This window comes from Toxotes jaculatrix, chromosome 15, assembly GCF_017976425.1.
Source record: "Toxotes jaculatrix isolate fToxJac2 chromosome 15, fToxJac2.pri, whole genome shotgun sequence".
NCBI lineage: Eukaryota > Metazoa > Chordata > Actinopteri > Toxotidae > Toxotes > Toxotes jaculatrix.
In genome coordinates, this window is record NC_054408.1 from 23,420,178 (window position 1) to 23,708,535 (window position 288,358).

The window sequence follows — 288,358 nt, forward strand, 5'->3', positions numbered from 1 at the left end:
GTGTGGTTCATGTCTCCCTGTGGACAATCTCCCAGGCAGCGCTGCCCCTGCCAAGTGAGTGAATCTCTCAGGCTGAATGTCCACTCTGAATCTCTTTACCACTGGTCCTCTGCTGCCCCAGCACTGACAACAGAGAAAATGCCCCACGTTTTATAACAGCACTGAAATATTAGCATGTTTTGCACCTAGGAAGTGATGAGTGCTTAGTTCTGACAGAACGGCTGTGGCCTAAAAGTAATAATGGCTGCTCTGCCATGAAGTGTAAGAAAAGATTCAAATTAAAATGTTTTCTCATCCACATTCCAAGCTGTTCCCTGTAACAATGAGAAGGCAAAGCCGAAGCTGGGGGTCCTGAGAGAAAAAAGCATGTTAACTTTTCACAAAACTGTTAGTTCTGTTAGATAGAGACCCCGAACCTTTAACAATATAGTTAGACAGCGATTTTTAAAATGATAGCGGGGGGGCATTCAAATAGACTGGTGGTGGGCCTGTGTCAGTGAGATCAAGAATGGAAAGGGAGAGAAAGAGAGATTGCTGCCAAAAAATAACTATAAAAATGGAGAGAGTGAGAATGAGAGTGGCATGCACTGGTCATGTGAATTTATCAAAATCATTTTACGCAAAGTGAGAGATGTTTATGTTCACCTGCAGCCAGTTCCAAGTCTGTTGTGGGTTGAAAGACAGACAGCCAGTTTTCAAAATGTATATCTACATCCTTCACAATGTTAAAAACAAAAACAAAAACATATTATTCTACAATTAACTGCAATGAAAATGGAGCCCACCTTTCACTGAATTACATTTGTTATCATTAGGAAACATTTCAATAATGTAAAAAAAAAAAGCATGATTAAAGTTTTAAAGTTACTGTACTCTGCTCTCAAGTGCGTGTATAAGCACATCCTCCTTTAATGTTTTTGAGGTTATGTAACTGACCTGTTTCACTACAGCACCGTACACTAGATTATAGGGCTCTACATGTCACAACCTTAGCAGATGTTAAGCAGAGCCTTGTGTGTGTGTGTGTGTGTGTGTGTGTGCGTGAGTGCTTAAGTTTAAGGTTATGGGTAGAGCTGTAGGGTGGTGTGGTATGAGATGGGCGGGTGTCTTGTTTAACTCCTCATTTCCGGGGATCGAGGTCAAGTTTCACTGCCCACAAAAGAAGTGCCGTAAAATTAAATAAAAGACGTTTATGTGTGTTTACAGACAACAAATGTGCCTCACCACAGGCCATAATTAGGTTCAGGGATGTGACAAATTTCAATGTCGCTAACATTTTAGCGTCCTTATGGCAGCCTCGTTTGATCTTAATTGGACTGTGAAGAAATGAGTTGCTGTGACTTTAAGTGGATGGAGAGGAATGGTCTGTTTTGTCTTTGTGCCAGCGTCGTTGTATGTTGTAGTCCCACAGTCACATTTTGTGTTGAATTAAATGAAAAAAGGATTTATGTGCGATGCATTTTGGAAAATGATACTGCAGGTGATGAATGAATCCTTTGGTGATTTCCTGTCCTCCTATGACCAGTTTGAAGGATAATGGAGTCCATTGTTGTATTGATCTTTTTTTTTTTTTTTTTTTTTACTGCCTTGTCTTAAACATGACGTGACATTTCTCATGGGCCTCAGATAACACACAAGTTATTGTCTTTGTGTTGCGACACTACAATGAGCATGCTAATCTATTACAAAGTTTTAAGGTTTAGTGGAAAAAAAAAAAATTCCTCAGCCACTGGTTGATATGTCACGTCATCACAAGAGAAAGCAACGTGTTGCTTCACTGTGTTCTCATCTGGTTTCTCTGTGTAAATCACAGGCCCCTAATGTTTGGGTTAGAGATTGTAATTTTGTAATGGCTGTTTACATAGCTTTAGGGCTGGCATACAGACCGTGCGAGCACCTTGGGAACACCTCATGCACTGCCCTTTAGCTGGATGGAACAGTGCACACACTCATCTATAAATTCAGCAGTGCAAGTGTTTCAAGTGTTTGCGCCGATGCTGTAAATTACTGTTACTGTTGCTTTGTTACATTAGACGTCTTTGGACAGAGTATCGTGTTTCTGTCAGGGATTTCAGGGATTCCCCTCTGTTGCACGCAAAGTGTCACAGTTGTCCTCACATTTCATGTGGAGATAAACGTGCTGTGAAATTGATTTTGCTCAAACAATGGACCTTAACTAATTAGACTGAAAGAAATATGTTCCAGTCCAAGGGCACATTTTTACCCTGACTCCACCCCACATGCAGGGAAATGCATCCCTGAATGTTCACATTTTAGTATTTTCGTCACATTTAAATTTTTATTTTTTTATTTTTTCTTTTGGTTTAAAGCAACAAATCACAGATTCTTAGTACTGATGTGCTAACTAACAGGAACATGCACATAAATCAGCACTGTTACAACAAGGGTCACTTAGGTCACCCTCACACCTCACAGGAAACGACATGTTGTTTCTTTTTAGTTAAACAGATAAATCATTGATTGGAGCACACCATTGGTGCTACATGGACCCACTGTGGGATCACTGTGTTTTTAATCAGGAAAAATTCTCCACGTGCTGACACATTAGAGACCCTGGTTTTCAAAAAATTTTGAAAAGGCGAATTTCAAAACTTCTTTGCTCTGCACCACTCTAACTGAACCAAACCAAACAGGCAAACGTGTCAACGTGTTCATTGGAACTAAAACAAACAAGGCTTGAAAGCCTTGGCTGAGCTGTGGGTGTGGTAGCTGGCAGTCTGACATTGGCTAAATACAAAACTCACAATTGTATTGACAATCGAAAACAGCACAGAAAATGATGTCTATTCAGTCCAAGTACATTTAGAAACTTAATCGACTGTTTACAGCAGTAAGAACCGAGGACCTCTATTATGGTAACTGATGTTTACCCAGCGTGCTGCTTCTCACACAGTTTTGGCTATGGTGCTCCCACTGAGGTTTCAACCATTTATTTCAATAATATGCATTTTAGTTTGAAAATGTACCTCTGCTCATTTGAGACAGAGCCTGTGATACTCAGGCATGTAAATGAATAAAGGGAGAGAGTCACATTTCTGAAAAGCAAGCAGCAAAGCACAAGAGAGGTTGTTGTGTGCCGATCCCGAGGTTGTATGGACTGTATGGGTCTCCTCTTGTGAGGGAATAGGTTGTGGACATACATGATTGGAAGGTGTATGGATCCTGACTTTAAAATGACAACTGCGCCTGCCTGAAATAAAGTACAGCTCCATTTTGGCCGCCTGCATCAAGGAGATTTATTTGATCAAGAATGTGCTTCATTAAAGTAGTAAAGTAAGATGTGCTTTATTCTGTGGTACTGACTTGGGACTGTGTTACAGCGCTTATGCCACCTACCCAATGAAAGGGGTTTTATCTGTGGTTAAATCAGTGCTTTTATGAGTGAGTCTTGGTTTTGTTGTTGTTGTTGTTGTTGTTTTATACTACAACACACATGTCTGCCAATGATTTCATACCCCTCCACTGGCGGTTTTGGCCTTTCCATAGAAGCATGTTTTGTCCCCTATAAGGAGCCATCAGACAGTGTCATTCAACTCTACTCTGACTCATCCAGTCTGAGGACATTTACTCTCAACCATGCAGATCACAAGCTCTTGAGTGACGAATGTGTTTGTGTCTACATATTTGCCCGTTCTGCTTCGTGGTGTTGAAAATGCCTGATGAAACCTCTGATACCTTCACCATGTTAATCTCTGGTAACATGCCAAGAAACACAAACACTGCAGGTAAATTTACATGATGTAAAGACTGACATTTGAAAACTGACTTGTATGAAATGCATGACATGTATGCACTACATTGGGTGTAACACTGAATGACATTGTTGGGGTCTCTGGTGGTTTGGTTTGGTTTGGTTTGGATACACACACACACAGTAAATCTAATGGGATACATTATTGGTGGTTTGGTCTTCCCATGGGATTTGTTGTTAATAAGAAATAGAGACAAATAAAAATAATAAAATAAAATAACGTGGATTTTAATGGACTCCTGTCAAAACATCAGAGTGAGCTTTTCCTCGGTACAGATGAGACTAATGGCATACGTGGAGCTGTTTGCACTATAAGACTCAGGTCCACGTTTGACACAACATAAATCTGTTCAGCCTTAAATGTCAGCATATTTCTCTAACAGCAGCATGTTACCTGAGTAATGGGAATCATTTTAATCATCAAAGAGCAAAGGGGATGGAATTAAAAAAAAAAAAAAGACTTCAGAGATATTTGATTCTTCCAGCATGGAGAATTTTTTTTTTTTCTTCAGCCTGTTTCAAGGATTCACGGTCAGTTTAGGGACATCTAAAATCAGACATGGTATCATCATCTAATGACAGTGTAGATCATGTGAAGCTGCTTTTCGGGCCAACGTTAGACAAGCCTCTGATGACAGACACTGCTGTGTGCTGGGCACAACCTCAAATTAAAGCTAATCCCTAAAATTTCATAAGATTACTCTTTCAAGGAGCCTGCCTTTCTGTTCTCACTGAGCTTTATCATCCCACAAGGGATGAATAAACAATCTATTCTTTTATCTTGGTTTACCTCTGCTGGCTGTTTATTTGACGTCGAGCAGGTAGCTCTCAATGGATGCTTTGTCAAACATAATCAAGGCAGCTATATTTGGAAAATAGATGATTGTGTCTCAGGTTTCCTTCGGGGGGGGGGGGGGGGGGGGGGGGGGGGGCAGTCATCACCTGACTGGAAAAAATGATTCAGGCTTTACGTCTGATGTAAAGAAATTTCTAATATCATCATTTGTATTGCAAAACAGTCTGGTAGTTGATTTAAGATCAAGCCTTTTCATTATTTAGTCATTTAGGGATTGAGTCAAGTCGTATTTTGGATTATTCCAGGAAGTTATAAAACCGTCAGTCATCGTCTTGTCTGGAGGAAACACTGCTTCATTCACGCACACACATACACACTCACACTATGAGGGATGAAAAGGGTCACAGAGGACGAGAAGCACGTAAATATGCTTGTGGGATTATTTACTAAAAGCCCCACGTGTGTATGTATTTGCATCTATGTGTGATTAGCACAACTCAAACAGGCAGGAGTACGTGCACCCACACACGTGTCACTGTTTTACGATCATTGTTTTATCTGTTTTTGTTATTTATGTAACTTATTTTTGATATATGTATGCATGAATTTCCTTCAAGTAGTTACTATAAAAATGAATTGGTGAAACCACATTATATAACATAAGATTATATATAAGATTATATATTTTAGCATTATGGTTCCTCCACAGCCTGATGTCATTTTCAATGGACTGAATGAAGGTGAACACAGAGAACGATCGTGTGTAACGGCACTGTGCTCTGGAACGACACTTCTCAGAGTATTTAACATCTTATCAGTCCCGTTCCTTCGGATGCTTCGGGGGTTTAATGAAGAAAAAGCTTTTCATACAGTATAAAGCAGCTGTGGACACCAGATACTGTAAGAATCACCCACATTCATCCGTAGATCAATGCAGACTGATTCCCTGACTTTCATGCTCTAACCTCGTGAAATGTGATTTTCTGTGCTCATTTTGTTTGGACAAGTGTTTCATTGAAATGCATTCTTTATGTTTTAAGCAATAATCAGTTGTTGCAGCACATCTGCGGCAAGTGCGTCTGCAGGGCGGAGTTGAGCTAATCACACACAGATGCACATAAATGCACACATGCTGGACTTTTAGTAAATCAGTCAAACACACACACACACACACACACACACACACACACACACACACACACACACACACACACACACCACAGATGTGACGCATTCAACAAGTCCTCCAGCCAGAGCAAACTTACAGGTTGTTTGTCCCTTCACTCTTCACTGCGACCCATCTCCTGAAATAGTGCCCCTATGGTGGCAGGTGTAACACACCTTCATCGTCATGGTTACAATAATAAACACACAGCTAAGGTTATGGGGTGGTCATGAGAAAAAGAAACAATAATAAGTATTGGTTTCAATAGGGAAACAAACAGCAGTCTCCTGTGTCAAAGTGCTGTGTTTTGTCAGGTCATCTCTCCACCCCAGCCTCCTCCTGTGTGTCACTCTTTATGCAGTGTCACCTGACTTCCTCCTTCTCTCCTGTCATAACTGTCACGGCCACTAAAGGTCACCTAACTATAAAATGGAAGTATGGGATGTAATAACCTGCTTGCACATACAAACAAGGAGCTTATTTTTTACCAGACAGTGTTTTCACATTCATACGTTACTGTTAAATTGCCAATTTCACTGGCAATTGTCTCTTCACGGTTAGATCAGATGGGTGTAGCACACTGGTTTATCAGTTTGTCTATTATTGTCTGTTGTGATATACAACGTTGGTGTGGTTTAGAGGGGCAGATGTGGCACAAACACACAATGTCTGACTAATCAAAAGAAAATTAGACATTTATGTACGTAAACTATATGTTGTTACTTCAGTGGGAGTGATTTGTTCTCACTAACTACTACAATTTCAACACACTCCTGACGCTGCTGCAACAAATGTGCACTACAGTGAGTCAGCAAAAGAAAAAAAAAAAGCAAATTAATTTTAAAAAAAATCACATAAAACAATAGAGAATTTACAGTTAAACAGTCAGCAGAGTGACACCCACAAATAACGAGAATTCCCAGAAACTAAAGGTAGCTTGTCTGACCTTTCCCATGCTGCTCTGCTGACACCACATATCTCACCGTGTCATTGAACAACAGCTTGACACAGTTTATCACTTATGCCACCACATCACTCCTCCCATAGGGAGTCCCAGTTTTTACAATCACAGTGTGTCGGTCCATAGCGGAGATTTATCCCTTAACCCCCTCAAGGGGGATCGTACACATGAGGCCCAACTACAATCTCAGCCTCAGTGCAGGTGTGTGACCACATGTCCTGAGTCTCAGCCCATACATGTCTTTCCTCCACGGATTCCCACAACCTCCTGTCTGTCTGTCTCCCCTCCTCACATCAGATCCCCATGGAACAGATCTGTAACTGTCCATGCTTAGCGAGATTACAGGGTCCTGCCTGCTGATCCCTGTAAAGCCTTGACTGGCCGCTGCCTGCTCTCAGGCTGCAGAAGCCTCAAGATGTTGCATCCAAGGCGACAGCTGTCACAACAATCGTTAAAAGTTCGGGGAAATGCGTCGTTATTCAACCATCGCATGCTGATTTGATTTCAGCCATGTATTAGCATGAAGGTGAGGTGATTTACGATGGGATGTGTGGAGCAATGTATGTGTAAAGTGGTTGCCTGTCCAAATGTGTGCCTGTCAATCAAATAAATACATAATTGTGGTTATGTAGGTAGGTTTAAAGTGATAGACCCCCCCCCCCCTCCACACACACACACACACACACACACACACACACACACACACACACACACACACACACACAATGTAATTATTGTCCAGAAAGTTAAGATTATTGTCTGAGTCATTCAAGGAAAAAGGAAACTGTCTCCAGCAAACAATCAGCAGCATTTGTCATTTGTTCAAAACAAGGTTAACTAATTACTTCTAATGCTATAAAGCTGAATGCATTTGCTTTCTTCATTTAACTTAAATCCCATTCAAAGAGAGCAATACGTAAATGTGGAGTTCCCCCAAATATAATTTGAGCCCTACTTTTTTTAGACACCATAATATCTAGGTAATCATTTTCCCGAGTTTCTGCTGCACTGGGAAGTTTTAGATTCGTTAAGTCAAGAGATTAGAAGAAGAGAAGACTGAGAGGGAATGGCTTCCAAAATAGCTCATGATGGACTCGCAGCCTCAGACAGGCATGTTGGTCCACTGAACCACAGGCAGCCTTTCCTTGTGAAACACTCAAATATCACTTAACAGCCCTCACATGTCATTCATGTGCACACGGAACAAACAGCCATCGATTAGTGGATTCAGGTGCGCTAATTCAAGCGTAGAACAATGTGGGTACTTGAGTAATAATAACCGCTGATCTTCAAAGTAGCTCAACTATTTGATTCCTCGCTCTGTGCTTTGCCTGTGTCACAGCAACACAACAGGGAGGCGTTCTGGGCAAAGTGAAGACTCCCAGCTGGATCTGACAACCTGTAGAATCAAGACAAAACCCATAAGAAGGGGATGAAAGAGGGGTTTAAGCCCTTCCATTGAACGTTCGTTGACAACACATACGAGGGTCTAAAGTGAGTGTCAGATGTGGGTAATGAGGGTAGGTTATTATTTTGCCCTCAGTCGGGGTAGTTCTTCAGAGGACGACATTGTCTACGAGCTTCAGAGCTCTGTGTTTGGATCCGAATAGCAAAGGATGGAGAAGATACAGATCTGAAAGAGCTGTGTGGCTTAGTGGATGATGTATGATGTTGGATGACTATGGTTATAAGGTTGTAAACATTGTTGATGAAAAACAGAATATGGCACAGTTTTAAAAACAGGGGCAGGTCATTGTCATAAAATGTGATAACCCATACTAAAGCTGTGATTCTTTGTGATAATATGCCATTAACAGTTGCTTCAATAGTCTAATATGACACAATGTTAATAATATATAGTATATGATATTTCTTTTTGGTCTTTGTTGTTGTCTTGCATCTTTGTGGTCATTTTGTGTGCCTGTGGTTGTTTTGCATTCCTTTGTGGTCATTTTGTGTGTCTTTTTGGCCATTTTGTGTTTCTTTTTGGTTGTATTGTGTCGCTTTGTGGCTGTTTTGCATGTCTTTGTAGTCATTTGATTTATTTTCCAGAAAGTTTTACAGTCCCTTCACACAGAAGGCCTGATCCAGGGCCAAAGGGAAATAAGGCTTTAACACACATTGTTGAGGTCAGAAGTTTTGTATCTGTCTATTTCTTTTCTCAGTGTCACTTCCTTTTCTGCCGTGTCTTTAGAGTATGGAATTCCATATGTCTTTTCATAGCTGTCAACTTAGATTTCCACAGACATGAAAACTGGCACAGTTTGCAGTGAAATCAAAGTGCCCCTGGTTTGGTTTTCAGCATGGAAGATGTCTTTCATACACTTAAGATATGAGATCAAAAATACATCTGAATATTAGTTGTATTGTTTTGTGTAGCATGTCACAGTTGGCTGCCCATCCACCCTTTCAGGCTTGTTTAAAAAAAAAAAAATTGCTCTGATGTTTTTCGAGCTATCACTGGCTCAACAGGCAGTGATCCCGTCTTTCATTTGAAGGCAGGGAAACCTCAGCAAACACAAGCTTGATTGATGACCTGCTCTTATTGATACAATCCCTCACATGTGGTTTGGCCATTGTAGCGCATGTGGTTAACCAATAAAGAACAGATCTAGGTTAGATGCAAAGAGGACATGTAGATTACAGGCTTTGGTTCCTGTTCTAATTCAACCCACTACATTGTCATTGGCTGGTAAAATGACTCCAAAGGGCAGTTATATTTTTTAACCTGTCATTATTGTACCCCAGAGTTTTTTAAATAGGTTTTCTGTCATGCTTCATGTTTCCAATAGCAGGAGCTATATGTGTTTTCTCATGGAATAGAGCAATTGCGCATAAGAAAGATAGTTGGTTTAGTAAAAAGGACAGTTTATTACAAATGGGGTGTTATTTGAGTAGTTTTAGAAATCAGTCATACTGGTAATAATAAGATCTAGACCAAGTTAATAGATCAATTCAATTCTTACTCAATCTTTCAGTTTCCATGCATGTATTTAAAGAACTGGATACCATGTTCTGACACGGATCCAATGAATGGTGCTGGATGCAACACACTCTCACTGTGAGCATGTGTCTTGAGACCTTCTTTGCCTGAGATGACTGACTTCCTGCAGGCGCCTTCCTCACATGAAAGGCATGAATATAATTTAATGATACAGGACTTTGAGATAAATTTTACTGGGGCTAATGGATTAAATTGATAACACAAAGTCAGGGTGTTTTGTGGGGCGTTTGTGATCATCAGAAAATGCATTCATCATTTTTAGAGCCTTTTTGGGGCCATGCAGTGTGTGTTGTCTGTTGTGCAATACTTATTATGTCCACTAGGCTAAAATCAGCTCACAGTCCAACAGTGTTTAGAGGTCTTTCACATTATGGACCAATTGTCTGGTTGAACTTTTGACCTGCTGTACTTGGTGTAGTTCTATGCACGGTTTTCTCTTGCAATGAGGGATTATAATAATATGCTTTAGATAATCTGGCGGAACTGTTGGCATGTTTACAACCTCCCTGACTGTCTGGCTGCTTGTGTTTCATATTTTTAGTAATGTTGCCTTATTCCCATACCTCTGCATTCACTTTGGTGAGTGCAATTTTATCATAACTTATAGAAAATGACGACGAAAAATACCAAAAATGATTTGAGTTGTGATAAACCAAGGAAAATAGAACACACAACAGTATGAGCACTCGATTATGAGCAGAAAAATATAGATTAGGCATTACCATTCCTGGAGGATGCCAAAAGTTTGACAAGGGCAGGGAATATGGATGTCCTACTTCAGGTCTGGAGACCTTTCTTTGGTCTGTTTCTTGTTTTGGGGGTTTTCTTTATTGTTTTCCACTTTTCTTTGGAAGTACCACATTTGACTCAACACAAGCGTAATGCTACGGCATGTGTGAGGGCAATCAATTACCACCTATCAGTCTGCTACAAGCAACCATGGCACATGAGTTTTCAGCTCAGACAGGGTATGACCTGATACTGTTTGTACTGACACAGGCCAGTCCTCAACTTTAAGTCTGTTAATCACTGTCTTACGTGGCTCAGGCGGTGTCGAGGCAAAATCATTTCAGACTGAATTGCTTTTTGTTTTGACTGTATTATTCAGTCCGACATTGTGTTCATGTTAGTCATTTTACATTTAGGAGGACTGTTATGTTGCCCTAATCAAAGCTTTCCCATTCAAAACCGTGCCTACAGAGGTCTGATTGGCTCTGATGTTTTGGCAGTCTGGGAAATAGATATCACTGAGCACAACACTACACCTATTGGAATCCCTGAAAAAAATTAAGATAGGGGTAACAATTCAGAGATCTGAAACCAACGAAGGATCATTCCAAGAAATGCTACATAAATGCAGCCCATTTACAAACTAAGGAAGGTTGATGTTGCCTGATGATAGATACCATTTCTCATGCACAAAGCCATAATGATGGCTTGGAATGAGGAATGAGGGAAAAGTCTATGAATCCACAAGACCTTTGCAGTCATACCTCAGCTGCTGCAGACTGCGGTTGCTTTGGTCTGTTCTTGACTCATCGCTAAAATTAGCTCTCTACACTAAATTCTTTGTATTAAACATGAGGCTAATAGTAGAGATTATTAATGGAATTGAAGGTTATCATCCTCTGTTGTCTGTGCTTGGTAGGAGCTAGTCAGGGTAAACACATTGTACTTCTTTTTTTTGGGTTTTTCAGTGATGTCTTGATTATCTGCCAAACTGTCAGGCTGTGAGCCAGGTGCTTGCTTCTTGTGGTTGACAGGACAAGAATGGGCGGCAACCATTTCTGCTGTGTATGCGTGTGTATGAGCATGTGTTTGAACCTGATGCATTACTGACAGCAGCGGGCCCTGGTGCAGCAGTGAGCCATTGTTTTCCTTGGCAGAGATTAGAGGCCCCCAGGGGCCCATGCCACAAAGGGGGCTCTGTTACCCACTCGAGTGTTTTATTGTGTCCCAAATTACCCCCGTGGAGAGGGGAATAAACAGCATGGCAAATATCGAGCATGCATAATGTCAACGAGTGAAATGACAGCTGCTTAGTCCAGAAATTCAGTGCTGCAGGCTTCTCGAATGCTGCTTGTCTTCTCATGATGATCAGCGCCTGTGGAGATGTGTCGAGTCTCGCTGTTGAAAATGATTCTGAGGTGCGTCCAATTTGTTATCTCAGTCTGGCAAATGTAATTTGAACGTGTGCAGAATCGTCTCTTTAGATCTTCATCAGCACTCGTGAAATGCAAATGACATTTTTTCTTTGTTTCCACTTTGATCCTTGTTAGAGCTTCTCATTTGATCAGACTGTAAGAAAGAAACCATGTTGCTGTGAGTGGCTTTACTCCGTCTTCAAAGCATGCTCTTTTTCATCTAAAACATGGGTAGAATGTTACATCCCCAAATTCCTCTAAGACAGCTCAGACCTCTCGAAAAGACAAATGGGGTCATGTCTACAAAGAGCAATAATCTTCTTTTCTCCACGACCTACAAACAGGCCTGTCAATTGGCTTCATTGTCAGCATCCTAAGGATTGTTTTTTTTTAAAGTGTCAAGATCAAAAGGCTTGACAGTCAAAGCACGCTTTTTATTATTGCAGTGGCAACCCATAAGCTTTTAATGTCAGAAATTACAGTAATTAAGTACAAGCTGTACAAGTCTGGGATCTTGACGGAAGCTTTGAGGAGTAAACCACAAATAAAAAAGAACACAAGCCCATAGCTGAGATAAAGAGAGATGTATGTAAATATGAACCCTTTGTTCTCATAAGCAGTGCAGAGAGCCCGCCTGCGGTGTCTCTTATTCCAAGCAGCACGGGATTGATCAAATTTAAAGAAATGGTGTTTTTGAAGGGAAAGGAGGAAGGGAGATTGGCTAAAAGAAAGAAAATGATAATGGGTGATTAAGCGAGACATTTTAAGGTACGGAGTGACAGTTATAGTGCTCACACACACACACACACACACGCACACACAAAAAAAAACAACATGCAAGTGAGTACTTGATAGTAATCGTTCTGGAATAGCCTGAATGACTTCCATCTGCAAAAGTAAATAAACAGTTTGAGACACTGAGAAAAGACTTTCGGAACCTACAATATGCAACATGCAGCGTTTCACAAAAGGTTTCTCTCAGGCGTCTCCCTGTTGCTTATCTTAATGACCTGTTGTCCCTCAAATTGCATCTAGCTGAGCTGAACAGCATCCACACAGCAACCAAAGGTGCCATAAACACAAATGGCAAAAACAATGAATGGATGTTGAATATAAGGCTCCATAGAGACCCTTTTAATGACAACTGACTATGACTTTAATGACCCGGAAACAATTTAACTGGACTATATAGCTTGAATATATCCTGTTATTAAGCTAGTTTTAACATCATTTTGTGAAAATGTGTCCACTCCATTCATCATGTAAACAGTTTGCTTTCAGTGTTGTACACACATGGTTCGTTTGATGGTACACCACCTGGTCTGACATACAGTTCATTAATGAAATTTACTGGACGGCTTTACAGTATACTGTAAATCAGTACAGTAAATTTCTCATTGAACTACAACAATGAGCTAGAAGTTGGTTGTTAATTCTCTGTGGTTTTGGCACTGGCAGCAACACTCTCACAGTTCATTCACTGTTCATATGAAACATGCTTATTGAAGGTTTACCTTTTTTTAATGTGACCAAAGTTTCGTATTGCAGCTTTTAATAAGGTTATGATTTGGTGAGAAAGACAGAGAGACAGCTCTGTCCCGGCTAGTTTGCAGTGCAGTGTTGATAGTGGCCCTTTGAGTGGCCAGTACGGTGAAAGGCTGGTGAGCAGGGGTGACTCGGCCCTCTCCTCATTGTTCCCAGAGCTTGGTATTCCTCTCATAGCATGCCCCAGGCTCTAGAGGATGTGCTTTTAAAGATCCCAGGCCCTCCTAATGGCCCCGCTCACCTCTCCACCACACACTATTCACCAAACACACCTTCAATTTAACTTCTTTATTCTTCACCTCTAAACAGAAGGCGAGTTTATTCAAGGAAATTATGTAGCAACAAAAATGACAAAGATCCTCCCAGATACTTTGTTTACTAGTTTTACTCACACTCCTACCTCCACTTTCTCCATATATCCCACTTTTCCCCTCTCTCTTTCACCCTTCCTCTCTCAGACCTCTGTCTCTCCTTCCTTTTTGCTGAGTGTCCCGCTCAGCTGGCCAGCGCCTTTTCACTCTTTGCTGAGGGAATTGTCCCCTGCATGTCAAGTGCAGCCATTAGAAGGAAGGGTTTGGATGAGAGGTGCTTTTCAGGTCCCCGTCCCCCTCACCTTTGAATGGAGACAATAGAGCTGTTCTTTAGATCCAGATGACCACACACACATACACCCACTGCCAGGAAAGTTTCTAGTGTCCTTCAGCAGTGAGGGCCCATACGCTGAACTCACATTTCAAGGAACGGGTATACTACATAACAGCGCTGTTGCTACGTACACACACATCACACACTGTGCGTAGGGTACCAAGTGCCGGAGGGGGCACCAAAACAGCCTCATGATCATCAATCATTATAATTATAATGATTAATTATATAAATTTAACAACTACAATAAGTAATTCAAGATAATATACCTAAATGCCCCCCATCTCCCTGTGGTTTGCTCGAAGCATGACAGTCACACAGCCGTGACAGTTTTGGAAAGAATGGCCCTGAAAAGCCAACATGATTTGAGGGCAGAGAGGAAGAAGAAACTGCAGGTAACGCTCGTTTATTTCTTGCAGGTATGTTAATGTTAACATACTGGAAAATCTGCTTAAACCATGTAACCTATGCATGCAGGAAACATCTTGAGCTTGTTAACCATGTTATGTTGTACGTTGTTAATGTTAGCAAACTAAAGATCTTACAATGTTAGCCCCAAGCTAATGATTCAATAACATTAGACTTTCAGGCATGTACTGGCCCTTGGACAAACTGAGAAGAATCCAGGCCACCAGTGGGCTGCTGCTCCCGACGGTTGATTGTATATAAGTATATGTATATATTTACATATACATTACTGCCAGCCCTATTGGGCTTCAGCACAGCCTGTACATTTTATGTTTAGACAGTGGCAGTGGTCATGATGAACCAGCTGATGCGATGCCCTTTGAATATCATTACTCATGCAGGTGCATAGTAAACTGAACTTTCATTTGGTAGCAGATTGTATCTGCTTGTATCTGTATCTTTTACAATCATTTTACAAAACTGTTTATTGGTTAGGCAAAACGCACAATGCTGCTTTGTAGACTTTAAACGCCTGTGAGTTCTCTCTAGAGACATATCTAAGTAGCACATCATCAGATTTACTTCCTGTAGCTTAGAAGTAGGCACAAATGTATTGATACTGTTCTTGGTCTTGTTATTGCAGTAGTAGCAGTAGTGGTGGTGGTAGAGTTGCACAGAAGAGTGCTTTACAACTGAAGCTTCTTCTCCGTTAGAGCTGTTTATCTGTGCACATAGTTGTTTCTGTTTTCAGATTTTATTTATAGAAGTAGCATTGAGAGGACAAGTGAAATGTTGTTTCATAATGATTTTTATATAGTTCATTTTTGTATGCATTTTAAATCTGTTGTGGTTTTGTTTACACCAAATAATCAGTTACACCCCCAAATGGCCAGCAGGAGCCCTGCTACGTAACAAGGCCATGATTGATGTCTTTGACTGTATTAAGGTCCAATGCAAAGAAGTGTGAACACGATTGTGTACACATGTAGAAAATGCTTTCAAATGCTATAAAATGCATCTTTATAAGTAAAGGTAAAACCCTCATCTGCTGCCACTGATGCCCCAGTTCAGTTTGGGTGGGATACTGATGGGACATCATATTCCAGTTGCTGCTAGAATTGTCCAGCATTCATCAACACAACCTTTGCCTGTTCTGCTTGACTGCCTTTCATTGGTTGGTTTCTTCTAATAAGACCAGCCATGCTACAGATTACAGATCACTTTCTCTGTGGCAGCCAGTTTTGTTCTGGCCACACAGCTTTGAATTTGTCTGTCTGAGCTTCTTCCGGGAGATTCACACCTTGAGCTTGAGGTCCTTCTCAGGCACACCATGATCCCAAGAATCAATTTTTCTGATTGTAAAAGTCCTGAAGCTCCAGTTGAAGAAAGGAGAGCTGAGATAAATTAGCCTGCTGAAAGTGATAACTGCTTCATTCTGAGTTAGCTTGGTCACAGTCCAACTCAAAACAATGTGTTTTGTCTATTTTGCAAATCAAATAAAAATGATAGGTTTCTCTGGGATATCCAACCAGACATACCAGACTTGTGTAGAGAGCTCTGTTAAAATGTGTTCTACACAAGTCTTAAATCTTTCAGTATTATTTTGCTATTTATTTTTACGTTATTTATAGGTATTATTTTGTAGCAGTCTATATCACATCTAGTGTGACATGCCAGTGTGAAAGTATAACAGGATCAGGGCCCAGACATCAAGTTTGGCAATCTTAAACCCAGAAACTATGAGGAAGCTTCTGGCCAGGGAACTTAAAGCGCACTCTCTTTAAGGATGCAACGCAAACTTGGCATTCACCGCATTCTCCACCAGCTCCTTTTAAGCCATGGGTGTCAGGACATGTTACTCTGCCTGCTAACTTTTTACAAGATGTGGCAGCATGCTTTTCTGAGGAGTGGGCCTTAACAACCTTATCTAAAAGGTCTCTTAAGTGCTCAGCTTTAGAGAGTGACTTACAGGAAGTTTTAAAAACACACATTAAAACAAGCTGGAGGGGGATCAGAGAAAGGAAGGGGGCCATTGTAACCGTTACGACGACATTCCCATTCCCACCACCACAGGTTTGCATAAGCCCCTTAATGATAATGCGCCGTACAGTCTGGCTCCCATGCCTGCGTCCCTGACTGACAAAGTCACTCTTACCAGTGGATTAGCAGGTTACACAGGGGCCCTCCACTTCAAATTGCTGTCGGTAATGTGCCTGTAATGGACGTGCTGCGACATGCAGTGGCTAACTCCAGCTCTCCATCGCCCTCCGCCTTTCTGTCCCTTTCATGCCTGCTACCTATCCTTCCCTCCATCAGTTCTTCACCTCCTACCCTACCTAGTTGCTACATCTGTGTTGAGTAGCATGAATCAGGTGGGAGGCCTGTCCTCCCCCCCTGCAGCAATAAGAATGTCAAGATAATCTTCAGGTGGCTGGTACACACACCAACTCATTCTCAGAGCTGATTGCTGACCTCTCCAGCTAATGCATGCAAGGTTAGGAAAACACAGCTCCTGAGGAAACATAATGCTGCCTTTCAAAAACTCCCAGGCTTTTTAGTGGAGCCCACTGTGAAGGCACAAACAAGGCCCTGCTGCTTACATGCATTCCAACTGCATATAAACACTGAACTTAGGATTTGCCCAGTTAACCCTTCTCCTCGTTTTGGAGCCAGTCTCCAGTTTGGAGTGGTCCTGTAAATAAAAGCTAAGGGCATTACTGGTATAATTATTCCTATGAGATGGAACAGCACTCATGAATTGCATGCATACTCATTAGAAGCCATGTGTAAAAAGTGAGAGTGTGGAGGTCTAGCGTTTTTCATCATGCATTGTTTCCCAGCAGATGACTTTCATGTGACATTACTGCTATGACTAAAAAGTCACAAGTTTTAAATTATGTGTACCTGTAGTGACTCATTTGCTATGTGATGCTGTTAAGTCAGGACAGGTATCAATAATTTCATCCTGAGCCCTTTTTTGTTTAAATCCTGTACTTTTATGTGTAATACACTCCATGTCATAGGGAATCTGGGACAAAACACTACCCGCTAATCACCAAAGAGACTATCAGACTATCATTTGCCAGGTGGATGAAACATGACTCTAAATGAATGCTGCCTGACTGGATTGAGAATATTTTTCTCAACCAGGGGTTAAATCATAGATGGTTTCTTCCAGTAGAAGAAACCAAAACTATAGATTGACCCTAATGCTACAAATTGACTCTGTGGGTTACAGAAATGCTGCTAACCACAGGATTTAGTTGAAGAGGAAAATTCTTTTTCCTACAACAGTTCTCTGTGGTTAAAGTTGGACTTGAGCCTCTCTCCTCTTCGTATCCAATTACTTTCAGCTGATAGATTGCTGACTGTATTGTGTGAATGAGAAATCATGTGGCTCTGAATAACAATGTGGGTCTTAATTAATCCAAAATGAACCTTTTTTTTTAATCTTGTCCTCCCACAGGACCAAGCAATACCCAGCAGCCCCCTATGAGATTATAGGCATTGCTGCCTTGGTCAAGGACACTTCAGCAAGGCTCATTTCTGGCTGACAGAGTGGTTTAAATGATTAATAATTAATAAAAATATAATAATTGGAACATGAATTTAAATATGTTCTCTCCTTTGGCCACAGTGGCAAGAGACGTGCCCGTTGTGACCAACCAAAATTTCCACCTCTCAGGGAAAATTACATCAGTGGGCTGTTCTAGGGAGTGAAATCAGCTTGCATGCAGAGACAATGTACAGTCACTGCAATGGTAAATCCACTGATGAAGCTATTCTACAAGTGTGATTAAGCCACAGCTGTCTGGGTAAAGTACATCCGGCTAATGCCAAATGGGGCACACCTGCGCCTTGTGTCAGGCGTGTGTCAGTCCTGTGTGTGTTTCATTGTATAACCTTATAAGGACTGGTTCACTTGTGGCCTTGCTACTATGAGACACAAGGCTCAGCCGACCTCCTGCTTGCATGAGTTATGAAATGACTGTCTGAGTTGTCAGAATAAGTTTAATTGTTTCAGACCCCTCCTTTTCCCCTCTGGTGACTTTTTGTTCAAGTAAGTAAGTAGTTTCCACATTACAGCCTGTGTGTGTTGGTGTGTGTATCCAGACAGGCAGCTGCTCCCAGAGATGAGGTGGAGCACCTGTACACTGACTCACTCATTCACACACACACACACACACAAGGACTTACACATGTTTACACATATTCTAGATTGTCTGGCCTTGGGATTACAACTGGCTGCTTTGTCGAATCTTCTGAGGCATCAGGGTCACACCATGGGTTTGGAACATTCACCAGAAATAATGAACTCACTGTTAAATACATAAAATACATAGAATGGATTTCTTTTTCATTTTTGTTGTACTCTTTTACTTACAACTTGCCTTATTGACTGTTACATCTCCTACAAGTTCAACCCAGTAAAATAAAGGAACATTCTGAGTTCAAATCTTCAGGCTGACACAGACCTTTCTATGTGAAGCTTTCATATTCTCCCTGTGCCTACAAGGGTCTTCTCTGAGTTTCAGCAATGACTGTTAACACAGCTTTGACCAGCAAGTGTTCAGTGTCACATCATTTCATGGTCCGCATTCAAAGACCTGAAGGAGACCCGTAGGGAGACTGTAAAAAAAATGACCCTATAGGTGATCCGTGCAAGCAACTGATTACGACCCATAGTTAGGTTTTATTGTTAGTCAACCTCTAGTGGCTGTGGAAATTATGATGGGAGTAAAGGAAGTTAGGTGATATAATGTATAGAGCAACAAAATCCATGCTAGGAGGAGGTTGGATGGGTGGGGAGACTTCACCAGACTTGCACAAATTGAAACTTTTATAATGGGTAATTGGCGTGGATGTCTTTGTTGACTTGAAATTTGGTCTGACAACCTTGAGACTTGACTTGGACTTGTCTTGAATGTCTTCAGATTTGACTTCAATGACTTGCAATTCAAATGGCTCAAGAATTGACTGGATGAACCTGGGGTGATTTGAACTTGCCCCAAGGACTTTGAAGTTCTCTGAAATTCGATTTTTTTGTGGGTGACTTCAGATTCAAATTGGTTGACACTTGATTTGGACAATTTGAAACTCTAAAGACTCTGGACTTCATTTGACTTGTTCTTGTCCTTAATAAGATTTTACTTGGACTTGTCTTGAATGACTTGACATTGACTTGACCTGACACTTGGCTTGGACTTGCCTTACAAGACTGTAAAACAGCTCCTCATTATACTGCAACCGTGTTATTGAAAATGGTGTTAGCACTTTCCAAACAGGTCCACCATGTGATCTGCAGAGGAGAGGGTGTTAACTTACTGCTGCTGCTTAATATGTTGATGATACCCCTTGTGTGGATTTTCTGTTAAATCCCTTGGCTTTACTACCGCTTGGTTAGACTTAAACACAACCCTTCCCTGTTGTTGTAAGGGATTCTCAATGAAGCCAACCAAGCTAGAGCTACAGTTACCACTGATCCCGCTGGTGTTGGGAAAGCATGCAAAGTATCTGGGTCTGTCCCAGCGAGAGCCCTATTACTCATGGTTGATAATCCTGCTGGTCCTATAAGGGACATTCAGATGAAACACACCCAGAAAACAGAAGGGAGGAAATGGGTGGAAATGAGGGGACTGGACAGGAAGGGACACTGACGGAAACAAGGAAGGAGTGGGTAAGGGAAGGCAAGGAAGGGCAAAAGAAAAGGGGGAAAAGAATGGGGATGAAAGACAGAAGGAATAAAGAGAAAGTAAAAAGGAACAGAGGTGAGTTCTGATGAGATGAAGTAGTCCTCTGTGTGTTTTGATACTGTGATTTTTGAGTCAACACTCAAGAGGAAAGTATCTTAACTTGTCATGAACTGTGGAGAGGTGAGCAGGAGATATTAAAATGAATGATTAGAAACAGACCTTGAGTATTCGCCAAAACCAATACCAGGGATCATGTTTTCCACCCTCAAATCACTGGGCATCAGTGTACTGCCTCAACCTTTCCAATCTTATATAAGGCCTTTAAGATAAGGACCAAATGAGCATATTATTATTAAAATAGAATGTTGACTCTGCACATGTGATCCACTTTACCCTGTGTGCCACCTGACCTTAGAGGCCCAATCTAATCAGGTCACTACAGCCAGCTCGCTGCTCCAGGACCAGGCCACATCATCCTTACCTCAGCTGATATGCATGTGGTCAAGAGAAGGAAGTGGCTGAGATAACTGAGGCATTTTCAGTCAGACAGGCATGAGGTAAGGCATCAGGAATCTCTCCCAGGGCATTACCTCAGTCTGTCGGCCTACAAATGGTTGTTGTGGTGGCTGTGTAGAAATGACAAAAAGAAGGAAAAAAAGAAACAGAGACACACACACACACATACTGCGGAGGTGGTACCTATTTTAGGCACTGAGCCCAGGTTCGTCGTCATTATGATTATCTGCTGTGGTAGAAGAAGATACCTTGAGTCATAATTTCAGCTAGGTTGGCTAAGTTTGTGTGTAATTAAAGGCCATGCCTGCTCTTGTTAGAGCATAGAGTGTGCCAGCCTGTTAAGTGATTTTACACATAGTTTTCCTAGAAGCTGAACTGAAAGGCTGCAGATTTGTTTGGGGGTGTGTGTGTGTGTGTGTTGCAGGCTGAGATAGACGTGCAGTAGGCAGGGTCAGTCTCTATTTGAGTCCTTGTCTCATCTTGTTACATCTTCAAGAGAAATAAGCTTTTTGTGCTTCAGCAGTAACCTGTGTGGCTTCCTGGCACGGCCACAAGGAATGTTCAGAATGTACCTGAAAAAAGTCAACAATAAAAGTATTTAGGAGACATTAAATTGCACGGAATGACTGCCGAGTACAACAGACGCCTTTGTTGTGTGCACTGCACGGGCAGGGATCTTATTCCTCCACTGTAATCTGAGATTAAAAAAAAGAAATGTGTGTGTGTGTGGAGGGGGGGCGGGGGGTGGACTTTAGAGGGTGGGTAACTTCAGATGGTATCTCTCCTTTGCATCATCTGAGCCATCAGAGACAATCAAAGACTGTGTGTGGCACACTCACTCACCCTGATCCTGAGCCAAGGCTCCGCAAAATTAATTTTTGATCTGAGCGATATGCGCAAGCCCAAGCCGTGTGTCCACGCCCAGAGAGGACCCCACACCCGGAGCCATCCGTATCCATTTACCTCTCGTGCTTTGACTTTGTGCCCTCTGCGGGGGCCTCTCTCACAAGGCGGCTAAATCAACAGAAGTGTCAATACATCAAGCTCTCCCTCTCATGGGCTCCGCCTGCGAAGCCATGAGAACTTGTCCAATCTGATAGCGGGCAAAAGTAAACGTTCCCCTGTCACTGTTCATCACTCAGAGATAGCACCGATTTGTTGTTTTCGTTTTTATTTTATTCTGCCAGGCATGTGTTTGGATCACTGTCAGGGAGGCTCTTTAAACCTGAAGTCGTTCAGGGTTACAGATGTAGGTGGTGTACACACGCTCTCTCACACATACACACACACATGCAAACAAATTCCTTTTCCATGCTTTTGGGACCTTTTGGGTTTTATCCCCTTTAGTTTTTTTTTTTTTTTTTGCTCCCAACCAGTAAAATTAATCTTAACCCGAATGAAGTAGGAAACATTTCTGTGTTGAATGCACAGTATTAGAGCCACTGTTTGAAGAGTTGGTTCATAATGACACAAATTGTGTAATTTTATGAGAAAACATAATTTGTCATGGTAATGGTCATAAGCCTTTTAATATTATACCTTTTTTAAATTAATATTATTACTTTTTTCTTGAATAATTCCAACTTTATTCTCTGAACTACGTCTTCACATTTTTTTAGAATAATATCACTAATGCTCAAAACTTTCCAACTTTTTAACCAAAATGTTTGTTTTTTCCTGCAGAATTACAACTTGATTCTATTAATATTGTAGTTGTGTGTTGTGACTCTTTTTCTCAAAAAATCCAAGTTTATTCTTATAGCACGACAACTTTTTTCTCACCTGTTTTCTCAAAAATTACTATTCAAATTCACTTTGACTTCAAGTCACTACTTTTTTCTTAACATTAGGACTTTATTCTCAAAACAACACAACTTTGTCTCAAAATGACAACACGTTTTTCTCAAATCATTTTTAAATCTTATTAAAGGATATTACAACTTAGATTTCAGTCTCAGATATCCATAATCCACAAATACATATTCCAAAATCTGTCTGCATGTGTGTCATGCACACTGTGTGTATACTATATCTTTAAGATGCTGGCTAAACACGAGTAAGACTCACAAACACTCATGCATTGCCAGATTAAAACACAACAGCATCAGCAACAGCATTTTTTTTTTCTATTATTGAAACATCTGTCAACAGCTCCTTTGTTGTATTTATTCCAGACCCAAAGGACCTTCCCATGAGGTCATACAAAGACACACACACACACAGTGTCTCACACACAGCAGGGGATGTTAGTGCCCTAACAGCACTGTCATGTCTTCAACCACAAGCCACTGACAATACAGAGACAGAAATGACCTAGAAAGAGAACAAAACACAGTCAAGTTCAGGGCATCTGGGGCACACTCCTGCTACACCGACTACAGCAGTGTTCATCCCTTTGTGTCCTCATTCACAAAAACATTCGTCCTCATGTCATTGTCTCTGAAGTTTTCACCTTTAAAGTGACCACTGTCACCCCATCCCACTGCTCAAACCCCCCCGCCCCCAACATTAAATCTCTTCTTCCTCAGTTATGTGTTCTCTCTCAACAAAGGCTTCTCTCTTCTTCTGATGCCACGGTTTTTCTGAGTCTACTTCACTTTGACGCAGGCCACCACCACCACCCCGTCTCCTCCCTCTCCTCCTCCTCCTCCCTGCATATCTTGGTGTTGTGTTTTTGGTATGCTCATGAAAAGGCCCGCAAAGACAGGACAATAGGGCACCTGCCAGAATAATGAGCCCTCAGAGAGAAATGCAGCTGGGGCTGAGAGTCATACAGGAACGCTGATGATGGCCCCGCTTTAAAGTGGTCAGAGATGATCCTCAGCCACACCTTATATCCCCCTGGCTGGAATTTCCCCTCTGACACACACACACACACACACACACACACACACAAAGCAGTCATTCTCAAACACTAGCACACAGACGTACAAGACACACACTTCTCGCACAAGAAAACAGCACTGCAGATAGGGCTATTATTTTTTTCTTGTGTCATGTTCGTTACAAAGTAGAATCAGTGTTTGTCTTTCCCTCTGAGTGTGTGACTAGCTTCATTCACACACACTGCTGCTGCTGCCGCTGTTAGCCTATCAGTTAGCTGACTATCACATACACTATGTCACTTGAATGTGGACAGAAACTATGCTCCTCAGAGACAAAAGCCAGACTGTTTACATACTGGTTCTACATTTAACTCCCAAGAGCACACAGGACATTAGTCACCAGGATTCCTTTCCCTTTTAAAGGTTGTAAAAAAAATTCCTACATCAGTCTAAAATATCATCAGTAGGTTAAATTTAGCAAGTCAACCGGCAGGTCGGGACGGGGGGGGGGGGGGGCAGACATTGGCAAAATATCCAAAGGCATGAATAATGTGGAGAAGGGGGAGGAGTACACGGGTCGATGGACACTGGGGGCCACATGGTGTCACATAAATTCTTTTTTTTTGTTTGTTTGGTTTTTTTGGTGGGGGGGTGGATAATACCGTTCAACCAAACACTTGGTTTAATTTTTATATTTATTACAGTTAGTTAAAACTTAAAAAAAAAAAAAAAAAAACACCTTTACATTATAGTTCAGAACAAAGACAACAAACCTTAGGTGAGGTTAATCTCTACCATTACTTTCCAGCCTCCCAGTCTCCATCTATTCCCTGTGTGTGGCTCTCACACACCCAGCGAGGTGTTGCTTTACTCCTGCACTGAAGGTGAGTGGAGGTGATTCTTAGGCTTACACTGGCCACCACAGACAACACAAACGAGGGCTTTGTGGCCCCTGTGTATGCCTTCTGTGCGCTGGGAGTTGGGAGGTCATGATGGTGGAAGAAGGTTTGGTGAGGAGGTTAGGAGGTTTACAGGCTGTCTGGGGAGATTTAGTTTTGGAGGCGGGTGGGGGGGGGTGCATGAAGGGGAGGTAGATTTTGATGACAAGGCTTCAGTTGTTTTTAAACTGGGGAGGAACAACCCTGACATTATGACATCGAGGACTCACTAAAATACACACACTGTGCCACTTTGACCCCGTCGCCTCCTTCACTGTAGTGTTTAGGAGAAAGAAAGTGAAAGAGAAAAAATACAATTACTGATCTGGGAGCAGCTCTCAGAGGCAGCCTTAGTGCTATTAGAAACCAAAAGTCAGTGCTGGTGCTGGTGTTGTTCAACGGGAGTCTGTCTGCCAACTCTCAGCACACTGCTTCCTAGCTCCTCTGAATGAATTTGAATGAAGGATTATTCCCATGTGGAGAAGTCAGTAACAAAGCCACTGGTTCACTGTTCTGTTGGTAAACTGATTTGGGAAGTTGCAGTTGTAGTCTCTCTGCTTTGGTTTCTTTAATTAACCCAACAGTGACAAAAGGAAGGCAAAGATTAAACATTAAGGCGGCGACACACAATGTAGCTATGGAGAATGGATTAATTAAGTTTTTTTGCTCATTAGTGCTCAAAAATATGCTTTCAAGTTTTAAAGCCCTTTTTCCCCTCCAGTAATCTGCCTGAGAGAGAGAGACAGAGACACAGAAAGAGAGAGAGAGAGAGAGAGAGAGAGAGAGAGACAGAGAGAGAGGGAGCTTGCAGGGGCCGCAGTCCATGTTGCTCCAAAGGTCAAAATGTCACTTTGGGTTGTAGGAAGAAGTAAACAGGGGTGGAATAAGCCTCTTAGGGGGCCCACACCATAAAGCCTTAGAATAAGAGTGCCTTTACATGATCTCTAGAAGCTGAAACAAAAGGTCAGGCTTTAATCACCAGTAATAGAAATCATGTTGTGTTAGCTTGGAGCTGTCAGTCCTGTGTAAAAGACTGGAATCATAAGATGAGGAAGAACATCTGTGATGGATTCAGATACCTCTGAGAAATTAAAAAAAAAAAAAAAAAAATCTCTAGAACCCTGGTGGTGGTGGTATTCTAGGGAACTCATCACGGACATGTTTCTCCAGGCCACATAGTCGAATAGGAGCTGCGTGAAGCAGAGGAATGCTTGGCCCAGGGGTGATGAACAGTCATAAATTCATTATTGAACGCAGCTGATTTGGAAGAACGAACGCTGTTGAGGTGATAAACCAGCTGACCCCGTCATCAGCTGTCACGACCTCAACCTGTGGCGGCATTAGATGTGGAAGGGCAGAGGGACAATATTTGTTTAAGCTGATAACAAGGGGTTGTAGAGGTTGTGTGAGTGTGTACATACATATTTGTGTTTAGCGTCTTGTTTATAGTGCATATGCGTGACTTTGGGAAAGAGCACACGTGAGAGAGAGCGTGGTTATGTATACAAGTCTGCACGAGAGTCGTACCTCTGCTCGAGTGATTACAGATACAAAGAGTATGGATGCACAAGCAAATGCACACACCTATGATGTGATTTTTGTACGAGCGAGTGTGTGGCCCTGGTTGCAGCCATGAACAGCAGCGTGCTTAATGGCCTGCAGCTCTCGCTCAGCGCCATTAACATTCCAGCTGTGGAGATTTTGGCATGCGTCGGGTTAGCTTGACAAGACAGCTATACATCTCTCTCCCTGCTGTCAGCACAGATTGTTGTGTGTCAGGAGACGCACGGGCTCCACCAAGGAGATTAAAAACACCCTCACATCACCTGTGACAGGTCATTTCTCTTCTTGTTCGCCTTGTCAGTCACACGCACCGTAATATTGATTTGTTTTCTCCCCCCTTTTCTTCTCACAGAGACCTTCTGCTGTTGCTTCTCCTGCTGCTTGCTTGCTGACTCATCCATCCAGCAACAGGTAAAGAGTTATTTATACCGATCCCTCCCTAAAGTGCTATTTGCCCTGTGGGCAAACAAATCTCATTGCTCTGCTTGGCAGATCCTAATAGCTACATTTAGAGCAATTATCTTGGCTGATATTTTACAGGGACACGTGATTGTGTTTTCATGGAGTCTCGCAGAAACATTACAAGAAATATAGCCGTTGGTAGGTGTTGGCGCAGGCAGACGTTCAGTCAAGCCTTGTGCAGTTGCATAAAGTGTTGACACACGGCTCCTGACACACTGTGTTAACTGTAAACCTACCTTGAGAAACAGAAACATTGTGAGAAGAGTCGGAGTGGGGAAACTGCTCTGATGTAACAGACCGCATGGCTGAACACATGTGCCTCAGGAATTCTCCTAGTTTTCTAGCACACACACCCTCAACACACGCATGTGCACAAGGATACGGACTGATATACAATAATCCGCAATGCACATGCAGAAACATACATCGACAGAAACGGTGGCCAAAAAAGGAATCAGGCAGGTATGCGAGTGTATGCTGGCAGCCACTATGGATGCCAGTGAAGCTGTTAATCATAGTTGTAATTACTGTTCTACAGCTCCAGCTTATGAGAAACACTGAGTCCTGACAGACGACAGGAGAGAGAAGTTTTATGTTTCAACCAGTGTGTACGTGTGTTTTCCCAGCAGTTCTCAGCTATTTCTGCCCCCACCTTTACGTTTCAGGGAGGTATCGGGCCAAAGCACCTTCAGAAAATCAGAAAGGAAAAAAAAAAACCCCAACAGATTCATTTCTCATCAGGAGATAAACACACATTGCCTGAGCAACATGACGCTAAAAAAAAAAAAAAGAATTTAAAGTTACAAAACCTTTAAGAAAACATTTTATTTTACATAAACTGTACAGATGAAATTTATTTGACTAAATGATTCTTATACAGGAACTAAAAATAACTTTCTTATTAAATAGAAAACTGAAACAAAAATAGAATTAAAGATGAAAAAATGAAGTGTTGCTTATTGTACAAAACAGAGAATGAAAATAGAGCTAAGAAATGAAAATCATATATCGTACCCTGATACAGTGGTAGGCCTTTTGCAAATAATCAAAAACAGTATTGTACACAGTAACTCAATGGCCTCGCCATCTTAGTACAATAGCTAAAATCTTGGCCTCTTTGGTTCCATTAATTAAAATACATTTGAAACAAAATTCAATTTACTTCTATAAAAAATAACATTTCAATGGCAGTTTTTGTTTCACTAATCCTGCAACTTTTCAGTGCAAACATCACAACAATCATTCGCTTTGGAAAAGAAGCGAAAGATTACATTTCAAGTATTGATAAAGAGTTGAGGACTGGAGAGAGAGAGAGAGAAGGAGAGAGAGAAAGAGAAAGATGGAAAGAGAATTCAGTCTAATAGAGAATGTTGAGTATGGGTATAGGTTACTATACATTGCATAGCTCATGTGGCACTTATTTAGCAATAGGACAGGACACTCAGTACCCCTTGGAAGGCATTTCTTTATACAAGTGCTATTCAGGGCGTGCATTTCAGTTTCTGCAAGTGCTGCACTGCACTGTGGCGACCCACTGGGCCGAAACTAGAGTCTCCGTGTCCGTAGGCCCGCTTCTGCTGAGCCTGAGGGCCCGGGGAGAAGCAATTCTCTCTCCGTCGCTCCCAGCGCACAAGTGAAGTGCACTTATGAGACCTATCTTCACCTGGTTGTCATGGTAGCAGGGCCTGCAGCACACTTGACAGGCAGGAAGTTGAGGTTGAAGGCTGTAGTCAAACAGCAAGAACAACAGCAGCAGCAGCAGCAGCAGCTCTGTGGAGGACTTTCTTTTGCAACTGTGCTGCTGTGGAGTGTATAATCCTGCAAGGCATTAAGCGCTGCCGGTCTAATTCCACCAGAGAGGACAGTCAGACTGTGTCTGTCGGCATAGTAGCGAAGTGCTGGTGTTCTGAATTGTATAAGCTGATGAATTGTCAGTGCTTTCTAAAAAAAAAAAACAAAAGTCTGTCATGTGCTTAAAGTACTTAAGAGGGTTGGAGGAGCAGGGTTGGGAGTGCGTGTTGGTGGGGCGGGGTGGGGTGGGGGCTGAAGCCAATCATGTCATTGGCTGATCCTGTCACTTTACTTAAGCGCTTTTTATCTTCATTCAAGAGGAGATGATGGGCCATTATTTTTTGACTAGAAATGGCAAACTAGAGCAAAATATCATTTGGTGATAGATAATCATTCCCTTCTCATCCCGCTGCTGACCAGTCGTCGCCGAACGGACAAAACTTGGACAGCGAGCACGTCACTCAGTCTGATAAATACACACACTCGCACAAGCCACGTGCAAACACACGCATGCACACCGTGGACACAACGCTGACACTTGCGTTTGCTAAATTGCACCAGCGCGTGTGTTGCTTGCACATACAGTAGGTATAGATATGATGTATATGTGTACCGTACATTGATGTCCTGTTTGTACAAAAAAAAAAGGCCTTTCTGACTGTTTGGAGTTCAGATAACGAATCGGTACGAACTCAAGCGCAGCCACACTCCTCCACAATCATGTTGGGCACATCCCTCTTGACGATGTTGTATTCATCGTCAAAGTAGAGCATGGACATAGTACTGAGCTTGGTGGGGATGCAGCAGGAGTTGACTGAGCCCGGGCTCATCCCTCTCATGCGGTACTGGTTGACTACTGCAGTGTGGAAGGATGAAGCCGAGCCCGGCACACCTGCCATGTAGGCCGGGCAGCTGCCCTCACAGTAGTTACCATAATAACCAGCCGGCGCAATGATCCAGTCGTTCCAGCCAATAAGGCGGAAGTCTATGTAAAACTGCTGCCGACAGCATAAGCCCCCGCTGGTGCCGTCACACTCCAGCCCCCGTTTACGAATGCGGTGCTTTCCATCCACCTGCCGCGCACGCACCACCAGGAAAGGCCGGTGGGACGGGTCGCCTGGGTCCACCAGCACCGGAGCAACGCCAGCTGTCTCACAGCCCTCACAGTGGACCTCAAGGTCCTGCCTCCGGCTGCCTTTCCCAAATACAGCCCGTACCGCCTCTGAGAGTGGGAACGTATGCCAGCCGCTGCGTTTCAGGTCCACCCTCTTCTCCACCAGGGCCCAGCGGCCCTTTCCCCCTCCACCACCACCTCCTGGGCCTCCCTCTGCGCTGCTTGAAACCCCAGACTCCTGGTAGTGGATCTTGACTGTCACCTTCCTCCGGAGGCCCTTCTCGGGACCGGCTGGCAGCACACGGAAATAGAGCCACAGGTTCGCCTGGGACACATACAGGTTCTGGTTGCCCTCATTGGAGATGAGGAAGTACAGACCGGACTTGGAGGACGTGTGTCCATCTGTTGGAGACAGGGAAAACGGAGGAATAGTTTATTCTCAATCTGCCACTTACACAGCTCAATGTAGATGCAGAAAAACATGACAGATCATCATCAAGCTTTCGTCAGCAGATAGTTTGCTCAGTTGTTATGAGGTTGGTTCAGATGTTTGAAATTCATCAGATGCCAGAGATCAGAGACCGGTGTTACCACCCCTGACATAAGACCACCAGTTCATCATGTGTCACATGACAACTTAGCCACATCCATGACAACTGAGAAAACAACATCAGCAGCCGAAGACCATGAGATGTGACTGAAAGCTCTGGAAAATGGCCAGTTAGTGGAGCTTGTACTAAAAATCAAACACATTTCTGTTATTTGAAGAGAAAGGGTATAGACTGTTTGCCTTTTTTACACATAAACACACACACACACACGCAGCATGTGCTCACACAGAAAGCAGACCCCCCTCGCCAAGACAGCTTTGTCTTTAAAGACCTGTTTTCCCCTTGTTTTCTCTGTTCTCCCTCAGTCACCGTGTCAGGTGATCTCTGCGGGAGCTCCTGATAGGCCAGCTGTGACAGGCCAGTTCTGGGATCAGGCCCAGTTGGCCTAAGATCTGGCTTTGTGTGTCTAAGTGACAAAGCCAAAAAAAAAAAAAGGAGCGGGGGGGGGGGGGGGCAGAGGGGATGAAGATGAAGCAGAGGAGGAAGGATGCAAGTGGAAAAGGTGGGAGGGTGGCAGACACGGCCAAGGCTCCTGGGAGGTTCACTGAGTTCGCTGTCAGTGCCCAACCCGAACCCCACCCCCACCGTACCCCACCCCTTCCCCCAACCCCGCCTCACCCCCCTCCCTCCTACCAGTGTAAGCACCCTGAGAGTGACAGCACAAAGCCCCCTGTGAGGCACTGGGAGACAGCCGCGCTGCAGCCTGGCATTGAAACGCGTGGCTTTGCAGCAAAAAGCATGATGAGGCAAAAATAAAAGCCATTTACATGACACTGGCCACTTTCCCCAGCACTACAATGAAGAGATCCCGGGTGTCTAAAGATGGCAATGGGCTCTCCCTAGCACTAGTTTTTTCTTCTTCTTCTTTTTTTTAGTTAGGCTAATGATGTCTTCCAAATTACCCTGAGGTAACTTGAAAGGTTTCTATTTCTGGAGATTTGGTACAATGTGCTCAAGCAGAGCAACGCCTTTGAAAGCAGCTAAATTACTTTGTTTGCCGACTGATTAGTGTGTGTCAGTGTCAACAGGTGGCCACCAAAGATGGGCCCCCTCTTTGAGGGGCCTCACGCCTCTTCCTCCTGTAAACCACGGCTTTACATTCACACAGGGACCTGTTCAGACCAGCTCTCCACTCTGTAACATGTCAGCTGGGAGCTCAACCTCTTCACACACACACACACACACACACACATTTGCATCCATCCATGCGCAGACACACACCCAAGCCCACAGTAAGCAATACATCAGATATCAACCTTCTCTGTACCAAAGCCTGTGGGTAAACTATCAAGTTCAGAGTGTGTACATACTGAAATCCACCTGAAGTGAATGAAATGTAGGAATCAGCTAAACAGCAGCTCTTACCTGCGACTGCTGTAAAGGCCCCTCAGGGCTACAAGTAACTAACCTCGCCTCATTCAGCGCTGTGTGTTCTTACTTGCCTCGACAGCTCCGAGCTCAGAAAAAGAGGCAGCGCATGGCAACAAGCACAGTGACAGTGTGATAAACAGACGGGGTGAAGTCAGAAAATAAAACTGACCATCAGCCTGAGAGCTCAGCTGTTTGTTTGATCGTGGTTTGATCGCGTTTGTTTCCCATTCGCTGTATCTGTAATCCCCTTCAAGACGCCCATAGCATCAAGTAATCATGTGTCAAGAGCTGGGTGGTAATGACTGACAGTTCTGACATTTCGTCACACTGGTTAATGTCACAGTAATGCCAGTGCTGTGATTACACAGTAGCTGCACCTCATCTGCAGCAGGGCTGCAACTCACGTTTAACTTCATTGTTGATTAATCTGCCTTTTAATTCATCTATTAAATCTCAGAAGATAGTGAAATATAGAGAAAGATTAAAAAAAACAATCTTAAGTGAGAAGCTGGAACTAAGAAAACTAAGTTGATTTATCTTTGGAAAATTATACACAATGTTGATTGATTAACTAATCGTTTCAGCTTTGATTCATGGCATAATGAAAGGTAATTAATGAAAGGTAACACATGTATGAAACTAGGAATAAACTAATGCATTGCAAGCACTGCAGCCACTGTACTAAATGCAAAAAGAAGAAGAAATAATGAGTTTGAAATTCAAAAAATAAAGATACAGGTATCTTGTCTCAAAGTCCCTTTAGTGGCTGCTCTGGAGCTTTCAGTCATATGACATGATCCTCATCAGGAGAGCTGTAACAAGACTGTAGATTGTGGATTTTGTGTGCACTTTAACCATCTCTCATCACAATCATCAGCTCAGTTCCATGATGGTATATGACTGGCGGCTACTGAATGGACCAGACCAAAACACCATCAGCCTATAACTGAAGGTCACATGCTGTTTTTTTCTCGCTGCATACAAGTTTGATTATATGGCTTCCATGGTCCTGAGATCATACGTCAACATGCCACATGACTTATTTCAACCAAGTTCCTTTTAAGGAACGAATTGTTCTCTTCATCCACTGTTAGCTGGCCCTGACACGCCTCATCTGACCCCACAGCCGAAAGGTTGCAAGTGAGTATCAGCAGGCAGGACACCTGGGTGGGCTTGGGAGGATAAAGAGCTGCTTCAGCGTGTCTCCACCTGCGCCACCACATCAGGGAAGAGGCCATGGAAGCAGGCAGGCAGGCAAGTAGGCAGGCAGGCAGGCAGGCAGGCAGCTCCAGAGCTCATTACTCAAAGCCGCTGTCGACAAAGACCACACGGGAGGGATTGAGAGGTTCAGAAGCCGGACTTCTGGCCAGACGTTGAAGCAGCTATGGCAATGGATTTTTGTTGTTAAAGCTTTACTATATAGACACTTTTAATAATGCTGCATAATTCATTTATAGGATCACAAGATATGCAGAGGCAGCCGGGCGCATTGACTGAAACACACACTTGTGAGTGAATGTGGAAAATGTCTGGACAGGGTCCAAGGAGCGCCATGACTGACAGCTCCTCATGAAAGAGTTGTGTCCTGAAGTAAACCTGCCAACTGATCCTCTGGAGGGACCGGGCTGGAGTTAATAACCTCCCTAATGAAGTCTTAATTCCATGTCTTGGACCACTCGCCACGAGTTCACCAGGTCCAAACAACTATAGTGAACAATCAAGAAGTTACCATCTAAACTTCCACATCGACCCCCCCCTCTCTCTCTCTCTTTTGCCCTCCCTTCTTCTCTGCCTGTAGCCCCTGCCCCCCCGCTCCGCTCCCGTGGATACGGGACACCAAATCCCTCAATAAGGACCCATGGGACTATGTCAGGGGAGAAGGGAGATTGGCATCGTCCTCTTCACCTGCCCGGGGCCGCTTGGCAGACCTCATACCTCTGCGCCACCGCAACCGGAGATAAGAAGCTGTGGTTAACCCAGTGCTGAGGGGAAGTACAGGCCATAAGCTGACCTCCCTGTTACACACGTACACAAAGCACATAAACACCTATCCACATCCATTTGTTGGCTCACTGTTGGCTAAACATGTGCCAACCTCACCCCCACCCCCCACCCAACCCGCCTTGTCCTAAACTGTGACAACAACAATTCAGGCTCCCTCATGCTTGGGGGACAAGCTCCCCTGGCTTCAGAGTTTTCTGGAGAACTTGCCTCTGAGCCATGCCCTGGCTGGCAGCATCTGATCTGGGGGGCGTGAGCCAGCTGGCCAGGAGGCAGACGGGGTCTAGGGAGCAGGGACCCAAGCCAAGCTCCATGGTAGAATGCCACACAAATGCTCAAAGGTGTGAGGAAGAATGGGGGACTAGTAAAAAAAAAAGAGAAGTAGAAGAAGAAGAAGAAGCAAAGGAGCACAGCGAACCTTTAGAGCGACAAAAGCATTCTTTACAACACTGCAATATGGGCGCGCACACACACACACACAATATCAACCCCCCTCTGCCATCACCAATGCCATACCCCTCCACCCACACTCCCCCAATTCAACCCTGCACGGACTCAAATGTCTCATGCATTATTCTGAGCAATATCTTTTGTTTTCTCGGCTTTTTTTTTTTCTCCTAACGTTGACATGTTGTGTTCAGCAGGAACACATAGTGCTCTTATAATAATTGCCTGGCTTTTGTTCCCTTGTTATGAGGGTGCTCAGATCATTCCCATTGGAAGGCAGGACCCAACAGTCCATTCAGGCTAATTGTACCGGCAGGGGCCAATGGGAAAAGACAGGATGGGGTGTGTGTGTCTGTGTAAGTGTGTATGTATGTGTGTGTGTGTGTGTGTGTGTTTAAGAAATCCTATTTTGGTGTCTTTAATTGTATGTTTTCTCTTTGTTAAACTAACAGTTTGTGTCAAAGACGTTCTCACAGTGCTAACTGATAATTATTGCATTGGATGATTTTAGGTGTGTGTGTGTGTGTAAGCCTGTGTATGTGTAGGGAGGGGGTGCGTGTTGTGTGTGTGTGTGTGTGTGTGTGTGTGTGTGTGAGGGAAAGAGAGAGGAAAGGGTGTTCTCTTTGGACTTCTGAGAATTAGTTAGATACACATTCTTAGAGGAAGGGATAAATGGCCAATTGAAGGACTTTGTCCGTATTTAAAAGAGTGCTTTATACATTGGAGTATTGAGTGTGAGCACTGCTTTAGTGATGAAATTGGATTCAGAGGTTCTTTTTATCCCCTAGACAACACATGGGGGTAATTTAAGGACTCTTTCTTTAGTTTCATTTCTTTTTCATTTTCAGAGGGATAAAACAGGAGCTTTTAACACCAACTACCGGCTTCAGGCAGCACTGAGCTGTGATGTAATCAGAAGATGAAAATGATGACTGCACTGGATTTATTTTTTAAACAGTTGCTTTATCTGTCTCGTCTGTTATGTCCCTGCTGATTAGTCACATCAACAGGATATGCCTAAGAATTAAAATAAAGAGAATCCTGTGAATGAATGAGGCTGATGCTGGGTTGTTAACACTCCAGGTTCCCTGCACTGCCTATTGCACAAAGTCAAAAGGTGAATGGGTTCACCCAGGGGTCGATGTAGATGTGTGCAATGAATTATTGATTAGTACCTGATTCGGCGAAGCTGATAATCTCAGAGGTCTCCGCTTGAACCTCGTTGTTGAAGGCGGCCTGCCCGTCAAAGCTGGGGATCTCCATCCGGCCGTCCTCTCGCACTTTGCCGGCGTGCAGTCTCCTCAGCGCCGTCACCATCGCAGCCTTCGGGATGGGATGGGTGATGTTGGGTCTGTCTCTCATCTGCAGCCTGTTCAGTATGTGCCTCTTCACCGCTTCCAAAAAGTCTATGTTCACCCGCTCCGACTGATCCGGCGCCCTGAGGCCGCAGGACGCGCACGACTCCTGGGGCGAGCTCTGAGTCTCTGTCCCGGTCGCCGAGCTGCAGCGCACGGAGAGAAAGAACGCAACTAAACAGGACAATGCCAGACTGTGTAAGCTCATTTTTCTAAACTTAAAGTTACAGTCCAACTGCTACTCAGGATAAAGATGAATGCATTAAACGCACACACTTTACACAGGCTACTTTTAATTTAAAACGCTTGAAAGTTCCGGGAGGACATCCACTTGCGCTCCAACAATCATACGCCTCAAGAAATCCACAGAGGCCAATGAAAGCTTTGTATTCCCAGTCACACAAGGGTGCTGCTGAAGTAGTGATACTAATTGACTCCTGTCATTATGCATTCAATAATCCAGCAATGCGTCTTTTCTCTGCGAAGAATAAAAGTTCACGTCTCTTGACAGCGAGGCGCTCTCAGGAGTTTCTGACTGCTGACGCGCTTCTGTCATACCACGTTTACCTCAGACGTGCAATCTACCAAAACAAACGATTCCAAATTAAAAACCCCTTTGGTGTCCAAAGGCGTTCAGTCCCGTCTTTTTTCCCATTCAGACAACACGCAGAAAGTCCACTTCTGCAGCTCAAGTTCCAAGGAGAACAACAGCGCTCGGTAAGTCCCGGGTATTTAGTCTATGCGCCTGGGTACCGTGTCCCCGTGCGTGCGGCTGTAGATGGCCAGCTCCGTGTGTCCTGCAAGATGCCGCTCACTGAGACCCTTTTCTCCCTTTGCAATCACGACAACAGGGGCTCCGCTCACCCAAAGTTTTTATACAGGAGTCGAAACCACGTGGGGATTTCCACCAACTGGACGCAAAGGATTATTAGTCTACTACGTCTCCAGAGCCACGACTCCGCTGATGGAACAAGGTTTTATTATGGTAACACGCCTGCCCCGGAGAGGTTGCATAATTTATTTATTTATTTCTTTTGCTGTTTTTTTTTTTTTTTTGGCCCAAAGGCTCACGTTATTTGACGTGTAGCCCGTTGTGTGAGATCATCCAACTTTAACATCACAAGTCTTGAAAAGGCAGGTTTAGTGTGGGCAGGATACTGTGCTGTGCAGTCCGGAATCTTAGAGGAGCTCAGGTCACATCTTACCATCTTACAGATTGAATTTATGTTGACATGTAAAATGTGATTATTAAAACTCATTACATCAGCCAATTATTTAGGAAAGGAAAATATTCAAGTTATAAACAGAATATTTAAGATTCAAAATATAAATAGTATATATATATATATATATATATATATATATATATATATATATATATATATATATATATATATATATACACACACACACACACACACCCTATATTTATCTATCTCTATATATGTTAGAAAAGTATCTGGATGAGTCAAAATGAACTCATAGCTGGTTATAATTCAGATTACCAATCAAACAGCGCCATCTAACGAGTGAAACCTCTTATTACACATTGAGTGGAGAGCTAAGCAATACTTGATTGGTAGGGGTGGTGAAAAAATCGATTATTTATTAGGCACGCTTATATTATGGACGATTATGAATCGACTATTAAATTTCTAAAAGATTTTTTTTTTTTATTGTAATACACAGCAGGGACTTTCCAGTTACTGGCTGTCATACAGGGCTTTTAACCGCAAGGCGGAGCTGTTGACTAACAGTCATAACAAAACACCCTGTAACAGAGCCAGCAAGCAAGCTTACGTCTCGCTACTAGAGGCACGTGACATGGACGAAGAAAAGCAAGCATGTGGATGCATTTTGGTTTTCATGGCCGGAGTTTTAAACACGTCGACAGGATGTACGTTGTCTTCAAACCTTGCCGCACTAAGCTAAAGTACTGTGGTAATACTAGCAACATGAGGGCTCGGTGTACCCCGCCTCTCGCCCGTAGTCAGCTAGGATAGGCTCCAGCTCCGCCGCGACCCTGACGGATCAAGCGGTATAGAAAACGGATGGATGGATGAGGGTTCACATCGCGCTTCCATCCAGAGGAGGCTGCGTGGGCTAAAGACAACCGCCTGAAGCCTCATTCCACCGAATCAACGTCTTCTCCACGAGGTGACGACAAAATTAGCCCCAGTGAAAGACTACATCTAAAACGAGTTTAAAAAAACAAACAAAACTAATTTGGAAGTTACAGCTATACCACACAATGCTAAAGGTGCTTTGAGATGTTTCTTAGTAAAAGAGAAGTTGAGTAATTCAGCAGCTGACTGTTTTTTTAATGGTGCAATACGTTTATGGTGTTTTGGGTTACTTTTGTCATGGAAACTCAACAATCGATTGGTAATCGAATCACGACCTCAATAATCTTAATCGAATCGAATCACGAACTTGGACCGACTAACCATCTGCAAGTTAGCTAATGTCCAATACACTGCACATACCTTGTGGATTTTTTTTTTTTTTTTGATATTCCTAGTGGGTTTGCAATTTCGAAGTCATCAACGTAGAGAATTACTAATAATTTCTGACCCTCACCTGAGAGAAGCAGATTTTCCTGATAATAGGAGCCATCACAATAGCTTGCATATTGCCCAGGCAAATGTGAAGTACTTTCTTGCACTTTCTCAAATACATCTGTTTTTTTTTTAACAGCTGCTGCAAAGATGAGAGAATGGGCACATGCATGTGGGTATGCTGTGAAGACTCAAAAAGGTACTCTACTGGCTTAACAAATGGAAACTTCACTTCATAATAACTTTTCCTTCGCTTAGCTGTCGAAAATGGTCCTTCAGATGCAACAGATTTGTGCAAAACATTACTGTCTGACACTGCCTGGACAATTTCATTTACAAGTGTGTCATTAAGAGGGCTGTTATGTTTTTCCAGTACTCTTACTTCAAATTCTCTGATGACAGGTTCTGACAGGGAAAACAACTGATCAATGTGCGCTATGATTTCTTGTGTTGCCTTTTGTGACACATGTAGAACAGTTTTCATTTTTAAGAAGAAAGCAGCCAGATTGTACTGTAACTGCTCCTGTATTTATTCTGCTAGACCCTCGGTACTACTACCTGCAACTGAGGTGGTTTCATTTTCATCAGCTAATTCTAATGGATTGTCTTCATCGCCCCCATGAGAAACATTTGAAATTTTGTACTACAACTGTTACATCATAGTCTGGTGTACTTTGATGTTCTTTGCATTTATGTGCATTGTACACATTTGTTTTGAACCTACAATCCCTAACTGGGCATGGCACCATTTGTTTTTGTCTTAAATGTCCCCATAGATGAGCATACATGCAACTCTCCACAAATGGCTGCTTAAAAGTGCACACAGGGCAATGAAATGTCACATTATTAGTCAAATCTTGACTGCCTACTGGGGTTTTCTCAGAATGTGTCATTGAGAAATGTACCTTTAGTGAATTATAAGTACTAAATGTAAACATGCAGTTGCTGTACAGACAAAGTAAAGGTGAAACTGTGGAATACTGGCCATGGTAAAGTTTGTAATGTCACAACAACTGTATTTTTAGGGCACTAGAAAACCCAGTTTACATTTCCACATGGTGAAATTATATCGAACAGCAAATACAAACTATAGCCAGTAAACTTGAATATAAATGAACAATGGCTTTTCAATGTACTTATCACTTTCACAAATGAAAAAGTGTCCTTGTGCCACAGCGCGGTGAACATTATTGAAAGCGCCAAATAGCGCTAACTTTTCTTAAATTGGCGTTTAGGCGGGTCACTCACTTGCACATTCAAGTGTGGGGTGTTTACCTCACGTACGTAATAAAATTTGTTTAAAAGAGAAAAGCTGAAAGTTTAATATTGTTTAAAGTTGAATTGTAAATAATTTTTTTTGTATTTATTATAATTTTTATTTTATTTGGAGTAAATGAATGCATATTTATATAATAAACATATATAAATTAAAAAATTCATAAGTAATTCATTTTGTATATATTTTTAAATTATTGTTGAGAGTAAATTAAAAAGTATGGCCACAGTATAGTAAGGCTTCAAAAAAGGCCAAAAAAAGTTATACTTTAATATGGCCTCAAAATGTCATAAAAATGGTAAGGCTTCAAAATAGGCCAAAAAAAGTCATACATTAGTATGGCCTCAAAATGTCATAAAAATGGTCATAGTATAGTAAGGCTTCAAAATAGGCCAAAAAAGTCATACTTTAGTATGGCCTCAAAATGTCATAAAAATGGTCATAGTATAGTAAGGCTTCAAAATAGGCCAAAAAAAAAAGTCATACTTTAGTATGGCCTCAAAATGTCATAAGAATGGTCATAGTATAGTAAGGCTTCAAAATAGGCCAAAAAACATCATACTTTAGTATGGCCTCAAAATGTCATAAAAATGGTCATAGTATAGTAAGGCTTCAAAATAGGTCAAAAAACGTCATAGTATAGTAAGGCTTCAAAATAGGCCAAAAAAGTCATACTTTAGTATGGCCTCAAAATGTCATAAAAATGGTCAAAGTATAGTAAGGCTTCAAAATAGGCCAAAAAAAGTCATACTTTAGTATGGCCTCAAAATGTCATAAAAATGGTCATAGTATAGTAAGGCTTCAAAATAGGCCAAAAAAAGTCATATTTTAGTATGGCCTCAAAATGTGCCAAAAAACATCATAGTATAGGTTAAAAAAAGTCATACATTAGTATGGCCTCAAAATGTCATAAAAATGGTAAGGCTTCAAAATAGGCCAAAAAACGTCATACTATAGTAAGGCTTCAAAATAGGCCAAAAAAAGTCATGTTTTAATATGGCCTCAAAATGTCATAAAAATGGTCATAGTATAGTAAGGCTTCAAAGTAGGCCAAAAAAAGTCATACTTTAGTATGGCCTCAACATGTGCCAAAAAACGTCATAGTATAGTAAGGCTTCAAAATAGGCCAAAAAAAGTCATACTTTAGTATGGCCTCAAAATGTCATAAAAATGGTCATAGTATAGTAAGGCTTCAAAATAGGCCAAAAAAAGTCATACTTTAATATGGCCTCAAAATGTCATAAAAATGGTCATAGTATAGTAAGGCTTCAAAATAGGCCAAAAAAAGTCATGTTTTAGAATGGCCTCAAAATGTCATAAAAATGGTCATAGTATAGTAAGGCTTCAAAATAGGCCAAAAAAAGTCATACTTTATAATGGCCTCAAAATGTCATAAAAATGGTCATAGTGTAGTAAGGCTTCAAAATAGGCCATAAAATGTCATAGTATAGTAAGGCTTCAAAATAGGCCAAAAAAAGTCATACTTTAGTATGGCCTCAAAATGTCATAAAAATGGTCATAGTATAGTAAGGCTTCAAAATAGGCCAAAAAACAACATAGTATAGTAAGGCTTCAAAATAGGCCAAAAAAAGTCATACATTAGTATGGCTTCAAAACGTCATAAAAATGGTCATAGTATAGTAAGGCTTCAAAATAGGCCAAAAAAAGTCATACATTAGTATGGCCTCAAAATGTCATAAAAATGGTCATAGTATAGTAAGGCTTCAAAATAGGCCAAAAAACATCATAGTATAGTAAGGCTTCAAAATAGGCCAAAAAATGTCATACATTAGTATGGCCTCAAAATGTCATAAAAATGGTCATAGTTTAGTAAGGCTTCAAAATAGGCCAAAAAAAGTCATACTTTAGTATGGCCTCAAAATGTCATAAAAATGTTCATAGTATAGTAAGGCTTCAAAATAGGCCAAAAAAAGTAATACTTTAGTATGGCCTCAAAATGTGATAAAAATGGTCATAGTATAGTAAGGCTTCAAAATAGGCCAAAAAAAGTCATACTTTAGTATGGCCTCAAAATGTCATAAAAATGGTCATAGTATAGTAAGGCTTCAAAATAGGCCAAAAAAAGTCATACATTAGTATGGCCTCAAAATGTCATAAAAATGGTCATAGTATAGTAAGGCTTCAAAATAGGCCAAAAAAAGTCATACTTTAGTATGGCCTCAAAATGTCATAAAAATGGTCATAGTATAGTAAGGCTTCAAAACAGGCCAAAAAAAGTCATAAATTAGTACGGCCTCAAAATGTCATAAAAATGGTCATAGTATAGTAAGGCTTCAAAATAGGCCAAAAAACATCATAGTATAGTAAGGCTTCAAAATAGGCCAAAAAATGTCATACATTAGTATGGCCTCAAAATGTCATAAAAATGGTCATAGTATAGTAAGGCTTCAAAATAGGCCAAAAAAAGTCATATTTTAGTATGGCCTCAAAATGTGCCAAAAAACGTCATAGTATAGTAAGGCTTCAAAATAGGCCAAAAAAAGTCATACTTTAGTATGGCCTCAAAATGTGCCAAAAAACGTCATAGTATAGTAAGGCTTCAAAATAGGCCAAAAAAAGTCATACTTTAGTATGGCCTCAAAATGTCATAAAAATGGTCATAGTATAGTAAGGCTTCAAAATAGGCTAAAAAAAGTCATACTTTAGTATGGCCTCAAAATGTCATAAAAATGGTCATAGTATAGTAAGGCTTCAAAATAGGCCATAAAATGTCATAGTATAGTAAGGCTTCAAAATAGGCCAAAAAAAGTCATACTTTAGTATGGCCTCAAAATTTCATAAAAATGGTCATAGTATAGTAAGGCTTCAAAATAGGCCAAAAAACGTCATAGTATAGTAAGGCTTCAAAATAGGACAAAAAAAGTCATACATTAGTATGGCCTCAAAATGTCATAAAAATGGTCATAGTATAGTAAGGCTTCAAAAAGGCCAAAAAAAGGCATATTTTAGTATGGCCTCAAAATGTCATAAAAATGGTCATAGTATAGTAAGGCTTCAAAATAGGCCAAAAAACATCATAGTATAGTAAGGTTTCAAAATAGGTAAAAAAAAGTCATATATTAGTATGGCCTCAAAATGTCATAAAAATGGTCATAGTATAGTAAAGCTTCAAAATGGGCCAAAAAAAGTCATACTTTAGTATGGCCTCAAAATGTCATAAAAATGGTCATAGTATAGTAAGGCTTCAAAATAGGCCAAAAAACATCATAGTATAGTAAGGCTTCAAAATAGGCCAAAAAACGTCATAGTATAGTAAGGCTTCAAAATAGGCCAAAAAAAGTCATACATTAGTATGGCCTCAAAATGTCATAAAAATGGTCATAGTATAGTAAGGCTTCAAAATAGGCCAAAAAACATCATAGTATAGTAAGGCTTCAAAATAGGTAAAAAAAAAGTCATATATTAGTATGGCCTCAAAATGTCATAAAAATGGTCATAGTATAGTAAAGCTTCAAAATGGGCCAAAAAAAGTCATACTTTAGTATGGCCTCAAAATGTCATAAAAATGGTCATAGTATAGTAAAGCTTCAAAATGGGCCAAAAAAAGTCATACTTTAGTATGGCCTCAAAATGTCATAAAAATGGTCATAGTATAGTAAGGCTTCAAAATAGGCCAAAAAAAGTCATACTTTAGTATAGGCTTCAAAATAGGCCAAAAAAAGTCATACTTTAGTATGGCCTCAAAATGTCATAAAAATGGTCATAGTATAGTAAGGCTTCAAAATAGGCCAAAAAAAGTCATACTTTAGTATGGCCTCAAAATGTCATAAATATGGTCATAGTATAGTAAGGCTTCAAAATATGCCAAAAAAAGTCATACTTTAGTATGGCCTCAAAATGTGCCAAAAAACGTCATAGTATAGTAAGGCTTCAAAAAAGGCCAAAAAAAGTCATATTTTAGTATGGCCTCAAAATGTGCCAAAAAATGTCATAGTATAGTAAGGCTTCAAAATAGGCCAAAAAAAGTCATACATTAGTATGGCCTCAAAATGTCATAAAAATGGTCATAGTATAGTAAGGCTTCAAAAAAGGCCAAAAAAAGTCATATTTTAGTATGGCCTCAAAATGTGCCAAAAAATGTCATAGTATAGTAAGGCTTCAAAATAGGCCAAAAAAAGTCATACTTTAGTATGGCCTCAAAATGTCATAAAAATGGTCATAGTATAGTAAGGCTTCAAAACAGGCCAAAAAAAGTCATACTTTAGTACGGCCTCAAAATGTCATAAAAATGGTCATAGTATAGTAAGGCTTCAAAATAGGCCAAAAAACATCATAGTATAGTAAGGCTTCAAAATAGGCCAAATAAAGTCATACTTTAGTATGGCCTCAAAATGTCATAAAAATGGTCATAGTATAGTAAGGCTTCAAAATAGGCCAAAAAAAGTCATATTTTAGTATGGCCTCAAAATGTCATAAAAATGGTCATAGTATAGTAAGGCTTCAAAATAGGCCAAAAAACATCATAGTATAGTAAGGCTTCAAAATAGGCCAAAAAAAGTCATACATTAGTATGGCCTCAAAATGTCATAAAAATGGTCATAGTATAGTAAGGCTTCAAAATAGGCCAAAAAAAGTCATACTTTAGTATGGCCTCAAAATGTCATAAAAATGGTCATAGTATAGTAAGGCTTCAAAATAGGACAAAAAAAGTCATACATTAGTATGGCCTCAAAATGTCATAAAAATGGTCATAGTATAGTAAGGCTTCAAAATAGGCCAAAAAAAGTCATACTTTAGTATGGCCTCAAAATGTCATAAAAATGGTCATAGTATAGTAAGGCTTCAAAACAGGCCAAAAAAAGTCATACTTTAGTATGGCCTCAAAATGTCATTAAAAATGGTCATAGTATAGTAAGGCTTCAAAATAGGACAAAAAAAGTCATACATTAGTATGGCCTCAAAATGTCATAAAAATGGTCATAGTATAGTAAGGCTTCAAAATAGGCCAAAAAACATCATGGTATAATAAGGCTTCAAAATAGGCCAAAAAGCATCATGGTATAGTAAGGCTTCAAAATAGGCCAAAAAAAGTCATATTTTAGTATGGCCTCAAAATGTCATAAAAATGGTCAATGGTAAGGCTTCAAAATAGGCCAAAAAAAGTCATACTTTAGTATGGCCTCAAAATGTCATAAAAATGGTCATAGTATAGTAAGGCTTCAAAATAGGCCAAAAAACATCATAGTATAGTAAGGCTTCAAAATAGGCCAAAAAAAGTCATACATTAGTACGGCCTCAAAATGTCATAAAAATGGTCATAGTATAGTAAGGCTTCAAAATAGGCCAAAAAAAGTCATACATTAGTATGGTCTCAAAATGTCATAAAAATGGTCATAGTATAGTAAGGCTTCAAACAGGCCAAAAAAAGTCATATTTTAGTATGGCCTCAAAATGTGCCAAAAAACGTCATAGTATAGTAAGGCTTCAAAAAAGGCCAAAAAAAGTCATATTTTAGTATGGCCTCAAAATGTGCCAAAAAATGTCATAGTATAGTAAGGCTTCAAAATAGGCCAAAAAAAGTCATACATTAGTATGGCCTCAAAATGTCATAAAAATGGTCATAGTATAGTAAGGCTTCAAAATAGGCCAAAAAAAGTCATACTTTAGTATGGCCTCAAAATGTCATAAAAATGGTCATAGTATAGTAAGGCTTCAAAATAGGCCAAAAAAAGTCATACTTTAATATGGCCTCAAAATGTTATAAAAATGGTCATAGTATAGTAAGGCTTCAAAATAGGCCAAAAAAAGTCATATTTTAGAATGGACTCAAAATGTCATAAAAATGGTCATAGTATAGTAAGGCTTCAAAATAGGCCAAAAAAAGTCATACTTTAGTATGGCCTCAAAATGTCATAAAAATGGTCATAGTATAGTAAGGCTTCAAAATAGGCCAAAAAAAGTCATACTTTAGTATGGCCTCAAAATGTCATAAAAATGGTCATAGTATAGTAAGGCTTCAAAACAGGCCAAAAAAAGTCATACTTTAGTACGGCCTCAAAATGTCATAAAAATGGTCATAGTATAGTAAGGCTTCAAAATAGGCCAAAAAAAGTCATACTTTAGTATGGCCTCAAAATGTCATAAAAATGGTCATAGTATAGTAAGGCTTCAAAATAGGCCAAAAAAAGTCATACATTAGTATGGCCTCAAAATGTCATAAAAATGGTCATAGTATAGTAAGGCTTCAAATTAGGCCAAAAAAAGTCATACTTTAGTATGGCCTCAAAATGTCATAAAAATGGTCATAGTATAGTAAGGCTTCGAAATAGGCCAAAAAAAGTCATAGTTTAGAATGGCCTCAAAATGTCATAAAAATGGTCATAGTATAGTAAGGCTTCAAAATAGGCCAACAAAAGTCATACATTAGTATGGCCTCAAAATGTCATAAAAATGGTCATAGTATAGTAAGGCTTCAAACAGGCCAAAAAAAGTCATATTTTAGTATGGCCTCAAAATGTGCCAAAAAACGTCATAGTATAGTAAGGCTTCAAAATAGGCCAAAAAAAGTCATACTTTAGTATGGCCTCAAAATGTGCCAAAAAATGTCATAGTATAGTAAGGCTTCAAAATAGGCCAAAAAAAGTCATACTTTAGTATGGCCTCAAAATGTCATAAAAATGGTCATAGTATAGTAAGGCTTCAAAATAGGCCAAAAAAACTCATACATTAGTATGGCCTCAAAATGTCATAAAAATGGTCATAGTATAGTAAGGCTTCAAAATAGGCCAAAAAAAGTCATACTTTAGTATGGCCTCAAAATGTCATAAAAATGGTCATAGTATAGTAAGGCTTCAAAATAGGCCAAAAAAAGTCATATTTTAGTATGGCCTCAAAATGTCATAAAAATGGTCATAGTATAGTAAGGCTTCAAAATAGGCCAAAAAACATCATAGTATAGTAAGGCTTCAAAATAGGCCAAAAAAAGTCATACATTAGTATGGCCTCAAAATGTCATAAAAATGGTCATAGTATAGTAAGGCTTCAAAATAGGCCAAAAAAAGTCATACTTTAATATGGCCTCAAAATGTCATAAAAATGGTCATAGTATAGTAAGGCTTTAAAATAGGCCAAAAAAAGTCATACATTAGAATGGCCTCAAAATGTCAAAAAAATGGTCATAGTCTAGTAAGGCTTCAAAATAGGCCAAAAAAAGTCATACTTTAGTATGGCCTCAAAATGTCATAAAAATGGTCATAGTATAGTAAGGCTTCAAAATAGGCCAAAAAAAGTCATACTTTAGTATGGCCTCAAAATGTCATAAAAATGGTCATAGTATAGTAAGGCTTCAAAATAGGCCAAAAAAAGTCATACATTAGTATGGCCTCAAAATGTCATAAAAATGGTCATAGTATAGTAAGGCTTCAAAATAGGCCAAAAAAAGTCATACTTTAGTATGGCCTCAAAATGTCATAAAAATGGTCGTAGTATAGTAAGGCTTCAAAAAAGGCCAAAAAAAGTCATATTTTAGTATGGCCTCAAAATGTGCCAAAAAATGTCATAGTATAGTAAGGCTTCAAAATAGGCCAAAAAAAGTCATACTTTAGTATGGCCTCAAAATGTCATAAAAATGGTCATAGTATAGTAAGGCTTCAAAACAGGCCAAAAAAAGTCATACTTTAGTACGGCCTCAAAATGTCATAAAAATGGTCATAGTATAGTAAGGCTTCAAAATAGGCCAAAAAACATCATAGTATAGTAAGGCTTCAAAATAGGCCAAATAAAGTCATACTTTAGTATGGCCTCAAAATGTCATAAAAATGGTCATAGTAAGGCTTCAAAATAGGCCAAAAAAAGTCATATTTTAGTATGGCCTCAAAATGTCATAAAAATGGTCATAGTATAGTAAGGCTTCAAAATAGGCCAAAAAACATCATAGTATAGTAAGGCTTCAAAATAGGCCAAAAAAAGTCATACATTAGTATGGCCTCAAAATGTCATAAAAATGGTCATAGTATAGTAAGGCTTCAAAATAGGCCAAAAAAAGTCATACTTTAGTATGGCCTCAAAATGTCATAAAAATGGTCATAGTATAGTGAGGCTTCAAAACAGGCCAAAAAAAGTCATACTTTAGTACGGCCTCAAAATGTCAAAAAAATGGTCATAGTATAGTAAGGCTTCAAAATAGGCCAAAAAAAGTCATACTTTAGTATGGCCTCAAAATGTCATAAAAATGGTCATAGTATAGTAAGGCTTCAAAATAGGACAAAAAAAGTCATACATTAGTATGGCCTCAAAATGTCATAAAAATGGTCATAGTATAGTAAGGCTTCAAAATAGGCCAAAAAAAGTCATACATTAGTATGGCCTCAAAATGTCATAAAAATGGTCATAGTATAGTAAGGCTTCAAAATAGGCCAAAAAACATCATGGTATAATAAGGCTTCAAAATAGGCCAAAAAACATCATGGTATAGTAAGGCTTCAAAATAGGCCAAAAAAAGTCATATTTTAGTATGGCCTCAAAATGTCATAAAAATGGTCAATGGTAAGGCTTCAAAATAGGCCAAAAAAAGTCATACTTTAGTATGGCCTCAAAATGTCATAAAAATGGTCATAGTATAGCAAGGCTTCAAAATAGGCCAAAAAAAGTCATACTTTAGTATGGCCTCAAAATGTCATAAAAATGGTCATAGTATAGTAAGGCTTCAAAATAGGACAAAAAAAGTCATACATTAGTATGGCCTCAAAATGTCATAAAAATGGTCATAGTATAGTAAGGCTTCAAACAGGCCAAAAAAAGTCATATTTTAGTATGGCCTCAAAATGTCATAAAAATGGTCATAGTATAGTAAGGCTTCAAAATAGGCCAAAAAAAGTCATACTTTAGTATGGCCTCAAAATGTCATAAAAATGGTCATAGTATAGTAAGGCTTCAAAACAGGCCAAAAAAAGTCATACTTTAGTACGGCCTCAAAATGTCATAAAAATGGTCATAGTATAGTAAGGCTTCAAAATAGGCCAAAAAAAGTCATACTTTAGTATGGCCTCAAAATGTCATAAAAATGGTCATAGTATAGTAAGGCTTCAAAATAGGCCAAAAAAAGTCATACATTAGTATGGCCTCAAAATGTCATAAAAATGGTCATAGTATAGTAAGGCTTCAAATTAGGCCAAAAAAAGTCATACTTTAGTATGGCCTCAAAATGTCATAAAAATGGTCATAGTATAGTAAGGCTTCGAAATAGGCCAAAAAAAGTCATAGTTTAGAATGGCCTCAAAATGTCATAAAAATGGTCATAGTATAGTAAGGCTTCAAAATAGGCCAACAAAAGTCATACATTAGTATGGCCTCAAAATGTCATAAAAATGGTCATAGTATAGTAAGGCTTCAAACAGGCCAAAAAAAGTCATATTTTAGTATGGCCTCAAAATGTGCCAAAAAACGTCATAGTATAGTAAGGCTTCAAAATAGGCCAAAAAAAGTCATACTTTAGTATGGCCTCAAAATGTCATAAAAATGGTCATAGTATAGTAAGGCTTCAAAATAGGCCAAAAAAACTCATACATTAGTATGGCCTCAAAATGTCATAAAAATGGTCATAGTATAGTAAGGCTTCAAAATAGGCCAAAAAAAGTCATACTTTAGTATGGCCTCAAAATGTCATAAAAATGGTCATAGTATAGTAAGGCTTCAAAATAGGCCAAAAAAAGTCATATTTTAGTATGGCCTCAAAATGTCATAAAAATGGTCATAGTATAGTAAGGCTTCAAAATAGGCCAAAAAACATCATACATTAGTATGGCCTCAAAATGTCATAAAAATGGTCATAGTATAGTAAGGCTTCAAAATAGGCCAAAAAAAGTCATACTTTAATATGGCCTCAAAATGTCATAAAAATGGTCATAGTATAGTAAGGCTTTAAAATAGGCCAAAAAAAGTCATACATTAGAATGGCCTCAAAATGTCAAAAAAATGGTCATAGTCTAGTAAGGCTTCAAAATAGGCCAAAAAAAGTCATACTTTAGTATGGCCTCAAAATGTCATAAAAATGGTCATAGTATAGTAAGGCTTCAAAATAGGCCAAAAAAAGTCATACTTTAGTATGGCCTCAAAATGTCATAAAAATGGTCATAGTATAGTAAGGCTTCAAAATAGGCCAAAAAAAGTCATACATTAGTATGGCCTCAAAATGTCATAAAAATGGTCATAGTATAGTAAGGCTTCAAAATAGGCCAAAAAAAGTCATACTTTAGTATGGCCTCAAAATGTCATAAAAATGGTCGTAGTATAGTAAGGCTTCAAAAAAGGCCAAAAAAAGTCATATTTTAGTATGGCCTCAAAATGTGCCAAAAAATGTCATAGTATAGTAAGGCTTCAAAATAGGCCAAAAAAAGTCATACTTTAGTATGGCCTCAAAATGTCATAAAAATGGTCATAGTATAGTAAGGCTTCAAAATAGGCCAAAAAAAGTCATATTTTAGTATGGCCTCAAAATGTCATAAAAATGGTCATAGTATAGTAAGGCTTCAAAATAGGCCAAAAAACATCATAGTATAGTAAGGCTTCAAAATAGGCCAAAAAAAGTCATACATTAGTATGGCCTCAAAATGTCATAAAAATGGTCATAGTATAGTAAGGCTTCAAAATAGGCCAAAAAAAGTCATACTTTAATATGGCCTCAAAATGTCATAAAAATGGTCATAGTATAGTAAGGCTTTAAAATAGGCCAAAAAAAGTCATACATTAGAATGGCCTCAAAATGTCAAAAAAATGGTCATAGTCTAGTAAGGCTTCAAAATAGGCCAAAAAAAGTCATACTTTAGTATGGCCTCAAAATGTCATAAAAATGGTCATAGTATAGTAAGGCTTCAAAATAGGCCAAAAAAAGTCATACTTTAGTATGGCCTCAAAATGTCATAAAAATGGTCATAGTATAGTAAGGCTTCAAAATAGGCCAAAAAAAGTCATACATTAGTATGGCCTCAAAATGTCATAAAAATGGTCATAGTATAGTAAGGCTTCAAAATAGGCCAAAAAAAGTCATACTTTAGTATGGCCTCAAAATGTCATAAAAATGGTCGTAGTATAGTAAGGCTTCAAAATAGGCCAAAAAAAGTCATATTTTAGTATGGCCTCAAAATGTCATAAAAATGGTCATAGTATAGTAAGGCTTCAAAATAGGCCAAAAAAAGTCATACTTTAGTATGGCCTCAAAATGTCATAAAAATGGTCATAGTATAGTAAGGCTTCAAAATAGGCCAAAAAACGTCATAGTATAGTAAGTCTTCAAAATAGGCCAAAAAAAGTCATACATTAGTATGGCCTCAAAATGTCATAAAAATGGTCATAGTATAGTAAGGCTTCAAAACAGGCCAAAAAAGGTCATACATTTGTATGGCCTCAAAATGTCATAAAAATGGTCATAGTATAGTAAGGCTTCAAACAGGCCAAAAAATGTCATATTTTAGTATGGCCTCAAAATGTGCCAAAAAATGTCATAGTATAGTAAGGCTTCAAAATAGGCCAAAAAAAGTCATACATTAGTATGGCCTCAAAATGTCATAAAAATGGTCATAGTATAGTAAGGCTTCAAAACAGGCCAAAAAAAGTCATACTTTAGTCTGGCCTCAAAATGTCATAAAAATGGTCATAGTATAGTAAGGCTTCAAAATAGGCCAAAAAAAGTCATATTTTAGTATGGCCTCAAAATGTCATAAAAATGGTCATAGTATAGTAAGGCTTCAAAATAGGCCAAAAAAAGTCATACTTTAGTATGGCCTCAAAATGTCATAAAAATGGTCATAGTATAGCAAGGCTTCAAAATAGGACAAAAAAAGTCATACTTTAGTATGGCCTCAAAATGTCATAAAAATGGTCATAGTATAGTAAGGCTTCAAAATAGGACAAAAAAAGTCATACTTTAGTATGGCCTCAAAATGTCATAAAAATGGTCATAGTATAGTAAGGCTTCAAAACAGGCCAAAAAAAGTCATACTTTAGTACGGCCTCAAAATGTCATAAAAATGGTCATAGTATAGTAAGGCTTCAAAATAGGCCAAAAAAAGTCATACTTTAGTATGGCCTCAAAATGTCATAAAAATGGTCATAGTATAGTAAGGCTTCAAAATAGGCCAAAAAAACTCATACATTAGTATGGCCTCAAAATGTCATAAAAATGGTCATAGTATAGTAAGGCTTCAAAATAGGCCAAAAAACATCATGGTATAGTAAGGCTTCAAAATAGACCAAAAAAAATCATACTTTAGTATGGCCTCAAAATGTCATAAAAATGGTCATAGTATAGTAAGGCTTCGAAATAGGCCAAAAAAAGTCATAGTTTAGAATGGCCTCAAAATGTCATAAAAATGGTCATAGTATAGTAAGGCTTCAAAATAGGCCAACAAAAGTCATACATTAGTATGGCCTCAAAATGTCATAAAAATGGTCATAGTATAGTAAGGCTTCAAACAGGCCAAAAAAAGTCATATTTTAGTATGGCCTCAAAATGTGCCAAAAAACGTCATAGTATAGTAAGGCTTCAAAATAGGCCAAAAAAAGTCATACTTTAGTATGGCCTCAAAATGTGCCAAAAAATGTCATAGTATAGTAAGGCTTCAAAATAGGCCAAAAAAAGTCATACTTTAGTATGGCCTCAAAATGTCATAAAAATGGTCATAGTATAGTAAGGCTTCAAAATAGGCCAAAAAAAGTCATACATTAGTATGGCCTCAAAATGTCATAAAAATGGTCATAGTATAGTAAGGCTTCAAAATAGGCCAAAAAAAGTCATACTTTAGTATGGCCTCAAAATGTCATAAAAATGGTCATAGTATAGTAAGGCTTCAAAATAGGCCAAAAAAAGTCATATTTTAGTATGGCCTCAAAATGTCATTAAAATGGTCATAGTATAGTAAGGCTTCAAAATAGGCCAAAAAACATCATAGTATAGTAAGGCTTCAAAATAGGCCAAAAAAAGTCATACATTAGTATGGCCTCAAAATGTCATAAAAATGGTCATAGTATAGTAAGGCTTCAAAATAGGCCAAAAAAAGTCATACTTTAATATGGCCTCAAAATGTCATAAAAATGGTCATAGTATAGTAAGGCTTTAAAATAGGCCAAAAAAAGTCATACATTAGAATGGCCTCAAAATGTCAAAAAAATGGTCATAGTCTAGTAAGGCTTCAAAATAGGCCAAAAAAAGTCATACTTTAGTATGGCCTCAAAATGTCATAAAAATGGTCATAGTATAGTAAGGCTTCAAAATAGGCCAAAAAAAGTCATACTTTAGTATGGCCTCAAAATGTCATAAAAATGGTCATAGTATAGTAAGGCTTCAAAATAGGCCAAAAAAAGTCATACATTAGTATGGCCTCAAAATGTCATAAAAATGGTCATAGTATAGTAAGGCTTCAAAATAGGCCAAAAAAAGTCATACTTTAGTATGGCCTCAAAATGTCATAAAAATGGTCATAGTATAGTAAGGCTTCAAAATAGGCCAAAAAAAGTCATACTTTAGTATGGCCTCAAAATGTCATAAAAATGGTCATAGTATAGTAAGGCTTCAAAATAGGCCAAAAAAAGTCATACATTAGTATGGCCTCAAAATGTCATAAAAATGGTCATAGTATAGTAAGGCTTCAAAATAGGCCAAAAAAAGTCATACTTTAGTATGGCCTCAAAATGTCATAAAAATGGTCATAGTATATAGTAAGGCTTCAAAATAGGCCAAAAAAAGTCATACTTTAGTATGGCCTCAAAATGTCATAAAAATGGTCATAGTATAGTAAGGCTTCAAAATAGGCCAAAAAAGGTCATACATTAGTATGGCCTCAAAATGTCATAAAAATGGTCATAGTATAGTAAGGCTTCAAACAGGCCAAAAAAAGGCATATTTTAGTATGGCCTCAAAATGTGCCAAAAAATGTCATAGTATAGTAAGGCTTCAAAATAGGCCAAAAAAAGTCATATTTTAGAATGGCCTCAAAATGTCATAAAAATGGTCATAGTCTAGTAAGGCTTCAAATTAGGCCAAAAAACATCATAGTATAGTAAGGCTTCAAAATAGGCCAAAAAAAGTCATACTTTAGTATGGCCTCAAAATGTCATAAAAATGGTCATAGTATAGTAAGGCTTCAAAATAGGCCAAAAAAAGTCATACTTTAGTATGGCCTCAAAATGTCATAAAAATGGTCATAGTATAGTAAGGCTTCAAAATAGGCCAAAAAAAGTCATATTTTAGTATGGCCTCAAAATGTCATAAAAATGGTCATAGTATAGTAAGGCTTCAAAATAGGCCAAAAAACATCATAGTATAGTAAGGCTTCAAAATAGGCCAAAAAAAGTCATACATTAGTATGGCCTCAAAATGTCATAAAAATGGTCATAGTATAGTAAGGCTTCAAAATAGGCCAAAAAAAGTCATACTTTAATATGGCCTCAAAATGTCATAAAAATGGTCATAGTATAGTAAGGCTTTAAAATAGGCCCAAAAAAGTCATACATTAGAATGGCCTCAAAATGTCAAAAAAATGGTCATAGTCTAGTAAGGCTTCAAAATAGGCCAAAAAAAGTCATACTTTAGTATGGCCTCAAAATGTCATAAAAATGGTCATAGTATAGTAAGGCTTCAAAATAGGCCAAAAAAAGTCATACTTTAGTATGGCCTCAAAATGTCATAAAAATGGTCATAGTATAGTAAGGCTTCAAAATAGGCCAAAAAAAGTCATACATTAGTATGGCCTCAAAATGTCATAAAAATGGTCATAGTATAGTAAGGCTTCAAAATAGGCCAAAAAAAGTCATATTTTAGTATGGCCTCAAAATGTCATAAAAATGGTCATAGTATAGTAAGGCTTCAAATTAGGCCAAAAAACATCATAGTATAGTAAGGCTTCAAAATAGGCCAAAAAAAGTCATACTTTAGTATGGCCTCAAAATGTCATAAAAATGGTCATAGTATAGTAAGGCTTCAAAATAGGCCAAAAAAAGTCATACTTTAGTATGGCCTCAAAATGTCATAAAAATGGTCATAGTATAGTAAGGCTTCAAAATAGGCCAAAAAAAGTCATATTTTAGTATGGCCTCAAAATGTCATAAAAATGGTCATAGTATAGTAAGGCTTCAAAATAGGCCAAAAAAAGTCATACTTTAGTATGGCCTCAAAATAGGCCAAAAAAAGTCATACATTAGTATGGCCTCAAAATGTCATAAAAATGGTCATAGTATAGTAAGGCTTCAAAATAGGCCAAAAAAAGTCATACTTTAGTACGGCCTCAAAATGTCATAAAAATGGTCATAGTATAGTAAGGCTTCAAATTAGGCCAAAAAAAGTCATACTTTAGTATGGCCTCAAAATGTCATAAAAATGGTCATAGTATAGTAAGGCTTCAAAATAGGACAAAAAAAGTCATACATTAGTATGGCCTCAAAATGTCATAAAAATGGTCATAGTATAGTAAGGCTTCAAAATAGGCCAAAAAAACTCATACATTAGTATGGCCTCAAAATATCATAAAAATGGTCATGGTATAGTAAGGCTTCAAAATAGGCCAAAAAACATCATAGTATAGTAAGGCTTCAAAATAGGCCAAAAAAAGTCATACTTTAGTATGGCCTCAAAATGTCATAAATATGGTCATAGTATTGTAAGGCTTCAAAATAGGTAAAAAAAAAGTCATATATAAGTATGGCCTCAAAATGTCATAAAAATGGTCATAGTATAGTAAGGCTTCAAAATAGGCCAAAAAAAGTCATACTTTAGTATGGCCTCAAAATGTCATAAAAATGGTCAAAATAGGCTTCAAAATAGGCCAAAAAACATCATAGTATAGTAAGGCTTCAAAATAGGACAAAAAAAGTCAGACATTAGTATGGCCTCAAAATGTCATAAAAATGGTCATAATATAGTAAGGCTTCAAAATAGGCCAAAAAAAGTCATACTTTAGTATGGCCTCAAAATGTCATAAAAATGGTCATAGTATAGTAAGGCTTCAAAACAGGCCAAAAAAAGTCATACTTTAGTACGGCCTCAAAATGTCATAAAAATGGTCATAGTATAGTAAGGCTTCAAAATAGGCCAAAAAAAGTCATACTTTAGTATGGCCTCAAAATGTCATAAAAATGGTCATAGTATAGTAAGGCTTCAAAATAGGACAAAAAAAGTCATACATTAGTATGGCCTCAAAATGTCATAAAAATGGTCATAGTATAGTAAGGCTTCAAAATAGGCCAAAAAAAGTCATACATTAGTATGGCCTCAAAATGTCATAAATATGGTCATAGTATTGTAAGGCTTCAAAATAGGTTAAAAAAAAGTCATATATTAGTATGGCCTCAAAATGTCATAAAAATGGTCATAGTATAGTAAGGCTTCAAAATAGGCCAAAAAAAGTCATACTTTAGTATGGCCTCAAAATGTCATAAAAATGGTCAAAATAGGCTTCAAAATAGGCCAAAAAACATCATAGTATAGTAAGGCTTCAAAATAGGCCAAAAAAAGTCATACTTTAGTATGGCCTCAAAATGTCATAAAAATGGTCATAGTATAGTAAGGCTTCAAAACAGGCCAAAAAAAGTCATACTTTAGTACGGCCTCAAAATGTCATAAAAATGGTCATAGTATAGTAAGGCTTCAAAATAGGACAAAAAAAGTCATACATTAGTATGGCCTCAAAATGTCATAAAAATGGTCATAGTATAGTAAGGCTTCAAAATAGGCCAAAAAACATCATGGTATAGTAAGGCTTCAAAATAGGCCAAAAAAAAGTCATATTTTAGCATGGCCTCAAAATGTCATAAAAATGGTCATAGTATAGTAAGGCTTCAAAATAGGCCAAAAAAAGTCATACTTTAGTATGGCCTCAAAATGTCATAAAAATGGTCATAGTATAGTAAGGCTTCAAAACAGGCCAAAAAAAGTCATACTTTAGTACGGCCTCAAAATGTCATAAAAATGGTCATAGTATAGTAAGGCTTCAAAACACGCCAAAAAAAGTCATACTTTAGTATGGCCTCAAAATGTCATAAAAATGGTCATAGTATAGTAAGGCTTCAAAATAGGACAAAAAAAGTCATACATTAGTATGGCCTCAAAATGTCATAAAAATGGTCATAGTATAGTAAGGCTTCAAAATAGGCCAAAAAAACTCATACTTTAGTATGGCCTCAAAATGTCATAAAAATGGTCATAGTATAGTAAGGCTTCAAAATAGGCCAAAAAAACTCATACTTTAGTATGGCCTCAAAATGTCATAAAAATGGTCATAGTATAGTAAGGCTTCAAAATAGGCCAAAAAAAGTCATACATTAGTATGGCCTCAAAATGTCATAAAAATGGTCATAGTATAGTAAGGCTTCAAAATAGGCCAAAAAAAGTCATACTTTAGTATGGCCTCAAAATGTCATAAAAATGGTCATAGTATAGTAAGGCTTCAAAACAGGCCAAAAAAAGTCATACTTTAGTACGGCCTCAAAATGTCATAAAAATGGTCATAGTATAGTAAGGCTTCAAATTAGGCCAAAAAAAGTCATACATTAGTATGGCCTCAAAATGTCATAAAAATGGTCATAGTATAGTAAGGCTTCAAAATAGGCCAAAAAAACTCATACATTAGTATGGCCTCAAAATGTCATAAAAATGGTCATAGTATAGTAAGGCTTCAACATAGGCCAAAAAACATCATAGTATAGTAAGGCTTCAAAATAGGCCAAAAAAAGTCATACATTAGTATGGCCTCAAAATTTCATAAAAATGGTCATAGTATAGTAAGGCTTCAAAATAGGTCAAAAAAAGTCATATATTAGTATGGCCTCAAAATGTCATAAAAATGGTCATAGTATAGTAAGGCTTCAAAATAGGCCAAAAAAAGTCATACTTTAGTATGGCCTCAAAATGTCATAAAAATGGTCATGGTATAGTAAGGCTTCAAAATAGGCCAAAAAACATCATAGTATAGTAAGGTTTCAAAATAGGCCAAAAAAAGTCATACATTAGTATGGCCTCAAAATTTCATAAAAATGGTCATAGTATAGTAAGGCTTCAAAATAGGTCAAAAAAAGTCATATATTAGTATGGCCTCAAAATGTCATAAAAATGGTCATAGTATAGTAAGGCTTCAAAATAGGCCAAAAAAAGTCATACTTTAGTATGGCCTCAAAATGTCATAAAAATGGTCATGGTATAGTAAGGCTTCAAAATAGGCCAAAAAACATCATAGTATAGTAAGGCTTCAAAATAGGCCAAAAAAAGTCATACATTAGTATGGCCTCAAAATGTCATAAAAATGGTCATAGTATAGTAAGGCTTCAAAATAGGCCAAAAAAAGTCATACTTTAATATGGCCTCAAAATGTCATGAAAATGGTCATAGTATAGTAAGGCTTTAAAATAGGCCAAAAAAAGTCATACATTAGAATGGCCTCAAAATGTCAAAAAAAATGGTCATAGTCTAGTAAGGCTTCAAATTAGGCCAAAAAAAGTCATACTTTAGTATGGCCTCAAAATGTCATAAAAATGGTCATAGTATAGTAAGGCTTCAAAATAGGCCAAAAAAACTCATATATTAGTATGGCCTCAATATGTCATAAAAATGGTCATAGTATAGTAAGGCTTCAAAATAGGCCAAAAAAAGTCATACATTAGTATGGCCTCAAAATGTCATAAAAATGGTCATAGTATAGTAAGGCTTCAAAATAGGCCAAAAAAAGTCATACTTTAGTACGGCCTCAAAATGTCATAAAAATGGTCATAGTATAGTAAGGCTTCAAAATAGGACAAAAAAAGTCATACTGTAGTACGGCCTCAAAATGTCATAAAAATGGTCATAGTATTGTAAGGCTTCAAAATAGGCCAAAAAAAGTCATACTTTAGTATGGCCTCAAAATGTCATAAAAATGGTCATAGTATAGTAAGGCTTCAAAATAGGCCAAAAAAAGTCATACATTAGTATGGCCTCAAAATGTCATAAAAATGTTCATAGTATAGTAAGGCTTAAAAAAAGACCAAAAAAAGTCATATTTTAGTATGGCCTCAAAATGTGCCAAAAAATGTCATAGTATAGTAAGGCTTCAAAATAGGCCAAAAAAAGTCATACTTTAGTATGGCCTCAAAATGTCATAAAAATGGTCATAGTATAGTAAGGCTTCAAAATAGGCCAAAAAAAGTCATATTTTAGAATGGCCTCAAAATGTCATAAAAATGGTCATAGTATAGTAAGGCTTCAAAATAGGCCAAAAAAAGTCATACTTTAGTATGGCCTCAAAATGTCATAAAAATGGTCATAGTATAGTAAGGCTTCAAACAGGCCAAAAAAGTCATATTTTAGTATGGCCTCAAAATGTCATAAAAATGGTCATAGTATAGTAAGGCTTCAAAAAAGGCCAAAAAAAGTCATATTTTAGTATGGCCTCAAAGTGTGCCAAAAAATGTCATAGTATAGTAAGGCTTCAAAATAGGCCAAAAAAAGTCATACTTTAGTATGGCCTCAAAATGTCATAAAAATGGTCATAGTATAGTAAGGCTTCAAAATAGGCCAAAAAAAGTCATACTTTAGTATGGCCTCAAAATGTCATAAAAATGGTCATAGTATAGTAAGGCTTCAAAATAGGCCAACAAAAGTCATACATTAGTATGGCCTCAAAATGTCATAAAAATGGTCATAGTATAGTAAGGCTTCAAACAGGCCAAAAAAAGTCATATTTTAGTATGGCCTCAAAATGTGCCAAAAAACGTCATAGTATAGTAAGGCTTCAAAATAGGCCAAAAAAAGTCATACTTTAGTATGGCCTCAAAATGTGCCAAAAAATGTCATAGTATAGTAAGGCTTCAAAATAGGCCAAAAAAAGTCATACTTTAGTATGGCCTCAAAATGTCATAAAAATGGTCATAGTATAGTAAGGCTTCAAAACAGGCCAAAAAAAGTCATACTTTAGTACTGCCTCAAAATGTCATAAAAATGGTCATAGTATAGCAAGGCTTCAAAGTAGGACAAAAAAAGTCATACTTTAGTATGGCCTCAAAATGTCATAAAAATGGTCATAGTATAGTAAGGCTTCAAAATAGGACAAAAAAAGTCATACTTTAGTATGGCCTCAAAATGTCATAAAAATGGTCATAGTATAGTAAGGCTTCAAAACAGGCCAAAAAAAGTCATACTTTAGTACGGCCTCAAAATGTCATAAAAATGGTCATAGTATAGTAAGGCTTCAAAATAGGCCAAAAAAAGTCATACTTTAGTATGGCCTCAAAATGTGCCAAAAAATGTCATAGTATAGTAAGGCTTCAAAATAGGCCAAAAAAAGTCATGCTTTAGTATGGCCTCAAAATGTCATAAAAATGGTCATAGTATAGTAAGGCTTCAAATTAGGCTAAAAAAAAGTCATACATTAGTATGGCCTCAAAATGTCATAAAAATGGTCATAGTATAGTAAGGCTTCAAAACAGGCCAAAAAAGGTCATACATTTGTATGGCCTCAAAATGTCATAAAAATGGTCATAGTATAGTAAGGCTTCAAACAGGCCAAAAAAAGTCATATTTTAGTATGGCCTCAAAATGTGCCAAAAAATGTCATAGTATAGTAAGGCTTCAAAAAAGGCCAAAAAAAGTCATACTTTAGTATGGCCTCAAAATGTCATAAAAATGGTCATAGTATAGCAAGGCTTCAAAATAGGACAAAAAAAGTCATACTTTAGTATGGCCTCAAAATGTCATAAAAATGGTCATAGTATAGTAAGGCTTCAAAATAGGACAAAAAAAGTCATACTTTAGTATGGCCTCAAAATGTCATAAAAATGGTCATAGTATAGTAAGGCTTCAAAACAGGCCAAAAAAAGTCATACTTTAGTACGGCCTCAAAATGTCATAAAAATGGTCATAGTATAGTAAGGCTTCAAAATAGGCCAAAAAAAGTCATACTTTAGTATGGCCTCAAAATGTCATAAAAATGGTCATAGTATAGTAAGGCTTCAAAATAGGCCAAAAAAACTCATACATTAGTATGGCCTCAAAATGTCATAAAAATGGTCATAATATAGTAAGGCTTCAAAATAGGCCAAAAAACATCATAGTATAGTAAGGCTTCAAAATAGACCAAAAAAAGTCATACTTTAGTATGGCCTCAAAATGTCATAAAAATGGTCATAGTATAGTAAGGCTTCGAAATAGGCCAAGAAAAGTCATAGTTTAGAATGGCCTCAAAATGTCATAAAAATGGTCATAGTATAGTAAGGCTTCAAAATAGGCCAACAAAAGTCATACATTAGTATGGCCTCAAAATGTCATAAAAATGGTCATAGTATAGTAAGGCTTCAAACAGGCCAAAAAAAGTCATATTTTAGTATGGCCTCAAAATGTGCCAAAAAACGTCATAGTATAGTAAGGCTTCAAAATAGGCCAAAAAAAGTCATACTTTAGTATGGCCTCAAAATGTGCCAAAAAATGTCATAGTATAGTAAGGCTTCAAAATAGGCCAAAAAAAGTCATACTTTAGTATGGCCTCAAAATGTCATAAAAATGGTCATAGTATAGTAAGGCTTCAAAATAGGCCAAAAAAACTCATACATTAGTATGGCCTCAAAATGTCATAAAAATGGTCATAGTATAGTAAGGCTTCAAAATAGGCCAAAAAAAGTCATACTTTAGTATGGCCTCAAAATGTCATAAAAATGGTCATAGTATAGTAAGGCTTCAAAATAGGCCAAAAAAAGTCATATTTTAGTATGGCCTCAAAATGTCATAAAAATGGTCATAGTATAGTAAGGCTTCAAAATAGGCCAAAAAAAGTCATACTTTAGTATGGCCTCAAAATGTCATAAAAATGGTCATAGTATAGTAAGGCTTCAAAATAGGCCAAAAAAAGTCATATTTTAGTATGGCCTCAAAATGTCATAAAAATGGTCATAGTATAGTAAGGCTTCAAAATAGGCCAAAAAAAGTCATACTTTAGTATGGCCTCAAAATGTCATAAAAATGGTCATAGTATAGCAAGGCTTCAAAATAGGACAAAAAAAGTCATACTTTAGTATGGCCTCAAAATGTCATAAAAATGGTCATAGTATAGTAAGGCTTCAAAATAGGACAAAAAAAGTCATACTTTAGTATGGCCTCAAAATGTCATAAAAATGGTCATAGTATAGTAAGGCTTCAAAACAGGCCAAAAAAAGTCATACTTTAGTACGGCCTCAAAATGTCATAAAAATGGTCATAGTATAGTAAGGCTTCAAAATAGGCCAAAAAAAGTCATACTTTAGTATGGCCTCAAAATGTGCCAAAAAATGTCATAGTATAGTAAGGCTTCAAAATAGGCCAAAAAAAGTCATGCTTTAGTATGGCCTCAAAATGTCATAAAAATGGTCATAGTATAGTAAGGCTTCAAATTAGGCTAAAAAAAAGTCATACATTAGTATGGCCTCAAAATGTCATAAAAATGGTCATAGTATAGTAAGGCTTCAAAACAGGCCAAAAAAGGTCATACATTTGTATGGCCTCAAAATGTCATAAAAATGGTCATAGTATAGTAAGGCTTCAAACAGGCCAAAAAAAGTCATATTTTAGTATGGCCTCAAAATGTGCCAAAAAATGTCATAGTATAGTAAGGCTTCAAAAAAGGCCAAAAAAAGTCATACTTTAGTATGGCCTCAAAATGTCATAAAAATGGTCATAGTATAGCAAGGCTTCAAAATAGGACAAAAAAAGTCATACTTTAGTATGGCCTCAAAATGTCATAAAAATGGTCATAGTATAGTAAGGCTTCAAATTAGGCTAAAAAAAAGTCATACATTAGTATGGCCTCAAAATGTCATAAAAATGGTCATAGTATAGCAAGGCTTCAAAATAGGACAAAAAAAGTCATACTTTAGTATGGCCTCAAAATGTCATAAAAATGGTCATAGTATAGTAAGGCTTCAAAATAGGACAAAAAAAGTCATACTTTAGTATGGCCTCAAAATGTCATAAAAATGGTCATAGTATAGTAAGGCTTCAAAACAGGCCAAAAAAAGTCATACTTTAGTACGGCCTCAAAATGTCATAAAAATGGTCATAGTATAGTAAGGCTTCAAAATAGGCCAAAAAAAGTCATACTTTAGTATGGCCTCAAAATGCAAAAATGTCATAGTATAGTAAGGCTTCAAAATAGGCCAAAAAAAGTCATGCTTTAGTATGGCCTAAAAATGTCATAAAAATGGTCATAGTATAGTAAGGCTTCAAATTAGGCTAAAAAAAAGTCATACATTAGTATGGCCTCAAAATGTCATAAAAATGGTCATAGTATAGTAAGGCTTCAAAACAGGCCAAAAAAGGTCATACATTTGTATGGCCTCAAAATGTCATAAAAATGGTCATAGTATAGTAAGGCTTCAAACAGGCCAAAAAAAGTCATATTTTAGTATGGCCTCAAAATGTGCCAAAAAATGTCATAGTATAGTAAGGCTTCAAAAAAGGCCAAAAAAAGTCATACTTTAGTATGGCCTCAAAATGTCATAAAAATGGTCATAGTATAGCAAGGCTTCAAAATAGGACAAAAAAAGTCATACTTTAGTATGGCCTCAAAATGTCATAAAAATGGTCATAGTATAGTAAGGCTTCAAAATAGGCCAAAAAAAGTCATACTTTAGTATGGCCTCAAAATGTCATAAAAATGGTCATAGTATAGTAAGGCTTCAAAATAGGCCAAAAAAAACTCATACATTAGTATGGCCTCAAAATGTCATAAAAATGGTCATAGTATAGTAAGGCTTCAAAATCGGCCAAAAAAAGTCATACTTTAGTATGGCCTCAAAATGTCATAAAAATGGTCATAGTATAGTAAGGCTTCAAAATAGGCCAAAAAAAGTCATATTTTAGTATGGCCTCAAAATGTCATAAAAATGGTCATAGTATAGTAAGGCTTCAAAATAGGCCAAAAAACATCATAGTATAGTAAGGCTTCAAAATAGGCCAAAAAAAGTCATAAATTAGTATGGCCTCAAAATGTCATAAAAATGGTCATAGTATAGTAAGGCTTCAAAATAGGCCAAAAAAAGTCATATTTTAGTATGGCCTCAAAATGTCATAAAAATGGTCATAGTATAGTAAGGCTTCAAAATAGGCCAAAAAAAGTCATACTTTAGTATGGCCTCAAAATGTCATAAAAATGGTCATAGTATAGTAAGGCTTCAAAATAGGCCAAAAAAACATCATAGTATAGTAAGGCTTCAAAATAGGCCAAAAAAAGTCATACATTAGTATGGCCTCAAAATGTCATAAAAATGGTCATAGTATAGTAAGGCTTCAAAATAGGCCAAAAAAAGTCATACTTTAATATGGCCTCAAAATATCATAAAAATGGTCATAGTATAGTAAGGCTTTAAAATAGGCCAAAAAAAGTCATACATTGGAATGGCCTCAAAATGTCAAAAAAATGGTCATAGTCTAGTAAGGCTTCAAAATAGGCCAAAAAAAGTCATACTTTAGTATGGCCTCAAAATGTCATAAAAATGGTCATAGTATAGTAAGGCTTCAAAATAGGCCAAAAAAAGTCATACTTTAGTACGGCCTCAAAATGTCATAAAAATGGTCATAGTATAGTAAGGCTTCAAAATAGGCCAAAAAAAGTCATATTTTAGTATGGCCTCAAAATGTCATAAAAATGGTCATAGTATAGTAAGGCTTCAAAATAGGCCAAAAAAAAGTCATACATTAGTATGGCCTCAAAATGTCATAAAAATGGTCATAGTATAGTAAGGCTTCAAAATAGGCCAAAAAAAGTCATACTTTAGTATGGCCTCAAAAATGTCATAAAAATGGTCATAGTATAGTAAGGCTTCAAAATAGGCCAAAAAAAGTCATATTTTAGTATGGCCTCAAAATGTCATAAAAATGGTCATAGTATAGTAAGGCTTCAAAATAGGCCAAAAAAAGTCATACTTTAGTATGGCCTCAAAATGTCATAAAAATGGTCATAGTATAGTAAGGCTTCAAATTAGGCTAAAAAAAGTCATACATTAGTATGGCCTCAAAATGTCATAAAAATGGTCATAGTATAGTAAGGCTTCAAAACAGGCCAAAAAAGGTCATACATTTGTAATGCCTCAAAATGTCATAAAAATGGTCATAGTATAGTAAGGCTTAAACAGGCCAAAAAAAAGTCATATTTTAGTATGGCCACAAAATGTGCCAAAAAATGTCATAGTATAGTAAGGCTTCAAAATAGGCCAAAAAAAGTCATACATTAGTATGGCCTCAAAATGTCATAAAAATGGTCATAGTATAGTAAGGCTTCAAAATAGGCCAAAAAAAGTCATATTTTAGAATGGCCTCAAAATGTCAAAAAAATGGTCATAGTCTAGGAAGGCTTCAAATTAGGCCAAAAAAAGTCATACTTTAGTATGGCCTCAAAATGTCATAAAAATGGTCATAGTATAGTAAGGCTTCAAAATAGGCCAAAAAAAGTCATACATTAGTATGGCCTCAAAATGTCATAAAAATGGTCATAGTCTAGTAAGGCTTCAAAATAGGCCAAAAAAAGTCATATTTTAGAATGGCCTCAAAATGTCAAAAAAATGGTCATAGTCTAGTAAGGCTTCAAATTAGGCCAAAAAAAGTCATACTTTAGTATGGCCTCAAAATGTCATAAAAATGGTCATAGTATAGTAAGGCTTCAAAACAGGCCAAAAAAAGTCATACTTTAGTATGGCCTCAAAATGTCATAAAAATGGTCATAGTATAGTAAGGCTTCAAAATAGGCCAAAAAAAGTCATACTTTAGTATGGCCTCAAAATGTCATAAAGATGGTCATAGTATAGTAAGGCTTCAAAATAGGCCAAAAAAAGTCATACTTTAGTATGGCCTCAAAATGTCATAAAAATGGTCATAGTATAGTAAGGCTTCAAAATAGGCCAAAAAAAGTCATAGTTTAGAATGGCCTCAAAATGTCATAAAAATGGTCATAGTATAGTAAGGCTTCAAAATAGGCCAAAAAAAAGTCATACTTTAGTATGGCCTCAAAATGTCATTAATATGGTCATAGTATTGTAAGGCTTCAAAATAGGCCAAAAAAAGTCATACTTTAGTATGGCCTCAAAATGTCATAAAAATGGTCATAGTATAGTAAGGCTTCAAAATAGGCCAAAAAAAGTCATACTTTAATATGGCCTCAAAATGTTATAAAAATGGTCATAGTATAGTAAGGCTTCAAAATAGGCCAAAAAAAGTCATATTTTAGAATGGCCTCAAAATGTCATAAAAATGGTCATAGTATAGTAAGGCTTCAAAATAGGCCAAAAAAAGTCATACTTTAGTATGGCCTCAAAATGTCATAAAAATGGTCATAGTATAGTAAGGCTTCAAACAGGCCAAAAAAAGTCATATTTTAGTATGGCCTCAAAATGTGCCAAAAAAACGTCATAGTATAGTAAGGCTTCAAAATAGGCCAAAAAAAGTCATACTTTAGTATGGCCTCAAAATGTCATAAAAATGGTCATAGTATAGTAAGGCTTCAAAAAAGGCCAAAAAAAGTCATATTTTAGTATGGCCTCAAAATGTGCCAAAAAATGTCATAGTATAGTAAGGCTTCAAAATAGGCCAAAAAAAGTCATATTTTAGAATGGCCTCAAAATGTCATAAAAATGTTCATAGTATAGTAAGGCTTCAAAAAAGACCAAAAAAAGTCATATTTTAGTATGGCCTCAAAATGTCATAAAAATGGTCATAGTGTAGTAAGGCTTCAAAATAGGCCAAAAAAAGTCATACTTTAGTATGGCCTCAAAATGTCATAAAAATGTTCATAGTATAGTAAGGCTTCAAAATAGGACAAAAAAAGTCATACTTTAGTATGGCCTCAAAATGTCATAAAAATGGTCATAGTATAGTAAGGCTTCAAAATAGGACAAAAAAAGTCATACTTTAGTATGGCCTCAAAATGTCATAAAAATGGTCATAGTATAGTAAGGCTTCAAAACAGGCCAAAAAAAAGTCATACTTTAGTACGGCCTCAAAATGTCATAAAAATGGTCATAGTATAGTAAGGCTTCAAAATAGGCCAAAAAAAGTCATACTTTAGTATGGCCTCAAAATGTCATAAAAATGGTCATAGTATAGTAAGGCTTCAAAATAGGCCAAAAAAAGTCATACATTAGTATGGCCTCAAAATGTCATAAAAATGGTCATAGTATAGTAAGGCTTCAAACAGGCCAAAAAAAGTCATATTTTAGTATGGCCTCAAAATGTGCCAAAAAAACGTCATAGTATAGTAAGGCTTCAAAATAGGCCAAAAAAAGTCATACTTTAGTATGGCCTCAAAATGTCATAAAAATGGTCATAGTATAGTAAGGCTTCAAAAAAGGCCAAAAAAAGTCATATTTTAGTATGGCCTCAAAATGTGCCAAAAAATGTCATAGTATAGTAAGGCTTCAAAATAGGCCAAAAAAAGTCATACTTTAGTATGGCCTCAAAATGTGCCAAAAAATGTCATAGTATAGTAAGGCTTCAAAATAGGCCAAAAAAAGTCATACTTTAGTATGGCCTCAAAATGTCATAAAAATGGTCATAGTATAGTAAGGCTTCAAAATAGGCCAAAAAAAACTCATACATTAGTATGGCCTCAAAATGTCATAAAAATGGTCATAGTATAGTAAGGCTTCAACATAGGCCAAAAAAAGTCATACTTTAGTACGGCCTCAAAATGTCATAAAAATGGTCATAGTATAGTAAGGCTTCGAAATAGGCCAAAAAAAGTCATAGTTTAGAATGGCCTCAAAATGTCATAAAAATGGTCATAGTATAGTAAGGCTTCAAAATAGGCCAAAAAAAGTCATACATTAGTATGGCCTCAAAATGTCATAAATATGGTCATAGTATTGTAAGGCTTCAAAATAGGCCAAAAAAAGTCATACTTTAGTATGGCCTCAAAATGTCATAAAAATGGTCATAGTATAGTAAGGCTTCAAAACAGGCCAAAAAAAGTCATACTTTAGTATGGCCTCAAAATGTCATAAAAATGGTCATAGTATAGTAAGGCTTCAAAATAGGACAAAAAAAGTCATACTTTAGTATGGCCTCAAAATGTCATAAAAATGGTCATAGTATAGCAAGGCTTCAAAATAGGACAAAAAAAGTCATACATTAGTATGGCCTCAAAATGTCATAAAAATGGTCATAGTATAGTAAGGCTTCAAAATAGGCCAAAAAAACTCATACTTTAGTATGGCCTCAAAATGTCATAAAAATGGTCATAGTATAGTAAGGCTTCAAAATAGGCCAAAAAAACTCATACTTTAGTATGGCCTCAAAATGTCATAAAAATGGTCATAGTATAGTAAGGCTTCAAAATAGGCCAAAAAAAGTCATACATTAGTATGGCCTCAAAATGTCATAAAAATGGTCATAGTATAGTAAGGCTTCAAAATAGGCCAAAAAAAGTCATACTTTAGTATGGCCTCAAAATGTGCCAAAAAAACGTCATAGTATAGTAAGGCTTCAAAATAGGCCAAAAAAAGTCATACATTAGTATGGCCTCAAAATGTCATAAAAATGGTCATAGTATAGTAAGGCTTAAAAATAGGCCAAAAAAAGTCATATTTTAGAATGGCCTCAAAATGTCAAAAAAATGGTCATAGTCTAGTAAGGCTTCAAATTAGGCCAAAAAAAGTCATACTTTAGTATGGCCTCAAAATAGGCCAAAAAAAGTCATACATTAGTATGGCCTCAAAATGTCATAAAAATGGTCATAGTATAGTAAGGCTTCAAAATAGGCCAAAAAAAAGTCATATTTTAGAATGGCCTCAAAATGTCATAAAAATGGTCATAGTATAGTAAGGCTTCAAAATAGGCCAAAAAAAGTCATACTTTAGTATGGCCTCAAAATGTCATAAAAATGGTCATAGTATAGTAAGGCTTCAAAACAGGCCAAAAAAAACTCATACATTAGTATGGCCTCAAAATGTCATAAAAATGGTCATAGTATAGTGAGGCTTCAAAATAGGCCAAAAAAACTCATACTTTAGTATGGCCTCAAAATGTCATAAAAATGGTCATAGTATAGTGAGGCTTCAAAATAGGCCAAAAAAGTCATACTTTAGTATGGCCTCAAAATGTCATAAAAATGGTCATAGTATAGTAAGGCTTCAAAATAGGCCAAAAAAAGTCATACATTAGTATGGCCTCAAAATGTCATAAAAATGTTCATAGTATAGTAAGGCTTCAAAATAGGCCAAAAAAAGTCATACTTTAGTATGGCCTCAAAATAGGCCAAAAAAAGTCATACATTAGTATGGCCTCAAAATGTCATAAAAATGGTCATAGTATAGTAAGGCTTCAAAATAGGCCAAAAAAAGTCATATTTTAGAATGGCCTCAAAATGTCATAAAAATGGTCATAGTCTAGTAAGGCTTCAAAATAGGCCAAAAAAAGTCATACTTTAGTATGGCCTCAAAATGTCATAAAAATGGTCATAGTATAGTAAGGCTTCAAAATAGGCCAAAAAAACTCATACTTTAGTATGGCCTCAAAATGTCATAAAAATGGTCATAGTATAGTAAGGCTTCAAAATAGGCCAAAAAAAGTCATACATTAGTATGGCCTCAAAATGTCATAAAAAATGGTCATAGTATAGTAAGGCTTCAAAATAGGCCAAAAAAAGTCATACTTTAGTATGGCCTCAAAATGTGCCAAAAAACGTCATAGTATAGTAAGGCTTCAAAATAGGCCAAAAAAAGTCATACATTAGTATGGCCTCAAAATGTCATAAAAATGGTCATAGTATAGTAAGGCTTAAAAATAGGCCAAAAAAAGTCATATTTTAGAATGGCCTCAAAATGTCAAAAAAAATGGTCATAGTCTAGTAAGGCTTCAAATTAGGCCAAAAAAAGTCATACTTTAGTATGGCCTCAAAATGTCATAAAAATGGTCATAGTATAGTAAGGCTTCAAAATAGGCCAAAAAAAGTCATATTTTAGAATGGCCTCAAAATGTCATAAAAATGGTCATAGTCTAGTAAGGCTTCAAAATAGGCCAAAAAAAGTCATACTTTAGTATGGCCTCAAAATGTCATAAAAATGGTCATAGTATAGTAAGGCTTCAAAACAGGCCAAAAAAACTCATACATTAGTATGGCCTCAAAATGTCATAAAAATGGTCATAGTATAGTGAGGCTTCAAAATAGGCCAAAAAAACTCATACTTTAGTATGGCCTCAAAATGTCATAAAAATGGTCATAGTATAGTGAGGCTTCAAAATAGGCCAAAAAAGTCATACTTTAGTATGGCCTCAAAATGTCATAAAAATGGTCATAGTATAGTAAGGCTTCAAAATAGGCCAAAAAAAGTCATACATTAGTATGGCCTCAAAATGTCATAAAAATGTTCATAGTATAGTAAGGCTTCAAAATAGGCCAAAAAAAGTCATACTTTAGTATGGCCTCAAAATAGGCCAAAAAAAGTCATACATTAGTATGGCCTCAAAATGTCATAAAAATGGTCATAGTATAGTAAGGCTTCAAAATAGGCCAAAAAAAGTCATATTTTAGAATGGCCTCAAAATGTCATAAAAATGGTCATAGTCTAGTAAGGCTTCAAAATAGGCCAAAAAAAGTCATACTTTAGTATGGCCTCAAAATGTCATAAAAATGGTCATAGTATAGTAAGGCTTCAAAACAGGCCAAAAAAACTCATACATTAGTATGGCCTCAAAATGTCATAAAAATGGTCATAGTATAGTGAGGCTTCAAAATAGGCCAAAAAAACTCATTCTTTAGTATGGCCTCAAAATGTCATAAAAATGGTCATAGTATAGTGAGGCTTCAAAATAGGCCAAAAAAGTCATACTTTAGTATGGCCTCAAAATGTCATAAAAATGGTCATAGTATAGTAAGGCTTCAAAATAGGCCAAAAAAAGTCATACATTAGTATGGCCTCAAAATGTCATAAAAATGGTCATAGTATAGTAAGGCTTCAAAATAGGCCAAAAAACATCATGGTATAGTAAGGCTTCAAAATAGGCCAAAAAAAGTCATACTTTAGTATGGCCTCAAAATGTCATAAAAATGGTCATAGTATAGTAAGGCTTCAAAATAGGACAAAAAAAGTCATACTTTAGTATGGCCTCAAAATGTCATAAAAATGGTCATAGTATAGCAAGGCTTCAAAATAGGACAAAAAAAGTCATACATTAGTATGGCCTCAAAATGTCATAAAAATGGTCATAGTATAGTAAGGCTTCAAAATAGGCCAAAAAAAGTCATATTTTAGAATGGCCTCAAAATGTCATAAAAATGGTCATAGTCTAGTAAGGCTTCAAAATAGGCCAAAAAAAGTCATACTTTAGTATGGCCTCAAAATGTCATAAAAATGGTCATAGTATAGTAAGGCTTCAAAACAGGCCAAAAAAACTCATACATTAGTATGGCCTCAAAATGTCATAAAAATGGTCATAGTATAGTGAGGCTTCAAAATAGGCCAAAAAAACTCATACTTTAGTATGGCCTCAAAATGTCATAAAAATGGTCATAGTATAGTGAGGCTTCAAAATAGGCCAAAAAAGTCATACTTTAGTATGGCCTCAAAATGTCATAAAAATGGTCATAGTATAGTAAGGCTTCAAAATAGGCCAAAAAAAGTCATACATTAGTATGGCCTCAAAATGTCATAAAAATGTTCATAGTATAGTAAGGCTTCAAAATAGGCCAAAAAAAGTCATACTTTAGTATGGCCTCAAAATAGGCCAAAAAAAGTCATACATTAGTATGGCCTCAAAATGTCATAAAAATGGTCATAGTATAGTAAGGCTTCAAAATAGGCCAAAAAAAGTCATATTTTAGAATGGCCTCAAAATGTCATAAAAATGGTCATAGTCTAGTAAGGCTTCAAAATAGGCCAAAAAAAGTCATACTTTAGTATGGCCTCAAAATGTCATAAAAATGGTCATAGTATAGTAAGGCTTCAAAATAGGCCAAAAAAACTCATACTTTAGTATGGCCTCAAAATGTCATAAAAATGGTCATAGTATAGTAAGGCTTCAAAATAGGCCAAAAAAAGTCATACATTAGTATGGCCTCAAAATGTCATAAAAATGGTCATAGTATAGTAAGGCTTCAAAATAGGCCAAAAAAAGTCATACTTTAGTATGGCCTCAAAATGTGCCAAAAAACGTCATAGTATAGTAAGGCTTCAAAATAGGCCAAAAAAAGTCATACATTAGTATGGCCTCAAAATGTCATAAAAATGGTCATAGTATAGTAAGGCTTAAAAATAGGCCAAAAAAAGTCATACTTTAGTATGGCCTCAAAATGTCATAAAAATGGTCATAGTATAGTAAGGCTTCAAAATAGGCCAAAAAAAGTCATACTTTAATATGGCCTCAAAATGTTATAAAAATGGTCATAGTATAGTAAGGCTTCAAAATAGGCCAAAAAAAGTCATATTTTAGAATGGCCTCAAAATGTCATAAAAATGGTCATAGTATAGTAAGGCTTCAAAATAGGCCAAAAAAAGTCATACATTAGTATGGCCTCAAAATGTCATAAAAATGGTCATAGTATAGTAAGGCTTCAAACAGGCCAAAAAAAGTCATATTTTAGTATGGCCTCAAAATGTGCCAAAAAACGTCATAGTATAGTAAGGCTTCAAAATAGGCCAAAAAAAGTCATACTTTAGTATGGCCTCAAAATGTCATAAAAATGGTCATAGTATAGTAAGGCTTCAAAAAAGGCCAAAAAAAGTCATATTTTAGTATGGCCTCAAAATGTGCCAAAAAATGTCATAGTATAGTAAGGCTTCAAAATAGGCCAAAATAAGTCATATTTTAGTATGGCCTCAAAATGTCATAAAAATGGTCATAGTATAGTAAGGCTTCAAAATAGGCCAAAAAAAGTCATACTTTAGTATGGCCTCAAAATGTCATAAAGATGGTCATAGTATAGTAAGGCTTCAAAATAGGCCAAAAAAAGTCATACTTTAGTATGGCCTCAAAATGTCATAAAAATGGTCATAGTATAGTAAGGCTTCAAAATAGGCCAAAAAAAGTCATAGTTTAGAATGGCCTCAAAATGTCATAAAAATTTTCATAGTATAGTAAGGCTTCAAAATAGACCAAAAAAAGTCATACATTAGTATGGCCTCAAAATGTCATAAAAATGGTCATAGTATAGTAAGGCTTCAAACAGGCCAAAAAAAGTCATATTTTAGTATGGCCTCAAAATGTGCCAAAAAACGTCATAGTATAGTAAGGCTTCAAAATAGGCCAAAAAAAGTCATACTTTAGTATGGCCTCAAAATGTCATAAAAATGGTCATAGTATAGTAAGGCTTCAAACAGGCCAAAAAAAGTCATATTTTAGTATGGCCTCAAAATGTGCCAAAAAACGTCATAGTATAGTAAGGCTTCAAAATAGGCCAAAAAAAGTCATATTTTAGTATGGCCTCAAAATGTGCCAAAAAATGTCATAGTATAGTAAGGCTTCAAAATAGGCCAAAAAAAGTCATACTTTAGTATGGCCTCAAAATGTGCCAAAAAATGTCATAGTATAGTAAGGCTTCAAAATAGGCCAAAAAAAGTCATACTTTAGTATGGCCTCAAAATGTCATAAAAATGGTCATAGTATAGTAAGGCTTCAAAATAGGCCAAAAAAACTCATACATTAGTATGGCCTCAAAATGTCATAAAAATGGTCATAGTATAGTAAGGCTTCAACATAGGCCAAAAAAGTCATACTTTAGTACGGCCTCAAAATGTCATAAAAATGGTCATAGTATAGTAAGGCTTCAAAATAGGCCAAAAAAAGTCATACTTTAGTATGGCCTCAAAATGTCATAAAAATGGTCATAGTATAGTAAGGCTTCGAAATAGGCCAAAAAAAGTCATAGTTTAGAATGGCCTCAAAATGTCATAAAAATGGTCATAGTATAGTAAGGCTTCAAAATAGGCCAAAAAAAGTCATACATTAGTATGGCCTCAAAATGTCATAAAAATGGTCATAGTATAGTAAGGCTTCAAAATAGGCCAAAAAACATCATAGTATAGTAAGGCTTCAAAATAGGCCAAAAAAAGTCATACTTTAGTATGGCCTCAAAATGTCATAAAAATGGTCATAGTATAGTAAGGCTTCAAAATAGTCCAAAAAAAGTCATACATTAGTATGGCCTCAAAATGTCATAAAATGGTCATAGTATAGTAAGGCTTCAAAATAGGCCAAAAAAAGTCATATTTTAGTATTGCCTCAAAATGTCATAAAAATGGTCATAGTATAGTAAGGCTTCAAAATAGGACAAAAAAAGTCATACTTTAGTATGGCCTCAAAATGTCATAAAAATGGTCATAGTATAGTAAGGCTTCAAAATAGGACAAAAAAAGTCATACATTAGTATGGCCTCAAAATGTCATAAAAATGGTCATAGTATAGTAAGGCTTCAAAATAGGCCAAAAAAAGTCATACTTTAGTATGGCCTCAAAATGTCATAAAAATGGTGATAGTATAGTAAGGCTTCAAAATAGGACAAAAAAAGTCATACATTAGTAAGGCTTCAAAATAGGCCAAAAAAAGTCATACTTTAGTATGGCCTCAAAATGTCATAAAAATGGTCATAGTATAGTAAGGCTTCAAAATAGGCCAAAAAAAGTCATAGTTTAGAATGGCCTCAAAATGTCATAAAAATGGTCATAGTATAGTAAGGCTTCAAAATAGGCCAAAAAAAGTCATACTTTAGTATGGCCTCAAAATGTCATTAATATGGTCATAGTATTGTAAGGCTTCAAAATAGGCCAAAAAAAGTCATACTTTAGTATGGCCTCAAAATGTCATAAAAATGGTCATAGTATAGTAAGGCTTCAAAATAGGCCAAAAAAAGTCATACTTTAATATGGCCTCAAAATGTTATAAAAATGGTCATAGTATAGTAAGGCTTCAAAATAGGCCAAAAAAAGTCATACTTTAGTATGGCCTCAAAATGTCATTAATATGGTCATAGTATTGTAAGGCTTCAAAATAGGCCAAAAAAAGTCATACTTTAGTATGGCCTCAAAATGTCATAAAAATGGTCATAGTATAGTAAGGCTTCAAAATAGGCCAAAAAAAGTCATACTTTAATATGGCCTCAAAATGTTATAAAAATGGTCATAGTATAGTAAGGCTTCAAAATAGGCCAAAAAAAGTCATACTTTAGTATGGCCTCAAAATGTCATTAATATGGTCATAGTATTGTAAGGCTTCAAAATAGGCCAAAAAAAGTCATACTTTAGTATGGCCTCAAAATGTCATAAAAATGGTCATAGTATAGTAAGGCTTCAAAATAGGCCAAAAAAAGTCATACTTTAATATGGCCTCAAAATGTTATAAAAATGGTCATAGTATAGTAAGGCTTCAAAATAGGCCAAAAAAAGTCATATTTTAGAATGGCCTCAAAATGTCATAAAAATGGTCATAGTATAGTAAGGCTTCAAAATAGGCCAAAAAAAGTCATACTTTAGTATGGCCTCAAAATGTCATAAAAATGGTCATAGTATAGTAAGGCTTCAAAATAGGCCAAAAAAAGTCATACATTAGTATGGCCTCAAAATGTCATAAAAATGGTCATAGTATAGTAAGGCTTCAAACAGGCCAAAAAAAGTCATATTTTAGTATGGCCTCAAAATGTGCCAAAAAACGTCATAGTATAGTAAGGCTTCAAAATAGGCCAAAAAAAGTCATACTTTAGTATGGCCTCAAAATGTCATAAAAATGGTCATAGTATAGTAAGGCTTCAAAAAAGGCCAAAAAAAAGTCATATTTTAGTATGGCCTCAAAATGTGCCAAAAAATGTCATAGTATAGTAAGGCTTCAAAATAGGCCAAAAAAAGTCATACTTTAGTATGGCCTCAAAATGTGCCAAAAAATGTCATAGTATAGTAAGGCTTCAAAATAGGCCAAAAAAAGTCATACTTTAGTATGGCCTCAAAATGTCATAAAAATGGTCATAGTATAGTAAGGCTTCAAAATAGGCCAAAAAAACTCATACATTAGTATGGCCTCAAAATGTCATAAAAATGGTCATAGTATAGTAAGGCTTCAACATAGGCCAAAAAAGTCATACTTTAGTACGGCCTCAAAATGTCATAAAATGGTCATAGTATAGTAAGGCTTCAAAATAGGCCAAAAAAAGTCATACTTTAGTATGGCCTCAAAATGTCATAAAAATGGTCATAGTATAGTAAGGCTTCGAAATAGGCCAAAAAAAGTCATAGTTTAGAATGGCCTCAAAATGTCATAAAAATGGTCATAGTATAGTAAGGCTTCAAAATAGGCCAAAAAAAGTCATACATTAGTATGGCCTCAAAATGTCATAAATATGGTCATAGTATTGTAAGGCTTCAAAATAGGCCAAAAAAAGTCATATTTTAGTATGGCCTCAAAATGTCATAAAAATGGTCATAGTATAGTAAGGCTTCAAAATAGGCCAAAAAACATCATAGTATAGTAAGGCTTCAAAATAGGCCAAAAAAAGTCATACATTAGTATGGCCTCAAAATTTCATAAAAATGGTCATAGTATAGTAAGGCTTCAAACAGGCCAAAAAAAAGTCATATTTTAGTATGGCCTCAAAATGTCATAAACATGTTCATAGTATAGTAAGGCTTCAAAAAAGACCAAAAAAAGTCATATTTTAGTATGGCCTCAAAATGTCATAAAAATGGTCATAGTATAGTAAGGCTTCAAAATAGGCCAAAAAAAGTCATACTTTAGTATGGCCTCAAAATGTCATAAAAATGTTCATAGTATAGTAAGGCTTCAAAATAGGCCAAAAAAAGTCATACTTTAGTATGGCCTCAAAATGTCATAAAAATGGTCATAGTATAGTAAGGCTTCAAAATAGGACAAAAAAAGTCATACATTAGTATGGCCTCAAAATGTCATAAAAATGGTCATAGTATAGTAAGGCTTCAAAATAGGCCAAAAAAAGTCATACTTTAGTATGGCCTCAAAATGTCATAAAAATGGTCATAGTATAGTAAGGCTTTAAAATAGGCCAAAAAAAGTCATATTTTAGTATGGCCTCAAAATGTCATAAAAATGGTCATAGTATAGTAAGGCTTCAAAATAGGCCAAAAAAAGTCATACTTTAGTATGGCCTCAAAATGTCATAAAAATGGTCATAGTGTAGTAAGGCTTCAAAATAGGCCAAAAAAAGTCATACTTTAGTATGGCCTCAAAATGTCATAAAAATGGTCATAGTATAGTAAGGCTTCAAAATAGGCCAAAAAACACCATAGTATAGTAAGGCTTCAAAATAGGCCAAAAAAAGTCATACATTAGTATGGCCTCAAAATGTCATAAAAATGGTCATAGTATAGTAAGGCTTCAAAATAGGCCAAAAAAAGTCATACTTTAATATGGCCTCAAAATGTCATAAAAATGGTCATAGTCTAGTAAGGCTTCAAAATAGGCCAAAAAAAGTCATACTTTAGTATGGCCTCAAAATGTCATAAAAATGGTCATAGTATAGTAAGGCTTCAAAATAGGCCAAAAAAAGTCATACATTAGTATGGCCTCAAAATGTCATAAAAATGTTCATAGTATAGTAAGGCTTCAAAAAAGACCAAAAAAAGTCATATTTTAGTATGGCCTCAAAATGTGCCAAAAAATGTCATAGTATAGTAAGGCTTCAAAATAGGCCAAAAAAAGTCATACTTTAGTATGGCCTCAAAATGTCATAAAAATGGTCATAGTATAGTAAGGCTTCAAAATAGGCCAAAAAAAGTCATACTTTAATATGGCCTCAAAATGTTATAAAAATGGTCATAGTATAGTAAGGCTTCAAAATAGGCCAAAAAAAGTCATATTTTAGAATGGCCTCAAAATGTCATAAAAATGGTCATAGTATAGTAAGGCTTCAAAATAGGACAAAAAAAGTCATACATTAGTATGGCCTCAAAATGTCATAAAAATGGTCATAGTATAGTAAGGCTTCAAAATAGGCCAAAAAAAGTCATACTTTAGTATGGCCTCAAAATGTCATAAAAATGGTCATAGTATAGTAAGGCTTCAAAACAGGCCAAAAAAGGTCATACATTAGTATGGCCTCAAAATGTCATAAAAATGGTCATAGTATAGTAAGGCTTCAAACAGGCCAAAAAAAGTCATATTTTAGTATGGCCTCAAAATGTCATAAAAATGTTCATAGTATAGTAAGGCTTCAAAAAAGGCCAAAAAAAGTCATTCATTAGTATGGCCTCAAAATGTCATAAAAATGGTCATAGTATAGTAAGGCTTCAAAATAGGCCAAAAAAAGTCATACTTTAGTATGGCCTCAAAATGTCATAAAAATGGTCATAGTATAGTAAGGCTTCAAAATAGGCCAAAAAAAGTCATACTTTAATATGGCCTCAAAATGTCATAAAAATGGTCATAGTATAGTAAGGCTTCAAAATAGGCCAAAAAAAGTCATATTTTAGAATGGACTCAAAATGTCATAAAAATGGTTATAGTATAGTAAGGCTTCAAAATAGGCCAAAAAAAGTCATACTTTAGTATGGCCTCAAAATGTCATAAAAATGGTCATAGTATAGTAAGGCTTCAAAATAGGCCAAAAAAAGTCATACATTAGTATGGCCTCAAAATGTCATAAAAATGGTCATAGTATAGTAAGGCTTCAGACAGGCCAAAAAAAGTCATATTTTAGTATGGCCTCAAAATGTCATAAAAATGGTCATAGTATAGTAAGGCTTCAAAATAGGCCAAAAAAAGCCATACATTAGTATGGCCTCAAAATGTCATAAAAATGGTCATAGTATAATAAGGCTTCAAATTAGGCCAAAAAAAGTCATACTTTAGTATGGCCTCAAAATGTCATAAAAATGGTCATAGTATAGTAAGGCTTCAAAATAGGCCAAAAAAAGTCATATTTTAGTATGGCCTCAAAATGTCATAAAAATGGTCATAGTATAGTAAGGCTTCAAAATAGGCCAAAAAACATCATAGTATAGTAAGGCTTCAAAATAGGCCAAAAAAAGTCATACATTAGTATGGCCTCAAAATTTCATAAAAATGGTCATAGTATAGTAAGGCTTCAAAATAGGCCAAAAAAAGTCATACTTTAATATGGCCTCAAAATGTCATAAAAATGGTCATAGTATAGTAAGGCTTCAAAATAGGCCAAAAAAAGTCATACATTAGTATGGCCTCAAAATGTCATAAAAATGGTCATAGTATAGTAAGGCTTCAAAATAGGACAAAAAAAGTCATACATTAGTATGGCCTCAAAATGTCATAAAAATGGTCATAGTATAGTAAGGCTTCAAAATAGGCCAAAAAAAGTCATACTTTAGTATGGCCTCAAAATGTCATAAAAATGGTCATAGTATAGTAAGGCTTCAAAACAGGCCAAAAAAAGTCATAATTTAGTACGGCCTCAAAATGTCATAAAAATGGTCATAGTATAGTAAGGCTTCAAAATAGGCCAAAAAAAGTCATACTTTAGTATGGCCTCAAAATGTCATAAAAATGGTCATAGTATAGTAAGGCTTCAAAATAGGCCAAAAAACATCATGGTATAGTAAGGCTTCAAAATAGGCCAAAAAAAAGTCATATTTTAGTATGGCCTCAAAATGTCATAAAAATGGTCATAGTATAGTAAGGCTTCAAAATAGGCCAAAAAAAGTCATACTTTAGTATGGCCTCAAAATGTCATAAAAATGGTCATAGTATAGTAAGGCTTCAAAATAGGACAAAAAAAGTCATGAATTAGTATGGCCTCAAAATGTCATAAAAATGGTCATAGTATAGTAAGGCTTCAAAATAGGCCAAAAAACATCATGGTATAGTAAGGCTTCAAAATAGGCCAAAAAAAGTCATATTTTAGTATGGCCTCAAAATGTGCCAAAAAATGTCATAGTATAGTAAGGCTTCAAAATAGGCCAAAAAAAGTCATACATTAGTATGGCCTCAAAATGTCATAAAAATGGTCATAGTATAGTAAGGCTTCAAAATAGGCCAAAAAAAGTCATATTTTAGAATGGCCTCAAAATGTCAAAAAAATGGTCATAGTCTAGTAAGGCTTCAAATTAGGCCAAAAAAAGTCATACTTTAGTATGGCCTCAAAATGTCATAAAAATGGTCATAGTATAGTAAGGCTTCAAAACAGGCCAAAAAAACTCATACATTAGTATGGCCTCAAAATGTCATAAAAATGGTCATAGTATAGTGAGGCTTCAAAATAGGCCAAAAAAAGTCATACTTTAGTATGGCCTCAAAATGTCATAAAAATGGTCATAGTATAGTAAGGCTTCAAAACAGGCCAAAAAAAGTCATACATTAGTATGGCCTCAAAATGTCATAAAAATGGCCATAGTATAGTAAGGCTTCAAAATAGGCCAAAAAAGTCATACTTTAGTATGGCCTCAAAATGTCATAAAAATGGTCATAGTATAGTAAGGCTTCAAAACAGGCCAAAAAAAGTCATACTTTAGTACGGCCTCAAAATGTCATAAAAATGGTCATAGTATAGTAAGGCTTCAAAATAGGCCAAAAAAACTCATACATTAGTATGGCCTCAAAATGTCATAAAAATGGTCATAGTATAGTAAGGCTTCAAAATAGGCCAAAAAAAGTCATACTTTAGTATGGCCTCAAAATGTCATAAAAATGGTCATAGTATAGTAAGGCTTCAAAACAGGCCAAAAAAAGTCATACTTTAGTACTGCCTCAAAATGTCATAAAAATGGTCATAGTATAGTAAGGCTTCAAAATAGGCCAAAAAAAGTCATACTTTAGTATGGCCTCAAAATGTCATAAAAATGGTCATAGTATAGTAAGGCTTCAAAATAGGACAAAAAAAGTCATACATTAGTATGGCCTCAAAATGTCATAAAAATGGTCATAGTATAGTAAGGCTTCAAAATAGGCCAAAAAAAGTCATACTTTAGTATGGCCTCAAAATGTCATAAAAATGGTCATAGTATAGTAAGGCTTCAAAATAGGCCAAAAAAAGTCATACTTTAGTATGGCCTCAAAATGTCATAAAAATGGTCATAGTATAGTAAGGCTTCAAAATAGGCCAAAAAAAGTCATACATTAGTATGGCCTCAAAATGTCATAAAAATGGTCATAGTATAGTAAGGCTTCAAAATAGGCCAAAAAAAGTCATAATTTAGTATGGCCTCAAAATGTCATAAAAATGGTCATGGTATAGTAAGGCTTCAAAATAGGCCAAAAAACATCATAGTATAGTAAGGTTTCAAAATAGGCCAAAAAAAGTCATACTTTAGTATGGCCTCAAAATGTCATAAAAATGGTCATAGTATAGTAAGGCTTCAAAATAGTCCAAAAAAAGTCATACATTAGTATGGCCTCAAAATGTCATAAAAATGGTCATAGTATAGTAAGGCTTCAAATTAGGCCAAAAAAAGTCATACTTTAGTATGGCCTCAAAATGTCATAAAAATGGTCATAGTATAGTAAGGCTTCAAAATAGGCCAAAAAAAGTCATATTTTAGTATGGCCTCAAAATGTCATAAAAATGGTCATAGTATAGTAAGGCTTCAAAATAGGCCAAAAAAAGTCATACTTTAGTATGGCCTCAAAATGTCATAAAAATGGTCATAGTATAGTAAGGCTTCAAAATAGGACAAAAAAAGTCATACTTTAGTATGGCCTCAAAATGTCATAAAAATGGTCATGGTATAGTAAGGCTTCAAAATAGGCCAAAAAACATCATAGTATAGTAAGGCTTCAAAATAGGCCAAAAAAAGTCATACTTTAGTATGGCCTCAAAATGTCATAAAAATGGTCATAGTATAGTAAGGCGTCAAAATAGTCCAAAAAAAGTCATACATTAGTATGGCCTCAAAATGTCATAAAAATGGTCATAGTATAGTAAGGCTTCAAATTAGGCCAAAAAAAGTCATACTTTAGTATGGCCTCAAAATGTCATAAAAATGGTCATAGTATAGTAAGGCTTCAAAATAGGCCAAAAAAAGTCATATTTTAGTATGGCCTCAAAATGTCATAAAAATGGTCATAGTATAGTAAGGCTTCAAAATAGGCCAAAAAAAGTCATACTTTAGTATGGCCTCAAAATGTCATAAAAATGGTCATAGTATAGTAAGGCTTCAAAATAGGACAAAAAAAGTCATACATTAGTATGGCCTCAAAATGTCATAAAAATGGTCATAGTATAGTAAGGCTTCAAAATAGGCCAAAAAACATCATGGTATAGTAAGGCTTCAAAATAGGCCAAAAAAAAGTCATATTTTAGCATGGCCTCAAAATGTCATAAAAATGGTCATAGTATAGTAAGGCTTCAAAATAGGCCAAAAAAACTCATACTTTAGTATGGCCTCAAAATGTCATAAAAATGGTCATAGTATAGTAAGGCTTCAAAACAGGCCAAAAAAGGTCATACTTTAGTACGGCCTCAAAATGTCATAAAAATGGTCATAGTATAGTAAGGCTTCAAAACAGGCCAAAAAAAGTCATACTTTAGTACGGCCTCAAAATGTCATAAAAATGGTCATAGTATAGTAAGGCTTCAACATAGGCCAAAAAACATCATAGTATAGTAAGGCTTCAAAATAGGCCAAAAAAAGTCATACATTAGTATGGCCTCAAAATTTCATAAAAATGGTCATAGTATAGTAAGGCTTCAAAATAGGTCAAAAAAAGTCATATATTAGTATGGCCTCAAAATGTCATAAAAATGGTCATAGTATAGTTAGGCTTCAAAATAGGCCAAAAAAAGTCATACTTTAGTATGGCCTCAAAATGTCATAAAAATGGTCATGGTAAAGTAAGGCTTCAAAATAGGCCAAAAAACATCATAGTATAGTAAGGCTTCAAAATAGGCCAAAAAAAGTCATACATTAGTATGGCCTCAAAATTTCATAAAAATGGTCATAGTATAGTAAGGCTTCAAAATAGGTCAAAAAAAGTCATATATTAGTATGGCCTCAAAATGTCATAAAAATGGTCATAGTATAGTAAGGCTTCAAAATAGGCCAAAAAAAGTCATACTTTAGTATGGCCTCAAAATGTCATAAAAATGGTCATGGTATAGTAAGGCTTCAAAATAGGCCAAAAAACATCATAGTATAGTAAGGCTTCAAAATAGGCCAAAAAAAGTCATACTTTAGTATGGCCTCAAAATGTCATAAATATGGTCATAGTATTGTAAGGCTTCAAAATAGGTAAAAAAAAAGTCATATATTAGTATGGCCTCAAAATGTCATAAAAATGGTCATAGTATAGTAAGGCTTCAAAATAGGCCAAAAAACATCATAGTATAGTAAGGCTTCAAAATAGGCCAAAAAAAGTCATACTTTAGTATGGCCTCAAAATGTCATAAAAATGGTCATAGTATAGTAAGGCTTCAAAACAGGCCAAAAAAAGTCATACTTTAGTACGGCCTCAAAATGTCATAAAAATGGTCATAGTATAGTAAGGCTTCAAATTAGGCCAAAAAAAGTCATACTTTAGTACGGCCTCAAAATGTCATAAAAATGGTCATAGTATAGTAAGGCTTTGAAATAGGCCAAAAAAAGTCATAGTTTAGAATGGCCTCAAAATGTCATAAAAATGGTCATAGTATAGTAAGGCTTCAAAATAGGCCAAAAAAAGTCATACATTAGTATGGCCTCAAAATGTCATAAAAATGGTCATAGTATAGTAAGGCTTCAAAATAGGCCAAAAAAAGTCATATTTTAGAATGGCCTCAAAATGTCAAAAAAATGGTCATAGTCTAGTAAGGCTTCAAATTAGGCCAAAAAAAGTCATACTTTAGTATGGCCTCAAAATGTCATAAAAATGGTCATAGTATAGTAAGGCTTCAAAACAGGCCAAAAAAGGTCATACATTTGTATGGCCTCAAAATGTCATAAAAATGGTCATAGTATAGTAAGGCTTCAAACAGGCCAAAAAAAGTCATATTTTAGTATGGCCTCAAAATGTGCCAAAAAATGTCATAGTATAGTAAGGCTTCAAAATAGGCCAAAAAAAGTCATACATTAGTATGGCCTCAAAATGTCATAAAAATGGTCATAGTATAGTAAGGCTTCAAAATAGGACAAAAAAAGTCATACATTAGTATGGCCTCAAAATGTCATAAAAATGGTCATAGTATAGTAAGGCTTCAAATTAGGCCAAAAAAAGTCATACTTTAGTACGGCCTCAAAATGTCATAAAAATGGTCATAGTATAGTAAGGCTTTGAAATAGGCCAAAAAAAGTCATAGTTTAGAATGGCCTCAAAATGTCATAAAAATGGTCATAGTATAGTAAGGCTTCAAAATAGGCCAAAAAAAGTCATACATTAGTATGGCCTCAAAATGTCATAAAAATGGTCATAGTATAGTAAGGCTTCAAAATAGGCCAAAAAAAGTCATATTTTAGAATGGCCTCAAAATGTCAAAAAAATGGTCATAGTCTAGTAAGGCTTCAAATTAGGCCAAAAAAAGTCATACTTTAGTATGGCCTCAAAATGTCATAAAAATGGTCATAGTATAGTAAGGCTTCAAAACAGGCCAAAAAAGGTCATACATTTGTATGGCCTCAAAATGTCATAAAAATGGTCATAGTATAGTAAGGCTTCAAACAGGCCAAAAAAAGTCATATTTTAGTATGGCCTCAAAATGTGCCAAAAAATGTCATAGTATAGTAAGGCTTCAAAATAGGCCAAAAAAAGTCATACATTAGTATGGCCTCAAAATGTCATAAAAATGGTCATAGTATAGTAAGGCTTCAAAATAGGCCAAAAAAAGTCATATTTTAGAATGGCCTCAAAATGTCAAAAAAATGGTCATAGTCTAGTAAGGCTTCAAATTATGCCAAAAAAAGTCATACTTTAGTATGGCCTCAAAATGTCATAAAAATGGTCATAGTATAGTAAGGCTTCAAAACAGGCCAAAAAAAGTCATACTTTAGTACGGCCTCAAAATGTCATAAAAATGGTCATAGTATAGTAAGGCTTCAAAATAGGCCAAAAAAAGTCATACTTTAGTATGGCCTCAAAATGTCATAAAAATGGTCATAGTATAGTAAGGCTTCAAAATAGGACAAAAAAAGTCATACATTAGTATGGCCTCAAAATGTCATAAAAATGGTCATAGTATAGTAAGGCTTCAAAATAGGCCAAAAAAAGTCATACTTTAGTATGGCCTCAAAATGTCATAAAAATGGTCATAGTATAGTAAGGCTTCAAAATAGGCCAAAAAAAGTCATACTTTAGTATGGCCTCAAAATGTCATAAAAATGGTCATACTATAGTAAGGCTTCAAAATAGGCCAAAAAAAGTCATACATTAGTATGGCCTCAAAATGTCATAAAAATGGTCATAGTATAGTAAGGCTTCAAAATAGGCCAAAAAAAGTCATAATTTAGTATGGCCTCAAAATGTCATAAAAATGGTCATGGTATAGTAAGGCTTCAAAATAGGCCAAAAAACATCATAGTATAGTAAGGCTTCAAAATAGGCCAAAAAAAGTCATACTTTAGTATGGCCTCAAAATGTCATAAAAATGGTCATAGTATAGTAAGGCTTCAAAATAGTCCAAAAAAAGTCATACATTAGTATGGCCTCAAAATGTCATAAAAATGGTCATAGTATAGTAAGGCTTCAAATTAGGCCAAAAAAAGTCATACTTTAGTATGGCCTCAAAATGTCATAAAAATGGTCATAGTATAGTAAGGCTTCAAAATAGGCCAAAAAAAGTCATATTTTAGTATGGCCTCAAAATGTCATAAAAATGGTCATAGTATAGTAAGGCTTCAAAATAGGCCAAAAAAAGTCATACTTTAGTATGGCCTCAAAATGTCATAAAAATGGTCATAGTATAGTAAGGCTTCAAAATAGGACAAAAAAAGTCATACTTTAGTATGGCCTCAAAATGTCATAAAAATGGTCATAGTATAGTAAGGCTTCAAAATAGGACAAAAAAAGTCATACATTAGTATGGCCTCAAAATGTCATAAAAATGGTCATAGTATAGTAAGGCTTCAAAATAGGCCAAAAAAAGTCATACTTTAGTATGGCCTCAAAATGTCATAAAAATGGTCATAGTATAGTAAGGCTTCAAAATAGGACAAAAAAAGTCATACATTAGTATGGCCTCAAAATGTCATAAAAATGGTCATAGTATAGTAAGGCTTCAAAATAGGCCAAAAAACATCATGGTATAGTAAGGCTTCAAAATAGGCCAAAAAAAAGTCATATTTTAGCATGGCCTCAAAATGTCATAAAAATGGTCATAGTATAGTAAGGCTTCAAAATAGGCCAAAAAAATTCATACATTAGTATGGCCTCAAAATGTCATAAAAATGGTCATAGTATAGTAAGGCTTCAAAATAGGCCAAAAAAAGTCATACTTTAGTATGGCCTCAAAATGTCATAAAAATGGTCATAGTATAGTAAGGCTTCAAAACAGGCCAAAAAAAGTCATACTTTAGTACTGCCTCAAAATGTCATAAAAATGGTCATAGTATAGTAAGGCTTCAAAATAGGCCAAAAAAACTCATACTTTAGTATGGCCTCAAAATGTCATAAAAATGGTCATAGTATAGTAAGGCTTCAAAATAGGACAAAAAAAGTCATACATTAGTATGGCCTCAAAATGTCATAAAAATGGTCATAGTATAGTAAGGCTTCAAAATAGGCCAAAAAAAGTCATACTTTAGTATGGCCTCAAAATGTCATAAAAATGGTCATGGTATAGTAAGGCTTCAAAATAGGCCAAAAAACATCATAGTATAGTAAGGCTTCAAAATAGGCCAAAAAAAGTCATACTTTAGTATGGCCTCAAAATGTCATAAAAATGGTCATAGTATAGTAAGGCGTCAAAATAGTCCAAAAAAAGTCATACATTAGTATGGCCTCAAAATGTCATAAAAATGGTCATAGTATAGTAAGGCTTCAAAATAGGCCAAAAAAAGTCATACTTTAGTATGGCCTCAAAATGTCATAAAAATGGTCATAGTATAGTAAGGCTTCAAAATAGGCCAAAAAAAGTCATACTTTAGTATGGCCTCAAAATGTCATAAAAATGGTCATAGTATAGTAAGGCTTCAAAATAGGCCAAAAAAAGTCATACATTAGTATGGCCTCAAAATGTCATAAAAATGGTCATAGTATAGTAAGGCTTCAAAATAGGCCAAAAAAAGTCATAATTTAGTATGGCCTCAAAATGTCATAAAAATGGTCATGGTATAGTAAGGCTTCAAAATAGGCCAAAAAACATCATAGTATAGTAAGGTTTCAAAATAGGCCAAAAAAAGTCATACTTTAGTATGGCCTCAAAATGTCATAAAAATGGTCATAGTATAGTAAGGCTTCAAATTAGGCCAAAAAAAGTCATACTTTAGTATGGCCTCAAAATGTCATAAAAATGGTCATAGTATAGTAAGGCTTCAAAATAGGCCAAAAAAAGTCATATTTTAGTATGGCCTCAAAATGTCATAAAAATGGTCATAGTATAGTAAGGCTTCAAAATAGGCCAAAAAAAGTCATACTTTAGTATGGCCTCAAAATGTCATAAAAATGGTCATAGTATAGTAAGGCTTCAAAATAGGACAAAAAAAGTCATACTTTAGTATGGCCTCAAAATGTCATAAAAATGGTCATAGTATAGTAAGGCTTCAAAATAGGACAAAAAAAGTCATACATTAGTATGGCCTCAAAATGTCATAAAAATGGTCATAGTATAGTAAGGCTTCAAAATAGGCCAAAAAAAGTCATACTTTAGTATGGCCTCAAAATGTCATAAAAATGGTCATAGTATAGTAAGGCTTCAAAATAGGACAAAAAAAGTCATACTTTAGTATGGCCTCAAAATGTCATAAAAATGGTCATAGTATAGTAAGGCTTCAAAATAGGCCAAAAAACATCATGGTATAGTAAGGCTTCAAAATAGGCCAAAAAAAAGTCATATTTTAGCATGGCCTCAAAATGTCATAAAAATGGTCATAGTATAGTAAGGCTTCAAAATAGGCCAAAAAAACTCATACATTAGTATGGCCTCAAAATGTCATAAAAATGGTCATAGTATAGTAAGGCTTCAAAATAGGCCAAAAAAAGTCATACTTTAGTATGGCCTCAAAATGTCATAAAAATGGTCATAGTATAGTAAGGCTTCAAAACAGGCCAAAAAAAGTCATACTTTAGTACTGCCTCAAAATGTCATAAAAATGGTCATAGTATAGTAAGGCTTCAAAATAGGCCAAAAAAAGTCATACTTTAGTATGGCCTCAAAATGTCATAAAAATGGTCATAGTATAGTAAGGCTTCAAAATAGGCCAAAAAAAGTCATACTTTAGTATGGCCTCAAAATGTCATAAAAATGGTCATAGTATAGTAAGGCGTCAAAATAGTCCAAAAAAAGTCATACATTAGTATGGCCTCAAAATGTCATAAAAATGGTCATAGTATAGTAAGGCTTCAAATTAGGCCAAAAAAAGTCATACTTTAGTATGGCCTCAAAATGTCATAAAAATGGTCATAGTATAGTAAGGCTTCAAAATAGGCCAAAAAAAGTCATATTTTAGTATGGCCTCAAAATGTCATAAAAATGGTCATAGTATAGTAAGGCTTCAAAATAGGCCAAAAAAAGTCATACTTTAGTATGGCCTCAAAATGTCATAAAAATGGTCATAGTATAGTAAGGCTTCAAAATAGGACAAAAAAAGTCATACATTAGTATGGCCTCAAAATGTCATAAAAATGGTCATAGTATAGTAAGGCTTCAAAATAGGCCAAAAAACATCATGGTATAGTAAGGCTTCAAAATAGGCCAAAAAAAAGTCATATTTTAGCATGGCCTCAAAATGTCATAAAAATGGTCATAGTATAGTAAGGCTTCAAAATAGGCCAAAAAAACTCATACTTTAGTATGGCCTCAAAATGTCATAAAAATGGTCATAGTATAGTAAGGCTTCAAAACAGGCCAAAAAAGGTCATACTTTAGTACGGCCTCAAAATGTCATAAAAATGGTCATAGTATAGTAAGGCTTCAAAACAGGCCAAAAAAAGTCATACTTTAGTACGGCCTCAAAATGTCATAAAAATGGTCATAGTATAGTAAGGCTTCAACATAGGCCAAAAAACATCATAGTATAGTAAGGCTTCAAAATAGGCCAAAAAAAGTCATACATTAGTATGGCCTCAAAATTTCATAAAAATGGTCATAGTATAGTAAGGCTTCAAAATAGGTCAAAAAAAGTCATATATTAGTATGGCCTCAAAATGTCATAAAAATGGTCATAGTATAGTAAGGCTTCAAAATAGGCCAAAAAAAGTCATACTTTAGTATGGCCTCAAAATGTCATAAAAATGGTCATGGTAAAGTAAGGCTTCAAAATAGGCCAAAAAACATCATAGTATAGTAAGGCTTCAAAATAGGCCAAAAAAAGTCATACATTAGTATGGCCTCAAAATTTCATAAAAATGGTCATAGTATAGTAAGGCTTCAAAATAGGTCAAAAAAAGTCATATATTAGTATGGCCTCAAAATGTCATAAAAATGGTCATAGTATAGTAAGGCTTCAAAATAGGCCAAAAAAAGTCATACTTTAGTATGGCCTCAAAATGTCATAAAAATGGTCATGGTATAGTAAGGCTTCAAAATAGGCCAAAAAACATCATAGTATAGTAAGGCTTCAAAATAGGCCAAAAAAAGTCATACTTTAGTATGGCCTCAAAATGTCATAAATATGGTCATAGTATTGCAAGGCTTCAAAATAGGTAAAAAAAAAAGTCATATATTAGTATGGCCTCAAAATGTCATAAAAATGGTCATAGTATAGTAAGGCTTCAAAATAGGCCAAAAAACATCATAGTATAGTAAGGCTTCAAAATAGGCCAAAAAAAGTCATACATTAGTATGGCCTCAAAATTTCATAAAAATGGTCATAGTATAGTAAGGCTTCAAAATAGGTCAAAAAAAGTCATATATTAGTATGGCCTCAAAATGTCATAAAAATGGTCATAGTATAGTAAGGCTTCAAAATAGGCCAAAAAAAGTCATACTTTAGTATGGCCTCAAAATGTCATAAAAATGGTCATGGTATAGTAAGGCTTCAAAATAGGCCAAAAAACATCATAGTATAGTAAGGCTTCAAAATAGGCCAAAAAAAGTCATACTTTAGTATGGCCTCAAAATGTCATAAATATGGTCATAGTATTGTAAGGCTTCAAAATAGGTAAAAAAAAAAGTCATATATTAGTATGGCCTCAAAATGTCATAAAAATGGTCATAGTATAGTAAGGCTTCAAAATAGGCCAAAAAACATCATAGTATAGTAAGGCTTCAAAATAGGCCAAAAAAAGTCATACTTTAGTATGGCCTCAAAATGTCATAAAAATGGTCATAGTATAGTAAGGCTTCAAAACAGGCCAAAAAAAGTCATACTTTAGTACGGCCTCAAAATGTCATAAAAATGGTCATAGTATAGTAAGGCTTCAAATTAGGCCAAAAAAAGTCATACTTTAGTATGGCCTCAAAATGTCATAAAAATGGTCATAGTATAGTAAGGCTTCAAAATAGGACAAAAAAAGTCATACATTAGTATGGCCTCAAAATGTCATAAAAATGGTCATAATATAGTAAGGCTTCAAAATAGGCCAAAAAAAGTCATACTTTAGTATGGCCTCAAAATGTCATAAAAATGGTCATAGTATAGTAAGGCTTCAAAACAGGCCAAAAAAAGTCATACTTTAGTACGGCCTCAAAATGTCATAAAAATGGTCATAGTATAGTAAGGCTTCGAAATAGGCCAAAAAAAGTCATAGTTTAGAATGGCCTCAAAATGTCATAAAAATGGTCATAGTATAGTAAGGCTTCAAAATAGGCCAAAAAAAGTCATACATTAGTATGGCCTCAAAATGTCATAAAAATGGTCATAGTATAGTAAGGCTTCAAAATAGGCCAAAAAAACTCATACTTTAGTATGGCCTCAAAATGTCATAAAAATGGTCATAGTATAGTAAGGCTTCAAATTAGGCTAAAAAAAGTCATACATTAGTATGGCCTCAAAATGTCATAAAAATGGTCATAGTATAGTAAGGCTTCAAAACAGGCCAAAAAAGGTCATACATTAGTATGGCCTCAAAATGTCATAAAGATGGTCATAGTATAGTAAGGCTTCAAAATAGGCCAAAAAAACTCATACTTTAGTATGGCCTCAAAATGTCATAAAAATGGTCATAGTATAGTAAGGCTTCAAAATAGGCCAAAAAAAGTCATACTTTAGTATGGCCTCAAAATGTGCCAAAAAACGTCATAGTATAGTAAGGCTTCAAAATAGGCCAAAAAAAGTCATACATTAGTATGGCCTCAAAATGTCATAAAAATGGTCATAGTATAGTAAGGCTTCAAAATAGGCCAAAAAAAGTCATATTTTAGAATGGCCTCAAAATGTCAAAAAAATGGTCATAGTCTAGTAAGGCTTCAAATTAGGCCAAAAAAAGTCATACTTTAGTATGGCCTCAAAATAGGCCAAAAAAAGTCATACATTAGTATGGCCTCAAAATGTCATAAAAATGGTCATAGTATAGTAAGGCTTCAAAATAGGCCAAAAAAAGTCATATTTTAGAATGGCCTCAAAATGTCATAAAAATGGTCATAGTCTAGTAAGGCTTCAAAATAGGCCAAAAAAAGTCATACTTTAGTATGGCCTCAAAATGTCATAAAAATGGTCATAGTATAGTAAGGCTTCAAAACAGGCCAAAAAAACTCATACATTAGTATGGCCTCAAAATGTCATAAAAATGGTCATAGTATAGTGAGGCTTCAAAATAGGCCAAAAAAACTCATACTTTAGTATGGCCTCAAAATGTCATAAAAATGGTCATAGTATAGTGAGGCTTCAAAATAGGCCAAAAAAGTCATACTTTAGTATGGCCTCAAAATGTCATAAAAATGGTCATAGTATAGTAAGGCTTCAAAATAGGCCAAAAAAAGTCATACATTAGTATGGCCTCAAAATGTCATAAAAATGTTCATAGTATAGTAAGGCTTCAAAATAGGCCAAAAAACATCATGGTATAGTAAGGCTTCAAAATAGGCCAAAAAAAGTCATACTTTAGTATGGCCTCAAAATGTCATAAAAATGGTCATAGTATAGTAAGGCTTCAAAATAGGACAAAAAAAGTCATACTTTAGTATGGCCTCAAAATGTCATAAAAATGGTCATGGTATAGTAAGGCTTCAAAATAGGCCAAAAAACATCATAGTATAGTAAGGCTTCAAAATAGGCCAAAAAAAGTCATACTTTAGTATGGCCTCAAAATGTCATAAAAATGGTCATAGTATAGCAAGGCTTCAAAATAGGACAAAAAAAGTCATACATTAGTATGGCCTCAAAATGTCATAAAAATGGTCATAGTATAGTAAGGCTTCAAAAAAGGCCAAAAAAAGTCATATTTTAGTATGGCCTCAAAATGTGCCAAAAAATGTCATAGTATAGTAAGGCTTCAAAATAGGCCAAAAAAAGTCATATTTTAGTATGGCCTCAAAATGTCATAAAAATGGTCATAGTATAGTTAGGCTTCAAAATAGGCCAAAAAAAGTCATACTTTAGTATGGCCTCAAAATGTCATAAAGATGGTCATAGTATAGTAAGGCTTCAAAATAGGCCAAAAAAAGTCATACTTTAGTATGGCCTCAAAATGTCATAAAAATGGTCATAGTATAGTAAGGCTTCAAAAAAGGCCAAAAAAAGTCATAGTTTAGAATGGCCTCAAAATGTCATAAAAATTTTCATATTATAGTAAGGCTTCAAAATAGGCCAAAAAAAGTCATACTTTAGTATGGCCTCAAAATGTGCCAAAAAATGTCATAGTATAGTAAGGCTTCAAAATAGGCCAAAAAAAGTCATACTTTAGTATGGCCTCAAAATGTCATAAAAATGGTCATAGTATAGTAAGGCTTCAAAATAGGCCAAAAAAACTCATACATTAGTATGGCCTCAAAATGTCATAAAAATGGTCATAGTATAGTAAGGCTTCAACATAGGCCAAAAAAGTCATACTTTAGTACGGCCTCAAAATGTCATAAAAATGGTCATAGTATAGTAAGGCTTCAAAATAGGCCAAAAAAAGTCATACTTTAGTATGGCCTCAAAATGTCATAAAAATGGTCATAGTATAGTAAGGCTTCGAAATAGGCCAAAAAAAGTCATAGTTTAGAATGGCCTCAAAATGTCATAAAAATGGTCATAGTATAGTAAGGCTTCAAAATAGGCCAAAAAAAGTCATACATTAGTATGGCCTCAAAATGTCATAAATATGGTCATAGTATTGTAAGGCTTCAAAATAGGCCAAAAAAAGTCATATTTTAGTATGGCCTCAAAATGTCATAAAAATGGTCATAGTATAGTAAGGCTTCAAAATAGGCCAAAAAACATCATAGTATAGTAAGGCTTCAAAATAGGCCAAAAAAAGTCATACTTTAGTATGGCCTCAAAATGTCATAAAAATGGTCATAGTATAGTAAGGCTTCAAAATAGTCCAAAAAAAGTCATACATTAGTATGGCCTCAAAATGTCATAAAAATGGTCATAGTATAGTAAGGCTTCAAAATAGGACAAAAAAAGTCATACTTTAGTATGGCCTCAAAATGTCATAAAAATGGTCATAGTATAGTAAGGCTTCAAAACAGGCCAAAAAAAGTCATACTTTAGTACGGCCTCAAAATGTCATAAAAATGGTCATAGTATAGTAAGGCTTCAAAATAGGCCAAAAAAAGTCATACTTTAGTATGGCCTCAAAATGTCATAAAAATGGTCATAGTATAGTAAGGCTTCAAAACAGGCCAAAAAAAGTCATACTTTAGTACGGCCTCAAAATGTCATAAAAATGGTCATAGTATAGTAAGGCTTCAAAATAGGCCAAAAAAAGTCATACTTTAGTATGGCCTCAAAATGTCATAAAAATGGTCATAGTATAGCAAGGCTTCAAAATAGGACAAAAAAAGTCAAACATTAGTATGGCCTCAAAATGTCATAAAAATGGTCATAGTATAGTAAGGCTTCAAAAAAGGCCAAAAAAAGTCATATTTTAGTATGGCCTCAAAATGTGCCAAAAAATGTCATAGTATAGTAAGGCTTCAAAATAGGCCAAAAAAAGTCATACTTTAGTATGGCCTCAAAATGTCATAAAAATGGTCATAGTATAGTAAGGCTTCAAAACAGGCCAAAAAAAGTCATACATTAGTAAGGCTTCAAAATAGGCCAAAAAAAGTCATACTTTAGTATGGCCTCAAAATGTCATAAAAATGGTCATAGTATAGTAAGGCTTCAAAATAGGCCAAAAAAAGTCATAGTTTAGAATGGCCTCAAAATGTCATAAAAATGGTCATAGTATAGTAAGGCTTCAAAATAGGCCAAAAAAAGTCATACTTTAGTATGGCCTCGAAATGTCATTAATATGGTCATAGTATTGTAAGGCTTCAAAATAGGCCAAAAAAAGTCATACTTTAGTATGGCTTCAAAATGTCATAAAAATGGTCATAGTATAGTAAGGCTTCGAAATAGGCCAAAAAAAGTCATAGTTTAGAATGGCCTCAAAATGTCATAAAAATGGTCATAGTATAGTAAGGCTTCAAACAGGCCAAAAAAAGTCATATTTTAGTATGGCCTCAAAATGTGCCAAAAAACGTCATAGTATAGTAAGGCTTCAAAATAGGCCAAAAAAAGTCATACTTTAGTATGGCCTCAAAATGTCATAAAAATGGTCATAGTATAGTAAGGCTTCAAAAAGGCCAAAAAAAGTCATATTTTAGTATGGCCTCAAAATGTGCCAAAAAATGTCATAGTATAGTAAGGCTTCAAAATAGGCCAAAAAAAGTCATACTTTAGTATGGCCTCAAAATGTGCCAAAAAATGTCATAGTATAGTAAGGCTTCAAAATAGGCCAAAAAAAGTCATACTTTAGTATGGCCTCAAAATGTCATAAAAATGGTCATAGTATAGCAAGGCTTCAAAATAGGCCAAAAAAACTCATACATTAGTATGGCCTCAAAATGTCATAAAAATGGTCATAGTATAGTAAGGCTTCAACATAGGCCAAAAAAAGTCATACTTTAGTACGGCCTCAAAATGTCATAAAAATGGTCATAGTATAGTAAGGCTTCAAAATAGGCCAAAAAAAGTCATACTTTAGTATGGCCTCAAAATGTCATAAAAATGGTCATAGTATAGTAAGGCTTCGAAATAGGCCAAAAAAAGTCATAGTTTAGAATGGCCTCAAAATGTCATAAAAATGGTCATAGTATAGTAAGGCTTCAAAATAGGCCAAAAAAAGTCATACATTAGTATGGCCTCAAAATGTCATAAATATGGTCATAGTATTGTAAGGCTTCAAAATAGGCCAAAAAAAGTCATACTTTAGTATGGCCTCAAAATGTCATAAAAATGGTCATAGTATAGTAAGGCTTCAAAACAGGCCAAAAAAAGTCATACTTTAGTATGACCTCAAAATGTCATAAAAATGGTCATAGTATAGTAAGGCTTCAAAATAGGCCAAAAAAAGTCATACTTTAATATGGCCTCAAAATGTCATAAAAATGGTCATAGTATAGTAAGGCTTCAAAATAGGCCAAAAAAACTCATACATTAGTATGGCCTCAAAATGTCATAAAAATGGTCATAGTATAGTAAGGCTTCAAAATAGGCCAAAAAAAGTCATACTTTAGTATGGCCTCAAAATGTCATAAAAATGGTCATAGTACAGTAAGGCTTCAAAACAGGCCAAAAATAGTCATACTTTAGTACGGCCTCAAAATGTCATAAAAATGGTCAGAGTATAGTAAGGCTTCAAAATAGGCCAAAAAAAGTCATACTTTAGTATGGCCTCAAAATGTCATAAAAATGGTCATAGTATAGTAAGGCTTCAAAATAGGACAAAAAAAGTCATACATTAGTATGGCCTCAAAATGTCATAAAAATGATCATAGTATAGTAAGGCTTCAAATTAGGCCAAAAAAAGTCATACTTTAGTATGGCCTCAAAATGTCATAAAAATGGTCATAGTATAGTAAGGCTTCAAAATAGGCCAAAAAAAGTCATATTTTAGTATGGCCTCAAAATGTCATAAAAATGGTCATAGTATAGTTAGGCTTCAAAATAGGCCAAAAAAAGTCATACTTTAGTATGGCCTCAAAATGTCATAAAGATGGTCATAGTATAGTAAGGCTTCAAAATAGGCCAAAAAAAGTCATACTTTAGTATGGCCTCAAAATGTCATAAAAATGGTCATAGTATAGTAAGGCTTCAAAATAGGCCAAAAAAAGTCATAGTTTAGAATGGCCTCAAAATGTCATAAAAATGGTCATAGTATAGTAAGGCTTCAAAATAGGCCAAAAAAAGTCATACTTTAGTATGGCCTCAAAATGTCATTAATATGGTCATAGTATTGTAAGGCTTCAAAATAGGCCAAAAAAAGTCATACTTTAGTATGGCCTCAAAATGTCATAAAAATGGTCATAGTATAGTAAGGCTTCAAAATAGGCCAAAAAAAGTCATACTTTAATATGGCCTCAAAATGTTATAAAAATGGTCATAGTATAGTAAGGCTTCAAAATAGGCCAAAAAAAGTCATACTTTAGAATGGCCTCAAAATGTCATAAAAATGGTCATAGTATAGTAAGGCTTCAAAATAGGCCAAAAAAAGTCATACTTTAGTATGGCCTCAAAATGTCATAAAAATGGTCATAGTATAGTAAGGCTTCAAAATAGGCCAAAAAAAGTCATACATTAGTATGGCCTCAAAATGTCATAAAAATGGTCATAGTATAGTAAGGCTTCAAAATAGGCCAAAAAAACTCATACATTAGTATGGCCTCAAAATGTCATAAAAATGGTCATAGTATAGTAAGGCTTCAACATAGGCCAAAAAAGTCATACTTTAGTACGGCCTCAAAATGTCATAAAAATGGTCATAGTATAGTAAGGCTTCAAAATAGGCCAAAAAAAGTCATACTTTAGTATGGCCTCAAAATGTCATAAAAATGGTCATAGTATAGTAAGGCTTCGAAATAGGCCAAAAAAAGTCATAGTTTAGAATGGCCTCAAAATGTCATAAAAATGGTCATAGTATAGTAAGGCTTCAAAATAGGCCAAAAAACATCATGGTATAGTAAGGCTTCAAAATAGGCCAAAAAAAGTCATAGTTTAGAATGGCCTCAAAATGTCATAAAAATGGTCATAGTATAGTAAGGCTTCAAAATAGGCCAAAAAAAGTCATACATTAGTATGGCCTCAAAATGTCATAAAAATGGTCATAGTATAGTAAGGCTTCAAACAGGCCAAAAAAAGTCATATTTTAGTATGGCCTCAAAATGTCATAAAAATGGTCATGGTATAGTAAGGCTTCAAAATAGGCCAAAAAACATCATAGTATAGTAAGGCTTCAAAATAGGCCAAAAAAAGTCATACTTTAGTATGGCCTCAAAATGTCATAAAAATGGTCATAGTATAGTAAGGCTTCAAAATAGTCCAAAAAAAGTCATACATTAGTATGGCCTCAAAATGTCATAAAAATGGTCATAGTATAGTAAGGCTTCAAAATAGGCCAAAAAAAGTCATATTTTAGTATGGCCTCAAAATGTCATAAAAATGGTCATAGTATAGTAAGGCTTCAAAATAGGCCAAAAAAAGTCATACTTTAGTATGGCCTCAAAATGTCATAAAAATGGTCATAGTATAGTAAGGCTTCAAAATAGGCCAAAAAAAGTAATACTTTAGTATGGCCTCAAAATGTCATAAAAATGGTCATAGTATAGTAAGGCTTCAAAATAGGACAAAAAAAGTCATACATTAGTATGGTCTCAAAATGTCATAAAAATGGTCATAGTATAGTAAGGCTTCAAAATAGGCCAAAAAAAGTCATACTTTAGTATGGCCTCAAAATGTCATAAAAATGGTCATAGTATAGTAAGGCTTCAAAATAGGACAAAAAAAGTCATACATTAGTATGGCCTCAAAATGTCATAAAAATGGTCATAGTATAGTAAGGCTTCAAAATAGGCCAAAAAACATCATGGTATAGTAAGGCTTCAAAATAGGCCAAAAAAAGTCATAGTTTAGAATGGCCTCAAAATGTCATAAAAATGGTCATAGTATAGTAAGGCTTCAAAATAGTCCAAAAAAAGTCATACATTAGTATGGCCTCAAAATGTCATAAAAATGGTCATAGTATAGTAAGGCTTCAAATTAGGCCAAAAAAAGTCATATTTTAGTATGGCCTCAAAATGTGCCAAAAAACGTCATGGTATAGTAAGGCTTCAAAATAGGCCAAAAAAAGTCATACTTTAGTATGGCCTCAAAATGTGCCAAAAAATGTCATGGTATAGTAAGGCTTCAAAATAGGCCAAAAAAAGTCATGCTTTAGTATGGCCTCAAAATGTCATAAAAATGGTCATAGTATAGTAAGGCTTCAAATTAGGCTAAAAAAAGTCATACATTAGTATGGCCTCAAAATGTCATAAAAATGGTCATAGTATAGTAAGGCTTCAAAACAGGCCAAAAAAGGTCATACATTTGTATGGCCTCAAAATGTCATAAAAATGGTCATAGTATAGTAAGGCTTCAAACAGGCCAAAAACAGTCATATTTTAGTATGGCCTCAAAATGTGCCAAAAAATGTCATAGTATAGTAAGGCTTCAAAATAGGCCAAAAAAAGTCATACATTAGTATGGCCTCAAAATGTCATAAAAATGGTCATAGTATAGTAAGGCTTCAAAATAGGCCAAAAAAAGTCATATTTTAGAATGGCCTCAAAATGTCAAAAAAATGGTCATAGTCTAGTAAGGCTTCAAATTAGGCCAAAAAAAGTCATACTTTAGTATGGCCTCAAAATAGGCCAAAAAAAGTCATACATTAGTATCGCCTCAAAATGTCATAAAAATGGTCATAGTATAGTAAGGCTTCAAAATAGGACAAAAAAAGTCATACATTAGTATGGCCTCAAAATGTCATAAAAATGGTCATAGTATAGTAAGGCTTCAAAATAGGCCAAAAAAAGTCATACTTTAGTATGGCCTCAAAATGTCATAAAAATGGTCATAGTATAGTAAGGCTTCAAAATAGGCCAAAAAAAGTCATTCTTTAGTATGGCCTCGAAATGTCATAAAAATGGTCATAGTATAGTAAGGCTTCAAAATACGACAAAAAAAGTCATACATTAGTATGGCCTCAAAATGTCATAAAAATGGTCATAGTATAGTAAGGCTTCAAAATAGGCCAAAAAACATCATGGTATAGTAAGGCTTCAAAATAGGCCAAAAAAAGTCATACATTAGTATGGCCTCAAAATGTCATAAAAATGGTCATAGTATAGTAAGGCTTCAAAATAGGCCAAAAAAAGTCACACTTTAGTTTGGCCTCAAAATGTCATTAATATGGTCATAGTATTGTAAGGCTTCAAAATAGGCCAAAAAAAGTCATACTTTAGTATGGCCTCAAAATGTCATAAAAATGGTCATAGTATAGTAAGGCTTCAAAATAAGCCAAAAAAAGTCATACATTAGTATGGCCTCAAAATGTCATAAAAATGTTCATAGTATAGTAAGGCTTCAAAAAAGACCAAAAAAAGTCATATTTTAGTATGGCCTCAAAATGTCATAAAAATGGTCATAGTATAGTAAGGCTTCAAAATAGGCCAAAAAAAGTCATACTTTAGTATGGCCTCAAAATGTCATAAAAATGGTCATAGTATAGTAAGGCTTCAAAACAGGCCAAAAAAAGTCATACTTTAGTACGGCCTCAAAATGTCATAAAAATGGTCATAGTATAGTAAGGCTTCAAAATAGGCCAAAAAAAGTCATACTTTAGTATGGCCTCAAAATGTGCCAAAAAATGTCATAGTATAGTAAGGCTTCAAAATAGGCCAAAAAAAGTCATGCTTTAGTATGGCCTCAAAATGTCATAAAAATGGTCATAGTATAGTAAGGCTTCAAAATAGGCCAAAAAAAGTCATACATTAGTATGGCCTCAAAATGTCATAAAAATGGTCATAGTATAGTAAGGCTTCAAATTAGGCCAAAAAAAGTCATACTTTAGTATGGCCTCAAAATGTCATAAAAATGGTCATAGTATAGTAAGGCTTCAAAATAGGCCAAAAAAAGTCATATTTTAGTATGGCCTCAAAATGTCATAAAAATGGTCATAGTATAGTAAGGCTTCAAAATAGGACAAAAAAAGTCATACTTTAGTATGGCCTCAAAATGTCATAAAAATGGTCATAGTATAGTAAGGCTTCAAAATAGGCCAAAAAAAGTCATACATTAGTATGGCCTCAAAATGTCATAAAAATGGTCATAGTATAGTAAGGCTTCAAACAGGCCAAAAAAAGTCATATTTTAGTATGGCCTCAAAATTTCATAAAAATGGTCATAGTATAGTAAGGCTTCAAAAAAGGCCAAAAAAAGTCATATTTTAGTATGGCCTCAAAATGTGCCAAAAAACGTCATAGTATAGTAAGGCTTCAAAATAGGCCAAAAAAACTCATACTTTAGTATGGCCTCAAAATGTCATAAAAATGGTCATAGTATAGTAAGGCTTCAAAATAGGCCAAAAAACATCATAGTATAGTAAGGCTTCAAAATAGGCCAAAAAAACTCATACTTTAGTATGGCCTCAAAATTTCATAAAAATGGTCATAGTATATTAAGGCTTCAAAATAGGCCATAAAATGTCATAGTATAGTAAGGCTTCAAAATAGGCCAAAAAAAGTCATACTTTAGTATGGCCTCAAAATGTCATAAAAATGGTCATAGTATAGTAAGGCTTCAAAATAGGCCAAAAAAACGCATACTTTAGTATGGCCTCAAAATATCATAAAAATGGTCATAGTATAGTAAGGCTTCAAAATAGGCCATAAAATGTCATAGTATAGTAAGTTTTCAAAATAGGCCAAAAAAAGTCATGTTTTAGTATGGCCTCAAAATGTCATAAAAATGGTCATAGTATAGTAAGGCTTCAAAACAGGCCAAAAAAAGTCATACTTTAGTATGGCCTCAAAATGTCATAAAAATGGTCATACATTAGTATGGCCTCAAAATGTCATAAAAATGGTCATAGTATAGTAAGGCTTCAAAATAGGCCAAAAAAAGTCATAATTTAGTATGGCCTCAAAATGTCATAAAAATGGTCATAGTATAGTAAGGCTTCAAAATAGGCCAAAAAAAGTCATACTTTAGTATGGCCTCAAAATGTCTAAAAACATCATACTTTAGTATGGCCTCAAAATGTCATAAAAATGGTCATAGTATAGTAAGGCTTCAAAATAGGCCAAAAAAAGTCATACATTAGTATGGCCTCAAAATGTCATAAAGATGGTCATAGTATAGTAAGGCTTCAAAATAGGCCAAAAAAACTCATACTTTAGTATGGCCTCAAAATTTCATAAAAATGGTCAAAGTATAGTAAGGCTTCAAAATAGGCCAAAAATATGGGGTACATCCAAGTCACGTCCTTTCGCTCTCCTGATGCAGAGCATGAAAATGTCATGGTGACGCACATGTTCACGTTTGCGTTCACGTGCTCCTCAGAATCACTGCATGGGCTTGATGCCGTTAAATGGACTGCCCAAAAACAAAGTAGAGCGAATTAAGTTTCAGACTGTAATTATTAATGAATCTTTTTTTTTGGTGAAGTAAATAAATATATATTATATAAATAAATATAATTATAAAATAAAAATAATAAACGTAAATAATGACAATTTGTTGAAATTTCACCCACATAACTAAAAAGTTATTAGAATAGTGGCTGATAAATTTTCTGTGAATCATTTAGGTTATTTTATGCAGCTATCAAAACGTATTTTTAGAAAATTAAAGAATTATTTTAATACATTTTTTGGGGGGGTTACATGGGTGCAATATGATGACTTATTAACTAAAATAAAAACAAAAAATGAATACACTGGCATTGGGTCTTACATTTTTGTAATAATATAAAATAAACTTAAATAATGTGCATTATTGCAACACAATGGAACTATATCTCCAATACTTACAAGGCTCAAAATTTTAATTGGACTCAGAACAATTGAGTAATTACTTCAGCTATTCACTTTTGAGTTGGTAAAAAAAAAGCTACTACAACTTTTTTCCAAGATTAAGTTATTTCTTTTATTGAGATGTAATGTTAGGTTTTACAGTGTGTGGAACTACATGTATATGGGGATAGAGGTATGTTATGTAATAATTGTGTTAACATCACAGATACAAAGGACTTAGTAATAACTAACAATTTTTGCATCTTTAAGCACAATGCTTATTGGATCTAATGCTGAAAATACACAACTCTGTCTGACTGAGGGAAGAGAAAAAAAAATCATGATGATGAGGGAGTCAGACTACAGTGGTTACCGGGTTTATCCTTTACATAGTGGGAAAGAAAAGCCGTACACTAAGGGCTCAGTAAGAATTGTTTTTGAATTACATTAATTGTAAACATTTTATTTTGAAAACTGCCTCTGTGCTCACAATCATTTGAAATTCATCTGAAAGCAAGAGACGTTCTTTATGTGCTTTTCTTTATGTTGTTGACTAGCTGCAGCACATAAACGTAACTGTGCCTGACCTGAACTGCAGTTACTGGTTAGACAGAGAGGACAACAGAATGCTGAGCTGTGGCGCCACTGTGTGTAATTTAGGTTATATTGCAGGCAGTTATTATCTCCATATTGTCAACTTAGTATTATGTAAAGGAAACTGTGCAGTTCCTTAACCAGATCTGGCAGCTTGTGTCCTGAAATATGCCACAGACTTCCCGTACAACTAAAGTCCAAACTGTGGTACACAGCTGGTCTAAGTTGTGGCCCGGTGGCCCAGTCATTTTTGGAGGACTGCAAAAAGGATATGTGCAGATACATGACACATAAATTCACAAACCAAAACCTCACAACTAACAACTAACTAACTAAATACAGAAACATATTAAGTCATTTTCTTATTTACACAATACCTGTAAACCCTTTGAACATAAAGATATAACACTGTTTTTTATACTTACTAACATTAAGAAAAAAATAGTTTGTTTTTCATTGGCTGTTATGAGTCAGTGAGAGTCATTTGCCATATGGACATTGGGCTGTGACTGGTGCAAGGTCTTCCTCCAAAGACCAGCAGCAGGTCAGGCAGGTGCTGGACTATATTGCCATCCTCCTCATTGAGCAGGTCTTCCTCTGTGACGCTCCACTGTGTGCTGAAAGCTTTGTTCTCAAAGGTCAGGCAGGTTCCAATGTGCTGTGGGTCTTTTCCCACCGAGCCCTCTTTGCTATTGTCCACTTCTGAAGATTTTGGGAGTGTTCTGCTGCCATAGCACTTGTCCAGACTGAACGTCTCCAGCTCTATTCCGGGCTCTGATCCTAGAAAAGTGAGAGGCGCGGGGAAACACTTGTTCTTGAAGGGCCTGGGTTTGTCATCCAGTAGCCTGGGTTGGAGTCCTGAGCTAGGGGAAGGGCTGCTGGTGTTGGACTTGTAGCTGGGACCCAGTCCAGTGCAGCAGTGATGAATCTTGTCTGGGGGGCACGAACCTGGGAGTGTAGCAACCTGGCCCCAGGTCTGAGTGGTGAAGCTGTACCTCCACAGGCAGTTCTTTGGAGAGTTCTGGCTCTCGCCTCCCCCAAAAAGAAGCATGCTGTCCTTGTAGGTCACAGCTGAGTGGCCCCTCAGTTTGGAAGGACCAGACCTGAGGCAAACAACTCCATTTGTCAGCAGGAAGGAACACATGAAACAATGTTTATTGTGTACATTGGCCTTTTTCTCTTTGTATGTATGTAATCTCCAGCTGTGACAGAGAAAGATTGGAAAAAATATTCCCATATTTTTAAATATGGGAATATTTTATACTAATTTTGACTTAAAGTTACTTTTATTCAACCAGCAAGTGTTTTCTTGATTGGAAATGACACAGGTGTCTCCCAAAAGATAATAAGATGATGTACAAGAGGCATCATTGTGGAAAAAATATTTCTCAGCTTTTATTTACATTTAAAAGTAACTTTAAGTCAAAATTTGCCAGGGGTATGAATAATTTCAGGCTTTTGACTGTACATACTGCTGCACGAATACAGGCATTGTCCCCGCTACACAGCTTGACACAGTCTCTTCATGTCACAACATGTTACTGCTGCAGAGCCAGTTCAGAACTGACCTGGGCCTGCTCAGCAGGCACTGAGGCACTGTCATTACAGTCCTGTCTGATGTGGGCATGTTTAGATGGAGCCCTTTGTTGGACTGCTTGTAAGGTTTGCTGATTCTCACCTGGATGCAGCTTACATTTACTGTGGCAGCGTGTGGTGTGTGAGCACATGTAATACTGTGACTGGTTATGTGAGGTCAGTTTCAAAATCACTGAGAAGCTGTAATATATTAAACTACTGAATTACAAGGAAAAATATAATTACAGGAAAGCATGAAAGCCTATTACGTGTAAATGCAAGGCAAATCAGTAGCATCACGTAGAGCTGTGTCAGCTGTAGCACACACTGGGTGTGGTGTACAGAGACAAAATGTAGTCAAGGTACAGATGCCCAGGAAGGTCAATCCTCAAAGTAAATATGGCAAAAACGCCGCTTTTCTGGAGACTTTTACAAGTGATGACACTGAGGCAGAGAGGACCCTCAATGTCGTGTCTAGATGCTGCAGCTGCACAGGCTTACAAAGAAAAGGATGTTTTTAATGTGGTCACATCAATGTGTACTGCCCTGAACGCTGCACCTTAGTTTATCGTCAAGATCAAAAGAACTCGGAAGCCTCGTAATGAAATAGTCCTTATCAAAACTTATTATAGGGGAAAATACTTTGATTTAGTCTTTACAGAGGTGTTTTCCTGTTATATTAACCACAGTGGGAGTTCTCTTGGAATCACCAGCATTAGAGGAGCAACATTTCAGGGTTCGTCTATAATTTCAATACCATGTTTAGCTGTGGACCCACGGCCCAAAGACAAACCGACCACTGAAACCACTACTCACTTGGTTCTGAGGGAACTCCACGTGCGGCTGGTGGAATTCCACTGCCAGAAGTCTTTCTGCTCCCGTAAGCCTTTCAAGCCCCCGTACAGGAACATGCAATCCTGGTAGGCCACGGCTGAATGGCTGTGTCTGGGGCCTGGGCCTAATGAGCCCTGCTGAGACCGACTCAGCAGGGACCAAGCCATGGTATCTGTCATATGCATAAACACACACAGGTATCTACAGTTAATGCACATACTGCAGCTGACTCAGATCAGGCTGCATCACAGCATTTCAGCCAACAGCCAACTTTCTATATTTCTTAAATGCTGTGTGGGCTGTTCTCTGCAGGAATGCCAGTATGAAAACAACATGCTGTGTATATTCAGGTGTAGCTATAAAAAGTGAGAGTATGCGTGTGCACGTTTTCTTACATTACAACAAAGGTAATTTTAAACTCACCAAAATCCAGTCTCCAGAAGTCCTGTGAGGATCCTTTCATGTCTATGAAACCTCCATAAACCAGCATGTCAGAGCCAACCACCACAGCACTGTGTCCCTTTCTGTTGGTTGGCATTTGGGTCTACACACACGGATAGAAATATATACACACATGTTCACACACACATCTGTAAGAGTTTACAGACCATTTACTAACAGACCCTGGGACTGTATAATCATTTTCATATTTTATTCACTGTTAATGTATCTCTCTTGTTCAGGTTGCATGGACCCCACAGGATTCCAGATCTGACATCAACCTTGATGAGGGGCCAGTGACAGTGCACATGCTACACCTACGCAGCTCCTGCTGCGTTCAAGACACCTGGGAGCTGAGAAGTTTCTGACTTAAATGTTGAAAAGAATCTGAATAGCCTCCAAAAGTGTACCGGTCATTTCCTTTTCAGGAAATCTGGAGTTTCAGTTTCTCTTTGTGTCTAACAATGTGACATTCAATACCTGCTTATAAACCCAGCGTCTTACAGTTGAGATACACCTGTAAAATTTTTTTTAATCCAGTGCATCTGCCTTGCAAAGACAACATCTTTGAATAATAAATCATTGTGACATTTCTAAGTCATTATTTTGCCATTTCTTATGGGCCAGTCTGAGAAGATTTGAGAAGATTAAAACACAAAGCAGAGAAATGAATGTTTCTCCATTTTAGTCCAATACTGAGGCATCTTTCTTTCAGTTAATCATATTTTAGGCTTGCTAACTGTTACTACTGATGCTAACAAGACGGACGGGATGAGAAACTGCTGCCGAAACATAAAAGAGAGTCATTTTGCAGTAAAGACCTGCTGTACTTGATAGGAGTGTGGTTTTCCTTTGCCAGCTGACTACAGCACAGTATTACATTCACGTATTTGCTATACAGTCACACACACATATTATGTCAAATACTGAGATCAAACTGCTAAACAGGTGATTATTTACATAAAAATGTGGTACAAAAATGTGTCAGGGGGGTAGATGAATATTTGGAAGGAAACGTATCCACAGAAAGAGAAGACTGAATTTCATAACATCTGCTCCTACGCTGAATAATTCTTTTTGAAAGGTGCACTGTACCTGAGGGGAGCTCGTCTTTCCCTGGCAGTGTACCCATTTCTGCTTTGCTGAAACACACACAACAAAGGAAAAGGAGAGTAAAGCAGAGCTCAGCTAAAAAAAAAAAAAACAAAAAAAAAACAAAACAAGAAGCTACAGATAAACACATGAAATAACAATGGTCAGTTGGTCAGCCTTTCTCGGCCTTACCACAGAAAAGGAAAAAGGAATGTGTAATACTTTATGTTAAAAATTAAAACTGATGCAAAACAGAAAGAAAAACAATAAAGACAGCTGTTGCTGAAAAGGCAATACATACATACAGCTAGAGTAAGTAAATTTAAACTGCTGTACAGGATCTTAGCCACAAAACATAAAGTATTTATATTTATATACACTGCTGCCCTCCAGTGGCACAGTTCTGGATACAAGTATAAATGGGTGACTTGAAATGCATTAGCAGAGGGGTAGTGATAAACTGGTGGAATCAACTGAAACACTGACATACCTGAACAGATAACAGGGTTAGGTTCACACACTAATATTTGTCAGCATGAAATCAGTTTTCTCATGTTGTTCCTTTTTGTTCAGTAGTTGACTTCATCATATCATTTATGACCTTTTTTGAGCTCAAACATTTAAAGCTTGCTATTTCAGTATCAGATCTGGGAAACCCATTATGTAAAGTGAATAAAAGCAGGTTTCACACACAGCTGTGGCTGTGAGTGAGGCTGGAATCAACATGCAACAACAAGTTCAGTATGTCAAGCCTGACAGTTTGCTGACAATTGCGCCATGCATGCACCTCCACTGTGAAACTCACCGATATCAAACACCCACAGGGCACATCTGCACTTGGTGTATGCAGAATCCAACATGCCTCCAAACACATACAGGAAGCCCTGGAAAGGGCAAAGCCATTAAACACATTCTTAACACTAAATTGACATTTAAATTTATAATTTAAAAAAAAAGTAGATAAAAGGAATACATCTACGCATCATGATGGGTTTGTACCTCGTGAGCCACCATCGAATGTTCCTCTACCTCTTCTGGTGCAGCTTCACCGGTGCAGCTCAGCTCTGTCCACTCATTACACACTAAGATAATGGGCACAATTATTAGTTTGACCCACAGTCGGCAATTAGGTGCATCACATCATACAAGGCAGTATCCTCTGTATATCAGACATCAGGTAAAATACTGTAACAATAATGGCACTAAGACCTAATATGTCATTCATGCAGTTGCTCTGAAATTCAAATTTGTGTGGTCCTTAATTGAACTGAATACTAGCTGTGTATGCTGCTCTTACCTACACTGTACCTCCAGAAGTCCCTCAGGCAGCTGTTGTCTCTGCCTCCCAGGATGTAGACATTTCCATCATAGCTGCAGCAGGCATGCTTGTAGCGGTCACATGGGGACCGACTGCTCTGGGGGAGCTGAGTCCACAGACAGGGACTGCCTTGACTCATAACTGGCATCCTCTGCTCCTAATGGACCATTTTCTAAAAGAAGCAACACAAAGGTGTTAAGAAATGCACAAGATATAGTACACAACACAACCACAGCACTTTCACAGCTGTTATTTATCCTGCAAGGGCTCCCAGAGAAGAAGTGGAGCTAACAGATGATCTGTTATAATCCTTCCACTTCTGATGATACCTCATGTCCTCTGCATCACTCCAACTGCTGTGGCCCCCAACAATGACACCACAGGCATAATGATGAGTCACTGTGTGTTAGCTGCTATGGTTGTACTGAGTTTGGCTCCTGCTCTGCTCAGCTGAGACTCTCTGACTCACAGATATCTTACTGCTGCTATAGGAGTCAGTGTCAGGGGGCTGAAGTGTGGCTCTGGGGAGAAACTCTCTAGTTAATAAATGTTCTTGTACAGTTGGCGAGGCCTTTAACTGCAGTCATATTATTATTATTATTATCAGTTGATATTAAATAAAAAAATTAGGAATTAGTAGGCACTTAGATGAACACTTACACTTAGCATAGCTACAGTGGACATTCTAGATTAATTAAAATGCTTATATTCATATGCTTATAATTAATAATTTATAATTAATACTGCTAATGCTGCACAAGTTACCTGAAGAAACAATGGTCTTGGAGAAAAGTTACATTATATTGTAGACTGCACATAATATATTTTTTTTTTTAAATTAATAGCCATTTTTGGAGTAACAGTGACCAAAATGTCACTAACAAAAACAAACTGGATTACACAGACTTAAAAAAAAATCACCATATTATGGGAATTTGTTTCATGAAATTTTAAAGAGATAAGTCTCTCACTTTTTAGAAAAATGAAAATATTAAAAATTAAAGGCTGTGGATGTAATTTCATCCACGGCACTGACAAGGAGCGAGGATGCATCTCACCACATGAACACATAATGTGCTCCAAAGGAAAAATATGGGGCTGCAATTAACAACTGTGTTCATCATTAATGAAGCTGTGGATTAGTTTGTAAATAAAATGATTCAGTTTACTGTAGAGCTAAGACAACAGCAGCAAATTCTCACATTTGAGAAGCTGAAACCATCTAATACTTGTTATTTCTACTGTATATAAGAGTTAAACTATTCATTGATTGTCAAAACACTTTCCAGTTCATTTTTTGGTCAGTTGTCAGGTTGATTAATCAGCTAACTGTTGCTCTGTGTTGCTGTATTTGAGCTTTAAAAAGAAGCCATAAAACCATATTTATCCAGGCTGCTGTCAGAAAAGGTAATGTTCACTGAGAAAACTGATAACTCACTTCAACAGCCTTTTAAATTTTTCATGACAATACAGCACAGGTAAGGTCGGGTTTAAAACTTTGCTCCTTGTGTTTGGTTATCAGCGCAGTACTTTTCCATGCTGCAGTATCTATAACCAAGAAGGTACATTCAGGGTTTCCACTGCGACGGCCTGGTCATTAGGTGCCAGCCATTGAGTTTGTCACTTTGTACACCTTGACATTGGTGTGACCTCTCAACTGCATTTTATCAAACTGTCACATGAGCAAATTTGCACAGAGATCAGTCTTGCGTGGTTTGCACAGCAGAAAGCTGAAATTTCCCACTGAAAACAAAAACCTTAGTCATGGCGTCAATTAAAATGCACTAATTTGATAGCTTATCTTTGGTGTACATTTAAGACTTTTGATGAATGCATTAATTTAACAAATCACTAAACAGACACCAGAAAACAGCAATCACTCTACAATCTCATACAGTCCAAAAGAATGAAAAACACAACTTTTGCTTAACTTAGGGTTTTCTGCATTGTTCACTGAAACAGGATGTGTGGTTATGTAACTGGGAACATCTGGGTTGATTTAGTTTGTCACAGAAAACTTACGACAACAGCAGCAACTGATCTCAATGTACCACAACATGATCGAGTGGTATGAACAAAATATACCAAAGAAATATACTAAAGAAACACATCTCCATTTACTCTACATTCTATGAAATGGCTTTCATGCTTTTATTTCTAAAATATCCAAAGTAATAAGAAGTAGTAAGGTAATATTTGCTATGACACTTTCAAAATAATATGACCCACTGAATCCAGCTGTGGAAACATCACAGCTGGGCTCCTTTTCCACAGATGCTCACACACCAACTGACCTAATAACACCTGGAGTCTCCATCTGAGGTCACATCCACTGATTATCCCACACACACACACACACACACACACACACACACACACACACACACACACACACACACACACACACATTACAACTTACTTAAGTGAACTGGTTCGGTTCCGTTCCGTTAACTTTCAATTACTATACCGAGTGACTTTCTCCTACTAACCTACTTAACTACCACTAACATGGGCTGAACTGTTGACAAGCTGAAATACTCAGACACGTTTCTCAGCATCTTTCTTCTTTCTGTGTTAAAGTCTATACATGTTACCTGTCGAATAAAGTTAGGTTATGGTTAGCTAACTTACCGGAACCTTAGCAACGGTAGTTATCGACGTTGGTAAACTATGAGTGGGTGCCATGACGACCAGTTGAGGAGGAATGTGGCCCGTTAACTCGCGGTTCAGTTTCCTGGGGAACAACAATACGTACGATATATTTTAGGTGTGTACCTAATAAACTGAATATAGTTCTAGTTAAGAAAGTTAGAACTTTCTGTTTTTCATCAGTCGGCGTGTCATTCAGACAGATTAGCTAACCGAAAGAGTAAACAAATCCGACTCGGCTAACGGTGAAGTTGAAGAAGAGGAAATGAAGCTATCCACTTTTTTTTTTTTTTTACCATCTTTATCTGTTGGAACGTTGCTCGAAGTAAATAAAAGTAAAGCAGCTTATGTGTTAATGACAGGTTGATATTATACTCCAATAAGGTGTCACAGGCATTTCATGTAGGAAAAAAAGAAAAATCTTGCGGTAAAAACTGATTTGTTACTTACAAGATCCACGCTGCTCCTCTCCGTCTGATAGCTGTCTCTCTGAGTAAACGGGCTGTTGTTGCATTCAGGGACACCTCGTAAAGTGCTGCCGCTAAGTTTGAGAAGTTGTGAAAACAGAGTTCTGAGGTACGTTTCATGTCACATGGCATTGCGTAATATTCTTTACTGCAGTATTTTTGAATGACTTTAAAACACATTTCTGAAACCTTTTATTCTGTTTGTGAACACGGAAAAGACAGATCGCATTAGGCCAGGTCTACATCAAAAACCAAAGCAGAATTCTCAAATGTGGACTAGAGTACTGTCAAGAGTTCAGATTTAGAGTACTTTCACAACAACATGGCCAGAAACTGATCAAATAAAGCCTCTGTCTTTTATTTTTGACTCCTATGAAGACCTTTCTCACTTAAAAACAAAAGTAGAAAAACCTTTTGAAAAACAGTCAAAACATATTTATGGATTTCATTTGGTTCATCCATTTACTGTTGTGTTGGACTGAAAAAGGAAATTAAAGGAAATACATTTAAAATAGTGAGGCAGTCACCATGCAGCCAACATGTCAGGCACCAGAGACTACACACTGTAACTGCACATCCACACAGATTTTTCTGATTCTGACCGATCAGACGTTTCTGCAGGATGAAGACAGGTGGAGCCTGGAGGTGTTGGAATTACAGGGGGTCATCAAACTTAACAAACCAGTAAACATGATAATGAGTCAGCAAGTTGACTATTGTCTCATATCTATGGACTATAGTTATGCAAAGCTTTATTGTTTGAAAAGAAAATGGTGAACAATTTTTTTTTTAACCCTGGTCATTTGCTGGTGTGAATTCCCACTATTTCTAACGGTAAGTGAAGGCAGCCCCGAAGGAGGAGGGGCGAGTGTGGAGTGTGTGGAAGGAGGAAGGGTGTTGGTGGAGCAGCACACTGAGGCAAGTCTCTGCTCAGCACTCTGAAGTGTGTGTCATGTGAGGGACTGGTGAACACAGCTGAACACGCTATATTGTGTGTAGCTTTGTGAGCCTGGGTGTGCTTTTGCTGTCACAGTTGGGACATTGAACAGCTGCAGCTGAGCTTTGTTAAATGTGTTTATGATTGGGAAGCAGCGTGTTGACCTTGTACTGGGACTTGTACGTGGTCTGTAAATGTTAACATTTTACTACATTATGTTAGAAGATAAAGATCTACATGTGCCAGTTTTTTTTTTTTTTCGATCTCAAGGATCATTTTCATTCGAATAATTAAAATATTCTAAAAGTAATTATAATAATAAAGTAATTATATTCTCTTAATTATCACATCAAAGGCACACAGACTAAAGACGTAATTTACAAATAATATGTTTATTGAATTGATGCTAATACTCATATTTGTATAAAAAAAATGAGTTATTACAACAAAATAGACAACACACATTTCTAAAACATACTGGTAAGTAGGAAAACAGAGATTTTGTAAAATGTTGTGTTTCTGTACATCCATGAAAAGCTTTAAATAGACCGAAAGTAATTTATCAGAATTGTAATCACTCATGAAATATGCCTTTAATTTATTAAAATACAGTATATATAAGTTGCAGACTGAGTTCTGTGTTCGTCACACAGCGGGAAAATAAATTATTTAACGTGTGAATATGTGTTATAAATATACATTTGTGTATATATGTTTGTGTATTCTTCCCTTTGGACAGATATGTAAAACCACTAGCTTACACACAGTGTATGAAAATGCTAAGAAACGGTGCTCAGAAAAAAAAACTGAGCACTTCATGAGCCTCAATGCGAAAATCTCTGTCCTCTTTTCTAAGATCTCTACTTCTATTCATCTGTTAGTGTCAAGTATAGAATGATAAAACTGAAAGGTGCTAAAAGAGCAGAGAACGCTCAACCCTGGGCTGTTAGTAATCACTGGTTTCACCTGCTACATGAGAGTAAAGATAAAAATACAAACCTTTTCAACACAGAAGGCTTGTACTGTCTGTCAGACCCTGCAGAGAAAAGTCGGTTTAAATAATTACATCTGAATAAATTAAAGGAAATCTATCTTATACAGTATAATTCATCATAAAAGAACGCAGTATGTTAGTCGCAACCCCCCCCACCTTTGATGATAACTATTGGGCTGTACTACCAGGGAAGACATTTGGGCACCCGTGCTCTTGCCAAACCTTTTAAAGTTGAAGAGAACAGGTCCTGTGGTGCACACCTCCAGCCTGCAGAGTGCAGTGTGTGTTCACAACTGATTTAGCCTGCCGTCCTTAGTAGTGCTGTGGCCCTGGATGTTCATACTGATAGTCCAAAGTCTGTGACGTACAGGGCTGTAATGTCACAGATGGGTGTTCTTGTCCACGTCCTTGCCCTTCTCTTCAGTGTTGCCGTTCTCGTCGAGCTCGAAGGCGCTGTTTTCCACAGCATAGTCCTTATCTTTGGCCAGTTCGGCTTCACCGGCTTCCAGCGATGGAGCCTTATTACTGTCTGCATCAGCTGAACCACGGCCACATGACTTTTTATATGCCTGGTAGCCTGTAGAGGAATACAAACATGGATTCAAATGCACTGATGGGTCATCTGCATATGCACCTAAAACACCAGTGTTGAAATGAAGTGGGGTTTTAGCCCTCAGGTCCTATTCAGCCAGTCTTGGTTTGGTCTACATTTCCCTCCATCTGGACTTTCTTTGTTTATTTTCTGCCGAGCCTTACATGTAACTAAACTGATGCAAATTTTTAGAAAACTAGAATTTTTTATTTTTTTTTATTTTATGGATGCTGAACAATGCACCGTGGGCTGTGCTTCATGCAAAAGAGGTGCATTTTCATTGAAGATTAAAATTTGTTTTCCATCAGCTTCAGCAAAGAAAGGGGAGCAGATGTATTTGCTTCAGGTTGTGGGGCAGGGCTGCAAGCATGATCTGGCAGCTCTGGCTGGGAGCTAACAATAGCATTCCACAAAGTATGAATTATACAGCCTCTTATCGCATACTTTACTGTCATTAACCTTGATCATTGTCCTTGAACTCACTGCAGTCGAGCAGCATCCCTCCGTCTCCGCTGCTAGTGTCATTTGTCCCCGGAGTGATACAAAGATTCAGTGGCAGGACATTGGAGCATTGCAGGGAGCAGTTAGCAACTGAGGGCTAACACATCTCACCTCTGCACACTGTGCACCGTGTGCAAGTGATGCACAGGTTTTTATTAAATGTACACATGTCCAACACACGCTGACAAAAGACATATGCTCATCACCACAGTCATCGAGACTTGGATCACATCTTAAAAGAAGAAGAACTACACACAGGTTACAAACTTTAATTTGATGATTTAACACAGGAGGAAATCTGCTAACACTGAGAAACAGCAGGTCTTTTACAGCAGCCCCTCATCATAACTCCTCTAAATATTATTTCAAGGTGGCAGGACTGAGCACTGACCCATTACCGCAAACACTATCAGAAAAAGAAGCAAAAGGCTTTTTAGGAGCCCCACAATAGCCTGTCTCGAAAATCAGTATCACAGAAGACACATCAGTTGTAGTAACAACAAGTGGGAGCTACTATATTTTGACAAGTTCAGAAAATGTATAAAAAGGTGCCACCATTCACTGCCTCTGTGTCTGCCTGTTAACTCTTACCTCCCACAGATATGACTGCCACCACAAGCTGGAAGATGCTGTAGATGAGGGGGAATGCAAACATGACTTCCAGCTCAGCAGGGCTGAAGGACAGCTGGACTATGGTGCTGCACAACTGAGAGTTCTGGAAGCCTGTCTCCAATGCAATGGTCCGACATCTGAAAAACAAAAGCAAGGAATGATAAAGGCCCTCATAAGTGGGCGAGATTTGTCAGCGTATGTGTTTAGCAATGGAGTGGTGGTTTCATGGTTTCTAACTTAAATAGACAATTTGAGAAACAAAGTGATCAAGATACAGACTTCTCTCAAGTTAGCTTCATTATACGCCAACATCACTGCAATACTGTCACCTTACCTGTACCAGGGCTGACCCACAAAGCGGGCCAAGAGGAACCCCAGGCCGAAACCAATAAAGGGGTAGATAGTGCCGATAATCCATAAGGAGGGAGCAATGGTCCAGGAGGACTGGTAGAGAATTCCTCCAACCACAGCTATGATGACAATGAGACCAAAGCCTGCAATGGACCCCACCTGTGTACAGTGGACAAGTTATTAAAAGCTAGTCCAGAAAATGAAGCCATGCAAAACAGACTGCTCTACCACGTTCTTATTTTTATCAGAGTCACAAGATTAAATGTACCTGAGCAAGATGTACACATCACTGAGTAAAGCATTCACATGGATGCTGAGTTTTCCTACCTTGAGGATTTTTTTGGCCACGTGAGGCCACCTGCGTTTCACATACATTCCAAAGGTAATTGGGACGAGAAGGGCCACTAGCGTGATACCTGAGGATACACACATTTCATATCATATCATCACAAATCCATATTTATGATTTTAGGATAATAATATACTTGTACCGTGTTAAAACAAACCAACAAAGTGATTTTACAACACAATAAAGCAATACACCATTTAAATAGACCATTCATGAGATAGAATTTTAAAACAAGTTCTCCAAAAAAGTACACACCATACTTCTAAACAGATTACATGGATGTCTTAGAAAGTCTCTACAATCACAAATACGAATACATTAATACTAATCAACCATAAGTTGTCTACCTACCAATACTGTCATATGGGATCTGGATGGTGCTGCTGGAAGTCCAGATGGAGGTGTAAATGAGCAGACAGAGAGGCATCATCCCCAAGGCCAGGATGGAGGAACAAGCTGTCATACTGATACTGAGGAGGACAGGACAAGGACAATGTGTCGGTCAAACAAGCCTTTGAGAAAATAAGGAAATTGTGACGTGATGGTTGAAAACTACAACCGGTGCTACATCAGTCTGATTGTCAACTCATATCCAGCTTGGGCTTTAGCTCAGCAGAGCCCACATGAAGCTCAATGTGGCCCAATCAATCAGGATCATATGTGGTACAGTATCTTAGGAGGACATAAGAAGGGGCTCATGTGGGTCCTGAATGATTCCTCACATGGTCCCCACGTGTACCACACGTTAGCCTCATTAGCAACACAGATGGGCACACACACATTTACATCATATATGGAGCTACACTTGTTGTAGTCCTTTTAAATTCAGATCAGTTAATCCATTAACAAGAAAACCATCCAGTGTGTGTGAGGTGGAGGGCACTCAGTCATCCAAACAACACATCATTAACTGACATGATATTGTCCACTGAGCCTGCCAACCAGTCAAGGTGCTTTCTTACCTAAGGTCCATGTCTCCGTCCAGCCAGTAGCAGATAATGTTAGAGCCGGAGCCTCCGGGACAGCAGCCCATGATGATGATGACGACAGCCTGCACAGGCAGCACTCCGAAGGCCAGGGACAAGGCAAAGGCTGTGAAAGGCATGATGCCAAACTGGCAGAGGAAGCCAATGATGATGCCCCAGGGTCTCCTGATGTGGCCCCACAGCTTTTTGGCATCCACTGTGCAGCCCATGGCGAACATGACCATAGCAAGCATTATGGTGAGCACTGTGCTCAACACCAGGCTCAGTATTGCATTGAAGTTACTGGGAGGTACGAGGCAGTTTGTGCCCGAGCAGACCGTGGCAAAGGAGTCGCAAGCAAGAGGCTCCATAGTCGTCGCCTGGAACATGGACATTGTGGACAATGTGATGCGAGGAGAAGTAGAAAATCAGTGGCTCCAAGTGTGAGAGAAGAGTGGAAGAGAGGTTCCTCTGAGCTTGGTATTGGTCCAGTTTCCTCCTCCTCCGATATCCAAGAAGACGACAGCGACAGTGAGAAGAGTCCAGCTCACTGCTCTTTATGCCCCAGCCAAATAAAATTGGGAGGGAAATTGGGTGGGAAAGAAAAAAAAAAAAAAAAAAAAATCAAAAATTAACCAATACTTAGATTTAATGGGGTCAGTGTTCAGAAGCACATGCAAATAAAAAGAGAATCATTCTGAAATGTAATTGCACCATTGCTCCAGCTTTTATTGCCCTTTTGGCCTCTTAAAACTTTATTGGACAGCTATGCCATACAGCATCATCATCATCATCATCCGACAGTGTCAGTGACGAGGGAGGATGCTTGCAAGTTCTCAAAGACAGGACACACCCTGTATGCACAGGGTATTCATTGCACAGTGCCTGTAAAAATTACACCCCTTGGCCTTTTTATCATTTTTACTCACTAAATTACACAGTGGATGTAATAAGATTTTTTTTTACACCCACCAATAAAAAAAAGTCTTTTAAAAACTAAGTAAAACCAAACCCTATAACTGATCTACATAACTGAACATTAAATATATAATCAAATGTTCCAAAGTATTCATAAAATGTTTATAAAAAAGAAGCAATTACGGGGAGTATACATGAAAATTCCCAGGTAAATCAGGGCAGAACGTTTATTAATTTAGTCGGAGGATACTGAGTTACAGGGTTCAATAGCTCAGAGTGGAAGACGCTACTATAATCCCTGCTTCTCTTTCCTTTTCTTTTGGTGAAAACTGAAAAAAAAAAAAAATCTTACTGAAAAATAGTGCTCATGTCCTGATATGAGCAAGTGGATGAATCCACACTTCAGCCCAGAATTCATAAATATTCTAAATTAGCTGTTAACAGTAAAATTAGCTGTCCACACCACACGGCCTTACAGCTGTGATTTCTGCTAAACATTGACATGAATGGGGAAATCAGTTACTTTGCGTTTTCTTTATTTGCATTTAATTCACATCAGTTTGCAGAGATTCATTGTTGTAAGCTTCACATGCAAGAATTTCGTGTCAAAGGTCTCAATGATATCCACCTTAATTAAAACAATGTGGTAAAACTTAAAAAAAAAAAAAAAAAAGCCTGTCTAAATGGGAGTGAATACATGCTGTGCATGCCAAGTGCCAATAAAAAAGTGTGATAAAAAGTGTTTATTCAGGTGCATCATAACGTTCTATCTATGCTCATTCCCTGTGGCTCTGATGTATTAAAGTTTGACCAGAGTCAAAGAGTGCGCAAGAATGACTAAAACACGATCTGAAGCTACACAACCAGGCTGCTCTTACCTTCCCAGGGTCCCACTGAAGAGTTACTGAAGAGTTTGTGTGTCTCCATCTGGAGGAAGTAATGCTTAACTTTAAAGTTGAAGGACAACCAGCCAAGAAAAATATAAGATCATTGTGTTTTACTCAAAAATAAAAGCTATGTATCTGCACGTACTGTGTGAAATAATGGTGTATCTGCAGTCTGAACAATGGAGAGAGAGCATTAGGACGTTCCCCACTCGTGCAGCACAGTGGGGTGAGCACAATAAAAACAGTAATGAAATCTGTACAGTTTAATGCAGTCACACATTATAGCCTACAATAAGCACGAACTTAATGAGTCATAAAATATTTTGTTGAGATTCTGCCTCATAAGTTTTGGTTCAATGAGGTGATACTGCAGTTGGATTTCACATGGATTTAATTTGGCACTAGTTAGTATGAGGTGGGCTACGGTTCTATTGCTCATAAAGACAGTGCTGGTCCAGTGCTGAGAAGTGTCAAAATGAACACTGAAATCCTTAAAATAGAAAAAAAAAAACATACATTTAAGACACAAACATAAACAGGATAAGGAAAAAAATGTCACAGCCACAGTCAGTGAGGAAAAAGCATAAAAACTAAAGGTGAACAGATATTTTCCCCAGCAGACATTTGGACAAAACATGGTTTAACTACTAACCTTTGTAACCGCTGCAAAGGAGACATCATTAATGTGTGACAAGTCAAAATGTGAAAAGTGAACGGTGAATGAGAGAACTCCGATGTCAGCGTGGGTAGAAATATTCATCTCAGCAAGACCGGTTCATGAAGCTACATGACAAGGGTTTAGAGAGAACAGAGAAGAAGAGCTGCTGGTTCTTATTGATCCAACATGTCATTCAGATCTAAAATATTCAGAAGTCTGCATTGCTGTCATGTTGACTGTGGATAAAGCAGGAAAAGCCTCATGTCTTTTCTGTCTAAAAACACTGGAATTACAGACAAAGTTCAACCTGTAGTTTTCATTTGAAAACATTTAGGTGTATAATTAACTTTGCTTCCTAATTAATTCAGCGTGTGTGGCTTGGTGTCAGACATTAAGCAGAGCCCCTCCACACGTTTTAGCACTTGTCAGCAATTTTGCAGAGAAACTTCTCTCCTTCAGCAGATGAAGGTGATAAAACACATTTTAAAATTCCATTCATTTTCACTGAAGTTCGGAACAAAGTATTGTATAGATTTCCACAGCGTCCACAGATCACACACTGGAGAAGCAGACACATTAAAAAAAAAAAAAAAAAGTAATTCTAACATTGTGATATTGTCAAATGAAAGTTATATTAATATTTTAAAATGATACCATAGGCCACACCTAAACTCTGTTATGAAACAGAGACGTGATTCACATTTCTGTTTCATAACATCTTTCTTTATGTATGTGTTAATCAGTGCAGTGGTGGGATGTAGAGGGGGACAGTGAAATGCTGTTGGTAGATCTTCAGAGGAAGTCTTATCAGTCTTTTATCTGTCCCAACAGCTTTTATCTTTTTGTCTCCCTCTGACTTGTCCTTCATTCAGGCCGCAGTAAACTTTAAGTATCTTTCCCCTCCTGAAGCGCGAATGAGCGTGTGAAGGTTGGTGTCGCGTCACGTCAGGGTCGTTATCTTAGGTGATCTGATACCAGATAACGATCTAATCTGATAGGTCCACATTTCACACTGTGTTCCTGCTCCACTGTAACATAAGGAAATGGTGATAAGACACTCTTTTGGGAAACTGTCGCACTGGCTAGTTCTTTTTTTTTTCTCTTATGTGACAAGATACCTAATAGGAAAAAAAATACAATGTGATTTTCAGAATGTGACCTTGACCCCTTGCTCACTAGCTTCTATAAAAACGTTTATGACTGCACGTCTGCTGATCTGCTGTGTTTTCAACCTCCATCCCTCTTTGCACGTTAGATGTTTCCCATCTGAAGTGCAATCTGGCAGAAAAAAAAAGTCATTTGCCAAACTAAATTTAGAAACTATAACAGTTTATAACAGTCTCAGCAGAATTCTGTAAAACCGAGGTTTTCCACTTTGGGGTTTAAGCTATTGTACAACGTTTACTGTCAGTTTTCAAAATCTGGTCTCCACAGATAAAACACAGGTCAAATTTTAAAGATAACTGCCCCAGGCCAAATGTTGTCTATTACTATTGTTAATTATTGAATTGTGATCTCAGTTACAACAACTGTCAGCTATTTAGCAGTATGTGACCTGTATGAACCAAGTGAATATTTTAATGGTTCATGGTAAATAAAACAAAAGAACAAAAAAACAAAAAACAAATAACATAAAAACATAGTGTTTCATATTTGTGTCAAACAATGTTCACATCAAACATCAGAATGGGGACAAAATGTCTCAGTGGCTTTGACTGTGACATGATTGCTGCTGCTGGTCTGAGTGTTTCTGAACCTGCTGATTTCCTGGGACAGACTTTAGAGTTTAACTCAGAGTGGAGCCAAAAACCAAGTGAGTGAATAGTCAATATTGTAACCTATTGTAAGTAATACCTATTGTATTGTTGATTAATTATTGTAACAGCAAATTCACAGTGCCTGTATGCATTTACCTAAAATCTATAATTTCAGTAGGAATATTTGTAATGCACAGGTAAGGAGTTCTTACTGCATCCATTAAGTGAAAAATGTTAACTGACTGCTTATTATTGAGTAGCTATTATCAAAATGTTTATTCAACCAGGGATCAGCTGACTACTCACATATGAAAGTTTACTGTCATAATGAAGATATATAACCATCACTGGTCTCAGCAGTTTCCATGAGCTCGAATGAGAATTATACCGTTTATAAACACAAATGTTTGAATTGAAAAAAGTCTAAAGATGCATTAATTGTATTTTTGGCCACTTGGGTGTAGCACAGCAACCTGAAAACACACCACTGACCTATAACCTCTGTATGAAGTCGTTATTGGGAACACGTTAGCAAGCAGTTGTCAATTTACATACCCAGCAGACATTGAGCAGCATTAGCTTGTATTTGCTTCTATGTACTGTGTCTTCTCATGTACGGCCACATGTAACACACTGAATGCCTACATGAAGAGACCCAAAGCCCTACACACTCTATATAAACTATATACACTACCTTTATATTACAATTGTAAAGCTTTTTCCTAAGCAGCCTGCTTCAAGCAGACTCTGGCCACTATGTTCCACTATCTGTCCTCAAGTACATACTGTAGATACAGCCATTGTCCCTGTCCATGTATGCTGGGGACTTCTGGTCTTGGGCTGGTTTTCATGGTTTGGCCCAGGCTTCTTAGATCCCATTCAGGGAAATCATAAAGCAACAAAATGCAATGATGATTTGGGGTGAGAGAACTTAACTGAACTGGAAGGTCAACAGTTAGCCAGGTCTTAACGCTTACTCGCAGCTGTAGTTTCACATTTTGTGACATCAGTCAACATATTTTACTACCAGACAACAGTAATACTCTTGAGGTGAAATGGGAACAAACCTCTACTACCAGATTTCAAAATCTGGTGGACAGCCCTCCCAGAACAGTGGATTAGTGCCCGTGGTTTTGGACTGACATGTTGAAAAACTCATAACTAGTCAAACCAAAAAGAGTGGATTTTTCATTTTATTCAAAAATAAAACATCTTCAGATATTATCTAGCTGCATGTAGACAAGTAACCCCCTCCATCCCACACCCCCCCGTTATCAGCCCCACATGTCAGCACCAAGTAGCTGTCAGAGATTAGAGAGGAGGTGTCCATACCTCAGTCACTGAGACCAATCCGGCCTCTTGTCAGCTCTGAGAGGTGTTTGTTAACCTGATGCTCCCTGTCAGATGGGTAATGAAGCATCTCAGGAGGTAGATGCCCCAAAACTGGAGCGAGCTGGTGCAGGAAAAAAAAAAAAGAGAGAGAAAAAAAAGAAGAAATTGAGGCAATCTATCAAACTGAAAAATGTTTTTGTTCACTTACTATGAATATCAACACATTGCTAAAATCCTATCTTGCCAGAAAATTGGGAAATTAAAGGACAGTGTAAATAGCCTCTTTCACTGCAGACGCTTTGAGTTGTCATGGCAGGAAAAGCCCTGGTGTTACCAATATCATTAACTACAGCTCTGTTCCCTTTGAGAGTCACAGTAAGCTGTGACAGGGACCTAGCATGCACTACACCAGGACCATGAACCCAGCTGGGATAAATGGAGCTAAGCCACCAGTGAGGCTATTATGTGCCGCTCTTCCTGTGCTTTTCTTACTTTGACATGTGAAAAGGTCTCTGCTGTCTCTGTGAGACTGGATTTGGGCTTAGACTGAGCGTGGATCTTTTCTGAAGCTGCACAGTAGTTGGTGGTTTTGCTATATTGGAATGTATTTTATTGGATAATGATAATGTGATGTACTGTATGAGAGTATTTACCCAAACTGTGGGTTCTCAGTGGATCTGTTTCAAACTGTTATTTTACTGCTACAATGACAAATATAATCTGTCCATCAATTTAACAGAAATGTTATCCAGACTCAGCTGTATGACTGGACATTTTAACACCTTTTAATCACATTTTATCAGTGAAAAAAAAGAAAATAAACTGAAAAATGAACTGACTGATTGCTTATTTGAAACTCCTGCGTGACTCACTGACTCTGTCCCTGAGACTGAGCTCCACCAACTCTCTGAATCTGAAGTCTCAGCAGATGTCTTTAGTTGTTCCTGTGTTACTTCCATTTCATTTCTCTTCATTATCTTTCATCACATTGGACCTGGGCAAACTCCAGTAAAAACTCCAATGAACAGGAAATGGTACTTAGCTACAGCACTAGAGCATCAACTTCTGTTGATTTCCTACCTTTAACTTAATTGAGCTTATAAGCTTAACTTTAACTTATCATGCAAACTGTATAAATACTAGGGCCCAGGGAAAGGCACTGCAAAACTAGCGTAGGCTATAAATGCTGTGGTATGTGGCACAGGTTCATGCTATACACCCACTGCAGATTAAACATTAAGTAAATAAGTAACTCCTGTATATCTGTTGCTGCAGTCAGGACAATGAAATTCCCTAAAGTTTCATGAATAGCAGCTTAACACTGGAATGTAGGCTTGACTGGAATTAATTAGAGAGGAACAGCAATATTTCTGTGAGTATGAGTATGCAAGATTAGGCTGTTGTAAAAAAAAAAAAAAAAAAAAACAACAATCCAAACGAACAGTGAAGCAGTGCAGCTCTACAGCACAGAGGAATAAGATCTATCTATAAGATCTATCAGGCTTTGGATACACAAACAATACTTAATAGGATCAGTTCATTGTGAGTTTGGGTCCTTTCATGGAATTTATTGACAATAAGAAAAATATAAACTCATCATCAGACCTTTTCTCCTTTAAGCAGTCACTGAGAACCCGTGACTCTCACCTGACTAGAAACGGCTGGGGGAAGCAGCATGTGGTGTGGGTTTTAACCACACCCTGAAGATTCAGTAAGTTTGTCAGAAGTGTTCCGGGCCCACACTTGTCAATCTTGGTCACCACCATCTGCGCAGCAAAAAATGTTTACAACTTTACCTGCACAAGGTTGATTCTTAAGGACACAACGTACAAACAGATTTGTCAGCAAATCAAACACATTTAGAAAAGATAGTGTTGTGATTCTCGTTTTGTTTTCATTTATTAATCAACTAATCAGCACTAATTCACTGAGCCTTTCCTGGTAGTGGATTGTGTTGATTTATTCTGACATCCACTGGCCAGTTAGGAATACTGCACACTGCACCATACTGTTTTTAAAGCCGAACAACGAGATACTGAACTTTTGTATTATTGGTCTTAGAAATGTTTTTTTTAACTGATTATATTATTAGAATATTGGAATATGTTTTTGTCAGAGGATATTGCTGAATACTGAAAATATATGAACAGATTTAAATGCCTAAATTCAAAACCCATCATTCACTACAGTCACGTACTGAGCTACTGTTAATCTCGTGCTGTATATTACCCCAAGCAAAGCAACAACTTTTTTTTTTAACATCTGTTCCAGGTCTGATCATTTGAGCTCATGGCTTTTTTTTTCTATTTCAGCAGTGAGAGTTCATCTTTGTACTCTTTGTTCTGTAAAGGCTCTGCTGCCTTCATAATGGTCAAAGTGTTTAATAACCTGAGAGCATGAATAATTGACGGCGGACGGCGTAGAGAGCGGGGGTGCTTCATTATAATGCCACAGCGGTGGCATTTCAGAGGGGACAGCAGTTTTTAAATAGCTGAGTGGGAGCGTTCAGCATTAATTCGGTGTGGACATAATGAAGGTGATTTGTAAGAAGAATGAGCCAAAAGTAAAAAAAAGAAAAAAAAAGGAGGGGTGAAATCTGGTTGGTCTGAATGCCTACCAGCTCCACCACATAGTGGATATCCTGCACTTCCAGCAGGTACAGTAAGTAATCTGCTGTTTATCAAGTGAAGGTTCACTTTGAACAAAACACATACTCAGCAACTAATCTCATCTGGGTACCAGCACAGGTGCTGTGTGCTGTAACTCACTGTCACAGTGTGGGATATACAGTCTTTAATTTCATTGTTGCAACAAGACACAAACACACCAAACTGCTGTTTGGCAAGAATGTAGTAGTTAGAGGAAACCACTAGTAATGTAGTTTACAGAAATGATCAGAACATAAGAACATGAAATTCATTTTGATAAGAGATGGTGACTCACCTAAAACACATGTTATAGGTTGGTGATTAATTTAGCAGAGATGTATCATAATGATCTGACTGACTGTGGATTGGTTTCACTGACCGGACTCCAGGTTTGGTAACTGGTAACTGACTAACTTTTATTAGAAATCCTCCGCCACAGAACAGGTGCTAACTATTTATGAAGAAAAAAAAACCTGAGTATCCTACCACATACGGACGTCTGATGTCCTCACACATTTCCAGGGCGATCAGGTCGGCCTTCTGAAGACCAACGCTGCCATCAACCAGCAGGAATGTCCTTACAAGACTGAAAGATAACAGAGGTACATTAACCAAGTGGATAAGAGATCATTCTTTTCCTTTCCCTACAGAATAAGACATTCATTTCAAGAATAAGACATGAAGAACTTTCTCAGTTAAAGGTTTGAAAGGAGGTAATGACCCACTGTAACCCCACATCTCTAAAACAACAGGACACAGAGTCATAACAGACCAGTGTGATGTGTGTAGTGTTGTATGGGGTTACTCTGTGGCAGCCTGATGTCATTTACAAGTGATTTAATAGTAGGTAAACACAGCAGACAGCCGTGCGTAATGGCACTGCGCTCTGATAGAGCACTTGTCAAATCAGTTTATCAACATGTGTCCTGCTGCCTTCAGTTACGGCTGCAGGGATTTAATGAACTGAACGAGAAGCTTTTCACAAACACAATAAAGCAGCTGTGGAAAACAGGTACTTTAAGAGTCACTCATTCTAATTTATAGATAAATGCAAACTGATCTACGGACATTCCTACTTAAAAAACATGAAACGTTCATTTCTTATGTTGATTCAAACACCTCTACTTGCTGGAGTTTATTTATATTTTTAAGAATGACTGAGTCATCGCTGAGCATTTGCTCCCTGTATTTAGTTTGCTCTCGCTGATAAAATCAACAAAGCGACAGCAGATTGATGTTGCACCAGAAACAGATGTGGTTCTGTAAGGTGGCGTCTAAGGACAAAGGACACACAATTAAGGGGAAGGATGACTTAACCAGCAACCAGCAACATGACAAAAGCTTTTACACTTTATGTACCTAACACAGTCCTTATTAACTTTTGATATTTTTCCATCAACCTGGGGAGAACAGTCCTCTCTCGATAATTTACAACTGATGACTGATTCATTCTGCTTGTCTTTCCAGATCATCGAGTCCAGGAACTTTCAAAAGACCATGACAACTGTATTCAATGTTAACAAGCTGATTTATCCAAGAACATTTTTGGCACCATGAATGATTTTTTTTTTTTTCACCTCCCAGAGGCCTGAAGGGAGTTCTGTCATGGTCCTCGAGAAAAATCTCCTCCCAACTTCAGCAGCATAGTTTAAATCTGACTCATATGAAAGGAAGGTTATTTAATATTTTTGTATTTATTTCAAGGCAGATGGTGAATGGGGGTGTTACTCTAGTCCTCCAGGCATCATTGTTTGTGCTGAGACTGTGCCTCCAGCGTAGACACACACTGCTCTGAAATGTTGCGCTCTCCAGGCGACTAATCGAAGCCGAAGCAAATATCTCACTTTTTCCTTGTGTAAAGGTAGGGCTCCACCATCTCCACAAAGTCTTTGGGTGCTTTGTGTCCATAGCCTGGCATGTCCACCAGGGTGAAGGCTTTGCCCACCCTGAAGAAGTTCATCTTCTTTGTGTGGCCCTGAGAGGGAAACACAAAGAGAGAGAGAAACACACTAAGTCTAAGCAGATGTCAGGGGGAAATAATGTGTATTGGCTTGCAGGTGTTTTGTTTAGAAACCACACATTTTGTGTACATATTGATTCATTAGCTGATCACAGCAAAACTGGTGGTGTGTGTGTGTGTGTGTGAAGCCCATAACCTAAATTCAATGTAATGTAACATATTATTATCTTTTTAATAAGGAACAAGAATAATAAATATTTAAGGGAGATGCTAAATATCTAAGAAAGGTAAAGACTGGTCAAATCAAAAGATATTTAATAATGATGTGAAAAATAAGAAGACATTTTTTACATGCCAAGAAACAAGAGGTGCTGGTGAGAATGAAACAAGCACCAGCAGTAAGAGAAAAGAAAACATCACCCGAGCCAACATAAAACCTTTTCAGTATCAATATAGATACAAAATCAGTTTAATGCTTTATAGTTTCCATGTATCCCCTTTTTAAAAAAAAAAAAAAAAAAAATCATTTAACAAACTTTTTCAGTGATCGCGGAAATCATAGGGCCCTAACAAAATTGCAAAACTGGCATTTAGATTTTTTTTAAATCTATTTTTTATTAAAGAAAAAATATATATAAATATTGTAAGATTGCAGAAACAATGCAACATAAACAACACAGATTAGTTGTCTTTTGTGATTGCGTTTAAATCTGATCAAAGACAACATTTTCAGACCAACATTTGATACTAGACTGCTGTTCATACTTCAGAGACCCAATCCATTATCAATTTAGGTATTGATGGCTGATACCCAGATCTTCCCGTTTGGTTTATCTCCAACTCTCTCTCAAGAGTGCAGTAACTACAGAGGCAGTGAAATTGAGAAAACTAATGAAATGTTTCCAGGCTGGGAGGTACACTGCTCCACAGACAGACTTGGAAGGCTTTTCATTTGCTGCCTGTTTAAGTTAACTGGGGATTTTCAGAGCTGCCACAGAACTTTCATAATGCAGATACTCTTGCGCTCTGCCTTTGGACAGGCGTCAGAGGAAAACACAGTGTCCTCACACAAACCTTCTTCACTTCTTTTAGTGTCTGTCATCATTGCCTGTTAGTCTTTTCCTGCTGTAGCTGTCCAGTTGTGTGTCTCTCTGTGACGCTTACATGGACAGTTTTCACAAAGTTTCACCACACATGTAGTAACGGTTACTTTGGCTTTGCAGGGCAGTGTGACACACTGAATCCTGAAAGGGAAACAGATGAACAGCACGTTGTGTTGAAGCTACTCACTGGAGTTTTGGAGACTCTGACTTCGACCTCAGGAGTCAGGGAGAACAGAGCTTTGATGAGAGACGACTTGCCCACGTTGCTTCTGCCGATGAAACACACCTGGGAACACGCACACACAAACAGAAAACTCCTGTTCTCAGTCATATAATGCTGAATTACAGTTTACTAAGTTGTTCTGAACCTGTGGTTGTACCCATTCAGTGAATTCTTCAATGAACGTTTTCAGCAGCATACCTGCTCTGACTGTTACGGGGCTGCTGTGATTGGCTGATACGGTTTTGCTGCTGCAGTACCGACGAAGCCGCCAAGTCGGGGGCTCATCCATCTCTCTGACACAAGACCGATGGATGGAGGTTGGTGCTGCCAGTGAGCCACGAATACATCATCCTCTGACAGAGCAGAGGGGCAGAATGGTAACTAACTCTGCCTGCCAAAGAGACCCTGCTGTCCTGTCAACACAATGTTCAATTCTGAACCCTCCAGTGAACACTGCTGTCTATAAGGTTAGAAATCTGCTCATTTATTACCAAGTGGCAACTCACACTTAATTATGTATGTGGCTCCTGGAGGGTAAAGAGACATTACACTACATTTTTCACTGTCTTTGACTTTGCGTTGATGTTCAACACTGACTCAAACATACAAGTGCTTTTTTTTTTCTTTTACAGTTGTTCTCCGTTCATCATTTAAACTCTAGGCCACACTTGCCAGTAATAATAATAATAATAACAGTTCTGAGTGTGACAGACAGCACTATGCTGCTGGGGAGGTCTGGTCAAAGCCGAACAAAGAGAGAACAGGAGGTCAGGAAGAAGAAGAAGAAGAAAAAAAACTTAATTCCTACATTTCACTTCAGGAGAAATCCACAGTTCCACTTGCTCCACAGAGATTGATTTGCAGGAACACATTTGATGCAGAATGGAAAAATGCCCAGACAGAAACAAAAAGCTCTGTTTCAAAATTCAAGCGACATTTACGTCATTACTTCATGTAAATGGAATGTATATCTTATTTTTTACATTTATTTACAGCATTTCATTGTGGAAACTTGTTTATCTTTCATTGTGACAATCGCCAGGTAGACAGAATACCTAGGGCCCTATGATTTCCACGATCACTGAATCGCGGAATTGGCCGACAAGAGCGGAGTCTATTTTTTGACGTGGAATATGCGGAATTTAACATAATTTGTGAAGTTGTGTCAGGTTCCGCGATGTTCCGCGTCAAAGAGTGGATTCCGTTTTGGTAGGCCGATTCCGCGATTCGTAGATCACGAAAATCATAGGGCCCTAAATACCCTGTTCACACTGCAAAGTAATCTATTGGCTGCTTGTGTGTATGTGATTGGCTATTTCAGAAAGATTTAGCCTGATTCAACTTTTTGTGCCAGGGACATCTGCTGACTGTAGAGCACTGAATTTATGATTCTCCTCATTTGGGCTCAGTATGTTACCAAGAGTGAAAATATATGTAGTCACATTCCTCAGCCTGCTTTATTCCATATACTGGTGTTGAAGGCAGCCTACAGAAACTGGACCTGTGGCTGAATTAGTTCCCAACTTTTTTTTTTGAATGTCCAGGCTTCCAAATATTAGGTGTGGTGGTGTGAGGGGTTCCTATACTTGGAGCAGTAATTTGCACCTGGGAAGGCAGGGTAAGTTTCACCTGTACTCCCACACAATGAAATGTTAATGTCACCCAAATATTTATTCTCATTTTTTATTCCACCCTCTACCTTACAGTAGGAACTAGTACCAGTGCTTTGTAACACGCAAACACCTTTGGGGAGCACTGAACATGAGCCAGGTGTTAACGGTCTGACTACGCCTGCACACTAACCTCTGGCTGTTGCAGTGCGGGTACATGGTCCATCCTCTCTGCAGAGATGTAGTAATCAATCTTATGAGACGGTGAAGAGGAGAAGAGCTTTTCTGCTTTGATCATGTCGTCCACACTGGGATGAAAGAGCTGGAACTGTGTCCTGTCCACAGACCTGGAGGTGAAGTTAGGCTGAAGTTAGAAAACAGCCTATGTTTTATGACAAATCTTGTATTAATCAGTCTTATCTAACATCTCTAAACAGAAACTACAGTACCTGTCCAGGTATGTTTCCAGCTGACTGAAGGGGTAAAGTAAGCTTTGGATTTTCTGTGGGTAAAGTTTTGTGGCTTTCTGGATGGAGGCCAGTTTGTGGACGCTCTGCCGGGAAACCTGCGCGCAAACTTGAGTCCCAGGCTGAAGCCACAGGCGCAGCCGGAGACACAGCATTTTCCCCTGCAGATCTCAGACCTGCCTGCAGAGCAGAAACAGACGACCAGTGTCAACATTAGTTTCAAACATAACGTCTCTGCGAAACAACACGAGGACATGACAAATGTATAGGGACAAAAGAGCTAAGTTCATGTTAAATTCACTGTTTTAACAGTATCACAGCAGCTTCTGGTTGTTTCATTAAAAACACCGCACATTTAGACACAAAGTATTGGGTCGGCCAGTGTTACTGTGAACCTGATTTATCCCTGAACACATCAGGTCAGGATCAGGTAAACAGGTTAGCAAGCCAGAGAAACATTAGCATTACACGTACAATACGTTTAAAATGAACGACAAGCATTTTGCAAATCCTGCTTTATTTCACCACTTACCTAAATTACAACATTTTCATTACTCGGTGACAAATTATTCAGCTTGGTTTAACAACGAAGGACAGTTAGCGCCTGTTTTCCCTGTCTGCCATGTTGAGCGCAGCGCTCAAACCAGTCCGACTGAAAAAACACATCATTTTGCTAATAGTTCCGCTTGAAATGGGTAAAAAAAAAAAAAAAAATCCAAACAAACAAACAAACAATTAAAAAAAACTGTCTCACTATTATGGGTATATTATTATAATTATTGCTGTTATGTGAAGTAGTACATGTTTCACATGGACTCCAGCTAATGATGCAATTATAGATTCAAATAATAGAAAGATACCAGTGCAACCCCCAAAACCACTTTTCACTATGCATGTATGTATTTTAAAATTTGGGACATGCTAAAGATGTAAAATGCAAACCATATGCAAGACTTTTGAGCAGACCTGGCACGCTTTCTTATTTCCCATACTACATGTTTCCTTCTGGCTAAATAAAAGACTCTGAGAAGGCTTAAAGAAAAACATTACATTTCTATCCCAGCTATTCTGCTGTTCTAATGTTGCATAGGTCATTCATTTGTGAACATGAATCCTTTTAAAGACTCAGCTATTCTTCACATTGATGCATGGCTGGCAAAACACACATAAACATTCCTGCGTTCCTGCTCCTTGGTTAAAGAATGTCTCCTCATCCACAGGGAAAGGTACGTTTCTGGCTGTCAGGTACATCCTCCATCACCGTCTTGCTGGGGATTATTGAGGATTATAATACTAACGTTTATGTAGAGCACGCCAACGAAATGTCTTCATAAATTTGGTTATACGAGGTGGCAGTGATAAGAGTGACTCCGAGCTTCTCTCGCCCTCTGCATTCTTTTACGCTGAGACTCCCATTAGGAAAAGGAGTTCCATCAATAGTAATGTTCAAATGGTGGTTGGGTTTCACAGGTTCATGAACACAAAGTGGTTAGCCTCCTTCTCACAGTTTCCTCACAAAGAGTGTTCTTCTCATTCCTTCCAATACACAGGGGAAATCAGTTTAAATATTTTTCCAGCTTTGATTAATAGATTGAAAAGCATTTTTTTTTAAATTTGGAGTGGAGAAAAGTTGGCACCCTTTGGGGATCTCATTGAAGCTAAACACAAAATGGAAAAAAAACAAAAACAAAATGAACCGCTGTTATCTATAAAGCTCTCCCATAGTGTGTCAGCTCCATTTATCTCCACATGGTGGCAGTGCAGACTGCTGAGAGCACCTCACTGCACTCAGACTCATATGTTGAAATATTTTCACCACCTTGTGCCAATTCTCCCTCTGCTCCATCTGGGTTTTATGACCTGATGTGATTCATAGTATGTTCACCGAACAAATTAATTCACAGATATCCAATTACAGCTCTCATATTGGCCCTGTCCTTTTGCAGTGGAGTCTTTTATTCTTACGTGCCATGTGGTAATGCATGCGCCTTTTTCATTCATCACCCATTTAAGAGAATGTCGATTTCATGTGAAATGAGTGGCTTATTAAACTAGAAAATTGAATATGTAATTGATTTACCCTCCTAGTCTCTGGCAGTCTTTCTTTTTCTTTTATTACATGTGTGTCTAGTGCATCTACAAAATATGTTACATGTGTTTGACTAATTAAATATCTTCAACTGAAGTGAGTGTAAAAGGAAGAGTCATTCTGCACTCCCTGGATTAGCAAATTAAAGGCTGTTAGTGGCATTACTTTAACATTTTATTATTTCACAGAGAGATGAGGGAACAGAAGGAATCACCACCGTGGACAGCTGATGGGCTGCTTAATAGATGGATGTTTTCAGCCATCGGCCATTTTATATGGCTTTTAGCACAACAGAGCCCTGGACAAAACCTTTAAACCTCACAAAACCACACTTCACGGGGGTTTTTAAGAGGCACTTGGGTGGGAAACAAGACAGTGAGGGATATACAGCAGCAGAAGGGATAGATAAATGGTGGAAGGAGCAAAGAGGAGGGAGTGGGCGGGACAGACAGAAGTGAGGAACGGAGGGGAGGGTGGCCATGGGTGCTCTCATGACTCCATCACACCATCCTTCACTGTGAGCCAGAGGATCAAATGCCAGACCAATCAATTGTCCACCAAGCAGACATCTATTGCACGGGCCATGATGGCATTTACCTCCCCAGGGTGCATATCAATAAAATGAAAAAATAAAAAGAAAGATATCATACAGAATTGATTGTGCCCAAACAACCTTCCCATCCACACCATCAAGCCAGCCACTCACCATCATCATTTGTTCTTTTGCTTTCCATTTCATTCGCTCTCTGTCCCTGTCTTTTGTCTCTCTCCAGTATATATATACCTCTCTGTCTGTTGCAATTCTTTCATTGTGCCTGACTGATATCCAGCAGACAGGGTTTGGAGGGTTTGGAGGCACCATGCAGCAGCCACTTGCGGTCATTTTTTTTTTTTTTAAAGTCCAGCTGCAACGCTGACCACCAGCCACCCACGGAAACCCATGCATACTGATGACGCTTAAATCTGACACTAAATTATCAGAGGTTGATCTACGTGACCTTTCTAGACCCATTAAACCGTTCATTTGCATGTTAACCACCATGGCCTACCCCAGCCCCCCACCCCACTGCTCAGCCCTCCCCTCAGTACCTCCTGCTAAGATGTGACAGGGCCACAATAGGACGTGCGCTGCCAGAATACCAAAGCCCCTTCCTCATTCTTTGCTTTTGTTTGTTCAGGACGATGAAGTGCCGAGGAGTTTAACAAGTGAAGAGGTCAAACTGTCAATACGCCTCATACAAACACACACGGCTGTCACATACACTCGCTACAAGGGCAAAAAGACAACTGGAGATTAACACAGACTGCATTTGTTCTGTATACCCATCTGGTGGGGTTGAAAGCTGTCAGGGTTTAACACCTGTGGCAAACATCCTCTATCTATCAGTGGGCAGTATGTGGAGAGGTGGAGAACTCTGCCTGTGGAAGCAAATGCTATATCATTTAATCATCCCCAAGCCTGCTCCCTCCAGTGTTTTCAGTCTCATTACTCTCTCTGTCTGTGTTAAGTAAACAGAACAATCAGAGGAACGGCTGCCCTCGCTCTTGCAGAAAAAGGAAAAAAAAAAAAAAAAAAAAAGGCCCTGCTCCAAATAAGGTGAATCACCCTGCTGTAACCCACACATCAATAATATTCACACTCCTCAGCACACTCAAGCTAAGACCGAAAAACTGAGCTAAGTCGGCTGCACTGACTCTGCAACATTTAATAAGAACTGCAAAAAAAAAAAGTATAAATCATGAGCTGCTGTGATACGAGCTGCACGGTGTTCTATTTAAGATCCTACCAGGCCGTCGGCTGTGTCTTTCCTTGTTCTTCCCTGTTTCTCTTTAAGCATCTCCCATGAATACAGCATAAATATTTTGGCAGGTGGTGTTTGGAGGATATTAGAGCACAAGCGCTGAGCGCTCAGGGATATCGATTTTGCTTTAGCAGCCAAGAACCATGGCTCTACTGGCATCAATACATCAAGGAGAGGAGGGTGAATGAGGAGGAATGACCTTGAGCCAGGAAGCAATCTTGACAAATAAAGCCCTAGGAAGGAAATGCGGGGAAACAAACAAGACAGCAAGGGGGAACATCACAGATCAAGAATTTGAAGTCTTTTGGAGTCCAAAGAAATATCTTTTTCTTCCAATTGCTATTGATTGAAGAGGTCTTAAATTTTGGGGAAGACACTTCAATATCTGTTTAGTCTGCATTTATACATCTGCAAAGATAAAAAAAAAAAAAAAGTTTGCAGGGGATCCTGCATTTCAACAGTGCACTGTGAAGCCTGATAGACTGAAAAAAACAATGAACAAACTAACTGATCCTTCGGCAGGTCAGAAACCAAAAAGAAAAAGACCCATGCATTTGCTTACATGTTACTACTAAGACTATCTTCAAGTCTATACATACGTTAGAGCTACTGGTTGCACATCATCATTCTTTGTGTCCTTACTGCAACACAAGCCCTTTGTGGTGTGACTACACTGGAAGGCAGCATGTGGACAGATAACAGCGCTGCAGTGGTACTGACACAGGTTATCCAGCAAAAGCTGCAAAAAACCCCTGAAACATCATGTGGTAAAAGGCTGTGTTGGCCAATCAAAGCTTATAAGCATAAAATCCAGGTAAGAATACAACAGGTAACGTGAACATCTTAATTCTGCAGTTGTCTCAATGAAAGATCAAATGTTTGCTGACTCTCTTGAGTTGTAGAATTCTTTCCTCCTGGTATTATAAACCGCTGCACAGAGCCTGATAAGCCCTCAAGCTAATCGATCTATTGCTCTGGCCTTCATGCATAGCACTTCATTGTCTCACTGGTATCTGAAGCAACATAGACGCATACCTCCACATTTTTTAAAAGCCGTGCCATTTTTGATTTGAACACCCGCTAGGAGGTGATGTGAAAAGTTCCACAGTCCTGAAGCTACATGGCCGAACCATAGAGGTGAATACCACAATCAGCAACTCTTTTAATGTACAGACGGTTAGTGAAGATGATATTAAGTCAGAATTAGAAAGATTCAGACCTATCCTTCAAGAGAGAGACAATTTCACCTAAACTAGAACTTCTTTTCTTTAATAACTGCTGACTTGAACACATGTTCAGATTCCTTGCACATTTTAGCTGATCTGATTATGGTTTGTTGATGTTACACGTTATTACAGGTCAAGGGGAAGTGGAGTCTAAGTGATGTTTACATGCTCCAACAATAAATAACACCTGAAACAACAAGCGCAAACTTGATCTTTTTCTAACTGGGTCATATGAAAACGCATCCGAGACCAATTAAAAACCACAGGACACACCATTCCCTCAGGAGCAGAGCTGCAGCCTCTCTGCTGCTGTAAGAAAAGATGGCAAACTGCATGCTGAAGAATATGCCATCGCCTCCGAGCTGATAGCCCCGAATCCGCAAAAACCGTGAACTCGTTCATTCATCTGATGCATTCGCCCGTGTGGAAATGAAGTGTGAAGGTAGTGGTACTCCCACAAGCCAAACCTCAACTGGTTATCAGCACAACGGGGTATTGTGCAACTCCGTGAGGTAACCTCAGAATTTATTCGGTCATGTTTCAGGATTTAGACCGCTCCCCACCTCAACAAGTCCATTACCACAGCCAGCACCTCACTTTCTCTGCTCTCTATCGCTTTTTCTTGATACACTCTGTCTGTAACACACACACAGAAATGCACACTCCTCCTCCCGCCTCTTTGTGTCTCCGTCTTTCTCTCTTTCATTCCACAGAGATGATTTATTTTGTTTCTCCCCTCTCCTCCTCCAGTCCTCAGCCGCCCTCGGGGTCAGTGCCGAGCTCCATCACTCTGTCTGAATTCTTAATCCCCACACTGGAGACACCCGTGCCAATACAGGAGAATAACAGATTAAAAAACACATCCCGAGTCCCGACTACCCCCCCCCCCCCCCCCCCCCCCTTCTCTCTCCCTCTGTCTCTGCCTCCCTCAGTCCTCACTACAGATAAGTGGAAAAATAAACTTGGAGAAGCTAAGCCGGAGTTGAGAGGCGAGTCATCGACCCAGGGATGACAGAGAAGCTTCCAACACGGTGGTTAATGAAGGTGATGCGGCAAAGCAAGGCCCGCTGCAGAGGATCTCTGAGTTATAACACTGGAGCCTTGGGAGGTGACATGACTGCAGGCGGGAAGGTTTCCACTTCACCGCAATTGTCTAAGGAAGATACATGGTCGACCGCCGGACAAAAATATAGTAGAAAAGTAGCAGAACATAAAAATAATGAAACCTGCGGCTCCATTTTCCCATAACCAAAAATAATGGTCGTTTCACCTATATAAGGTCATTGTCAGCTTTGGCTCCAAAGTGAATGGATGGAAGATGGGGGTGTTATGGTTAATAGAGACAGAAAATCCAGGAGATCTTATTAATAAAAAAAAATCTAAAAAATAAGAACAGTGAGGAGAGAGAAAAAATCTGTCATCCCTGGAGGTCATATTCTCAAAGAATCGCACAACAGTGTGCCCAACCACTGATCCAAGACCAGTTTCACCATGAGCTCATACTGGCATTTGCAGGGATTCGTAACCCAACCGGTGACCTTAAACTAGATTATTTAACAAAGTAGTCGCAGTCCTTTCATTCAGATATGAGATTCCTGTCCCTGTTGTGTGAGAGATGGCCAGCAAGAGGGGAGGGGAGGGAGGAGAAGGGGAGGAGGCGGGACAGCTACAAGGGAGATAATGGCTGTGTCAGTTTCACACTACTCTCCCCATAAAAGCTGAGCCAGGAGGAAGCTGGGAGGGAAGGGGAGAGCAAGTGCATATGTGGATGTTTGTGTGTGTGTGTTTTTTTTTTTTTTTTTGCAAATGTAAGGTCTGTTAAAAGGTTGCATATGCTTTTGTGCACGTCTACATTAGCTTTAGCTCAATGTGTTGCCAGGGTAATGTAACTGTTTTGAAGCAGTACCAGTACTGACACTACATAAAATACACAATATAAATAAAATAGAAATAAATCAATTTAAAATTAAATTAAATCAATCAATCAATTAAATTCAATATGTGAGAAAGCTACACAGAAACATGAATGCTCAGGTTCGACTGTACAAATGTCATTTAACCTTCTGCCTTTTATAAAAATGAAGAACCAACATTTAACAGTACTTTAACATCAGTCAGGTCAGTAGAGTAGAATCTAATTTAAAGTACAGGCTCTCATATTATCTTAAAACAATACCTCTCCAACAACCTGTAACAACTTTAATTCCACAGAGGAATATGTTTTCAAAGCTTGTTCGGTAAAATTCTGAAAGCTAACAGAAGTGATGCACCTCACGTTTTAACAGACCAGTTTTAACTTTAAGGTTTTGCATTGTAATGGGGTAAGGACAATGATTTGAGGTGCTGGAGCAGAAATGAGATATTACTGCTTCTGTTTATTCCTTGTTTGCACTTCAAGTGCTGAACTTCGGGGAAAACTCAAGCTGAATTTTTAAAGATACATATTGGAGACAAATACAGACAGTAGAGCATATTTTACATGCCTGCTATTCTGCTATTCAGTAACTGTCTTAAGCTTAGGTTTCTGATGGCTATTCCACTGTGACAAGGACACCTGTCCACATGTCAGGAGCAAACCAAACACTTCTCTTTAAGTTTCAGTTAAAAAATAATTTTCTTGAAGCATTTGTGCTTCACTCATTGTTCACTCCTCCACAACTAACCACCTCTATCTCACTCCCTCTCTCCCCTCTTGCCCTACAGAAAGTATCTAGGCCCTGACAACAGGACTCCCCTCTCCCATGGTTTTACTGCAGCCAGTACATACACTGTTGGCTCATTGTGACTCGCTGGACTCTGACAGCACAGTCTGCACTCACAATGTGTTCACTGGACAGGGCGGCATCCCCCGAGTCCCCCCGGGCCCCCGAGCTCCGTCTGTGTGGTGCCGATGGCAGGTGGGGGCCCTGCCTGGACGGTGAGGTCATCTATATGGGAACAATGAGGAGGCAGCCAGGCAGCATATAGGGCAAACAGAGAGGCCAAAAGACACTGTGTGTGTGTGGACACTTAGTAAAACAGAGCAAGGAGAGTCTTTCTGCAGCAGCAAAGAGGATTAGGATGAGAGGTATGTTAGGGAAAGGTGAGAAGTGGTAAACAGAACAAGAATAAAGCCTCATTCATGTTCCAGTGGCAGTTGGATAGTAAAATATTTGCCATACTCTTCCTCAACAAACTCGATCATTCCAGGCAGCATTTTCCAGCCAATGTCTACTTACAGGACATTAGCGTGTAACAGAAACCAACCTTCCATGAGAAAATCATGAAAATGACATTCTTCAGTACTGCTGATATTGTTATTAAATTATCAACATCACACATGTGCTCAGGCTGAAAAAAAAAAACTCAGAGAAACTGTCTTAAAGTACAAAGGGAACAGGGCTTAAACATGCTATAACTGATTTGGGGACAGCGGAAACCAGTTGTGAACACAGGGTTGATATATCATCACTGAAACCCGTTAGTATGGTGAATGCAGTCCAATATCCACTCTCTTTTATCTGTGTTCGGTTTCCACCAACTCCCGAGGAAAGTATTGGGACTTCAGCTGTTAAATGCTCCACTGTGTTCACCAGATTGTTGCTAATTTTGTCTGTGTGCTGTTTGCTAAAGCTGAGCAGGTAACAAGCAGAGAGCATTTAAGAGCACTAAACAAATTAGTGCAGGTATTTCTTGAAATTCTGCACAACTTAAAAAAAAAAAAAAATCACCAAAGTTGTTGTAGTTCAATACACAATATATTTCATAGTAGTAGCTGTAGAGATGCCTCACCCTGGACCAAAGGGGAGGACTGACTGACTACAGTGTGTAGATCCATGGGGTTAGTGTGGCATAAAAAAAAAAAAAGGGACAATGGAGACAAACATAAAAGGAGAGATAGGAGCGGAGGGAATAAAACGTGGGTTGAATCCTGCTGGATGAGTTCATAAACTAACAAAGCCACACAACAAACAGCCCACAGAGCGACAGCCCTTGCGAGTGCTCTCACGCTAGTACCTCTTTCCGTCCTGTCCGTCTGACCGGGTGTTTGTGCGTGCCACTCTTCTCCGAGCACAGAATGCGCCGCCTGAAAGTCTTTCTCTTTGAAATGACAACACTCTTGTTAGAGCAGTGATTGATTGAGCGAGTCCGGCAGTCCTGAGCCCCCTGCTTGGTTCATTTGTCATACATTTATAGTTCATAATCCATCTGCTCTCACCTCTTCACATTCCACCCAATTTTTCATCCTCCTTTTGTATCAGGGGGGTCATTTTTCTATACGGCTTTGATAGATTGTTTAGTGTCTGCTGTCTATAATTGGTCCAGATAGTGGGAAGACTCACATGTGTTTATCATTAGAGCCCGAGTCTGTGTGTGTGTGTGGAGATCTCTTCATCATCACTCACAATGGATGTCTGAACTTAAGTTATTGCACTAAATTGATTCATCAAGCCATTCCTGAACCTGTTTGAGAGTGGTTGGGTGCTGTGTCATGAATGTGGCAAGCATTTAACATGATGGCAAATAAGGTCTGTTCATGCAACTTTTTTTCCTTTATGTGCATTTGAAAGTGCAGGTAATCTTTCATGCACGTGACCAGCAGGTGGCAGTAGAGGACCATGCATGAACGAGCCGTGGCTGAGTCATTCAGAGTTTACCATCTGATGCTCTGCAAGAGTTCCAGTGAGATGCCAGACACGGGAGGTAGACCTAATGCTTGTTAGCCAGGCTCATCCCAGTTTTTATTATTATTTTTTTATTATTATTCATCTCCACAGTTCTCAGCATTGATTTTCCTGGTCACTTTTTAAATTACACTTTGAATTACACAGCCCCGAGGCAGGCTGAGGTTTGCATGGCTTTCCAACCTTCGGGTCAAGAGAAAAGCGGGATGAAATGAAGTCCACTTGAAAAAACCCTTCATCACACGTAATTGATTTTAATGATAGCTTAGCATTATTTTGAAATGAAAAACCCAAATCAGCAGATTATGAGCTGCACTCAAGCCAACACAAAACCAGCCCGCCTGCCAGCGCGTTGTTTTAGAGAAGCTGCCGTAGCAGAAGCAGTTTGGTTTCCCACCTGAAAAATACTGAACACTAAAAATGCAAACTTTTTTCATTGGTTTACAGCAGCAACAAACTGCAGGGCAAGGTTAAACAACACTGTTAATGTATCTCACATGCTGCAACCACAGGAATTTTCTGACCTCAAACTATGGGTGTCTGCCAAAAATGGTTAATGCTGATCTATTTCCTTTTTTTTTTTTTTTTTAATTCATCAGCACAGCTACTTCACCTGTCCTTAACCTTTGAATGAAAGTGCAAGTTATGGTGGATGAATCAAAAATTCTAAATTCAGTTTTAATTAGTTTATCCCACATTTTTAGTATTATAAAATTCATATGTCATTGTATTCACTGGTGTTCTGATACAAAATTAGCCTCAAGGTACTAGACAAAAGTCTAAGTTGAAAAAAAAGAAAGAGAGAAAAAGAGAAAGTTAATAGCCAAGAACTTAACTTAAGAAATTCTGTCTGTCTGTCTTTGGAATATATTTGTGCCTCTGTCAGTACAGCATTCAGAATTCAAGATGTCAGTAAAGGAAATGACTCCAGGCTTTGTTGATTACAAAGATCAGAGTTGTACAACTCCAAGCCACTAACATACCTTTAATGAGTAAATTATCGTAGGTCTGTTTTCAGCATTCTGCTTGTCATGTCACATATTATCTTTTGGGTAGAGCTGTATACAGGCAAGCCTCTAGCTAGTCTGCAGGCTGCAGCTGAGAGTGTTACAAGCAGATACTCTGGTGATGATCAGACAAAAGGTGCTCCAAAAATAACAGTGTAATAGTGAGAGCTCCTTTCAGTGTCAGGCAAGAACCCATCCACAATCCCCTCAGTGGGTGTTGTAATCTGTATGGATGACTGACCTCTGAATGTGCTTGTGTGTGTGTGTGTGTGAGAGAGAGAGACAGAGAGCGACAGAGAATCCTCAGAGCAAAGTGAGGGAGGTATGTAATGAGAAAGAAGGAGCTGGTGGAAAAAGGTCTGATCTCTCTTCCCGCGCCCAATGACAGTGCACTTTGGTGCTGCTGAGGCCCTGGTGGCTCGTTCTCCTTCTTTGTCCTCGTCGCTCCAGAGAACAGCGGTGCTCTGGGAGGCGATGAGGATCCTTTTTGGCCGCGTACACTCGGCCATGTTGGAATAAATCTGTCCTGTAGCTTTAAGTATTATCTCCAGAGTCTTGTGTTGGCACACAGAGCTCCAGCTCAGACACTCACACAGTGCAGTGCAGACAGGAGAGAGAGGGAAAGATATGGAAATTAATGAAATTAACATGTTAACATGTGACTGTTGTAACTCACTGTAAAGAGAACGTCAACAACCGTTGTGTTGCCTAGCAACAAAGCATTTTTTGTGTGCACTGCACTGTGTGCAAAAACTCTCTTTTCGCTTTGTTTTATATGTGTTTGTGGACTGGAGTTGCATATTGTTTATACATCTCTGCCTTGTCGTACTTGGTGATGCTTTATGCTGCTGATTCCACAAAGAAGTGGAATGCTGTTAGATTTATGTAGCTTAATATTTCTACATATTGCTACCTGCTGTGGTGCCCATACTTTTTAATTTAGTGTTGGCATCTTTGTTTTATTGTCTGAGGGTTTTTCTGCATTTCCAGTTGCGTATTTGTAATTAATAATCAGTTGAGTGCACAGGCTGCAAAGTGCTTCTCTATAGAGATGGAAATTATTGTTGGTTTGGATTTAAGGGCTCAGTGCAGATCTCACCTGGGAATGTCGTGTATGCATTGATATTTCAGTGCCCTTTGCTGTGTAGTCTAAAGATGTTCTATAATTATATCACCTAACATTATTATCATCATATAATATTTTTATTTACCTGTCCTCACTTTTTTCAAAAAAATGTAATGCTACATTGTACCTGACTAACTTTTCATTTTTATCTGAAGACATTTTTACATAAGAAATTTTACTTCTATTTAAGCAAAACACTTTAAAGTAACGGTCCTTTAACTTGAGTAGGCTACACTTTCCCAGTAGCAGCTGGATATCACAAAAAAAATACTGGACCATGACATTTGTGTTTCCCAGAGGATGAATCCTACTGACTTTGATTGAGTTTGTCAAAAACTTGAGTTCATGAGCAAATACCTGCTAAAGCTAAAGACGATGACTTTCCCATTTGCCTCAATTGTACTTTGAGTTAAGTGTTGATTAAAGTTCAATTGTGAAAATACATCACCAACATGTCAGGATTCTCAGTGTGAGCATATTGTGTCCATGTTAGCATGCTAAGCTGGGCTCAGCACATCCTGGTCCCAGCTCACAGAGACTGATATTATCTTCTCATTTCACTACAGGAAAGAGCTCATCCTTTCAAATGAAGTGGTATAGAATAATACATTTAAACTTTGGCCAGGGAAAATACTGTATTATGATTGGCTGGTGGCTGTCTTATAACTGTTTATCAAGATTGAGCTTAAAGACTCATTCTTGACCTTGGCAGTTTGTCAAAAATGATCTTATCTGAAGGTTCTCCAATGATTTTGCAGTCGCCCTAAGGAAATGCAGTTTGTTTGGTTGTCATGGAAATAGCTCAGTTGTCATGACACGATCTATGTATAGAAATTGAATCATGTGATAACAGGTCACATAAAGGAGGCAGCAACAACCTCTGTTTCTACAAAAAGATAGTTTGATTTTGCACTGAATGTGAAATGATCTTGATCTTTATCTGGCCACCCACTGATACGTGGTCAGTGACTATGACCCCTCTCTAGTTCTCCAGTTCTTGTCTATGGAAGACACAATGACAGTGGAGAAACTGGTATTTCTGTAACTCCCTTACTTTTTGATTTTAACAGTAAAACCTGACATTTACCTTGACATTATAGAACACTTATCCTTTCAAAATTATACCAGTTATCTGTATAATCATCAAAATGTGGCTGGAAATGCAAGGTACTGTACATAGTCATGTCTTTCTTTAGCAGTGACAAAGGCTTTGTGCATGGATATTTTCTTTAATAGCCAGCAGTGGATGAGTTTTGAAGAACAAGACATTATGTCTAAATCTAACCATGGATTATTACAGTTTAAAAACTTTAGTGCATTGGGCACAAGAGGCAGAAACATTGCTACGCTAAGGCCTAACCATAATGTTCTTTTTTCATACCTCAGTTATGGGAGTAATCCCTTTAGCTTTACTGAACACAGAAAATGCTGCGTTCTGAGGCCCTGTCACTACTCTGTGGCAGACACAGTCCAGGTGCACCCTCAAAGCTCGTTTATTTGTTCTGCTCTCATAAATAGACCAGTTTTATCTTCATCCAACGACAGGGTGTAATTCCCTGTGTTATTTCATTACGCCGCATTTTTACCCTCTTAGTAATGCTTAATAGGTTTAGCAGATTGACAAGTGGGGGAAACCAAAAAAGCGCAAAGGAAAAAGACAGATAGAGAAGGAGCCAAAGGTGGAGGGAGAAACTGACAGAGACAGATGTGTGTAGAGTGAGAGAGAGAGAGAGAGAGAGAGGCTAGAGTTGGAGAAATGAAAGAGTGATTGGTTAAATGAAAGGGACTGAGCAGCGGTCGGCTCCAAGCTCTGCGGTTGCGGGTGTCTGTCCAGGCTTAGCAGCCAGCGGATGAGAATGGGCCACAGCCACTATTGCTGCTAGCTTTGGCTGGCTCACTCTGCCTCTTTTGGCTCTACGCTGCCCTCCTTCTCTATAAAGGCAGAGCGCTGGCTAACGTCAGTGTGGCCGCACTCCTTATGGCCCAGAACAACCTCTGGCTCTAGGGACCGCTTACTCATCCCCATGTGGCACCATGCATCTTGCGAAACGCCTCCAACCCCTCCACCTCTCACAACCTTAACAAGCTCCGGTGGAAAAAGTGACACCCACAACACTTTTCTCATGGTTAAAAATCTCCCCTTGCAGGCATTGAGCTTGTTTCCAAATCTGTTTGTCATTTTTTTTCCTTTTCCTCCTTAATACACCATCAATGACAAGCTTCAGCCTGAGGATGATTATGACATTAGTGTGGAAATGTTCATAAGAGATAAAACTGAATTAGAATTGTAATTATGAGTGATTTTTTTTTTTTTAAAGGACATGCACACACATACAGTGAAAGCTACTGTGAACTGTAGCCTGCCACATACTCCTTTGACTAGTGCTCTGGTGATCCCCCTTCTAAAGGTCTTTTTGGGTCCACCAATCAGATAGGTTGACCACATTTTGGATTGGGTCTTACCCTTGGATCTTTCCAGATCAAAGTCTTCACAGCAAAACACACAGAAGATGCAAGACATGTATTATATATAAAGACACAAATCAACCGCCAACAAACAGGCAATTTCATTTGCATAAAATGAACACAAAATGAACAAACAAAAATCTTTGGTAATGCCAGACATCCAATATACGTACAATTTTTAATGTTATAGACAAAGCTATTATGTCTCAAGTTCAGGCACGTGCTTGTTTTTCATAAGGAAACCACTTCTTTCATTTCCTTTCATGTAATTCTAATTCACCCTTAACTTAATACTTCACTCCATGGTTTAAATTTCCTTCCAGCCATGAGTATATGGACATGATTTCTGTAACCAAAATTTAGTTCTAAGTTTCCAAGCAGAAATTCTTTAATTTTTTAAAGTAAATATAAATCATTATTACACCAAATTTCCTTAGGTATTCTTCCAAATGTTAAAAATTGTGCAACATAAATAAGAGTCCTTGCTTTACTTTTTAATTTTTCTGTAATGGTTTGCATCATATCCTGTTCATGTCTCTGGCAAGTTCAATTTAGCTTGTTGACATGGACATTTTCTTCAGTCATTTGAAAAGACTGAACATCTACTGGAAAATCACTATAATCCTGTTTGCTCAGTGAAATAGTGGTTTTATTTTAGCTCTTGACATTTAAGTGCATGGATTCAGGAGTAGCATCTCTGCTCCCCTGAGTGATTGTGGTTGTTCAAAAGAACGTAGAAGAACATTTTATGTTTAATTAAGTCATATCCCCAACCCTTCCCTGCCCCCTAACTCCAGATTTACTTTGGTGAATTACCTTCAGACAGAGGGAGGGACCACTGGGCCTGTAAAACAAAGGACATTGGCAGTCAGCAAACAGAGGGCGTGGATACACAGAGCGCCATGAAGCCTCCGGTTCCGTTGCAGCCATGTGTGACACCATGTGAACGAGAATCAAAATCCCTTCTGTCATTCATCAACTTCCCAGTGGTCCACCGTTGCCATGACTCCTCTGCCACCGACAGTAATACTTTCTCTTTTGTTCTTTGCGACTACCATCTCACTCTGGCCCAAGACTTTATGTCGTGCTGTGATTTGTCATTACTCATTATGTTAATACACCCTGTGACTCTATTCTCCCAAGAACGAGGACAATCAAAGACCCATCTCTTTAATCCAACCAGCTTGTATCATCACAGGTAAAAAGTTGCTCACAAGCAACGATAACATCTGAAGTGCCGAAAATAGTTTACACAGCAATTCTGGAACTTTACGCCACAGCTCAAGGCTTTGCTGAGTCCCTGTTGGCTAAATGTCAGCCATCGTGCTGTGAGGCACAGCCACTCATGAGTGAATGACAGCTTCTTGACAGCTTCATTAAGACCACAGATGGCGGGGGAAGTGGAGAGGAGCTAGAACAAATGTAACGCTGGCGAAATGTGAGGGAGGCCGCGGGACCTTTTCACAGCTTGTGCGGCTGGCCCACGTCCAAGCAGCCTGTCTGGGCAGCTCATCGCCTCTATCTGAAATCTGGCTTCAGCTGAGATCATGGAGCCCCTGCAGGTGAGATCCGAGGTCATTTTGGTAACTTTCTCCGCAGCTGATGGGTGAGGTCCAACTGCTGCCCCCTGCAGACGACGAGGGGATGTGAGGAAACTGTGGTCATGTAATTACTTACATCTGCACTTACATCAACAAAAATCCCATGAACTCTTTACAATACAATAATCAGTCTTGTACTAGCTGTAGGACAACATTTTGACAAATTAATGGGAACATGGATCTGAACACGAGTGTTTATAAAGTTTACATGATCCATTTGGTGTTTTTTTGACATCTGCTTTCAGAGTAATATCTCTGTCACTCAGTCATTGACCACTGATTCCCACATTAGTCAAAGCTCCATTGGGATTTTTATGAAAACTAACCACAGAAAAGGAACCAAATCGATTAATATAGAACATAATGAGGTCAGTGTGGGAACCCACAGAGCAGGGCAGACATTTGGCATCAAAATGCCTCATGCTGTATGAACTGGTGCAGGACTCTAATTGTCATTGGATGCATTTTTGTCAGCTGTAAAATGATTTCTGTGTTAAATTCAATGATTTATGAGCGGATTACAACAGAACTGCAGGCCAACTGACAGAACTTTTTGTGTGGGCTAAACTGCTCCTCTAAAACATAAATACAATAAGAACAAAATGGCCACAGCGGTCCTATTAGGAGTTCTTATTCATTCATTCAGCCTGGCCAAAACTCAGTGGCTAACTGGCAGCTAACTGCTATATCAGATTTTGGGGTAATGTTGGGGGCTCTGACCTCTTATCATTACAGATGTCTTGTGGATTTTTTGTGTGTTTTGGTGAGTAACCTAAAGTAAGAATAACTCGTTTGTTTACAAGAAAACTCCACAGGGCACCTTTAAGGGATCGTCCAAAATATTGTTTAAAAATACTTACAATAAAGTATGAACCTAACCTGTGCTCTGGTTGTCCAAAGAAACCTTTCATGGATTTGTAGTCATCTTAAATATTTGAAAGAAAAGAATAAATTTATTTCTTTTTCTTATTGTACTACAGTAATGCATTGATCCTCAACTGGTGAATATTCAGCCAGAAACTTTAAAAACTCCAGCTGTACTGCAGATGAACACAACAAAGGGAGAGAAACAGAGTTTTAGTGTGCTCCAAAAAAAAAAACAGTAACAGTCCTTTAAGTCAAATTAGCTCAAAAGCACAGAGCAACAAAGATAGAGTTATACAGGTGAAGCAGCAGACCAGAGTTTAACACATTCATTCAGCCCCAAAACAGGTGAGATAAAAGAAACGCTGAGCACAAGTGACAGTAGTTCAGACACCACACATACACACCTTTGCCAAGGAATGATTAATGCCTGTAGAGCAGAATGTGCATCATTGGCTTTTTCAGACACATGCAGGCGCCTTCATACGTACACACACAGAAACAACAAAGAAGGGCCCAGGAGGAGAGGGTTATCAAACATAGAAGGGGGATGAATAAACTCATGTTGCAAGGCAGTCAAACTAAGAGGAAAGTCTCAAGGGTCCAGGATATAGAGTTGCCAAAGGATCTGTCTAGACTCTTTGCTACCACCTACGCAGCATATGGTGCAAGCTGATAACTGAGGCCCAAACGAATAAGAGTGGTGCATGTTAATGAGGGAAAATAACCAGATATGCTAATGAATGTGTCCAGTAGCAGCAGCAGCAGGGGGACGGCAGACGAGTGGGGAAAGGTAGGTGGATGCTATCAACAGGTTTTCAAAATCCTGGAGGGTGGAGTGTGAGTGAGATTGTCCTGACATTTGATTTATCTTTCATTTCCTCAGCTAAAATTATCTCTTAAAAATAAATTCAATCCCTTACAGCCAGTGAAATACACCATGCAGGTTATCACTGGTGAATCTTTTTTTTACAGCCCTGTTTTGCTGGTCATTATATTGTATTTTTGTCCCACATGTGCAGCAGTGCAAGGAATATGTGGTGAGCCTGGCATGGGCCAGGGCCAAAAGGCTTTTCCACTGACGTCTCATGAAAGGCTGACCGCAGCGAGCCTTACAGCTGGACTGGCCCTGAATCGACACCGGGCCCGCACCATTAGCAGTTAAAATGAGCCAAGGTGCACATATCCAACTGCACAACCTATTCACTCTCCATTATATGTTAGATCTGCTCCCACGTTACATAGATGGAGCCTCCCACCAGAAAGTATAAACCCTCCAAAAGCGAGCGAAGAAGAAAAGAAAGCGTAACTACAACATGTTTCCACAATTTCCATGAGTTTCCACTCAATTTCATCCCATTTTTTTTTTTTTTTAAAATCCGAGGCGGCTTGGTTTCCTCATTTGGTATGCATTTGTTTTATGAGTGCTCTTTTTTGCCTAATGATATCCTTACTATACAAAAAGAAAGAATGGAAATAAATGGCAAATTCATACCAACACATCAGAGGCCAATCTAAGAACTGTGCTGTCTCGCTAAAAATGCCAGACCTTTCACTTACAACAGTAACAGATGTTGAATTCCAACCACTTCCATGTCCCTAACACACTTGATACCCTGTGACTCTGCATGCATTACAAAAATCTGCTGCGTACACAGAAATGTGTAGCATCCTGGATGTCCTTGTACGCTTCCTGATGCATTTTCTCATTTCACAGTCGACCCACAATGTTGTCCTTCGTACTCCCTCGGACACCGACTATCATCTGCCCTCTGCTTCCTCCTTCTCCTCCTCACCCTCCTCACTACCTGCAGGACCTGAGCTCATTGTTTTTGCCCTGCTGATTAACCTCTCCCCGCCCCAAGGAACATCTCACATTGGTTTCGGGATGAATGTGGGCTGCGCCGGCACAGAAACATGCCCAGCTTTTTCTAATGAGTTCCAGCCACTCAGGGCTCTGGGCGAGTTCGCCTGCTGTGATTGGCACCTGCTTAGGAGGACAGTGTGGTTGTAAAATGGGATGAAAGCTGAGTTTAGCAGAGGGAACGCTGAGTCCATCCCACAGCAATCAGATGAGAGAGCCAGGCTGGATCTGACTGACTGAAATGATGGTAAACTTTGATGTTACAAATGTTTTAGTATTGAAAAGATGATGATTAGTGATGAAAATGATTCATTTCTAGGGGTCATGTTGAAACAGTCTTTACTACTTCATAGTAGAGGATGGAATTAAAAGATCACTGATGGGGACATAATGAGTCACAAAGAAAGATAAAGTTCATCACTCGTGAACAGCCTATAAATGAGCCTTTGATTGAAAAATGACAGATTGCTGTGTAGATTTTAAAAATAACAAAATCAGGAAAGTCAGCAAAACACCTAAACAACTTTTATTTGTCTCTCATTCTATATTTAATCTCCTCCTTCTCGTTTCAGCTGCAGCTGGCTCTAGAAAGTTATCAGTATGCCTCATCTGAAGCATTCTCACTGCTCATTTTTCCTTATATAAATACCAGTATAAGTGTGAAAAATGGCGGAGGCATGGTTTTAGTGTATAGGCATTGTATATTTCATTTATGTCTGAGCATCATTTAATTCCAGGCATCCAAGCTAGCTCAAGAAAGCGTAACAATGTGAGCTGACACCATTCAAATTACGAAAAAAAAAAACCCAACCAACCACATTTTTAATAATTTCCATCAGCTTGGCTTCGTCTGGCTTCATGACATTGCACAATTAATTAATTAATTAATTGTAAAAAAAAAAAAACCTAAAAAAAAACCCAACCATGATCATTACACAAACCAGCATCTGGAACAGGTATATTCCAGTTCCTCTACCTGCTTCACAATAAAAGCCTCCCACATGGTTTTAAAACGCTTTTAATCTGAAGTAGCAGCTGCAGCAGGAAATTCTCTGTTTGCATTAGCAGGAATGCAGCTCTGATATACCTGCAGACGCGATGACTTTAAAGGCTATAAGACTAATATCTGAAGTAACAAGCATGTAGGAGTGAAAGTAAAAATCCAAGATTCCATTAGAAACTGTAACAGCACTGAGAGCTGAGCACAGTGACGCTGTAACAGTTCTGTCACTGCCCACACAAAAGAGAAGCACTACTACAAGTTCACTTAATTAAGTAAACTTAAGCAAAGTTCAAGTATATTTCCTAAGTATACTTTATGAGGTAAGTAACACTAATATCAATGTACTAGCAATACACTTGGAAGTGTACTATCATCAATAATTCTTTGGACTAAATTGGTCACTTTTTAGTTTATGAAAGCACACAACCAGTTTACAATAAAATTTTATTTTGTACTGCAACTATATGTGTGAAGTGAAGTAAATATTATTGTAAACTTGACTTAAACTTGTCAGTATAAGTCAAGTTTGCTTAAGTCTAATTTAGTTAAGTATATCTCTGATCAGTACATCAGAAGTAGACTGAAAGCAGACTCTCTTATTGTTAGTTTAAAAGAAGCGTACTAACAGCACACTTGAATAAATACATTTTTATTTTATAGCTACCACAGCCACATGCACTGAGCCAGTCTGGTTAATGCAAGACATGGCGTTAGGTTGAGAGAGAAGGCCATCATGTGTTGGCATCAGCATCATCCTCATGACACCAGTATCATCACCATGCTATAAGACTTAATGTCATTGACTTAGCCTGATCACATCCGTGATTGGGCACAGTCGTAACTTTGACACTGAGGCTGAACAGAGGCCTTTTAAAAATCCATGACTTTAAAGTCAATAAACCCAGCAGTGTGTGTCTGTGCAGGCTCCCACTCTCTCTCAGTCTTTTCCAACTGTAGTCAAGTGACTGTTCTCGGGCAGAACGGGTGTAAACAACAGCACGTCTGCTTTGTTTTGGGAAATGAAGCACGGGATCACATCGATAGCCTCGTGTAGCGGCGCACAGCCAGTCCCTGACTCTGGGGTTAGATGTGTCCGCTTGCTGCCTGGTCACCCTGGCAGGACCTCCCCAGCAGGAGTGATGCTTCACATAATGGTAAATCAATTCTATTTTTGTTGCCTGGGTAGGTGGGCTTAAGGAATAATTACTCAGACAAGAAGCAGGAGACAGGGGAGCGAGAGAGGCTGTCCTCGCAGCTTATCCACTGTGGTCTTCCTGCTCCCGCGCTGATGTGAAACCAATACCATTATCCAGTTAAATCCGCCATGGACTGCTCCCACTCTGTAAGAAAAACAGCAGTGTGAGGCTGCAGCATCGACGTGTGTTGCTCCTTAATGAGATTCCTTGGGGTGCATTTTCAAATTGCTGGGATTTCATGACTCTTCCAGCGCTAACTTCTCTTCGTCTGGCTGGTGGGTCTACAGGGAGACAACAAATGATTACACACTTAAACACCCCAGTGCTCTTTTCAGGACACTTCATTTGTTACAGTCATCTCCCCAAACCCCAAAGCCCCTTAACCCCTTAACCCTCAATGTGGCAAGCCTTACTTTTAATGATTAGATATTACATCTGAAGAAGTGTGGGCCATATTATTTTACACACATTTTGGTATTGTTCCCATTAAAGCAGGAGAGTGGTTGGGTAGTTAGGAAAGTGAATGTTGCTAGGCTTGTGAGTTTTTTTTTTTTTCAGATCTGTTTACAGTGTGTCTTTTGATTGTAGTCAACCCTAAAAGTGTTTAGGAAGCCCCAACGGGAGTACAGGAGTTTCTGCTGGTTTGTGTAATGAGTTTTGCAGCCACGAAGGAAATAAATTCCTGCAAACTGAAAGACTCAAGAAGCCACGCGTCTCTGGAGTCACAGAATGTGACGGCTGGGAGTTTAAAGAGTTTAAAATGAGCCTGAAAAATGCTTACTTCCAGAGAAAAACATTCCAGCCACTAAACAGAACCAAGAATTGGCTGCGCTTAAAAACACGCTTCAGCAAGATACTCACTGAAAGATTTATATTACACTACAACTGTAGTATTTCGTGTCTGAGTTTCACAACAGAAAAAGGCTTCAAGGATGAGGACTGTATTATATATATAAATATATATATATATATTTTTTTATTAGTGCTTTTTTTTCAAGTTTTTTTTCCCTTAATGACTCTTCTTCCAGGAACAGGTGTAGGAAAAGGGAGGGCCATTTCTTAACCCTGGTCATCTACTATTCGAGCCAAAGTAGTGCACTGTGAGGAACTTATGAATCAGAGTCAGTGGAGAAGCTTGTTAGCTTGCTAACATTAGTAGCTGTCTAGCTGTCTGTCATGTGACACATGCCCCAGCTTCTTGTGGAAAACCTCATACAGTACACTGCTGGATGGGTTCTCCATGTTAGTCCTTTGCTGCGGAGGAAGAAGTGTCCTGTAGTTTTTTTGATCCAATCACAGTCTCAACAAGACAACCTTCTCATGTGGTCTGCCCAATCAGATCACATTCCAGTTTCAATGTACTCCACATTAACATATATTTTCCTTATCCAGATAAGTTATCCAGATATTACATGCAAACCTGTGATGGAAATGGTGTCAGATAGATAAATAGTTACTTATTGTCTTACTAACCCATGAGATCACTCAATCACAATGATGCCAAAAGCAAGACAGTGCTGATTAACAGTGTAGAGATCCAATGGGCTTTTATCTCCTCCTTTCCCATACATACAGTTCAAACACTGAATCAAAAGTCCTCCTTTTCTTTCATTACCTCCCCTTCTCCACTCTCCCACTCCTCCCATTTCCTTGCACTGCTTGCACTGCAGCGGGCTGTGTGTCTTTTGTGAAATGTGTGAAAAACACAATGAAGGTTTAAGATGACTGAACTTGAGGTTGAAATCTGGATGCATCTCTCCCCAACCCAATTAACATGGAGTCAATAGAGAGCAAATTAAAAAGCCCCCGGGCGGTGGACCTTGCCAGAAAATGCCAACGGAATCAAGACGGTCAAGGCCGGAACAAAGGCGTGAACCTCCTGGTTCTGTGCAATCCTCCTGAGCTCCCCTGATTAGAGCATGGGGAGATTACTTAGGCCCTTTTCTTTCATGGTGAGGGTAAATGAGGGGAGAGGGTATCCATTCACACAGGCCAAAGGGCTGGGAAAAATGGCCGACTTTGGTTTGGGAACCATTGAGGCTGCTCACTGAGGTGTGAACAACCCACCTCCCAAAGACAACATCCACATTGGGAGGGGGGAATGGAAAACAAGTCTGGTATGCTGGGTTAAGACAAACATTGGCAAAAAGCAGGGTATCCAGTAAAATCGTGGCAGGTTTTTATACATTTCCTCAGGTCGTTTTCCATGAATTCCTTAACCCTTAGCCATTCTCCATGAACTGCATTCAGCATTGTATATAGTAACAGTACTTACAAATATGTTTATGGCTTGTGTTAGCTTATTTAAGCTCCAGATGAGTGGGATTTCTCTCGTGGAATAATGCAATATGTGTCACACGGTTCTGAAAATCGTGTTGAAGTATTTAGAGGTGATTTTGTGTACCATTCTTGATTGAAAACGCGTGTGACACTGAATTGTCCCGATGTGGCTAATCCCATTCATCTGTTTCTCTGCGCTGATTATGCTGAGAATTTTCAAATGCCATATGCCCAAGTCTTGAGTACAACCAGGTTTCTGTTTAATGGATTCTTGACCTTTATTTCAAGAGTTACACAAGTAGGTTGCTGGTCTCAGCAGCTGAGTGAATGCCTCCCTTACTACCTTCATAATTAGGTCCCTTCACTCATCTAACCATTTATATTGTGTGACTCCCCCTTGTCCAATTTAGTCACAGCATGTCAGATTTGAGGTCAGGGATCCCCTTCCATAGGACCTTTAGTCGGTGATCCGCCCTCATTTTAGTTTGAGAGCCCTGTGGAGACACCTTTCACTGGGCAAAGCCCTCTCCTGGCAAGATGTGAAGCAGTGAGGAAGCTAAACTAATTACAGCTGGTCCCGTCTCCCTCTCTGTCTAAGCCAGGGGCTTACCCAGCACAATGGGGCCTTTAGCAGAGTGCCTATCCTCTTTTAGCTCCACAGTTTGGAAGCTCTGAGGCCTACAAAGAGACTTCCATTAGTGTAATTAGAGGCAAAATTAAGTGCAGTTTTGTTCTGTATCTCTACTAAGTTGTTTGGCATGTTTTTTGTCAGTCTTTTTTTTTTTGTGCGACAGAGGGACCTCTGGATTCTTTTAGCTTTTGTTGAGCACTTGGGCGATAATGAAACATACCCAAGGCTGGGGGGGCCATATCTGATGAAGGTTCTTTTACTGTTTGTTGTCCTTTTGTGTTGACGCTAAAAGAAAATAAGTTAATCTTATTCCCATGGCAACCAGTCTCCAGGGTAATTTGTGAGAGGAGATTATATCTTAAAAATGTCCTGCACTCATTTTTTTTTCTTTTTCCCCAGTAAAATTAAAATGTTAGCTATTTCACATGAAGCTTCTTAACACTGAGAATAAGATGCTGGATTTAGTTTGGATATAATTGTGTGTATTTTACCAGAACCGTCTGAGCTGAGATAAAACACTTATACCAGAGTTAATATTTGCTGTCTGGAAGAGCCATGAATCTATTGTTTTTTTTCCCCCTCATCACTACAGCAACAGGTTTCCTATTTATAGCAGTGCAAAATGCTTTAAAATCATAAACCATTAAGCACAAAACTTGCAGCTTTTAAAATCATTTTGTTTGTTCTCCAATTTGTTGTGGTTAATCATGTGTTCAGACACTGTACAGTATTTTTTTTTTTTACCGCTATTGTGTCAATGGCACATCACTGCAGGGATTGAACTGGGGACATTGTGTTTACATGAAAAGCATCTTCAGCCACAAAGGGTGCAGTCTAACACAAAGTTTTCTCATTAACTGACTGGCTTTTTGTCACTATCTGATCCTCAGGCAGTCTGCACTGAGCTTGTTGTAGTTGTAACACTCCGTTACTCTCTGACACTGTATCACAGCCATCCTGTGATTTCCTGTCTGAAAGTAGTAAAACTCTCCCCACAGGGTAGAGGCAGGTGTTTAAAGCATTAGCCAAGCTGGAAGAGTCCTACGTCCTTGAGGGAAGAACCAAGTAACCCAAGTTATCCCACCCCAGGGGGCCTGACCTGGGTTGAGTGACGGGGCTTCCCCTGCCCCCTAAGATCATCGACCTTGGCCTGGGAGAGGAGTGGAGGGAGGGAAGGAAGGCAAGCACTGCTTTGGTGCTCGTGGCCTGCAGGTGCGAAAAGACGTTCGCCCCAGAGGGATTTAGGGGCTCTTGGGGGTGGGAGGGGGGGGACGCTGCTTGTTGCTGGTATCATCTTACTGATGAGAGGTGCTGCTGTCAAACATGGTTTACTTTCAGTCAAGACTCTGTGGCCTGTTGCTACTAAACAGCACTTCGCAGTCAGTTTAAAGACAAACACTGCAGTGCTCCAGCTGCATCAGTCTGAGGAAATATTTAAAAAAAAAAAAAAAAAAAACTCTCTTTACTAAATAATTTATTTAGAAAAATATAATCAAAGAATCTGGCGGTATATGCAAAAATCATGCAGTGCATATTGATTTAAACTTCACATTAATGCTGATTCTATAAAAGTTTTTATGAAGAGTTCTTTCTAAAATGACTGCTGGTAATGTAGACATCTATAACACAGACTCATTTTGGAAGGAAGTTGTACTTGGTGTTCCTTGCTTAACATCTAAAACATATATGTAATTATGATTTTATTCATATCTATTATTTACACTACTTTTCCTTATTAAAAACACTTTAAATTGCCTGTGTACAAAAGGTGCTGTATAAATATAATTTTTAATTGCCATATATAAGAGCTGGACTATGGCTACAGGTCCAGTGCTGCTTAGTTCTCATTCATCTCCATTTCATCTGCTCTCTGTGCAATGTGTACAGTTTTTCTTTCCTGCAATATTACCTGGCCCCAGGTCTGCTCTGTGGGAATTTGATTGAACACATGAATTGACGAATACAGTACATATAAGCACAATACTGAATTAATGAAGGCCTTAAAACTAGGGTTTGAAACAGGGCTTCAAGACTCTGTAATAAAGTAGGAGCCACTTTAAGGTCCTTATTAGATCAGTTGATACCATGCTTTAATGGCTCAAGCTGATTTACAAGCAGATTTTCAGTCAAATTAGCAAAAAACAGTCAGTGCACAGCATGGGAGCAGAAGAATCCATATTTTGTGTGTCATTTTTATGTATGTAAATAAACCTTATGTGATGAAATGCAGCCTGACACAGACAAATGGCCAGTATGACATGGAACAACAGCGTCATCGACATCTTTTCATTGTAATTCTGTCCGTAGTTTCAGCATAATTAGCATGGGGATGGGCGTCCATTCTGAGACGGCGTGTTGACGATGACAGCCCCTGTTTTTCCCCCCTTCAGCTGTGCTGCGTCTCACACTAACGCTGTTGGCTTCAGGATCCGTCTCCCGTCTGCTAATGGGCCCATCTTGCTTCACGGTCAGCCACCTGGATATCTGTCAGCACCAGGGCCTCTAGAGGTGCAGAGCTGAATCTCCAAGAAGTTAGTTCCCAGAGGAAGTGTGGGGGACGGGGTGTGTGTGTGTGTGTGTGTGTGTGTGTGGAGGGGTCTGATACAGAATGTGGCTCGGGACCTAGTCGTCACCTCCTCCCCAGTCACCTCTAGTTCTCTCACTCATCACTTGTTTTTCCCCGGCACCAAACTGCGTTTCATCATGATGGTGATGTTGAGAGGAGGCTGCAGCCATCGACAAATGGGAACAGCACAGGTGACACAGAATGTCTGGCAGGCTGCAAGGCTGCAGTTAAACATGGACTGATTATAGTGACAGTGGTTATAAGAGAGTTAGACCACCATCATGCTACAAGCAGAAAAACACTTCATAGATGAGATATTTTGTACAAAGGCCAGTGTTTTTCTTTGCTGTATTGTGATTTTTCCAAACGTAAATAACCAGGGAAACTTTTGTGATTTGTTCTAAAATGATAAAATGGAGCAGTGCTTCATCAGATATATGAAGCCTGAGGAAAGTGAAATTAACAACAGTTTGTTTACATCTTGTTTACATCATGTTTCAAATGCAAAATTTGAGTGAGACCAGGTGACACTATGAGCCAGATGCGTTCATTAGCTGCAGTGACACAGTAGTTTATATTTAACATGGAGATCAGTGATGCTGTGATTTAAATTCACAGTTTTTTTTTTTACCTGTGTAATAAAAGCTTAGCAATCCGCTGTACATGGGGGAATGTGGAGGATTCAAAACCACCAAAAACACCTGGCACAGTCCTATGCGACGCAAGAGTGAAGTAAACTGCACGTGTAGTAGCATATTTGCTTTTCTTCTTTTGTGGTAGAAAAGGAGGTGATGTAATTTATGTCTGGGGACCCTAAAGGAAGTGACACGCCTCATGCCTGGGGGACCCTACTCTAAGCCATTGGCTCACAGCAGACCTGGAGAGTTGAAGCCTCTTTTGCCACAGTCTTGGAAAACAGTGTGGCTGATCATGTCTGGTGTAGACAGCCAGAGTAACCATCTTCTGACTCCAGCTCAGTTTTTTTAATGCACATACATGACGGATCCCTCTCATCTCACTCTTAAAAAAAAAAAAAAAGCATATAAACATGTGTATTCACAATTTTTTTTAAAAAATAGTGCCATGTTACAGCTGTCAACAAGCATTAGTTTTGTTAGCCGCTGCCACTCACACAGGCAAAATCTTGCCCCTTTGGGTATATCCTACTGAGTCAACAACTTTATGTGGGGCTGCTGCATCTTTGAAGGGGACAAATAAACACACAATATTCAAAGCTTGTGCAGCATACACGGTACAACAAACCCACTAAAATAAAATCATTAGTTTAAGATGGAATTGGGCTGATAGTCACATAAGAATGCAGAGTGAAGCATTGTAACATTAGGATTTCCTAAAAATACAACAGAAGAGTGGAGAGTCTGGGCTTTATTTGCTGTGTTGTTTATACTTAACATGCAGAGCAAGTTGAGAAAGATGGTTCCCTTTAGGGAGGAATAGCTAATACATGCTTTTATCACAGATGCAGATAGAGAACGATAAGAAGATGTAATTCGCTGAGGGAGAAGATTGCAGCACTAGGGCGTCTGTTGATAATGTGCCCTGGTTGAACAACACAGGTTTATCTGGCAAATACTCTATGAAATTACCTGTCCTCCCAGGGGCCTGGAGGTTACTAGTCAAATTGTTCTTTTGTTGGGGGCCTGCTCTTGCCGGGGTCTCTTTTCCATCAGTTATTGGGATCTGTGTAGGGGCCTCAAGAAAATCACGGAGGATAAAGCGCAGAGCTACGTATGAAATTACAGTCATGGTTCATTAAAAATCCATGGTGACAGAGGATCAGTGCAGCAAAATTTTAATGAAGGAAGTTGGTCGGTTTGCTTTCTGAATTACTTAAATTTATGTGAATATACCAGACTCACAGATGACCCCTCCTCCCTTTTAACAGAGATAGTTATGCTCCTTGTCTCTTGATACCTTAGCATTTGGCTCTACTCCTGGCTTTGGAGTGATGCTGCACGCAGCCCTACTCAAAGTGGGAAGTGAATAATGAAGTGGATTTGGTAGCTTTGAGGGCAGAGGCGAGTGGAAGAATTAATGTCAGATTTGAATTAATAGACTACTCTGCTCTTCCAACCTCCATGTATGAGGATGAAGGTCCGCTAATTAATAGCCAAACAAAGAAAAAAATGATAAAAAAAAAAATAAAAAAAAACTTGAGCCTGTGCTCGGGAGATGAAAGACCCTAATGTCGCTTGTAGAAAGTAAGGCTATTATTAGATGGGCAAAGAAAAAACTCAAGCTGAGTTTTCTTTTCCATGTTATCCACCTTCCCTTAAAGAGAAGTGAAGACCAAAGCTGCCATAACTCCCTCCCCACCTCCAGCCTCTGCTTGTAAGGATTACACAGACAGTTTTATAATGGCCTTTGATGCTAACAGCTGCTGTAATTGTCGCTCTGCCCAGGAAGTGTGCTCCAACTGTCGCTTGACTGACTTTCGTTTGCTACCCATTTCCATGGAAACAGCATTGCACTCTGGTCCCCTGGTTTATTTACAGAAAGGCAATCCTAAACATGCTGCCTGCTGAAACTGACTTTAGTTTTCACAGACAGAGTTTGATGCCACGGTTCATGCTAATTGATGGATGGTCAGATACAAGGGAGATGTATGGCATGAACACCGTAAGGTTAGCCTCTGTAAAGCAGCTTTTACCATTAACAATGGATCAGATGACTATGTATACTGTGAAAGGTGTCACTTAAAGTGATGAACACTTGGACAGTTGAAAAAATGAATATTGGGTTTAAATTTGTCAGGTGGCCGCCCGAAACATGACTCCAGATAAACAAACAAATTTTGCTTCATGTCTGTCGGCCAAACAGTCAACTGTTGCCGTCAAACGTTAAAAGCGATCTCTCTCTTTGCTGTCGTTTGTCCCCTTTCGCCACCTCAGCTGTGGATGTCCGGCCCTCTCCACTCAAACCCTCCAATCCAGTCTCTTTCTAAAGAGGACGTCCCAACCTTAAGCTCCATTAGTCATCACCACCACCAGTTTCTCAGGCTCCATGGGGAGTTTCCATCACGTCGGAAGCATCTAATCCTTCTCATGGGGATCTACTTCCTGCCGGGGTCTAAGCGCCACACTCTATTCTACCTGTTCACAGTAAATTCATCTTCTCATTTTCTTTCATTCTTCTTGTAAGTCTCTATTGATTGAAATAATATAAGTAATAATTTGTCAGTGTTGTGTTTACACCTTTATGGGCTGCCACCAGGTGGCTATAAATAAATCAATTAATGCAGTTTCAAATGTAAAGTATGCCCTTTAACACTCAGTTGCACAACGTCTTAATTCTGCAGGGGGTTTGAAATAAAACTACAATAACTCAATAAATGTATTTATTTGTTTTATTTGCATGGTAGTGCAGTGTTTGATATTGTTGCTTCGTAGCAAGGAGCCTCTTTTTCGAAGCAGGTGTAGGCATAAATGTGGTTGTCTGCACAGAGTATGTGTCAGCTGAATGACAGATTTATGATCTGACCAGGTTCTCCCTCAGTGTGAGCTGATCCACTGTGGTCTCTTACCCCCAGGATAAGCAGGAATAGATCATGGACGTATGGCTGGGTGATACTGACATGACACTCTCTCACAAGAACGCTACATTCAGAATAATGGACATAACTCCTTTTTTTTTTTTTGACTTCCTCAGTGTTTCTTGAAGGGGGTGGGGGGGGGATTCCGGTCACAGCTGCAGGGCAGAAGTTGTTAGCCAACCCCTGTTAATATGCTGAGCGCCCAAGATTTGCGAACTCAGCATTTTAACACTTGAGATTTAGCTGCTCTCATAATATGGCACACAGTAGCTCATATTGCACTTTTACTGTTACATTCACAGTATCATACTATAACATGGTCTGTAGCTTAGTGCAAATATTGCAAATAAATGTCTCAGGTCCCAGGCAGGAGGAGAATCATTATCCTGTTGCTCTACTTTATATTTGCTATTAAATTATACGACTGATGATTGAAATAAAATATTATTACTCTCCAAAAAAGAATGAACTTTTGTTAATAGGAACAGAATCTTCAAATCAAAATAAATTCAGCCCAATCAAACAAAGCGGTTTTGGATATTTCCAAACTCATAATGTACATTATTTCTGCCCTTTTTCAGCAAGTCAGTGTCCAAAGGGAAATCAATTTCCCCTACAGAGTCTTTACAGATAATCAATATCCATTAACCACAGTTTGGACTTCAGATAATCATTAAAGTTAGGAAAGCAGGGTGCAAGTGGCAGAGTTAGAACGGATAAAAAAAAAAAGGTTTCACATTCAAGTTTATAAGGAATTCATCTGAAAGAAGAAGCTTAATTCAAGATCCAATGAGGCCAAAGAGAGGATGAAAACAATCAGTCGAGCCAGCTCCAGGGATCAGCGCTGTTGGCCTAGGAAATCCACTCACTCCTAGAAGCAAAATGGCAGATTTCCTACTTTTCTATGAGAAGTCTAGACATTCTGAAACTGCTCATTTAAATACTTCTTTTCTAAAATCCTCTCACTACTCTCCTTTCTGTTCATCTCCATCCTGCTTTTGTTAGTTTCCCCTTCCCATGGCTCACAGCTGTCTGTCCTTCCGAGGTCCAAAACTGCTATTGTGCAATTTTGCTGTCAAAAACGCCAAGTTACTCTTTTCACTGACACCTCGTGGTATTTGTGAAGCTTTGACAACTACAGTTTGTATTTCCCCTAAACAGTGACCTGTATAAGCTGTAGCTACCTAGAAACCAGTTCTATACATTATTTTCTTATTATTTCTCAGCTCACACAAACGCCTCTTTGCCCTGCACACTCAGAAGCATCACCTCCAAAATTCACCTCCTATTTGGTCTGAACACACGTTAATGCTGCTCAGACGTATCACCACCTCTTTTGCAAGGTCCCTCTCTCACCGTCAGTGTCACCATTGCCTTGTCCACTTCCTCATGAAAGATTAAGGATGTTAATTGATTACTTAATAATACTTTTTAAAATGGCCTCGGGCTTCCTCAGTCGAGGCTGGACTGGAACAGATTTCTGCTACAAAGGTAGCGAAATCAAAATTGGCAAGATGTGTGCATCAAAGAAATAAAGAAATCACTACAAAATGACTTTTTGCATTTTATATTTAATTGATGTTATTTAACGATTTGACAGCACCTGTACATGGTCACCAAAAAGCCTCTTACATCCTAACAAAAGTTAGGTCTTGAGTATAATGTGTGAATGTCCTTGGAAGAAAAATGTCTAAAATTGCTTGAAATGAGCAGCGCTCAGTGTTCTTAGTGTGAAGAAGGAAAAAAAAAATCTTCTCTCCTGTATTTAGAAATGAATTTCTTTGATGGAAAAGGGCACCCTAATTATTTTTTCTTATGTGTCCAATTTTTGCTCGATTAAGCATGATGAGAGTGTGATTTAGATATGAGTAATGTAATTACTGATAAAACTAGTCAAGAAGTACAGGGCCCATGTTTCATTTAAAATGCCTCAGCTTTTTCCTTTGAACCTCCTGTAGAAGGATCTTTCTCGTAAATGAAACACATGCATTTCTCTTATTCTATTTAAGTGGGCATGGGCAGAAAATCACTGTTTAGCTTTTCTCTCCATTCTGTTACTTTTCAAGTCAGTGATTAAAATCTGGAATGTTCCAGATTTAATTAACTTACCGATGTACTTTTTCTTCTTATGCTTCCTGGCAGGGATATTAAAAATGACATTATTCTGAAGTACAAATGGATGCTAAGCATCAGTGGAAATCAAGTCTAATAGGCCCTGACAATAATGAAATTTCGGTGCCGTAGATGAACTGGAGCCTCGTTGCTGCACCAGGCTTTAGAGGTTCAAGGAACATTGAGCAATAGGTGTTTTCATTTATGTTGTCTTTTGTATATGGGCTATTTTTTTTTTATGTACCCAGAAAAATGAGCCAAACTCTGACACATAGTGTACGTTTTTCAAGTCCAGGGCAGAGGTGATTAATTTTATATCACAAAAAGGAGGCAAATGTATTTAAAAAAATGTATTTACATTAAAATGTAATTACACCTAGAGAGCACTTTATCAAGAACACCACACTGAGACTAGGGTAGTTTCTCCCTTTGTTCTCATGGATTCCACAAGACGTTGGAAACATTAAAGCCGCCAATCTCCTGTTCTACCACATCCCAAAGGGGTTCTACTGGATTCAGGTCTGGAGACTGGGTAGAACACTGAAGTTCACTGAACTCACTGTCATGTTCATGAAAACAGCTTGAAACGACATTTGGTGGTGACTCTTAGCATTATCGTGCTGGACGTCAAACACACATTATCCAGTGGTCTGACTGGGCCAGTACCTGGGTGCCTTCCACCTCCAGGAGGCCCCCAAACACCCACCTGCTGTTGCAATTTATTTTTAAAAATTCAAATCATCAAATTCTGTCTCTGTCTTGAAATATGAACCAATAAAGAGCTGAATGCAGAGTTATGTAGAGTTTATTTACAGATCAGAATAATATTGTGCTTGGTTTTCTGGCTCTATCTGTATCATGATGATGACGAGTCAGGTGACAGGTCAGGTGGTGACAGCCCTGCCCCAACCTCATCTCCACCTGAGCCTGACCCTGATGCAGGTGGCAGAGACCAGGTGTGTGGTAGGTCACTAGTTTAGCATCCCCACAACTTGTCTGTTATAAATTGTAACTGTTTCAACTACAAGTTACTTTTAGCGAAGTATTTCAACCATTTAGGCACCGGGATGAAGTGACTGAAGAGGCTAAATGACTAAATGACAACAACATAATGTCCATATGGTGTTTTTCTCTGGTAGAAAAGTGATGGCAGGACACCGGGGAATGCTAGGATGTTCATCCAGGGACACGGGGCCTGTGTACTGTCCATTTACTCTTCGGGCAACCACGGTACAGTCAGAACCCATCAGAGACCTGGACTTTAATGATGTGGGGGAGGAGGAGAATTTGAGACCAACAAGAAGAAGTAGGCTTTCTCTCATTTTATTTAACATTATTAACTATTTTATAGACTAGATTATATATATCTTAATTTAGGATATGGATTCTCTGAGGTATTCTTTTTATCCAATGAGAAGTCGATATGCTATGATGCTGTGGTTAACGGGTTACATATATCATTATATGCAGCAGGTCCGCCATCGTAAAGCAGCATGAATCGATCTGTGTGTGTGTGTGTGTCTGATTGATGGAAGAATCATGTATTGGTGTAGGTGTGGGAGTGTGTGCTTGCATATGCCATTCAGCTACACACTGTAGGCTAATGCACTGATATTGTTGCTACTGGTCCAGGTATTGCAGTCATGTGGTGTAAATCCTGTATGATAGAGTATATGTACAGGTTCATAGGTTGTAGTCCATCAGTGTGTGTGGATGTAGCTGGTATTCTGCTTTGTGCATTGGCGGTCAGATGATAGGTCAGGAGGTAACAGTACTCTGTACTGGCACTTCCTGTTAGATATTCACAAGACACAAAAAGCCATGACCTCTGTGTGTGTGACCTCAGGTCCAAAGCCAGCTCCCTCAACAACAAATCCATAAAATAAAGATTTTCCATAAAAACAAGTTGAACTTTAATCTAGCAAATCACCTATAGAAAAATATTAGCCCTCTCATACCTGTCCATAAAACTCATCTAAACATGAATTTACTGCCACAAACCTTCATCAAACAGTTACTGAGTGGAGCAGAGTTAACACGAAACAAAGCAACATTCATATTCCAGGAACAAATGTGGTTTTTTGGGGTACACACTTTACGTGGCTTACCTCCTGCATAGCCAGAGAAAGCTTCAAATCGCATGAACGTACCTACGTAGCTACACTGACTACATCTACTCATAGGCTGTGACATTCAGACTTTGATTGATTGGTCTTAAGGGCCCAAAGTGAACCAAGAAAATATTCACCACCACCATCACACCGCCACCAGCAGCCTGGACTGTGGTGGCGGTGTGACTCCAGACTCTGACCCCACCACCTGCAGCCTCAGCACACATCCAGATCCATCAGACCAGGCTGCCTTTTCCAGTCTTCAACTGTCTAGTTTTGTGAAAATCTCAGGATATCAGCAGTTTCAAAAACTTACTGCTACATGATTGGCTGGTTGGACGAGTGCATTAATAAGCAAGTGTAATAAAGTGCTTTGTGAGTGTATGTCTTACTTTACGTGCCTGCAATTTTGCAGCATTTATGTTTCTATCCCAGTGTAGTGCATATTTTAACTGAATTTTGAGAGAAATGGCAAAGGAAAGTTTCCATCTGCTACTATTCTGCAAATATGAGGAGGTACATCATGGTGCAGTCTATAAGATATAAATCTGTTTCCATTGCACTTTGTTTCATTTTGCTTTTCGGTGCACCAACGTTTCCAGATCAGTCATGTGTAAAAACATTTTTTTCCCCAAATGTTTAGTGTTTCCATTCAAGAGGTTCCTGTTCTCTTAGCTAACACAAAATGGAGAAAAACTGGCAATAAATAATTATGATGAGAGTTATACTGGGAGATGCACAGGTATAGTGAATAACAAAGCAAACAAACAGAATAAGTGGGAGGAACCTGTAAACTCAGGAGCTGTAGGAAGTGTCTCAGTGAAAATGTGCTGATGCTGTTCAGTGAAAACAGATAAAATGAAAGTGTGTGGAGGAGGAGATGTTCCTCAGGACTGACTGCTGCTCTGACTTACATGTGGGGGACGACACCAGGTCCAGGTGTGTCCCATGTTGATTAAGTTCTAACTCCGTCTGAAGCCGTGGAGACAGAAAGCACAACAGCAGAGTGAACCAAGCAGAGGGCTTTTGTCACGCCCTCTTCAAGACAGAGAAGGTACTGTAATTGAGTACAACTTCAATTCTATAACGTGGTTTATGATGGACTCATGTGGGTTGTGTTAAGATTTTATGTGTAATTCCTCACAAGTAGATTTTTAAAAACAACAGCTTTTGACCACAGTTCTCTTCACTGTCTTTACTGTATAATGAAGCATTGTCAACATATCGATGCGCCAGCAAAACCACCAAGACAGAGACCAAGAGGCTCTTTCTTTAAACAACTCAATCACTGACTTTTTGGAGGACTGAACCACAGTCACGGGGCAGCTGAGTACGAGCTACAGTGTAAACTTCAGCTTCTACGCTTCAGTTAGTTCCATGCTGGCATTTTTGAAAGAGGCTGCAATTCAGCCAGAGTTATTCCCGGATACACCTCTTCATGGTGAAACTCCATAATGCACACAGTGCGGATACACACACACACACACAGTTATACAGAAACATAGATCATTGTGACTCCCTGTCTATGGACTGTGAAAAGACATGAGGACAGGGTCTCAAGACGGGGTCAAGGGGAGGAGAGGTCGGCAACAGGACACAGATGAGCCATGGAGAAGGAGAGAGAGACAGAGGAGAGAGAGAGGAAGATGGATGGGAGGTTGGGTCTTATCTGTAAATCTATTTTTCTGATGGCTGAGCGGAGCAGGAATGGCATTAGTGTTTTTTTTTTTTTTTTAAGAGTATTCACTATTGTTGATGGTATAAAATACAGTTCAAACTATCTCTGTTCACACCTGTTTATTCCGTAAATACAACCGTCTCCCTCATAACTGTCCCTGAAACTGACCAGTGGTTAACTGAGCATGTGCACCCAGTGCTCCACTCCTCATTTGTTCACCACTGTGGCTAAATCTGGACTCACTAAAAGCAATCAGAACAGGCAACAGCAAGAGTTTGTAGTTTTTGGCTTGCTGCAGAATCTAGAATATCCAAACTGTGTCTGGTATATTGTGTTGGGTTTCAGGCCAGGTTTAGGTGGTTTTGTTAAGCCTGGGTAATGCACTGCATTAGACTGACAAGCTAAGAAACAGATATGAGCTAACGTAATGCAAAAATACAAAAATAGTTTTTGGTCTCAGGCTGAGTTCAGGTTTCAGGCCGGACTGCTCGGACCTCTAGTCCGGCCACAAATGCAAACCAAGAATTCCTTTCTCCTTTTCATGCTCTGATCACTGCTGAGCAGTGATTGAAAAAAAAAAAAAAAAAGCTCACCTATACATTAAAATGCAGAGATAATTAAAAAGGTGTCTGTGGTGGACATGCAATAGAGACATCCGTGTCTAATTATTCCAGACCAACGAACTCAACAGACGCCATCACCAAGGATACGTCTGTTCAAAGTCAGTGTCATGAACAATTTTTCTACAAAGACTTTCAGTTAATGTTTAGCTAAATTTTACAAGCTAGCGCTAACACCGGCTAATCCCAACAAAAAGCGTTTTACACGCTATGCTACATTAGCAAATTTGTTTTACACCTGAATTTGCTTTGCCACAGTTTGAGCTGAAACTATTAAGAAATATTCGCCAGCTATTTTGACAACTGATTAATCTTTAAAATAAGTTTTCAAGCAGCAAACTTTCTCTCGGCCGTGAGAATTTGCTGCTTTTCTTTGTATCATTTTTCACCATTTTCTGACATGTTGTAGACCTAATCAACCTCGATAAATAATAAATAAACAAAATCATTGTTAGTCTCATCCCTATAGGTCACCCAGGTTACTCTGCCAAAGGCTCATGTTCTTACTTTCTTCTCTCAAGAATGAAGACTTGTATTTACAGTGTTACACATCAGTGATTCCAAGTCTCTTTTGTGTAGGCAGCACTGCAGTTCAATAAAACTCCAGCAAATGTGTAAGTACGCTCATCGTCTTCCCCCCCCAACCGTAAGTCTCCTGTAAAGAGACTGAGATGATGAAATTTAAATGGAACCGGAGGTAATGGCAGAGTGTTGTGTTTACCCATGTCTCCTTGTGAACCGGTGCATGACTCTGACTCCACCTGGACAATGTAGCCGCTGGAACTTAACAAGCTCCATCAAACCCAAACTGTCTGTCAACTAGAGTTGCCAAGGCCCTCTGATCCTGTATCCCCAAGTCCCTGAGACCACAGCACCGTGTGTGTGTGTGTGTGTGTGTGTGTGTGTGTGTGAGTGTGTGTGCGTGTTTGGGTGAACTATCAGAAACCTTCGCCTCTACCTGCACCTGTGTCCTTCGCAGATTCCTCAGAGAGGCCATTACATGATCACAGCTGACAGAGCTTCACCCAGGTCTGCCTCTGGGCTGAGGCCTGTTCATGATGTGAGGGTGAGTGAGCTTTACTGTTCGATGTGGAAGCCAAAAGGCCTGCACGCCATACTGTCAGGCAGCCAGCTGTACCACACCCACATGAAGGGATAGACTGATATCATGATGGTGGTGTCTGCAGTTAGACTTCACACTGGGAGCATATCATGGCACGGTGCTCCTGTCAGTGGAGATGGTTATATGATATACCACAGCATCCACTCTGGATGCTGTGTAAGTGAAAACGATTCCATAGATATTAACTCAGTTGGGTGTTTTCTCTTTGAGCTACTCATATGAAAAATAAATAAATAAAATCCTTCATCCATTTGGTGATGTTATGCCAACTGGTCTGGAACAAAATGTGGGTTTCTGAGACTATAACGTGAACTCAGCTCGTCTGTGACATCCACACATGCGTATTCCGGTAAATACAGAACACTGATGTGGTATTTTTGGCTGGACGCTTATTTTTTGTACCTTTACTTTGACTCTAACGTACAAAATGTAAAACAAAAGTTAACTTTTACCCTGAGTCACTGATTCCAAATGATGCTTTTCAGAGCATGCGTTTGCAAATTAAACAGATGATTTGCAATGATGCTTTCAGTTTCCGTTATGAGTGCGGGAGTTACAGTTGCCAGTGCAAAGGCTTACAGTACAAAGACTTGAAGAGGGCTGTCAGAGCGGATTCATTGTCTGCTTTATGGTGAATCACCATGGCCTGGAAATAATTCATCACCGCACTGAAACAGCTGCGAAATGAGAAGTCTGCTGTGGTTGTCTCCCTAAGTGCTTCGTTCCTTTTGTCTGCACGACGCGGCCCTCTTTGGATCACACAGGCGCTGCACATAGAAGTCCAGACTTATAAAGGTCAAGCTTTTCTCTTAAATGGTCAAAGCTTGACACTGGTGTGACGAAGGCTGCTTTAAAAGAGCACCAGCGCGGTGAGAATATTGGTGAAGTGAGGAAGGACATTACGTTTGGTGTTGTATGCAAGGCGTGCATGTGCATGTGTGTATCCTGCACTGTGTGTGTGTGATATTTGAGTGCATGCGGTTGTTAAGTCTCTCCTCTCTGCGAGCCCTGAAGGTTGGCCCAGACTTCACTGTCATTTCTCATCCTAATGGTGCCTGCCACATCCTCCTGCCAACACACGGCTAGAGAACAACCCAGAGCCAGGAGGAGAAAAGAAAACTCAACAGACGTTCAATCTGTCTCTTACTCTCTCGCTCAGAACAAAAGTCACTCTGTGCTTTAAAGAAAAGAAACAATCAAATGACTGTTCGCTCAAGAGAACGTTTTTTTTTTCTTCTACATGTACAAACAGATATAAGGTGACAAATCCAAAGATCTGTTATAGATCTGCCCAGCTACATTAGCCCAGAACAAAGATCATGCATTGACTTAATAAACTTCGTGCTTCATTGACAATTTAAAATCACAGATTGTTTCAGTTACATTCTATATTCTGTTTTGTTTACTATCAAATGCCTATCGTGTAAAAGATGTGGCTCTTAATGACACACACAGCCACTTATCACCCAACTCTACGTCTACAACACTAATCTTTCAAGTCACTGTTTTGGTTTTTGCTGCCTGCACCTTTACTGTCATTGCTTACTCTAATCACTCCCATCATCTCTGTTTGGGTAATCCCACTGTCCACTACCTAACAGCATGACAGAGAACACAGTGGAGCATTTTGTACCTAAAGAGCCAGAAATCTGCATTAGGAGCTCATGGAGCCCAAACCAGAGACAAAGTGCAATAGAAACAAACTCCACAAATAAATCATGACGCATATGAAGTCTGTGACTTAAACATCCACAGGAGAAGAACTGTAACCTTCCTAAAATTAACACATGAAACAAACAAATGGTATATTTCCATCACGTTTTCCACCATTGTTTTCATTCATTTGAGGTTTGACTCTTAATTACGTCATATCATTGTGTCTTCACAGTTTAATGCTGATGGATAATTAAGGCCACCAGCTGTTTATCTCAATACACCCAGCTCCTAATATTCACATCACAGCAGCGGATGGAAACACACATTAATTCATTCAAACTAAAGCAGATCCTCCGGAAATTCTGCTAAACCAAAATTTGGGTGGAAACTCGGACACTTATGTGACATCGCACACTAAAGAACACAGGTAACCATGTTGTCTCAAGATCAAATTTTCCATATCGTATGAACTGTCCTTTGCACTTGGTTCAGTCTCCAAAAGTAAAAACTAAAAGTACTGTTTAAGGAGGAAGTAACAGAATGAAAATACACTGAAACAAGAATCCATGATAAATAGTATTGAAAATGGGCTTTGATGTTTCAGAAACCTTAAAGTAACTTCAAGAGCCAGAGGAGTCAAGTTTCCTTAGAAAAAAATCAGCGAGTAAGACTGAAATAAAATCTATATTTTATTTATAAATAATGAACTAATAACGCAGGCATTGATCTGAAATGACAAATCTGATGCAACGCTCCCAATTATCACTGCCTCCTTTTCACCCAATTCATCCTGTACTCCCAGCAGATTGAATTAATGCGGCGGATCTGCAACATCCTCCTTCGTCGTGCTCGTATTACGGCGGTTAGGAATTCAGGGCTGCACTTGGCAATATTTGGTGGCGCCAACTGTCAGCAAGAGATAACTTCATTTCTGAAAGGATTTAATTAGCTGCGATCATGCACTGTGACATGAACCACACACTTTGAATCGTTTCTCGATAGTTGCTGCAGAACATGAACATGAGGATGGCGTATGGGTGTGTGTGTGTGTGTGTGTGGGGAGGGGACTTCCTCGGCAGGTAGTGTCACTTTTTTGCTGCATCCATCTTTCATCTTCTGCTGTTGGAGCGTTCATACGTCACCTCTCTGCAGGTGCAGAAACATTTCCCTGCAACGATGATTCCTGACTTCTGAGATGAGTTTTGGCAAAGACAATGAATCTGTGACATCTCAGTCGGGAGTTATGGGATACTCTTTTCTGCGGCAGCACCAATTCATTTGCGGTTTAGGCTGTTAATGTGTGGGCTTTTTTTTTTTTTTACATATAAATCTTGCTTTGTGGGGCCTAGCTTCTTTCTACTGCTGCAATCATTTTTAGTTTCTAAGAGAGTGAGTTGAAGGCTTGAAATGTCAAATGCAAATGCAGCTGCTGAGGTATTTGGACTCTTAGTGCTGTCTGTGTTTTTATCCTCCTTTTATTCTGTCAGTCAGTTGGTTTTTAATGCCCCTCCCAACCCTCCACATCATTCTCCATACCTGCTTCTCCCAGGGGACATAACACTCTGGTGTCACTCACTTCCATCACCTTCTCTAGGCTCGATGTGTCACCATCACTCTCTGCCTCTCAAAAGCACCTGCAGCACAAAGACCACATTGTGTGTCTCACAATAAGGTTTTTAAATTTTGAGTGGCTGCCGGAGACTCTGCGTCACACTGCCATGAGTTACAATACTGAGAAGAGAAGGGGAAAAAAAAAAGATTTCAACTTCACCTAGAATAACTTACCACACATGTAGAGCTATAGCTGCCATTTTCACACATCATCAAACGAAAGGGTATCCATCCATTTTATAGCTTGATTGTGTAAAACCTCATCTTACCTGCAACAGTTAGTCACTCTGGCTAAATGTGCCATGTATTAACTACTAGATATGACAATGGTTACTTTGAGAAAGGAAAGTAATTTGAAACCACCACATTTGTTGATTGTATTCAGTATATTAGTGTATGAAGAACATGTTTAATATCAGTATAAAATCTCCTTTTCCTCCTTTCACCCAGCCCGGCCATCAGCAGGAGGGTCCCCTATATGAGCCAGGTCCTGCTCAAGGTTTCTTCCTGTTAAAAGGGAGTTTTCCTTGCCACTGTTGCCTTAAGTGCTTGCTCTGGGGTCAGGCTCTGGGTCTCTGTAAAGCACTTTGAGACAATTTTGACTGTGGAAGGAGCTATATAAATAAAATTGAATTGAATTTGAATTGAATTAAAGGAGATCAGATAGATTATATACAGTACAGTAACTTAACTATATAAGAGAACTGAGCAGTGTGTGAACTAACACAATATAACATATACACATTATACAGCATTATACAGTAATAACACGATACTGTTAAATACATGTGATAAAAATGGAAGCGAACACTATGATATGGTAAATGGTAGGTGGATTGCATTTATATAGAGCTTTGGTCTTATCAACCACTCAAAGCGCTTCATACTACAATTCACATTCACCCATTCACACACACATTCATGCAATACTTCTGGACAACCCGCTCTGCCTGCTGAGCCACAGCTGCCCAGAGGTGGAGCGTACAATAACATAAATAATATGGTAAGAACATGATGTTGTTATATAGTGATATATCACTACTTCTTATAACACTACTCCTATGGTAATATTAATAACAATAATACTGATGACATATAATTGAGGACAGTGTGGAGACATATCATTGTAAAGTCCTCTGTGCAACATTATGTCATTACAAATACTGGTCTACAGACATTGTTGTCCATATTCAGTAGGCATCAGAGAGTCCAGAGCTGTGGAGGCTGGAGAGACCTGTTTACTCATCATGGAGAGTCCTACTCAGAACAGCTGTGCAATGTCCTCTGCTCTGAAGGAAGCTTTCTGTAGTCTGATCACGTAACCATGAGGATGTCATCAACGTCACAGCTTGAGACTTCAAGTTCGAAAGGTGAGCAAATTGAGCTGTAGGACTGAAGTTTAACTCATTCAAGGACTACAGGTCAGGATGTCTGCTGCTTTTTTTTTTTTTTGGACTGTAGTTTTTTTTAAAATCTGTAGTTCCTCAACTTGCAGTGTAAGCCTGTTGTAGCTGTGCGCACAAACACACACACACACACACACATACACACAGCTTTACTCTGCAATGAAGGATTAATACCCTCACTTTTTGTTTTTACCTTTAAATAAAGTGGTTTAGAAAGTAGCAGCTTCACACCAGCAGATATGCCGGGTTGGCCCCAGTCCCCGGAGGGTCCGGTCAGAATACACATCTGGCTGCGCCTGATCTTCACCTGCTGTGAGAAGGTCAAACACTGCTATTCCAGAGCAAGGCCACTTCCTCGGGAGAGAATCCCCTCAGATCAAACACGCTTGAGAAGATGCTTAATAAACACGTTACAGATCCTGTCACTCTGGACATTTCCACACTGTGGCTTAAAGCTTTATCTGAATTTTTTTTCCACTTGGTTCATAACTTCAATGAAATACAGACTATATACAGTCAAGCTTCCATTTCTGTTTGCTTTTGCTTTTATTCTTACCCCTTTGGACAAGGTTTTTATTTGTGTTTTTTTTTTTTTTGAAGATCAGCAGCGATCAGTGGGAGATATTTTCTGAGAAATAATTAGTGTTATCATCATTTCTGAATGTTGTAATTATGTCTTTTTAACTAGTTTTGTATGTTATCATTTACAGAGAGCTTCAGTTGTGTAACGTCATGAACTTTATGATTTAATCTTTTCTTTCCTGGGAGAGATGCTTCTGTGCTAAATATGGGGGGTGGGGTGGGAAGGGGGCAGGTAGCTTGTTTTCTGGCTATAAATACACTTAAACACAGATGTACCAGTAAAACTAAGCGATACAGACAGGACTGTACCTGTGGTATTATATCCTGTGACTTCTTTCTTCCTATTGCACAACACAGATTAACTTAAAGGACACTGATGCTTAACTTTAGCGACATTATTCATAGACTGGCTTATACATAAAAATTCCACAGCATTTGCATCCGGCACAATTTGGCTAAACTGGCTTGTTTACACTCTGTTTTCTGCCCCATCACACAGCACTTTACTAGTGTTCACACCCCAGTGAATCAAACTTTTTTCTTTTTTTCTCTTAAACATATAATGATCTGATTATACAGTAAAACAGACTGGTAGTCAAAGAAGCATACAGTATTCTCCATGTCTGTGTGAGTATGACATAAACTCAATGATTTATGTGATCATCTTTACATCATGCGCATTTCCTGATCCAGCATTGGCAGGGATTCATCCCGTCCATTCTCCCCCTTGAAATACGAGTTCTCATTTCGAAGGAAGGGCCCAAGCAGTAGTGTCTTCCCATCCTTTAAGGGCATAAATGTTTCCTCCCTAATGCACCATAAAAAGAGTCAGCAGCAGCCCATATAGGGTATAACCTAATGATCAAGTTACTCTGGTTGCCCGCTGGCTCTGTAACGGTCCGGAACATTTTATTTCTTTACACTGAGACTGTATATCAGATGTGAGCTGCCTAAATGAATAGCTGCATCATGAACAATGGCTTCTGTGTCAAAAAAAAGAGGAGACTGAAAGCTTATGATGCAAGAGTGGAGTAAAAACTTTTTTTTACCCTAAAATTCTCAAATATCTCCAGTCTCCATTAATCATAAGCCCTAAACATCTATCTTAGAGAGCTCGCATGGATCTGTGACAGCTTGAGTGTGTGTGTGTGTGTGTATGTGTGGTGTGTGTGTGCACCTGTTTAGACCTGTGAGCATATGAATCTGCTGTCAGTGTGTATGTACAGTGTGTGTGTGTGTGTGTGTGTGTGTGTGTGCACCGAGCCATGTGCTGTATGTCAAAGTACTCAAAGTTGACACTCTCCAGACGGGCACATCTGTCGTTACGCTCCTAAAGACGACATCGTCCTCTCTCAGACTGTCTTCTCTGGTCTAATAGTTAAAGCCTCATTGAAAGCCATTTGCTACCCTGTCCTTAATTGTGGCTAATAATCCAATCACACTCCTGGTATCAGCGAGCCAAGCACCATTAAGATAAAATGAGGGGACATCAAGAAGGGAAGGAAGGCAGACTAATGGCATTCACGAGAAAGCGAGCACTCGGCTCTAGCTGGAGGTCCAGAGTGTGACTTTTTGAGCCATAATCAATTTAGATTTAACAACTATCAAATAGACACTAACACTTATTACCGACATGAAATGGACAACTTTCATTCTATGTCCCGAACATGGTTTTATCACCTCTTGCGGATCACCTGGTGTCAGACAGCTGAACTGAAGCGTCTACATTGTGCCGTCGAACGCGTCTGACCACAGTTCTCCACGGTCAAACAGTTTCCGAGGTTCCTTTTGCTCATTTCACACGCAAACGCGGCACCTGCGGCGGTGTGTTGGTGGACATCTCTTTGAGTAATCTGACGTCCTCATGCAGCTGCAATAGCTCTCGAGGAGAAAGGAGTTGGCCTCGGAGTGTTTGCTTTGGCCGGGTTTGCTCAAACGGCGGGGACCAAATATGAGTCCATTACAAAGCTGCTTGGCACCTCACTTATTTTTGTTGCTCCTAATGATTTCAGTTGATATATGCATCCCTCTCTCCAAAGCAAACACGGCATTTTAATTAGGCTGGTGACAGTTGACCGTGTTGCTATAGAGAAGACTTTGATGTTTGCCTTAAAACATGTTTGGCAACTGTGTCAAAACACGAGCTGTCTCAGACACCTCGTAATGTGCTCGACGACTGTGATACAAATGTGCCTGGGAGAAATTGAAAGCTTATTCACCACATTTATTTATTTAAAAAAAAAACATTTTTCCGACGCCCACTTGGGAAACCTGAACGTTCTCCAGCTGAATTAGTATGGGCACGATGCCTCACCCTGACAACAAATGTATTCCAAATCCAGCCCAGCCCGAATACTAATTAGTCATCCATGGATGAAGGCAACGAAATAATGGGGCTTTGGAAGTGGAGTTGTTTGAATACATGTTTTATTTGTGTTTGGTTATCCAAGTGTTGCTCGGAGCAGAACACATCTACTGTTTGCCTGTCAGTCCGTGGCGTGGACCACCCGCTCGCGTGAATTACTCATGAGGTGGACGATCAAGAAGAACGTGACCCATTTCACTGTTCCAGCTCTGTGACATCCACTCTCTTCTGAGACAGAGTCACTGTCATTCAAAGAAAGAAAGAAAGAAAGATAAGGGGCTGTAAGAAAATTATTTTGGTGCTGAAGCAGAAAACAGTAATGTCCCCTCAGTGTAATGAACATTTTCTTTTCTGTGACTTACAAAATAAATGCAACTTCCCCCAAATGTCTCAGATAACAATAAAGCATTGGTACAACTGGTTTCAGCACAAGTAACTGAAAGAAGGATTAAAGATGGTGAAGCTCAGTCTTAATGGAACAATAATTTGGACTGGAACACAGTTAACTGAGCACCTACGCTCACATTAGATCTTAGATTAGGTGTCGATAGACTTATGGAAGTAAGAAAATGCTGTAAATGCCGTAGCCTTTGAATAAGTGAAGTAGAAATTTTGGGCACATATTGGCATGTGTTCGTGTTTGCACAATAGTTATGAAGCTAGAGCCAGAAGATAATTAGCTTAGCTTAGGGTAAAGACTGGGAACAGGTGAAAAAGTCAGCCTGGTTCTGTCCAGGAAGTCAGTGGGCTGGCTGAGAAAATGCTACAGCACTACTTGTCAGCGTTTGCAACAAGAGGGAGGAGAGACACAAGTTGGATTAACGTGCCAAATAAGTTTATTTAGTCGTAAATAAACAGAGGTAACTATTTACCAAAGGTAAAGATAGAGCGTTAAGGTCAGTTGCATCAGTGGTGTGTGGAGTGTATGGGTGAGGGAGAAATGTGGAGGCTGAGGAGAAAGAATTTAAGAAGGAGGCGATGTTGGTGTCACCACATTACACTAACGACCCCTTCCTGCCCGCAGGCACCTGCACAACAGGGCATGTTAGACAAGGAGGCAGGAAAGGAGGATGGAGTGGGTCAGAACACAACAACATGTTTGGTCAGTGTACAGCTATGAGGGTGGTGTCAATTTTTTGTCCTCTAACAAGTTACCATTGTAAAATTGTTAAAGTCCCGTGTGTGTTGACATGCTCTCAGCTATCAAGCTGTTTTCTGTACAGCTGATCTGGCTTTGTGCACATGGTGTTATAAAACCTGAGTGTAAGTGCTTCAGTTACAGTTCAGCCATCAGCTAATTAAGATAAAAGAAAAAATTACAACACTGTCACTTTTTTTCTGACCACTACCCTGTTATTAATTTTCATGCAGTCCCTAAAGAGAGAGAGTGTGAGAGACGGTACAGAGGAGTGGGTTGTAACATGACGGGTCAGGCGATGCCAAGAACCATTTTACATGGTTTAGTTGTCCTTTCCCTTTACAGAGTAGTTTACACAGGCCAGTCGAAATGCACCGGGCTAATACATTTGAATGTCACACAAATAAAATATAAATGAGCAGCCGTTCATATGAGACATGCTCACCAGCACGTTCCAGCCGTGCCTGAAAGTCATTCTGACTTGAGGCAATTTCACCACGTGAAGAAACACACTCTCAAAAAGCCCCAAAACCAGGACACATTATTTAATAATTCATCCCATTTACATTATTCATCAGCGGGAGATTTTCTTGAATGGATACTGTTGTCTTGTGCTGTAACTACTGCTGTTCTCAGGTGATTTTATGCTGCACGCCAAGCTTTTAAGAAGACAGCTAATGACAGAGGTGGGTGGATGGAAGTTGTGTTTTTTTTTTCTTTATCCAGGCAACTCTTTATCCAGCTGGTTTCTCCCTATCATCTTATAATCATCTTTTTATGGTTGCTTTCTTTTAGGACTGTCTGAGATCCACTTGGATGTGTCTTACATTACGGTCACCCACCTCATCTCAGCTTTTATTCCATGTCCATTAGGGTAAATGTTTCATTCGTCCTTGTCACTGCGAGTACATCTGAGGGACGTTCATTGTGAGCGCTCTCAACTCACAATGGCCTGTTTAGAGGGAAAGAACCGACGTGCTGACTTGGGCCGTCAGTCATCAGAGTCATCAGAGGGTCATCTGAAGTGCAGGCTGACTTTCTGGGAGTTTCGGCCCAACTTTTTCCTCATTCATCATCTGTGTGGGAGATTGGTGCCAGCATCATTGCTGTTGCTGCGGTGACAGCTCCGGTGTGGGCAAGCTAACATATGAGAATACATCACCGTATGTTAAGAAGAACTAAATGTGATAGAGAATCCAGTCTTTCCTTGTGTGAAATCTGAAGTAATCCAGATTTAATTCAACAGCTTCTAAATTCCCTAAAAAAAGAAATGTCATTCTTCACTCTTCACCAGAACCGATGTGAATCACATCAAGTCTTCCACAGGAAAGTCAGATGAGGTTCCAAGATGGTAGCACATTAGCGTCTCTGAACAACACATTATTTGCCTCTTACTGCTGGAAGGGGCCCATTTCTTTTTTTTTTTTCTTGAGTTGGCGTCGGGTGTGTTTTGGAGCCTCCTTTCTGGTGGAAGGTTCTGCGGACCTGCTGCGCTAACCCCTCACCACACATCAGGCCAAGCACTGGTGGGTCGGCTCACTCGCTTCTGGTTCAGTGATGACATTGGAGTCTGGCGTCTGCCCTCATCACTGTCTTGTGCCGCTGTCGAGGTCAGGACTTCGGTCTCCCCAGTTCCCTGGCTGCGTCGACTTATATTTGGCCACAGTAGCTGACAGAATTGAAAGCTGCTTAGTTGCTTTGGGGCCCTGGCTCAGCGCTGTGCTGGGGCCTTGCCATTGCTGTGTGAGGTGACAGCCTATGATCTGTGGACACCTGCGGTGGATTGTCTGGCTCTCCTGCTAGCCAGTGGAAAGGTTTCTGGTGACTGGCGTTCCTCTGGTACCTCTGTAAAAGAAGCTGAAGTACTTTGGCCTTCTGTCATGGAATCCTTGAGTCTGGTCGGGGAACAGAGGCCAATTTGCCATGGATTGTTTCCAAAGGTTGGACAAAACTTTTTATTCTTGTGACCAAAGGCAGCGCTGCCGATTTTGTCAGTAATGATTCTGCCCTACATGTGCTGCCTGAATTATTTTAGACTTATGAATCTTGCTTTACATGGGGCCTCCCAGCGAACAGGCACTCTGGCTCACATGGTATCAGAGACATGCATATGTCTGGATATACCATTGTGCTGCTTAAAGCCCTGTAACCTGCAATGACTTTACAGGACAGTTTTACTGTCTTTGTTTGGTGTGGTTCTTTTTTTTTTTTGCATTTCTGCCTTTATTTTATTTTTGACAGCAACAGTGGAGAAAGACAGAAAAGACAGGAGAGAGAGAGGATGACAAAGGGCCTAGGCCTGGATTCAAGCTCTCCTAGAATTAAGTTATATCACACTGGTTCCAAGGTAGTACCAGGTATTTAAAAAAAAACAAAAAAAACTACACATTATTGTGGAGCTGCTGGTTTTCATCAGAGTTATCTGCCTTGCTCCATGTAATCTAGCCTGGGCTAAGGCCACAAGGTCTCATTCAGAGCAATCACAGCAAATGGTCTGTGGTGTCTGATGAATCATCATTACTTGGGTGGTCACTGTATAAGACCTGCAGACTATTGGGACATTTCTATATCACATGATTACTGGCCTCTTTGCAGTCTCCTTCATCAGATATGATGAAATAAACTTTGGTGTGGAAAGTATTACATTTCTGAATATTGAAAAATATTAAAAACAACTTAAAAGAACTTGGCGTAACGCATTGACAACTTTTACAGATTTCAGAGATGAAGAAATTACATCAAATATTACGTACATTACCGATAACAGCCATTTCATATGTATTTGTATCTATATGGATATATATCTATACATTTATATACTCTCTCTTGTGAAAATGCTGTGCTTGTGAAGGTCTGTATAACATATGATTTCTGTTTGAGTACAAAGCTGGGTGCTAAAATGTAACATCACAACAGACCCACTCTGCAGCACTTTGGATAGACTTTGTCCAACCAGACAGACACTAAGTGTAACTATTTGCACAGTTCGCCTGATAATAACAGTGTGTTTGTTTGTTCCTGTTCCTGAACAGCTCTATGGATGCTGTTAGCCATCTTGTCCTTTATGGCAACTCTCCCAACCTCTGTTTATGCCTAGATCCCACTGTGTTTTTTGTTTTGTTTTTTTTGTTTTTTTTCTTTCTGTGAGTTGTAAATTACCGGCTGCCACCTATAATATATGGCAATTTGGTCCCACATTATTGTGGACCACCACAAGGTTGGTAGCACTTACTAACTACTCCTCTCTGGTCTTAAGCAAAGATCACACTGAGAATGAGAACCGGACTGCTGCACATTACTGTGTCTGATGCAGTGGTTATAGTTCAAAGAAACAATTTGACCAGTTGAACTGTAACATATGAATTAATGAAGATGCAGTACAGTCTTTGGAGAACTGGATATACTGTATGGAGTTAACTGAACAGGATGCACAATATTTGAGATAGAGCTGACATATAATTTAATTTCACTGGCCATGATAATGCCACTTGTGCAGGCAAATTAGTAAGGACTTGTTTGGGGGGTGAATGAGAGTAGGAGATGGAAGGATGAGAGGGGTCGAGGGGTTGGGATGAAATGAAGGTCAGAGTAGCATAATGGGTGCAGACCACTTTGCTACAATGGACAGTGGTCTTCAACTTATGAGTCAAATCTCTCAGAGAGAGGATAGTTAATTTTATGAATATGTAAAAGGTTGTGCATTAGAAAAAGGGACATTAAAGCTAAAATCTCTCACTTTCTGAATATTGGGATTGATGATGGGTGTAAACCGAAGGTGCTGATGGCAGGGAACTCAGGGCATGTGACTGAAGGACAGTTCTAGCAGGTAGTGTAAGATGTCAGAGCACACACACCTTGGTTTCAATGTGAGCCCACATTTTTTTTTAACTCAGAGCTATCCCACTGTCCTACTTCCCAGAGCCAGCAGTCTTGCATGCCCCAGAGATGCAGTAATTTTATCTCACGCTCCCCATATTGGCACATGCTAGCCTCCGTTCTTTGAGAAGTATATTTGGTCTGGACAGAAGAAGCTGAAGAAGCGGGAAAAGAAAACTGAGACAAACTGGAGAGAAAGGGATTAGCATACCGACATATTGTAGATCTACTATGTATACACTCTGGACCAGGGGGTTTTGAAACTTTGAGGAGGCAAAGGGGAGAGTTGAAGAGGAAGCGTGGGTGGAGAGACTTGAGGGAAAGATACTGTGTGAGGTGAATTTGAATCAAAAGTTCTACTTCTGCTTGGAGTCAGAGATCAGTCAAATGTTTCAGTTCGAAGAAACATCGACGAACCCTCTTGGAAATCACAGAAAAGAATGAAAGATTTTCATCCGAATTCCAGACCTTTTCTGAGAATCATCAGATTTTAAGTCTTCTTCAGTATTAAAGTAATACAGTAATACACTATAGTCTGAACATCCATGGGTATGTTGCAAAGAGGAACTGCTAATAATAGCAAATTTCATGGTGCAAATGGTACCATTCTGTCAAAATGCAAACACAATTTGGCTGAAAAACAGGTTGCAGCCAACAGTGTAACTCAGAGACTCCATGGTGTTATACTTCCTGTCCACAGCCTCCAAATTAGGGGAACTGTAGTTCAAAAACATGGATCATACTTGTCCCTCAAATAGAAACAAAAGACAAAGAATAATACTTTTTTTTAATGTTGCACTATCATGTATCCATGTTCCAATAATCCACAAGCCTGTAACCAAGGACCAGTGAAATTACTGCTAATTGATATTTGGGAGTTCAATAAATGCTCTGTTCTTAATACATCTTTGGTGCAAGGAGCTTTTTAACCAACCAAGGACTCAGGGTTTACTCCTTTCTCCCTGTCCAGTCATAATCACTATCAACAGATTATCGAGAATAAGGTAAACCTCTTAGTATTCACTCAGCTTTATCCCATGAGAGTGAGCGTTTATGTGAGAACACAAACGGGTCCCTGTTCACTCAGTTTGTTGACAGGCTGGAATGGGGGTGCATTTGATGAAGCGGGGTAAGCTTCACCCGTGACCTGCCAGGAATGGGGTCCGGGTCCAACTGGAGCAAGACAGGCGGGAGAACCCGTTTGATGTTTCCGCCATAGGGGCATGACGCCTGACGGCCTGGGACGAAACGGGAACTCTTGTTGTTTGTGTTTGTCAGTTTTTGATTCCCCACCCAAGGAGAAATGACCCCGTGGGCGAGCTCAGGTTTCACAGTCAGAATTTAAACACTTCTGCCTGGGAGACTAGACGCCCTCGCTGCAGTAGTGCCAATTAGGATCAAGTGTCAGCCCGCTGACATGTGAAGGATGAAGTGTGCAAGTGGTTGGTCAAACAAGGATAGGGAGGTAGTGTTGGTGGTGACAGGCTTTGTCACAGACATGGAGGAAGGATTTAAAACACATGGCCACTTTGCCACCACACGGAAACCTTCACTCCTGTCCATGCTGATTGGATAATGTAGATATGTCAGGCTTTATCTGTCCTTCTGTCCTGTTTTCTGTCTTATTTATTCTTCTGTTGTCTTTTCCCTCCTTCCTTCCTGGTTAATTTCTTTAGTGAGTTCAAAGACTAGCCTAAGTTATGACTCCTGTCTGTTGTAGGCTGTTTTGGGTAATGTCTCGGATTGTCTTTGACACGAGTAGTTAACTTCACATTTACCCTTACATTAACAAATATAGCTGGAGAAAGCTCTACCAGCCAGACCCTCTATGCAACACTAACTGCAGCTTTCTGACTGATGTATATTCACACACTGTGGGAAGAAAGAAAGCTACTAAGGTCAAGTCTCTGAGGGCTACACCACAACAAGATCATAGTTTAATAATACATTGCTTGATCTGTGAAAATATGTGTGACCACACTTACTATTTGTACACACTGTTGGGCTGTTTAAGCTATGACAGTGCATCAGGTTTTACTTTGTCATCATGTGTTTTGTATGAAAAAATCCAAAAATAAATAGTAACTAAAGCACATAGATAAAGGTAATGGATTAAATAAGCAAATACATGGCTAGTGCACCAGTCATGAACAAATAGTCCCCCCACTCCCTCTGTATTTGGTGCTTTTGACTTTGATCTGAAGGGTCACGGGGGGGGCTGATTTTTAGTGAGAGGTGGGGCACATCCTGAACAGGTCACCAGTCCATCACAGGGATGACATATGGACACAAAACACTGTTCACCTTCACATTCACACCTATGACATCACTGCTGGGTGTGGTATTTTTATCAACAAGTGGAAAAGTGAGGGGCACATGTTCAACCCATCACAAATGGAATTTACTCACATTACTTGCCAACATCACAGTCACTGTAAATGCTATAAACTTGCCTTAAACACATCATGTCCTGTTTGTTAAAACATCAAAATGTCATGGAAACCAGACAGCGGCCATCTTGAACGCATCAACAAACGCGCCCCCCCTGGAGAATGCTGATTTTAGTGGACATGCCCATTCTGCGCATATCAATCTTGTGATTCGCCCATTGTTAATGGTGGCGTTTCATTATGTGGAATACAACCTGCTGATCCCCTGCCTGGCCTCTCCTCCTTTGTCTCGGCATGTTTTTCCTCGGCGCTCACGTCGACGGCTGTATCTTTTAATGAGATCAGACTTTATTAAAGAGCGCCCCTCAGAACCCACCCCAGGTCTTTTAACACAAACGCTTCAATTAGCTGTGGCGAATGGCAGGAGATAGGAGTGGTTAGGTACAGACTCAGAAAAGAGAAGGAGAAAAGAAGGGAGGAGGAGGTCCTAATGAAGCGAGAGCGCTGTGAAAAATATACGTCGAATAAATCTTTATTTGCACTTGTAAAACTGTCAACACTGTGAATGTACAGTAAGTGTACATACTATTGTGTGTGTGTGTGTGTGAGGGAGCCTTGCCTGTGCATGTATGGACATTAACAGTAAAACTCTTTAATAGAGTCAGTGGTCCTGGGGAGGCTTTTCTCGCTTTTGGCTCATAAATAAATGTTCTGTGTCTGAAAGGTTGTCATGGCAACAACATGAGGAAATTCGTCTGCCATGTCACTATGGTGATGGATTCCATGAAACCTCTGCCATGTTAGGTACAGACACATCTGTGCAAAAATAAAATACTGTATAAAGTACAGTAGGAACATTTTTACTTTTCTACAATTTACGTCAGGATCACGAAGCTGGGCCTTGAAGTCCTGGAAAAATCAGCCTCAGAGCGGTCTGAGCGCTGTGGTTTTAAGTGCAGGGTTGACAAACGCAGCCTCAAGGTGCTGCATTTTGAGTCAGATCAACAACCGAGCGCTGTAGCTCAGAGATGAGTCTCAGAGAATCCAAAAAGCCTGTGCTGCTCGTTTGAAAGAGGAGAGACAGCAGCGCTGATTTTGGCCCGGGGGACGTTGTCCAAACACTGTTAGAACAGGGCTGTCCATTTGAAGCTTTGCTGTTTGGACAAAACCGTGGTCTGTTTTTAATCCTCTTAATCTTTTCAGAGCTGTGGCTCTCTGAAATGACTTGGCAGGTTTTCCCTATTACAGTAGGGCCCACTTCAACATGACATCACCAGTGTAACTTAAAGGGAAACACTGCAGAAACACAGAGCATTAGAGGGAGTGTTCGCTGCCAATAATGGGATGGTGCTGGTGCAGGAATACATTTACATTCCCTGATCAGGTTTACTAATGACGATGATCGGTTTTAATGCACAGTAAGATTATGGTAAATATGGTAAAAAGCCAGAAATTTATGTAACATTTGCTGTATTGCGACGTATTGAATAAAAAAAATACATTTCTACCAAACACCATGTACATGAGGTGTATAAACATGTCATTTGTCACAGAGCATATTATTTACCAAGGATTTGTGGATTTTCTCTACTAGCTAAACGGTCGAATTGCATATGTTAAATGACTGTGCTGAATTAGAAGGAAACTGGTCCCATTAAAACGACGTGTGTTTGGGTTCATGCTGTCACTATGTATTTTAAGGAGAACGCACACATCCTGGAATCCTGGATTTTGCAGCATAAACACTGCAGCGTACATCGATTCAAAGGCCTCAACAAACTGTCCCTGATCTTGACCCTGAAATTTACTGTACGGTAAAAAAATCTGCAGCAGTGTTTTATCTGACGCACGGGAGACAGAATGACAGACACAGAGAGGCAGTGATCAAGCAACATTCATTCATCTTCAGTAGTAGTTTACAGAGGGCAGAGAAAAACATGGACGCAAATGAGCATGTGCGCATGAGGTTACTTTACAGGAGTAACTCAACAGTTAGTTTTCACGCTAATGTGCCAGGTTTCCTGTGCGTCCTCCAGTCTGAATTTGTCTTTCTCCTGACTGTTAATGGCTGCAGTAGGAAAACTCTGGAGAAACATGACTGTTTTTTTTATGTGTTTACAGCTCAGTTTATCTTTGGTAGGGTCTTTTTTAGTCAGATGGCCAAAATAATATGCACATGTGGTCTCTGTGTCTCTTTTCTCATTCATATGTACATATGTACACACATATACTCACATAAAGAGCCTTACGCTGAGGAAAGTTTACATGAATTAAATATGTATTTACTGATATAACCTGCTTGAAACTGGTAAGTGCATTCAGCTCACCTGTCTGTCTCTGTGGCATCAGAGCTCACCTGACAGTCTGCAGCTCACCTGTCTATGTATCTGTGACATCAGAGCTCACCTGAGAGCCTGCAGCTCACCTGTCCATGTCTCTGTGACATCAGAGCTCACCTGAGAGCCTGCAGCTCACCTGTCCATGTCTCTGTGACATTAGAGCTCACCTGAGAGCCTGCAGCTCACCTGTCCATGTCTCTGTGACATCAGAGCTCACCTGACAGTCTGCAGCTCACCTGTCTGTCTCTGTGGCATCAGAGCTCACCTGAGAGCCTGCAGCTCACCTGTCTATGTATCTGTGACATCAGAGCTCACCTGAGAGCCTGCAGCTCACCTGTCCATGTCTCTGTGACATCAGAGCTCACCTGAGAGCCTGCAGCTCACCTGTCCATGTCTCTGTGACATCAGAGCTCACCTGAGAGCCTGCTTCTCACCTGTCCATGCTCAGGCTGCTGCTGACAGGATTTTCAGAATAAAATGATGCCTTACATTAACAAACACATGCTGGACAAGCTGTGGCTAATTAGCTCTTGATCCACTCATGGAAAGAGGAGGGGAGGCATTAAATAGTTAATATTCCTGCAGCTAATTTCAAAGAAGACACATGTTTGGACTGATTGCAGAACATTCGTATTAGCTCAGCTGAGATGTTACTTCCACTTCAGTTCTTCTTTAAAACACAGATCTGACATCTTCATTCACTCTGGGAGGCATTTTCGCCAACACTTAACTGAAAGTTAAATATAACATCAACTGATGTTGGACTTTTAAGCTTTCTTTATTGTATGTAACTGTCAGAGCTCTGTCATAATAAAATACATGGCTTCTCTTTTGTTTGCTTCCTTGTGAAATTTCAACTTCAGAAGCATCTAACTGCCTGGTAAACACAAACCCATTTCTCTGGTTGGGCTACTTGTTTTCCTTTGTCTGGAGCAAAATGTAAGAAAGAGAAAGTGAGAAAGAAAGAAAGAAAGGGAAAAAAAAGAAAAGGAACTGTGAGACCAATATATCAGACTTTAGTTTTGTTAGGGCCTCAGCTGCACATAAATTGGGTTTTTGAACTCTTCAAAACACTCATATTGAGGTCCACTACTGTATACCCCTCAATTTTATTGACACAAACAACCTTAATTCACACAAATGGAACCAATATAGTGTGTAGGACCTCCACCAGCCAGATCAATATCTCTGTTTTTATCCTGTGTAACACATTATCTTCTTGATGTGGTAAAACTGTTACTTACTGTGCTGTGAAAGTGTGAACATTTGGATGCATGATGCACAATTTACCCTAATTTTGCATATTCCTTCCTGCTGCCTGGTCACTTGATCACATCCTCCACCTATATGCATGTTCTATTAATAACTTACAGCTTGTATGACAGGAAGTTGCCCTATTCCTGAACTCTGCAAAGATTAAACAGAGTTAGTAAAAAAAAAAAAAGGTTGTATCGATGAAGAAAAGCACCTGTCTTTTCCCCTCTAACCATCCATTTGCAGTCAGAAAGCCAGATGGCATCCTACACTCCTTTGGCAGTGAGTTGCCTCTGTCCTCTTGTGGGAAGCTGCTGGCCATGGGCTCGGCACTCAAAGCATACTCCAAACATCACCGAGTCCAAATTTGTGCTTGAGTGTGATCAGAAGGAGAGCGTTCCTACTACTGCACGTGCGGAGTCCGTCCTTGCATTTCTCCAACTGCTCCCCATCAAATATTAATATTTCTGTGAGTGCAGAGTAAATGTGGATTATAAAAGGAAAGGGCAGCAGGACTTAGGAAATGTGCCTGAGAGGCGAGCTCAGAGAAATGCACACACTAATCGAAAGACCTGCAGGTCAGTGCAAATATCTTGGAGAAAATGAGAATTTCATTTTGGGCGTTTTTATGAAGCCCTGCTCGCTCAAACTATAAAAAACATCTGCCACAAAGCATCATGGGAAACACGCTGATTCTGATGCCTGCTGCTTGAGGTAAAAGGTGGTCATGAGTCAAAGATCAGCACTCAGCCTGAACTTCACTTCCTCGTCTTGTTTGTCCTTATTGGTTTCTTGTCGTCATTACTATTTTATCCTCTTTAATGGGATGTCCGAGGTTGCAAGTGGTCAGTGAACACAGCAAACAACTAAACATTCGGATAGGAAGTGCAAAGTGACATTCATGAAACTTTAAGTGTCCCATTTTGAGTTTGCAATGGAACAAAAATGAGCAAATGCAGGGCCATCAGTCTCTGGTCACTGAAAAAAAAAAACAACTCATCCTGAAATTTTGGGAGATGAGGGAGAGAAGAAAACACAGGGTAAGAAGACGGAGTGTCAGCGAAGCACACTAAAACATCCTGGAGTGATGGATGACAACAGTCAGACAGAACAACAGACATTTATCCTGCTCAGCAGTGCTCGAATATACAGAATGTAATAAATAAAAAAGAGGGGCAGAAGGTAAATCTGTTAAATCATCAAAATAACCGCAAAAAAACTAAGAACAATGACACAAAAAAAACAACACGTTAACAAGATCCAGATTTCTATTACCTTTGTGTAAGCCTTTGAACCACAATTACAACCAACCCCGTGGGCTGCAGTGTTCATTTGCTCCACGTCCACTTTGTGCATGAGGAGATAAGCGCGCCCTGCACTTTTAAAAAACACAGCTCGAGCTGTTTGCACGCGGCTATCTGTGAGGCTGGTGTGCGGGGGAAGCTTTGACTTTGAAAGCCATATTCAAACACAGAGGGGATTACATCTATTATTCCAGCGCCAGAGAAGCGTCCCGCTGAGCCCAGGGGCTTATTTTAACGCAGGTTCGACACCGCGGACACATCTGTAGACAGCAGAATGGACAGAGATAAGGGGCAGAAAATACTGAGCTGATCAGATATGGAAATGGTGGAGGGTGTGTGTGTGTGTGTGTGTGTTGAAGCCCGGTGACGAGATGATGTGAGGCTGTGATTGACAGGATGGCGGGAAGATGTGGAGGAAGAAAACCAGATAAAGGAGAGCGGAGCGAAGAGACGGTGAAAAGGAAGCACTGCTGGTGTTAGGTGGTAAAATATATTCATCTTGATTAAGTCAGTGTGCACAGACACATTAGCCAGTTTCTCCTGGCAGTCAGTAGTTATCAGCTTGATTCCAAAATTCCATTAAAGTATATTAAAGGAGAATATTCTCAGTTATTCGCTCAATGAAAAGCAAATATTGAATAGTTCTGCACTTCTGTTGTGAGACTCACAGTATAAGTTCTGCTGTTGCTTTTCTGACTTATTTATCCCTATGCTGTTTTGTTTATTTGATATCTGTCTCTGCAGGTCTGTTGTTATAGTTTTAATGTTAATTATTCTCATCTCTTATTGTTATTTTCAGACTGCTTTAAGATGGCAATTTCTCTCACATCAAAATCTCACACAAAATCTGTCTGTCTTTTTAGTAATCTATCTATCTAGCTGTTTTGATATGAATTTCACACTGTTTCCCACAGAGCCAATGACAAGTAAAAACTAATTTCCCATAGAAAATAAATATGTCGCCTTGCCTACACAACAATTTCAGCACGTTGTCACTACTGCTGCTGGGCCAAATAAAGCTGCAAAAGCCACAAGTGTGTGTGTGTTAGTTTCCATGGTGGACCACAGACACTGCTTCCTCACCTCAGACATCAAACCCATCCGAGCCACCTGAATCCATATTTCTCATTCAACACCAAGGGTTCTGCAACCAAAGTTAGGGGGCTTATGTACAACAAATCACAAATCACAGGATGTAAGAACTATGCTTTAACAAAGGTCTATGACACAGTTTAACACACTCTTCAAACACCTAAACACACATCAACAATTTAATTTGCCCAGGGGTCTAAGCTTGGCATGCTGCTCAGCTCCCCAGGGAAATGATTCTGAGCTGTGTAAAGTGGACTCACTCAGGCCTCAGCCTCATGCCGAACAACAGGAAGTGACAGGGAGCAGTGGTGGCCCCTGTGGTGGCCCCCGAGTGCCCTCACAACGCTGGAGTGCTGCAGCAACAAGACGCTCTGACTGTAAATACAGTGCCTCCTCTGTCTATTGTCACTGTGACCCAGAGTCCTCTGTGGCTGTAGCAATTAGCTACACTTGGATTCACTTCAATTCAGTCAATGAGCGGCATGCAGGTACCATAGAGATAATTACCTCAATTTAATTATTCTTCTAGAGTAGCCAGTCTGTTAGACAATAGGGTTAGGTAATACCATAGCCACACTGTTTCACTTGTCACTGGCTCATGGAAACTGTCTCCTAAAAGATAACATTCATGCACAGCTGCTTGCAGATACGTTTTATTGACCAGTTTAGTTTTTTGAATTTAACTTTACACGAATATTTTCTGAACTTGGGACACAACACACAAATCCAGGTCTGAGCACTCACTGTGCTTTGTGCTTGCTGCTAACTTGCAAATGTTATGCTTTTAATGCATTTACAAGTATTGAAATGACCCATAAACCTTTCTTTCCACTGTGCTGTCTGCTCACTTTCAAGGTAATGATTTACAGCGCCTCCATATTTTCAAAGACAGAGATATAGCAGTCGAGAGAGTATATCTGTGGGTACGTTCATGAATAAGCATTTAACAGCAAGAAAGAGACAAACTGAGGGAAGGGGAAAAAAAAGAGCCCAGCCAGCGAACAAGGGCACCCAGAGGCATGAATCATTCCAGCTGACAAGGAGACAAAGGTCTGAAACATGTAATAACTCAACTCTTACTGTGAATCTGTCATTGTGGTTTGAATTTTATGCCAGTGTGTACGTGTACGTCTATGTGTGTGAGATGCTAAATTCTCCCACTTAGATGAAGGGCACCTCTGTGGAAAGAGGGATGGGTAGATTCGTCCCCTGTGGGATGGAGGGGGTATTTGTCAGCAATGACGTCCTGGTCAAAATAATTCCGAGCAGATACCGCTGGAGGAGATGTGTGAGAGAGAGAGAGAGAGAGAGAGGCAGGGCGAGAAAGTGGACATGAGACAAAGACAGAGAGAGAGAGAGAGACAAAGTCAAGTCTGGTAGGAGAGAAATTGAAACAGGTAAAAAAAAAAAAAAAAAAAAAGGGAGGCCTGGATAGAGATTCTTACCTCGGCTTAGCACTCACCATGAGGCTGGGCTGCTCCAAAGGTGTCCTGTTGTATTAACAGCATTATGGTATCAAAGAGAATAGTCTATGCTCTTCAAGTGAGTGTTGCATGTGTGTGTGTGTGAGAGAGAGAGAGACTGTGTGCTCCCTCTGTGCATTAGGTTCAAACAGAATTCCCTTTTGGACAAATGTATGTCACCTAATCTCTATATGGATTTATATGGATGTACACAAGTGCATGTGCTTGAGGGCATACTTGCACATGTCAGCACAAACTCCAGTATGTTCATACACATACACACACACGCACACACACAAACCTTGACTCTGGTGGTGGAAGAACTATCCCCAAGGCCTGAATCAGTCAGGAAAGGCTGAGAATTCCTGATGCTGTCACTGATACAACATACTGTGACCTTGAGAGCAGAGAGCAACACTCGCGCAAACGGCTCAGATTTTCTGGCCTGATTTGAGAGTCTGTACGTGTGTGTGTGTGTGTGTGTGTGTGTGTGTGTGTGTGTGTGTGTGTGTGTGTGTGTGTGTGTGTGTGTGTGTGTCACATAAGGTTCCTTTCAATCTCAACAATCCATCAAGTCAGAGGCTTTGAAAGCTTTTGTGCCGAGGTAGGAGGGCAAGGTATTTTATTTACACCTCAGAGCGTGCTGTTCTGAGTTCAAGGGTGGAAACAAAAAAAAAAAATTAAAAAACTGTGGAGGAGGGATTTTCTTTCATTCAAGGAAGAGGGATTCATCCATTTAGTTTAAATTTTACAATTATTTTTTCATTTTAATAATAACATCCATTTAATTTCTTGCACGTATCCGTTGCAGTGATCACAGACTAAGGAAAGTAGCCAAGACACATATGTTCTCTCCACCTACTTCCTCCAGGGAGAGTCTGAGGTGATCCAGGGTCAGTTGGGATATATTATCCCTCCAGCACGTTCGGGTTCGGCCTGGGGTTTCCTCCCAGTTGGACGTACCTGAAACACCTCTGAAAGGAAAGCAACCAAGGGGCATCCTGATCAGATGCCCAAACCACCTCAACAGGCTCCTCTCAATGCAAATGAGAAGGGGATCTACTCTGAGATGCTCCCTCTGGAGGTCCGAGCCCCTCATGCTGTCCCCCAGAGGTGAGCCCTAAGACCCTGTTAGAGAAGGTCACTGAAGCTGCTTGTATCTGCAGGGTCATTCTTTCAGTCACTAAATGAGTTCATCACTGATAAATCATACTAGCATATATGTTGGCTAAGAAGTAAGCCAATGTGATACTCAATACCACAGGTGAGAATAGGTGAGACATATAGACCAGCTATTCCAGCACAATGTGACACCTGACCTTCTCTGACTTTCTTGGTTGCCTATGACAACCTGAGGTCTGCTTTCTGTGCAAAGGACTGTGATATTTATGTTCTCAGGAGCAGACATAAATGCCTTGCCTCAGTGCGTCCCTTCAGCTACCCTCCAGTGGCAACAGTGTGCAACACAAGCTAACGCTGGCTTAGAATTGGAGTGTGCTATCACAAAACAAAACACTTGTTCTGCAGAAGCTGTAACTAAATTTGCAGATTTTATGAGCACTTTCTCCAGTCTGGAATGACGTCACTCGGGCAGATAGTTTATAGTCAAACTGTAGTTACTTCAGTATGCTGCGCGTGTGCATGCTACATGGAGCCCATCAACTACAAGCCTGTCTCTGCAGCCCCTGAGAGGCTTTAAGTTTAGCCTCAGCCTTTATACCGCTGGTGCCACCAAATCAGGCAGGAGTGAAATCTTAAGGATCATAACTTTAAGCTTTGAAACCTAGCTTTCAGGAGCTTTAAAATTTGTCTGTACACGTGTGAAAGGCAGAGCACACAAAGATAGCTGAGATGTCAAGTCGAGTTCATAAAGTTCATATTCATCACCTAGATTTCCACACCAGCTCTCACAGCAGGCCTTTCAGACAGTCACTGAGACAGAATGTGCATCTTGCTGAGGAGGGGCTTCACATCTGCTATTGATGGTCCACCACTGATAAAATGACGGAAAAGGAAAAAGCTGCGAGCGCTCCCGCTGCTCAAACGCTACAGTGAGTTACCCGCATCTGCAAAGAAAATGGACTTTTAATAGACACACCGACGTGCCGAGTCATGCATGTACACACACTCAAGCATGAGCACATTTATGTGCAGACACACACACACACACGCACACACAAACACACACACACACACACACACACACACACACACACACACACACACACACAGAATGATGTCTCTGTGTAAAGAAAACACATCAACAGTGGCACTTCTTCTGCACCAAATCTAAAGCGGGGGTTTGCCAAAAGCGGAGCGAAGGCCCAATTTATTTCGTTGTAAATGATATGTGTCCAGCGATTACTGTTTGTGATGAATGTTTCGCCGTTCAGCCAAAGGCCTCCTGAGCTCAGGTTGCATTTAATAATTTCATTCTGTCTGTCAGCAGAGCGGCATCTTTTTTTCCCTGACACACACAAGAATAGGCATCATAAATATTCTCTATTTATGACTATAAACTAAATGGCTTCTTTTCTGCACAGGTGCTTACTTATACTTTATCTGCCCATAAATGGCAAATATTTCTTACAAGGGTAATCGCCGCTACAGATGTAGGAGACACGCTGTATGTCAGATCTTTAGATATTTTATGGACAGTATCATAATCTGTTCTCGCCACGTTTCCGCATGTTAACAGATGCCAGCAATGAATTTTTCACAACCTCAAACTGTCAAAACATCAATATCTATCCCAGAAAAACAAATAGACACCACTCGTGCAAAAGAAGAAAAGGTCAAGAGGTACATCTGTTTAACATTTTCACCTTCTCCGATATCAGTCACTGTCAGGGGATTCAAACAATGATGCCACTGTCAAAGTGGAAGAGGGGGAGGATGAAAGACAGACAGGCTGTCTGACGGAGAGAGGACAAAAAGAGAAAGGCGGAGTGAGAGAGGGAAAAAAAAAGAGAAACACGGCTATAAACTGGTTACAATCCGTCGCAGACTTGACACTGAACATCCCTCGAGGCTGTTTATCAGCTGCTGTTTACACAGAGAATTAGGTTGTACAGAAGCACCTCTGACACGTTTTTCCTCTATCTCAAGGTGAGCCATTGTGATTCCACTAAAGCTCACAGCTGCATGTTTGCACAGAAACCTACAAAAAAAACCCAAAAAAAAAACACACAGGTGAATTGTACATACTGCTCAGACAGGAAGCAGGAAGTTCCAGGATTTACAGTATTACAGTATAAATGCTTTCACAGGTTAAGGAATTCTGCATCTTGTGGTTGTTCAGCTGATTGAGAAAATACGTTTTCATGACCCCTCCACAGAATTTCACTGCAAAGCAGACTTAGCTTAATCATCTTGCTGCCCTTCAGTTGTATCTTGTGAACGTTTAAGAAGGTTCCCCCTCGGCTGGGAACCCCTCGACTGGAACATGGGTGAATAAAGACTAGACGCAGTCGAGGCCAACAATTGAAAAAGTAACACAGTGCTAAGCATTGTGAGTGCAGCTGCTGTTTTGATTGAGCTGATTCCTAATTACCCATGAGTCTTTGCTCACTACATTCTAAGGATTTTCTTACATTCTTGTGTTTACTCCTCAGAATTTTTTGCCCAAAATCTCTTGGTGTCCACACAGTAGCTGCTGTGAATGATACAGCCATGCGTGATACTCTGCAGTTACACAGCACTGGCCTGGTAGAGGGTAAACACTAGAGGTCAAAGACCAACCTTGCGTCTGCAAACGCAGCCGCATGCCGTGAACCCATTAAATAAAAGTGTCACAATGTCTTAAGGTTCATATCGTGCAACCCATAACAAACACAAAGCTTTCCAAGTAACACAACCACACAAACCTCCTCTTGTCGGTGGGATGCACACACTTGTGTCTCGAGGGAATAAAATTGAGGTTTATTGGTGTTGTTGCAGAATTACATTTGAAATAGCTTCTTTGTTCTGTTTTTTTTTTTCTCTCCCTCTTTGCTGGAATAGAGGGGGTGGTTGTGACGGTGAAAGTGAGGGTGCAGAGACATTTAGGTGATGGAAGAGTTGCTTCTTTTTGTTGTTTTTCCCCACCCCCGCTTTTTCTGTCTGCAGTATCACTTCAGATCTCGGCAGGGAATGCCAAACAGGCAATCTTTTCTTCCCCGATGTCTGAGAAGCATTTCAGATATTACAGTACCATTAGATATTAGATATCTATATGTGCAACTGTCTGTGTGTTTTTGTAGAAGTCCAGAACATTAAGATTTCACATTCACTTTTTAGCCATTTAGCTTCAGTTGAGTGCAGCAATAGAATATATTTCAGTGTCTAGGTGACCATTATCATTAGTAACCAGTAATGCAGACCCACAGAGCCAACATTCTTGTCTCTTCTCTTCAAAATAATTTAACTTCTAAATTATACCTGGTCCACAGAAAGGTCATTAATGAAATTGCATACAGAGCAGCCAATCATTGTTCAGACCGTTCATTTAAATTCTAGACGTTAGGCTCTGGCCTGAGGGGATCTTGACCTAAGCTATGAAATTAAAGCCTAAAGTTGCCTTTTATCTTTCTGCATGCAGACAACCATCAGCTTTCTTGGCTCATCTATGGCCTGAGTCATGAAGTGAGATTACCCAGCTGTCTTCAGGCTTTAGCTCAGGTTTCCCACTATCACAAAGCTGGACCGATCAGACCAGGACCAGTCACCTTTATAGTCCACGCTGCATGAGTCTGAAGCCAGTTCAAAATGTGTGAACTACTACAGAATCAGCTCGCTGGGAAAATGGACTCATCCCTCGATCAGGATCCATCTGGAAGTACTGAATTTACAGACTGAAAGAAAGTGACGAGTAAGTTTACTCATCAGCTTCATCAGTTTGCCTCTTCTGACAATTATGTTAGAAGGAGCATTTGCTGAATGTTGGGTCCACTTTGGAAGAAGACTGACCTGCCCTATAATGAATGAGGATTATACTATAGTTGCATCCTGATTGCGCCCAACTCCCAAACATTTATTATTACTCATTAGTTATGTACATTTTGAGGGAAACATAATCGTTCAACAGATTCTGTTCAGTAGCAACAGAAGTTCTAAGAAAGTGGTTGGGACTGATGGTGAGTGTGCCAAGGACAGGACTTTGACACCATTTCCATTTCCTGAGTCTTATGGTTGGCTTGGCCAACAATAGCATTGATTAAAGGTGAACTTCACACATTAGAGACTGTGTTCTTTTGCATCATTTTTGATGTTTTTGAAACTTTGCCCTTAAGTTTACAGAAAAATCATAATTACAATTAAGTTAATAAAATAAACACTTGTGTCATGTTTCAAATCCCTTTTCAACTTTAATGTTTAACTTAACCAAGGGCTTTGAGGGACTTAATATAACCATTGAAAAGTTTAATGATGTTTTAGTGTCTACAAGTGGATATAGATGGGAAACAAATAAAATACGTTGTCTGGGGATGTTTTGCTGATAAGGTTTTGGCAGATTAAACAAATGAGGGGCAGAGATAAACTAGGTGGTTCTGGCTGCTTTCAGTTGGCATGTTAAGCTAAGCCAGTTGTCTCCTGGTGGTAGCTTCACATGTAGCAGCACCGTTTCAGCCTAAAGTCACTTATTGATTCAGGTCCCTGATCACACAAACCTCACTGGTGACCACAGTGAGTGTAAAGCCTCAGAGTGGTGTCTGTCCTCAGGATAACATCTTAGGTTAGAGTTTCTACCATATTGTTATAATGTGTTATAATATGCTAGTATGATGTTATTAGCACATTCTTTAAAGAATACTTGGAAGTAAAAAATAAAGGAGACATTTGTTTTGACATTCAATTTGGGGGGAAACAAGTATCTAAATTTTTGTTTAAAAAAAAAAAAGAATAAGACTAGAAAAATACTGCACTGCAACATTTGCACGTGTATGCATTTGCAGCTCAGTGTTAAAGACTATATGTTCCTGTGGCTGTGTTTCCATGTTATAGCTTGATCACACTTAAAGACCCCGTGTAGTGCTTCATCTCTTAAATCATATCTGCATCTCCAAGATACATATTTTTCACCAATCCTGTTCGCCTTACATAAGAAGGTGAGCATGTTTTCATGCATCATTTTTCAATTTTATCAGTGCTAAGAAAATTACCTCCCTTACACACACACACACACACACACACACACACACACACACACACACACACAAACAAATTATAGGCATCCCATTTGTTCTGTGATAATGTCCTTGTGATTCTAGCTCGCCCAGGGGTATAATGTGCCAGCATTGTCCTCAAGCTACATCTTATGCATTAACATACGGTACATTTTCATCAAACTTCATCGTTGTCAGTCAGAGCTGATACAGCAACTCATGGTTTACATTATTTCCTCCTTCATCCTCCATGTAAGAAGCAGCTGGGTTCATAACAACCATGATTTACACCAATCAGTTGTACGTGTACACACACACACACACACACACACACACACACACATCTCTGATGTCCATAGGGAATATACACTGTTGCCCATAAAGTTGGAATAATTTTGTTTTCAGACACATTCCTCTTTTTATTACTATTTCTACACATCAGTAATCACATTGGTAAAGACTGATCAATTTGAGAAGATATACACTTTATCTGTCAAGAAGAAATCACATTGTCACAATAATTTCATAAGAAGAGGTAAAAATATATTTTATTCCAACTTTATATGCAACAGTGTAGAAAATTAGACACTTCAGAGAAATATCATGCCTGAGAAATAACCTGTTTTTACATTTTCTTCCGTATCAAAATAATCCAGTGATAACAGACAGATGACATTACAACAGCCCCTTATATGGGCCCATATGCTGGTGTTAACATGTTTCCATTTATCAGATTTTCACACTAAAATCAAATTTCACACAGGGCAGAGAAAAGAAGTAGAAGGGCAAGCAGCTCTTCCTGGCGAAAAAAAATTCAAGAGATCTTCTTGAAAATAAAAGGACATGGCTCCTTTGAGGGCCTGTGAGTATGCCAAAAAACACCAGGTATTTGAAGCTGTGATCATTACTGGGGTGGGAGCAAGAAATTACACACATAGGGGCTCCAGACAGGATTAAAATCCCTTAACGGTGTAGGTAATGTTAAGATCATGGCACCTCCTCAGGGGAAATGGATTCTCCTCAAAAGGTTCTTTTGGATGAGATTGCAATTTACATCAGTCCCACCTGATGTCATTCATTTAGCAACAATAATTCATCTACAGTCTCAGGATGTATATTCTGTAGCTCCAGTTCAAGCTTGTTTTTATTGTCATTTCTACGTACATATGTCATCCATACTGTACACAGTGTATCTAGAGGCAAAAATACCATTTGTCATGGGCCATTTGGTGCTCAAGCTGTTGAGGATTCTCACAGTTTGAGGGAAGAAGCTGTTACAGAGGCTGGTAGAACAGGTCCCGATGCTCCTCCAATCTAGTCTTTTCTGCTTTGTTCATTGCTCATTGTGAGGTCTTACAGTCAAAGGCTTTGTGGTTCCCTCAGCAGACAGTGATGCAGGTGGTCAGGGTGCTCTCTGTGGTGTCCCTGTAGAACATTGTAAATACAAGTGGAGGGGACGAGCACAGAAAGTGGAGACACTGTTGTGCTTTCACTGCTGTTACGTGTGAGGTCCAGGAGATGTCTTTTGTGATCTGCACACCCAGAGCTTTGTCTGAGAGACTCCCTCCACTGCGATGTCATTGATGGTCAGCGGTGTGTCGTTCTGAATTTGATCATAATTTCCAACATTTTCCCTAAAATACAGGAAAAGTGATTGGTCCTGTGTCCTGCTGTCAGTAGGTCCAACTCTGTTCTGTCAGCTGCTTCATCAATGTTGGAATCGTCATTGTAATAAGCACAAATCAGATCAAGGAGGAACCATCTTTGATGCAAGCTAGTAAGTGGATCTTAAAATTTAAATTATTTTGTTAGTGATACCTAACTGCCCATTTCCAATTAAATTTCAAAGTTAAATAGATATATAGTAATACAAACTGAACCAAAACAAACAGTGAAATCCTGTATTATATGTATGAAAACAAAGAAAGAAAGAAAGAAAAAAATAGGTCGCTATGATTCTCTACAGAAAGACTAATTTAGTTGTCTCTAAAGAATCAACCACATCAACTCGTCTGGTCTGCTTGTGTTACGGCTGGATGCACATCAACAGTGCCATTGACATGTGTATTACTGATGCACAAATGACATCCCACAGAGACCAAGATTGTGACAGCTTTCTCAGAATAACTCAGGCACAATTAGATAGATGGATAACAATCCTGCTGCACGCCAAAGGAAGGAGAGGAAGGGGGCTGGGTGAACAACTAAATTTAATTGCTATTTCTTTGTGTATATGAAGTGGTTGTGTTGATTTGTCAAAGAGTTTTGGTGTGTATGCTTGTTGGGGGGGGGGGGGGGGAAACAGTCCCAGTGGGCTATCATCATCTGTAAAGAGTCAGGGAGGTGCAAATAAAAAGAGCTAACCCCCACCCAGGGCCCTGGGTCACAATTGTGCCGATCAATCAGCCAATAGACACAAAATTACCTTCAGCTGATGTATCTGAACGCCTCCTGTGTACACACACACACACACACACAGACACATAGAGCGTCACCATGGAGCTGCTGCTGTGATAACCTGCTACTCATGCTACATCTCCAGTGCAGACACTCAATATTTGAGGTAAGCTTTATAGCTAAGTGTGAAAGTAACCTTAGTAACCAGTTGCGTCTATGTCCACATTTGGAAAAATATTACACATAAGAGGAGTAACCTTGTAATGTTATAGTAGCTGAAGTTACATGTCACACCGTGTAATCATGTGTGTAAGCTAACTGTGTGTCACCACCCACAGATGCAGGTGAAGGCTGGTACTGATCCGGGGGAAGATTGACAAGGCTTACAGGTTTCTCAACAGTGTCATGGCTGCATATGTTCATTGAAGTAAGTGGCAGCTTTATACATGATCCTCACACTAGGTTTGACACTCCTGAGCTATCTTAGTTCTCAGTTATTATAGTTAATATCAGTGTGCTGTTCAGATACTCTGTCAGTTTGTCTTCCTGTCCCTTTCATAGTGACCTTAGTAAACCAAGAACCTGTTAACATGAACAGATCTCAGAACAGCCCCCCATCACCCCCACCCAAGCTGTGAGCCTGCTACATTTAAACTGTCCCACACACAAGGACTTAAGATGAATAATGGCTCCTGGACTTTTTTCACCTTACCACCATTACTTATGGACTGCTGTAATAGCTTTTTCAACTATGCATTACAGCCAACCTACAGACTGTCCCACTGTTCTCACTCTAATTGTAAAGGCAGCTTTTATTCCTTTACCTAGGCTTTGGACTTTACTTAGAGTGTAAAGAGTGCTGCACCAAGCACTGTATACACTGTATTACTCTTTTTATTATGCAAACTTGTCTTGTTACAGTTAAGTTCACCTTTATTACATTCTTTTATACACCTTGCTGGGGTTGTTGATGGATAATAACATTGAAATTCATGTAGTCTTTAATGTGCAATAAAGGTATTTATGAAGCTCTTAGCCCTAAGTTTGTTGATGGCTTTTATGTTGCATGTCTGCTACAAATTTTAACAAAAGCAACATGGACAGTATTGTGATCAAGAATAAGCACGCAATCATGGGAAGTTTTGTCAGTAATTCATTACAAAGGCATAGTAAGCACATTTTTCAGTTACTATAACTATAGTTATGAATGAAACTAATGTACGTGAGCTGTACTACACTGACATTTTGGACGTCTCCATCAAATGAAAACCCATACAAGGACATTCAGTATCAACTAGTTAACCTAACTGCTTCACACTCTAACTGTCAAATGTTTGGAACACAGAGTTCGTCTGCCTAAGACACTTGTAAAGAGGAAACAGCAGTGCACATCTGTTACAGGAGTCAAATTTTGCTCCTGCAAAAATAACTAATTACAACACAACTGAATCAAAACAATGTACGCTACTTGATCATTGAAGGAGGATCATTCACCTCATCCAAACAGTCTGTCAGTCACTTCAGACCAGGCGTATCAATCAAACCAGCCATGTCCTCAAAAATACCTCTCTTTGAGGCCTAATTTCCAAATAATTAGGGAATTATTTCCACATGGCCACCAGAAAACAGATCAGAAGGAGTGAATGTAGCTAATGACACCGTAATGACTATTGGAAAAAAAATGCACTGGCTTAATATTTCATAAGAGAAATTGATGCTTTTTCGAATTGGAGTCTGGAGTGCAATACTTCTGAGCCCCCAGTGGCAGTCCATTTTTATATAGTCCATGGGTGTAATAAGTAAACCAGCTATGCTCATGCTCAGGGTGTGCTCTGGCCTTGAGATAAGTGTCAGCACTGAGCTTACAAGGGTCAAATCAAAAACCTTCAAATGCTAAACTACAACTCAAAATACAGATTTAAGGCCACATATCAACAGCAGATGCACTCAGGGACAAAGTCATAGTCAAAGATGTCACTGCTTTTTGTAAGATGCGACTGGCTGCCATAGACCTAACCAAAACATCATGAAATCAAAAAATATAAAAATATAAATCTCTTCATTTTTCTCAAAGGAGAACATAAAATTGAACTGCAGCAGATATGAAAGCTACAGCAGACCCCAGAAAAGATGCAATTTGATTTCAGCTGGACTTTAAATAGAGATACAGTAGACAAATGCAACAGTTTGTCCTAAAGAGAAAATTCATATAAGAAATAGATGCAAATGTGTGTGTGAATAAGAGTGACTGTGGTGTCTCAGTGGGCAGAAGGGTGAAGCGGTGAGGGTGTGTATGTCTTGTTGTGGCTACCTTTCTGACAGTCATTTTGTCTGAGCACTGACGGTCGCCACGCTCAACCAACTGGCCTCAGCCGCACTCTTGTTTGTTTAGGTCAAAGGTCAGGTGAAGCTGCTGCAGTCGTGTGGCAGAAATGAAGCTTGACTCTACATTTATCCCTGTAGATGCACTGAACATTCTCTCTCAGATAATTTAGATTTTACTACATCACATAAATGAAAGAAAAAGAGCCGCAGATGCAAAAAGATTTAAAAAAAAAAAACAAACCAAAAAAAAGTGCTTGGCTAAAATACCCAAGATTTGTCCAGAAACAAAGAGGTGATGGCTCTCACTGAGTGGTACCAAACACAAAAGCATTGTGATTAATATTTAGAAGACTAAAGAACTAAAGAGTTTCTACAGCCCTGTGAGAGTATATCCAATTTCAGAGTGAGAAATGAAGTTATTGACACACTGCATGACGGAGGTCATTAGTCAGAGGGCCACAAAGGTGAGACTGTGTCCTGTGATGATGTCTTAGCTGGAAACCTTTTTCAGAGAGGTTGGTCAAAGCTTTGAAGGAAACGTTTAAAGAACGCACCACTGAAGGAGACAGGAGTCAATATGAGCCAAATCACATTGGTATTTTCTGAAGTTACATGTTGTTTTAGACCAAATTGTCCTCTTTGTGTTTCCACTGCTCCACACATTACATCTACACCCTATAAAATTGTAAATAGCTATAATGAAGTCTTTGCCACAAAGCGGACTTCCACATTTGAGAATGTCATGTGTTAACTACCAAATTTTATTTCACACTGTTGTACCTCTGAAGCCTCTGATACCCTTTTAGGACTAGGGAGTCATTTTCTATATTAAACTTCAAATAAAAATCATGTTTTTAAACAGTTCTCACACAGTTAGTAAAGGTCATTAAGAATTAAGGTATTGAGTATGTTTTTCAAGTTGTGCATGGAGGCACCCAGAAACCCAAACAGACAAATGGATAGGAAGGAAGGAAGGAACAAAACTCCTTCTGAGCAACTAAACCGAAATAAATATAGATTACAGATGAGTCTGGGTCTGACCTTTAGCTCTGATTTTTCACTTTAAGAGGTTTTGGGTCACTGGTGCAACATGTGTGGACAGTCAGTGGAAAGCTGGACTGTTGGGTTATCAGTCAGTGGGAGGACACATGAAAATAAGAGCAGGAGAAGATAGCTGGTGATGAAAGAAGAGTGCAAAGTGAGATGACGAAGAAGACACAACAGACAAAACCTGTTCAAATACAGTCTTTACTAACATTTTTTTTTTTTTGGTTCTTTTAAATTATAGATTTCCTGCAATTGCATCATTTACTTTTCCACCACGTCTGAATGCACTGGGGATGTTGACATCTCAAGATCAACAAGTAGATAGTTGGGAATAACAACAGTGAGACTCCACACAAACACAAATTGTAGCTTTACGTTAAAGTCTCATTAGTTCACTTGCCCACTCACTGCTGAAAGCTTTGATTTGAAACAACATAAACAACAGTGATCACAATCGCTACACTGTCAATTATAATTATGTGTGATTATGATAATGGATTTCACAGACAGCTCCACATCTGAAATCCTCCCCCCAAACACCTTCCTAATGCATATGCTGTGAAAGCTCCATATTGTAAAAGCCTTTATCAAAATTCATAAGGAGAGCAAGTATACCCAGATATTCCAAAGCTTTTAATTCTCTCTAGCCATCAGCGAATGCTCTTAATGGGCTCTTGTTCACATATTTACTTAATGATATTGCAGCAGCTTTATAAATGGCCGGAATATATAGACGTACTTGTTAACAAGTAAATTCAATTAGACTCAAGCTCAAAAAAGTAAACATAAAAAAAAAAGCAAGGCAGTTTGGATAGGAGCCACAAGCATGTGTGGAAATCATAAAACCTAATGGTTACAATGTGCTTTATAAAGAAAGTAAAGCAGAAAAGCTTGTGCAGTCTTATTCTAAAATGTAATATCTGTCACTGTGATAAATGTGATATTAACTATGTTTAAATGATAAAGGCCATTGCTTTTAATATTTGAATGCATTATTTTTAACAACCCAGTTCATTCAAAGCAGCTTTATTTTTTAGGCAGTAAAACATTAAATCCAAAGCATGCAACATCTTCTGTCATTTTCACTCTTCATTTAAAGCTACATAAATATATTTAACCGAACCAGGGGCTGAATGACTATGTGGAATGTGAAAGATGGTACTTGTGGTGAAAAGCCCTCAGCTATACAGATCATTTTGTCATCATTTAGCTTGTTGCCCTGATCATCCTCATTTAAAGAAGCAACAAGTAGGTTGTTTAAAAGCTATGTTAAAAACCACTGTACACTACCTGCCCAGCAGCAAACATCTAACCGACACAGCAACTAATGAGCATAGTGAAGCATTTCACGGCTAAAGAGCAGGATATTTTTCTCAGGCTTTGGCGGAGACCAAAAAGAGAGCTACAAGAGAGACAGAGAGAATATTGGACACACATTATTGATCAGGTGGCCAGAAACACAACTACAAGTAAATGCTAATGTTTGTTCTGTGTCTCGACTCTGTGGAAACTGGATGGGTGAATCCTTTTCTTTCTTCTTTTTTTTTTGGCTAATGTGTTGCCATAGCAACTTTCTAGAGTAATAATATAGCTATATACCTGTTTTAAATTTGTTTTTGGCAAAAAAAGTTAACAAATGGAGCTTTAATATATTTTTATTCTTAACTGCAGTCATAGAAATTATTTTAGTGTTTTTTGCTTATTATTGTTCTGAATTTCTTTTACAGAAATTTAGTCTTGTCAGAACCATCTTAAAAATTAAATGATGCATCTGAAGGGGTTTACCTTGTAAACAAACAATTTAAATATTACTAAACAGTAAGTCATTACTCAGTTGCTGAAAGCTGTTATATTTATCATATTTTTAACATCCTCAAGTTGGCTCTGAGATAAAAAAAATCTATTGGGTTACAGAACATGATAAGTTTCTAAGAATGTTAACATTGTTCACTGAACTCAACTTTTAGTCAATGTTAAGGCAGGTGGCATTTCACCAATGGATGGGCTTTAGTAATTCCGTTGTTTGCTTTGCCTACAATGACAATAAAGCTGTTCTATTCTATTCTATTATTGGTACAAGCTTATATAAGAAACAACACCAAATATGGCCTGATTTGGTTTCAGACACTTTAAATTGGGAAGTATAATTTAACATTAATGCGATTAATAAAGTACATTAAAAGTACACTTTTTAAGATCATTGCACTGTCCAATAAATGCGCTCGTAAGCGGTGGCTTCGTTATGCCACAGGAACTTTCATTACTCAGACCATCTGTGCACTGATTTCAACATAGATGATTCTATGAGTGAATCAGCTTCTAGCATTTTTCAGACTCAGGTTGACCGCTTAATGAGTCATGTCTGTGTTCCTGACTTTGATGTTGACCTTACAACAATGTGCACTGGGAGCAAATCTCTACCTAGGCGAGTGTCATTTCATCAAAAGTTTGCAATTGACTGACTTCCTTGGGGATTACTTCCCTCTGTCTTCACTGCTTTTCACACACAAATACACTGTTGCACTGCACACACACATCCACACACATATCCACACACACTCATTTCCTAGGCTCTTGTCACCCATGCATGTGAGTCAAACTACCGGTTAAGCCTCCTTGTTAAAAAGATACAAATCAGCATAATTGAGAGCAGATGGTGTGGAAGTATGTGTGTGCGGGGGGGTGGGGGGTGGGCACATTGCAGGACATTTGTACCTGAATGAGGCCTGTGTTACGAGGTGAAGTGGGTACTCCATGGAACCAGCTGGCGGATGATAATAAGGCAGCCTGAACTGTTTCCTAGCTGTGGTTTTCAATTTAACAGCCTTTGCATCAGGCACAGGTGGAGAAGAAGCATGAGAGCTTCTAGAAAGGCCCAGAAATAACGAAGAGTGACATTCAGACGACAAAAAGCCGCGTTGACACTGAACCCTGACTGTGAAGCAATACTTTGACAGTACTAACAGGAAGAGGAAGTAAACAGCTTCCTTTCTCAGGCGCCCTGGATGCTGACTGTACTTGATGGATGTAAAGCTGCAAATACTCACCGGGCTCAGGCCTCTATAACTATTACCATAACCTATGAGCCATGGACCAAGCTGAAAGTCAAATGAGGTGGACTGGTTGTAATGAGCTCTTCAATTTATATTCTCATTATTAAAGTGATGCCCACTGCCAGGACCTCTTAGTCCCGTAGGCTTCTGTTGAGTGTGAAATGAGTGTGAAATCACCTACTAAAGGTTGCACTTATGAGCATTTAGTAATTAAAACCGTCAGCCTTAAAGGAAAACTCCGAATTTATATGAATCTAGTGTAATTCCCTCATATGCAGCTGTTCTGGGTCTGTGGGCCATTGTAAGTTTGCACATGCTCCCTACAGATTTGCAGAAAAGACGAGTGGCAGAGAAAAAAAAAAAAGTTTACTTGTGCGTTATTTGCTGCATGAGACTTTAGTGGAGTTTTACAAATAATCCAGAATTTTACATGAATCGTTTCATCAAACGTTGCCTCTGATTTGGATTTTTCTATGACGGAGGAGACAAATGCATGACCCATAGAGCCACTGTATCCAGATTAACAGGAAAGACACCCAGTTGAAATAATCCTTTAAGGAACACCTCAGACTGTGTCAGTGGGGAATTCATGAGGCAATCAAAAGAAAAAAAAAATCATTATATTTGTTTCAACTGCATTTCCCATTTCAAATAGTTTCCTTTGCGGTCGTAATGATGTGAATGTCCAACGCCTGATTGTTATGTTCCTCCTCTTCTCCTCCTCCAGTTGGGTAAAAGGAAAGACTTATTTAGCCGGAGATGAAAGGTGAGGTAAGACCAGGGGTACTTCAGAGAGGCTCACCGTGTGATGTGCTGTTTGAAGCCGATGCACACGGACCATTTCAAAGACATCTGGAGACCGAATGGCCAGTGGCACTGCGTTGCCATGGCAGCCACGTGCTGCACTATCCTCCGCTCTTTATCCAAGCAACCTCTGGTTAGAAGATAATATAATATAATAAGAAAGCTAAAGTAGATCCAATATTGGATTGGGGAAGGAGATGGTGAAATTATGGTGTGTTACCTGAAAAGGTCATGTCTCCAGCTGTCTCACCACCATTTGAGTGACTGAATGAAAAAAAGATCATTATATGGCAGGAGTCTTAAAAAGAAGGGTGCTTATTAAGCTACATATGAAATGATAGACTTTATGAGTGAGTTTTTCCTATAGGTTTGTTGGTATGAAGACATACCACAAAAACAAAATAAATGGTCAAACTTCTGAATTTATTACTTTACTTGCTCATTCATAATTCTCAATGAATCTGCCTACCTTTCTTTGGCCTATCAGTTCTCAGATGCTCAGATGTTGTTGTTTTTTTTTTGTTTTTTTTTTAAATATCATTGTCATCCTGTCATTCTACCTTTCCGACCTGCTATTACACAACCCACCTCCTCTTCATCACCACCATCACTTCAAAGGAGATTCAACTGAATAATTCAATCAGCTGCCTGCTGGCTTTACTCCACCACCACCAGATTCTAGACTCCAACAAGATCATATGCTTTCTGTTGTTTTCATGGGGCTCATGCTAAATATACACTCAACTGGCAGTTGATTAGGAACACCTAGAGCTAAAACTAAGTCAGTGTAATACAACAGGTTGACAATAAATCCTCCTTCTGGAAGGTTATAGTGTTCAGCCTTTGCTGAAACTGCTTCAGAGATGTGTTGATTCAACTGTATGATTGTTTTTGAAGGATGTATTTTGCGGAGCCTCAGGGAGGTGCTTCTGTTATTTAGCCCACCCTCACTGATATAAATGGAGCGGAGTATTAGAAACACTATAAAAATATTAGAAACACTGTCATTATAATGCAACACGATTCAAAATCAAATTGGCACCTGGGTGTAGGTGCTTCACATTCACGCGGTCTAAAAAAATCTTTTCCTGTTGCTAAGCAAAACAAAGTCAAGGCTAAAGGCTGAACATAAATAAAAAACTGGAAACATCAGTACGCTTCACCATTGTCTGGCTGGGGTTTGCTACAAGGGCACCTGCTCACGTTGTTTTCATTTATGATTTTACAGAAACGTGCAGAACATTCAGCCTGGAAGGAAGAAAACACGGTGTCAGCCCAGTCAGCAACTGTTGTCATGGAAGACAGGAAGTGATGGCAATGCTGCTCCACCACTACAGTTTCTTCCTGCAAGGGAGCCCGGTGTGCAGCTGAACCCAGGGGACAGCCACACTCCTCTGGAGCCCTTCGAGGTTGTTCTTTTCAGAGGATGCAGTGGAAACCCTCTGCCAGAACACCAACATGCAAGCTGCCAGGAACACAGCCAGAGGTGCAATGTACAGATGGATGGTTGTTGGGGCTGCTGAATTTTTACAGATGCACTGGAAGGTTATTCTACACAGCCATGAACACAACTGACTACAGGCGGAAAAACAGAATCCTTTCATTCCCTAATATATCTCTTATTGCTTTTCAGACATTGTGGACAAAGCCAGCTTATGTGAATTTTGTACAAATGAGTACGTACATCTGTTCATACAGAGGATGCCAGTTGAGTAGGCGGTCCAACAGTGTGGCCCAGGACACATTTCTGTCCTAAAAGAATGTGGCCACATGCAGCAAAGACCACCTCTGAATGTGGTCTGAGTGATCGGATCTCAGATGTGTCCTCAATGCATCTTGGGTGCATTCACACCTGTACATAGAGCTTGCTGTCCACTTGTGATCAGATCATCTGAGACTCATGTTAATGCCAGGTCTGAACAGGCCCTGAGTGTTACCATCACTTTCTGTGGACCATTCCCAAGAGCGGGAATGTATTTTAAACACAATGTGACCTCAGAAGAAAACCATGCAATGTGGTAAATCTGTGTTCTGAGAAACATGTAACATGGACTTAAAGAAAATGCAAAAAGAGTTTTCATTTGCATTTTATTTTTAGCAGAGTGCACATCAATCATGCATAAATTGATTTTTATGAAATAGCCCAAAGTTGGGATGGCAAACCTCCATGTATGACAGTTATAATTAATGACTGAAAACTGATCAGTTGATTACTTTTGTATCATTATTATTGCTGTCACTATGGAAGATTTCAGCTTGATACCCAATCATCAGGGCACCTTCGAAACATCAAAAAATCAATTAACCATAAATTCAGAGTTATACAAATGATGTTTTTGGGTGCATCAGGTTGGATGGTCTGTGCTCTGTAATTTAATCCCGACTGAATGAGGGCATGGTGAGATCAAACCATGGAGTCTGGCTCCTGAGTGGAAAGTCTAATTTCTATTTCTGCTTTTCAACTCTTATCACATGGTGAGCAAACTGTACGCTCATTTTGATTTTTCTACACCTGTAACTGTGCCAGCCGCACAGTTATCACACAGAGCGTAGACCTGCAGTCTGCTCGGGCTGTGGGAGTGAAAGAAGCTGTCAGGATGCAGAGACAGATTCAAACTACACGGGTTGCCATCGACACTCCTGTGCACCAGTGTGATGGACAGTGGACTTAGAAGCGAACACTTGCATACTTCAGACACACACACACATCTCCTGTTACTGGGGAAACCAGGCATGAATTTAAACTCTGTCAGCAGCCTGACACAGACATGTCCTGGCATGAAATCACAGACAGCTCCTCTGGAGCAGATGTTATTTATGTTTTCTTCTGTTGCCTCCCGTCTAAGAACGCACGCACGTTCAAATTTATATTTCTGTGACGTAAAATAAAAGCCATCATTAAACATGTCATGTGCAACATGTCAGTGAAACTCTTCAAGGACACTTGCACAGAGATCTTGCCTTTACTCCACGTGCAGACTTTGTTTCAAGGAGACTTTGCTCTTGATATTATAATTAGCTTGCACCCTCAAACTTGTGAATATTGCCAAGGTATTTCCTCATACACTTTAAAAAAAAAAAAAAAAAAAAAAATGACATACCGGTGCCTCTTGGGAAGACATCTAGTAATTCGATGTAAAATACATCCTATGATGTTGTGAGGAGCAGACATCAGGTGTGGAGACATCTTTACCGAGAATACCTTGACCAAAAGGTAATATTCTTTTTCCTCTAGATGTATAATAAGCTAAATAGGAGAAGAAGGTATAAAGAGGAAGGTATAAGGATCACACGAGTGAAGTGAGCCCTGAGGAACTAAATGTAATCCAGAATTGGATCTAGCCACGGGGCTGCTCTTCACTGGGTGTAGCAGTGATCAGAGATCAAAAGAGGGTAAATAAAGTAAAATAAAAGCTGAGAAATTCACAGAGACAAAGTAAAGTGCCTGAAGCCGAAAACAATCTCATGAGCTCTGTTCCGCTGAGGACCACATATAAGGTCAGAGCTTTCATTCTGTCCTTTCATTTTGAAAGGAAAAAAAAATAATGGACCACCTACTATGATTGTTTGCCGCTGGAGATATTAGTTCTTGCCTGGTGTGATATTTTTTTTTTTTTTTTTTGAGAAGACAGATGCATCTTCATTGAAAACTAAGGCACAGGAAGGTGAAATCACAAAAACAGCAAAAGTTGCTGAGAGCAACAAACACACCAGTAATCATTCAGAGGCACAAACAAATGCTCTTGACATGAGCAGTAACGCTGTGTCCCTGTTGTCTGCCTCAAGTCTTTTCTACTTTGACAGTTTTCATCTTTGAGATTCAATGTAGTCGACAACAGACTCAATGCAAAACACAGTAAGCAAGTGTTGTGATAAACTACTGATTATCTGTGATTGGATAAGTGTCTTGATAAAAAGATCACGCTGGGTGTGAATGGCTTTCTCCTTTTAAACTAAAGGAACGTTTTGGGCTATTAAAACTTTAGACAAAGTTTTTGTTCAGTTATCATGACACTGTACTCACCAAAAAGTTTGCCCAGAAACCAGGAACCATGTAACAGCACTGAAATAGAGAAACAAGGGTTCAGTTGTCTAACAGGTTGTAAACTGGCCAACATTAAGCCAGATTACCTAGACCACTAAGGTGGAGGTGAAACAGAAAGTGAACGTGGCCCAGAATGTCTGCAATGATCCCTTACTACTCAGAAAAAAAAAACAGTGCACACAACTACAGCAGGTCTAGAGACTGAAATTCACTGAACTCAGTGTTATGTTCATGAAACCAGTTTGAGACGACTTTAGCTTTGTGACATGGAGCATTATTCTGCTGAAGGTAGCCATTAGAAGATGGTGAACTGTGGCCATGAAGGGATGAACATGGTCAGCAACAATATTCAGACAGACTGTGACACTCAGACCATGATTGATTGGTAGTAAGGCCTAAAGTGAACAACTACTGACATGAAGTGGCAACAAAAAAAATTGTTAATGCAGCTTCAAAACCTTCAAAAACCTCTGAGATCTCAACAGTTTACTTGACGAATAAGAAATGACTGATAGAAATGACGGGCCAAACTTACAAAAATAAGCTCCAAGATGAAAAGAAAAACTTGCAGTGGTTTATGTATTTTGGCATTTTGAAGCATTTACATAGTGTGGGAAATTCTACCAGCAAACAGTGAGAGGTTGATACACAGACACAGTTCTTGTGTTCAGGCAAGCAGAGTCACTGCTGGCAAACAGAAACGCAGAGTGCGCCATCACATCAGTTTTTACAGGTTACAGCAGACATAAAATCAATGGCATTAACCTGTTTGCAGTAAAAAAGAAAAAAAGAAAGAAAAAAATCAACTGTGAGAGTAATAATGGTCCATTTCTTGTTTGGAGGCGGGTTCAGAGAAGGACTCTGGCCCCTCTCAGAGGACTCTGCATGCCTACCAGCCCAGTGGCCTCAGCACAAACACCAAAGAGGGCCGATGCAAATGGCTACATTGACCCAAGGTCAGTCAATCAGACTTCAGCACTGGCAGCCCAGCCCTTAAGGGCCCACACCACACCATTATATCAATCTGTCTGCCTTCAAAAGCAATTCCAGCACATCAATAGCGTGCTATTGTGGAGACCAGACGTGGCCACGAGGGCCGATCGATGCTCATATATTCCTTCTGTAGATACTCTCTTTGTCTCTCACAAGGGCTGAGAGTATTTACCAGGCAAAGGCTTTTCTGTGAGAACAAGTCTAATTTATTGTTCAGGCTGGTGATGGGGACTAACATAAAAATTACAGAAAGCGGAGAACACATTGACTTTGAGAGAGCTGATTGGGGACTATTGCAACACAGAGAATATCTCGCAGCTAAAATGATACATTAAGAACACACAGTGGGAGCATTAGAGATAAATAGTTTCTGTGCTGCTTTTTAGTAAAAGCACGGGTGGCAAGTAGGAAACATCAATGCTTTGTTGAGAATGCTGATTGAAGTTCATAGGCTGCAGGTGATTTGTGCAGATTTTAACAAGCAGATTTGTGGGCGCAGAAATAATCATTGCTATTTGTCCCCTTTAGCTCACATCTTCTCCTCAGCCCCTGCAGTTGATGTGAGCGGTGTACTTGATCATTTCTGCCCACAAGGGGGATGGCCTTTATCCTGCTTCATATTCTCTTTTGCTTGTACAGGAGTCATTTCAGGAGAATGCCATTTAATTTTCATCTCCATAAGAAAAGAACACGTCAGAACAGCAAACAAGCAAAAATAACAGCCAGCAGACATCCAATAGTCTCACCGATGATGAACACTGTTGGCAGATTTACAGAAGGCAATTTGACAGGTTATTTTTTTTAGAATAACACGTATTTGCATTTTACAGTACAAGGCACTTCACCCCTAGTTTATTTCCTTTCTCAAGTAAGTAACAGAGCAACACAGACAATAATACTCATGATAATGATAATACTGATTCCTTACTTTAAAGCAGCAGCTGTCCAGTTACATCTTATCTTGGTCTCCCTGATCTGTTTAAACAATGAGAAAAAACTAAATTGCATTAGTCCTGACTGTAAGCCCCGCATGGACTGACCAATCGATTCATGTTGTAGGCTCACAAAGTTGATGACGCTAAACTGTTAGCAAACTATTGTGTCTTTACATAACGAGCAAATGTTAAGTCCAGTTCATGCTTATCTCAATCAGGTCTGCAAGACATAAATTTTGTCACCCTCCCTTTTCCACAAAGGTCCACACTAATCCCTGCACTGATGTCCTCTGTAACATTGGCGACTGTAGACGCCGCAAGCTTGCCGACCATGGATGCAATAAAAAGCAGAATAGATGCTTGTTTTGAAGAGATGCTGTAAGAGGAAATCTATTAGTTGTATTTATGGCTGGACAAAGTCAAATATGTTCTTCTTAAGCAGCTGCACACACCATCTTCTTTAGTCTGCTCTCATTTCCTCATCAGGAGATATCGTTCAAAAAAAAAAACAAAGTTCAAAAAATAAATTTCAATGTTTTGTCTCTATTCTCCACACAAGAATGTCCTTGTAATGGAGAGCCACACCGCTGTTATCTTCAGAATATTAAGTTGTTATTATGTTTTTGCTTTATAAAACTGGCAGATATTTTTTTTCAGCTGTTTTATTAAAGAGCTGTTAAGACAGACATTTCTGCTCTGCGGTAAACATGAATTTAACTGACTCAGCCTTGTCTCTTCACATGGCTACTCTCAGAATTGGTTCTTTTATCTGCGCTCATTCCATCTGTGATGACCTCGGACAGACATCATTTCATTCTCCATTACCCCATTGATACGGCGGTGCTGAAGGCTGCTCTGCTCGCACTTCCTGCCTCAAGTCACTGGCCTTTTGATGCCCCTCTGTGTGATGTTTATCGCACAATAACACTGTCCGATGGAGGCTTGACCATCACTCAACGCTTTGTGCAACTTTTTGAAACCTTAACTATGTAAAAACTCTGTGAAAACACTGTCAAGAAGTTAGTCTTGAAATAAATACCATTTTTATCACCCAGGGTGTTAAAAAGTCGACACATTGCTGTCGCAAGCATTTTGGCACACAGTGATATATGAAAAAGATATACCACTGCACTTTCGGAATATCAGAAATTCTGAAAATCATCATGATGGACACATTGTGCACCATCATGTCTGTGCAGCCACTGACACCCTCAGTTCCACCCTGCCCACACTTTCAACCAGTGCCATGTGACCATGTGAGGCATTGTTCACACTGAGAACGATTATATGCATTGTGTGACTGCCCAGCTGTTTCCCTCATTTCCTCCCCTAACAGCAACTCCCACCGCCTCCCCCAATCCCACCCCCCCGCTGTGCTGCACAGACCTCCATGCCAGCAAGCTCCATCGTATAGTCTAAAACACTGAAAACAGCAGCAACCAAGTACTTTTAAGAAAATGTAACATTCTGCACGGCAGCAGAGAAAACAAATACTTTTACAAATGTATTAACAGATGCAGAGAGATGCCGTTTTAAATCTGTCAAGATGTGATCTCCCATGTTCATTTCCCGAGGGGATCTTTTTACTAACTGCACCAACAATTTAATTACTAATCCTTAACCATAACTTGACCATAGATTATTTCCTATTGCCACCATCGTTCCCTAACCCTGAGAGAGAACTCTGCCCCCTTAGAATTACACTCCTTTAACACTGTTGAACTCAAAACAGACAGTAAAAACAAAAGGATCAAAATCAGTGCAGCAGAAGCAGATATCCTTTTTTCCATTCCACACATTCTTCTTGCTCCCTCTGGAGCAACAAAAGGCTTTATACAATGTTATACACACTTCATACACAACCTGTAGTTGCAATGCAAAGGTGATGCAGAAAGTGAGAATTTTAAGAACATGTCACTGGATGTAAATAAATTAAATATAGAATTAAACACTACAGACCCTCTTGTCTGGCCAAAGGTTTGATCTACAATGACTAATGAAGACATCCACTTTCACTATGAGTTTCCAGTGAGACAAAAGTTGGACAACTTTGTTTCAATGATCAGTCAACAGATAAAAACCACAGCTAATTGCCTCCAGTCTACTCGTCATGTAGTCTGCACGAAATCTAGCTCCCCCACTGGACAGACTGATAGCTTTGAAAAATATTTTCACCTAAACCTGGAAATAATCAGAAGGTTTGAGGGTTCAGAAACATTTCACAGCACAAGAGGTTACATCATCATCATCATCAATGTGAAATGAAAAAGAAATATTCTGCACAGTTTCTAGATCAACAATAACATCTAAGATAATTCTGGGTATTGGGCAACTAAACTTCTTTGTACTAAAGGTTAGATTTCCTTGAGTCGTGTCCCTTATATTGAAGCATACGTTCAGATGCTCATCAGACGCTCGTCAGTGTTTACTATGTATTGTGAAGGTGAAAAAATGGCATCTGAACTCAGTGTCAGTGTCCAATTGTAAGACTGGAAGTGACCGCACCATCAAAAGACCAGTACATCAAGTTTAGTTCCCTGAGAGATAGAAAAGCAGCTCCACAGATACAGAATTTACTGGGATAATATGGCTCATCAGGTTCTGAATCCATGCCAGCGTGAGTGAATGCTCTCATTAAAGCAGAAAGGTGGACAAACCAAATCAAATCAAGCTTTATTGTCACTTTGCTGTACATACAACTGCAGTGCAGACAAAATGAGACAGCGTCTCCTGGGGTCAGGAATGTGAAGGTCAAAACAAAAGAAATAAAAATCATAATAATAAATACTAAATAAGTACTAAAGAGAAAAACACACAAATACGAAGAGATTCTGAAATTCATCTACATTCTTCACTCTTAAGCTGATATTATCATTTGTAATGAAAGAAGTTGTATTAAGTTTGAAACAAATGCAAAATACAACTACCTTTACTATTGGTCTCACAGTTTTGGACCCCACTGTATATCAGGCACATTCAACAAGCTGTTGCCCTGATTTCTCATCATTATTAAAACAGAGTAACAATACTGAGCTCTCCTGCTAATCATAATGACAGGCACAGCATTCATGAGGGCAACACATCCTTAAAGAGTGATGCATGGATCTGCTGAAAGAGTCAGTTTTGGATGAGGGAAGTCGTCCCTTCTTGCTCATGAACGTACTTCTTCTTTCTGCCCTGAAGCCTCTGGATGTGTGTGTGTGTGTGTGTACTTGCTTGAAATTGCTTAATGATTTGCTTTCATCTGCCAATGTTCCAATAGAGTTGTCAACCTTTGTGAGAAGGAAAATAAGTCAGCTATAATTGCATGTAATCAGGCATGCTCAAGGCTAGGGAAACCAGAACAGGTACAGGGCAAGTGTGATTTAACATAAAAAGGGAAATGATATACTGTGGCTGCATGTTATGTGGTGCATCTATGTATCTGGACAATCTTGTTAGATAAAGACATCAATTCCCAGTCTTTTCAGAGAGTTCTTTTTTCTTTTCTTTCGTGATGTTTCTTCAATTCCTCAATTTACATGTGGCAGCATGTATCTACTATTATTAAGTTGTAGTTGCTCAGGAGGGGTACAGGAAAGGGTACCAAAGTATCTCAGGGTTTCACTAAATGAATCCATACAGAGTCAAACAGTGGCTGAGCACACACAGACTAGTGATGAATTAAAGGAAAAAACCTGAGGAAATGAGTGGAGAAACATGACAAATCCAGATGTTTCCACAGGTGCACTGCCTGGTATGATTAAACAGTTAACATGTATTACAATACTGAGCAGGCCCAGCTGATTCTGATTTTCTATGAAGATGGAAAAGAGGAGATGATGTAAGTGACTTTGAAAGAGGACTGATTGTTGTTGGCACAGATGGGAGGAGCTTCAGTCACAGAGACTGTTCAACAGCCAGTTGAATTCGGTCAGTTGTCCTGTCGATGTTTTAGAATTATCAGTTGTTACTTTTTTCAACGTTTGACGCTTTTTAGTTGAGGTGCATATGAACAAAACAAAAAAATAACGGCACCCTGAAAAAAGCGCTCACTTTTCTCGACCAAATATACTGACCTAAATGTTAGCTACATAGCTAGTGCTATGTAAATAAAATAAAATAATCTCTCCGTTAATGTAACTCAATCACTGTTGTCTCTCGCTCTCGCTGTCTTCTGCTGGCGCTGTTAGATCACCGGAAGTCTTGACCGGAAGGACTGGCCCACACACTCAAGTTCTAATGTCAGCAGTCGCTATATTGTGCAAGGAGCGAATAGGAACAGTGACTAAAGTGACATCTGCATTTAGATCTATGGGAAAAACATCAGTAAACAGGAACAGAACTCAGCAGCTCTTCCTCAGGTGACTGAGAACGTCAACGCGGGACATGATCAGACTCTGTCAGCGAAAACAGTCAGTCGACAATCACACAGAGAGGCATATTATAGTAGAGCTGCTGTGCATTAACCCCTCATTACAAAGATGAACATTTGAGAGTTCAGTGGTGCAGAAACCACAGACACTGGTCTACAGAGATGTGGGGAAACGGTGACTCACATGCTGTGGCCTTCACAGTCAACAGATCTCAACCCAGTTGAACACTTATGGGAGATCTTGGACCGACGTGTTAGACAGCGTTCTCCACCACCATCATCAAAACACCAAATGAGGAAATCTCTCTTGGAAGAGTGGAGTTCATCCCTCAGTAGAGTCCAGAGACTCCGTAGAATCAATGCAGTGCAGATGAAATGAAGCTTTTCTGGCAGAAAGAGAAAGATTACCAACAGCATCATCACCATGAGTGTAATCCACTGACTCGGAGTTCTGCAGAAACGTCAATTTCACTGCAATGTGATGAGCGAGCTGCCTACAAGTTTCCTGTGTAGCTGATGAAACACCTGTTTTCATCACACAGCAGCAGAAATGAAACATGAGTTTCCCATATCATTTCTATACTTTCTGACTTGACAGCGGGGTTGTAATTTTACATATGGACGTCACAGCAGCCTGACTTCATTAATTATTTAAATCTCCGAACATGGAGTCAGGAATTGTTAAGATCGAAGAGGAAATAGTATTTTTGTGTTTTGTTTTTTTTTTCTAAACATCAGACTTGAAAAGCTTTTAGTCACAGTTTCCAAGTTTAACAGAAGAACAATCTCTGAGCAGAAGTCCAAAGTGTTTTATTTATTTTTAACTACAGTGATCAAGCCGTTTTTTCCACTTGCAGTCATGTTTATGAATATTTGGACTTGTGGCTTAAATGCATAGAACCATACATTATAATCTAACCTCATTATAATCTTTTTTTTTCGTTTTTTTGCAAACCTGGCCTGAGCATGAGTCTCAACATGAACTGTTACCTGCAATTACCAGATGTGGCTAAACCGATTAAATATAAGACCTGATCTGACTCCCTGTTAGAAATCGGAGCAAAGTTGTTGCTGCTGTACAGTGAAGGAGAAGAGCTCAGGGCACAGGATAGTGTCAGGAGAGCAAGAGGTAATAAATGATATTTAAAAATATATAAAAGACACTGAGTAACATCCTCCATGATTTCAGTGGATTATGTTAATTTCTTTTTTCCTTCTGCTCAGAACCAACTCTGTGGCACCAGCTCACACTCACACCTCTCTGAAATCCTGCATACTTTACACTCTGCTGACACAGCTCAGATACCTTCGTTAATTATTTAAATCTTTTGATGAGACACCGGGATTTTTATGTTGACTGACCAAGCAAATCCTCGAACCCTGTTCTATATTTGTTGGTTTAAGGATATAAGCACTAGATTTTTTTCTCTTGGATAAATAAAGACTGTGTGGAAATGAAACATGCTTCTTTTGCGGGTCACAGCCGCTACTGGCGTGACATCATCTGTCTCTTAAGGGGGCACGGACTGAAATCTCACAAATACACAAATTCATTCGTGAAGATCTGATTCTGCTGTCAGAGACCTCAGCCTTTCTCCCTCCATTGCTGCTTTTAAAGCTCACATGACTGGTCATTACTGAAGCTTGTCCAACTCCACCTGCGGACTCTGTATACCTACTACCAGTAATCGGCCTGTCTTCTACGTCATGCTGTGCTGTCCTGGTTTGTGTGGTCACAGCCACTTCTGGATGCGCCTGGACATTTTGCTTGCATTTGCATCTGTGGCCTCTTTCAGGAAAGCAGAGCCCCAACAGTTGGCAACCACGCTAGTGGCTCTGTGAGGCTCTATTTAGAAACAGTGGCGCTTTAAGCTAGAGCGTGCTTTGTGGCTCAAAATGACAAGAGGTGGTTTTCCATCAAAAAAAAAAAAAAAAAAAAACACATTTAAAAAAAAAAAACTGAAATATTGCAAAAAAAAGAAGTTTTCAGTCTGGGCTGAGGTGGAAACATTGATGTGTCATTAAAAAAACAAAATGTGACAAACTATCTCTGTCCCTTCTACCTTTGCAATTATCAGGTGAAGATTTCAGCGAGAGTGTAACAGACAGCTGGCTGTTTATGTCAACTGGCTATTATTAGCTGATCTCCTTCACTTAATCTTAAAAAACAGACAGACGGGCAACTGCAAATAATCCACCAAAAGATTGTGTGATTGACAACTGGCTCCTCTGAGCCTTTGACAGCCCAAAAATGGCAGCATAAGGCTTCACTGCCCGCTGTAATGCAGTGCCATTCTCACCACATGCCACTTGCGCCCATGCTGTCTCCTCCTCTGCTCTTCTTTAGTGCCGTGTCTGTCCAAGCAAACTAAATAACTATGACTTAAAAAGCTACTAGGCTGACAGGCCTTGAAAAGGCTCTGTCTGCCCCCATGACACATAGCTCCCTTTGATCCCTTTCCATCAAGACCAACACAGTTCCACTCGTCATAAAAACCTGCCTCAATGAACTTTTCAAAATTGCTTTTTTTTTCTCTTCTTGAACACACATAGTCCTTGTTCTCCCTCTCTCCTTTCCAATGCTCCACTGCATTTTGCAACACTTCCTCCTTTTTTCTTCCCAGATTTTTTTTTTTTTCCCCTCTTCTTCGATCCCCATTGGTTTCTCGTCTGTGTCTCTTGATTTGGCTTAATGACGACATCTGACACAGTAAAGTAATCAACTGAAATGATTCCCCCTGTGGCTCGTGACAGACGCAGAGAGGAAACTGGTATAAGCAGATGACGATTGGCAGCTTTTTCCATTTGCATATCTTCTGTGTAACTCTCAGTGCCAGACTTTACAACAGGGGAATATGTACACTCAGCAGGGGACCCATGTTCTGAATATTTTGTCACCTGACTGTTGCTGCAAAGTGCGTTTATCCCTATGCCACATGAAAGTAAGTTGGCATCTCTTATGGATCTGCCTGAAAGGGTAAACCAAACTGTACTGTAAGTTGATTCCGAAGGAAAAAAAAAAACATGGTCTAGAAAATCCATTAACAATTGGACTGTATGACAACTGGGAATTTTCTCTGCTTGTTGACATCAGCATAGTCCCTCTCTCTTTATAACTTATTCATTTTACTTGGTGGTAGAATACTATAGGAATGGAAAATATGCTTCTTCATGGGAAGTATCCACTCTTCAGGGGGACGGGGGACATGCAGGGACCGCTAATGCTGCTATTTTTATCAGATATACCTTCTTCACAACACAAGCAGCCCTCAGCAAGTGTCCTCTTTACTGAACAGTCCATCAGCAAAACACTGACTGCAGAGTTACTGTTCTGCCACTGACCTCTGACCTCCTGGTGAGTGAAAACAGCTGCTGCACAGTAGCAGTCATTGACAAGTAAACCTATTTCTGTAGCGTAGATTTGATGTCACTTAAGTTTGTATGATTCTAAAGTAAATTTTGTTTGGTGTGCGTCTTTCTCTCTGACCTTTATTGTGTTTCTTTCTGAACAAAAATAATGATTATAACTGTTGTTATAGTCACGGGCACTTGAGTTGTGTAGATGCTTGCTGGCCTGGTGTTATTACCCACTATGCCGTCCTTCTGCCAAGTATTGTAAACTGAGCTGAAGTGAAGAAGGAAGAACTGAGGAAGCACATTCAAATTCTGAGTTTATGCACGATAAACTGATATACTGCCCTGAAATAAATCCCGCAATGGAAATGAAAAAGAAGTTTCAATGGTATGTGCATTACTTTTTGGTAAATAAAATCCCATAATGCGTTTTACAGATGTGTCACATGTTCAGAAGTGTTCAAATCCCAATTTACTGCTCACTGCAGCAGAACGAGAAGAGCAGCAAAAACCCCCATTCACTCATTAGATGGTTAGCCCTAATTCTAACCTCATCGTCACACCAGATAAACAGCCTCAATTCACTACATTTGTTTTGTTACGTCTTTGCAGCAGTTTGCTACCAAGTGAAACCAGATACACACAGTGTTTAACTCCTATAAAATTTGCTTATTCAATTGTATTAGTGTTAATATTGGATTTTATCTTGACGTAACTACCAGCGGTGGTGCATTTGCAGCTATTCTGCCAACAGAGTGTTGATATCTCTGGTTCTTTTCATCAAGTGGGACAAATCTTAAGTGGCTGACTTTGGATTACATGTCAGAGACTGACGCGAGCATTGTTTCCCCACTCAACTGCCTATAATTATGGTTTATACAATATGGTCTGAACAAGGCATTAGATACAGCAAAAGTATCTAATGTACCAGTATGTTCACAATGAACATACTGATGCTGAACAGGTATACAGTTTACCATGTTCATTACCTTAGTTTAGTATGTTAGCATGCAAACATCTGCTAATTAGCACTAACCAAAAGCACAACTGAAACATTAAAATGCCATCACTTGTTCAGGTATCTGACCATAAACCACAGCATTGGACCAAGAGAAATTCTGACCTGTTGATGCCAGTGAATGAAACATTAAGGGATCACTAAAGTTCTTTTAATTCTACCAGATTTCATAGCAATCCATCCAATATTTGACTGGGCCAGGCTTCTTCATTTATTTTAACATACATAATGAGCAAGTTACTTGATAAGGTAGGTCAGGTAGTGTAAGGTGACTTCTACACTTGTCCACATCCATCCAGACTGGTGATGAATAAAAGCGAGACTACAGACTGCTACTGACTTACTTGGTCTGTTCTGAATAGTATTAGTAGCAAAGCAAACAAATACTGCTGTGTTACAGACTTTTCTCTCCTGTGTGTGCTACTGTTGCATTGAATCTTACCATAATCCTTACTGTCAGTCATCACAATGGCTGCTGCTCAGCAAGCATTACATAGACTTGCTGTAAAGGACAAAATGACATTTAAAGGGTGCAGCAGGGGCAGCACTGGACACCACACCTCCTAAAGATATTCTCTAATTTGGTGTTTTGGTGACAGTGGCAGAGAGAGTGGCCTTAACAAGTCACTCCAATTCTCCAAAGTTTCTCAGCTGATTTATTGTTTTTCCCAAAATTAAAAAAAATCTCATCGGTCTATATGTTTGCTATGAGTTAGTTCTGCTGACATACACAGAACTCTCTATATTTTATGTTATTGTTGAAATTGATAGTAGCCAAATCCCTCGCCAATCTTCCTTTTGATTTAGAGTGACAGGATCACAATAATGTCGCAAATAAAGTGGTAAAACACTTTTCCAGAGGCAATAGTGAGGTTTGATAGCGCTTTAATGCCATCCTGATGACAGCCTGCACTTTTGCACTTTTTTAAAAATTAATCAGTCAATCTCCTATTTGACCCTTTCAAACTTTTATTCCCAAATTCTCTTTGAAACGAGAAAAGACAACATTTTTATTTTTGCCATCAGCCATCGAGCAGGTTATTTGGGTTGTCAAACAGTGTTGATGCCACTTTCTGGTGGCTCTGTGTCCAAAATGCATCAAAGCCTTTTGCAGCTTTGGACTATATTCAGCACATTCAAGCGTTGGCCTATATTGTAATTCTTTAATACACATGTTCACCCATGTGTTCATTTTGGTGTATACTTATGGGCCAATTCTTAAGTCTTAAGAGTATGTGTGGAATTTAGAAAACACATGCAGAACAGTAGGCGTCATGTCTTGTTGCCAGTAAAATGCAGAATTCATCTCAGGAGAAGGCTGCAGTGTTCTTTATAGCACCTCCATCTTTGCCATGGGGGAGTAATGCTGCTGATTTAGCTCCTTTCACATTAAACCATACATGACCAAGCAGACCTAATTTATTTCCTCTCCATTTTTCCCCTCTATTTCTCCCTCTCCGACTCGCTACACTAGCTATCTCTCTCTATATGTCTCTCTGCTCCAACATTTCTCTCTCTCTTTCTTTTTTTTTCCACAGTACATTAAATGCTACACTGACTAATATGTGATCCAAACGTTTGGCAGTTTTTTCTCCAGGCTACTAACGTCAGGTCTACACGTCTCTCCCAAGTGCCCTTCTACTTCAGCCACAAACTGCTACAATCGCATGTTTCCAAAAGCTTAGTGAGAACTGCAGCAGTTAAAACTGTTTTATTAGCTGTGTCATTGTGAGAAGCTCAGTAGTAAATTTGCCTGAGAACTCTACTTCAGTTGTTGCCTTGGTCTCCCTTCACTGCTCCCTCTGTCTCTCCATCTCTGAGTGCTCTTTGAGGCAACTAATTAGGCCCAAGTAACAGACTGTGCACTGACCTCTGCTTCCTCTCCTTTTTCCCATCCCTCTCTTTTACTCACTTCACTTTAGTTTTCACGTCTCACACTGATACGCCATATGCAGGGCATTATGTTGTCTTACTGCCATCTGGCTTTTTCTCTATGTGTGTGAAAACATTTTGGTGTACACAATAATCCTAGAAAAGTACAGATGCAGAAATTTCTTTCTCATTACAACAGGGGTCAGCGATTAGGTCCCCCTGTTAGCACCAGGTTTTTAGCCATGCTAACAGCGTGGCTCTGGGGATAGCAGTGTTGGTTGGATGATCCACCAGTTAGTTTCAAACTGAAACATCTAACAATTGAAAGAATTTTGTAAAAAAAAAAAAAAAAAAAAAAAAAAAAAAAAAGATTCATGGTCCCCAGAAGACATATCCTAATGATGGTTCCCTGACTTTTCCTTTGTGCCACCATAAGGTTGACAGTTTTCGTTTTTACTAAAATGTCTTGACGGCAGCTGGAACTGTTGACATTTGGTAAAAAAAAACAAAAAAAAACAAATTCATGTTCCCTTCAGGGTAAACTGTACTGTAATCTTTACTACATGCATAGAAAGACTGCATTGTCAACAACATACTTTAAGGTTTTATACTAAAAGGAAATTATACATGTGCCAATGCACTTTTATCACTACAGTGTTTTTGTTTTTTTGTAGCTATGAGTGGGTCCTCCATTACTTATTATGCATTGCGCTTTGGGAAAATAGGGTCAACGGCAAACTCAAACACTTCTCTTTTCACTTCTTGTCTCTTTTCCAGTGTCAACACACACACAAACGCACACACTCATATTTGCTCAGAATTCACTTTGTCCTGTCATAATGGAGCAGATCTACTCTGGAATCCATGTCTATGGAGGTTTTAAGTTTTTTTTCTTGAAGAACAAGCATTTTCAGTTTTAGAACCTATGGGACCTTTTTCTTTCCTGTCTGGGAAACCACATGGACTCGAAAAAGAGGACTCTGTGGACTTCCATGGGAATGACTGGTTGGAGCAGGCTGCTGTAGACTGAGAACCTGTCATTTTTTTTAAAATTTTGTGTTAGTTACCACCTGTTACTGTGTAAGAGGTACAGATCTTATTGCAATGTTTGCTCACTTGTTTATTCTTTTAACAATGAACAAAATGAAGAATATCCTGCATATTTTGGATTCCACGATGTGACAGGAGATGAATGAATGAGATGACACAGGAGGAACGAATCAAAGTACTGTTGTCTTGGGGGGAAAATGCTAATGCTAATTCTTTCAGGGACTTTGACAAGTGGGGATTTCTAGTTGTGTCTGTGGGAAATAAATCTGTTGCATGCTGAGGCCTTGGAACTAAAACTATGTTTACTGTGCAGAGTATATTTCCTTTAGATAACACAAGGTCATGTTTATTGTATTTATAGTGTTACAGTGGTTCTGCATTCCTACCAATAATGCAAAAGATCTGATTACACTGTGGAAAACCTTGCTGCATATTAATGAGGAAAACTGTTATTGAAAACAAAAACTATATATGACACTGTTGTCATATATATACTGTATATTTTGTCACAGCAAACAAACAAACTTGTATGAGATTACTGATTCCTCTGTGTAAGATAAATGTAATATCTGATTTTAAAACAAAGAAACAAACAAAAAAATCAAAAACAAAAAAAACCCACACCTTTTTCCATGTACAAACCAAGGTACTATCTATTGGTGGTGAGACTGTCGTCCCACAATGGGTTCAACCTTGAATTCCAAGTGACATTCTCTCCATAATTATAATCTTAAAACAGGGATCCAATAACTCTCAGAGCATTTTACCACCGGGGTAAAACAACACAGTTAAATGCTAGAAATAAATATCTTTTAAAATGGAAAAAGCAGTCCATTTCTTGTTTTAGCAAAGACAATTTAGGAGTGATAGGCTATATTTCAATAAAGTGCTGTAATTTAATGGCCCATTGATGTAATCATTCATATGTATGTATCCAGTCTTCTGGGGAGTGAAGGGTTTTAACTGCTCAGTTAATAAAAACATTATGAAGTGTCTCTGTGGAGCACTGAGAAGAAGAAATACTTTACATTAAACAGCGTCAAACTGTTTTAGTTTAGTTTAGTTAGGACTCAAATATGGTAGGAAACCCATCTTTATTATTACATCTGTCACCTTAAATCCTCATAGCTCTCGAGCTATTAGCTATTCTAAAAAAGTATTTTGAAATTTGGAGGGAGGATACATGGTCCCCACTGTACTTAGGAACAAAAAAAAACAAAAAAATAAAAAACAAGCAAAAAACTGGCTAACCTTATTAGACAGGATTTTTTTTAAAAGTAATATCAGTGTTGTAGCTCTATTGTCTGACTGTAACATCTCAACAACAATTGATGCTAATAACACTGACGATCCCCTGACTTATCAAGTAGGTGCCATTAGTCAAAATTTCATTTTGTCCAATATTTTGGAGCATAGCCAAATACCTACTGAATTACTAACATGATAAACATGGTAAACATTTTTACCTGCTAAACCTCTGCGTTTTTTGTTTTTTTTTACAAAAACGCACCAAGTGAAAAATCTAGTTACTCTGTGGGAAGACTTAAACAGCAGCACTTTCAGTTGACCAACCAGTGGTCAGAAAGAAATGTGAATCACATGAAACACAGAATTTAGCTCATTGATGTGTGTCAAAACTCCGCTGGTGTGGAGCCTTAAAGGGAAAACCTGTTTGTCACCACCTGCACTTCTTAAATCAAACTGCCTCTTCTCACAGTGCTCCAGTTAAATTCGTAGCACTTAGCTTGGTAATATAAAATGTACAGTTAACGGGAGTAAGCAGACATTTTATCAATATCTGACTCTGATTGCATGGCTGTATTTTTCTGAAAGCAGTATGTACCAGTTCAGACCCTTTAAATACCAGACACACATACACACACACACACACACACAAAATAATATTAATCAAAAGATTCATTCATGTTTTTGTTTCAGAGAAAAGAATGACTAGATTACCTAAATAGTCAATGGAAAGATGTGACTGGATGTGGGTTCACTCCAAGCCATACAAATGGAGATGATGGTGCATTCGTGCAAGCTGAACTTTGTTTCAAGACACAAAGTTTGCCTTATCCTGGACCTCAATGACACAAGCTAATGAATATGCAGATAAATTAGGAAGAAAATAGAAAGACTGGAGAAAAATAATAAAGATAAGTGGAGTTTTGAAATTCAGAGTCAGATCTGTGGCACACCGCTGCCTTTCAATTCACTTTGTGTGTCTCGGAACAAAACGGATTAATATCTGACACGAGGAACCCATTTTAAGTGCTTAATCCCAGTGCTGAAGTCTGCTTGTCACATGGCAGCTGGTACTGTATACACAGCGTGGATGACCACACAGTATAGATGAAAAACGATGAACAGATGGAGGGAAACTTTAAGTGGTGAATTCAATCTTCCTCAGGAAGGAGGTACAACAACACAAAGCAGGTGCACTTCACATGTGGACGGACCCATCTATGGGTGCCCTCGGGTACAAATGAAAGCATTTCAGGGTAACTTCCTCACTGAAATACCTCCTTTCACACACCCTGCAGTTTTGCAGTTCTATTTTTTTTCTTTCCTAACCGAGACATGCGAAGAATGAGAATCAGCAAGGTAAGTGTATTCAGTTTGTTAGGTTCACCTCTACTCCTTGTCCAGCCTGATTCATTTATTTATACAAAGAGCAAAACACAGGCAAATGTACATATACACATAAGCCTGTTCAGAAGGTTTTTGACTATAATGCTGGTCTTGCAGTTCTCTCTCTCTTTCTCAAGCAAATAAATACCTTAGAGGTTCAAAAGTTCAATCTTTGCTTTTTAACTCCGAGGCTGGTCTTGATTGCAAGTCTGTCTAAGGGTAACTTATGTGTATAGAATTGTACAAGATTTGTTTGCTTCATTGATATGTGCTTGTTCTTCGATCCACAGATTACACATACCCAGATGGTGCACAGCGTCTACACACTAGAGTTCTCCTGTTCATCCTCACTGGAGATGGTGCACAGCGTCTACACACTAGAGTTCTCCTGTTCATCCTCACTGGAGATGAAAATCATCACTTACAAACTGGATTAGTAAAATCCAGCACTAACAAACAAGCAGGGTAACCAACACACAATGTAGCTCTTTACAGAACTTCTACTATTTCCGATTAAGTGAAGAAAATACCTACACCCTCTGTTTAAGTTAAAAGGATCTGCACCCATACACTGTCATGGATAATAACAGTGTCCCTGATACTAGCAGAAAGAGGGATTTCTCCACTGCTTGAGACAGAACGTTATTACCAACAAAGTAGAGCAAATTGTTTTTATGCCACTACACACAGATTAGCCTCTGGTTTTAAAAAAAGCCATTTAAGTTGCCAGTATGCTTCCTTAGAAGTTCTTGTCAGGGGGTTGAATAGCTTCAGAAAGCCCCTGCTCCCACAGCTTTTAATGTCTGTTAGAAAGGAGCCAACAACTTGAACTTCACCTCTATCTCTTTTTTTCATAATGGACACATTAAAAACTGAGCATCAACTGAGCATTAACATTATCCCTGTTTTTAAATCATGTGTCTTCCCGTTCTGTGATGCCTCGATTTTCACGCCACCTTTGAGTGTAGCTGAACAACTATAACAACTATAAACACTTTTGACTTCCGGTGTAATTGGACAACACAACCATTGATGGTCAGTAAATTACACTCATTCATTCCTTTCAGTATTCTCATGTATTATTCTCATTGCCAGTTATGTTTCATGTTGCAGTTTTATGGACTCCTGACATAAGTGAATGGTGTGACACATAATGCACAGAAATAAAAGCAAGAATCTATGTTGAATCACATCAGTTTTAATTGTCAGATCCCCCAAAATCCCTGCCCTCAGAACACGTAGTCAGGATGCATCAATCTGGAGAGCGAATGTGACCAAGTTTCAGCTTCTCTGGAGCATTTAGATACTAGCTAATCGATAGTAAATGTCATGTGACATGTATTTGATGTGATGTAAATTCCCTTTTTAAAGTTTTGTTGTAATTAAATCCTCAATGTGCCCCACTGTGTTATGTCATGGCCATCAGTTTGAATTATTTCAGCTTACCCATGATACCCATGACCCTTAGGTGGTGTTGCTATGGAGAAGAGTTTTGTCAGATGCCTCATATGGGAAGTTTGCAGAGCTCTTTGTCCTTACAGTAGGTTAGAAAAAAGGCACAATGATTCATTAAACATTAACTATTACATTAAGTTACAACTAGTACTACTAATTAAACAATGTGAATGTGATCAAAGTAATCAGAAATTTTTATTTTCATCCTCATCACAGCACTGGAAACGCTCCAACTGCCAGTCATCTAACATTTCACAGTGCAGGTGCATGTATACTGGTATCATTACAGAACCAGCACTGACAGTTTCTTGCTCACAAATCTCAATGAGGTCATAAACAGTTCAGCAGAGTATCGGTAGAACCCTTAACCCTGTCACTTATCCCTCCCGCTCTGACCTTCGTCTGGTAGATGCTGTAAACATGTTGGACTTGGTCCCACTCCATCCTGGGTAAAGTGGGTGATTCAAGGACCATCTGCACTGCTTGACTGGGACTATGAAATAAACACACCTCTAATTTGAGAACTCACAAACCCTATTCACAAAAGATAAAGATAAAAAAAAAAAAAGATTACTTTTATTTTCTTCATATCTTGAATTTTCAATATTCTACACACAAAGGCTTCAATCTTACCAAAGAGCTTTATGAACTGACTTGCTCATTGTTAATTTTTTTGTGAATGACTTTTCATATCTATTCTAAGATACAAACAAAAACCCATGGACTGACAGCAGTGTCAGAATGACACGCCTGTGCAGAGCAGCAGCAGCAGCAGAGAATGTCACATCCACTCCTGTTTTCAGCACTTTTTGGTGTATGGCACACACATTTGACTTTTGACTGAATTGGGGTGTCTCTACAAATAACAACAAGACTGCTATATCATGTCATTCTTATGTGCTTGATGCTAATGCTAGTTCAGCTAAGCTGCTGTGGTGCCAAAATTATGACAACATGACTCAGATCAGTGATGTGTTAGTCTCAAGCAGGCTGCATTCCCCATCTCAATTTGTACCTTATTTCCATTTAGCCCAGACTGAAACTTGTTGCTAGCAGTTTCTTGAGGCCACAGCCTAAGTGTTGGTCCAAACAACCTGATGGACAGACTGATGACAAAGAATGTTTGTCTTTCTAAAAGAAAGATTACACTTTACTGTAAAATCTTCCAAGGCTTAAACGACTCTTTGCTTTGTCGCTGCTGCTGCTCCAGTAATGAAGCACAGCGAAAGTTCAGACAGAAGACTGAAGATCTCCCAGGGTTCCAAGTCACAAGTACAGTTTCCCAATTACTTCTAGGCTCCACCAGCTCATTCTTATCTTCATCCAACTGCAACCCATGACTCGCCCATCTTTAGCCAATCACTCGTAAGCCATCAAACTTTGAAAATGATCTTTCTTTCTGTTGTAATTCGGCTGTCACTTCATGACCCACCTCCACCCCTTTCACCACCTCAGATGTGGATAGCCAGCGTCTTGTAAATTTCTACTGATTTAAATGAATTTGGTGAAAAAAAGGCAGTATTTTACTATTTTAAAAGTGGACAAGAAGCTGTGTATTCCATTTAATTGTAATTGTAAGCTTGTAACTTCTCATCAGAAGGCTTTCTTTTATTGATATGTTCCTGAACTTAGAAACACATTAATCCCAATTTTCAATCAGTAGGTCTGTGAGTTGGTTGGTCCGCCAATTTGATCCCGACAGCTATATCTCAACAACATGAATTGCTGTAACATTTTGTATGGACATTCATCGTTCCTAGAGGATTACTCCCACTGACTTTGGTGAACTTTTCCTCTAGTACCATGACGCTGACATTTGTGGCTTTGAGCAAAATGTTACAGCAGCTACCACACATTCATCATCTCCATCATGATGAATTTAAAAACACAATAAAAAAGGACTAAAATGATCAGTAACCAAGCAGGCAAACTGTTCATACACACAAAGAGGCATACAAACTCATGATGGTGGATGTTTTTCTCTATGCCCATACCACCTTGGCTATTTTTTATTTATTTTTATTTTTTTTTTGGGTTGCATGAGACACAAGACCTGGCATGGACTATCTGTCTGCCATTATAACAGCAATAGTCTGCTGGGCAACAGAGACCAAGCATCCAACAAGCCATTATATCGATGCTGCTCTTGACAGAAGCACAGAGAGCAACCATCAGACCTCGTCTGGAACTAAATGACAAATAACCCCCCTTTTCCTATCTGAGTCTCACTCTATTTTACTCTGTGTCCTCTCTCTTTCCCTTTGCCTTTCTTGATCTTTTTGTCTCTCTTCTCCCTTTCAACAAGCCCCCTTTTCTCTGTCCTTTCTCCCCCGTGGTCTCTCATCTCTTTTTTTCATTCATTTGCTACCGCACTATCTGTCTTTCTGTGTTCCCTGTGCTTTTATCTTTCTGCCCCTCTCCTCTTTCTTCTCACTTTCATATTCCCCGTCTCCCCGGATCTATCCCTCTTTCTGTTCATCACGTCCTGTCATCTCAGCGGACCTGACAGCTCGGTAGATGCAGAGAATGGACGATGACTTACTTTCCCCTCTCTAATACACCCAGGGTGGGGCAGGCTAAAGCCAGGCCTTGAGCGGGAATTAGTGTCACCATGACAATGCAGAGCGGGCGCACAACGGTACAATTTGGAAAGCTGACAGGATTCACAGCTTTAGTTCAGCAGGGGCAGAGCACGGAGAGGACACGGAGAACCTTGAATTGAGGGCAGGGAGGGTAGGGGATGACGACATACCTTGAGTACATTCCAAAAAATATCTGCTTTGTCGACACAGACAGAACAACACTACATGGCCCTTATTAACAGTGACTTAGAGGGAGCAGATGTACTATGATTCTGTCATTCTCTCCATTTTAATTGTGACTAATATGAAATGTTGGTATCAGAACTCTAATAATCCAATAAAAGAGGTCAGCATGCTCTGTAAACCTGCAGGGGCTTTGTGGTTGAATCATAAATCTTGCTGTAACCACCTCTGGTACCATGATGACAGTACACTGGAGACCTGGTTGTGTGGAAATTACAGCTCCACACTGCATAACAAAAAGGTAGAAGGAGACACAACAAACCTGGAAAAAAAAAAGATTGCTGTCCTCAAGCTAGTCATAAGGTTGTGAGAAAACAGCTTGAGTGCATTTTCAAAAATGATTATTTACTTATTGCTTTAAAGCTCCTTGAATCACCTCTTAGAATTAACTGAATATAAGCAAACAATAATCATGCTTTGTTAGAAACGCAACCACTCTCATAAATTAACTCAGGACACACTTTAGGATGTACATACTATACATACAACATTTAAATTAGATTCACGTTTTCGAAAAATATTGTGTTCTATTCATTACAACATACATGAATTACATCTTTGTGTGAAAGTAAAATATGAACATTGGAAAATGCCAGGGACACAACCTCAATGTCCTCAGTAACAGTAACAGTAACAGCCCTGAACTTGAATGATGAGTTTACAACAAGGCTGTAATTGGTAGATGACCACATAATATGTTTTGCTACCAATCACACTGTCAGTATCTGAACATTCAGAATGATTCAGTTACATGCCAAAATGGCCACTGTCCAAACAAACAAACAGAAGCAGCTTTCTTTAGAAGCCGAGCATTCAGAAATACACTTTCACGGCACATATCTATGTTAGTGTGACCTTATGCTGAACCTATGTAGAGAAGGATGTTACACATAGCTGTAAGTGACAACACAGACCTCCCAAATCTCAAAAAAGATGGTTGGGAGCCAGATTTGAAATTGAGAAGTATAGAAGAATATAGAACAAGTTGTACAATGTGCAAATATAAAAACACAATTCATGTCTTTGAATGACCCCTGTGTCTGATGTACTACTGCTGCCACACCATTGGGCTTACTTGTTCTTTCCTTCATTGGGCAGGTAAACACTGATTCATGCAAGTTGTTATCGGACTATTTTTTGTACCATTAGGGTTACGCCATATTCCAGAGAGAGAGTAGCAGGAGAAGCATGGAGGGAGAGATGTGAGGCAAAGATAGTGTATGAGATGAGAGACAGGTTCATGCTGGCATTCTGAAAATAACATGAAATTAGTTATTGGAGTTCATCAGCACAAACAGCTGCAGCGGCAGTGGCTGTGATGCACAGCTCACGGAGGCGATCAATTAAAAGGTAAAAACCCTTAGTGCCGAAAGCCACAATTTTTGTGCTGTTCCGCTCACATTTAATATATCATCAGGGAAGGCCAAAGATGTCTAATTTCCATGTTCTGTCTTCCTACCTCACTGGCTAGCGAGCCTTAATAAGTTGATGTTACACCTTCAAACTGTAGGCTGGCTGTTAAACCACAATATTTAATATCTATTTCTATAATATGGTAAATACAGAAGATGTTGTTGTGAGGCTTTGGTGCTGGGCTAATGACAGCAAGTGAAAAAAGAATCTAGTAATTACTTCTTCTGTGGAGTAATCGATGACACTGATCATTTATCATGCGAAACTTTGCTCCTTAGCCACGACACCTACTGCAGGTAATTGAGATGGCTAACGTAGGGTGGTCTGTCGGAAACACTATGCCCAGAGAAATATCACCACTCTTTAACTGCACTCTGCTTATTTATTGTAGAGGATAAAACACCACTACCTCACAAGAAACTCAGCATGATGTGATATAAACTGGTCAAAGGAGAATGCTCAGCAGAGAATATTCACTCAGTACTGACTGACTGACAGTGAGGTTTGGATTATACAGCTAAACTTGACCATGTTTCTGGAGCTTACTCTTTCAGTAACATTAGCGAAACAGCAGGTAACACCATTAAAGCTGAAGGATGAGATGCAGCCACTATGCACAACCGTGTGTCTACACAAAAACCACGCAGGAGACTCAATATGTCAGTTCTCACATTCTACCTTTCACCACAGTGCTGAGCACATTCAGAGAATAGTTCTGTGACCTGTCATTACCAAAACCAAAGCTGAGAACACACTTTTCTGAGAGGACAGAGTACATGGAAACACCATCCCTTAAAGGTGACGTGGAATGCCTCACTCTCAAAACTGCCCCTCCTCTTTTACTGTAATTGTGGAGAAGATAGGAATCGGTGCTGTATGCAGGGAATGTTCTATATGATCACTGACAGTGCAAATAAGCAGAAAAGCCATTTCAGCCAGGAAATGAGAAGGCAGCGACTTGTGGAGGCCCTCTGAAACGATACTTATCTGCCAATCAGAGAGGAAATCAGAGATAAGGAAAAGCGGATTGCAGGTGAAGAGACACAAGGAAGTGGAGCGTTTGGTGAGAGGTGAGGGTGAGGAGGTGAAGGAGAGCGTGATGGTGAGATACAAGGGGGAACGAGAGAATGCGCAGTGTTCAGATTGCAGTAAGGGTGGGAGAGGAGGATGTGGAGTAGGTAATAGATGAAAAAGCACATGTGGGTCATGAAAAAGAAAGAGTGTGCTGGAGAGAAAGTAAGTGTGACACAGACAAATAGAAAGCGGGTGAGTGAGATGGGGTGGGGTAATAGAAAGAGAACATCAGACTTCTTTTTTTTTTCCCACCTTGTGCAGTTGGGGTAAGATACCAATTTCGCCTCAAAGTGAACATGAGATTGAAATGCCATCTCCATACAGGTAATTTACTCTCCCCTGCTTAAAATGTGCTCTTCAAAATGGCAAAGGCCAGGAGAGAAGAGGCTGATGGCCATATGCACAGTGCAGTGATGAGCGGCAAGAACAAGTTATAAAGAAATCCTTCCTCTAAATGAAATAAAATTAAATATTCTAAAACCTTAAATAACATGGAGCACCAAATATTCTGGTAACAAACCGAAGCAACGTTATAAAATATGTAATCATGTTAAATAAATGAAACAAAACATGTTACAAAACTGATAAAGTCTATTATAGTTGAGTTTTAAATCGGTGATCTGAAAATAATGTGAAGCAAGTTACTGTAGTTTTATCAGCACAAACAGCTGCAAGCTAGCTAAACTAATTTGGCTACAACAACCACAGAGAAAAGCCTTCACGGCTGTGTCTAAAAACACGTGATTAGCAGTTCAGTATACATACGTTATATTTACCGTACATAATTGTATTTGAGTATACAAATTCTGAGTGGGAAACTTATCCATTACAAAGATCCTGTAAAATTCCCTGAAAGTTCTGTAGTGTTCATAACACGTACCATATGTTCTGAAAACAATTGATCTATGTTAAGCAGGCAACCTAGCTAGTTAGCAGGCTCAGTTATATGTAATATGTGTAGCCTTGTAAAGCTAATTAAAAGGAAAGGTTATGTGCAGTATTATTGTACTGCATTTACACACTGTCTTCATTGTGTACAGCTGCGAATTCTGGATGGCTGATTCAGAGTTACTTGTGGCTAACGTGGTGCGTCAGCTAACATCAAGATTAGCATGTAATTGGCTAAAAGGTGAAGGAGAGTGCAGCGACGACTATCGACTTTACTATGACCATGACTAGAAAATATGGTACTATGAACAAAGAACAGACTTTTGACAAAGCCTGGTAAATCTGATAAAAATTTAATATATTGACCTGGCCAAATAAAAGCTGGCAAGCAACTGAATTATACAAATGCAGAAGATATGTTTTGAAACAATGTCAGCATTCAATATTTTTCCCACCAGAAAGTAGTGAAAGTAGTGGTTTACTTTTAAATTACAAAATGTCCTTCCTGATACAAAAAACTGAAGGGAATTTTATGATCATGGTTTTGCTTTTTTTTTCTTCAGCCAACATTTCATTTTAATCTTGTATCAGTCAGGCTATAATTTATACAGTGAGATAAAAATCAATTTTGAGTTTTGATGAGTTTCGATTTCATTATAGTAAAAGATTAATTTCTTTCACTGTTTCTCTATTTTCCTTCTGCAGATTCTTTAAATTTGATGTTTATTTATTTCATATTGAACACTTAGGGGTTTTCCATAATATTTTCCATAATATTTTTTTTTTGAAAAGCAGCTACACAAAAGGGTGATTTTCAGTCGACAAGGAAATAGGAAACATCCATCACTACGACAATTTGTAATTTTTCTACTTTTTTTTTTTTTTTTTTACATGGTGTCTATCTGAATGCTCAGTTGGAAAACAAAAGTGTACAAATGTGTCTCAGCTCTCCAGTATGTACCAGGCCTTTATTGCCCTGCAGGAAACATTTTCCTCTGGCAAGCTGGGTGGCTCAGATAAGCGAGTGTGTTGTCAACTCAGCACCTTGGCTCAGTGGTAGAAAACAGTCCAATCAATACATCATTAATCATTGGTTTAATGTAGCCAAGTCCGATGTGGACAAGCATTAAAATGGAGGGATTAGTGGGAGGAGAAATGAGCTTGACGGCTTGCATGTGAAGTCGGAGAGCTTCAAAAAAGACTCCAGATAAATTATGAGAAAGGAATTTGTTCTGAGTGCTGAACCCAACCTGAGAGATAGTAGCTGCAGGCACTGAGTATGTGTGTATGTGTATGTGTGTGTAGGTGGCTCTGCAAAATGTGTCACTTTATGTTTCATACGTGCCGTGTTATGGTATTCATCTCATGATTTTCTCATGTTAAATGACGACTTCATCATGTGAGTGCATGCAGTCATTACTGCTTTGCCGCAGCTGGCATCCTAAGCAAACTATAAAACTGTGATTCATAGCTCTGAGTCATCTGTGAGACGCTGAAGATTTATTTCCATCACTGACATAAAAATTGACCAAGAGACAAAATCACAGCACAGTTAATGTACCTGTGCCGATATGGTTCTTCAGGTATAGCAGATAATTTTAAGTTAATTAATTACCACAAACATACAGACAGGAAGCCTTGCCTACAATCCACCTGTAGTTATCATTCAGCTCAAAGGAAAAAAAAAATTATATATTGCGTGAGCGTTTACTTGCAGATTGATTCTTGTGAACAAACTAGATTTCCTCTTATCTACAGTACTACACTAAATAATGAATACTGAGCACTCAGAAGCCTTCCTGCCTGTCTATGCCTCTGCTATGCTGTTTGTGCTCCTGCTGGTGGACAGTACATGTGACAAGCCGGGGCCAGTGCTCAGACAGCCACACTTGAGACGTTTATCCTCTACCATAAATTTTTCACCATTTTGTCAAAGCCCCCTTGGAGCGTGTTACATGTCTCGACCTCCTATAGTTTTCAAGTGGAACAGTATGAGGAAAAAGAAGGGCTCAATAAGTGCTGCAGGCAGAGAGCAGCGGTTGGAGCTAAATCCTGAAGTTAGAAGAGAGGGGAGCTCAAAATTGGCACCCTGAGGTGTAGTGGGCTTATGCATGTATTCGCTGTCATTCCCTCTCACTCGCTGTTAAATATCATGATCACTGTGCAGGCCTACCAGTCAGCAAAAACAGCATAAGAGAGTATACTGTAAAAGAACATAGGGCCTCCTTAAAATTATGTCCACCTTCAAATACTGTACAGTTAAGACTATGAAGAAGTCTTATTCAAGAACTATGAAGAAGGGGGTAAAAAGCATCCATCATTTTCTCATATATTCAGATTAACATAAATCTGAAACAATTTATTTTTTCACGTTTTACAGATAAAATACATACATGACTCAAATGAATGTACATTACATTATTGTAATAATTAATAAGAATGAACAAAGCCCGTAACAGAGCCAAAGTGGTGATTTGTCTGGACTGCCTCTTTAACATTTCTTAATTGGAGCGAGAGGGAATGCAATATTTACTCAAGGCAAACCAGCCCAGTGAAGCTTGTGAAACATGCAGTGAGTATGTGCAGAGTTGTTCTTTTTTTTTTGAATCATAATCTCATTGAGCCTTTTAATATGAACTCTGCATGAACCCTTTCATAAGCAAAGTATTAATATGGGATATTTGTATCTACACGTGAAAGAATACAGATGGCATAGAAAAGCCATAAAAATAACCCCAGAAGCTTATTATCATTATTATTATTATTATTATTATTACTATTATTGTTGTTGTTGACAAAATACATAGAGCTAAATCTGACAGTACTAAGTTGTGCTTGACCCACAAACCTCTCAGTGACCGACTCTGGCAGCGCTCACTGCTCCGTTCCCTTTCGGCGAACTTTATGTCATGCTAGGTCTGTTCGGCGGGTAGACATCCTGCCAGCTGATATTTACACCTCCCTCCTCAGTTTTTAGAAGTGACGGTCGAGCATGTCATCATTTTATTATTGAGGACTCGTGTTCTCCCCGTATCCAAACATGAAATGCAAGCTGATTAACCCATTAGCAAAACAACCGTTAGCCAGCAGAAAAAAAGTGTGTTTTGATACAGCTTTTCCTATTGAGAGTTTGACAGATTAGTCCCCAAACAATTCCATCACACCTCCAATAAAAGTTAACCCCCTGATCTTTGCCAGGGAAAATGTGCTGTGGACTTTAAATGACCCCCTCCCAAAACATCTGAGCTTTTCATTTCTGAATGCCCCCAGTGCCATCTCACCTTCGCGACAGTCCCCACACTTCGGACAATGTGAGAGCTGATGAGAGACAGTGAAATGGGAACAATTATTTATCATCTACATCCTCTGGAGAATTTTTACAATGCTACAGCCCAGATCTGGCTCATCCAGTGAAAAATTCAAATTAAGTTGGGTTAAATGAATCCGTTAAAGGACAGAACAACCCAAAGCTAAATGAGAAACACTCCTTTTTGCTCTTTATTGGACGTGAAATGTCAAACTAGAGCATGTTTAATGTTAAATTACGTCTGTATCAGCACTGGGGGAGGTAGCTAAAGGATACGTCTACTTCTACTCAGACATGATGCACGTAGATGAGTTGGCACCAGCAGCTGACAATCAAACGACGACTTAATTCATACATGCCTACATGCAATTCATGTAATTGCAGAAAAATAAAACACTAAATGTTCTTATGTGCTGTTCACAGTGATAATGACATGGTGTAGACTCTACAGACTCAACATTATGTCGGTGCTGTCAAAAAGTGGCAATATGCTTCCCGAGGACTGTGAACATGCATGGGAGTAGTTCACAGATGACTGTGAGTGTTTTTGGTTTTTTTATATGAAAAAAACCCACATACTTTGCTGACCAATCAAATACATGCAAGCTAGAAAGTGACTTGGTAACGTGGACAATAAAAGGTTTTACAGCTTGTAATTGTGCTTTATCTAACAGCTGGTTTACTTTAAGGTGAGCATTACATCCTCACAGAGCAGCTAGCATGACAGTTGTGTCAGTTGTGTCTAAATATGCACATTTTTCTTTTGTTCAGATTGAAAGCACCTTCAGTCTGGAACCATGTTGCATACCCCTGGCTGGAAAACACTGTTTGTATAATTGCCATATATATGTTGACAGTACATTTAGAAAAAAACTCCCAGCTGGCTAAAATGACTGCATTTCCAGTCCCCTTTATGTCCTGCAAAGGCCATGAACAAATGAAAGCTTGTTAAGTCATTACCACTTTCCTGACTAATGCATCTCTTGAGTTCCTGTGTTTATGACTTACACATTACAGTATAAGCCCCGGTGGAGCCTCCACAGCAGCCAAGTGTACGGGTGATCAAGTTTCACGGGGCCTCATGAGTTGATACCGACTTTAGCAGCAAAACTGATCTGGGCCCATTTTCCCAGTGTTTGGGCATTGTCCTATGTTTACACGGGCTGTTATCAACGGCTAATTAATATGTAATGAATGGGCTTTTTAAGTGGAGAGCAGGATAACAAATGTGTTGGGGATGCTAGTGCTGCGCTAATAAATCAAGCAGGCAACTGTAAACACGCAGGCCTCACGCTCTGACTTTATGAATGAGCTGTCAGTACTGCTCTGTTCAGCCACGGCAGCTAAAGTTCAAAGCTCTGACCTTTGATGCGATGTTTCCATGCGTGTCTGAGTCAGTCGCTGAAAGGAAGCGAGAAAACGTTTGACCCTCTGACTTGTTCTTCAGCAGGGACGTTGTAATTAAGACGTTCAAGACGTGGATCGTTCTCTTGGTCTGAATGGAAAATGGGAAACAAATGTTTGTGACCAGCAAAAAACAAAGTCATTTTCGCTGGAAAACACACACACACACGCACGCACATAGGTTTGCTGCTCACAAAAAAAGCAGTTACAGGTAGAGTTTTATTATTGCTCTGGGCCACTGTTCTGCCTCCAATTAGTTGGCTAACGTTGCAACAGTGAATGCAGCTGCCTCCGTTATAGCACACGTCAAACATCTCACTGACATTTTTCCTCCATTTCATATACAACTCTAAAGAAAAATGAAAATTTTGTTGCCATTTGTTGCCATCTGGTGCACTTTAAAAAGCAGGGCCCCCACCATCCAGTCCCACCACCACCAGCTTCAGCTGAGACAGACAGGGAGAGAGACAGAGGGGCAGACAAAGGAGGGAAATGGAGGAATCTGCACTGGAAATACCAACGGGAACCATGAATCACACCCTCTCATCAAGTCTCATTTCACAGAGAGAGCCTGTTCACCAAGATGAGGCCGTTTGCTAGTCTCTCAGCGAGCCTCATCAGCGAGCTTGTACCATGCTAATACATGTGAGACGCTCTGTCAACCCCCCTCTGCCACCAACCAGCCAACCCATTATTATAAACCCCACACATTGGCACACCACTGTTACACTGAATGGACGGCAGATTGAAGGAGGGAATTACTGTGTGCAGTGCTGTGTGTGGCGTGAAATGGGCGTCTGTGTATGTCTGTTTGCGCACGTACTTCATGCAACTGATGTGGGTAGATGCTGTAAAATTATTCCAGGACTACATGTATATGTGCATGTGCTTTTCTGCTTTTATCTGCATTTATTATTATTAGTATTATTCTTTTTCCTTTTTTCTTTAGAAAATCAACACCTACAACACGTAAGTGAACAGTCTCCTCTTTACTTTCCTGCATCTCTGAAAGACAAGACATTGTCAAGAGGTTGTTACAAAGTGCTAGCATTCTTTTTTTTTTTTTTTTGTTCATTAAAGGTGTTTGCAGGCTTTTTGAGAAATTGTGACCAACACCAAGAAAACCCAGAACTCAAGATTCAAGAGAGGAGATGTTGCAGACTGGAAAAGAGACGCAGGGGGGTGGCAAATGGAGACTAATGAAAACAGTGGTAATTATACAAAACTGAAAATTCATGCCAAGAATAAAATATTCATATAAATAAAAGTTTTGGTCAGCAAATCAAGAATGTACGTTATTCTAATTGATAAAGATAAAACTAGTATAAGGATAAAAGATGGATTTGACAAAATCTAACTAAAACATCAAGACTGACTCAGGATCAGGCAGTTTTTTGCACAATTTCATTGTCGGTCTAAACATGGCCCTAAATTTAAAAAAGGGGTATGAAAATAAATGGCGCTCCTGCCAGAACACAAAAAGGTGCAATATGACCTATCTTTTGTATTTCTCACAACTATAAAACAGAACTCTTCCAGTTATGCACAGAAATAATCCAATATTTGTCGGTTTGAATGAGAAAGAAGAAAGTGTGTGAGTGTGGAGAAGGGTAGGGAAATTTATGAATTTATCCTGCGCAGGCGTGAGTATTCTGCTTTTCATTTTTCCACTTTTTAAATCCAGAGATGAACGAGCTCAACACATGAGTGTGTGAGCACGTAAAATGACTCAGTGCTGGTGTAACACAAAGTACAGACACATAAACTGACAGCGTCTTAATTACATTATACTGAGTGATGTGATTCACATCCAAAAATGACAGAATCTGGTAACTTAAAGCAAATAATGTGTTGGCTGAAACATCAAAATAGTCTTTCACAAGTACTGAGCAGTTACATGACTTCGCTGATCACACAAAACATGCTGTTCAGTCCTGATTCCTCCTGTGAACTGGAGAAAGAAGGAGTAAATTCAGTTTGAATCCACCGTGTGTCTTCAGTCTCTTGGATGTTTTTATAAACTTTCTTGTTCTGTGTTTGCTTTGTACTTTGATTTGGTGCCTGTAGTTTTTATTTATTTTTTTTATTAGTTTTCTTCTTTTTAAATATGTTCCTCTGTTCAATTTAGAATATTTTCCTCTGACAACATCCTATTTATTTAGCGCTCACTTTAAGTTTGAAGTTTGAAATCTTTGTCTTTGAGCTTTGTTCGCCTATGTATTACCTCTGAAAGCAGGAAGGGGAAAAATCTGAAGTTCATGTTAGGGCTGCTCCACTTTTCTCCATCACTCCAGATATTTAAGGTATTCAGCTAAATTTAACAGGCAGTGACACAACAATAAATCAATCAGTCAAAGCTCTGCTATGCTTTACTTTAAACACTTGCTGTGTTGCTTAATTTGAATAAATACATGTTAGGCTTTTTGTATGAGTGTATCATTCCTCCATCAAGAAAAGACTGAAGAAAAAGAGACACCAGCACAGTGACCTTGCTATTTATACATGTACTCAGCATATTAAAAGGTCATTTTTTGGAGTTTTCAATAAATTCAAATATTGATGTAAAACAAATTAAATCTGAATAAATCCATTTTTGGCTACTAGAGGCAGAAAAAGTCCAAAACAAACTGGACAAACTCACACAACCAGCAGAAGCAGTGTACCATTACAACATTAATTATGTTATGAATGTAAAGCAGCTTTCTTCAGTTTATCTTAGTCCTGGTTTGGTCCCCACCAACTACTCAAAAAATATTTGGCTTTTTAACTGCTTGAGTTTTGAATTTGCTCAAGTTAACAACAACACAAACCTAACACAGAATCAATAAATTCTAATCCAAACTGATACAAACAAAGGAAATAAAGAAGGTGTTGTCTTCTGTATTCTGGATGTGTGATACATATATATACAGATGTAATGTGGATCATTCATTGCAACATTTAACCTGATCCTCATGAACTACTGCTAGATAGATATTTTATGCTACTGCCTCCTGACATGCTTTTGAAGGGGTAGGGACCTGCCCCCCACCCCCCAGCAAGCTTTTGGAGCTCAGTATTTCTAAAACCCTGCGTACGGCCATGGCTTATTTAACTACATTTTCACCAGTTCAAGTGCCTCAGTGTGGCTTTTGGATTGTGTCTGAGTGTCTTTATTTTTGTCTGTGTCCATGTGGAGCTGTGAACAGATACTGCACGTTAATTTTATGTTACACAAAATTTCAGTGCACATAATTCTGCGATGCTTACTAAAGTGCCAGCTCTAATAAAGTTCTTCCATCCAGAGGGTCACTGATGCTTGATGAGCAAAGAAATTACACTGTTCTTCATTTTGATGAATGGGCAGATTCCTGTCATCATTATGTTCTGCCATATTAGTTATTTTCCTCAAGTGGATCAGGGCTGATCCATGCTTTTTCTCCATCCTTCTAGTGTAAACGCTTACTTATTGTCCCAATACATCGTGTGGCTTAATAGTTTATGATGACACAAAGGTTTGAGTTAGAAGAAAATTATAGAACAGTCTCCGGTGTTAGAGATGCAGTAAATAGCCAATTGACACCTATAACCTGAACTTTAATTTTTTTTTTTCTTGGTAAATTGAAGCTATTTTGACATGTCACAGTTGGGAAAGCACGGGTGTAGAAAAAAAAAAAAAAAAATCAATGATGGGTGAATTCCATTCAGCCGTTTTGGTTTCGGGGTCATGGTGTTGTTTCATTACAATTTTACAGCTTTATGTCTTTTTTTAGATGTAATCTCTGCTGTCTGAAAAATGTCAGCGCTGTTTGGCCCTGTTGTCTCAGCGTTATTACAGCCGTAGCTGCAGCCACCCAGACTTGCCTTTTAAAGCAGTGACGGTGAGCCTGCGATGGCAGCTGGAAACAGAAATATTGAATAAACACAATACTCGATTGAAATTACCATCTTTAACTAGACATACAGAGTGACTCATACATCATGCTGTTTGACAAGAGCATGTTCCAAGAAATTATTTTTTTTAGTAATACCTGCTCAGTGTCATTATGCAAATCATAATTCTGAATGTAGATTTATTTATTCGGGAACAAAAGCCAGATTTTCTGGGTTGAAAATCCAAATTTTAAGAGTAAAAACAAAACTTACAACAGTATTTGTCACAACTCAATAGGAACAATAATTGTTGGAGACATCCTTGAAGTTACTCTGTCACCATTGGCTTGTGGCTTGTGAAGTGCAGTAAGTTCTTTTCTCTGTTTTCTCTTTTTACCATTGTTTGTTCTTTTTTCCATTATTTGTCATTATACACGAATGAACCCTTCCTGTGGTGACTTCTGCAGTAGCACTGTCACAGGAAAACCAAATCAGTATAAACCAATGCAATTTCAGACCGTTAGAATTACAGCTGCGCTGCCGATCGTGAAACGAGAAGCCTCATCTAAATACTACGTTGTAAATGTCACAAGAAAATAAAAAGATTAATATTGACTGAGGCAAATTAAAGCTCTTGGAAGGGAGAAACTGCATGTATGAGACAGTTGAGATTGAAAAGGCACAGAGAGTTCATTCAATTTCCCATCTGCCTCTCCCAAGTTCCTCAATTTGATATATTTCAGTAACAGTTGCAGGGAGTATTAGATTAGCATGACACTGGTAGATAAAGCCAAAACAAAAGGTGGCAAAAACATTTACAACAAACTGTCATCGGGTCCCAACAACTAACACAGTATGTAATTACGATGTAATTGCTGCCAGATTTCCTAAAGGACACAACGGTTAACGCGTTTTTCACACGTTTCAGTCGCTGTGCTGTATCCAATCTGGAATTTTCCAAGCCTCACTCCGTTTACAGATCCTGCTTTTCTTCCTGCGTGTCATCCTTGCGTCTGCTCTTTGTCTCTACCCTCTTGCACTCTCACATAGACTTTCCCATTTCACACATTAGCCAATTACTAACGCGAGGTAATCAAATCTGCCTTTTAAAATCCACACGCTGGTCATCTGCTGAGAGAGAAGGATAGCATCAGCTCTCCATCAGGGGTGATCTCCAGGCTTAAGTTTCTATTGCATTACAGGGGCTTGACTGGGGCAGGTCAATTAAATTTGCCTTTAACGCAGCTGCTCGATGAATGGCTTTTAAGGGGTTTTTCGTAGACGGTGTGTTGGTTTGTATGGTCGAGACTGTGAAGAGACTACCATGTCTGCATATGCCATTGTTAAACATTACATGCTTCTCTGCGTCTTCTTCTTCTTCGTGTGGTGGTTGGGTCAAGGGTTGCCAGATAAACGGAGCCAACAGGAAGCAACATCTGTTGTCTGATGTCTGACAAGGATGAATTGCATGACTGATGCACATGGTGAGCATCCAAGGTTTCCAGGTCATGCGGCACTTGCCCTGAGGTCGGCAGAGGTCAGAGCCCCCTCTACAACTTTCTCTCCCAGCAGACTCCAGGAAGCAAATCAACTTCAAACACCGGCTGATCATCTAGGGGGGGGGGGGGGGGGGGGTAATTGCAAGACAAATCGACCCCTCATTCTGGTTGGAGTGCACCCACTTTCTTTTCACGTTAAACAAGAGCCCAGTTTCCTTTCTGCTTTCTCCTTTTCTCTTTGCAATTTGTCTTTTCTTCCTCTTTTCGCCTGCATTTATCCTGTAATCGTGATGGAGGAGGATGTTTCCCCCTGCGGGTGGAGAAACCAAGATGCGGCGACCAAGTGCGGGACAACAGGATACACACATTCATCACATGTGTGTGATTCTGCGTGTATGGTGTGTTTGAGTGCCAGCTGACAAACACACAAGCACTGACAGTGCCAGCTGCCTTTAGAGTACAGTGGCAGCCTTTGTAGGAACAGTGCAAGCCCGAGCCCCCCTCCATTTATCCTGCATCAGCACAGCAGCATTTTCCAAATGATTTCTTTTGCACTTGGAGCAGTGATGGACGCCTGCAAAGAGCTGGACCCACATATTGTAGTTGCCCCATTATAAATGGCATCCTGGTGCATATAGTTTCAGAGTTTCACATTTTAAGTGGGGCCTTGTGTGTTTGTCAGTTGGTCTTCAGAATGACATGCAGCCACTTAAAGCCAGCTGCCTCCAGAGTGGTGTACTATATGGCGATCTGGGTGAGCTTGTTAAAGGACAGCCTCAAGGCTGGCTTTCTCAAATTACTCCTGTGTGGCAGGGGAAAGGAGAGCCAGCCACTCTCCTGTGTGGCTTTACTTAATTGCAAGAGGCGACGACGGAGTGGTCCCTCCTAAATCTCAGCACTTATTGGGCACAATTTCATGGATGAGAAATACAAAAGAGCATTACCCTGTTTCATGTACATAATGTTCTACATGTCAGGGGAACGCTGACGGAACAGTCTGGAGTAGTTCTGTTTTTTTTTTTTTTTTTCTCCTCGAGTGAGGATGTCCTTACATGCTTCTATCCCTGTGTTTCTCATGGGTATCAGTGTTAAAAAAAAGAAAAAAAAGAAAAAAAAAGGATATCCTATAATTTTTCCTCTTCTCTCTCAGCTCTTTCAATTACAACCTTTCAATTTAAAATACTAAAGATCATTCTCCTCCATATCTCTGGCTGGGAAATGGGTGTGAATTTATGGAAAGGTCAAAATTAAATTAGAAAGGATGGGACCTGCAGAGAGCTGGCATCCAAATGACCGTCACTTCATAAAAGTTATAGAGATATGTGGCACACACTGGGGTGGCTCTTGCATTTGGCCTATCAATTTCTATTAACAATAGTGTTACGGAGAGCATTACATGCAGTTTTTTTTCCCGCAGGGGCATGAGTAACTGATACGCTATTTCCCTTATCCCTTAAGTCCTCCAAGTGTTAGAGCATGTTGAAAAAAAAGCATGTTGGTAATAAAAAAAAAAAAAAAGAAAAAAAAGAAAAAAGCAATAGATAGGACTGCAGTCCTTTTTGGAACAGCTGTCAAATAAAAAAAAAATGGCTTGACGACAGATTGCTTTTCAGCACAAGTGCAGCTGTGAATCTGAATGGTGTTTGACTGCAACGTGACACGTCATTTAACACAGCTGATCCTGCTGATGTGTGTGCGAATGTGCGAGTGCATTCTTGCAGGAGTGTGATTTAATATATGTACAGTATTGCGGTTGATCTATGTGTATATACTTGAATAACAGTTCCAGCATGTGCCTTCCATTAGGTGAGTTTATCGATTGCCCCTCTGAGCTAATTATCAAGCGTTTGTTATGTGTTGCTGCCACTTTCATCAAATAACTGCATGTATTTATGCATCAGCTTCACTTTACTTCGCTGAAAGTGTCGACACTCATTTGCTTTAGATTTCACCTGATGTGTAGTCACCTGTAATTCTTTGCATTACATGTCCTTGTAAACATTAAAGTTAATCATGTATGGTGAAATAGTTATTGGTGACCGTCGTCAGTATCTCTCTCCATACTGGTCACGATGCCATCACTTTGCAGCAGAGAGTAAGAGATGTGAAATGTTGGAAGATGCCAAATTGCTCAATCAGAGCTTTGAAACCACCCAATCATCAGTTTTTTTTAATATCCATTTAGGAGAGGGGTTCTTCATCCATCCCAAGTGGGATTGTTTTTTACATCTTAAGTGGCATATGATGATGACACACACACACACTCACACACACACACACACGCATACAGCTTTGTTCAAAATAAAACAGTTTTTGCTCCTCAGATCCACACTGTTAAATTTCTTACTGTGAATGGGAAAAAAAAAATGCTCCAAAATGTGCCACCATTCTGTTTTATTAGTAAAAGTCTAGGCCAACACTTAGACAATTATAATAACAATAATGTTAAATGACTTTATGTCCACAGTGATGTTACGTTTTTTACATGTCTTTTATCATAACTATGACCAACGAATCTGAAAAGTTTAAGCCAATTTGTTTTTAACAGGAATGACATTTGTCGGTCATCAGTTTAAGTCCTTGCCTGTCTGCATACTAAACTGTGTCCCCTGTCGTCAATCATTCTAACTGGAGGAGAGGAAGAGCTGATCAATTTGGGATATAGCTTAAAATCACATCAAGAGAACCACCTAAATGGTACCAAAAGCAGCCCAAATAACATCAAGCCACCGAGGGAATTTTTTTTTTTTTTTTTTTTTTTTTTTTACCTGCCCAGTGCAACAAAAACAGTGGATCTACAGTCCTTGTTTCTTTGAAAGATATAAGTTCAGAGGAAGATAATACGAGGCTTGAGCAGTTCTCATAATCAACAGGATATATTTCAAAAGCTACACTATTTTTAGTACTAAATTGCAGGGCTGTTTACTTGTTGAGCATGGTAACAAGATGCAGCATTAGCAGTGTACACACGACTATCATGATGAAAAAGATTTGCTGGACCAGAGAATCAAACTATGTAGTGTTAGGCTGGTAAAGGCCTGACCTAACACACGTAGAGCATCAAAGGGGAAGACAACCAATGCAGCATCAGGACACCACATGCCATCCGGGCCAAACGGACTTCTACGAAGCATTCACTGACCCAGTAAGAAACACAAAGTGCTCTTCCATGCTGTGATCACAGTGAAGCAAAAAGAAAAGGTGTTGTTGATGGTTCCTGCCACTTTACCGATCTTCTATGTAACACAAAAACACTGTGTTGTCTGATGTCACTTAAGTCAGACAGAAGCCAAATCTGAAATTAGCCGATCTTCAGAATGCACGTTTACACAGAATGAAGACTGTGAATTTGCCCTATGCTCTTGCAGCATAGTCAATTCTGTAAATGGATTCTTTCACAGTCAATGTAGAAAGGAGGAATGATCACAGTAAATATTATATTATGACAATCTAAATCCTGTTTATATTATCGTCAATCAATCAAGATTCACCTCTCACCGCGTATCTCGATATGATGTGAGTGGAAGTGTCTTTAAGTGTAATGGCAGCCTCTCCTCTGCTCTCTCTGTCTCTCACTGATGCAAACAACACTAGGGAGCACACTTACTCCAGAAATGAGAGGAAGACGGAGAAAGAAAGAGAAAGTGAAGGGGGGGTTCAGAGAGGAGGAGGAGGTAGCTTATGGGCTGCAGGGTGAGGGAATGAAAGAAGAGAGAGAGAGAGGAGCTGTGTGTGCAGCTTGGTATTGGGCTTTTGTAGGCTCGATGGAGAGCTAAGAGAAGGGAGATCAGAGGCACAGGGAACTGTGTGCACTTAAATGTGTGTGTATGTGTGTGTGGGTAAAAGGGGAACCGTGGTGTCAGGCTTGATTTCATTACCGGGTCTAATCAGGTCCATATACTTTAAGTGCTGCTTTAATTTGTCTAATCTCTGCAGGATATGGCCGCTGCCCTTTGGCTACATGGCTGCTTTGCTGGAAAAGCTATAAAAGAGCACATGGACACACACTGACTCTGACCTGGAAACAGAAGACACTGTCCCTCTCTCTTTAATACATACATATTTTCACTAATAGCAGTGACTTACTTGTGCATTGACACAATGGTTTGAACTCTAATCACATCAGATTTTTTTTTTTGGTTTTTTTTTTTTTCCATATTTACAATTCAGCTCTTATGATACAAATACGAACTAACAGCGATGTGGACAAAAACAAATATGTCACATTTGTTTTCGTGTCCACACCTCTCCCACTTGTTTTGAACATATTTTGGTTACAGTACAAGCCTCTGGAGCTTTGGCCTGAACAGTTGTCTCTCCAAATACCAATCAATTCGACAATCTGGCTTCTTTCCAGTTTTTGAATGTATAGATTTTTTTCCCCAGCTATTGCTGGCTTAGCTGTATTGTCTGGGCACCTGCTTCAGGTAAACAACATCAGACATATGACATGTGGCTCAGGTATGAGGCTGAACATTTGGCTAGTGTCACGTATGAGGTGGAAAATTTGAATTGAGATACTGGCACATGAAAATGTCAAGTTTCTGTTAATATGGAGCTGTATTGTCAGAGTGCCAGATGGGCTTTCAAACTGAAGGCATATCACAAAGGGAGGGGGGGTTAAATGTGTTTGACAAGTTTAGCAAAGCAGCCCTGAATCTGCATACGTGTGTCTGAGGTTCACAGAGCCTGCTTGACATCAGTGGAGCTGTGAACTTGCACATCACTGTCATTTCAGAAAGAAATGTTTTTTGTTTGTTTTTTTTTCCTTGATCAAAACCAAAGAAACAGGTTCACTGGGCTCACACAAGCATGAGGAGCTGAGGGTAAAGTCAAGAAAACGATGTGGCAGAGTCATCACAGGGCCACAAGACCAAACTGAAACAAAAGTTAGCTAACTGTACGAAAAACAACTGTTAGTCAGTCAGCCAACTTCATTGTTACTGTAGATTATCGTCTCCTGGATCTTATTGTCTGCAGCTCTTGCTGGGTTCAGTTCAGAGCTTCTGGTGTGTGGAAGGTTTGAGGCACAGCAGTTGACCTGAACACAACGTCAACAGTGATCTGCATCGTCATGATGCTGTACAGCTAGCTTGCTAGCTAGCATGTTGACAGTTGTCAACGAATTTTGGTCACAGCAGTTAAAATACTGTTTGTGTATTTCACTGGCTCAGGACACGGATATGTGATTCTTTTTAAATGTGACTGGGTGGCCACACTGCATGGGCCGAACAGATCACATCAATATGTCTAAATTATTCAGTGACCTTCAAACAACAAACTATATCGTTGGTCCGCCATTCTCTATTTCATATTGGCAAACTACTGTACTAAAAAGTAGAGTTTGCTTATACAGTCGGGCCTTGTTCATACACGACTGTAAGAAGGTCCTGAAAAGTTTTAAGCAACTAAAACTCTAAGAACCAGCGCTTGTTACAGATATTGATACAGGACTTCATCAATGTCAAGGTCCATGAATAATTTAGACAGTGCAAAAGGAGAGAGGCCCCTCTGCATCCCTTTCTTCAGATGTATCCCCAGAATAAAACCTTGTGAAAGAAAGCAAATTCTCTTCACTGTCACAAAGCTTAAAGTGGTTACATACTCCTAAATAGACCAGTGTTAAATTGTTAAAATTATATTCAGTGTTATGCAAAAGCTTTGCACATAAAAAAAGTGAGGATGTGTATGACCACCCTACAGCCAGTGGCGGAGCGGGGTGGCTTTTGGGACTGAAGCCCCAGTCTTTTTAAGCTTTTAAAAATTATTACAACCCTGACACAATGTTCCCTATAAATTGAATTAACATTTATTACTGGGCAAATAGCCTACAACAACAACCAAGGTGCTTAATAAAAAAGTATTTTAATTACTCTGCTTAACTGCTTTGATGCTGCAAAGATCTTGAATAAGGCCGACGTCTGCTGATCACTTTGGTCATTGGAGGGTGCATGATCACAGGAGTGAGACCACTTACTGTTTATTCTGCCCTTGTAAGAATGAGGTTGAATTCCAAACGTGGCAGATAGCTAAACAGTTTCCCAGTAAAACATTGCCGAGTCTTCAGGTAAGTTTGATGCTTTAATTGAGATCTTTTATGTAAAAAGAGTATGTCCTTTCCAGGCACAGCAAAGAAAAACGGCCGTAAGTGGAGACAACAACTTGAACAACGCTAAAGGTCTGAACTAAAGAGGCCCGCAGGGACAGTGCAGCAATGCAAACAATCCCCCGACACTCTTAAAGGGGCGGCACACTCCCCGCCTGACTTCCACTTTACGGACTCTGTTGTCCTGGCCTGGAAAGGTGTTAACTATGAGTCCAGTAGGCCACTCATTTCGTTTTGTTTGGCTGTCTTTTAAGAGCACAATGTCTCCAGTTTGCAGGTTAGGTTGTTCTCCTTGCCATTTCCTTCTTTGCTGGAGTGTTGCCAGGTACTCTTGATGCCATCGCTTCCAGAATGAATCAGCGAGTCCCTGGACCTGCTTCCACTGATTCCGGTAGAGGTCCTTAAGATCAAGGTCTCCTGATGGGGTAGACACAGAGTCAACCTTCTGTGTTAAAAGCATAGCAGGAGTGAGCACAGTGGGCATGTCAGGATCTGACGACACAGGAACTATTGGCCGAGCATTCATTATGGCGCCAACCTCTGCTATCAGCGTCACAAGAACTTCATGAGTCAAACTAGGAGAATGCTCCTTGAGCAACAAGTCATCCAGGATGCGCCGAGCAACTCCTATCATTCTTTCCCACACTCCCCCCATGTGGGAGTGAGTGTGGAAGATTGAAGTCCCAGGTACAGCCCTGGTCTTTGAGGTAGGACTTAAGCTCTGCATTTTCTGGTGTTATGCCAAGTTCTTTACATGCGCCAACAAAGTTCGTTCCTCTGTCCGAACGAAAGAGCTTTGCTGGACCCCTGATGGCACTGAATCTCCTCAGTGCATTTATGAAGCTGGATGTTGATAGAGATTCCACAACCTCCATTTGAACCGCTCTTGTGACCAAACAGGTGAACATGACGACCCAGCGCTTGCTTTCTGAGAGGCCTCCTCTTGTACGATGAGCACAGACGGACCATGGTCCAAACACATCTAATCCGACCTGTGTGAATGGAGGGGCTTGGGTGAGCCGATCAGCAGGTAAGCTGGACATTTTTTATTTCTCCATACTTCCTCTCAACCTCCTGCAGGTGACGCACTGGTGTATGATGCTCGATACAAGTCTCTTTCCTCCCAGAATCCATAGTCCCGCAGATCTGACAGCTCCTTCCGTGATGTGCCTGCCCTAGTGTGCAACTCGCTCGTGATAATACTGCACCAACAATGTAGCAATGTGGCTGTTTTTAGGGATAATTATGAGATGTTTCTCTTCCCAGGAGATTGCAGCTGATGTCATGCAGTCGCCAAACCTCAGCACACCATCCGTATCCAGGATGGGGTCGAGCTTCCGGAGAGGGCTATGTTTTAAGACAATTCTCCTGAGATCCTCTTTAAAGGCCTCTTGCTGCACAGTTCGAACAACTACTGTTCTTGCCTGCGTAAGCTAATCTGCTTTTGGAGTATCTCCCTCCAGAGATGTAGCACAGGATCTGACTTTCTGAATGAGCTAAGCCAGTCCATGTGTCAGCCTTTTCCAACTTGAAAAGCGTGTGAACCTGTGTGAACCAAGCAGCATTGCAGAAGTTCTTGCAGCAAAGCTTGCAACCAATGGACGCACGTCTGCATCCAGGTCCAGTTCAACGAGCTCAAAGGTGTCTGACTGAGTAGGAGTAGCTCCATTGTTTTTCTTGAGAAAAGAGGGTCCTGAAAACCAATTTGTTTCTGTCAGGAGTGCAGCTTGTATTGGTCGTGTGCCATGATCTGCAGGATTGTGTTCCGTGCTGACAAAGTACCACTGTTCTGGGTGTGATGACTTCCAGATGCGTGAGACTCTGTTAGCGACGTACACATAGAACCTCCGGTTGGTGTTGTAGATATAGCCTAGTACAACTCTAGAGTCAGTGTAGAACTTCACTGAGTGAATCTTGATGTCTAGCTTGTCCACTAACATTTTGGCTAGCTCGACTGCGAGCACAGCGGCACAAAGCTTCAGGCGAGGCACGGTATGGGAGTGACGTGGTGCTAATTTTGATTTTCCCATGCAGAATCCTACATGACTGTGTCCTTCGTCGTTGACAGCTCTGAGGTAGGCCACTGCAGAGATGGCTGTGTTTGAAGCATCAGAGAAGACACATAGTTCCCTGTGCTGTGTGGATAGCAGGGACAAAGGTAGGTATGCTCTTGGTATGTGAAGTTGCTCAAGAGCTTTGAGTGAGTCTTTCCAAGACTTCCACTGAGTTTCTTTTTCAGCAGGTATTGGGGTATCCTAGTCGTAATGTTCTGTGCACAGATCTCTGACAATAGCCTTGCCTTGTACTGTTATTGGAGCCACAAATCCCAGCGGGTCAAATACGCTGTTGACTGTAGAGAGAATGCCCCTACGAGTGAATGGTTTCTCCTCTTTAGAGACAAGGAAGGTGAAGCTGTCATTTTGAAGGTGCCAGTTGAGACCCAAACTTCTCTGTAGGGGTAGAGGATCCATACCTAGCTCGAGGTCTTTCAGTTCTTTAGCGCGTTCTTCGGGCAGAAATGCTTCCATCACTGCATTATGGTTGGATGCTATTTTATGCAGTCGTATGTTTGAGTCAGCTAACATTTCTTTGGTCTTTTTCAGGACTTGGATGCCGTCGTCGTCGGTTGGGAATGAGGTAAGTCCATCGTCAACATAAAAGTTCCTGAGAACGAACTGTTTTGCCTCTGTGCCATATTCTTCGTGACCTTGCAGGGCCGCTCTCCTCAAACCATATATGGCGACAGCAGGAGAGGGACTATTGCCAAAAACATGCACAGTCATGCGATACTCTGTAATCTTTTTTGTGGGGTCATTGTCTTCAAACCAGAGGAAGCGTAAGAAGTCACGATGTTCCTGGCAGACCTTGAAGCAATAGAACATTTGTTTTATATCTGCTGCCACTGCCACAGGTTCCTTACGGAAGCGAGTGAGGACTCCCAAAAGCGTGTTATTCAGGTCAGGGCCACTTAATAGAATGTCATTAAGGGACACGCCGTCGTGTTTGGCACTGGAGTCAAACACTGCTCGCACCTGACCTGGCTTGCGTGGATGATAAACTCCAAAGATTGGTAAGTACCAACACTCTTTTCCTTCACTGAGTGGTGGGGCTGGTTCAGCATGACCTGCCTCAAAGATCTTCTGCATGAAGGCAACCATGTGTTCTTTCATGTCTGGCTTCCTCTCAAGCATGCGGCGCAACGTCGCAAGACGCTTGACTGCTTGAGTTCTGTTGTTAGGGAGTCTACGCCTAGGTTCCCTGAAAGGTAGTGGTGCCACCCAACTGTTGGAATCATCCATGAAGACCTCCCTGTCCATTATTTCCAGGAAGGCTTGGTCTTCTACAGACATGGCTGGCTTATCTTCGTCCGTTGTTGGCTGGAAGACTCCCTTGCCAAGGCTATCGTCTTCAACAAACAGATCTTGCGGCTCGTTAGCCTTTGGAAAGTGATGGTGATGCACTGGAATATCCGGCTTCTCTTTGATGTGGATATTGTTGGTACAAGGATCAAACAGAGATGTACGTCCATTACTCAGTACATTAGTCCAGTAGACATTGACACAATCCGCTTTGTGGGCTCTTCCAACACAGACCTCTCCTACGATCACCCAGCCCAAGTCGAGACGCTGGGCGTAGGGGGCATTGTGGGGACCATTGCATTGTTCTTGAACCTTGTGTGCACGTGGTATGTCTCGGCTGAGCAAGATAAGGATAGATGCCGAAGGGTCGAGAGCTGGGATCCTGTCCACAACCGGCTTGAGGTGTTTGTAGTGTCTGGCAATCTCTGGTGTAGGGATTTCGGACTTGTCGTCTGGAAGCATGTCACATTCAATCAGAGAGGGAACTGGAATGTGAGTTTTTCCATCTAGTGACTCCATGATGAAGTCGTTGGCTCTCCTCCCTGTGGTTTCAGTGACACCCGAGCAGGTCTTCAGGGTGTATGCTGCTATGCCCTCTCTAATACCAAAAAGTTAAAAAAAAACTCTGATCTTGCCAGGGACTTATTGCTCTGCTCATCAAGAACAACATAAGCCTTGACTGCTCTCTCTCTCTGACGTGCTGGATTTGACGAGACAGATTTTGGAGCATGATCTTGACTTGACTGTAGACCCACAGATATCAGTGCATTTTGATGTGACAGGTTGAGGTTGTCTTTCCTCTTGCTCCCCGCCTCGCTCTCTCATAGTTACAAAGCTCCCAGTCATCCATGGAGCCGGACCTGGGTGTAATGCTGTAGGGTGGCTGTCGCTCCTGCATTCTCTGCATTGAATGTTTTTTCCCACAGTCTTTAGCTAAGTGGCTGGTTGATGCACAACACCTGTAACAAATATTCTTCTCTTTTAGATAAGCCTTCCTTTCATCCAAAGATTTGCTCCTGAAACCACAACACTTCCTAAGGGGGTGTGGTTTATTGTGGAGTGGACATTGCTTATCTGGATCAACCATCATTTTCTCCGCAGGACTGTTGTGGTTGCCATCGAAGTTTGCTGAGACTTCTGTCTTTTTGACGGAAACTGGTGTTTTTGTGTTGCGTTTAAAGGACTGCTCCACCTTTCCCATGCTTGAACCACCTGTGAGTGGGGCAAAGCTCGGATCGTTGAGTGTTCTGGCCTGATCACAAACAAACTTAGCGAAGAAGGAGAAAGATGGGTATGATGAGCGATATTTCTCCTTGTAATGTGATGCTACAGAGACCCACTTGTCATGCAGGGAATATGGCAGCTTCTGGACGATTGGAGTGATGCCACGAGAAGTGTCCAAGTAATTGAAACCAGGCAGGAATCCATCCGCCCTGGCAGCTTCAAGCTCCAAGAGAAGATCTCCCAACTCTCTCAGTCTTTGATTTTTTCTCGATTTTAAATTCTTGGAAACTTCTCCAGCTTCTTGAGGAGTGCATTTTCTATAGCTTCGGGTGCTCCACAGCAGTCTTCCAACCTTTGCCATACCATATTTACACCTGCTGCTGCATTGTGGATGTGAACTGCTCGTATTCTCTTTGTGTGTTCAGATGATTTCGGCCCAAGCCATTTACACAGCAGGTCAAGCTCCTCCCTCGCAGTCAGGTTTAAATCCTCTGTAGAACTGTGAAAGGATTCCTTCCAGGCCCAATTTTCAGGATGATCATCGAACCTCAACAGACCGGAGCTTATCATCTCTCGACGAATTAAATACTTGGCCAGATCGGTTGTAGATGATGAACTGGGTTCGTTGGTTGTGGAAGTGACACCAGTATGTGGCTGAGGAGGTCGGTGGCTACTGCTGGTTTGTCTTGTGTTGTGTGTTTGCGCCTGATGGCTGTAACTGTGTAGATTTGCACTGTGCGGGCGTTCTTGTTTCAGGGAGCCAATCCTGAATACGCTTTGAGTGTGAGGGTGATATGGAGTAGAATCATTCTTCTGTCTGAATGTTTGATGAGCAGGTAAGTCATAGTAGCTGAGTTCACAGTTGCCGACCTCGCTTGACTCATCTTTACCTTCCCCCATGTTGTTTTCAGCTGTCTCACCATTGTCCATTGTTGGCTGGCGCGTTGGTGTTGCTGTGGGTTCTGGTGGCTTTAAGTCTTGATGAGGCTCAGGTCTCATTCTCATTCTCAGCAGCTGCCTCCAAAACGTTAGCTTCAGCGATACCAGCTGCAGCCTCACTCTCTAGTTTCAGTGTGTGCAGACTAGCTTCTAGCTCCGCTTTCTTTCTGGCAGCCTCAGCTGCAGCCTTTTGTTGCTGCTCTTCCACATATGCTTGAGCTTTCATCACGTCTGCTTCTTTTTGTGCAAATGATGCTTTTGCACGTGCAGCCTCTGCTTTTGCACGCGCCCTGGCTGCAATGGCACTGGCTGTAGAGCGCTGACTGCTACGTGAGGAGCTGGAACACACTGACCTTGTCTCGAATGTGTCTTCATGATCACTCATCTTGCAGCTTTAATGTCAGAAGGAGACTGTTTATTTCCACGAAGATCCACTTTTCTGTAGGTAACCCATCAGGTAAATACTCTTTTTACTATTCTGCCCTTGTAAGAATAAAGTTGAATTCCAAACGTGGCAGATAGCTAAACAGTTTCCCAGTAAAACATCATTGAGTCTTCAGGTAAGTTTGATGCTTTAATTGAGATCTTTTTTGTAAAAAGAGTATGTCCTTTCCAGGCACAGCAAGGAAAAACGGCCGTAAGTGGAAGGTCTGAACTACAGAGGCCCGCAGGGACAAACAGTGCAGCAATGCAAACAATCCCCCGACACTCTTAAAGGCGTATAAACCGCCACGCTGAGAGAGGAATACACAGACTATTTGCCCAAAGATCTGAACGCTGTGGGCTGAGAAAAAGAAAGAAGACGACCGGATTACTTGAACAGTCTGGAAAGTGATGAAGAAGGGAAGGTGTTGCGTTACGTGCTGTGAGTTTATAATACCCCTCAATCATGATGCCGTCGGCACTGACTCATCAGTTGAGTGAATTAAATAGTTAGCTGTTGTTGCTAACATGGGCTAATTCCATCCATGAATGCTGATTAACTCTCTAACTGCGAGCAGTAGTTTTAACAGTTAAAATACACGGTTAAATGACGAACCCCCATTTAAAAAGTATTGTTATTATTCTATAGCGGAGCATTGTCTGCCAGTATGATACTTGTTGCTGCATTTACCAGCGACAAAATCATGGACCTATTGTTGGCTAAGCACAGTGAACATACCACTTCTAAAATACAAAAAAGCAAACAAACAAACAAACAATCCATCTCTGGAATCCTGCTTTGAATCTACTGAAAGTTAGTCTCACATTTTGCCATTGTAATTTACATAAAAAATTCTAGAAATCAATAGTGAAGTGGTTATTGTTTCTTTCTGTTAAATAGTATTAACTTCTGCAGGCCCTGCAACTGAAAATGTAGGCTATGAATCATAATCAGGGATTTAGGATTTGCCAATGTACAACATGTCACCCTAAAATGGACGAGAAAGCAGGAAATTGCATTGAAGAAATTCAAAATTTTCTGGGGGAGGACCCCCAGACCACCCTCAGGGCTTAGCTCTTGATGTTCACAATGTCTGGCTCCGCCCTTGCCTACAGCACCTGTTTTCCTTGTTGGGTTTCCACACAGCTTTTCAGGGTACTTGGCAGGTAGGTTTCTCCAAATATCTTGGAGAACCTGTTACAGTTCCTCTGTGGGTTTTAGGCTGTCTCAGTGTCTCTGTCTCTTCAAGTAATCCTACACTGACTCCATGATATTGAGATCAGGGCTCTGTGGGGGCCAGACTATCTATTTTGCAGGACTCCTTGTATATCAGATGGACTTATCAGGGCCTCCCTGATGGTACTGTGTGATGGATGAGATTCTAAACATCTCTAGTGCCTCAAACTTTTGCACAGTGCTGTGTGTGTGTGTGTGTGTGTGTGTGTATCTATACACACACACACATATATATACATGATATGATACAATTCAGAGAGTGACCTGTGGTACATGCTCTGAATCTTCCATTGTCTGTCCATTGTCTATTTTTTTTCCCTACAGCCTTCTTCAAACATTACTAGTGTTTTGTCTGATGTGGGGTGACTTGCTAACCTCATCCATCATCGAAAAAACCACACTTGACCCTTAGCTGGTGGTTAGCTAACACAGCAATATCATATACAATGAGCAGTGTGGTTGGATTTCTGCTATATAACCAGTTTACATTTCCAAAGAATGTGATTGGGGTTGAATTTTCCTCATGATTTAACACCACAATGCTGACAATCCAATGTGGCTTTAACTTGTCACTTTAAGTTGTCACATCATATACACCAGCATTTTTTTTACACTTTATAGATCAAAATTCAGTCTGTGAAACTATAGCCCTGTATGTGCATGTACAGTATCTGTATGTGTGTGTGTGTGTGTGCCTGTGTGCATGACCATTCATTTGTGCCCATCAGACATAACTTCTCCAGTGCTCCATTTACCAGCCTGTAGTGAGGTTGTTACCTTCTCCCTGCCTCCTCCTGTCTTGTCAGAGTTGTCAGCAGCACCTCTGGTAAAAGCTAATCCTCATGTTCTCACTTGCACATAACATCAAGCATTTATGGCCACTGCTGTCAGAGGATATGACAACGTGGCGTGTGTATGTGTGTGTGTGTGTGCATCATTTGGAGTTCATATCACCGTGCATCACACATTTCAAGCATCTTTTCGACATTTGTGTTTTCCACCTCACACATTTGTGTCTTTGATGTAGCTAACCTTTGTTAAATCAAAATTTGACATTTCTTTATGAAAGTATGATATGTTGGCAAAACAAAGCTCTTCATCTTTAAGTCAGAGATATTAAGCACACTCAGTTCATACATGTCCCACACCAGTGAGGTCCCACCCCACCAGCACTTTGGATCATAATGGATTTCCACTATGGGGAGTAAAAATAAATAAATAAATAAATAAAAATAAAAATGGAGGCTTGCATCTCAAATCGCCTAGCAACCACATCTGACACTATCATTATCATCATCATCATCATGTAAATTCAGTAGACAATTGGCTCAGCACAAAATCTGACTAAATACATAAGAACCAAGCTTCGGTTTGGCCCATTTTGTACGTTTAAATGCTTACAAGCTGCCACTGGCTGTACCCAAGAACAAGAAAATCTAGCCATAGCAACAAATAGTTGTAGGGCATTATCTGTTATTGCCTGTTATTTTGTCTTACTTACTGGAACTGTGATTGTGGTTGCAGCCATGGTTACTGTTACAGATATACTGCTGCAGCTCAGCCTGTGGCTCTCTCTCCATATACAGTACACAGGCATGGCTATAGCTATGGCAATTTCTGTGGCTGTAGCTGTTGGAGTGACGGCTGTGGCAACTATTTACAGCAACTAAGATATTTTCATAGGCCTGGAAGGCTTTGTAAAGCCAGACACTTCCACCAGCTTCTATCAGTTGCAGATGTGTTATCAATGTAGGCTTCAGGGATTCAGGAATATCTTGGTGGAAATCAGGAAATGCTTCTTTTTTTTTTTTCTTTTTTTCTCTCAAAAGTTCACTGACCATGCGATTTGCTTTTTTTCCCCCTAATCTAAATGGTTGCACCATTTACAGGGATGTCAGTACACACAGCAATAAGTGAATGCATCACCATCAAAGGCACTTCAGTGCATACAACAGTAAGTGGACGCATCATTGCTCAAAAGCACAACAGCAAGCAAATGCATCACCGTTCAAGGGCTTTTTCAGCACATACAACAGTAAGTGAACACATCACCGTTCACACGGCCTGACGTTCAGCTCTGATTGTGTCTTCAGCTCAGACACATGCTCAGTCTGCTGCTAGTTCAGGCTGTTACATCGAGTTCAGTGAAAAACCTGCCTATACAAGCAGTGTACACTGGGTTACCAGCTCAGCAGTTATCACATTATGATTGTTTTTGTGGCTTTTAATAGAAACATGCTCTGGAACAGCTTCACCACAACGCTCCCTACACAACCACGACAATTCACTGCACCCGTACGGCCCGTTGACGTAATTAGTGTCAAACCATGAAAAACAAATGTATCGCAGCTTTGTTAATCAGAACAACCACAGCCTTAGTTATAACCATTACCATAAATACAGCAACAGCAACTCCCAAATAGTCAGAATGCCAGTGTCATAACTATAGCTCCAGCACTGCGGTGCAACTATAGCCACAGCAGCAGCCAGTCATTACACAGGGCACAGTTTTATACCATGGCATCCCTTCAAAGGAAAATATATTGTACCATATTACATTACATTGTTTTTATATTATATTTTTATACTATGTTTCATAATATCAGTATTAAGTTAAATAATATAGGGTCTTGGCCCAGATATATGATAGGCTACATGTTGATATGCAACTGTGGCTGTCTTGTGTCAAACACCTTTTCTGAGTTGCAACGACATCATCATTTGTCTTTTTTTTTTTCTATGGAAACCAAAAACCACGAGCTGTCAAGTAATTAGCCATGATAAGTGCGACTGAGATTTTAATACAGTAATTTTAATATCTGTCTGCTTTTCTTATCTACTGATGTTGGAAAATATAATATAAAATACAGCATGGTATCATGCTACCCACTTCAGAAACTGCTGGTGTAGGGAATTAACTAGCCACAGCTGGTTATCTTAACATTAGCTGCAATGACAGATGCCAACCACTGGCAAAAAAAAAAGGAAAAGCAAAACTTTGCACAGGGGCATATAATTTAATGCTAGTGAATGCAAAAGTAATACAGAAAAACACTTTTCACTGCGCAACTGAACACAAGCTAAAAATCTTGTTTTTCCCAGCTTCAGTAGTTTCATTTCTCACCTTACTGCAGTGATGTAGAAGTGTACTTTAAGGTGACATCAGTGATGGGTGTGGTAAGAGGTGCAACAGACTTGAAACTAGGGCAATGGCAAACATTGCTTTTCAACCTGGTATTTATTTTCTCTGTGAAGAGGATTCGACACACTCACACATTGTTTAAGTTTGTGATTTATTCAACCAGCAAGGAGCTTTAATGTATCTCAAAGCATCTTTATATTCCCAAAGGATAGAAAGATACTATAGGAGGTCAGATGGAAGTGGCAGTAATGTGCCTTTAACATGATTCGTATGTGATAGGCTTATCAACATGCCAAAGAGAATCCATGTGATTTTTCTGGTCTAATACGGGTGTTTCTTGTGGGCTCTCTTGAGATAAAAACAGCCACCAGCTTTCTGCCATCTTACTGAGACAGCAATTAATTTGAGCGCCAGATGAATGTGAAGGGGAGATGTTAGAACTATATGGTGATGGTATGAAAAAAGAGCGGTATGCAGCATGAGAAGAAGAGGAAAATGGCTCGTCTCATCGTCCTTTGCTTTACGCCGACACCTCTGTCTACAAAATCACAGAGCCCACACAGTCCTCAGTCCTCTGTGGGAGTGACCGAACTGCAAGATGATCCATCTCTGGTTGGACCACCATGTGATTATGACAGTACAGCCTCCGCCTCTCTGCTGAGGCCTAATCTCTGCAGCTTTACAGCACAGCCCTGTCTCACCAGCGACACCTAACCACAACACTTTGCCTCTTGTGCTTCCTGCAGTCGTGACACCACCATCTACAGAGGTTTGACAGAATTACTTTACAGCCACCATACTGTTAGTTATTGATCTTTAAATGCATCCCCAATTAGTGTGATGTCAGAAAACAACCCCATACCCTTGATTGCCCTCCAACTATAAATCTGTTTATCTCCTGCTGCCATCTTAAAAATAAAGCATGTCACGCTTAGAGAATGTACAACAACAACACCACAAGCACAACCATATATTATCATGCTACAGGGCTGCTGTGGCAATTACCATTGGCCATGGCAGAGTATGACTTGCTCTTTAATGTTTTGTTCTTTTTACATTTGCACACACACACAGAGACACACACCTGTACGTGTGTATGCTCTGAAAATAGCTACTGAAATGCAAATGCAAAGGTCAAATGTGCACACTTATATATTGTAATTGTAACAACAAAAAAATTTTGAGAGGTACAAATACAGCTTGGCATTCATCACTTCACTATCACCCTTCAGCTACTGACTGTGCTCCATTTCAACACCTTAGATTTCTGAGAAAGGAAAAAAAAAATGTCCTCAAAGAAAGTGGCACTTCTACCAGCACTGACAAAATCTCCTCCTGGAGAGATGTTTTTTCCCTAATGTACATGACAACATCATGTATCATCAGCTTACTAAGAAAGATAGTGGAGCATTTAGCATTTGATTGACATCAGGAAATGATTACATATAGTATAGAAGCATACTGGAAAAGAGACGGTGGGGTTGTTGTGACCGAAAACAAAGGAACTGCGTGGCATGAAGACCTGCAGAGGTCCAGTTTTACAAATGCACACCAACAAATCTTGGTACTGGAACCGTCACATCCCCCACAGCTACGGCCATATCAAATCTGTCTCATACTGTACATACATAATATACTGTCTCTTTCAGTTTTTACAAAGCACTCACTCAGGCAGTTTTCACATGTGAACTCCTGTCAGTGTCTCGAGAATCAGGTCTGGACTTTGTCCAGAGTTGCCCTTTCACACATGGAGCACGCAACTGGAGATTGTCAGTGCGAGATGTGTTCTCACTTACTGGAAATACTGTTTGTTTTATGCAAGTGGTGGCGCCTGGGTAAAGAGCATGCAGGAGGCAGGACAGAAACACATACACCTCCTCAGGGTAATGTCCAGAAAAGTTCAGGGTTGCAGTCCATGTGTGAAAGCTGCTCCCACTTGTTGATGTAATGGAAAGCGACATAAAGATCACCAATTTTTTTTGCAGTAATCATCTGCCCACATATCCAAAGTGACTGTTATTAAGCCGCATTCGCAGACTTGAGAAGCGAAAGGTTGTGTCACAAAAAAAAACAAAAAAAACATGGAGGCTAATTAGGCTCAGTAGAAGGTTCGCCCTTTCAAATCTAATCGAAAAACGTAGTTCATTCATGACCTGGGGATGAATATGATTTGGTGTCTGCAACTGTCTTTCCAGAAATTACAATTTATGATGTAAGTGACAGATATGGTGGGAAATACACAAAAGTCAAGGGACACTGTCTCTTTATAATGGCATCAGCAATAAAATGTCAATCGTGAGACCTTTAGTACTTTCTCCCTGGACCTCAATGTTAAATCCAAGATAATGTATTTTTTTAAAGGAAATACCAAAACACTCAACACACACACAAAAAGCTTAATTTACTATTCAACACATGCATCCATTATCTTGCAATCATTTCAATACTTTCATATATTGTAAAGAAATGATAAAAATGTCAATGTAACATTTCCCGCTGTCGAAGACATGGATTATTCACATAAACATTGCATGTCGATAAACTCAGGCATTTGCTGAGCATTCCCTGAAGGCATGTGATTACGGGAGTTTATTTGTTTGGCTTTGGTGATGATGCAAAGCCAGCGACGCTCTGTGGCAAAACCCGGGACATTAGAGAATAATTAAAATCAAAATAATGTATTCCAGTGTTGACTTCATAAACCATGGCCAGTGGAGCTCATTAAGCCTCTTAGTCTAACAGTTGATCTGGTGGTGAACAGGCAGGCATTGTAAAGCACAGTCATTCCAAGCAGAGACTACTTTTTTTTTTGATTTCCAATGACAACAATTACAAACACAGATAAAGCGAAAGTAAAAAATTACAGATAAGATACAAGTGTCAGTGAGCTTCAGATTTTTGCCACACTGCTTCTGGTTTAAAACCGAACCTAATGCCCTTTTCCCCCCCTCCCCTCTGTTCCTCTGTGTTCAAGTTGCTGACGCCGGACTCCCACTGACCAACTTATGATGAATGATTGTACGTGCAACTTGGTGGACAATTACAAACAGAAACTAGCTGTGTGGTGCTCACCTGACATGACATCATTCACGGCTCGCCTAATGGCTTGTTCAGCTCTTCATGGGAGATTTGGAAGATCCATGAGTCACCAGGGCAAAGCATTCCATCAGATTAACTAAAAAGATGAATGAATGAATCAGAAGGAAGCTGTTCACATGCAACAAAACACATTTTCATACACAGAGGAAATAGTGCCCAAGTTGTCATTTACAATAGTGAAGTTGGACAGAAAGTAAGAAAATAACAACTCTGAGCAGAATAGTTTCAGGCATAAAATTCTCTCAACTGACAGGCAGATACATATATTAATGTTAGAGCAACTAATATTTATAATATCAAACAAAAAGGGGATGTCTAAAAATGTGTGGCCCTCCTATAATTTGGTCAACAAAAGCATTCAGCACACAGCTCTTTGCCTTCTTTTTTCTTTTTGTCGAACTTTATGTGTGGGTCGATTCATTTCACAAGTGTCATTCTGTCCTTTCTCCTCCTCTCGGTGAGAAGCCCTCTGGGGTGAGCTGCAACCTTGAGCCACTTTGGAGAGTCGAAGACTTTGTCTGTCACCTTCAAACTCCAACCTCCCACCACAAATATATATGGGGCTATGGCTGCCCTTAGCCCTCGTTACCGCATGGAGGCCCAAGGGTGGGAATAACAAGCTGGGGAGCTGTTAGTGTGTAGGCTGATGTATTTCTAAGTGGTCTATGAGGGTGCGCAGGTCACTCTGCTAGCACGACTGATATTGATCACTACCTGTATAGGGCTCACACCCACACAGGAAGGCACACCATTATAGTGAAGGGAAATTTCCTTTAATTCTGCCCCCTGTGACGATGCTTCCTGTGACACACATTGTGATTTTCTGCAAGATTGACAACTGCTGTCTACTCCTTCTCCTATTCATTTCTATTTAATCTCTTAACTTCTGTCATTCTCAATTTAGATAGTGTTACATAGCTTCAGCTACTTGCTTTATGCTAAATTCACATCATTTCACACTGGCTAATTTGTAAGATTCATTGTGTTAGTGGGTATTCTGTTGCTGGCCTATTAGTTTAGCCCCTAGCCTAGCCTATCAGCTTAGCCTTTCAGCTTAGCCTCTAGCTAGGCACAGCTAATGCTACCTTTGTTAGCTGTTCCACTCTTGGACACAGGTTGTCTATGCTAGAGAGACATGCCTGTCACTTCGAACAACTCACCTCATTTCTGTAGGTGTGACTGAGACTCCAGATAATGTTAGCCACAAGTTAATGTTAGCCTTAGCACTAGCCTAGCCTCATCAGCAGGCCGGCTGGCTCATAGGAACTTGGTTTTGTTGATAATTGGCCTTCTTTCTGAGGCCATCCTGACTTGGAACAGGACGGCCATCCTACTGAAGAGCTATTTTATCAAATAGATAGGTGTTTAAGTCAGGTTGGACATGGTGGGACTTTGTGCTCAGGAGGCTGTAGGGCCTGCAGTTTTTGAATTCACTAGCTTAGTTAATGCTTTCAGCAAGGGAAATGCTCAGAGCCCAGACTATCTGATGGACAGCAAGGCCTGTAACAATGAGACTATCAGCCTCCCCTGCCATAGCACTCACAGGCTGCCTAAATATGGTGAATCATAAAGAGTTATCTCTCATCCCCACCACTGTTGGTGATCATGTGTACCAAAAAACAGATAAATACCAGATAAATTCCCTCAAAACAAAATTTCAAAGTTAATCACAGCTGTATAACCACATCTCTGCATGCACAAGCCACCAAAATTGACTTCTAAGATGTCTAATTCTTATTAATGATCATCTCCTGGTAGCTCTACAGATTAGCCTTTTACTGAAAGCTCCAGCCTCAATAAGATTTAGCTTTAAAAATATCATGAAATATCATCTACCAAAGCTTTACTGATAAATGGTTTGATTATGTCAATATGATTGTGAAACATGGCTTAAAACAAATGTTTTCCTACCATTAAATGAAGATTTCCTACATCAGTATGCCAATGCCCATGCTGCTTGGACTACTAAACAAGATGGAGATGTTAACCTCCAACCTCCAGGGGAACACAAAGACTAACTACACAGGGAAAGCAAGAGTAGTTGGGTAACAGGTGACACAAATTTGGGCGGGGCTAGCAATCAGGTGGGGAAAAAAAGAAAAAAAAACAGACAGGAAGTAAAACAGTAAAAGTAGTAACAAAATAAAACAGGAAGCACAGCATCCAAATAAAGTCACTCTGTTTCCAGGTCCTTCTGAGATAAAAACAGCTTTGTCTGTGGTTCTGAGCTGATAAAAGCTGATCTTCCTTAATGCTTTGATAAAGTAACAGTAACTTTGATCAAGTAACAGTAACTTGACAACTGTGTTGGCAAATCTGTCAACATCTGACAGCCGAGAATCTTGGTGTTACATTTGATCCTACCCCATCTTTTGAGACAGCTTTTTTTCACCTATGTAACGTAGCTAAAATTCAGTCTTTTCTGTCCATGGCAGGTGCTGAGGCCCCAAATTCACATCTTTGTGTCATCCAGACTTAATTATTGTAACATTTTCTTTTCAGGCCAGTAACATGCCATTACTAAAGGAAAGTCTTCAGATGATTCAGAAGTTTGTAGCTAGAATTTCTACAAAATCCTGAAAATTTGATCACATCATACCAATTTTAGTTTCCCTTCACTGGCTCTCTATCCACGTTAGATCGGACTTTAAGGTGCCCCTAATGACACACAAAATCCTAAATGGGCAGGCTCCTTCACACCTGTCTGATCTCATTAAAACTTCTTTTCCATCCCTTGCTCTTCGATCTCAGAATGAAAGGGCTCCTGCCTGTACCCAGAGTTAAAAAGAAGTCAGCTGGCTGCAGGGGCCTTTTCCCATCATGCCCCCTACCTCTGGTATAATCTCCTTACTGACATCAGACTGTCTGACTCAGTTGAGGCCTTTAAATCCAAACTAAAGACTCATCTTTACACCCTTACTTTCAGTTAGGGGCTTATTCTTCAAGTATTTCAGTCCTTGTATCTGTTACCATTCTTCTGCTGGTGGGACAGTCTCAGTCTAATCTATTAAACCTAGTATGTACAGTATAGTCCTGCAGATGAGATTCTCTAACCTTTGGTTAGTTCATTGTATATCCAGGCTCTGTGTCTGTCCCTCTCTCTCTTCCTGTTTTCTTCTCCCTGTCCGGTCGGGTCTGCTCGGCAGCACCTGGAAGTTGCTTGACATTCTTCTGGGTCATAGTCCTGATATATGTTTATGGTCTGTCATTTCATCATCCAGACTATAAATCTACTATGTGTTCTATTCCCTCCACATGACATCTGTTGCATGTCTGACTGTCCTGGAAGAGAGACCCCTGCTCAGTTGCTCTTTCTGAAGTTTCTTCCACCCCCTTCATTGAGGAGCGTTTCCTTTTTCTAATTCAAGGGTTTATGGACAGGTGGGGTCATGTACTATACATATTGTAAAGCCCCTTTGGGTAAATTTGATTTGTGGTATTGAGCTATATAAATAAAATTTGACTTAACTTCACTACTTATTAGATGCTAGACTTTGTATTGGCACCCTCCTATTTAATTTGTGCATTTACTTTGATCAGTGCCACTCTGATACGGTGGCATCATGCAGGTATAAGCTGCAATATTAAGGCAGCATTATGCTTGAAATGAACCAGTGTGTTTATTACGTGCAGTTTTTTTTTTTAAAGTTTACAAAATTGCCCTATGTGGCACAGGTATGGAATGAGTGTTGAAGCATATGTAAGAGAGAAATAAGCTGACAAATTAAAAAGAATTCATAGTTTACTATCAAATCCTATGGTGCATCTAAATTTTTTCCAAATATAATTTGATATATTTAAAGTGTTTCAGAAGCCTTTGACTGGCTACATTCGGCTCTTTTGCACATTTAGTCCTATCAGGGTAGAACTGTTAGTCATGACAAATAAAACTGATTTGGAGTGAAAACAAGGAAATGCAAAAACAGTGAAATGAGAGGAAGCGGTGATGGAGCAATGTTTATGTACGAGGTGACACAACCAAAGATCGTAACAGACTAACAGTTCTCTTCATTCTCAGTCCAGCATGTTTTGTTTTTTTTTTGTTTCCCTGAAAATATCTAAATGATTCTCTTCAGCAGGTAAGCTAACCTTTACAGGAACTCTTTCTTTAATATTTACCCAGTTAAGCTCCTTATAGCAAATGTCAGCCAGTAACCCTGAAAACATTTTTTTTTTTTTTGAAAATAGAAGTGCCTTCAGAAAGTGTAAGTAATCTAAAGTAACCACGGAAGATGAAATTTTAATGATCAGCACCAAGAAATTGGGCCATCACAGCAGCAAGTCACAGTGGACCCTATAATATGGGGGGGGGGGACATGTACACAGTTCACAAACATTCATTTACACATGCTTCACGCCCACACACACAACTTAAAAACACCCACTCACTCAAACACACACACACCTTTGGAAGCACACAGATCAATATTCATGACAGCCCACAGCTAAAGTGTGCAGTCAGTGTGCGTTGCGTGCTCATATTAACATGTATGAACTCAAACACCCCTCAGCAATGTCTTACACTTTAATCACACTGTTGCGGTGCACCAGGAGGCTTGTTCACACTCACTGCTGATGGAATTCACCGCTGGCTACGACAACATGTCATGCTAAGAGACCCTGAACTCCTGACTTTATCTAAACACCTTGACTGATATTTCTACCCCGACTGATATTTTCTTGTATTCAGTGCGTTTCATATTTTTTGTGATCAAGTTTTTGAGGTACTTAAACAGAATTCTATCGGGGTAGGGATACAAACTGATATATAATAGATGAATATAATCACAGATGTCCATGAATTAACCAGCTTCAGTGGAAGAGAATACAAAGCAAATGCTAATTCTACTCATCCCCTTGTCAATTCTAAGTAACAGGTCTTTCTTACTGAACATATTTTGACATTTTTGACAGTAGGATGAATGATGGCTCTATTCCATTTAGCTGCATCAGTTTCAGGGTCCTTGTAAGGGACACGCTGGCTCACTGTCACACTAGACAACTTCATTAGAACAGTCATTCTTTATGTTATCAGTAATAGTCCTGCTTTTACTACTATGCCAAGTTAAAATGTCTGCTGTGAAAAAGGCCTGTAGGTACAATATAGCCCCAACAATACAGTGCACGTCAGTGTCACATTATGCTCCCAGTGTAAATATTGAGAACATTTTTCCTCTGGCTCTTCTAACATTAGTCTCTTCCATCTTTGTTGTTCCACCCTGGCAGCAGGTAATAAGGAAGTACACTTGGGGACAGTGTAAATTTCTAAAACTGTAAACTGTAAAGTGCAACCTGTTACAGCATCCATATACTCCACACTACATTTAAACTAAGCTGTGTTTGAACTTACACATAGCTGGTTTTCTACCACACCTACACCTTTTCTGTAAATATACATCCTATCAGATTAAAACAAGAATAAGTCTACAGCCATGTTGGCAGCTCAGTGAGTCTGTACTTTGGGCTAAATGTTCACAGACGTATTTCAGCTTGTTAGCATATTGAAATAACTGAATTAACACAAAGTACAGCTAAAGCTGAGGGTGGGGGTCTTTAGTTTTGTGGGTATTTTAAGTCAAAATATCGGGCAGGGAGACCTGATGATGGTGCTAGTCTGTCAGAGTCACCACAAGTCATCCTCTTGAACCTGATTTCATGGCAATCCTTCCAACAGTTGTTGTTGTTGGCGACATGAGGCTTAAACGTTTGTGTCCGTTACAGGCCACTATAGGTCACATTCAAATCGATGATTTACCAGGGACACGTACGAGCTGTTGTAAATCTTTCTTTAGTTTATAGATTACACAATACCTCATGCGTGTGCAGCACCTCCTTCGGATTTAAAGGTTTATCACACCTTTCTAATTTGAACCTTTTTATGCTTCAGGTGCACTAGCAAAATATTCAAAAGCTTCATTGTGAAACTACTGTAGAGTTAACAGTATCTGGGTTGTTATTCTTCATAAATTCATAACTGTTGCCATTCAGGTATAGACTCTTGTCTAACGTGGCCCACATAAGCAGTTCCGCAGTCTTCTGTTCCCTCAGTGGCTGGATGTGTGGTGCCCCTGGGATATGTTGTAGGCTCTCATACGGACTGATTTTTACACGCTGGAACAGATGGCTATTGGAGGACTTGTGCATGACAACTAGTCGCTCTCACTGCTGTATCTTGTTCCACTCATGCATCAGTGATCATGGGCGCCTGCAGTACCTTATGAGCTAATCATCAGAGCAAAACACTGGACAGTGATCTAATTCAAGCTGTTGTTGGGCAACAAAAGCCTGGAGGAAACAAAGCGAGAGGGAAGAGAGTGACTGGGAGCAGAATTCATGGATTGTGCACATCTTGGCGGAAGATAATGGCAACATCTGTTCACTTCCTCACTTTCATGCCGTATTGCATTCATGTGCCATCACTGCACAGCAAAGAATTGCTACTTGAAGTTGTTAAGGGTAATGTAAAACATTATGGCAGTCACATACTTATTACAAGAGGCTGTTATTCTGCAGAAAACACCCTGCATCAGAACAGACAACAGACAGGATTCATCACTCGACGTGTAAATCGACATGAGAGTTTGAGTAAATTTCTCTCGAGAGTTTCTGATCAATTATTCCCATTCCCCCTTTGTTCAGTGTTGGTCATTGCCTTTAAAAGGCTGAGAAAATAACCGATAGAGGTTAGTGGAACAGAGACAAAGTTAATAAGCCCTCAGAGGCCACTGTATAAGCTATGCACTTGCCCCCTAGGCACAAGGAGACATTCATCTCTCCTCCCTCCCTTCTGTGTGATCTCTTAATGACAAGAAGACTGCAAGAATTCAAGCAATTTTCTTAATTGATTTTTTTTTTTGCCCTGGATGATTTACTTTGTCATTAGAGCATCATTCATAACTTTCAGGGGTTTTAACCTTTTTTTAGCCTTTCTGCAGGAATCTGTGTAAGTTTGTAGCAGTGTGCACTGCATACTTGGTCAGAGCTTATATTCAGTACTTTACAATACAGTACTACAGGGTTTCTTTTCTCAGCTCATCATGGGCTTCATTTTGTGCAGTATGCTCAGAAGTCATGTGATGCACGTCCTTTAACTGTACATCTGTGCAGCCCTGCTCACCGGGTCATCACAGGCATGTGGAGTTTTGAAGTCAAGCTTGGAACATATGTGGTTAGGGGCCAATTACTTTCTCCATCCCTAACTACTGTGATGCATGTGCATTGCCTAGAATTTCCCCTCCCCCAAATTGCACATTCTGTACAACATGACATATGGTACATTATGTGTGTGCGCAGTATGTGTGTCTAGGTATGTGTGTCATGCACAGTATTTGTGTGTGTGTGTGTGCCGGTTTGTAACAGCACAAGTTGGGTTGTCCAAGGTGCGTTCAGAAACTAGCTGCCCAAACATGAAGACAAATGGGGTGCAGTAGGAACAGGCTGGCAGGCTCGCTGACGGCTGGGCCGCTCAATAAAAAGAAAGATGAGGAGACGCTGTTCAATAAAGCAGCCAGCCCCTGCCAGGCTGCAATCTCCCCACAGGAATTGCCAGAGATGAGAGAAATAGAGACCAGGGACCAGCGGGGAGGTATGGAGGTGTGAGGTGGCAGAAGAAGGAGAGGAAAGAGAGTGATTGCATGGAGAAAAAGGCCAACAAAACCTGAGAGAGGTGAAGAGGGGGTTTGTGGTAGGGTTACAGGAATGAAAGAGGAGGTCTAAGCCACGGGGAAAGAGGCAGAGACATACATTTCAGATTCTTTATCACCATTATCCCTGCAATAGCCAGCCTCTTGTAGCAACAGAAGCCTATGACAGATTAGGCTCCACTGATTTCATTTTACATCTATATGCGATAACTTGGCAGGAGGGGGGAGGATTTGGATGTGGTCGTCAGAAGCTCGGCTAGAACGACAGCCCTAACACCAAGCTCAGCTCAATATCTGTTCCCTGAGCTGTCACAGACTCCACAGGGTTTTGTGCTTGTTCTGCCCCCATAAACCCGTTTATTGAATTTCGATGGTAAGCATAAAGTTGTTGTTGTTGTTTTTTTTTTTTTTTCATGATGCTTGTCAAACCCTAAAGATGGGTGGGGGGTGGGCGGACATAGAAGAGAAGCTTTCCATGGACTGTATGGGACGCTCAGGCTCTGTTGGCTGAAGGGCTTTCCTTATAAATGCTATGTTTTGGCTCCGGTTAGCCAGGTGTAATTAGGGTTAAATCCCAGGCTGTCAGTCAGCTTGTCATTTATGGCCACTAAACGGGCCATCTCCGGTGCTGAGGAGCGCAGGTCTGCCACTGCAATCAGCTTTATGATGCTGGGGCCTGTCAGATAAGCAGGGGCCAGGCAGAGGCACATAATGTGCAGAGGAAAAGGAACATGATCTGTTCTTTCAGTGAGCCAATCAATGTAGGATGGAGGATGCAGTGTCATGGGGCTATGAAAACACATAGTTAAAGAATGGGACTGATTGAGAATGAAATCCAATGTGACGGGTAGTACTGGGAATTAGAAAGGCCAACATGAAGTAGCTGTATGAATTAAGGCTGTCACTTTTTATTCAACAGTCGAACTAGTGTTTAAAAGTGGGGGAAAAAAATCCAGTATTATAGTTGTTAAAATTTTAAAGTCAGTGTGCAAGTGGAACAGGTTGTATCTGTTCTGACAGTTTGTTTTGTTTGTAAAATGCAGTCTGATCTATTGATTTTCCTGCTGTAAACGACCACATTTCCTCAAATAGTGACCACAGCCTTTATTTACCTCGACTGCAGAAGGTGACAGGCCTTTTTTTATTTGAAGCAGGCTTGTATCAGAGGCAGGCCTTTATTTCTGATTCTCTCTGTCTGCTCTTGTTTGGCCTGTTAAAGTTACGACAGCAAACTCAACACTTCCTGTAATCATTTGAAATTAAAAGCCCTGAGGCAGTTCACAGTGTACAGGAACATTTCCTTTCTTAACAAGGCTTTTATTATGAAATATTTGAAGGCATACCATATGCAACAACAGTCCGACGGAAGTACGGTAGGTTACTGTTTTTCTCTTTGCTAACACAAAATATAGAAAACTAGCAAATCACACTGAAGGATTAATAATGACATCAAACCATCAGAAAGTAATCTGAGAAGATGGAAAAGTCGTGGCTAACTGTGACTAAGACTGTTTGCTAACTGTGTCAAATGCACCTGTCTCACATTAATGTCACTCACTGTGTGTCACTCAGGTCAAGGAGAGGAGGCCAGTGTTGTCAGAACCGTTTAATAAGCTTTTATTGAAGAGGTAATGTAGTGGGGACCACAGTGAGGCGCTCCACTGATTTCGTTCAAGACAGATCTCGTGGAGTTTTTCCTGGTTTTTACTCAGCCTTCACATCTAAATCACAAGCTTTGCCCTAAGATCTCATCTCTGTGGGCAACACAGTGACACAGGGACGTGACACTGCCCTGTCTGCACACCTCAATGGGGGAAAAAACACAGCAGCCTGTTAATGTTCTGCTGCCCTGCCATCCTGAACCTTGTCAGATGCTCTGTCACAAGATCTAGTGTCGCAAGAACAAAGAACCAATGATTAAAAAAAAATTTTAAAAAAAGAATGATAATATGACTGGCTGGGGGAGAGAATAGCCAACGTCTTTTCCTCTAATGAAGGCTTTAGTACCAGCTCAAGTGGCCAACATCCTCAGCAAGTCCCTGCAGTGATGGTAAGGGTCTGATTCGTCACCAGAGGCACAAGTTAATTAGACAAATGTCACATGTTCCTCTCCTCCGGCAGACAACAGCCCGGCCCTCCTGCTGTGAAATAATATTGTTAACCGATCAAAATGGTTGACCTCATTAATTTCTCCAGACGTCTCTTGTCATCAGCTCCAGGTTGCAGCAGAGCACAGACTCATAAGGTGCAGAGGTACCACGAGAAAAAAAAACAAAAAAACTGGAAACTTGTGATACGCAACCTCAAGTGTCGAAGTATCCAAAGTAGCCCCCTTTTCCTAAGTCGACTTTCCCCCGTCATGACTCACTGTCTGCCCATGTGAAGAGCTGCTGCTATTCTTTGCTGTAACTAACCACACTGTCTGTGGACTGTAATGAATAACAATGATATTGTGACTAAAACTAAAAGACATGTTAGGCTAACATACGATGGTTTGAAATTTGCACGGCTGGAGTTTGATTTGCTTAATTACACCCGGCAACAACAGTGCAACTGTATAAAATTAAGAGCAGGAGAAAGGTCTGGTAATTATTAATAGTCCCAAACAAACCCTCCATTTACTCCTCATTGAATAATGCTAACAACTACATTGTCCAACTTTTTATGGAAACTACTGAGCCTTTTTAATGCTACATTCATTCATTCTGTTGTGCTCTTAGGAGCAACAGAACAAGCTAAAAACACTGACATATCAGCTTATGAAGCTGTGATAGTTAATCTGTTCAGCGGACATGGAGCAACATTTCTGTCCACTAGATGAACTGAAATTCACTTTTCACTCTCCACCAACTTCTGAACAAACCAAAGAATAAAAACACATTTATTTATTTATTTATCTGCTTAATGTTCCACTAAATTTACCAGCTACTCACTGACTCTGTCTGTGCTTTGGTCCTGGATGGGGTAGTCTACACTGGGTTAATTAGAACTTTGTCCACTAAAAACATCTGGCTACTCCTGCAGCAGGAAACAATGTTGATGAAAACAAAGACTGTGAGCTAGGCAACCAAAAAGATGAGCTAAAGCAACGCCCCATAGAGATGAGGGAACCTGCAGAGTTTGTTGGTCATTTTCTACTCATTTGTCTCTCCAGCTCGACCCCTTTTGTGTTAGCACAGGACAGGGAAGGACTCAAGGTCACGCTATTGGATTCTTAGTTTTGGGAGTTTTAATGGGATCAGCACCATTTAGACAGTCTGACATTAGGCTAACTGTCTGATTGACTGGACAATTGTTGGGATAATACAAGCACCTGTTTTCACACGATAAGGCTGAATATGGAGGGGTGCAGCACAGAGTGCAGCAGAATGGTGGAAATCTGAGCCGTTTGCTCACTGATAGAGGTTTTAAAGAGTCACTGAGGTGTGTAAAACTCACCTTACACAGCATCTGGTCTCCATGTACAGCACAGAGCTCGTAAAGTGGATCTTTTGTCTATCGGCCCCCTACCCTGCCGCAATGAAAAGTGAGCCCTGGCGCTGCCATGCAAATGAGTAATGTAATTCAATCTGGACACTACAACAGCTTTTATGTCTGGAAGCTGACAGTGAACACATCTGCAGGTTCCATCTCAGCGTAGCCCAGCCTAATTTGTTTGTCATTACCGGCTTGGCTTTCATCTACGGGATGGGTGCGAGAGTTTCTGGCAGCCTCAGCCTTTGCGTTAATTGACTGTTCACAGGCTCTTCTCCAGATGCCGCCCTGATCCCGCGACCCTGTCCAACAGGCAACTGTCCTCTCTGATGTTACCCGGGGATAATTATAGAGGAAAAAATAAACACAGTGTCCTTCATTCTGTCTGAAACCAGAAAAAAAAAAAAAAAAAAAAAAAGACTTTTCTCTGAGTCAGGAGATTTTTCCGAGTTACAGGGAAAAGGGAGGGGGAAATGTGATCTGTCTGAGATTTTAATGATGTGGACATAGTGTCCACAGTCGTTAAACTGACACTGGACCAAGCAGGAAACACTTATTCCCTTGTATGTGCAATTTCCGTATGTAGCAAGTTATCAAGTTGTGCTGTTGCACAGCGTACTCACACGTAGTCCGAATTTATTTTCATTTAGGTTTTGGGCCATTTTATGCGACATCACCTTCCACACTGATTTTTTGGCAACAAATGAAGGACACAGATATTTCCTGATGAGCCAACGTGGAGAGAATCAGTCCACTGGAATTTATTTTGTTTGAGACCAATTAAATTTAAACCAATTATGCTGGAACCTTGTTAGGCTTCAAAGACTTTCACTCAGTTTTTGCAGATAATTTGAGATGATGTCTTCCTATGAAACCTACCCTGAAGACCAAAGAGAGGCAAGACAAACATTCCTAAGTGTCGAAACACAGACAATTTAGAAGTGCAGTCTTCACTCGACAAAAGTCAATATGCAGTCATGACAGAAGTGTCCCGTTACTGCACACTTACGCACACACACAAACACACACAAAACAGAACAATAAACAACGTGATATTTCTGCGGCACCTCAAAGGGTGAATACTTATTCAGAACAAAGTCTAAATTGGACACTGCAAAAGGTCACCTTTCATTGTTACTGCAGAGGATATGTAGCAACACTCTGTCAGACTGTAACAGAAAAGTCATGGAAGAAATATATATGACAATTTAAGAATGTAGTAGTGTTCACGTGGGTTTCCTACACTTCCTGCTCTTAGTGATGGGAATTACGGCTCTTTGAAGGGAGCTGGATCTTATGGCTCTGTTCCTTTTAGAGAGAGCTGTTGAAAAGAACAACTCATTGTTCTTTCTGGTTGCACTGTAACAGCAGACTGACTGAGTTTGGTTCTTTTCTTTTTTTTCTACCTTTTATAACTGGTTCTCGCAGTTCATGTAAAGGGGAAATGGTAATTTGACGTGAGGCTCTGGCAAAAGTGACAGACAGGGACATTTAGTGTAGAGTAGTATATAGAATAAGTTCTTTCAAACATTTTGAAGGAAGATTTTTTTTTTTTTTCCCACTGTAAACATCTGCAGCTTTTTGGCCCACCAATTGTGCTGAGCAGCCTAAATGGCCAATATTCACCTGTGTGCCACAGTCAGTCAGTGGGCTAGTAGGTTTTCTGTCTGGCAGGTGGGCATTAAAGCTAGCTGTAGCTATAAGATGTGTAGCAGCAACATGAGATGTGTGCAAGAAAAGCGTAATGATCAAAAAGCTTAAAACTGTAAACAAATGTCAGATTGATTCTATGTAAAGAAATGTATGTAGTAAGAGACCAGAATGAGATAATAAATTAAATGCACCCTGCATTTAGTTTAATGGTAAATGACTAAAACATTATATGTTAGAAGAAAACAAAATGTAAACCCTTCATTTGCAATTTATTTTGAACATTCAACTCCTCCGAGTTCAAAAGAACCATTTTGCAGAAGACCCCCCCCCAGTATGAAGAGCCATACTTAGGCTCATAAGAAATAAATTAGACTTCAATCAAAACAGTAAAAGCAATATGGTAATAACTGCCGTCACGGTGCCAGGACCTCTAATTGTAATCCACTCTGCAAGCAGTTTAAAGAACACAGACCATGAATGCCTCAAAGCAGCACAACCCAAGAGCCAGGCGAGCATGATGGACGTCTAAAATGAGCTGCGTCTGTAATTCAAAGTGCAGTAAAGGTTTAGAAATTTTGTTAGACAACAGGGGAGTCTTTTGAAGAGAGACTTTACATAGAAAACTGAACTGATGATATAACTTTCCATTATGCAGCACACTGAGGGTATCTTGAAATTTGGTTGAAGTTTCAGCCATGGGTTATAAATCTGTCACCAGTAATGAAACACTGGGTGGTGCAGTGAATTGTTTTAAAGGGTCTAATGGCAAGAGTGGAAACATACATATTTGTGCTTCACTATATGAGAAAGGCAAAGAAATTTCATGATTCTTTAATTATTAAATGTCATACAATACACAGTATGTGTGTCGAGTAGCAGACGCAGCAAAGTGATCTCATCTGCCTGAATGAAGTGACCAGATTCCTCACTTTTAACTATATAACTTGTTTAATATGAAGGTAATGTACGGTGGGATGTAAGTATGCACATTTCCATTCTGATCACCTTTATACTTCTGCTTCACAACAATTCAGCACAATAAATACTTTTTACTCCACTATGTTTATTTGACAGCTACTGTTCCTGCACAGATTAACATTTCACGTATGAAAGAAAAGATTAGCTGTTAAAATATGACACTACAGTAGATTACACTGCCCAACGGTGTCACAACCGAACAAGGACTCGAACCCAAACGCACGACTCAGGGGGCAAAGTACAAATAAAGAGTCTTTATCACCAAAGTACAAAAGAAAACCACTCTTAGAGGAAGAAATGGGCGCTATGAAAATAAAGGCTCGTAGATTTCAAAATAAAACCGGAAGCCACGAGACAAAAATATAACTTAATAACAAGATTTCCTGGATATGACACAACGGTATGTAAAATTGTTAAAACTGGCTCCATCTTGACCAACTACAACAGTATATTGCACACATATTGCATATTTTTAAATTGCAGTACTGCAACTTTCAAGATTTAAATACTTCCTCCCATGCTAACTTTATATTCATCTCATTGTCTCCGAGATTCTTCTCTTTCCAGGTCCTCGCTGTCATCACAGTAACTGTCCTCGCTTCATATTTTTGGTTGTGTGAGCTGTGGAGCAAGCGAATCATTTGTTTCCTGAGTTTGTCCTTCAAGTGCTCCTCTGCACGCCTGGTGCAGATTTAACAGGGTACTTTCGCTGCCTGTGGGGAGGCACTGCCCTAAAGGCTAAAGCAAGGAAGCAGAAGACTCCCTTTCACAGTAAACACCACAGATTACTGTACACGAAAGATCGTAACATGATTACCCGAGGTCTGCAAGATGTGCACTGATACTTATGTGCAGCTATTTTCAGAGGTGTTAATATGTCATATACCTGCACATCACCACACCTCTGATATTATATCCTCCGAGCACAGGATATAATATCAGAGGTGTTATTAGCACAGAGTTGTGTACTTCTGTGTCTGAAAAAAAGGCTGAAATCAAATCAGATCAGTCATGTTTGTGTCAACCTCCTACATTTCCTATGTATAGTCATTAAGTCGATTACATAACTTAACAAAGCAGCAGCACTCCTCCTCATGGAACAGAAAACAGACCTGTAAAATAGGTGGCCTGTCCCTTTAAAGCAAACAACTCCGAAAATGAAACTTGTTAAAATGAACTGAATTGAGCGGGGGAGAGAAAAACAGAGAGAGAGTGGAGTCATGCAGGGTGAGACCCTGCTGGGCCCAGGAGGCTCATCTACAAACATTATGGCGCACCTGGTCCTCCTTATCGCGAAACCAGAGTTCTTTCAATTCATTACCAGCTCATATGTGCACAAGCTAATATGGAAAATTGCATCAATTACCCAGGTGGATAGATGTAAGTGTGTGTGTGTGAGTTTTTCCGTGTGAATGTGCATCGACTCACTAAACACACTGTAAAGTAGGTGCTCAATACTGCATTCTGTGGCCTTAAACTGCCCCTGCATCATCGGAGGTGCGTGTGGATTGTTGCATTAGTAAAAGCTCATATGTGGATTCAGCAGTCTGTGTTTAAAATCAAGTGGGTGTAGCTTGATGTTTTGTCCTGACAGTCCCAACAAACTCTGATGTACCTACGAGGACGTATCCCTCCACAGCGAGTGATAATTAGCGAAACAAAAAGAGGGAATTTACTGTGCAACTCTGGAAGATACCCGCTTGATTTTGGCCTTCGTAGACTGCTGAAGCATCACATTAGCTGCGGCTAATGCAAAAATCTGAACCTCTCCTTTGATGTAGGGCCTTTTCTCTCTCCCCCACTGTTTTTCAAAGTGGTAGCCCGTACCAGTACCCAGCAGGTAAAACCATAGTGTTCAGACACAGTGATAAGTCTTCACATCTCCAAGGCAACTGCTATGCACATGTACATACCCAGCAATTGAGCTGGCATGGTAAAATTGTTATGTTGTCCATAATAACTTTTTTCTTTTTTTTTTTTTTTTAACTATTTTCTCACAACTGCAAACTTTAAGTTTTTGTTGAGACTTTGCAACAAAATCAAAACTCTGTGATATTTTAATCATCTCATCAACTTCTTCCTGCAAATGAAAAGCAAGTATGTGGGAAACTACAACTGATGTCAGACACACATGCACACACTGTCTCTGCTCCCTCTACCTTCCCATTGGCTAAGAACACAGTCAGCTGACCCTTTCATCCATTAAACAAGGTCATAATTATAATCTATTAAGCACGGTTACAAATGAAAGCAGAAAATCCCATCAGGGCTATCGACCACCCTGATGAGCTTATTCACATTCCTGTCCTCCAGTTATCAAAGGCTCACAGGCCGCATTTGTTCTTTGAATCTAGAGGGAGAAACGGAGTGGAAATGGAACAAAGTGTAGATCATCCGTGCACTGTAAAATACCATAAAACATCCCATTTCCTTATTTTCTTCATGCCATGTCATGGAGTCAAGCCCAGCTTTAAACATGTAACAGCAGAGTTTTAGTCACATTTTTACACACTGTATCATATCTATGACAAACAAATCAACATTTTTAAGAACTTAAATATGCTAGGCCTATAAATGATACTGAAAAATCAACATTCATTTATTGTGGTAATTTTGCTACATGGCTCTGGGATAAGGGTTCAAAAAAATGCGTGATTTTAATTAAACAGAATCTCAACTTATGTAAGCAGTCACTTTATATCAAGTGCACCTAAGAGTTACTTATTACTTACTAATTATACATTGTAATAATTAGTCTCTCGTATGGTTTTTCCAACAAAATACACACATTTTAAAAATAAAAATAAATCACTCACTATGTGATGACCCATATTTTTGCAGCTGACATAAAGGGAAAAAAACCTGCTTTACAAAGGTGCCTGATGTGGAAGGGCAATGAAGTCTTTACTGAACGCTCAGTGACAGAATACTCAGCTTTAACCACAATAGAAATGATGAGAGAGAAGCTTGTGAGCTGAATGCGCTATCAGGAGCAACGCTCCAGTGGCTGCTTTTTGTTGACAATCACTGATCTGACACCCAATTCATGCACAATAATTGTGCATAGGCTCACAAAACAACACACGAAAACAGCCCATGAGGTGTGATAAATAAAAAAAAATAACAGTGCATGGTCTCAATCAATCATGTTACTGGCAATATTGACAGCAGATCAGAGTCAGACACGCTGACACTCTGAAGCTCTGTCACAGAATTGGCAAAAATGTTAAAAGAAAAAAAGAAAAAAAAAAAAAGGGAGCTTTTGCCATTTTAATCCATATTGTGATTTAGTGCTTATGACCAAATGCAATTTTGCAATGAAATCAAATTACCACAAAACACTGACTGTACAAGTATTCTGGGGCCTTTGGAGCCCTTGAGGATCCGGGGGCCCCTGAGCAGATTCACACTTTTCCTGGGGTAATACAACCTTGGCCAGAGACAGTAGAGATTCAGGTTTTACATACTGTCTGACAATGATTCCAAATTCATAGAACTGCAGTTACATACACAGTTGTTTGGAGAAATTTGGAAAAAGATTGAGAGATGCAGAGAATGTGACTGAGAAGAGAAGCGTATCCTCAACACTTTTTTATGTGGGGGGGAAAAGTTCAACAGCAGCCGAGCTCAGCTGGAGTTATGATTTAAAGAAGAGAGCGAGACCAAATCCAAGATGTGAGAAAAGTGGCCTTAGGGCCACGGTCTAGACAGTAACCAGACTTGCTGCAGCCTTTCCAAAGTAATGATATTTTTCCCTTTTTTTTTTTTGCAGAATGTCGAGGCCACAATGACAGAGCAACAAAAATAAAACTATTCTGTAGATGTTTACATTGGCTGACCAACAACATAAATGTATTACATTTTGCTGGAAACTAAAATGCACAACACAAGGATGTCAGGATTATTTTTCCTCTCATCGCCGCTTTGTTTATTTGCTTGGCCTCACTTGCTTGTATCTGTAAATAGAGACAGAAAGACCAGAAGAGCAGATACAGTGGACTGCCCTCCTGAGAGTCCTGAGCAAATTGCTATCTGCTGCTCCAGTGAAGCTGCTCATTTCTGAACAGAATAGTGCTGCTGTTAAACTGGGTGAAACCCACACATTTAAACATGCATTTGTAAAACTCTCCCTTACCTTCTAAAGTTTTTCCTCATGATTCCTTAGTTTTCATTTTTGCATTAATTATCATCTCTGTCACACAGTGACATGCCCTGTTGCAGATGTTAAGACCAGAGTGGTAGGTAGTAGGGCTGCCCACTAGCTGTTGACCAAATGTTGATGAGAACTGTTCTGGTCGACCAGGTTTTGCTTGGTCAGTTGGTCACAGGAAGAAAAAAAATTCAACTCCACAGGACGTGGTGACACTCAGTTGCTCAGTCATGGATGGACGCGCAAACTCTGCAAACAAACATTAGCCTATGATTCCTCAAACAGGGCTTATTATTTGAAATGTATAAGCAGTCTCACGTTAGCATGACCGCTTGCTCCTGCTCCCTGCTGGTTTTTTCCCGGCTGCTTTTTTTTTTTTTTTTTTTGCAAGTGTGTATGTTTCTCTTTAATGTAGCACGGGGTTAATGTTACTTATGACATTCTCAACCCTGGAACTCAAAGCATTTTCTGGTATCCTCCATGAATATATACTGAAATAATTCAATTAACATCATGAACATGGGATGACTAGTCGACTAATGGCTTGCCCTAACAACTAATCGTCAAGTACTCATTAGGGCAGGGTAGGGTAGTCGTTTTACTCGATCACAGATGAACCAATCTGTTCGCTGTGAGGACACAACTTGTTTGAAAGGAAAGAGACAGTCATGGTTTATCCGTCTTATCTGTCTGGCAGTGACACGTTTACCAGACAGCCAGAAAGGTTTCTTTCATGCACAGTAACAAAGGCAGTGCAAAACCATGTGTCACACACAAGACATACAACGTTACAGGTAGAGTTTCAAACATTATCAAAGAAAATAATAGAATATAAAAAGGTTAGGCTTGGTAGGTTGATTAGGCATGTGAGCGTGCAGTGATGAAGGCAGTAAAGATGGCAGCTGCTAATAACATTAACTCACAGAGTAACCAACCAACTTTATGAAGATAAGAGCTGATATATAAGCTAGTGGTGATGTTGCTAAAAAGAAGTGGGATGGGGCAAAAACAACAACAACAAAACCCTCCATGTTAGCAGTGATAGTGTTACTCTGTGGTGAACATCCATCACAGTTTTACAGACCAACGTCCCGGCTCAACTTTGTCCCAGTATACTTGCCATAGTTTTCCTGTGCTTTGCAGGGTTACCAACCATCCAGGTGTACAAACTTTCAGGTTTATCTCCAAACAGGGTGGTTTACATAATTTCACTGTTCGCTTGTTTAATGTCAACGTGCCTGATTATCTGTCTGCTTGTGCCTCAGACTTTGTCGAAGTCACAGCAGCATCACAGCCTCACTGCTGCAAGGGCTTCTTGACAAACACCGATATAAGGCCCTAACTCTTCCTGCCAACAGTGAAATCAAACACATTTATTCTTTCATTCATATGTTTGAGTCATAATGACTTTGTCCTTGTTAAATCTGCTGGATCGCTTCTATCTTGAAGAATTACAGAGGCACCCATAAGCGTGAATTTTTTTTTTTTCTTTTAAAGGGTGAGATTTATATCTGATGTCTTTAAACTGTGATCATGCAGCTGTACATCAGTCAGGGTTTGTTTTCATCCTGTATGTCCACAGCGAGTCCTGCCAGCAAGAGCTTTCTATCTGTCAGTGAAGTCTCTGTCAAAGACAAGCATCGCTGAGTTTGGTTTTTTACAACGCCATTACCACAATTTAGAACAGTTAGTGCTCGTAAAAAAAAATGTTTGTTTCCAGAGGTTAGAAACTAACTTTGTCCTCCGTCCTGTCCTGATATGTCACACTTCTATTCCATTCCTTCAGTATAAATTGGAAACAAGTATCATGGAGATTGAGTGTTTCCCAGTTTGTCTTTGACAGCAGTGGTGTGACACAGAGTTTGCATGGTTGCAAAGTGTTGACACTAAACTGTGAACAAATCGACAGCAGGTCCCCATCTCTGTCACTGAAGCAGCTGGGTGACATTGCAGCTTTATAGAGTGGGAGAAATGGGAACAGCAACACACATTCATGCAGTAATGACTGACTAGATACATTTACTAAATGTTTAGCCACGGTAGCAGCACAGCTCTGACAATGGCAGTGTTGGTCAGTCGGTCCAACAGACACCAGGGCTCACAGCAACCATTCAGAGCGCTTTGCTACAACTACTCTGGGTAGTGTGCGGTTGTGTTTCAGACATTGTAAGCAGCCAGTTTGTAGACACACACACTTGTGGCTTTATAGTACTGAGGCTATAAACATGTATCTTAATAAAATCTTAAGCCATAAAAAGTGGGTTTGCATGATGATTTTCAATGTCTTAACGTGTTCAAAGCAAACCACTTTATCTGTGATTTAGGGGGAGCAAAGTGTGGCAAGAGCACTTGGTTATTAAAGACCATGGAAAACCCTGAAAGACAGTGTATAATGTTTTACTTCCCGTTCAAACTTCAGATTGAAGTTTGGCTGCAGATTCACCATCCTGGGTGGTGACCCCAGATTGGCTTGTGGTGATGCTGATGCAGAAAGTAGTGCTACCTAAACAAGACCAGGTTATTGTCTGGTCTTGTTTTGGTAGACAAAATGAAAAGAGTGATTCCTGGTACTGTGATGAGTGTGGGTGATTTTTGAAGGCTTTGAGCAAATCAAAACTACTAAACCGAAATCAGACCCTTGGCTCTCATTGATAAAACAAAAATCAAACACCTCATCTTCTTGCAAACTGTGTTGTGTGTTGTATTCAGGTGTATTATTAACTTCATTATAATGAAATATTGCTGAAAGACCAGGCTGAACACGCTGTAAGTCACAGACAGACAGAGGGTATTGGGTGCATCGATTGCTTAATGCCTCTGTTGAGAGTGAGTTCATTTCCTTGTGCAGCGTTTCTGCCTCGAACTGTTAAACCTTCTTTTTTCTTGCTACTTGTTCTTAAAAAAGGAAAACCACAGCCGGCATTTCTTGCATTACAGTACAACAACCTATCATTATGCACGGCCATTCATTCCACAACAATTGCTCTGCAGAATGCTGGCAAGTTCAAGTTTAGAGCCAATAAAGTAACTGCTTCTGTCTGCTAACTTTGTTGAAATAGCAGTCTTTTATGTATTGATGTTTTTCCAGAAGCCTGAAAACCGAGCGCTCCTTCACAGAAGGACTGTCTCATGAAAACCATTTTTCTAATTTCCTTGAAACACTTTTGTCAAATTTCAAATTTCAACACAGTAACATGTTAAGATGTTTCTTGGTGATGTGATTTGCATGAGGTACACAACAAAGCATTAAAAAAGATGTGAATCCTGATCATCAGCTAATACACATACACATATGTAGGACACTCTTTGAAAAAAATATCTAAAGCTACATATACAAATGTGTATGTATGCATGTTGTGTGTTGTGACCTCACAGGTATGGTCATACTGTGCCCCCAGTCAGTGCTGCCCTTAAATTATGTATTAGCACTTAAAGCTGCGCCCATTGATTATTGGCCACTTGGGGGCAGGGGAACATGTAGAAAACACAGCATTGACAGAATATTGCCTGATAATGTTATTCTGTCGAAATGGTTAACAAACTGTGGTGGACAAAATACATTAGCATTCATATGGAGTCTAAGTAAAAAATGTCAATATTTAGTCGCCTGTTAGCTCTGTGTTTGGTCTCTACCAGCCTCTGATAATAATATCCTGTTCTTTAGCTGCTAAATGCTCCACTAAGTTCACCAAGTAGCCGCTAACTTTGTATTTCTGATATGTGGTGCTGAATACATGGTGGGTTTATTGATGAAGAAAGGCTACAGGTTGCAGTCAGCAGGCTTGTAAACACATTATAGGTGCATTCCATGTGGTTATGGATAATTTATAATTACTGAATTCATCCTCTTGGGATAATAAAACAGATGATTACAAAAATTAAAGAAAAACAGTTGCCTTGCCCACAGTGATGCTAAAGAGATATGACTGTGCCAAAGTGTATTTGAATGTACCGTATTGATTTACATTTCAAAAAATAAATAAAATAATAATAATGATAACATCCATTTCTGTCCTGGCAGCTTTGTTTGCACACACACACAGTAAAAGCAGTGTTAGTGAAGATGAACAGGACTGGGCAACAATCTGCCTTTAATCTCATCCTCGGCGAAATCCAGTACATTTGAAGATGTTTTTATGACAGCCTGTAGATAAAGCCTTCGGGGTGCTGAGATATTAGTTTGAACACTTGTATTTGTTGAATGCTTTAAATTGTACAGACTTGGCAGCCAATCTGTTTCCCATTGTCACTGAAGCACCACTATGCCGTAACAGATAGACAGACTCTCTGCCTCTTTGCTTTCAGTCCTCAGAAGACATTGTCATCGTTTGTGAAATACCTGCTGAGGTGTCCCATGCAAAAAGATCACATTTGTTTTTACAGCTACAGTTGAAATCGTGCCAGTATGAGGCATCTAGGACATGTAGTGCTGTTATACAAATGATTTGGATCATTGCATGTTGTGCAATTTGTTTCCTAATCACAATTTGATGGCTATTTGTTTTCCTTTTGGATCTTTTCACAGTAAGATCTTACTGAATAACTTACATTTTGAAGTTTTCCTTTAATTTATGCAGTGTTTTTCCTAAACCTGTGTTCTGTGAGTCTCACCTTCCCCGCTGCGTCTCTGTCACGTCGGCTGTCACACAAAGTTCATATAAACTTCAAACCACCGAATGTGCACTCCAGACTCCAAACTGACAACGGGAGAGCTGCGTTGGCCTGATCTGAAGTAACCTTTCAATTAAAATCAACTGTTATTTTTATTTCACTTCAGATTGAATCATAAAAGGTGGTAGGTTAGGTCTAATGACCCATTTCTGTTTTCACAGTGTCCCCCATTAAATCTCATTACATTTTTCAGTATAGCCTGGTCAGATTAGAGTACATGAGGATATTAAGTGAATGAAAAACACCAGTAAATGAAACACATTTAAACTAATGAAAAGTTTGAAGTAATAACACGGTGCGTCAGAGAGGCGTCTAAAATATCAGTGTTTCGGAGAAGTGGGGAATTTCAGGCTGAACCGTTAAACTGTCCATAAACCATAAACAGAGCGCTGCTCGAAATATGGGGCATTTTCCTGGATCACTCTAACCAGCTGAGCCTGGAAACTGTGATGTTTGTGGCTGGAAATTCAGAGGCTGTGGTGTATCACTTCCAACAGCGGGACTTGAGGCGTGATTAGTGTCTGATTGGGACTTTTGGGCAACCCCAATCCTTAACTCTGTTCCCCACCATTCAGATTGGCAACCGACGGACAACTGGAACCCAATCGCTCCAACACATTTGAAGCTGCACGCTATATTACTTTGCTTCGTCACCAGGACCGTTTAAAGGGGGCAGTCCAGAAATGCAGTATGTTACTTTTATAAAGTTGAGGGACTCTCAGCAGCACGTGGTAGAGCAGGTTTGCTGCTGATCCCTGGGTTTGCGGTTCGAGCCCTGGTTCAGCTGAACCCACTTTGTGTCAGGAAGTGCATCAGGTGTTAAAAACAAAACCTATGACAAATATGCGGATGCTGATCTGCCATGGCAACCGAAAGACAACAGCAACAACAGTGTTGATCGTCTTTCATTATACCCTCACAGCCTCCTAAATGCCATCGTCTTTCAAAGCCAACACCTCCAGTGTGGAACACAGGATTTCTGTTGAAAATCACGTCACATGATCAGTCAAGAATTATTTCTGATTATAAACCTCAAAGCCAATAATAATAAGTGGTCCTTACAGGGCTCTTTAAAGCAAGGAGCTTTAAATGTTCAACTTAAATCTACAATTCTGTGACAACTGAGCAAATGCTTTTGACTGATGAAGATCACATGATATGATCAAAAGCTCCAGAAAAGCTACAAAATGGACCTTGAGGTGAGAACGTTTCTCAATTCTCTTATATTTGTTTAAACATTAAACAAAAGTGGTGCCAACAGAGGTTTGGTGCTCCCACAGAATTTATTCAATTACTATCACAATTACTTCGCAAATTGTGTTACTGTTGCCGATAAAATCATTGTGCTGCTTAATGAGGGGGATCATTTACAGGGCTGTTGATTCCGTGTGTTTGTCGATCAGATGTGCTGTTATTAAAATGCGATCTGTGTGTGTGAGGCAGTGACCGCAAAACTGAATGTGTGAATAAAAGCAGGTACAGTCCAACTGTCGTCTTCTCTGAAAGTGCCTTTGTATGTCAGTGTGTGTCACTGTGTGTGTGTGTGTGTGTGTGTGTGTGTGTGTGTGTGTGTGTGTGTGTGTGTATCCTCTTTTGAGAGCACACTAACAAAACCTTTCTTTAACATTCAGTAGGATAATACTCAGCTGTATCAGATGACTTTGGGCCCACCACAAAATATGTACCTTGGCTCAGAAAACTTCATTTATTGATTCACCAGCTCCATTTATTACATCCTCTAAGCCAAAGCTATTCAACTTCAATAGCAAGTGGAGCCAAATAGGAAAATCACTGGGGGCTCATGGCCACGCGAAATGCTTAGTCAATTAATGGCTACAAATAACTCTTACAGTGGAATGATAATAGACATATTACCACATGGAATAAACTAGGCACATGCATTCCTTTACTTTCACTTTAATGGAATCATTATAGTCCATTCCAGAAAGCAGCCGGTCCATTAACAATAAATAAATAGATAAATAATCTAAAAAACCAAGGAGATGTTAGGTGGGTTTTTTTTCTGACAGGTCCACATCCACAAATGTCGAACACAAGATGAATATAGCAAAAACAACATCCATCAGAGTAACAGTGAGCAGGCCCATTTATAATACCATCAACACACAGAAGAGGCTTTTAAAACTTGTCCATATCCATAAAATGCTAAACGCAGGACGAACATAGTAAAACAGCTACCGTAATGGGCCTGTTTGCGATACTGTCAAAAACAATTCCAAGCAGACACAAGGTGCTTATAGCAGGTCTATATCCACATCTGTTAGAGGTGAAAACAATAAAACAGTATCCAGACTAACAATGAGTAGACCTGCTTGAATCATCATGGAACAGACTGTTTTCACTAAGATAGCATCACGTGCCTGGATCAGGTGATGTACTGCTCCCATATAAATCAGACTTCTGTCATTTTTACCCTTTTTAAGTCAGTGAGAGAAATTGTACAGCCGTCATTTGTCTATTTCAACATGCTCTGGTTCATAGTTAGTAAGGACCATCCTGAGACACTCATGCAACTGCTCAAAGGTCATGGAATAACATGTCCTTGTTTTGATGGTATTCACATGAGAAAAGCTAGACTCATATGTATAAGTCGAGCCAAACACTGTAGTACAGGATTAGAAAGGCCACTTCCCTTATTGTGAGGCACTGATACAGGCGAGTGTGGTTAGACCACCGTGCCCTCAGACTGCAAGTGCTGTTTTAAAGTTAAGGAGGACTGCATATCAACCAGTTCAATTTGAACGATGCCGTCATCAATACAAGACATCATTACAAGTCTGCCTCAAGTTTGATGGAAAACGGGTCACAAGCAAACTGCAATACATCAGTGGGAACACTGAAGCCTGTTCTGTTCTCTCCATTTGTCGTCAGCCTCATGAAAACAGGCTGACAGCCAGCCGTGATTTGACTTGTAGTGCCTTGGCACGTTGTTTTCTTTCATCGCAGCAATGCATCCGTTGCACAACAGCCACACTGGTTCATTATGTGTTGCAGCTGGTGAAGTGAGTAAATACCTGTCAGTCCATTCGCTCTAGAACTGGTGATTTTCACAATCAACTTTACATCCCTATAGCTTCGAGAAAGATGCTTTGATGCTCGTCGTTAGCTTAGCTAATGTGAGTGTCTCTGTGGCTCAGACTGAGCCGATGGAAGGTGCTGAGCAGGTGTCATCCTGTTGCAGTCAATCACAGCACATAGGTGCTGTCACTAATACACAAATGGCGTTTCCCTGATCCTCCAAGTCTCCACGTTATCCTGTTACCAAGGTTACCCACACAGGTCGTCCATGTCTCAAGATGCACACTCCTGCTTGCTTACGTCCTTACTGGTTCAGATTTACAATTACATTTATTTTATTTCTAATGATTGATATTGATGAAATGAAAATGAAAGTTATTTTTAAAAAAAATAATATATATATATATATATATATATATATATATATTTTTTTTTTTTTTTTTTTTTAATGACATCTTATTAACAACTAAATATTTTAGGTTTCATCATTCATGCTTTCACTTTGTGGATTATCTCATGCAAACAGAAAATCAGTGCTGTATTAGTATGCTTTCTGTTGACATAATGAGAACATGCTGATTATGTCTCAGCACTCATAGGTTAAATTTGTTATTGTAATATTAGTATGGTGATATTAATCCTATGTTTAACAAAATATTGCATCTTTGTGATTTCAGTTTTTCATTCCTTTCTGTTTTCCAGATGAAGAACAGCAGATGAAATGCCTTTTTTCCACAAAAACAACAACAA

The 288,358-nt window shown here is 39.2% G+C and overlaps 4 protein-coding genes and 1 long non-coding RNA gene across 8 annotated transcripts; 1 reads left to right on the plus strand and 4 right to left on the minus strand.

Moving 5' to 3' along the window:
- Positions 1–27,288: 27,288 nt before the first annotated feature.
- inhbb (inhibin subunit beta B) lies at positions 27,289–36,051 on the minus strand. The gene is made up of 2 exons (XM_041057380.1): positions 34,948–36,051; positions 27,289–29,744 (listed from the first exon to the last, which is right to left on the minus strand). Exons 1-2 carry the CDS (start codon positions 35,333–35,335, stop codon positions 28,921–28,923), a joined length of 1,212 nt encoding a protein of 403 aa, XP_040913314.1. The 5' UTR covers positions 35,336–36,051; the 3' UTR covers positions 27,289–28,920.
- LOC121194473 lies at positions 35,782–104,876 on the plus strand. Its single transcript, XR_005895382.1, has 3 exons — positions 35,782–35,844; positions 37,825–37,884; positions 104,528–104,876. It is a non-coding gene; the product is annotated as an uncharacterized LOC121194473 (long non-coding RNA).
- On the minus strand, positions 100,945–109,863 carry si:dkey-3d4.3 (host cell factor 2). 3 transcript variants are annotated; one of them, XM_041057379.1, is made up of 9 exons: positions 109,795–109,863; positions 109,327–109,429; positions 106,679–106,867; positions 106,377–106,459; positions 106,183–106,261; positions 105,381–105,427; positions 104,268–104,388; positions 103,827–104,016; positions 100,945–102,538 (listed from the first exon to the last, which is right to left on the minus strand). In XM_041057379.1, exons 4-9 carry the CDS (start codon positions 106,389–106,391, stop codon positions 101,899–101,901), a joined length of 1,092 nt encoding a protein of 363 aa, XP_040913313.1. In that variant the 5' UTR covers positions 106,392–106,459; positions 106,679–106,867; positions 109,327–109,429; positions 109,795–109,863; the 3' UTR covers positions 100,945–101,898. The 3 variants fall into 3 exon arrangements, with proteins under 3 accessions (XP_040913313.1, XP_040913311.1, XP_040913312.1); XM_041057377.1 differs by having other exon boundaries at positions 106,675–106,867; XM_041057378.1 differs by lacking the exon at positions 109,327–109,429 and having other exon boundaries at positions 106,675–106,867.
- Positions 109,864–111,197: 1,334 nt separating this feature from the next.
- On the minus strand, positions 111,198–115,654 carry slc10a2 (solute carrier family 10 member 2). The gene is made up of 6 exons (XM_041058000.1): positions 115,110–115,654; positions 114,499–114,617; positions 114,126–114,214; positions 113,782–113,957; positions 113,427–113,584; positions 111,198–112,319 (listed from the first exon to the last, which is right to left on the minus strand). The coding sequence occupies exons 1-6, from the start codon at positions 115,505–115,507 to the stop codon at positions 112,123–112,125; spliced, it is 1,137 nt and encodes a 378-aa protein (XP_040913934.1). The 5' UTR covers positions 115,508–115,654; the 3' UTR covers positions 111,198–112,122.
- A 1,037-nt stretch (positions 115,655–116,691) lies between these two features.
- Positions 116,692–129,316, minus strand: gtpbp8 (GTP binding protein 8 (putative)). Of its 2 annotated transcripts, XR_005895412.1 has the most exons (10): positions 129,208–129,316; positions 128,658–128,855; positions 128,402–128,555; positions 126,563–126,661; positions 125,157–125,287; positions 123,799–123,898; positions 122,312–122,430; positions 117,570–120,785; positions 117,063–117,089; positions 116,910–116,957 (listed from the first exon to the last, which is right to left on the minus strand). XR_005895412.1 is itself a non-coding variant. In XM_041058001.1 (8 exons), the coding sequence occupies exons 2-8, from the start codon at positions 128,828–128,830 to the stop codon at positions 120,695–120,697; spliced, it is 867 nt and encodes a 288-aa protein (XP_040913935.1). In that variant the 5' UTR covers positions 128,831–128,855; positions 129,208–129,316; the 3' UTR covers positions 116,692–120,694. The 2 variants fall into 2 exon arrangements, 1 of the variants encoding a protein (XP_040913935.1); XM_041058001.1 differs by having other exon boundaries at positions 116,692–120,785.
- Between the last annotated feature and the right edge of the window lie 159,042 nt (positions 129,317–288,358).

Bases quoted from the DNA above. Each gene is read 5' to 3' on its own strand.
- inhbb (XM_041057380.1), bottom strand. From the start codon at position 35,335: ATGAGCTTACACAGTCTGGCATTGTCCTGTTTAGTTGCGTTCTTTCTC. The intron at 29,745-34,947 runs GTACTAATCAAT...TGTCTCCAACAG, and splicing joins TATCAGCTTCGCCGAATCAG to ATGGACACACGTCCTCCAAG.
- si:dkey-3d4.3 (XM_041057378.1), bottom strand. From the start codon at position 106,843: ATGCCAGTTATGAGTCAAGGCAGTCCCTGTCTGTGGACTCAGCTCCCC. The intron at 104,389-105,380 runs GTACAGTGCACC...CCGTGTGTGTAG, and splicing joins GAAAGACGAGCTCCCCTCAG to ACCCAAATGCCAACCAACAG. The intron at 102,539-103,826 runs GTGAGTAGTGGT...TGTTTGCCTCAG, and splicing joins TGGAGTTCCCTCAGAACCAA to GTCTGGTCCTTCCAAACTGA.
- slc10a2 (XM_041058000.1), bottom strand. From the start codon at position 115,507: ATGTCCATGTTCCAGGCGACGACTATGGAGCCTCTTGCTTGCGACTCC. The intron at 113,958-114,125 runs GTAGGAAAACTC...CACTGTACACAG, and splicing joins TGGCCAAAAAAATCCTCAAG to GTGGGGTCCATTGCAGGCTT. The intron at 113,585-113,781 runs GTAAGGTGACAG...TTTGTTTTTCAG, and splicing joins GTGGGTCAGCCCTGGTACAG to ATGTCGGACCATTGCATTGG.
- gtpbp8 (XM_041058001.1), bottom strand. From the start codon at position 128,830: ATGCTGTGTCTCCGGCTGCGCCTGTGGCTTCAGCCTGGGACTCAAGTT. The intron at 125,288-126,562 runs GTGAGTAGCTTC...TTTCCCTCTCAG, and splicing joins TCAGAGTCTCCAAAACTCCA to GGCCACACAAAGAAGATGAA. The intron at 122,431-123,798 runs GTAGGATACTCA...TTTGCTGCGCAG, and splicing joins ACATCAGACGTCCGTATGTG to ATGGTGGTGACCAAGATTGA.